We start from the raw sequence: 275,224 nt of genomic DNA, 5'->3' as shown, positions 1-275,224 counted from the left end.
GGAGGCGTCCGTAGTCAGGGAGAGATCTGGCTGAGGGGGTAGAAATGGCATCCCCACACAGACGTTGTCGGATTGGAGCCACCATGGTAGAGACCTCTGTACAGTCCTCGGGATGGTGAGCAACTTGGTAGCCGTGTCTCGGACGGGGTCGAAGACGGAGAGAAACCAAGATTGAATGGGTCTGAGGCGCAGTCTGGCCCACGGTGTGACGAAAGTGGTAGAGGCTAGGTGTCCCATGGCGACTTGTACGGCACGGGCCTGAAGGCGTCTTTGGCGGAGGCAGGGCTGCAGAGATGTACAGAGGGTTTGGAACCTTGTCTCTGGAAGGAATGCCCTCATCTGTACAGAGTCCAGTGTTGTTCCTATAAAGTCTATTCGATTGGAAGGAGTCAAGTTGGACTTGTCGAAGTTGACCTGTAATCCCAGTGCTTGCAGCAGGGATAGGGTGAATTCGAGTTGCCCGAGTAAGATGTCCTTGGAGGGCGCTGTGAAGAGCCAGTCGTCCAAGTATGGGAAGACTGTGATCCCTCTTTGACGCAGGTACGCCACCACGGGTGCCATGCACTTGGTGAAGACCCTGGGAGCTGTGGAAAGGCCGAAGGGAAGGACCCGGTACCGGTAGGCCTTCTGGCCGACGGCGAAGGCGAGGAACCTCCGGTGGTCCTCCAGGATTGCAATGTGGAAATAGGCGTCCCTCAAGTCCAAAGTCACGGACCAGTAGCCTTCCTGCAGGAGTGGTAAAATAGAAGCAAGGGTTACCATCCTGAACCTTTTGTAAATAATAAATTTGTTAAGGGCCCGTAGATCCATTATGGGTCTGAGGCCAGAGTCTCTCTTCGGTACGGTGAAGTATCTAGAGAAAAAACAACGCTTGAAGTCAGAAGGGGAGACGGGTTCAATGGCGCTTTTGTCCAAAAGAATGCGCACTTCGTCAAGAAGGGTGTCCGAGGGGGCAGTGGAAACAAAAGCTCCAGTTGGTGGGAGCTGGGAAAACTCTAGGGCATAGCCCCTACGGACGATGTTAAGTGCCCAAGAGTCACTGGTAATGGCGGCCCAGGTGTCAAAAAAGGGGCTCAGCCTGTTGGAGATGACGAGGTGCGCCGGAACCCATCAGAATCTCTTCTTGCCCCTGCCGTCCTTCTTCCTATAGCCCTGTTGGTATCTGGGCTGGGAAGATGGACGCCTGTCGGTTGGAGGAGCAGGTGACCGGGAGGATTGGCCTTGAGGCTGAGTGTCCTGATGGTAGGGACGGTCCTGTGGTTGGAAGCGGTAGTGGCCGCCTGGATGCCAGGGGTGCTGACTAGTGTACCTCTGTCGGGGGGACTTGGAAGCGGAGGATGACATACCGTGTTTTCTGGCGGCAGTCTTCATCCTATAACGGAAGCTGAGTTTCTCATCCGTGTCCCGGTGAAACAAGCCCAAGTTGTCAAAGGGCATGTCTTCTATGGCTGCCTTCGCTTGTGGAGTGAGGTCTGAAGACCGGAGCCACGCGTATCGCCTGAGGGCTATGGAGCCAGAGAGGACCTTTGATGCACAGTCCGTCGAGTGCCTCGCGGAGATGATCTGCTGTCCGCCTATCAGGTGGATTTCATTCCTGAGTGAAGACATCATCCGCCTCCTGTCATCCGGCAGGTCAGCGATGGTGGGGTCCATCTTCTCTACGAGGTACTGCACGTAGGCCCCCATGCAGGCCGCGTAGTTAGCCACCTTCAAATCCAGGGCCGCTGAAGCATAAAACTTCTTAGCTAGGCCATCCAGTTTCTTACTGTCCTTGTCGACTGGAGAAGACGAGGACTTTGGGGCGAAGGTGGACTGGGCTCCTTCCACGATAGCCGAATTAAGCTTAGGGTGGTTGGAGAGCCAAGAAGGTGCCGAAGGAGTGACCCGATAGAGGTTTTCAATCCTACGGGATGTCGACGGGATGGAGGCCGGTGCGTCCCAGGAGCGTTTGGCAATTTTCTCTAGCGATGGGAGATATGCCAAGGCTGGTGGAGCTGGGGCGGAACCGTGGATCCTTCTCTCCACCGGGTCGAGGGCATCGTCCTCGGGGTGGGCGACTTCTAACTTCAGGGCATCCGCCATCCGGATTACCCTGTCGGCAAAGGACCTGACATCGTCTGTAGGGGACGGAACCGCAGGTCCCTCCGGGACGAATGGAGCCTCGTCATCGTCGGAAGGTGACGCAGAGCGTGGGGATCTCGATCTGGATCTTGATGGAGATCTGCTACGCTTCCTGGGCGACAAGTCGGTGGTGGTCAAGTCATCCAGCCCGTGGGAGGCATCAGTGTGGCGACGGTCCCGTGAGCAGTCCCGGATGTTGCGCCGTAGGCGGGACGGATCTACCGGGATAAGATACTGTCCGGTACGGTGATCGAAGACGAGATCTGGGAAGGCATCAAACAGGTCCTGGTCCCGTTCCATTGAGTCTGGACAGACCGGATCTAAGGCGGCATCCGCCTCAGCCCCTAGTGTGGCCCGATCCTTCCTCCGGGGGGAGCGGGGGCGCTCTGTGTCCCGTCTGGCGGGACGTGGTCTCACCACAGGAGAGGGAGAACGGGGTCTAGCCCTCTGTGGGGATAGGGGAGCATCGGAGTCGTGGAGCTCCCCTTCAGACTCCAAACCCAAGTCCACGATCTGCAGGGCGTCCGCCGGTGCAGAGAGGTGGCTCGCAAGGAGGACCCTGGGTTCCAAGGGTATAATCCGGGAAGACGCCGGTACAGGAGTCGGGGTCTTCGCCGGTTCGGCCACTGGGGATGTAGACGGTGCTGGCCTCGATTCAGGCGGAGGCACTGAGACCGTACTTGGAGGGCCCTTGCGACGGCTCTTGGCTGGCGGAGATGAAGAGCGGGCCCGTTTCTTCTCGTGGTCGGAGCGTTTGTCTCCTCTCTTCTTGGAGGCCCTGGGAGCGTCCGCGTCTCCAGAACCACTGGGCTGGCTCAAAACCTTCTCGTAGAGCGCAGCCTTAAGTGTCCGGTCCCTGTTCTTTAGGGCCTGGGCCGACATAGCTTTACAGTGGGGGCAGTTGCCAGGAATATGGGACTCCCCCAAACAAAGGACACATTTTTCATGGCCATCGGCCTTAGGGATTTTCACCCCGCACTTAGTGCACTGCTTGAAAGAGGCCATGGTAATCAAGTCCGTTAACCAGTCCGAGGTCAAGCCGAAAGATCACGTAGAAGACAAGCCGATAGGGAAAGTCCGAAGAATGGTCAAGTGAAAGCCCGAAGGTCAAATGCCAGAGAATCAATTGTGAAAAGAGCAACAAGATGCAAGCAAAGTTCCTCGAGCTGCTTAGCGCGGCGGAATGAAGGAACTGAAGAGGAGCGGGCCACCAGGGGCCTTATATATGGGTGGGCGGGGCTACCGCCAAAAAGTTGCAGAAAGATACATTGCTTTCTGCCTGGAGATTCTAGAAGTTTCCGAGGATTGCTGCGCAGGCGCAGAATAAACCCATTTGTGTGATTCGCAGAGACCACGAAGAAGAAGTGTACTTTTGTTGGCTTCTAGTTTTTTAATGTTTAAATGCTGCTCCAGAGACTAGGACCTGGAGCAATGGACGCAAGCTACAGGAAAAGATTCCACCTCAACATTCAGAGGAACTTCCTGACAGTAAGGTCTGTTCAATAGTGGAACACACTCCCTCTGAGTGTTGTGGAGTCTTCTTCCTTAGAGGTCTTTAAGCAGAGGCTGGATGGCCATCTGTCGGGGATGCTTTGACTGAAGGTTCCTGCATGGCAGAATGCGGTTGGACTGGGTGGCCCTTGCGGTCTCTTCCATATGATTCTATGATTCTATTTGTATGGTGCAACCATACTGCTCTGTCATGTCTCTTCTTCCTAAATTTGCTTTGTCTCATAGTAAATGATGAGTAGTTATTTGGTAATGATGCCTTCCATTGTAACAATTTCAACCACTGTTGGACATGTTAGCCTTTGCTAATTTGCTACTAGCATGATGTAGTGGCATGATTGGACTAGGACTCTCGATATCAGGGTTTGAATCCTGTTTCAGCCATAGAAACCCACTGTGTGACCTTGGGCAAGTCACACTCTCTTAGCCTCAGGGGATGACAATGGCAATCCCACTCTGAAAAAACTTGTCAAGAAAACCCCTATGATAGGGTTGGCTTAAGCTGGAAATGACTTAAAAGCACATGACAACAACTTTGCAGATTTGTTAGTATTGAAGGAAACAGGGATTTTTGTGGTTTTAGGTACTTCCTTGGTGAGAGAAATGTGGTTGTTCTTTGTCATAAAGCTGTTGTGGTCCAGGTGCTTTGAGTTACACCAGCATTTTAGGAGTTAAAGTCTTTCTTTTGGGATGCTACGAGTTTTGTTTAGAGGAGTAGATTGGATTTTACAGTGGTAAGAACTCTTGGACTGGGGAACTGAACTGAATGAAAGTTGTGTGAATCTGGTTCTATGTTTTGTGTTCCTACACCAGCTGAAGTGTTGTTTTGTTAAAATGGCACATCCAAAACTTTATGTTTCAGTTTGGGGATGTAGGAGTGTAAAACATAACTGAACAAGATTTTTAAAACCTTCCCCATTCCAATAAAAACATTGCTGAATCAGGACATACCACTGATTCTATCCTGCCATCCCCCCAAGGGAAACTAACGCCTCTGATGGGAAATGAGGCCTCTTCACAGAGAAATCGAAAGCATAAGATATCCCTTGCTCCTCCTCCTCCTCTTGCTGCCCTCTTTAACACTTTAGAGCCAGCATGGTGGAGTGGTCTAAGACTCTGGAGACCAGGTGTTGCTTCTCTGCTGGGCCATGGAAACCCACTGGGAGATCTTGGTCAAGTCACACACTCCCATACATTGAAAACAACTTGAAGGCACACAACAACAGGGAAATTGTTAAACCTGAACAATGTTAACTTGTGAATCTGCTGCTATTACTGCCCCCTTGTGGATGGCAGAATATGCTGACTCCTATGTATCTTAACTGCACGGCCACATTTCAGAATTTCTGTATTCAGGTTGGTCAGCTTTTCTATGAGTAGTTGGCTATTCCCACCCCAGTGCTAGCTATAGAAAAAAATGTCAATTGCACAACCGTGTTTTACTTTACTTGCTATGCAGACCAGTGGGATACAGGTTAAAGAGCCTCTTCTCCATCCGCTCTTTGTAAAATCGAGGCACAGAACTAATATCTTTCAACATTTCACAGATGAAAACCAGGCACATATGATCAGGTGTTGTCAGAATACCAAAAATCATTAATAATGGTTTAGATCTTATTTGTCAGGCAGATCTTTTGCAGTGGACACAGGTGGTCAGACTTCATCTCCTGTTCCCTTATCTGTTGGAGTTCCCCAGGGCTCTGTTCTGGGTCCCCTTCAGTTTTCTCTCTACACACTGTCCTTAGGTAAACTCATTAGCTCTTTTGGTTTTTCCTACCATCTGTACGCCGACGACACCCTGTTGTATCTTTCCACCCCTGACCTTTCTCCAAGGCTTGAACAGCAAGTTTCGTCATGTCTCACAGCTATCTCGCAGTGGATGCACCATCAGCGTTTGAAGCTCAACACGTCCAAGACGGAGCTTCTTGTCTTTCCTCCTAAGTCCACCCTTCCACACTCCTTTTCTGTCTCTGTGGACAACATTTCTATTCAACCAGTCCAGCAAGCCTGCAGTCTTGGTTTTATCTTTGATTCTTCTCTATCGTGTATCCCTCAGATCCAGACCACAGCCAAGGCTTGTAGATTCTTTTTGTACAATATTGCCAAAATCTGACCATTTCTCTCCGACTCTACTGCCAAGATCCTGGTTCATGCCTTAGTGATCTCACGACCTGATTACTGTAACATCCTTCTGGCAGGGCTTCCTCTTTCTCACCTCCGTCCTTTAATTTCTGTCCAGCATTCAGCTGCACGCATTATCACATCTGCCCACCGCTCTGACCATATCTCTCCTTTGCTGGCATCCCTTCACTGGCTCCCCCTCCCTTTTCGTATTCAGTATAAGCTCCTGCTGTCCACGTTTAAAGCCCTCCATGGACTGGCCCCTCCTTACTTATCAGACCTTCTTTCTCCTCACCTTCCCACTCAGGCCCTCCGTTCTGGTAGTCAAGGTCTGCTGTCCCAGCCCAGGATTTCCTCTGCCCCATCTCAGATTTGCCCCTTTTCACTCGCTGCCCCTCACTCCTGGAACCTTCTTCCCCCGCGAACAAGAGCCATCTCTTCTTTAACCAGCTTCAAAACGGAGCTGAAGACCATCCTGTTCAGAGAAGCGTTCCCAGACATTGCATAATTGTCACTTGCTTTTTGTTGTTCTTTTGTTGTCTGTTTTATTGAATCATTTCCTGTATTGCTGTATTTTATATGTATTATCCTACTAGAGAGGCCCCTTCCCCACCACCTTTCCCTTCTCCTTTTGTGTCGTGTCTTTTTAGATTGTAAGCCTGACGGCAGGGAACCATCCAATTAAAAAGATTGTATGTATAGCGCTGTGTAAATTTACAGTGCTTTATAAATAAAGGTTAATAATAATAATAATAAAGAAGAACACACAAGCTAAGAGAGGTTGCAGAAGTTTGCTTTTGTCTGAGCCTACTGGGAAGAACAAGATTCCACTCCTCCTCTCTCCCCCCCCCCCCGAGGGGGAGGTAATGGAAGATAGTAGTAGCAGGAGAGAGAAACCAGAGCATTTTAAAAACATCTGAAAAACTGGGATGACAGATGATTAATTGGGATTGTTGCTGCCAAATAAGGACAGTTGGTGAATATGTGAACTGGCTCTGACCTTTGTGATTTCTGCACTTTAATTCTTTATAGGCCATGCAACTATATTACTGCATATATGTTTTTTTTCAGCCTCTAGATTAATTTTTTTTAAAAAAGCAATGAAATCAAAAGACATGTTTATTGTAGATTCTTCTGAATACAGAATGATAGCTATACACACCCAGTTGAAAATGAGCTTCAGGATTTGTTTTCACCTGGTTCCCCCCCCTCCCTTCTCTGTCTTAGAAAGAGCATCCCACAATGTGTGAAAAAACTGCTGTGTCGACCAGAGAACCAACAGACTTCCAAGTTTCCCATCTAGTTTTTGTTTTGCAAACCAGAAGTTTGATGGAGAGCAACAGAGGGACTGGATAATAAGGAAAGAAATTCTCATTCTGGATATACAGTATGGTGGATGTGTAGCAGTGAGTGAATGAGTGGCAGGAGGCTGGTTTTCTTGGGCTGTGAGAAGGGCCATTCCTTCACTTACATGCAGAGGGACCATGCACACTGTTTTAAAAGGAAAAAATACTGCACACTTATTTCAAATGCTATTTTTATTCTTTAGCTGTCTGATGTTCTTATTCTGAAGAAATATAAAAGTCTTGTACAAGAGAGCTATAAAAATAAGAAATATGATTTCAATTAAATTAAGATTAAGACTACTGTAATTTTCAAGCTTTACATCCTGCAGTATCCATATCTGGGTATCTTACCTTGCTTTATAAATCTAGAAAAATCTACTTCCCTGTAAAGTAAGACCCAAATAGAACAAAAGACAAAGCAAAATCATATGCCCACATCAATGCCCAATCATACAATTAACCATTAATAATTTACTCATGTAAAACACATAAGAATACAGCCACACAGATTACAAACATTAAAACATTTTATCCTGATTCAGTGAAAATGCACAAGTTGGTTGAAAAGATGCAGTATACCTTTGCTTTGTCCACTTTTAAAAATTTGTTTACTGCACCAGAGAAGGTTTTGTTTTTATATTTTAAAAGATTTGGCATGCTTTACACTTGTACCATTTAAATGTGGTACCACTCTGTAGTAAAAATTAAATAAATATAAATATGTAAAATAAATATTTTGTAAAAGAATACTACAAATGTGATGGTGGAACTCAGAGCACATTACTGGGGATTCTTAATGGTTTCTGGACAGACAACGCACATCATTTTTAGGGACACCGAAAAGGAAAACTGCATCCTTCACAATGCGAAGCAGATGCCTCTCGCTTTTTCTTCCAGAGAATCTACATAAACAAGAAATAGGATTTCTTCTCCAATTTAAAGGACTGAGATTTTATTGTGACTGTATATATAAAATTTCTATGCAGTTCTGCTAAGTTCCACTACCTCAGAACAAACAACCTGGAGAGCAATCCCACGTAGGTGAAGGGGATGAGTGGAGTTTCTATAAAGGCACCATTTCCTAAGCCTTGCTCAGTTTGTGCTGGGAAAAGGTACAGTATATATGGATAGTTTTCCCCTCACTTCCTTCCTTCTGTCTATCCATCTATCTTTCTTAGCATCCTGCTTTCTTTTTTTAAAGAAAAACTCCCTCCCATTCATCATGGGCAGAAATACAAATAGAGCCAGCCCTCCATATCCATGAACTTTTTATCCCCAGATTCAAGCATCCATGGTTTGAAAGTATTTTTAAAATATTTAAATTTCAAAAAGTAAACACTGATTTTGCCATTTTATATAAGGAATTCCATTTTACTTTCCCACTGTATTTATTGGGACTTGAGGTGGGGGTGGGGGTGTCCTGGAACCAAACTGCAGTGGATACAGAAGACCCACTCCATCCATCCATCCATCCATCCATCCATCCATCCATCCATCCATCCAGAGTTGCTTTGGCCCCAACAGGTCTAAGGGCATTGACAAATGCATCCCTTTTTACTCCTCACAGCTGGTGGAGCCTCTGCAACAGCAAAACTTCCTGCTGCCATCCAGGGAGGGCCCTTTACAGATGGATTTCCCTCTCCTCAGGCCAGGAAGGAAGTCATCTATAATATCTAGCAGCACCTCAAGTTACACTGAAGACAGCAAGGACTGATCCTTTGATGATTGTACAAACAAAATTAAAGAACATTTCTAGATCTGCCAACTGTTGTATTTAAATCACATTACTAACTACTCACATTCTTGTAAAGAAGCCAGAAATGGCATCTGAATAGTTTCCTCCAAAGGTGTAAAGGATTTCTAGTACTGTAACTCAAGTCGTGTCTTGTTCCAGAAACATCTTGAATTGTGTCTCTCTCTCCCCCCCTGCCCCGCTCCCCCATCATGGCATACACTTACTCATGTTTCCAGTTGGTCATTTCAAGGCCACCTTTCTATTTTGAAATATTTGGGGGAGATATATATATATATATATTCATATTCATATTCTATACTTCTCTCCTGGACAGTTACAGGGTCTTGAATGTTTAAATCTTATATTCCCATTAACAATCACTCATTCTTGCATCTGCTTCAAGTGCACAACATGGCAGTGGCCAAAAACAGCATATGCTACAGTTAAAAGGGTCCTTCTTGAACTCCTGAAGGTACTTGGCAAAGTTAATGCTTCTCAATGTTTTTTTTAAAATGATTCTGTGCAGTAACATTTCCTGAATGCCAGTATAAAAAGAGTACACAGTGTACATATTTCCAGGATCATGATGACACATTTGTCAAATTGAGCTACTTTGTATTCCACTTCACTTTTCTTTACAGGAGCTGCCTTTTGTTCACTCCTCACTTCTGTAATATAAAGCTGTGTGCAAGTTACCTAGTCTCCTTCCTTGGATTCCAACCTGGAGTCTATTTCCTGAGTTAGAGCAGGCAGAGCACAAGGCACATTGGGTAATTCTGGATCTCTCAAAGAGGCTTCCCACTCTTTGACAATCCTGCTAGTCACCCTGTTATGGACAGGCCTGTTCCACAGCCCTGCATGTGTAAAGAACAAGGAGCCTCCGTCTTTCAAACAGCATCTGCAGGGAAACTGTGCCAATTGGAGTCCTGCATATAGTAAGGCTGGAATAGTCTTTCCTGGCAGCAGATTTGCATAGCATGGTAGGTGTGTAGAAGAAGGTGAGGGAAACGCAATGTAAAGTAATGAACAAAATCATCAGGGACAGAACCCAGGGTCTCCTGCACCTCTGGGGGCAGTTCTCTATAGTGGTGTTTCTGGAAGAAAAAGAAGGGACAGGAAGGGGAAGGGAGATAATAGAACAACATGTTTGCAACAAGTTCACATTTTTAATGCAGTATTTTACAGAAATCATCCTTAAACTTACTAACCCATGTCCTCTGGAAGGGTCTCTATAAGATACCCCAGATCTTGAAAGAGATGCAATCTCAGATTCCCTTCCTGGCCTTACAGAAATTTCTGCATCATTTACTTCTCTAATATTAGCACTCCAACACTGGGAGACAAAAGCAGTAGGCAGAATACATTCTCTTCCCCCTCCCATGCCATTTTCTCAATCAAAATCCTGAAGTGGCTGTTTATTCTGCTTAAAAAACACAAAGGAAATGCCGCAAATAGTAGGTGGAGGTTGACAGGCCTTGAGACAGTGAAAATAGTTCATGCTAAAAACTTTATCAACTTTTCAGTGCTGCTAGTCCAATGGAGTTCAAGGGGTCTCAATGATGTATTTAATTTAAAAAATCATGAGATCCTATTATTCACCTGATGCACATGTTATCTATTTTGGCTCACCACATCCAAGCTTTAACTGTTTACAATTACACTACATGAATGGACAGATTTATTCTGGTACAGGCAAAAAAAGAGAAAAAAAGAAAAAAGAAAGAAAGAAAGTATAGTTTACATCAGCGGTTCCCAACCTTTGTTGGGCTGCAACCCCCATTGGGGATGAAAGTCCTGCCCACGGCCTCCCTGATCAGTTGGGAGGCCGGGAAGGGGCGGGACTTTCGGCCGCCTACAAGCCCCAGTGGGCTTTGTGGCCGGAAGTCCCGCCCCCTCCCAGCCTCCCAACCAATTAGGGAGGCCGCCGAGGGAAAAGGGGCTGGACTTCCGGCCTCAAAGCCCGCTGGGGCTTGCAGTCCCGTCCCCTTCTCCCCGCGGTTGCCTGGCAGCCCCGGGGAGAAGAGGAGGAGGCGGCCCCCCGTCCCTCCCTCCTCGTGGGTGTCTGCACCTGCGGGAAGGAAGGGAGAGGAGGAGCGACCCCCCCGTCCCTTCCTCCTCACGGGTGGCTGCACCCGCGGGAGGGAAGGGAGAGGAGGAAGCGACCCCCTCGTCCCTTCTTCCTTGCGGGTGCTTTCACCCACGGGAAGGGAGTGGAAGAGGAGGCCCCGCCCCATCCCCTTTTCCTTGCGGGTCCCTGCACCAGCGCTGGCACTCGAAGGGAAAGGAGGGAGCCCCGCCCCCTTCCTTTTTCCCTGTGCTGTGCCTGTTCCAGCGCCGGTACCCGCGGGGAGAAGGGGAGGGGGAGGCAGGGGGGATTCCCAACCTGGCGACCCCCAAGAAGGGGTCACGTGATTGACCCCCAGGTTGGGACCCCTGGTTTACATGAACATGTGGGAGGGAGACAGTTGTTTTTTTGTCCACTCTTAAGAGATGCTTTCAAAAACACATACCTTATTTCTCATTGCCCGCAAGAGATCTCTGACGGATCCTCCTTTATAGGATCGGAATTTTCGAAGATCTGCAAAAAATATATTAGAATAATTGAGTGTACATGCATACAAACTCCAAAGTGACTATAATAATTTATCTAGTTTCTCACAGTTGAGTCTCTCCCCCCCCCCCCACCGCCCACCAGAGATAACTGCCTCTTTACCAAAGGGCAATTTGCACAATCATTACACATGAAGACCCCCATTGAATATCCCAACTAGAGTAGACCTACTGAATCAATTGTTGAGTGCTAAGTCTACACCTATGTCAATCCTACTGACTCAATGGGTCTACTCTACTTTGGATCACCAACAGGATTTAGACTGAAGTATTAGTTATTCCAATTAATTCCCTGTGAAGGTACCATGATGGCACTTTACCTGTCTGTAGAGGAACAGTGATGTGCTCTCTCCAGTCCATATTCACCACCGCTCTTCCTCCTTTCTCTAGCTCCTTGACGATTAGACCATCTAAGGATTCTTTTTCTATTCGATCACTCACATCCTGCAATTGATATTATGCAGTTGCAGATGTCATGTTTGGCAACAGGCATATGTCAGAAAAATAAAGAAATCTCCTTCCTCTGTAGTACCAATGTAAGGAAGGCTGCTGCTTTTTCCCGGGGTCTCCCATGCTATAGCTTCAAATTTGGCATATACAACTCAAGGTAAGAGCTTCCCCAGTAGGAATCAGGGAGGCAGCAACAGGCAAATAGCAAGGTGCACAGACTTCCCGGGAGCCAAAGGGCAGCACTCTAGGTTCCAACCTCCCTTTGGGCTACAGCATGTTGGCTTCAGGGCCACTGTTCCAAAAGAAGGAAGAGAAGGATATGCAGTGATTGCCCTCTTTCTCCATATCTTTCATACTTTCTCCCACAGCTGTGACAGCGGGCCCTGCCTTGCATCAGTCTATTGCTATTATGTGCATTTGAGTTAATGCCAACTTATGATAATTTGGCAAGGTTTATTCAGAGGAGGTTTGCCATTGCCTTCCTCTGAGGCTGTGACTTAGATCATCCAGTGGGTTTTCATGGCTGAGTGAAAATTCAAACCCTGGTCCAACCTGCAACTGCTAACACACACTAGCTCTCTCTCTTGTGGGAGGGCCAAAGCTGTCAAAGCAGAGGGCTATACATTAGGAGGTATGAGCAAATGGTACTCCAGAAGTACCAAGGCCAGCAATACTGTGGTTCACTTGGCATAGGCATCATTACTCCAGAAGTGTTCCCATGATCACCTTCAAATTGGGTTATGGAAAATGATGCTGGTCTGTAGTTGCCCTCCTGTGAGCTTCCTTGATACTTCTTGCTTTAAAAATTCTCAAAAGATTTAAAATGGCATCTGTTTGTACTACTGAAATGTCATGACTGAATGTCAGCAATTCTACTGTTTCAAAAATAAATAAATTGTAAAGGCAAGAAATACACTGAGTCCCATACTGGAGAAGAAAGAACTGCTTGTCTTACCTGTAAGATGGCCACTTCCTGTTGTTTTCACAGAAAAGAAAGAGAGGACATGAGAACAAAGGAAGCAAATGTGGCGACTGGAGCGGTTTCTTGCCTTGTCTCCGTCAGCATACGTTTTTCCTCATTCCTGCTCCAGTCGCCACATTTGTTTCCTTTGTTCTCATGTCCTCTCTTTCTTTTCTGTGAAGAGAGAGAGAAACACCTTCCTGGGTTTTACTGCTTTGTCCCTTCCATCTGTTATTTTCCTTCCTAGCCTACTCATCCCTTCCCTATCTCTTCCTCCCCTGCCCCCCACTTGCTGGAGCAGACATGTATGCAGGGAAAGAACAAACAACCTGGGATGCCGGAGACAGTGCAAACTGGTAGGATCTGCACTGAAGCAGTGGGTCTTGTCAGATCCACCCATCCCATCCTAGTGGAAACATAGGGTCATATGGAGGGCAAAGGAAGTCAGGAGCCTCCTTCCATAGTGTAGCTAAGCATCAGTATGCTGATGACACCTAAATTTATTTCTCTATGTCCCCAACTATTGCAGTGACTAGGGATGGCATCTCTCCTCTGGATGCCTGCCTTGGGTCAGTAATGGGCTGGATGAGGGAAAACAAACTCAGACTGAATCCAGAGAAAACGGAGGTACTCGTGATAGGTACCCCAAGTCCAGGGATGGAGTTTTGTCACCCAGTCCTGGATTGGGTCACACTTTCCCTAAAGGACAAGGTTCGCAGTTTGGGAGTACTCCTGGATCCATCCTTATAATTGACAGTCCAAATAGATGCGACAGCCAAGAGTGCTTGGTATCAGCTTTGGTTGATACGCCAACTGCATCCCTACCTGGACCGAAAGCACCTTGAAGCAGTAGTACTTGCACTGGTAATCTCTCGGTTAGATTTCTGCAATGCGCTCTACTTGGGGCTACCCTTGTACCAAATTCGGAAGCTTCAATTGGTTCAAAATGCAGCAGCCAGATTGCTCACTGGAACATCTAGGTTTGACCATATAACACCAATACTGAAATCTCTTCACTGGCTGCCAATTAGCTTCCAGGTGCAATACAAGGTCTTGGTTGTTACCTTTAAAGCTCTACATGGCTCGGGCCTGAGTTACTTGCGGGGGCACTTCTCCCTACATAATCCACCCCGCACTCTCAGAATATCTGGGAAGTTTTTACTAGAATATTATAATACCAGGTTAATGACAACTTCACATAAGGCCTTCACTGCCGCAGCCCCAAGATTATGGAATGACCCACCGGAAGAGATCCGTTTCATTACTACCTTAGAGGCCTTTAAGAAGGCACTCAAAATGGATCTCTTCCAGTGGGCTTATCCACTGAATTCCATATAAAAAGGTTATGATGACTGCTCTTCCTTGACTTTGATTGTTGGCTAATGGATGAATTGTAATTTTTAGAGAATTAATAGGAATTCTTGGTAAATTCAGTGTTAGTATTTTATTGTTGTATTGATTGTAAATTGTACTAAGTGTCTTTTAAGGTTGTAATCCCACCTCGATTCGTGGGAGAGGCGGGAGGTATAAATAAACTACATTATTATTATTATTATTAAGAAACAAAACTGGGATAGCAAGGAGGGTCATCCCACCTAATGGATACCCTCAAAGGCACTGCATATTTCCTGCCTTTCAGAGATGTGAGTGGAACAACACACATTCCGCATGTTCCACCCCTCTACACAAAGAAAAGGCAAGATATGAATTAAATAAATAAATACTCTACTCATTTATCTTGAAATAAATCTCTGTGTGTACATGCGTTCAATCAGAGGTGGTCTTACTAGTTCCTTCCTTTGAAATATAGCCCACAGCACCTGATAGTCATTTATGGCCTCCCATCCAAATACTAACCAGAGCTAACCCTACTTAGCTTCCAAGATCAGAAAGGATCAGGTGCTTTTAGGGTATTCAGGCCCCTGAAATCTATACAAATGGTTTATTGTCTGGGTTCAACTTGACCCTAAAATAAGAAAATTAAAATTTAGATTCCTCAGCATTCTAAATCTTGTCAAGGAAAAATGGAAAATTCTACCACCTTATAGATCATGCAAAGTAACTGCTACAAGAAATTACCAATTTTGCCTGATTAGCTATGCAGTCTTTACAACTCTTATATTCAGCTACCACTTCTCTGCCTTCCGAGATTGCAGGAGGCATGGTCCATAAATTAACCCAAAGGTTTAGACAGTTACCATTTTTAAAAATGAAAACTGGATTTTTTAAGTAAGCTGAATTCTTTGCCATAGTACTAGTGCCTGCATTTTGTGTTCTTGCAGAATTGCAACCATAGAGTGCTTCCTGTAATATTATGCACTGAGTTGTAATTCAACCATGACATTTTAGAAGTAAAGAAAAACTTCTGACTCTCAGGATGTTTCTGTCTCTGAAGGATATAGGGCTGTAAATTGTCATTATACAGATTTATATTTATAGCATGCAAAATTAAATAGCAAGGGGAAGAGAGAAGGAGATCATGGCTGACCTGAAAAAACTGGAGCTGCTTCTCTAAACTCCAGAAAAATGGATGCTTTAGTACACAGTTAGCGGACGGCCGTTTTTGAGGATCTGTACTTATCATTTGCTCTATTAAGTCACGAGCTACTATGTCCTCTGTGAAGGGAAGAAGAAAAAAAAATGTTTATTTAAAGCATTTTGTATGTTTGTGAATTTGTTAAGATACTTTTGAGTAAACATAACTGCTGACCTTTTGAGACACTCACACACAAAAAAACCACAAACCAAATTCTGTTTCATCTTGAACTCTGCAGGCTAGAGAAAAGCAAGGATATTATTCTGAACTCCCAAATCTGCGAACACTTGAACATCACATTTTGGTTTTTCTCACATTTTTTTCTTTTGGTATAAATGCACAGGACATAGCTTTAAAGACAAAGGACACAAACCCATGGACCTCAAATGCAAGTTGGACAAAAATCGGGGATGTGCAGTCACAGGCTGCATCTGTATTGCAGAATTAATGCAGTTTGACACTGCCTTAATTGCCATGGCCGAATCCTATCAAATCCTGGGATTTGTAGTTTGTTGTGGCACAGAGCTCTCTAACACAGAACAGCAAATCCCAGAATTCCATAGAATTGAGCCATGGCAGTTAAAGCAGTGACAAACTACATTATTTCTGCTGTGCATCTGCAGCCACAGTTACCAACAGTTGAAAATCTCTGTTTGCTTACCATGTTTTTCTGGATTCAGGAAATCCAGGCTGTAGGTACCAAGCAAAATGTTGGCTTGCCGCTGCAGGGATTTGCCAAATGGATGGCTGCCTTCAGATACCATGTAATAGAAGACGCATCCAGCTGAAAAAATATCTACTGTATGTGTCTATGAAGAAAAGCATAAAAAACAGAAAGATCAGCCTTACACAAGAGATAGCAAACTTATGTTCAACACCCAAACACACCTGATTCTCTCCTCTCTCATTTTCATAATATAGTGACCACATAACTCTATTCAATTTTACTTGGCACAAGGTGCATTAATTTTTTCAATGATTTCTTGTGATAAAGTCAATAAACACCCAGGCCAAGTTAAAAGATGGAGTTAAAAAACTGGGTTTACAAAAACTCTGCTCAGCAACAAGCATTGTGCCTTTAGTGTTAAATTGTGGCTGAAATAGAAACATTAAATCAATGTAAGACCTTCAAGGGCATTTGTTAACTTTCTCTCTCTAAAGAAAGAAAGTTGCCTAAACAAAAGTCTTCAGTTTACACTCCAAAAAGAAAAGCAAACCAAACCAAATCACCCCCCCCCAAAAAAAAAAATCCTCTGGAAAATGTATAATGAATAATCAACCTGTAAGATGTACTTACAGGATTCTCTTTGCAGTCTTCACTCAGTATTTCTGGTGCAATCCAGCCTTCAGTGCCTGGTACTCCAGACCGACGACTAAAACTGTGTCTGCCTACTGCGAGCTTCTTACACAGGCCAAAATCTGAAATCATGGCTTTGACTTTGCCATGGGCGTTAGGCATAGAAATAAGGATGTTGTGGGGTTTCAGATCTCTGTGGACTAAATTAAAAAGCTATCTTATTTTTTGAATTTATTTATTTCAGATTGAATAAGGTTGCAATTACAGACAAGTTTTGAATAACATATGTCTTTCCAATTTCTCCTGTAAGAATGTGTATATGCATGTGTGCATGCATGTAAATGCATGCATATAAGAAAAAATAAATACTACCACACTGCAGTGGATGCAGCTTCCAGAAAGATGTATTCAGGCTCCTCATCTTCACTCCATGATGCTGATATTCGGTATTCCCTCAGAGTTAAGGTAAGGTTAATATGATGTTACAATAGCAGAAGGTACAGATTGAGTCTCCTTTATCTGAAATGCTTGGGACCACAAGTGTTTTGGATTTTGGAATATTTGCATATACCTAATGAGAAATCTTGAAGATGAGACCTGAATCTAACCATGACATTCATTTATGTTTTGTATACACTTTATACACATACCCTGAAAGTAATTTTATACATAATATTTTTAACTGTTCATGAAACGTAGGTGCGTTACAGACCGCCAAAAAGCGGTGGCCTGTACCTGCCCCTTTCCCCGGGGTATCGGGGCCTCAGTGGTCAGAACAGCAGCCGCTGAGGCCTCGATCCGCCGCTTTCCAGGCCGCGGGGAAGCGGCAAAAGGTTGCTTCCCCGCAGCCTGGAAAGGGGTGTCCTTGGGGCTTCAAGCCCCAAGGACACCCCGCGGCGGCGGGGAGGAGGAGAAAGGGGCCGCTTGTCCCCTTTCTCCCTTGCGTTGCTGAGCGCAGCCGTCTGAAGGCTGCGCCCAGTGACGCAAAGCAGCGCCGCAAACCAGGAAGGAGCTCCGAAACGGAGCTCCTTCCTGCTCTGCGCAAAGGGCGCACTAAGCGCCCTCGCGCGGAGCGACGACGTCACGTCCACGCTGCCCCGTATAGAGGTGGCACGGTCGTGACGTCGTCATGGCGGCCCCCATGTAGATGGGGCGCCGCCATTTTGTACGGACTCAGTCCATACTAGGGTTAGGGGTGTGTGGAAGCACTGCACCTTCCTAACCCTAATACGGACTGACTATGTACTAAAAGGCCTGTTTGTAACGGGCCTATGTTTGTATACACTGAACCATCAGAAAGCAAAGGTGTCATTACCTCAGCCACCCATGTGGATAAGTTTGGAATATTTTGAATTTTGGAATTCTGGATAAGGAAGTCTCAACCTGTAGTTGCTACCCAATTTGCTTTTAACCCCACTCCCCAAGTTCTCTATACTTCACTAGGGTACACACACTCTCCTTATCTGAGAATATGACCCATAACTAAACCTAAGCATGTGTAACTGAAACAACTATCATTCCTTCCTTATTTAGCTCTGTTTCTACTTTCCTCTCCTATTGTTCTCCTGTGTGAAATTTTCAGTTCAGAACTCTTTGTGGCTTTGTCTTCTTGTATTCTGTGAAGTACTACGGCTACTGATGGCACTAGGTAAGTAACTATGAGACAGAATTTTATAGTTTAAAAAAATACTTCATATTTCACCTGTTCCCATTTCAATATGAGTTTGCTAGATGTACATTAAATAGTAAGCTGTTCCAGAAGCATCCCACACTTGAGACTCTAATTTGCATATATGGAATTTACTGTCCTTTAATTTATGGAAGGATTACAATGAAATACACCAATCTACCATCCCACCAAACAGCACAGAATGATTTACAGATATTCAAGACTTGAGAGGGCCAATGTGGTATAGCAGATAAGAAATCATACCTGGACTAAGCAGATCTGGGTTTAAATCCCAACTTAGTCCTGAATTCCTTGGATAGTCTTGGAAAAGTAATTTTTAAAAATAGCTGGTTTCCCAAGATAAATTATATAAACACAAGAGAACGAAAGATTGCTTCTTCCACACTTGTAAGTATCTAAAAATGTAATACTGTTCTTTAAAAATTCAGCTGTCACAGAAGATGGATACTAAAATAAAATGGTTTCTTACCAATATTGAGAGAATGTAGATAAGCAAGACCAGACATTGTCTGCTGCAAGAGGGTGACTGGTTGCAAATCATGGTGAGTAAAGTCCTTCTGTTCCACATACTAAAATGCACAGAAACAAAATCAACATGAGTTTCCAGCCACAATGTTAGGCACAGCCTCTTGGGAACAAGCCCCACTGAATACAGGAGGATAAGTCCTGCAGAAACAGGCATAGGAGTGGGCTACATAGCTTGTAAGCTAATTCACAGGTACTAGATATATTATCCTGAGGCACAAAATAGCCATTAAATCTTGAGAACAGACCCAATTTAGAACAAAAGCTGTCTATTATGCCCCAGGGTGATTACAGTGCCAGTTCCTGTACTTAATATACAGAGCAGAAAATATTATCCAGATCATGGGGTGAGAAATATACAGCCCGTGGGCCACATTCCCACCTTGTCTTTGTGGGTCAACAAAAGTCCCTAGCATGGGTATTTGTTGCAAATAACCCATTACATTTCCTTTGCAGCTGCACTGGTGGAAGCACAAGCTCCTTTTAAAGAAGCACTTCTGTTTTCCTCATGCTGTGAAGTGGAAGTGCTTGTCCTAGAGAGGGTCTCCAATGTGCTGCTAAATTTCACTAATGAAGCAGCAAGAGGGATGCATCCCCCTGTGGTTGGCAGGAGACAACATGACCCCTGGAATTTGCTGATACCTGATGTGGAGGTACAGATGCTCCTGCCACAGATTTAAGTAAAATTATAAATAAAGTATAAAAAGTATGAAAAATAAATGACACAGGCTGAAATGATCAGGACCTGTCCTTTTGAACAGCTAGACTTTGCATTTTAGAGCTACTGGAGATGTATGTGGAACCCTTAGTTTACCTCTTGTAAAGTGGCAGCACAAAGCTCCAGAGCTATGTATTGGAATTGCCGGTCCTTTTCTGTACAGAAATAGCGGATGACATTGGGATGCTCATCAGATTCTCTCAACAGCTGCACCTCCCGGTCAGCAAAGCTGAAACATTCAGGGAGAATTCTCTTCACAGCAACATCTCGGCTGTCAAATGTCCCCCTATAGTTATTGCAACACACAGAGAGAGATTATTAACACAACTCGGATCCTTCTTGTGGCATTTATCACATGAACCAACTTAAATAAACTTAAACCTGTACTTAAATTGATTCCAATTTGGTTTAGAAGAAAGAAGATCTTGGACTATAGGCCCATGCTAGAAAACATTATTTTTTGGACTACAGCTTCCTAGTAGCCCTGTTCTGGGAACTGCTGTTTAGCCTTTTCAACATCTGTTGTTGCTACAGATAAGCAGTTTCCTCCATGATGCTCATGGTATTAAGTGTTAGAAGGGGCATGCTTTCTCCACCACAGCGGTTGGATTCAGCTTCTTTTCAAAACTTTTCAAGACATGGCGGCCAGACTGGCCACTGGTACATCTAGGAGTGATCTTACATCTAGGAGAGACCATCCTGTTCAGAGAAGCATTCTCAGGCATTGCTTAATTGTCGCTTGCCTCCCTGGATGAAGATTAACCATCCATTATGAAGCCAAGCCCTCCCTCCAGTCCACCTGCCTTGGTCCAGGCCTTGGAGGTAGAGAGGAACTACTGGACCTCATCCCCTTCCCCACCACTACTCCCTTCTCCTTTTGTGTGGTGTCTTTTTAGATTGTAAGCCTGAGGGCAGGGAACCGTCTAACTAAAAAGACTGTATGTACAGCGCTATGTAAATTTACAGTGCTTTATAAATAAAGGTTAATAATAATAATAATAATAATAATAATAATAATAATAATCACACCAGTATTAAAAACACTCCACTGGCTGTCAATTCGGCCCGGCATAGACAGGCAGGAAGGGACGGCGAGACACCACCGCTTTCTGCCCCGATCGGTGCTGCAGCAAATGCACGCAGTGGCACCGATCCGGTCTCCACAGAACACAAAAAGGAGCTGGTTTTTCCGGCTCTTTTTTTGTGCCTCTAAAGAGGCGCCATAGCCACTGCCAGATGGCTTAATCATGCCCCTTTGGCGCTGCCCCATTTGGGCGCTGCATCAAAGGGACATCATCAATGTGCACGCCATCTGAACAGGCACGCACAAGTATGGTGCCCAGGTAGCCCAGGGAAGGGTGTGAGCGTGGGGACACTCAGCCCTCACCTTCAGCACTTTTCACCCATCTGTATCAGGCCTTAGTTTCTAGGAAAGGTACAAAGTGTTGGTTATTACCTTTAAAACCCTAGTTTGTGTCCAGGTTATGTAAAGGATTGCCTCCTCCTGTATAATCTATCCTGTATACTCAGGTCCTCTGGGAAACATTTACTCCCGTCAACCCAGATTAGGTTGGCAGCTGTCACTCAGGAGATTTTTTCTTCAGCTGTCCCTAGACTGTGGAATGGCCTGCCAGAAGAGAGTCAACAGCTGAATATGCTATCCAAATTTAAAATAGCATTAAAGACCATTCTCTTCTGGCAGGCCAATCCAGATTTTGAAATGGTGAATTTTAAACTATGGACTAATTGTTTATGTTCTTTTAGGCTGATGCTATATGTTCAGTTTTAATCTGTTGCTGTTCCCAACCTCAATCCATGGAGAAAGGCAGGTAAAAAAAAATCAATGAATCAACAAATGAATAAAATTAATAATTATTATTTTCCACTGGGAGGTGCTTTCCCTGAGCAAGAGTTCCATTCAGAAGGCTCAGGCTGGTACAAATGGGAGTGTGAATGTCTCTGTGTGATTTTTATTGATGTACCAATTCCCTTGTAACCCCAAGCACCACCTACTCCACTGTTGCAGAGAGCACCCCAATCTTCCATAGTAAATTTGGGGAGGAGTTCAGAAGATGGCATGGGGAGAGCAGATATACAGAGACTGCCACTGTTTCCATTCTGCAGCAGGATTTCTCTGCTGGATCAAATGCCACCTCTGACAGAAGGAATCCTTTGGCACTTTAAAGACTATCAATTTTAATATTTAACTTATAAACATTTTTAAACAAAGGATTTGAGGACTTGGCCAACCAGAAAAAGTGGTCCTTGGCCATGCTGCAGTTCCCAGTTGTAAAGCAAAATTGTTGGCCTTCACTGCAGAGAAAAGAAACACGCTTTCACAACTTTCCCTTTACTGCAAAGTCTCCAAATTCTTCAGTATAAACATGGAAATTTACATGGCTAAAAGGAATGCAAGAAAGGTTGTCTCTGAACACACATGCACAAACAAAGAGATTAAGCACACACAGGTGACTAAAAGAGCTGTATCACACATGCTTAATTTGGTGCAAGTACACCAGAGAAATAAATACTGGTTATTTGACCACATCATTTCTTGTCTGGTGCTTTACCTATAAACAATGGTTCCTTCAGCTCCATGTCCAAGCACATCTTTTGGGTTGAATGAAATCTTTCCAACCACTATGGTGTTTGTATTCCTATCTGCCCAACAAAAGAAGGAGAGGGAACAAGAAAAAAACCAACTATCACACACTATGATTTTGCAGTCATATATTATCAGGTAGGTCCCAGAGCTGCCTATTATCAGGTGGAATTTGACTAACATCCTCCATAATTACACTGCTGTGGCTACACACCATTTCCCAATCTGTCTCCTGAAACCCACTTTAAAATCCAGACAGTCACACCAAAGGATTGAGTTCTGCAGCACTGGCAAGTGGGGACTGTAGGAAGTCACATCCAGCTCCCTCCCACCTGCCTATAAGGTCCTGTCGTGACTTGTTGACACACTGCCACTCACCAGCAGGAAAGGACTGGCTATGTCATCCTTCAGTGCCCCACTCACCAGCATCACAGGACTCCATCTCACAGTGCACCTGGCTGGATTTTAAGGTATTTTGGACCTATGCCAACCAACTGTGCCCCAATCTGGGCACAATGAAGAAAAAGGGAGAGGTTATTTACACTGTCTGTCCCATCGTTCTATAAATTGTTCTTACTGCTGGCTAACTGCCAAAAGTTGTATCAGAAAAGTGCTTGCCTCCTGGTTTTTGTGGACAGGATGCAATAAAATTAGTATCTAAAAAGACATCAACTTTGACAATGTAACAATGCAATTCTATACATAAGCAATCTGCAGAAAGAACCATATACTAATCCCTAGGTTCAATGCGATTTACGTTGGATAAAATATATGTAGGATAGCAATCTAAATTGAATAAATAAAAATGTTTTATACAAGATAAACTGGTTTAGCCTTACTGAAGAAATGAGGAGCTGCCAGAAATTAACCTGGTCTTGAAAAACAGTGGTGGTATGGTGCTGTTCATTCCCCATTCATTTAACTCTGTTTGTTTAGACCTTAAAATAAATGCAATATTTTAGTCTTAATCCCACTAAAAGAAAAAAAATAGATCACTGCTCCCACCTTCTTCTTGTTCAGTGGAAAGGCAGCTTCCCCCATCAGAGGCAGAGACATTGGAATATGCAGAATGGTTTGATACTTTGGGGGACAGGTTTGGGGAGCTGGTGGCTGAGCCCTGTAGCCGGGTGGATGGACTATCAAAAAATTCTCCTTCAGGGTGCAAATCTGTGGAGGGAATGAAGGGCTGCTGCTTCAATGACTGTATCTTCTCTTCCAGCTGTTTCTGGAACTGCTGATGTTGTCGCTGTTGCTGATGACGTACACTCTTAAGAAGGAAGAAATAATATTTAATAAGAATTGTGATTGTTTTATGCTTTCAGGTATCACAAGAAAACATAGTATAAATAAATAAATAAATAAATAAATAAATAATAGTTTACCATAATGGAAAACCTTGGGTTTATACATTTTCTCAACTCTTTCCCTTCCTACTGCATAGTTTTGCCTCATTTTTTTCATTAACTGCTGCTTGTTTTCACCAAACTAGACAAAATAGGGATAATCTTAACTATTGTTTGTTTTAAACAAGTCAGCATCAAATTGCATATTATGAAACTGAGCTGTTTCCAAAACATCCTGAGAATTAACTAAATTTCTTCTGCTGTTAATCTATAACATTAATTGGTGGATAACATAAATATTAATCTGTGGTTAACTGAAACTGGTGGCAAAAACTTCTCATTTTGTGGTCAGTCAGCATCTGAATGCTGACTGAATCTTCAAATGCTGTGCAGGTTATTTTTTGTTTTCTTTTGTGAAAAGAAGTACAGTGGACCCTTGTTATCTGCTGGGGTTTGGTTCCAGGAATCCCTGTGAATAACAAAATCCGTGTATACTCAAATCTCATTAAATACAATGGCAAAGCAAAATGGTGTCCCTTATATAACATGGGAAAAATCAAGGTTTGATACTTTTTTTGAATATTTTCAAGCTATGGTTGCTTGAATCCGTGTATAAAAAATCCGCCGTGTATAAAAAAATCAGTGGATAAGGAGGGCTAACTGTATCAAAATCAATAATGATCCATACATCAATGCAGATAAATGAGAGACACATTCTGAGTGGTATTCAGCCTTTCAGGATTCACATTAAATAATGTAATGAGGAACATTAACAACTTTGCATGGCAAAAAGTAGCAGTAATGAAGATCATGTTGCTCTTCTGTCCATAATTCTAAAGTTTTTATAACCAAGCAGATATTAATCCCTACACAGGGTCACACAGTATACAGTCGTGCCTCCTTTTTCACGGGGGATCCGTTCCTTACCCCTCCGTGAAAATGGAATTTTGCTTATATTGAGCCCCACTGGCTTGAATATAGGCGCGTGGCTGCGGAAGCGTGCAGGCGTGTGCCTCGAGCGCACAACTCATTTTTCCCCTCTGTTCACCCGTCATGCATAAGCGAGGGACGTGAGTTTCAGAACTGCTAAAACAGAGGGAGGACTGTATATATACCCAACTCTCTTCCATGCCAGCATTCTCTGAAGATGCCAGCCACAGATGCAGGTGAAATGTCAGGAAGAAATTCTTCTAGAACATGGCCACATAGCCTGAAAAACCCTAAAAAACCATATCTATTTATTGGTTGTCACTGTGCATATTGTGATTTGTTAGTCTTTAAACTACTCTCCCAAGTTGACTAAATGTTATAATCCTGAGTCAAAGGATCATACATTTATTTACTAATTCATATATGAGTCCAGCACTACGCAAATATACTGCTGAAGAGAACAAGTTATGAAAGAAGTAGCATTAGATTTGGTTCTCTGCAGTTAAGACGCTCACTCTGACGATCGCAAGGTCAGCAGTTTGAGACCCAGGAGCCATGTGACAGAGTGAGTTACTGTCACTAGGCTCAGCTTCTGCCAAACTAGCAGTTTGAAAGCATGTAAAACTACAAGTAGATAAATAGTTGCCACTTTGGTGGGAAGGTAACAGCATTCGGTGTAGTCATGCTGGCCACATGACCATGGAGTTGTCTTTGACAATGTTGGCTCACTTGGCTTAGTAGCGGAGATGAGCACTGGCCCCTACAGTCAGACACAACTAGACAAACATGTCAAAGGGGAAAGCTTTATCTTTTACTTTAAATTATGTCATACTGTTGAGATAACTCTATATTAAAGTTAATTATGGCATCACTATCTGATTGAACTTTCACAGAAAGACCTCCAGATCCACTGAAAGCTGTTCTTTTATACAGATGCTAAAAATGCAACATTCATTGCACAATAAATTGTAATGTCCTTTATATTAAATACTTATCTTCCTCTTCCCTTAAAAAGTTTAAAGTGGTTGACATGAAGCCGAGTAGCTTCCCATGAAGACAATTACACTGTCTACACCTACTTACTTTTGTCATTGTTACAACACTAGGGGCCCCTGCATTATTCACCATTGCTAAAAGACTATAGATATCTCCTTCTTAACTTAGAACCCAGTTCTTTGCGTTCATTTTATTCAAACAGGTTTTGGATCTGTCCTGCAACATTTAAAAAGAAATCCTCCAAAAGCTGAACAGAAAAATGTATAATCTAATATTGTATCTTCTTGATTTAACATTATGACCAGTATTCTATGTTAGCTACTTAGTTAAGTATACTTAACTAACTAACCTCTCCTGGGCCAACCCCACCCGCAAACCAGGCAGAAACATCAGAAATGTCATGCTCCAATTGCCTGCAGAATGGACCTCCTTCTCCCAATGCAACTGCTGCCTAGTACATAAATTGAGTGAGTTATGATCGTGGCAAGTGCTGCAATTGTGACTAAGTAGCAGATGTGAATATGGAACAGCAATCCAGATTTATTCATTTGTAATTGTTCATTATTCACTGTACTGACAGTATTGCCAGAATTGTAACTCCCCCCCCCCCCCCAAACTTACTTTGCTGAGCTTCAGCTGCATAGGGAAAAGGAGATCCATTCTGCTGGTGATTGGAGCATGAGTAAATTATATTTTTGTTAGGTTTTTTTTTTTTTTTTGGGGGGGGGGGGGAGGCCAGGAAAGGTATATACTTAACTAACTAGTCTATTTAACTAAATAACTGATATAGAATATTGGTTTATATTCTTAATTGTCCTGAGGATGAGCTGAAACTGTGCTTGGTAAGATCTAAATCTGGAACAAACACAAATAATAACTTCCCTTTGTTCTGGCGTGGATCTATCTGTGTACATTAACTGACAGAAGAAGCACCATCTGTAGACTGAGGGGTGGTGAAAGTGATTCCCCTCTATGTGCACCCTTTGTAGATTCACAAGATGATGCTTCCATTCCCTCCTTTGCCCACCTGACCCAGACCTGTAAGCTACTCCAAAACAGCTCCAGAGGATCTCCCTGGGTCCACTTGTGGGGTTTCCTTCACTGAATGTAACACAATCAGATGTTGGCCTCTGCAGCGATGACACACACTGTTGTCTGAACACCCAAACTTGTTATAACATAAACCAACCCATTACCATTGGATATGTGATGACAAAGGCCACCCAGCCAATGAGTAAGAAGGTGCTCAGGACGACTGTGGCCATGTCCTTCAGAATAGAGTCAACAGGAGCCTCTGGTCGGAGGCTAGTCTGGCTGGGGGTCTCTCCATTATTCTTTGGCAGAGGAGGAGGAGGTAAATTGTTTGTAGAACTCCCAGTTATATCAATTGCCTGAATGGACAAAGGACTCTATTAGTTCAGAGGCTTTAATGAAAACCACCATTAAACTCATATCCATGGTGGGTGTCCAGTCATTTATATCACACATTAACTAACAAAGATAGTTCTCAAAAAACAACAACATTCAATTACATAACCCAAAACAAATTTACAGGCCTCTAAGGAAAGAGAACAAAAAGTGGCCAAAATAGCAAAATGTTTAGTAAGGAGAACATCATGATATCTAAAATATATTACTGGTTTATTTGGGTACTCTAAAGATATCTGCACAATTGGCAAAAATTAGGGCAGATATCCTGCTAGGAATTTACATAATTAGAAACTGGCTTATGATCATGTAAAGGTGAACTGCAATGCTATGCAATACTCATCTTCTCAGAAGAGGAGCAGATAAGTAGCTAGATCTCAGGGACCATTACACAATTGGAACCAACAGCATGTATGTCGTGGCATGGTCCCCATTGCAATGGCCATCAGAATTCTATCAGACACATTGTGCAATGGACACCAGAATGCTATGGGACTTATTGTACAACAGAACCTCCCAATGTCCAACAAAAGAGCATGCAGGACACCCTGATATGCATCATTGTAATTCACTAGGTTTATGAATCCTGTCAAGGACATAGCTATGGCATTATAAAATTATGGACTGTAGTCTCTGATGCAGGATCTTGGCCTGTATTTGTATTATTATATTGAGTTGGATCCATGTAGACTTAAAACTGATACACTGAAATTAATGGGATTTTTGAAAATCCTATTAATTTTCAAAATGAAATTACACTATGAAAAAGCATCCAAGATCTTACAGTTCATAATCTATTTCAGTGTGCTTCAAGATATATGATGTCATGGACCATGGTTCCATATTTATGCCACACTATTAACATATTTGCATACTTTCCTGGAAAGTTACTACAGCCCTGGTCCACTGACTACCACTTTGAATAGCACTGCTATAGTTCATATGTACTTACTGGAACTTGTGAGCTTTCAAGTAATTTTGTAACATTTCTCAACCGATTCATTATGTCTATATAGCTATATTCACATTCCATTCTTAAGAAGGGCCCCTGGAATCTCCTTCACTCTAAAGGACTGAGCAGGACCACAGCCATTTAGATACAGCAATACTGCTGTATCTAGATGATGCTCTCAGACTTCCCACTGGATCCATAAACAGACTTTTGAGATTACTAAGGAGGATGCCTGTGCACCTTGTGTCTTTCTGTTCCTTTCTAACAGCCACATCTGACAGAATAGCCCTTACATTGCTCCCAGCAGACATATCCTCTGAGGCTCTGATCATAGGCTTACCAGTAGTCCCATATCAAGATATAGGGTGCATGAGATAATGGCTCATATTCTACAACATCTACTTATTTATGTATGCATAGCTGCTTGTGCGTGTGTGCTGTGCCCCAGGACTGTTTGTTTGTTTTTTTCTGCCATCTCTGCACAGCTGTGCAACTCCTGAGGAGCACTCAACAACTACACCACCAAGGAAGCCAGGAACAGCTGTGAGGAAGAGGAGGGGCGTGCTGGTGAGAGCAGCACCTTCAAAAGGCGCCCTCCTCACTCTGACCCCAAAGGACGCTGCTTGTGTGTGTGTGCTGTGCCCCAGGATTGTTTTTTTTTTCTGCCATCCCTGCACAGCTGTGCAACTCCTGAGGAGCACTGACCAACTACACCATAGCTTTCTACTTGCGCAGCTGTGCAGTCGTGCAGTAGTAGTGCCCAACCCCAAGGACAGGCATGTGTGTGTGCTTTGTGCCCCAGGACTTGGTTTGTCTCTCGACCCCTGTGCAACTGGGCAGTGCCTGCGGAGCACCGGACCATCTACACCATCTAGTTGTATTAATTGTGTTGTGTAGCTGTGGGGTGGGATGGTAGTGGGTGAGCACATCGGCCAGAGGAATGTGCCTATTGTGGGCTCTCCTCCAGGTACTGACTGTGTGACTGCTTAGGGGGGGAATGTTGTATGGCAGGGACGACTCTGATGGGGAAATGGACGGTTCTGTTAAGTTAGACCTACATGACGGAGCTCCAATTGAAGTAGTGTGGGGCAAGGGGAGATATAGCCGTAGAAGGGTGGAATTACGACATAAGGGAAGGCAGGATTGATGCTTAATACCTATTCTGCCTTTCATCCACCCTCCTAACCCAAAAGAACCGAGGGTCAATCCAACTGTACCACTGACCCTGTCCCTGCTCCTGTGCAATGTCAGGTCAATTAAGAATAAGACCCACATCATTCACAATCTTTTGGAGGATAAGAACTGTGACCTGGCTTGCATTACAGAGACCTGGCTGGGGGCTGAGAGCAATGCAGTGTGGGCACAAACTCTTCCAGCCGGGTATACTGTTAAGGAGCAGAACAGGATATGTGGGCGGGGGGGGGGGGGGAGGTGTTGCCATAGTCCATAAAAATACTCTTACCTTAACCAGGAACCCCATCCGGAAAACGGACTTCATCGAGTGTATTTACCTGACCTTGAAGGCTAAGGATAGTCTGGGGATCCTGTTGGTCTACCGTCCACCCCGTGGGCTAACAGACTCCCTGGCCGAGCTGACACAGCTGGTCTCGGGACTGGTGCTGGAGTCTCCCAGACTTCTGGTTCTGGGAGACCTCAACATCCCTTTTGAGGCCGGCTCACAAAATCTAACAGGTGCAGCTCGGGAGTTCATGGCTTCCATGATGGCCATGAGCCTATCCCAGTTAGTCTCGGGCCCAACGCACTGCGCAGGTAATACGCTCGATGTTGTCTTTAGTACGGATTCGGACACTCCGTGGGCAGAGGTAGATGGTACCTCTGCTCTGTCATGGACGGATCACTTCCTGGTTGAGGTTTGACTTAAGGCAACTACCCAAATCCCCCCCAGGGGTGGAGGACCGATTAGGATGGTCCACCCTCGAAGGCAGATGGAACCCAAAAGGTTCCAAGAAGCCTTAGAGGGGTTTATGGTTGGATCTGGCGGCGATTCTGTTGATGCCCTGACTAACATCTGGGACCATGACCTCTCCAGGGCTATACACAATATCGCTCCTAAGTGTCCTTTCCGGCCCGCTTCCAATAGGAAATCATGGTATACTGAAGATCTCCGGGAAATAAAGCAGGTCGCGCAACAACTAGAACGCAGCTGGTGGAGACACCAGAACTTATTCGACAAGACACTCCATGAGGCTCTTTTGAAGTCCTATGGAGTGGCATTAAGCGCAGCAAAGAACTCCTATGCTGCGCGTATTGCGTCTGCGGAGTCACGTCCAGCAGAGCTGTTCAGGGTGGTTAGGGAGCTGACTCAGCTTCCTCCCACTCTGAACCCTATTTTAGAACCAACTAGGGCCTGCTGTGACGATTTCAACAACTTCTTTGCAGATAAAATCTCTCAGATAAGAGCTGATCTTGATGCTGGCATTTCAACAGAAACTATAGGAGAGGTATCCAGAGCTTCCGTGGACTTTATTAAACTGGATCACTTTGAGTTTGTTCATACCGATGAAGTGGACAAGCTTCTTGGAAGCGTTAGGAAGACGACATGCTCTCTCGATCCCTGCCCTTCTTGGCTGACCATCCAGGGTGGCGATGCTGTAACACTATTGTTACAACGTATTATCAACGCATCATTCAGGGAGGGAAAATTTCCATCAAGTTTAAAGCTAGCAACAGTCAAACCGTTGCTCAAAAAGCCCTCCTTGGACCCCCTGGTAAGGAACAACTATAGACCGGTCTCATTGTTGCCATTCTTAGGCAAGTTCTGTTTTTGAGTGAGAGGGTGTATGAGATCTGAAATTTACAAATCCTATCCCGACCACTCCCCACTATCCAGTTTTTTAAAACACACACACACACACAAGATAAACTTCTCCATGCTGCTACTTCCCTAATGAATGTGTTAACAAAAAACATTTTATTTACAAACCTCTTCAAAAGCAGCTTTGTCAGATTCTGCTGGGATCACATTTTCATGTCGCTTTGGCAAATTACTTGGAAATTTCTCCAGGATCTTGGTTGGAGCCGATAATGGTGTCTCATGGTGCCCTTGAAACAGAAATATGTTTTCTATTATTCTCATAGAAAAGAAATGGCCAAGTCACATCATTTGATAGTAGGCTGTATTTAACTGGCTTGATAATATGGCGACTCAAGGCATTGCTGGCAACAAACTTCTAGATAAGGCCAAATATTTGTTTTTTATTCAGTATTCTGCCAGCAGTAACGAGTTTATAAGATCTTTGCAAGCAGGACATGAAAGTGACAACAGCCCTTTCTGATGGGTGGGGAAGACCTGTGGCCCTCTAGATGTTATTGGACTACAATTCCCATCATCCCTACTCACCATAGCCCATTAAGGACAGTATGAATTGCATTCCAACAACATCTCAAGCTGTCCACATTACTCATCTACCCTCTATCAGTTTATCCAAATCTGTTCTGAAAGCGAACAGTCGTCACTACATAGCCACTACATGACTACAATGCTACAAGGCCCCTTCCCCTCCACCACTCCCTTCTCCTTTTGTGTTGTGTCTTTTTAGATTGTAAGCCTGAGGGCAGGGAACTGTCCAATTAAAAAGATTGTATGTACAGCGCTGTGTAAATTTACAGCGCTTTATAAATAAAGGTTAATAATAATAATAATAATAATAATAATACATGTTGTGGGAGCAGATTTTGTAAGTTGAATACTTAGATGCTCTGTACTTACAAAATATTTACTATTAAATACTATTAAATATCTTCTAATTTGCAAATGAATGCAAAGGCTATGAACAGAATGTCTACCTATTCAAGTTTTAGTTCACACATTCATTCTTACGATAGCATATAATTTCAGATTCTAAAATCTAAAACTAGAAGTACACTTTTGCTAATAATCCATACAAAAGACAACTATACTGTTTTGTCCTTGAGCTATTTTACATCCCTTATATATTAAAAAGTGACAAAAATATGTAAATATAAATGGTTGTTGAACTCCCATATGAACTTTTATGTTGCATTACTTTATTACTTAGGGCCCATACAGACAGGCCAAAATAAAGCTGCTTTTGGTCACTTTGGAGGTATGCTATTCAAATACGGCATGCGTCCTAAGAGGCCGTAAGCCATACCAAAGCAACACTCCAGTCCTTAGGACTGCAGTGTAGCTTTGGCACAGCTTCTAGCCTCTTAGGATGCATGCATCATTTAAACAGCATACCTCCAAAGTGACCAAAAGCAGCTTTATTTTGGCCTGTCTGTATGGGCCCTTAGTTATGTAGAACAGGCACTTTACCGAAACCACTTTACTGAATTGCAAAGACAAGTAACAGGGCATCAGCAAGAGTGCCTGATGTGCACTGAACCAATGTGATATGCATCACGACCACTGCACATTGGTCCTGTTGTGCATTGGGCTCCAATGTGCATTAGACAATTTGCTGGCTCTGCTACACAGTCATGTAACAGCAGCTTTTTAAAGGACATTAGACAGCTGCCCAATACTAATTCCTGCATATGTAAGTCCACTTATGAAGATCTAAGGCTTGAACAGCAAGTTTCGTCTTGCCTCACAGCTGTCTCGCAGTGGATGTGCCATCGGCGTTTGAAGCTCAACATGTCCAAGACAGAGCTTCTTGTCTTTCCTCCTAAGCTCACCCTTCAACTCTCCTTTTCTGTCTCTGTGGACAACATTTCTATTCAACCAGTCCAGCAAGCCCGCAGTCTTGGTTTTATCTTTGACTCTTCTCTGTCGTGTATCCCTCAGATCCAGATCACAGCCAAGGCTTGTAGATTCTTTTTGTACAATATTGCCAAAATCCGACCATATCTCTCCGCCTCTACTGCCAAGATCCTGGTCCATGCCCTAGTGATCTCACGACTTGATTACTGTAACGTCCTCCTGGCTGGGCTTCCTCTTTCTCACCTCCGTCCTTTAATCTCTGTCCAGCATTCAGCTGCACGCATTATCACTTCCACCCACCGCGCTGACCACATCTCTTCTGTGTTGGCATCCCTTCACTGGCTCCCCCTCCCTTTTCGTATTCAGTATAAGCTCCTGCTGTCAACATTTAAAGCCCTCCATGGACTGGCCCCTCCTTACTTATCAGACCTTCTTTCTCCTCACCTTCCCACTCAGGCCCTCCGTTCTGGTAGTCAAGGTCTGCTGTCCCAGCCCAGGATTTCCTCTGCCCCATCTCGGATTTGCCCCTTTTCACTCGCTGCCCCTCACTCCTGGAACCTTCTTCCCCCGCGAACAAGAGCCATCTCTTCTTTAACCAGCTTCAAAACGGAGCTGAAGACCATCCTGTTCAGAGAAGCCTTCCCAGGCATTGCATAATTGTCGCTTACCATTGCATAATTGTCGGTTACTATTTGATGTTCTTTTGGTGCCTGTTTATCAAACCATTTCCTGTATTGCTATGTACTGTATATGCATTATCCTACTTGAGAGTATGTATTTTCCCTGGAAAATGGTTAACCATCCATTATGAAGCCAAGCCCTCCCTCCAGTCCATCTGCCTTGGTCCAGGCCTTGGAGGTAGAGAGGAACTTCTGGACCTCTTACCCTTTCCCTCCCCACCACTCTCTTCTCCTTCTGTGTCATGTCTTTTTAGATTGTAAGCCCGAGGGCAGGGATCCGTCTAACTAAAAAGATTGCATGTACAGCGCTGTGTAAATTTACAGCGCTTCATAAATAAAGGTTAATAATAATAATAATAATAATAATAATAATAATAATAATATGTCCCCAGCAGAATTCTGTCCATGTTTCACCAATACGCTCCTTATTCCCTATCTTAATTTTACATTTTTCCACCAGAGGGCACTACAATACAGAAGAAGTTGGATGTTTACCTATTAAAAGCCAGTGATTTCTCAAGTAGTGGAGACTGTTCTTTTGTTTAAATCCAGATGAGAACTTCAGATCAGTACTTGGAGTGATAACGCACTCTTCAATGGTGACACCATGTGTTTTCGGACCCTCAATCAGAGGTATGGGACTTCCTCGGGGCTATAGAAAGAGAGAAATGTGTTGATACTGTTCTTTGGACCCAGCAATACAGCATCTACTTTTTACAAAGCAAAACAAGCAATTTTTAAAATTTCACTGGAGTTTAATTTCACATTTTGAATCTCAGATGTCTATATTTATATAGATGAATGAAGGCCTCCATGATATTGCTAGCAAACAGATAAGAAGCTCAAAGATTATGGGCCATAAACTATGTCCATTACTGACATAAGGTGAAGCACCAAGAAGCCCTTCCCATATGCAGGGGATCCATTCCGGACCACCACCCCCAGCATATGGGGAAAGAGCGTATGCTCAAGCCCCATAGAAAATAATGGGGTGCATGCTCACAGTGGTGCGCAATGTAGTTACGTACCCCATTACTTATGCTGGGGCTTGCCTTCCGCATAAGCTCAAAGCCGTGGAAGGCAAGCTCGCCAATGGGGAGGGCCGACTATATTTTATTGGTACTTTGGCTTATTAATTCAAGGTTGGATTTGAATTAGCCCTGCTCACTGAGAGAGAACAAGATGATCTCTGTGCCTTCTATGAGGAGTTTTTCACTTAAGTGATTGGTAAGATACTAAATAATAATAATAATAATAATAATAATAATTTTATTTATATACCGCCTTTCCGAAAGATCAAGGCGGTTTACAAAATTCCAGAAACAAATACATAACACATGCAGACTAAAATTCACTCCCTTATCCCTTAACTAAAATACAATCATTAAATTATAATTTAAATTAACTAAACCTTTAAAATGAGTAAGATTAAAATAAACAAAGTTAAAATAGGCAGGCATGCAGGGGACATTTGGGGCAACCAGAGGATGACCTGCATCAATGAGCAGGAGGATCAATTGGGGAAGACCTGCCGGAAGAGATCCGTCTTGATGGCCTTCTTAAATGAGAAGAGTGGTAATATGATGGATCTCTTCCGGCAGGTCATTCCACAGTTTAGGAGCGGCAGCCGAGAAGGCCCTCTGGGTAACCACAGCCAACCTGGTCTTTCTTGGCTGCAGTAAACTCATCCCAGAGGACCTGAGTGTGCAGGGTGGATTGTGTGGAAGGAGGTACTCCCTAAAGTAAGCTGGACCAAAGCCATGAAGGGCTTTAAAGGTTATCACCAACACCTTGTACTGCACCCAGAAACTAATTGGCAGCCAATGAAGCAATTTTAATATGGGTGTTTTGAACCACTTGAAGTTTCCGAACTAGGTACAAGGGTAGCCCCATGTAGAGTGCATTGCAGAAGTCTAGTCGAGAGGTTACCAGCACATGTACTATCATTTCTAGGTTCCCTGGTTCCAGGAAGGGACACAGCTGGCATATCAGCCAAAGCTGATAAAAGGCATTCCTGGCTGTCACATCTATCTGAGCTGACAACTGAAGGGACAAGTCCAGGAGTACCCCCAAGCTACGCACATAGTCCTTCAGGGGAAGTGTGACCCCATCTAGGACCGGTTGACAGATCTCCATACCTGGATTTGGGGTCCCTATATTAAGTACCTCCATCTTATCTGGATTCGGTTTTAGTCTGTTTTTCCTCATCTAGTCCATTACTGCCCTAAGACATTCATTCAGAGGAGAGATGCCGTCCTTAGTTACTTCAGCAGTTCGGGACATGGAGAGAGATATCTGGGTGTCATCAGCATACTGATAACACCCTGCCCCATGTCTCCGGATGATCTTGCCCAGCAAGAACTGATTATGACTAGTCACAGCTTTGGGAACAATTTTAAAGTAAAATGATGTAAAATAATTTACTCTCCAGCTTTAAAGTGGCAGAATTGAGACAATTCATTTCTCATGGTGGCTAGCATCTTGTTCAGCAGTTTCAAGATTGTAAAATGGATTTACAATCTCCTAATGACTGAGGATTCATGTTTACAGTCATGACTGAATGTGACCCGCAAAAGCTACCTTTGCAGCCTGGCAGTGCCCCAACTGAAACATTTCCGAGGTGCTGCAAATGGGTGTGTGCGTGTGCGCATGCTGCAATGCTCTCCCAGTTGTAAGGCACCTTGAGAAAAGCAATTTTGGGAGGCTGCTATGGGTTCTCTCCAGCTTCCTCTTCTTGATGTGCCACATGACTGGGAGAGAGCTACAGACATCATTTCCCAACACCCCAGTCTCCATTACCTTGGAAACTCTTTGGATGGGTCCCTATCAGCCTGAATGAATACATTTTAAGGGGGCTTCTGTGGCATTGTAACTGTCATGGCCAACCAAGAGCAGGTCTTGGAGGATGAGGAGGAGGATGCGATTACTCCAGTGCAGGAGGAAATGGAGGCTCCACCAGGTCCTAATTCTGCCCTGCCAGATCCCAGCCCTGTCCTCCCAGCCCCAGAGGACGAAGCTCAGCCAGGTCCTAGCACTGGAGAGATTCCTCTTGAGGCTCAGCAGCCTAGTGGTGACTCTGGGGAAGAGCTAAGCCTGGAGGTACCTTCCTTTAAGCAACGCAGGGCTGAGAGTGCTTGCGTGTGTCAGTCCAGGAGAATTGCTGAGAGACAATTGGCAAACAAGCCTCAGCTGGCACTGAGAAGAGAGTCTCCTACTTAACCACCTGGGAGACGCCGACTTGGTGCCAGAGTTTATTGCAGTATCCTTCTGTGCAATTACTGTCAGCACTGGCTCCTTGCTCCCTGGAACCCTTGTTTGCCTTGAACCCTTGACTTCGGAACAGACTGGACTCTTGTTACCTTCTGGCTGCCCTGACCTTGGACCGAACTGACTTCTGTGGACTATGGAATCCTGACCTTGGCTTTGTTACTGTGGACTAACCGAAAGGCCTGTAGCCTGCCTTTTAGCTCCTTTCTTGTTAAACAATCCTTATCAGCATTTGTTTGGACTTGTGCTGGCTGTAGTCCAGGACAGAAACTGTGATGACAGAACTCAATTTTGTAGTTCTGCTCATCTTGGGCATGAGGGAGCGATCAGGCAGACCCAGCAACATCAGGGACTGCCTGAAGGAAGAGGCCCCTCCCTCCTCAACTGTCATCTCAGCCTCAGAGGGAGCCATCAGGCAGACCCAGCAACATCAGGGACTGCCTGAAGGAAGAGGCCCCTCCCTCCTCAACTGTCATCTCGGCCTCAGAAGGAGCCATCAGGCAGACCCAGCAACATCAGGGACTGCCTGAAGGACGAGACTTCTCCCTCCTTTAACTGTATTTTGTATTGTATTACGATTTTACTGTACACCGCTATGATCATCGCGGAATAGCGGTCTATAAATAAAACATATTATTATTATTATTATTATTATTATTATTATTATTATTATTATTATTATTATTATATTGTTCTGTTTAACATGTCGACATTGATTCCTCCCTCATCTCTTCACAGAATGTAACTAACTGAATGATTAGGGGGGAAACCACATGACTTATTTGTGAACAGAGATGCTCACTTAAGCAGTAGTTAAAATTAACAGAAATCCGAACTGTAAAGAAATATGGAAAGTTCAGATTTCCATCTTGCAAAAGGGATGGCACAATAGAAATTCAGTAGAACTTACCATAATAGCTACTCCTTCATGAACCATTGATGGCGATGCATACAAGCCTGTGGAATGTTTGCCGACATAGAGCGTTGGCCTGGAGGCACAGTAATGAGAGGCAGGAAGGTAATTTTACAGGGCTGTTTCTATCTCCCCCAACATCCATCTGTAGACATAGCTGCATACTATATGCTATTGCCAAGCCAACTGGATGACCAGAAATATATGGTATTAATGTAAAAGCACTCTCGTTTTTAGGAAGTGCAATTCCTGCTTTTTATAATCTCTGGTGGCACAGTGGTTAAATGCAGTGGTTAAACTGTAGCCACTCACTCACAAACCACAAGGTTGTGAGTTCAATACCAGCCAGGGGCTCTGGGCCGACTCAGCCTGGCATCCTTCCATAGGTTGCTAAAATGAGTACCCAGCTTGTTGGGAGCAATTAGCTTACACTTTGTAAACCACTTAGTACATCAGTAAGCAGTATAGAAATGTACTTGCTATTACTGTGCAAGATAGCCTGCCTGTTGAAACCACTGGAAATAGTTCCTATTCATTGTGAAGGAAATAAATGTGTGTGTGTGTGTGTGTGTGTGTACCCATTCACCATTTAACCTGCCTACTCTTTCTTATGCCAATGCCTGGTTATATTAGTAAGCCAGTGCATATAAACATGGTTTGGAGCAGATGCCATACCAGACCATGACCTACATGAGGCAGCCATTCTTTATCAAAAGATAAACGAGGTCCAAACCAGAAGACCCAGTGTGTCACAGCAGTTTGAGTATTGGACTATGACTATGGAGACTAAGGTTCAATTCCCTGATTGGCCATGAATCTCTCTTGGTGACCTTGGGCAAGTCACATGCTCTAAGCCTCAGCAATGGCAAACCTCTGAACAAATCTTGCCAAGAAACCCCCATGGTAGGTTAGCGTTAGGATTGCTGTATGTTGGAAATTACTTGAAGGAACACAGCAACAACAATAAACCAGATATTTAAAGGGCTCAGTTAAATGGTGGTGGTGAGAATGTATACCTTTTCTATATATTTTGGATGTCTAGTATTATTTTAACGGTACAGGACTTGCAATCACTGTTTATTAACAGGCTGAAGCCAAATCCTGAATTCCATTATGTTAAGACAATTTGAAGCTTGACTTCATGTTAGTAATTCAAAGGCTGAAATAATGTTGAAAGTTGATTATAAAATGATCTTTCCTGAACTGCATGTGTTTTAATGAGATAATATCAACATCACTTTGGTCCTCTTATTTTCTGTATTTGAATATCCACATATCTTGGTCTCTGGTTGCTCCTATGCATAAGGCCTTTCCAAGTGATACAAAACAATACTAGTGCTAGACCTACTCCAGCATTATCAAGGTAATATTCTTGAAGGGAAACAACAGGTATGCTATCAGTAAGTTTAGTTCATGTACTAGGTTAAAAAAAAACTGGACTGAATGTAGAGAAGTGCAAACAAACACAGTGAGACTGTTTATCTCTTTCTTGTTGCTGCAGCTCCTAGAAGACGCTCTTGAAGATTGGAGCATACTTCAACATTGCATGAGATGTGGCACAAACACTTGCAGCTGGACAGTGATTTGTGGAAATGTGGGGCCCCTTTTGTTCTGGGCAGAAGCACCTTCCACAAACAGAAAGAGGCTGCTGTTTTTAAAAGAGGGAAGAGATACAACTCAATAATGGAGAAAAATAGTCTAAAAGGAGAACAAATACTTACACTGCACAATTCCCACCCCTGATCTAGAGCAACAGTGTAGTAGGTTTTGAGGGGAGAGGTTAAAGCTGACTGGACTTTAAAAACACATCACATGTAACAAGATTTAATAATGATTGTAAAAAAATTATATGGAAAGATCCTACAACCATTTCAGTGCTTTGGCAAAGCAGAATCTCCTTCTACAGCATAAGACTGTACAATTCTTTTAAACCTACACATTGTTTGAAGGCACTGGAAAATCATAGTGAAAACATGTATCTCCTTCCTCACCTAGATAAACAGAGCTGACCTCACATAACAAGTTTTCAAAAAAGGAAAAGAAATCAAAACAGCAGTGGGGGGAGAGAGAGAGAGAGAGAGAGAGGGAGAGAGAGAGACTTACATCAATTTACTTTTGGCCTCTGTTTCTTTTGGGAATGGATACTTCCACTTAGTGATGCGTCCAACTTCACCAGACATGAATGTTAGGTAGCGCAGTGTTTCTACCCCCACATTTGTGTGCATCACTTTCCACAAGCCTTCCCGCTGCCAGATGTAAAAAGCTACAACAGGGGAGCCATAATTCTGGAGCCACAAGATGTCCCCTGACTCACTGTCAACAGTCACCACCAGCCCATCTCCATTAGACGCAAAGTGGGACATCTCTACAACAGATACAGAGGAAAAATATCATATTGAGCTTTTGTTTGTTCAGAGCTATATAAAATGTGCCAAAGTACCATTTCAGCCTGGCATTAAAAATCAACATTCTTACTATATTGGACGTCTTCATCAGGCAAGGTGGCTGCATAATCAAAATAAGTAGCATTCCAGCGGACCTCTTTACTCTTGGTATCATACATGGTGATGGTATATTCTGTTAAAAAGGAATACACCCTGTAAATCTGTATTTCCACTAGACCACTAGACAGAATAGTTCTACATTCTCAGCCACAGCAGAGGCAGTATGACTACCACTGCAGGCAGTAAGGAACATGAAAGTGAGGGCACTGTGACACTCATGTCCTTGTTACACACTTCTCCTTGGTATCTGTTTGGCCGCTGAGGGAGCAGGATGCTGGACAAGCAATGAAGTTGGTCTGAACCAGAAGGGATTTCTTTGCATTCTTATTATATAAACAAAGACCGAACTGTTCCCATATTAGTTAATCTTCAAAACAAAGTATGGTTTCAGATGATATAGGATGGCACTGTGGGAGAACCTCCCTGCCCTAACTAGGGACTTCCTGAGATCAGTTAACTGGCCACAGTTGGAAATGGATGAGAAGATGGATCCATGGTCTGAACCATCATGGCTGCTCCTATGGTTATTTTACCTAGGACAAAGTGTCATAGCCAGGCAGGTATTTCTGAAGAGACAATGTGGCATAATCACTAACATGGGCTGAATAAAATGTAATGGTAAAGAAGTCAACCAAAGATAATGATTTATACAGCCATTGTGCACTTCACTGTGTACCTGCAAAACTGCGCTTTCCATTGTTATGTGAAAGTTAATTATTTTTTAATGCAAACCCTTCATCTTGGGGATTAAACAGACCTCATGACCCAAGGTCCTTTCAGGCCTGCCTGGCTTTACATAGTGACCTTCTTAGTGAAGCAAGTGGGAAAGAAAACATACCTGTTCGGCCAAGATACAGGAGAGATGTAGATGGGCAGAGGCTTTCAGCAAATGAAGAAGTTAAAGTCTGCTGTTTTTCCCCAGTTGCAAGGTCTACCACATACCAGCTATCCTGCTTCTTCCCTAACAGAAAAGACCATCATTGAGTATCATGAAAATTGATTCTCAAAACACCACCTTCCTCAATACCCAGCCAGCAACTTGCTGTTCAAAAAGTTGTTTTACAGTGTGGTGTGTTTTATTATCCCTTTTATTTTCATCCCCCTAACAACACAAGGGAATTGAGGCTGATAAGGAAAAACAGCCCAAGCCCAGCCACTGATTTCAATTCTGAAAAGAAATCTCAACATCAATATCTAAAAAACCTGCATAACTGCAGGATAGAACCTACTTCAATAGATAAAAAGGCCAATAACAAAGCAGTGCCTTGGACAACAGCTTGAGACAGGTAACTTATTTTTATAAGGAATTAAAAACAAATTTAAATATCCAAAAACATCATGAGGAATACAAAATTTACAGCTATTGCTGGGAAAAAATTTCCAAGTGTGATCCTTGTCAGTACAGCATAATTAGAAACTGATATGTGTACTTGTGTGGCAACATCCCATAATAAATACAGTTTACTATTAAGGAAGCAAATCAAGCCATACCCATGTACAGAATTCCATCCGAACTGCGGCAAGGGGATGCTTGGACTAGTTCAGGGATGGTGAATGGCAGTTTCTAGAATACAAATATCAGCCATCTTAATATAACACAGAACATGAATGTTAGCCACCTTAGATTTACATCTAGTACTTGGTGAGTTTTGCAACACAAAACTAAATTAGTAGATTTCATTTCTAAGCATGATGTCTGTGCCGAATGAAAAAGATTGAGGAATTGCCTACTTTAGCAATCCCATATACGTCACTGCCAATTTGAATTATCTGCATGCTGTATCTGCGTCACACGACATGACAGAGATTTCTATCAGGAGAACTGCTGCATTAAGTTATCATCACAGCAAGATAGTGACAAGTATACGGCCGTACATTTCACAAATCAGATACTGCTGCTGTTTCTAATGGAAAAACCTTCTATTCTTCTTACTCCTCTGTTTTGCCTTCTCCCTATTTATACCCCTATAATCTTAGTTGTTAAAAATGTGAAGTTTCTCATCCCCACCACACAGCAATTTTATCATACACCACATTCACATTTGCTCAATAGGATCAATATGATCTAAAGTTCATTTCACACTACCTAATGATAGCGATATGATTCCACTTTAACTGTCCTGTTTCCAGTGGCATCCTGGGTGATTTGCAGTTTAGTCAGAGGCACCAGAGATCTCTTGCTGAGGATTCCAAAGGTCCTGTCCTCAGTTGTGTATCCCAGGATTCCACAGGATGTTGCCAAGACAAAGTGAATCAAACACCTTTGATTTTGTACTATGAAGTTGATTTAGGCTGCTGCAACACTGCATTTTGACAGTTCGAATTTAACTGTCGTAGCTCCATCCTAGTGAATTCTGGCACCAGATCTCTCTGACAGAAAAGGCCAAATACCTCACAAAACTACAAATCCCAGAATTCCACAGTACTGAGCTATGGCAGTTAAAGTATTGTCAAACAGCATTATTTCTGCAGATGCAACCTAGGTCTGTGTTTCAAAGAATAAAACATAGGAGCAAGAAACAGATATTACCACTCTCTAATATTTAAAAATATATTTCTTGTAAATGAGGAAGGGGATGATGACAATTTACGGTGTATGAAGCCAAAACGAAAATGTATCTTCGCACCAAATGGAAACATAGATTTACTTTTTATCTTTATTTCATTAGGCTCTTCCTCAATGGAGACCAGAAGCAGCATATTTTGTCCTCCACATTTATCATCACAATAGTTTTATCCTCACAATAACCCTGTGAGGCACTTTAGTCTAAGAGACAGAGACTGGCTCAAAGTGAATTTCATAGCTAATCAGGGATGTGAATGATGATCTCCCCAGTCAAAGTCTATTGTTCTATCCATCATACACCCTTGGCTCAATCAAGAGGACATCTAATACTGAGCGGCAAAATGCCTTTAATTAGTTAATAAATAAAAAAGTTTGGTGTGTTAGTTTAAATCTCACACATAGAGGGAGATTGGCAGCACTTTGGAACATATATGAAATTCTTCTCCTCCGTCACGGCCACATAGTTATGCACTGGATGTTACATTTACATAAACACAGTATGCACATCTTCATCCTGAATACAACACATGCATGGCACATACATATAATAGAGACAGGAGCAAAATATGTTAGTGCATTTAGCCGCTATTTAAATGATAAGACGAATGCGTGTATGTCAGAGAGAGTGGGGGCACCATGAGGAAAGGCACAAGGTTGGACTGTAATGTCTTTTTCACTAAAGCCTCTTCATAGCAATAACGTTACAAAGTGAAAATAGAGATATTTTTGCAGATTCAACTGCATTCTCAAGTCACTCACCACACCACCACATACCAATACCTGCACTGCTGAAGATGCTGATCCACTTGTTCCCCATCCCACATATAGGGAAAGGAAATACACACTTGCTTTTTACTCTGAAATATCCTGCACTGACTTCTAAAGGATATAGAGGACACTGATGGGCAGCAGAATGAAGATGGCTCCATGCCTCAGAGATTTAACTTTCGGCAACTCATGGAAAGGACCAAGCTTCAAGTATAACAGTTCTGCATACAGTATGTTTAAAAACAAAAATGCAAAAAGGTATCCTCAAAATGTTAAAGTCATCCAATCAGTTCAAGTTTCAAGTCTGTGTGCAGGGCACAAAAATACTTCTTGTGCCTCATAGAAACATCATACACAAGAACAAATTTGTGAATTTCACTAATAAATTGGTGACAGTAAACTGAAATAGTGAAACAAATCTGGTGCATTTTAGAGCTGCATAGAAAGAAGGTGTCATTTTTTCTTTGCTGTGGGAAGAGGAAAAATGGAGCATAACTGCTACCCCCAGGAGCTAAATATACTTCAAAAGTTAGAAGAATGCCTTCCCATGCATAATTTTAAATATTCTAAATTATCCTAGAGGTTAAAAACACACAATGTTCAGAAAAGGCTGCCACCTACACAAACAACAAACAACAAAAGTGACGTTAAGAGGACAGGAAGCTGCCTCACTGACCATCTCTGGCTATGAGTCCAGCTAGCCCACTGCAGGGATGGGGAACATGCCATCCTTGAGAAGCTGTTAGACTGCAACCCCAGTCAGTCTTAGTCAGCATAGCTGATGGTGAGGTTGATGGGAGCTGCAGTCCAACAGCACCCAGAAGGTCACATATCCTCCGGTTTTGGTCTACTATCTGGGAAGATCATATTCCATCTGATTTAATCAGTCACCATCGGATTAAAATAAAAAACAAGATGCAAGATGTGTAAAGCACGTTTACAGACCACAATGTCCTGGGAGGCATTTGAAAGGAAATATATTATTTGACAAAATTATAAGAAGTCAGAACAAATTCAGGGGGAAAAACTTGTAGGAAGTTAATATTTATCTCTGTTTTATCACAAGACTGCACTTCTTAAGAATTACACAATGAACCTCTGTGAGGTGATCTTATCAGTCCTGTTTAACACTTCATGAACTTTGAAAGAAACTATAGAAGCATCATGTACTGAAATTAATACTGGAACTAACACAACCACTCTGTACATACATTTTTCCAGGAATAGGTAGATTTCTTTATAAGGTTGATGAACATCTTGATTATTTCAGGCTGTCATTAACCACTGTTCTAGCCACGTCAAAAGATATTGCAAGTACCAATTACACTCTTTCAAATTCAGCATATATATTATATTTTAGTGTCTATTAGGCTTCCTGTAAAGCCAAAGACATTTTCCTGAAGCTGAATGCAAATTTCCTAAATGCAAATTCAGCCCATCTTGCCCTCAAACCAGGGTTCAGGGAATCCAGATAAACTGGCATCACAGCTTGAGTGCATTTGTTCTTGGAACTGGCATCCTAAACTTGGCTTCAACACATAACAAGCTTATTAGCCAACTGTGTGAGTTGTTCATCATACTGGAAAATATAAGAACTTCACAGGCAGAACCGGACAGGTTTTTTTAAAAAAATAAGGGACACTGATTGACTATAAATGGGCCCCTGTTGAGGGTAAACTGTTGGATTTGGCTTGGGAGATCTGGTCTTAAAATTCCCATTGAGCCACAAAATTCCCTGGGTGACCTCAGGTAGTTACTTTCTTTTTCAGCCTGACCTACTTCAAAGTATTGTTATGATGATCCAGTGGGGTGGGGTGGGAGGCTTTATACCACCCTGAGCTTATTGGAGGAAAATTGGGTATAAATGTGACTAACATAATGAAAATTGCTTTATATTTATTCATGCATTTGCTCCTTTTAGTACAAAAAGTGCCACACTCATGACTTATCATTTACTCCTTGTTCAGACAAAACTGTTGTTACGTATGGATTGACAAACTGTGATCTGCACCTGCCCTCCAAACCAGCACTGGAAAACTTGGGAGTTATTACAAGATATGCTCACACACCTGTGTTACATCCAGCCTAGCCTATTAAGATGCTGTCTACTTTGTACTGCCTTTAAATAAAGTTCAGAAAATCCAGCTGATGCAAAATTTGGCTGCTAGAATACTTGTAGGATCTAGCCTGCTAGACAAAATAGACCAAATTACAGATTTCTTTACATATTAATTTTATATCTGTCAGGCTGATTACCAATTTATTTCTGGGTTCAATTTAAATGGTGGATTTAATATTTAATAGCTTGATCTAAAGGACTGCCAACACCCATATCCATCTGTTTAGGGCTTAAGATCAGTCTCTGAAGTCCAATGTTCTGACTCCCCATGAATGTTTATCAGGTCAGCAAGCACAAGGAACAGGATCCTTTCATCTGTGGAAAATCCTTCATTCCATGAGAATATCCTTCTGTCAGAATTTAACTGGGTTCTCTCTATTATGCCCTTTAAACTGACTCTTTCATCTTTCATTCTACTAAGCTTTTTAATGCTGTCTTCCTATATATAATTTTACACACACTATTTATTTATGTATTCCAATGTTGCATTGCTTTTCTAAGTGTGTGCTCAAAAAGGCAAACTAGAAATTAAACAGCAACACCATAATTCATGAAATTATAACAGATTTAATTTTATGCCTGAAATCTTTGAAAACTTGGAACCTTTCAAACAATTAATTAACAGCACAGAAATTATAATCTTCTCCAGGTATTTCTAGAGAAACATTAAAGGTAAGGTAAAGGTATTCCCCATTGATAAGGTTGTCAAGTCGTGTCCGACCATAGGGGGGCAGTGCTCATCTCTGTTACTAAACCAAAGAGCTAGCGCTGTCAGAGACAAATCTGTGCTCATGGGGCCAGCATGACTGCACAGAACGCTGTTTACCTTCTCACTGAAGTGGTACCTATTTATTTACTTGCATTTGCAGGCTTTTGAACTGCTAGGCTGGCAGAAGCTGGGACTAGTGTTGGGAGCTCACCATATCACACGGCACCTGGGCCTCAAACTACCAACCTGCCGATCTTGCAGTCAACAGAGTCAGTGTCTTAATCACTTGAGCCACTGTATCCCATTGTGCAATAAATGCAGTTTTCCAGGATGGAATTGCAGAAATCCAAGAAACTATTGCAAATTCAGGGGCAATCAAAAATGCCCAGGGATTTACTGTTTATTGTTATACTTGACTGTAAAATTTTTAAATTATTTTTTGAAAAGGCCAATTACAAAATACAGACACGGGACAACTGGCACATCACAGAGATAAAATCACAGTCATAACAGTTTTATCAGGCCTTGAGAATGTCTAATGGAAACAAATCTTTGTCCTTATCTAGGGTTGCCATAACCCCCCTGGGGCCGTGACAAACCCGATTTTTGGCCACTTGGCACGGTCACGGTCCGGTTTGGCTCTTTGCCCCGCGTTGAGCTGGTTGCCGCCGCCGCAACAACTGCGGCTGTTCTGCAGCTGCCACCGCCGCCATTGCTGCTGCGGCTGCTGCTGCAGCCTTTTCGCTGCCTGCCTCGCTTTGCCCTGGCCCTGTGTGCTCTTGCAGGAGCTCCTGCCCTTCAGGGTGGCTGGCCAATGGCTGGACAGCCCTCCCCTGCTGCAGGAGCCTGTGACTGCTAGCAGGAGGCAGGGCTGTTCCAGCTCCACTCTCCCCATTGGCCAGCCAGCCTCAAGAGGAGGAATGTCTCCTCTTTGGTCCCTCGCGCGGGCCGAGGGCAGAAAAGAGCCTTGCCGGCAAGCTATCACTCTTCCTTCCCCTATTTTTTCTTCTCTTCTATTTCTTTTTCCTCCTCCTCCTCCTCCTCTTTGTTTTCTTCCCCTCCTACTCTTCTTTCTCTTCCCCCTCCTCTTCTTCTTTTTCTTCCCCTTTTTTCTGTTCTTCCCCTCTTCCTCCTCTTTTTATATTGTTCCCTATTCTTCTTTCTCCTCCTTTTCTTCTTTCTCCTTCCCTTTCCTTTTTCTCCTCCTCCCCCCTTCCTCCTCGGCTGCTGCTTGGGGGACACTGTCTCCCAGGCCCCAGGGAGGCCTTGGAAGCGGCGTCTTCCAAGCCTTCCCTGGGGCTTGGGGGACGTTGTGTCCCAGGCCCCAGGGAGGCCTTGGACAAGGTTTTAAAATGTAGGACCTGGCAAGGAAATTAAAAAAAAAAAAAAAACCTACATTTTAAAACCATGTCCTACATTTTTCCCGGTTTGGAGGCCCTCAGGGATGGCAACCCTATCCTTATCCCATGTGACAGTAGTATGTTTTCAAACACAGGTCTGCCCTAATCATGTATGAAACAATACTGTTTGTGTATTCAGGAGCAGTGATGGAGGAGTTTAATTTCAAGAACAAAATGGGAGGTGGGAACTGCATTTTCCAGTTACTCATTCCCAGCAGCAACTTCTCAGGCATTTTGCTCACATTTGGGTGGCAAAAATGATGGCAGGTGACAAACTGAAAATTGAGCTGCTGATGGGGAGAGGATTCAACACCTTTACCCATGCTTGTACTCCTTTTGCTCATTAAACTAAACTCCCCAACCGGCCCTGAACAGAGACTGAGGTAGATCTTACAGATAAGGGTCTGTATTTCTGTCTCTCTATTTCTGACCTCAGAATCATCCTCTTTAATGCAATGGATGGAAATTCCATGGCAGATTAATTCATGTGGAAAGGCTTTTGGACAAACAAGGTGACCAAACTCAAAGCTGTTTAGGGAAAGGTTCCCATGGTTTTATTGCAAGATTTTCACTTTAAAACACACACACACACACACACACACACACACACACACTTTAGCCACTAAATAGTCTCTACTGCAGGAGCATCAGGTATTGGGAACAATTAAGGCACGTACTGTAAAAAATACACTGGCAGACAGCCCTCTTCAGTAATGCCTTACCATTTTGTGAATTTTAAAGAAACATATTTTTTCACTTTAATGAAAAGCCCTTTGAAGGCTGTGCATGAATCTTCTCTTGTATTGCCTTGGGCCCATTCTGTAGAAACAAAGCAGCAATTGTCTGATCACATTATACGTACAGTCAAGCCTTCGTTATTCTTGCCACCAAGTGTATACAGGCTTCCATCATTAGGATCGGGAAGAAAGGCTGGTCTAGGACTGAAAAAAATTATTAGAACAGTAATTAATTACTGCATCTGTGAAAAGGGAAGCACAGTAATACATAGAACTTACTTCCTTGTGAAGACAGCTGTTTTTAAAAGCATATCTTATGCTATTTTTAATGGGAAAAGTGAAGTGCAAATACAGCACATTAAGCCACCAGTTTTTACCACAGACCTAGTCCCCAGAGCAGACACTAGATTACAACATCAGACTTTTATGCCAGTACTTTAACTTGCCTTGATGTACTTTTTAAACTCTTATCTTATATTTACTCTTTCCAGAAATCTAAATGCTCTTTATGGCCAAGAATTTATATCCATTTATCTCTTTAATAAATTCAGAATTCTAATGACATATTTAAATAAAAGCCTTTCTTTCCATGTTGCGGTGGTCCTGGTCTGATACCTTCATTTTTAGAGATTGTTTAACCCACAATATCTTGATTCAGATAATTTGAATTAAAGTATGTGGGAGAAGGGAGACATAAGCATATCATCACAAGACTTGTTCTCAGTTTGAATAACCATGGATTATCACACTGAGATCTTTATGTCCAAACCAAGGCACTAATTTCAATTAATGAATCCCCTCCCTCCTTCCAACTGTCATCTTCTGGCCTTAGAGGGAGTGAAAGGACAGGTCCAATGCCATTGGGCCCGGGCTCGATTAAGAAAAATAGCCCTCCTTCCAGTACATCTGCCTTGGTCCAGGCCTCAGAGGGAGAGAAGAACTGTTGGACCTAATCCCCCCCCCCCATTCCCTTCTCCTTTTGTGTCATATCTTTTTAGCTTGTAAGCCTGAGGGCAGGGAACCATCTATTATCCCCTCTGTTGTAAGCAGCCCGGATTCCCAGTGATTGGGAGGCATATAAATAAATCCTATTATTATTATTATTAATATAGGATAAGATGATATCAAAAATTATTAATAGTCACAACACTATATACATTCTTTTTATTTTACAGAGCAAGTTTCCTTTTTAAAAAGAATATTATCTTTGGATCTGGAAACTTGTTTTTGTTGGTACTGCAGAACAAAGCTCTGATTGTAGAACAAAGGACCTGGAAACTTGTTCTCTTACTGTAGAAATTATTTCTTTGAATACCTTTAAATATTCAGTGTAAGCACATTTCCTTTTAATATGAATGGCTAGGGACTGGGAGAACATATAACTATCATTAATTAATATAATTAAAATTAATTAACTAGTTTATAACTAATTTAAATTACTACTAGGATACTACCATGAGAGTGATTAATTTTGGGCAACCTATATGATTTATATTTTTTGGTCAAGGGGGAGCACTAAATTAATATTGCTCCCTGAGCACAAAATAATCTGGATATACTGTAGGCCACCAGTCTTTTTAGTAGCCTTTTCTGATGTGTTTAATAGCAGATTTTAACAGCAGTTTTTTTTTCCTAGCATGGAGGTTAAGCGACTGTAAATGCTGCACCTACATAATTTTGTGTTTTGGCTGCTGCTTAAAAGTGGAGGCAAAGATCCAGAAAAGAGGTGGCAGTATCAGCTAGCTGCAGGGCATTCATTTAAACAGGAGAACATGATGGGAAGCACAATCTTCAGGACTCTTCCCACCACCACTGCAATGCACTGCAAATCAAAATCATTTAGGCTGCATCTGCACTGCAGAAATAATCCTGGTTGACACCACTTTAACTCTCACAGCTCAGTGCTATGGAATTCTGGGACTTAGATTTTTGTGGGATATTTAGCCTTCTCTGTCAAAGAGCTTTGGTACCACAAGAAACTATATTTCCCAAAATGCCACAGCATTGAGCCATGAAAGTTAAAGTAGTATCTACCTAGATTATTTCTGCAGTGTGGATGCAGCCTAAAAGCACAATCCTAACTTTTTCCACCTCTGATTTCCTGCTGCAGTTTTGGGTGACCTCCCAAAAAGTTACCTGTGTCCTGAAAGTGGTAGTTCTGATAGGGTGGAGGGGTTTGCATATTGCAGCTGGAATGGGGAAGCAACAGGTACCTCTCTTGCATAAACAAAAGGCATTTCATACATGAAACTTTTTAATATAACACACAGATCCTATGAGAGGCCTTTTACTTAGAAGTTTCTTTGTAAATTAAATAAGCAGCAAAACGGTGTAAGGATTTTGGTTTCCTTTTCCAAATTACTGAGGCCATAATCACAAAGGATGTGCATGTACTAGGTGCTAGTGACCATGTGCAACCTGAAGGATTTGGGAGTGTCCCCTTTCTTCTACTGTAGTACGCATTATGTCCTCATAAAAATTTTTTACAGCTTGGCATAGAGGGCTGTGCTGGAGATGAAATGGACTGGAACCCCTTTCTGCACATGCATTCATAAGCTATTAGTTGTATACATAAAGTTCACTTCACAGAATTATGGTCTTTATATCTGGGTCAATTCAATGGCTTCCTTTTAATTTTAAGATGCATTGACAAATATCTTCATCTTGTTATGAAAATCAAGCTAGTAACCACAGGAACTGGAGATGGGCTGCGAGGGAAAAGAAAGTAGACTTACTCTTCCACATGTAACGGCACTTGAAGCACAGGATCTGCACAGAAAAAAATATCAGAAAGTCAAGGTCCAAGCAACTAACCTCTCCCAGCATCACACCAGGTTTGTAGTCTATGACGCACCTGGCCCACCTGCTTCATCTACCAGTGATATTAGAGGTTTATAAGAAAAAATACCAAGACTCAGTGAAGGGGCAGGTTGGGTTAGTAAGTGACCAGTATACTGTACATCAGGGACCTTGTCAAAATGAGCATCCTGCTATGTAATACAGTTTACCTGAGTCTTTGACCATGGAAAGTGTTTCTGTCATCCTACTTACTCCATTATCAGATTTCCCTCTGATTCTTATTCTTACCTTAAGCCATCCTCTTGTCCTCTTCCTCAACTGCTCATATTTATGTCTCATCCGCACTTGAGAAATAATGCCATTTGACACCACTTTGACTGCCATGGCTCAATACTATGGAATTCTGGGATTTGTAGTTTTGTAAGATATTTAGCATTCTGTCAGAGAGCTCTACAAATCTCAGAATTTCACAGGATGGAACCATTGCCATTAAAACGGTGCTAATCTGCATTATTTCTGCAGTGCAGATTAGACCTTAGACTGCAAATTATTTGGGTCAGGGACTAATTTGTGCTTTTTACTCCACTAACCTTCCCACAAAATCAGTAGTTCTCACTCTCATCACATGGTGATACCAAATAGTGATTTATAGGGACAACTGATGGTAGTCCAACCAGCATGGGGACGAGACAGTTTGCTGTTTGTGGTTAACTGCCTTCTAGTCTACTTCTACTAATGCAATCATTTTAGAGGCAGAATGAGAGGGACAATTACTATTCCTACATGATTCAGCATGGGGTCTCTCATACAGTCTTGAACAATTCCTCTTTCTGATGTAAGTTAGTTCCACAGAAGCTTGAGTTCCCCCCACTCTCCCATGCCAATGAACATCAGCTTGTGTAGAAGAGAATCCAGGTGATGTCACTGCTAACCAGTTGCATTCAAGTATCCACCAAAAAGGGGGGGAATGTCACTTAAGTGCCAGCAAACAAACCACCAAGAAAAGGGCCACGAGAAAGGAGAAGCATTACCATTCCTCAAACAGCATTTACTCAGTAAACACATGTTTGGATCTTCAGCCTTGCAGAATAAAAACAGGAAATGCTGTGTTCTTATTAAGTGCTACATGGAAGCATCTACAATTCTCCATTCAGTTTCTTAAGAAAGAGCAATGCTGAGGCCCTGCTGAAGGATCTTTTGTAAGGAAGCAACATTGTTCTAGAACTGTGGTGGAGAATGATACGGCTCTCCAGATGCTGGGTAGGGCTGATGGGTGTGGTGATCCAACAAGATCTGGAGAGCCACACACTTCCCAACACTATTCTAGAACCTATGTGATACAGGTTGAGCCTCCCTTATCGGAGATGCTCGAAACCAGAAGAGTTTCAGATTTCAGAAATTTTTTTGGACTTTGGTATATTTGAATATACATAATGAGATATCTTGTAGATGGGGCCCAATTCTAAACATGAAATTCATTTATTTTTCATATATACCTTGTACACAAAGTCCGATGTTAATTTTATAAACTATATTTTTAATAATTTTGAGCATGAAACAACATTTGTGTACACTGAATCATCAGAAAGCAAAGGTGTCACTATCTCAGCTACCAAAGTGGGCTATTTTGGATTTTGTAATATTTCAGATTTTGAAAATCCGGATTAGGGAGACTCAAAGATATTGACAAACAAAGAATATGTCCAGATGAGGATGACCAAGATGATGAAAGCTCTGGAAACCAAGACTTACAAGGGAGGTGGTGATGTTTAGCTTTGAGATGAGAAAAAAGAGAGGATAGCTATCTTTAGGTATATGAAGGACTGTCATATAAAAGATGGAACAAATTTGTTTTCTGCTGCTCCAAAGACTAGAACACAAACCAAGGGTTTCAAATCACAAGAAAAGAGATTTCACCTAAAGATTAAGAAGAACTTCATTACTGTAAGAACTGTTTGACAGTGGAACAGACTACTTTGGGTAGCTGGGCTCTCCTTCTTTAGAGATGTTTAAACAGAGATTGGATGTGCATTTTTCTGGAGTGCTTTAGTCGTGTACATGGCAAGGGTTGGATTAGGCAGCCTTTGCAATCTCTTCCACCTCTATGATTCTATGATCCTCCAGGTATTCTTGAACTGTAATTTCCATTATCCTTCAACAGTGGCTATAGCTATGCTGTTTGGAGCTGATGGAACCTGCAGTCCATAGGTTGCCCACCCATGTGGTAGAAAAAGTTCCTGACAGTTATAAAAATATTTATGAAAGGACGAAGAGAAAAGGCAAGAATTAAAACAATATTTTAAAAAAGAAAAACAAGACCGCAATCCAATAAACACTTATTTTGGAATAATTCCTATACAGTAATATCAGATTGTTCTTACTTCCTAGTAAATGTGCACTGAATCCCATAAGCAGCTGTGCAACCCTGCAACATACACATTTGCCTTCAGTTGCTTACAAGTAGAAAATATCCATAAGGCATGCACACTTGAACTTCATCTACTTAAAATGATCTTAAGAATTTAGATAATTTAGAACCAGAGATTTAAAAGGCCCTGATCTTTACAAATTAAAAGCAGTAAAACAGTTAATAAGAAAACACATCTATATGCCAACAATGTCCAATGCTACAAGCAATTTTAGACTAGCCTCCTCCCTTACACAAATAAAATGATGCAACAGCAAAGAAATAAGAAGACAAGCAATCCACGCTCCAGACTGCTTCACAAAAGGCACTGTTTCTGTATAAACACACTGTCAGGCTTAGTAGCTAAGTTTTCCCCATTACTGAATCTCCACGGTGGAGAAAGCCGCACCTGTTGAATTTCTGACAGTCCAACAACTGTTTAAAGCACAGAGGTCCTGCCAATAAAAATGTGCAAATTCAGATCTTGTTTCTCAGTGGAATACCACATGCACACAATTCAAACAAAATTATTTTGTTGCTATATATGCTATTTTATCCTGTGCCTACATAACAGCAACCTACTGTGCTTTTTCAATACAGGGCAAAATAGGAGCTACGCTTTTGCCACATTTTGTGTGTGTCTGTATTGTGTGCCTTCAATTCGTTTCCAACATATGATGACCCAAGGCAAACTTATCACAGAGGTTTCTTGGGAAGTTTCTTCAGAGGGCCTTTGCCATTGCCATTCTCTGAGGCTGAGAGACTGTGACTTGCCCAAGGACACCCTTGGGTTTTTAAGACAAAGTGGTTTCGAATCCTGCTCTCCAGAATCATAGTCCAATGTTTAAACCATGGTACCACATTGGCTCTCTTGCCACATTTTACAATGCACATATAGTTTTCATGCATGCAAATGAAAACCATGCAGGAAATAGTCCTGTGCATTAATTGTTGCAATTTTCAGAGCCAGGATTTTGATCCCCAATATGAACACACTTAATTTTTAGCCTTGTATCTGCATATCTCCATCAATACACTTATTCCCCCCCCCCTTTCCTCTGCCTTTTAAAAACAAAAAAACTCTCCCCAATGACAGTGCTACAACACAACCCTGATTTCATGCTTTCAGAAGGGCAGCAGTCCTGAAGTAGAAGCTCAGCATTTTGTAGCCATTGCATGCACCCAGTCTTTATTCAGCTGTTTGGAAGTGGAACACCTCCCCCCCCCCATTTCCCCCCCACACCTATACTTCTTTGTACTGTTGCAAACCTTGACATTCACCAAACCTGCTGATACTTTTCCCCTTGTGTCCAGATGGTGTCATTTTGGCTACAGACAGATCAGCAGAGAATCATCATCAGGATAAAGGATTGTGGAGCCCTGGATTCTAAAGAAAGTGTTCTTTAAGTGCTATGTGAAGCTCTCCTGACAAGGCATACACTTAAGATTAAACAGGATGTTCAGAAAAATGCAACTGAGTGGAACAAGAGAGATAAGAACCATGGGCTCAAGTGTTTTACAGTCAATTGGATGGTTAATAAGCAAGGAGAAAAAGAGAAGAACCCAGGGTCACTGGTTATCAAATCTCTCTCTCTCAAAAAAGTAGTGCCTCTGTTAGATGACACTTTAATTAACATGCTAAAGGCACTATTCAAGGCATGTAACCCACTGACTTTGCCAGTTGTCTTGGTGAACTGATTAAGGACAGAAAATTTTCATCTTGGAAAAAAAACAAGCTGTGCTGATTAGAAAGGTCACTCAAAAGCCAACTTGAGCAATACCAATAGTAAGCTTCTGTAGCAAGAAGGTTATTTTAGGAGTTTCTTTTCCTGAATCACAATTCCACTTGCAATGTGCTCTAGCCTGATTATTTTAAATACCCAAAATACATTTTAAATGTGTTAACTAAAGTCTCTTATGATTGTGGCAGGCTTCTAAAGTCATTGTGATTGCAGCATTATAATAATTTTCAAAAGTTCAGAAATGCCATGTTGCATCACATCAAAAAGTTTGCACAAGGCAGTACTGTGATCTCCAACTATGGACAGCCAGCTACCACTGTCCTCTGTGAGAAGTGCACACAAGCAGCACCATGCATATGAAGGATAGATAACCTTTCTCTAGCCCAGGTCCTGACAAATCAGTGATATACTTGCCTGCCTCTTATGCAGCAGGTTCTCTTTCTGAAACTTTATTGAAATTAATTTGACAAAGCCCTTTAAATAAAAGTTATCAGGGCTAAACACCACACTATAGTTTATGGCAATACATTTAATAAATTCATTACATACTGCATGTCAATGCAGAAGTATCACAGATGTATCTAATGGCTATAGAATAATTACTCTTATTCCTTATAATACTTCCTGATATTTAATTTTTCATTTCACTATCACCAAGGCACATTACTGACTCATTAATTCAATTTTGGAATAAGCAGCAGAATATGTAATCATAATCTGCATCCTGGAAAAAATTACTTTTTGGGCTACAACTTCCAGAATGGCTACTGGCCATGCTGGCTGTGGGATTCTGAGAGTTAGCCAGGACCCCTCTTTGCAGTGACAGCAAGCCCCCACACAAAGCTGTTGAGGGAAACATCTAGAGACACAGTGGGGTAAGGAAAGAAGAGGTACCCTGGGGAGAGTTGCAAGAGGGGCCTCAGATCCCAGCAGAACCCAAAGCCAACACTCACAAAAGATGCTGGGCAACTGTACATAAAAGGAAAATTCCTGTCCCTGCTGGTTTACTCAAATGCCAGCACTATCATCCTGCATCGTTATCTGCAAAGGCATCCAGAATGCATACAGCTCTGCCTGATCATGTGAAGAAACACTTGCCTGAGTTATATAACCACAAGGCAATAATTGTATTTTCTGATCAAGCCACAACACCAGGGACTGCTCTCCAACTTTCCTGGAACTGGGGGTATCTTTCAGCTCATAAAACTCTTGGGCATATGCCATCTGTGCCCAGGGACCCATTAATTTTTATTTTTTCAGATAGTCCTAAAACTTCGCCCCTATTTCACATAGTCATTTAGAATTTCACTAGCTAATGGTCATGAATGCAATGGACTTCAAATTTTTCCCCAACTCCACTAACCACATCCTACACACAAGTGTAGACATAGGGCTTATCCTATGCCTTGCACTGAGTGCTATAGTGATAGAGAAGCAATTCTGTCACATGCCCATGGTAAACGCAGCCATTCAACCCTATTTTACTCACATAGCCCCATGCTGGATTCTTGGTCATGATACAGTGAGGGGCAGGATGAGATGCTGACAACTGTCTTTTCTATACAGAAGGAAGGGGTCATGGCTTGATTAATGTAACGTGATTACTGTAACGTCCTCCTGGCTGGGCTTCCTCTTTCTCACCTCTGTCCTTTAATCTCTGTTCAGCGTTCAGCTGCACGCATTATCACTTCCACCCACCGCTCTGACCACATCTCTCCTGTGTTGGCATCCCTTCACTGGCTCCCCCTCCCTTTCCGCATTCAGTATAAGCTCCTGCTGTCGACATTTAAAGCCCTCCATGGACTGGCCCCTCCTTACTTATCAGACCTTCTTTCTCCTCACCTTCCCACCAGGGCCTTCCGTTCTGGTAGTCAAGGTCTACTGTCCCAGCCCAGGATTTCCTCTGCCCCATCCTGGATTCAGCCCTTTTCACTTGCTGCCCCTCACTCCTGGAACCTTCTTCCCCCACAAGCAAGAGCCATCACTTCTTTAACCAGCTTCAAAACGGAGTTGAAAACCATCCTGTTCAGAGAAGCCTTCCCAGGCATTGCATAATTGTCGCTCACTACTTGATGTTCTTTTGGTGTCTGTTTATCAAACCATTTCCTGTATTGCTATGTACTGTATATGCATTATCCTACTCGAGAGTATGTATTTTCCCTGGAAAATGATTAACCACCCATTATGAAGCCAAGCCCTCCCTCCAGTCCATCTGCCTTGGTCCAGGCCTTGGAGGTAGAGAGGAACTGCTGGACCTCTTACCCTTTCCCTCCACCACTCCCTTTTCCTTCTGTGTCATGTCTTTTTAGATTGTAAGCCTGAGGGCAGGGGACCGTCTAACTAAAAAGATTGCATGTACAACGCTGTGTAAATTTACAGCGCTTCATAAATAAAGGTTAATAATAATAATAATAATAATAATAATAATAATAATAATAATGGCAGGCAACACTAAAAAATTTTATTATGCCTCCCTTTGATTTATTATGAGGTACAAGAGGCTCTAAAGATGCCACAGTGCACTTCAGAGTTCTGGATTCCTAGCCTTCCACACAGTGGTCTCATGTGGGCAATGTATGGAATAACTGGCACCCTTGTTACCTGTGTTGCTGGTGCTTCTGTGTTTTATCAGTCAGGGACTCTGAACAGATCAAACACAGTCTCAGGCACGTACACCTGCTAGATGATTTCCTCAAAAAGAGGGAAACAAATCCTTAAGTGATTCTTTCCCCTGTCTCCTTTTTCAGATGGGAAGGCACACCCAGAAAAGATTATTAGACCTTGCCAAAAGTTCCTCCTCTTGTGCAATCCAGCAAGGGCCCTTCCCAATTAAATCCCAACTGCTGGGTCACAGTAACCATTACAGGCACTCCCTAGCCATTCTTCTCTCAAGAGTCTTGGTGCATTTGTAGCATTGTGTTAATGTTGGAACTTCTTTTTCCCTCCAAAATCTGAGCATGGATGCCTTGGCAAGCACCCCCTCCTTCTTAAGAGCTGTACTGTAATTCTTGGACTTCAGTTACTGCTTCTGTTTTCCACTTCTCCTTTTCATCTACAGCTTTCATGTGCTTCTTTGAAAGTCTGCCTTGACCTCCTCCCACCTTTTTTGTTTGCTTATGATGTAAAACTGGCAATACAAAATGGATAGGGTTTGGGAAAACAACATGTTTACATTTTGCAAAGCTGAGAAATATGCATAACTGCACAAGCATCAGTCCAGCTATGAAGGAATTAGACAAGATCCTTAAGCGTAAAGATATATAATTGAATACTAAAGTTAAGATTGTCTATGTCATTATATTTCCGTGTTCTATGTATGGTTGTGAAAGCTGGAGAGTTAAGAAAACTGACCGGAAGAAAATCAACTAATTTGAAATGTGGTGCTGGAGTTCTATGGATACCACGGACTTCTAAAGAGACCAATAAATCGATCCTAGAGAAAATCAAGCCTGAACTCTCCCCAGGAATCAAGATGATTAAACTGTCATACTTTGGACATATCATGAGAAGACATGCCCCACTAGAAAAGAGAATAATGCTTGTAAGGTGGAAGGCAGTTGGAAAGGAGGAAGATGAATAGATCAATCAAGGAAGCCATGGCCGTCAGTCTGCAAGACCTAAACAGGCTGTTGATGGTAGGGTGATTTGGAGGGTTACTATAAGTTCATGGAATCACAGAGTTGGAAGAGATCCCAAGGGCCATCAAATCCAACTCCCTGTCATGCAGGAATACACACTCAAAGCACTCCCAACAAATGGCCATCCAGCCTCTGTTTAAAAGCTGAGGTTGACTTGTCCACAGATAACAACAATATCAGGTTGGGACACCAACTTAGATATGTTATTTATTTATTTGTTCTAACTTATATGTCTTTTACAACATCTCCCTATAAATACTGAAAAGTTTTACATAAAGTTCATGGGTAGCAAAATAATTTAAATCTTGAAAAAAATAATCTTCAGTAGCTGTGCCAATGGTATTTAAGACCATCTAGGATGAAAAATGTTAGCAACTTTTAACCCAAAAGAGGTGTAACATCCTTTGATTAGGCTTAAATAAGACTAGCCACTGTCAAAGATATCTAAAATGTTAGTTCTTCATTTTAAAAGGGGATAGTAGCAAACACAATTCTCATGGTGTCCTGACTCCTATAGACTTCGTAACATTAAGACAGAACACAGAAATGCTTTCAAAAGTGTTCTCTATGTTACTGAGTCGTAATGTTCTTTGTACTATAGAGAAGGACAGGTTGCTTACCTGTAACAGTATTTCTTCGAGTGGTCATCTGCGAATACATACAAATGGGTTTCACTGCGCCTGCGCAGTGCTGTTTGGAACCTTCTGGAATCACTGGGCAAAGTTTACTTTGCAACATATAGAAACTTTTTGGCGGTAACTCTGCCCACCCGTTATAAGGCCCCTGCCTTCCCGCTCTTTTCCCCAGTTCCGCAATTTTTCCGCCAAGCAGGCGATGGAAAGAGCCAATAAGAGCAGGACACTGAGGGGAGGGACGGGTGGGATTTGTATGTATTCGCAGATGACCACTCGAAGAAATACTGTTACAGGTAAGCAACCTGTCCTTCTTCTTCGTGGTCTCTGCGAATCATACAAATGGGTTTAGACTGACAAGCTTAGGTATGCGGCGGAGGGAGTGTCCTGAGACCAAAGCTATGGTAAACCAAAGGTACATTTATTGCAACAATAAACACCTTGAACCATAAAAGGAGTCAGTCTTTTTGTTCATGCACAAACCAAAACATAGCAGCAACATTGCTAAACCTGAGGAGGGGACACAAGGTCGTGCAAGACCCATCCCATTGAAATTGTGTAAACCAACATTAAACAGAATGTAAAAACAGTGGCATTATGTACATAAATGCTGAAACACAACCATCAGTAGTGCAATCAATGCAACCCTGAAACCAACACAGCCCTCCCGAAAGCTGCGTCCCGGATGGCTCTGGTGTCCAACCTATAATGCTTAATAAGTCAGAGGTTGGGACCAGACAGCAGCCTTGCAAACATCCTCTAAGGGGATCCCCGACAGGAATGCAGAGGATGCTGACATTGCCCTTGTGGAGTGGGACCGAACCCTGCCAGGGAGAGGTTTGCCCAACAGTTCATAGCAGAGGTGGATGGTACCGGCCACCCATTTGGAAAACCTCTGCGCAGACACAGGCAACCCCTTTTTCGGTTCCGAGTAGCATTGGAAAAGTCTCTCGGATCGACTGGAGGCAGCAGTTCTGTCCAGGTAAAACGCCAGCGCTCTCCTGACGTCAATAGAGTGCAGGCTCCGCTCCGCATCCGAAGTCGGATTGGAAGCGAGGGTCGGTAACACAATGTCCTGGCACATGTGGAAGGCAGACACAACCTTAGGCAAGAAAGTAATGTCTGTCCGGAGGACCACCTTGTCCTTGTGGAACCTCAGGAAGGGCTGGTCCCTCCGCAAGGCACAGAGTTCGCCCGCACAGCGGGCAGAGGTGATGGCCACCAGAAAAGCGGTTTTCCAAGTCAATAGTCTTAAGTCCGCTGTGGCCATCGGTTCAAAGGGCTTGGATTGGAGGGCAGACAGCACTGCCTCCAGGCTCCAAGCCGGCGCTGGTACCGACACCGGAGGATATGGGTTGGCACATCCCTTAAGGAACCCTTTTACCAAAGGATCCCTGAAAAAGGAAGCCCTCCCCCCGAATTGGTACTTGGCACAAATGGCAGACAAATAGCACTTAATGGATGTGAGGCACAGCCCCTCATCCAAAAGCGCCATCAAAAACTCCAGCACCACTGGAGTGGACACCTGAGCTGGGGACAAGCCCTTTCGATCAAGGAAGAGGCTAAACTTCCTCCATTTTAGGGCGTAGGACCGCTGGGTGGAAGGTTTCCTTGCAGCCAGGATCACCGTCCTCACCGCCTCCGGCAGGGCGGTTAGGGCCATATCCTCCAGGCCACCAGCGGTAGGTTCTCGATGTCCGGGTGGAGAATCCGTCCGTCCTGGATCGACAGCAGGTCCGGGCGAGGATCGAGGCAGAGGAAGCATCTCTTGGAGAGGTGGAGAAGAGAAGCGAACCAGGGTTGTCTCGGCCACCACGGCGTGATCAGGATCACATGCGACCGGTCCATTGTCATCTTGGACACCACCCTGATGATGAGAGGGAACGGAGGGAAGGCGTAGAGGAGCTCCCCCGTCCAGAGGAAAGCGAACGCGTCTCCGAGGGATCCGGCCATTCGCTTCCTGGAGCAGAACTGGGGACAGTGGCTGTTCCACCTGGTCGCGAAGAGGTCGATCCGGGGATTTCCCCACCAGTCGAAGAGGTCGCTGACCGTCTCGGGATGGAGCCTCCACTCGTGGCACACCGAGGGGGATCTGCTGAGGCGATCCGCCAGCTCGTTGTCCTCTCCGGGAAGATGAATCGCCAGGAGAAGGACATGTCTCTGGATGCACCAGTCCCAGATGCGGAGAGTGAGGTCGAGCAGGGTCTTCGACTTGGTGCCTCCTTGTTTGTTGATGTAATACATCACGGTGGTGTTGTCCGTCCTCAGGAGGACCACCTTGTCTGTGACAACGGATTCGAATGCCCTCAGTGCCTTTTCTACCGCCAGCATTTCCAGAGTGTTGATATGGAGAAGCTTGTCTTGGGCAGACCACCTGTCCTTGACGAGCAGGTCGAGCAGGTGGGCGCCCCATCCCTCCAGGGATGCATCTGTTGTCAGAGTCAGTTGGGGCTGAGGCTGATGAAAGGGCATTCCGATGCACACGTTGCGGCAGTCCAACCACCATCTGAGGGAAGCGGCTACAGGTCTCGGTACCGTGAGCCACTTGGACAGAGGGTCTTCCATCGGGGAGAAGGCCGAGAGGAACCAGGACTGTAGAGGTCGAAGGCGGAGTCTTGACCATGGTGTGACGAACGTCGTTGATGCCATGTGGCCCAGGGCGACTTGGACATCCCTGGCCCTCACCCTTCTGTGAGAGATGCAGGGCCCGATCGATGTCGTCAGTGCCTGGAAACGGTCCGGAGGGAGAAAGGCGGAGCATGTTTCGGAGTCGAGGATGGCCCCGATGAACTTGACCTGTCTGGAAGGTGTGAAATGGGACTTTTCTCGGTTGATGACCAGACCGAGGGAGTCTAAAAGGCGTAAGGCGAATGAGAGTGCCTCCTGCAGTTCTCTCTGGGATTCGGCAGCGAACAGCCAGTCGTCTAGGTAAGGGAAGACCATGAACCCTTTTTGGTGAAGGTAAGCCACCACCGGTGCCATGCACTTCGTGAAGACTCTCGGTGCCGTGGCAAGGCTGAAGGGGAGGACGTTGTAGTGGTACGAGGCGGAGCCCACCGCGAAGGCGAGGAATCTTCGGTGAGACTCCCGGATCCCGATGTGGAAGTAGGCATCCTTCAGGTCGACGGTTGCAAACCACAGGCCCTGATGGAGCAGAGGCAGAATGGAGGCCAAGGTTACCATTCGAAAACGACGGTATTCAAGGAACAGGTTCAATTGTCTCAAGTCCAGGATGGGCCTGATGCCACTATCCGCCTTCGGTACTGTGAAGTACCTGGAGAAAAAGGCCCTAGAGCATTGTTCGGGCGGTAAAGGGGAGATTGCCCCTTTTTCCAGCAGAGTCATCGAGAAGGGTGTCCGAGGGTAGAGTGGACATAAAGGCTCCGGTTGGAGGGAGCTCTTGGAACTCGAGGGCATATCGCCTACGGACGATGTTGAGAACCCACGAGTCTGATGTTATTGAGGCCCAGGTGTTAACAAAGGGCCTCAGGATGTCCAAAAAGAATAGGGGCGGAGGGGAAACGAAGTGCGCTGCGTCCCTTCAGGCTCTCTTCTTCCCCTGGTCGGTGTCCTGCCGGCGGGACTTACGGTACCGAGGCGGGAAATTACGATGGCCAGAGGAGGAGGAAGACTGCGAGGGGTAACGGCGCCTCTGTGAGCCCTGCTGCTGAGGCTGTCGGTCCTGAGAAAAGGTACCCTGGGACTGACCTTGCGGTGGCCAAGGACGGTGCCTCCTTCTGAAGGGCAAGATGGGGGTCGACGACATCCCGTGCTTTTTAGCTGCAGCCTTCATTCTGAACTTGCGGTTCAGACGCTCGTCAGTGTCGGCGTGGAAAAGGCCGGTACCATCCAGGGGCATGTCCTCAATTGCCGATTTGACGTTGGCGTTGAGGTCCGACCCCCTCAGCCAGGCATGTCGGCGCAAAGCCAGAGATGCTGCCATGCCTCAACCCGCGCAGTCGGCGACGTTCCTGGAGGCGGTGATGATCCAGCTCCCGATCAAGTGGGCCTCATCGCGGCTCTCCACCAAGCGATGTTGGACCTCGTCTGGGACGTCGGGAATGATGGGCGAAATCCCTTCCATCAAGGCCTGAATGTAGGCCCCCATACAGGCATTGTAATTTATGGCCTTAACGGTGAGGGCGGCCGACGAGTAGGCCTTTTTAGCTAGGCCATCGATCTTCTTGGCTTCTCGGTCCGCCGGGGACGTTGCTTGCTTCGGCACGAAGGTCTGCTGTGCCCCCTCCACAATCGCCGAGTTTTGCTTGGGATGGTCGGCCAACCACGGACAGCCCGGCGGGGAGATTCGGTACAGCATCTCGACCTTCCTGGAGGACGCGGCGAGTGAAGCCGGGGCATCCCATGACCTCTGAACGATGGACTGCAGAGAAGGCAACATCGGGATGCAAGGTGGTGTGGGGACACGACCGAGGACCCGGCGCTCCACAGGATCGCGAGCCTCCTCCTCAGGAGGGGAAAGTTCGATGTCCAGAGTTCGACACATCTTAATGATGTGCTCGCTGAAGGAGCGGACATCATTGGTTGGCAATGAGGAGCCCGGGTGATGCATCCCCTGGGGCGAGGGCGGCTCGGATGGGTCCTCTTCTCCGTCCGAAGGTTCCCGCGATGGAGGCAAGGGATCCTGGTCGGAATCGGAGTCAGACGTCAGGGGAATGTCTGTGACCTTGGCTCGGGATGGAGTGCGAGCTGGGATCCGAGGGATCGGCGGCTCAGAAGGCGGGCGGCGAGGTACCGAAGTCGAAGCCACAGCATGGGAAGATGGTGGTTTATCTCCCTGGGGAACCGCCAGGGAGACGTTAAGCCTGGTGAATTCCCTGAAGGCCGTCTCCTTCGGGACTGACATGTAGTACCTCTGGGTCTCGGTATTGAAGAACATGTCAGTGTCTGGCTCTTGTGGCTCGTCCATGTCAGAACCAGGGTCAGCTTCCTCCGCATCCGAGTGGAAGGAGAGTGGGGATGGCTCCCTCTGAGGGGAGGTTGGCTCACTGACGGTGGCAAGGTCTCGTGCCGGCGGCAGCGGTGTGGTCAGCACAGTGGCCGCATGCGCGGAGGCAGAAGTCTCCGGGCGCGAGGGGACCATTTCCGAGGCCCTTTTGGAAGGGGAACGTTGCTTGTGTGGAGCACGCTCCTTTGACTTGTCCGGGCGCTCTGACCCAGTGTGGTCCTTGGGCTTGGACTTCTTGGGTGGAGCTGCCTCGGTCACCTCCTTATGACGCCTCTTCTTGGAAGATGTCGGAGTTACCGTCTGGTCTTCGGGGGGGAAGAAGGGGTTGTCCGGCAAGTCATGTAGGACAGCGGCTCCCTTGGAGTGGGCCTTGGCTGGCTTAGCCTTATCCGATGGTGCCGCCTTCCCCGAGGAGGCAAAGGTCAGCATGATACTTCCCTATCTACATTCTACCTACATTCTACCAGGATTTTAAGAATGTGTACTGCAAGCCTTTTGAAATTACCGTATAATTATTGACTATGCTATTTAACTTGCAAGTGATGAAGAAGCCTTATCAGGCTGAAATGTGTCTGCAGTTTGAGTTTAATTTTATTTTACCTATGTTGTATATTTGTTATGTTTGTGATCTTTATACTTTAACTGTACCAAGTATGCATTTAGCATTTTTCCAGTGACTGTAAAAAAAGTTATGCTTGGAAAAAAATAACAATGATGCTTCTTTCATTTTGACATTGTGACTGAGAAGATAATGACCTTTCAAATGCCAGGTGTTGAGCTAATCACGGTCAACTCTATTTTACATTGCCTAAAACCCAGAGCATCCTTTCCTGTGAATAAACAGTTGGTATCCTCTGAGGTTTGGTTTCAGAACTCCCCGTGCATACCAAAATCCATGGATGCTCAAGTCTCATTATATACAATGGCGTAATAAAATGTTTTCTTTACATAAAATGGCAAAATAAAGGTTTGTTTTTTGGAAACCCCCCCCCCCCCCACGCACACATATTTTCAAACTGTGGATTACTGAATCTGAGGATGCAGAATCTGTGGAATTAGGAAGGTTGAATGTATTCACTTCCAAAAAAGTATTCACTAATTGTGGTGTTTACTAATTTACTAAGTAACTCCTTCTGTCAACTGAATGGTTCCTGATCTCTTCAGCCATTCAGCTCCTTCTTCCCCCAGCAGAACTTGTGCATTTTCAAAAGCTAATCCTGATGGTTGGAGCCCCACTGGAGTAGATTCTGGAGTTCATGGGTCTGCTGGAGAGTAGGGAGAAAAGTGGGGAAAGTGCCTCTGCACAAGCATAAGTCCACTAGTTTCACACTAAAATTTATCTTTAATTCATGATATAGTGCATCAGCTTCACACAAGTTTTTCATGTGCAATCAGTTCTCAAGAACTGAACTCAAGCCATTTTTGTTTGCATGAAGTACAAAAGGTAAAACTGAGGTTTGCTTTGACATATCCAAAATCAGCTTTAGACTGAAAAAACACAAGTCCATTCAAGTTTGTTGATGGTCTGCAGCAGGGGTACGCAACCGTTTTGAGCCAGGGGCCAGGTTGCTGTCCATCAGACAACTGGGGGGCCGAAGCCAAAAAATAAATAATTAAATATTTTTTAAAAAATTTAAATAAATAAATAAACCGGGACAAATGTAGGACAACATTTTCAAATGGTGGACACTTTTTTAAAAAAAGTGGAGGACACGCAAAAAAAATTGCTGATTTTTAAAAAAATGTTAATATAAATGCATGTTTCTGAGGCGTCTATAGACAATTGCCCCCCTTGCCCCTGTGTGTGAGAGGCCAAAGGCCCCGGCGGCAATCGGCGGCAGGACCGGGCTGGAGCCGGTCCCAAGGCCTCGCCGGGCTGCATCCGGCCCGCGGGCCGCAGGTTGCCTACCCCTGGTCTGCAGCATCTACATAATCATTGACAATCATATTTGTTAATTAAACGAACAATTAATCAAAAATACCAATGAATGCAACATAGTTAAATATAAACTCCCTGTACTGTAGAGCTCACAACTGAGTTATCCTAAAAAGTCCACTTAAATATGTCATTTTAAATTAAAGCCCTCTTTATCTAAAGGAATAGATCTCTTACCCATTGTGGAATATCCAGATGGCAGATTCCCACACTCCTTATTGGGAAAGAATAGCAACCAGGACAGAGTGTCCTTTGCCAAGCAGCACACCAACTGGCAGGTAGAAGCAGAGTCTAAACATGACTCTCTAGCACATAAAGACAGCAGACATACAAAGCCTAGGAACAGATTCACCCAGGCTGAAATAAGAGCCAACTGATTATGTTTTCCTTGTAGGCTTCTGATGACAGTCTTCATAGATCATGATACTGTACCTAAATGGTGGCTGATTTTATACACAACATGATGGCTGTTTATGTTACACTGTAGTGGAATTAAGCTGCAAAATAATTATAATTATCCACAAGGGATAATGGTCTGTTCAACCTTAAATTGGCTAAATGTTCAGATGCATTAGATGTTTATGGTCCAAAATATACTACAGAAATAATCCAGTTTGCGAAAATTTTAACTGCCCTGACTTGTTGCTAGGGAATCCTGGGAACTGATATTTAGTCTGGCACTGGAGCTCTCTCACAGAGAAAGCTAAATGTCTCACAATACTACAGTTCCCAGAATTCTCTAGCACTGAGCCAGAGTAGTTAAAGCCATCTCAAACTGGATTATTAAAAACCAACCAACAGAGATTGCTGTAATTTCTGCAGCTGAGTTGCCCTGAGAAAAGGACCATAGACTCAGCAGGCAATCCTATACACATTTACCTATGAGACTTACTTCTTGACTAGACACGCATATGATCTTGCTATTCAGCTGAACTCATGTGCACATTGCCTTAAAGATACAACCCACTGTAATCAATAGGGCTTATGTCCAAGTAAAATGGGCAAAAGGTCACCCTATTCAGACAGTAGTTATGTTTTCTAATATTTGAAATGTCTCCCAACATTATGTTGACTTTTTAGTTATCAAAGTTAGAGTGAAAAGAAGACAAGATGACATTTACCATACCAACCTTCTTTTAATGTCCACTTAATTGACCCTGTCCTCTTGCTAACTGCATGCAAACTCCCGTCAAGAGTTGAAACAAACAACAACGTCTCTGGCAGAGTCACTGAATTGGCATTTCCAAAGTTCTGAGGGGAAAACATGAAAAAACAACAACATTCATTTACTCTACTGTTAATGAAGCAAATGTTAAGAACTGTAGGAAAAGCAAGAATTATAACTATGCCACATTCCACATAATGACCAGTTTGCCTCCAAGCAAGATAAACACTAACACAAAAGCAGTGCTGAGAGCCAATATGGTGTAGCGGTTTGAGTGTTGAACCAAGACTCTAGGAGACAGGATTGATTATGGAAACTCAATGGGCACCTTTGACAAATCACTTGGCCTGAAAGGAAAGTAACAACAACCCATCCTGGGCAAATCTTGCTAAGAAAACCCATGACAGGTTCGCCTTAAGGGTGCTGTAAATCAGAAATGACAGCACACAGTAACAACACAAAGCCATTTTGACAACTCACCAGCACCTTCATAGATCCTTTGAGAGAACTTTCTCTATGTCCCCAGCCCTGATTTAATTGGCCTTGTATACTGCTGTGACCATATCTTTGGCATGCACAAAAGAAGCCACTGCCTGGCCACTTCAGATGCTCCCTTTTAAGAAGAATAAAGGACACCACCATCCGGTTTCAGAGGGGGAGAGAGGCAGGCCAGATCCATCGGGCCTAGCCCAAGTAAGATGAAGAGCCCTCCCTCCAACCCATCTGCCATGGCACAGCCCCAGAGGGAGAGACGAACCAATGAACCTGATCCCTTCCCCACCACCATTCCCTTATTCTTTTGTGTCATATCTTTTTAGAATGTAAGCCTGAGAGCAGGGAACTGTCTAATTTAAAAAAAGTGTAAGCCACTCTGAGAGTCTTTGTGGCTGAAAAGCGGGATATAAATACTTCAAATAAATAAATAAATAAATAATCCAACTATATTCAATTTCTGGCATATACAGTGGGATTATCAAACAACCAACAAGACCTTCTTTCACTCTTCTCTGAGAGAAATAGAAAAAAGGCTCACCTGGGCACCATGTCTGTTAGGGCACAAAGCAGCACAATGCCCAAGGACCATCAGATTAAACCATGCCTATGCTTCATTTGTGACCCTTGCTGCAGCATAGGCCTTAACCTAGAGGGAGTTGTTACTGACTCTCTGCCACCTGAAGACCACAGAGATTGGAAATAGAGCATGCAAAGTTCTCAGGAAGTTTGTTGATACAATGTGGAATTAATATGATCAAGTATATCCTGTAAAACTAACTGACAGAGTAAAGAACACTGTCTAAAAAGGAAACTGAGGAAGGGTTAATAGTGTTTGTAAAAGACCATCATTTAATCCAGAACAAAAGTTAAAAATCTAGTTTGTATTTCAACCTCATCCCTGAAACTCAAACCTACCAAGTATGTAGTATGAAACCCACCAGCTCCCTACTCTCATGTCACAGTGAATACCAACTACAGAAGCAGTCTAGTCATGAGGCAGGAAGAACAGCTTTTTTGCAGCACTATTAAAGATGATGCAATGCCAGAAACGGACAGCATGGATCCATGCAGCACAATCCAATAGAAAGTTTGCATTCACACACCCTTCTGAAATGAACTAGGGCTGTGAAAGAGCTAGAGTATTCTATTCAATGGGAAGGAATGGCGCAAGGTGCCTAAGAAATCCTGAGGGCTTTACATCAGTTGCTGTATGATGAGACCACAAATTCACCAACAGCAATGAAAAACCTGTTAATTCACATTTTTGGTGGCTCTTGGAACTCTGGAATGCCCCTTTACTAGATATCTATCAAGATCCTTGTCTTCTCCAGTCCATCAAAAAACAAAGAAAAACCCCAAAACAAAATCCTTTATTTTACTCTGAACTTTGGTTATTTCTTAAAATAACTGCTTAGGTACTGTGTTTTTTTTTCTTAACCACCTGTTAAGTCTGAGAAGTTTCAGAAGTATATTTAAAACTTAGTTGGTATAGCAAACAACATGAAACTAGCTCTAAGAATGACTGAAATTCTGACCAGCCTAATCTTCTATGTCACTGCAACAGAATTTGTTCCAACTAGAAAGTCAACACAACAAAGCCATACGCATTGCACTTCTGTAATTTTCTTTGTTGATTGTAGTCTATAAATGTTACAACCCCTCCCCATATGGTGCCATGATGGAAATACAAAGAGCAGAATTTCAAATCTGATTGGTGTGTTACAAGAAGAATACAGACATAATGCAAAATGTTGCACTTATTATCAATGAAAGTAGTTGCAGATGATCAAAACCACACACTGAAGTGAAAAAGTGAACACTTAAGATTGGAAGATTCGCTGTTTTGCAAAGACAATAAATGAAGATGTCCAATTTTGCTCTTTTTGTTATATTTTTTACTTCTAGTGTATTTTGTTATTTCCAGGAACAATAAAGTAATGTCTTTATAATAAAAAATCAAGCATCCATTCTGGTACAATATATTGTTGGACTATCTCAAAATTATGGTGCTGAATACTTGCTGCTAAATACTTTCTTGTTTAAATATAGCCTCACATGTGGAATAAAGCTCTCTGTTCCTGCATCTCCTTTCACATAAAAGAGGTAACATTTTGTCAATATGGTATAGCCTGAATAATATTAGGTGCTACCTAACACTATCTGAAGTGTCATTTTACAAACTAATGCCTATGTAGTTTTGAGGAGCTCTCTTCCAGATCGAATTCCACTGTTTCCAGAATAGTGAAATCCATGTCCAAGACTGTAAGGTATGTTGCCAGAACAAGAGTCATTAAACCATTTTTAGATAGGAGTATCTAATGGGAGACTTCAGATACAGACTGGGAGTAAATCACATTTCATGCTTTCTAATATATAACATATGGTAAAGAGCAGTGCAGGTAAAGTGCCCATGTGCATTTCTCACACACCATAAAATAATCACTCTAAAGAATGAAACAGTGAGATGAAGTTTATGGAAGAGATATAATACTATATGCCTGCAAACACTTGAAAAGAATTATATAAACTTCAAAAGAATGGCCACATTTTTTATTTCTTTTCATACAGCATCATGCCATGCTTGACAGAGTAATAAAAGCAACAACCAGGTCCCTAACCTAAACATCTCTTAGTCTACATTTCAAATGAGACAACCAAAAAGAAGAAACATTGATAAATATATAACTGTTGGAAGAGTTAAGCAATTCTCACACATCCTTTTCTGACAAATGGTTAGGAAATCTTAAATGAACACCAAACGTGTGGGAGGGAGGGATGGTGCAATAAAAACTGAAGCTCATGGTGTTTCTAAAAGATGGCATTGAAATTTTTGGACACTGGTAGACTTTTACTTGGATGGGAAGCTGCCAACGAATAGCAGGTACTGTAGGCTACATTTCAGAGGAAGGAACTGGCAACGCCACCTCTTAAGAGTATTCCTTGCCTTAGAAAACCCGATGAAATTCATGGGGTTGTCATAAGTTGACAGGCAATTTGAGGGCACATACATTCACACAGGCTTGGCTTTTTTTAACTTTAGGATATAATAATTGCATTGATATTTAGGGTGTGTATTTCATTCAATCAGCTTTTACCTGACAGATCGCACTTTCAATATTAATTATTTAGTCTGTCACCCTACACAGTGCAACAGCCATATGGCAAACTTGTAATAAACCACCAGACAGTTCCAAGAAACAAGTGACAAATTACCTTGTTGATCAAACGGTTAGAAAGTAGCAGCCCCTGTAAGTTAAACCAGTTTTAGATCCTTCATCCATTTTTTTCTGTTCCAAATGGATATTTACTAAAATATTTATATCCTATCCTGTCTCACAGGATCTGAGTGTTGTATGGATGAAATAAATTTTAAACAATTTAGAACAATTTAAATGTAAAGCAATGAGAAAATTTTAAACAGTGTAAAAACATATTTTGAAGATGAACAAATAACACAGATGAAAACAAGGAAAAACCTGTAAAGATTTTGGGCCGAAGAGTTAGCCTCCAAAGGTTTCGATAAAAAGCCAATTTTTAAAAGCCAACAGGTGGTGCCAGTCAGTCCTTCACAAGGAGGACACTCCAGAAATGGAGCAATACAGCAGAACAGGCCCTCTCCCATATCCCTATGTCTTACTCCCACTGTTGGGACACAGAGGTGAACCCTTCCAGCAGATCTGTCCTTGGAAGTGTACACAGAAAAACACACTCCTTCAGTTATCAAGGCCCTAAGCCAGTGGTCCCCAACTTTTTGGGGTTACTGCCCCCTGTTCTCTTGGGTGACAACCCTAGTCCCCCCCAACACCTCTTTCTTAATATAGATCTACTATAAGGGTACGGTAAAGGTTTCCCTTAACATGAATGTCTAGTCCTAACTGAGTGTAAGGGGTGAGGCTCATCTCCGTTACTAAGCTGAAGAGCCAGTGATGTCCGAAGACAACTCCATGGTCATGTGGCCAGCATGAGTACATGGAACACTGTTACCTTCCTACCAAAGTGGTATCTATTTATCTACTTGTATTTGAATACTTTCAAACTGCTAGGTTGGCAGAAGCTTGGACTAATGACAGGAGCTCACTCTGTCAGGCAGCACTTGGGTCTCGAACTGCCAACCTTCTGACCTTCCAATCATCAGAATTGGCATCTTAAGCACTAAACCACTGCATGCAAATTCAAAACAATCTTGGTCACTGCTCTCTTTGCAGCCAATAATGTTGGGAGAAGCAACTGAGCAACTGGATGAGCAGCAATCAAAAATCCTCTCACCTGTGCCAGCCTTGCAGAAGCTTGAATTCAGCCAGGAAATGTATTGACAGCCCAAACAATTCCTTTAAAAACCAACATGATACACAGTTTCTATAAGATGCTCTCGTTAACAATCTAGTTACTGTATTCTGCATTACCTGCAGCTTCTGACTTGTCTTCAAGGATGCTTATATAAAAAGAACTACACTTTTTCAGGAAATTTATCTTTTACAATTTTTTGGCAAAACAGAACTATTTTTTTCCAGTTTCACTAACTCTTTCTTGAGAATCTGTCATCATCTCAAAGCATTTGCAAACTGATCCAGTATAATTTACTATAGAAACTCTCTTTCTCTCTCTCTCTTTGCTGCAAGAGTCAGGAACAGGAACTTTGCAAACTAGTAAATTACAGTTCATAAGCAAGCCAAAACACTCATGAATTGAAAAAGTGAAGGAGCCAGAAACAGGATGCAAACATCCTGGCTGTTAACTCTTAAGCTACTAGAATGGTCTAACCAGTTTGTACAGTTGTATCCTGTCTATCCAAGTTCACATCTGAAAGGCATATTAGAAGCCAGTGGGTTACACACTATTTATACTTTCCGTTACAAATATACTTCTAAAAAATTTGACTGAACATTTTTGTGTCTTATAGGATTTTTATATTTATCCCTCTTTAGGCCGTCAAGCATATTTCTACAACATCAAAATGTTAACCAAGTGTCATTCCATTCCATTCTCTTGACATATCATAACTTTGAAACTAATTGGTAAATACAGAATGTCATTAAAAAATCCTTGTTATGTCACATATATGGACTATCAGTGAATAAATATGCAATGAAGCATATGGGTTATTCCCACTCTTATAAAGTAAATTTCACCTCTTCATTTATGAAAATAAAATGTCACTTCACTAGTATTATTTGTTTTGGCTGGGAAACTCTGCTTGAAATCCAACCAATGTTATTTAATGCCAGAAACAGAAGAACAGAAGTGTGTATTTTCCAAGGAACAGCCTTGAAGCTGAGCAAATTTTAACCACTCCAATACCAATCAATAAAATATTAACACAAAACATATCTCGTAAGTGTATGGCATTACTAAGAAAATAGGAGTTTCTTTGACAGGACATTCTGTTTGATAAGAGAAGTGTATTAAAGGAAGTGGTACAACACTTGGAAAATATGAAGCTGATCATATCAGCTTTCCCTCACCTAGGACATTCCTTCGCAAAAAAACCAACAAACCCCAAGACACATTTCCTCAGTGTTCTGATGCAACTTTCCCTCTCTCATTATATGTTCAACAATCCAAATTCCATATCTAAGCATTTGCAATATATAGCAGGGAAATTTTCCTTCCAATGTAATTTAAATGTTTCCAATAAAATACAATTATACATATTAAAATACAATTACATTCATCAGAGTAATTACATTATGATATTAAAATTATAAAGCCAGTGTGGTGAAGAGATCTGAGCACTGAATTACAACTCTAGAGATCATGGTTTGAATCCCTGTTTGGCCACTGAAACCAACTGGGTGACTTTGGGCAAGCCGCCCGCTCTCAGCCTCAGCAGCGGACAAACCCCCTCTGAATAAACCTTGCCATGAAAACAGAATGATAAGCTTGCCTTGGAGTTACCATAAGTCAGAAAGGACTTGAAGGCATACAACAAAAACCCAAACTATTAAAATTATACATTTAAAACACCAATTAAAATAATTTAAGAACAAATGAATCATAAATAAGAAAATTGTTTGCTACATGCTAAATTTATATAGCTACTTTACTATTAATATATTGCATTGCTTCATAATGCCTGAACATTCATTTCATAAAGTCTGGATGCTCTGTGAGATAATAATATGTTTTTAGTGATGTCTTTGTACATTTTAGCAATGTTTTTCTGTATTTGTTTTGTATCTTTTTATAAGTTGCCTTGGAGTCCAAGAAAAAGAGGGATAAAAATACTGTAAATTAAATAATAAATGACAATCATCAGTATTTTCACTGTAATCTACATTGCCTCATAGTGAACAAAGAGAATACTAGATTTCTTGCTATGAGGCTTCATAATCTTTTATATATAACCGAAATCCGTGAGTAAAATTCCATGTGAGCAAAGACTCCTTAAATTTTTAAAAACTGTCACCTAAGAGTTGTAAACTGGATGAAGTTAAAACTGATTGCTCACTCCATAGGTCCAATCTACGTATTTTTGGAAGCGCTATATGCGGCTGAGCTTATGTGCAAAACTGTGTAGAGCTGCATGGGAGCGTAAGGGGCGCAAGGGGCAGAGCGTCCCATTTGCCACATGCACAAGCCCCATTCACTTGAATGGGGCTTGAGCATACATGGTATTTGGCTTACGCGGGGGGTCTGGACTGGAACGGATCCCCCACATAAGCCAAGGGTGCACTGTATGTCGGGGGGCTATACCAAGGAAGAACCTGGAGCTCAGTGAAGTAACTAGAACCCTTGGAAGTTATACGGGTGTACCTTCAGTGACATAACTGAGGCCCATTTGTTCTCCTGATTGAGACTTAAGCTGTTATTTTAGGCTGTTAATTTGAAGTTTGGAGCATTCAACACTGGCTAGTGTGCTTTATTGTAACTGAAACCGAAAGTGGTTGCATGTGTGCTGCAGCCATGTCTCAGGGAGTTAATGCCCCGCCCACACTAGTGGAGAATGCGGGCACTGCCCCAAGGGCAGGGCCTCCTTCTACTCAAGAACAATTGTTTGCTTGGTTCGCGGAGCAACAAAAACAATTAATGCAGCAGGTATCAGCACACCAATTACAGGTATTAGACCAGATATATGTCACCCAGCAAAATGCCCAATCGCGACTAATAATCCAGATGGCTGAAATGTTAAAGGCTCCCAAGAGAGAAGGGTCAGAAGAGGGAACTGCTTTGTGGGCTATGGGTCTAAATCCTTTGAAACTGATGATGTGGAGGCATTTTTAAATACCTTTGAACGGGTTGTGGCAGCGGCCCACTAGCCCAGAGAACAGTGGCCCTAATCTTAGCTCCATGTTGGACAGGTCCTGCCCAAGAGGCGGTTGATACTCTCAGAATAAGCCCGGAGCTACGAAAAGTTGAAAGAAGTGATATTGCATACCCCTGAACATCTTGGAGGAGACTTATAGACGAAGACTCTGAGAATTTAAATGGCAGACCGGGCTACACCTGTGCACTTTAGGGCAAAAGATTAGAGACAATGGGATACGCTGGCTCAAACATGCGGTTAGGATGTCCCTGGAAATGGCAGAGTTAGTTTTAGTGGAGCAGTTTGTTCTAGCCCTGCTGGTCGCTGCACGGAACTGGGTCCGGTGCCATAGACAGATGAAGCCATGGCTTTAATGGAAGCGTTTGTTAATAGAGAAGACCAAGAGTTAGAAGCCCCCCCCCCCCCCCCCCGGCCCATCCTTCAAAAAGAGGCTTCTGCATGCACACAGCAGTGGTGGCAAGCAATATTTTTGTTCTCATGGGGATAATGCTCCAGAAAACTCCTCAATATCCAGGAGCCTCCTGCCCAGAGACCCATGAGGCATGGGCTATGTCCAAAGAAAGAAAGCCAAGAAGCCCCTGCCACACAAATGCTGCATTCACTCTTCAGACTGCACTCAGGATACCACCAACAGCATAATTTTGTATTCCAAAGTGAGGAAAACCTGCTGGGAAAGGAGGATAGCACTGATTCCCACCATCAGCTTCAGTCTTCCTTTCCAGTATCATTTGTATATGTATCTCTCTACCCATTTAATGGGCATCTCACCCACCATAAATAACTTGTGTAGCTCACACACAGTCTCTTTCCTTGGTGAGTTTTCTCTTATACCCTCTGTGATTTGAGGCAGGTGCTGCATTTATGACCTGCCCCCTAGGTCTTTCCTAGCACGGAAAGCTTCAGACTGAATGGAAGATAGAAGGGCACTGCCTAGCAGTCTGTCCAAAATCTCTCTCTCACACACACGCTCACACACATATGCTGCTTTTCTTCTTGAGAGGTAACAACATAAGGTGGAGGTTTAACAATCCCAGTGTGCTCCCACACTCCTCTTCCGAATCCACCCACAGCTGCTCAGAGACTGGAAAAGTTACTTTTGAGGGTCACTCCATCCAGAATCCCCCAACCGCCCTGTCCCCGGCTTGGGGATTCTGGAAGTTGTAGTTGTAGTCCAAAAAGAAATGTTTCCAAGTTCTGTAGCTGCTTCATGTGAGAAAAGAAAAGCCCTTTGGGAAAAGATGTTCAAACAAGTTGCAGCTGCACAGACCACTGAGGTACAACCAGAAGTGCACAAAACCAGAGAGGTCCCCTTTCACTTCCCACTGGGGAATGTTTTGAACAATTCTATTTAACATGAGCATTATTATATATTAAATGCCCTACTATTGTTGCATTTTGAACAATGCTATCCTACACGTGTGCATTCAGAAGAAAGAATATTTGAAATACAAATTCTGAAGTATGCTATGTTTTAAACAGAGCCAGAACAGGTAAACTGAGGAGACTAAAAATATAAATAAAAAAATGATAATCAAAGCTGCCTGCCAAATACTGACATTTAAATAGGGATATAATGGACTAACCTGTACCTAATATGGGTTCATCATGCTTCTTCCCTAAAGCATTATTATACCCTTTAGAAACAAGTGTTCCGTCTCTTTTACAGTGTGGTCGTACCACAGCCATTACTCCACTGGGGATAAACAGTCCCACCTGACATTCAGATGCAGCAGGAGCAAATATTTATAACAGCAAATCAGGGAAGTTATTTATCAAAGTTGCATTCATAACCTTTAAGCGAAACCTGGGGGTAGGTGTTTTTTTTTTTTCCAAAACTTGACCAAGTTTCACGATGTTCCTTGGTACACTATGATCAACTGAAGACTTAAACTTAACATTTCCTTATTCTTTCTCTTTTCAGAGAAAAAGTTATAAATCTGAAAGCAACCACAGCTGCTTCTATATCATTCCATTAACCTTACTCTTCATGAGCAGAATTTTTAGATATGGGCTACTGAGACACTTCAAATCAGAGATGATAATGAATGAAGCATAAACTTCAGATTTTAAAAAGTGATATGCCAGCAGCCAGTAAAATATAATCCTGTCCGAAGTTATTCCAAACATGGTAAAAAATGTTCAGAGTGGGAGGAAGTCTGCATGTGCTATCCACTTCCAGTATTACCCCTGAACTCTAGAGCCCTGACTTTCAGATATTTAATAGTAGACAATACGGCACAAGCCTCAGGCTCACACTCTCCTCTTGGGAGATCAGAAGTATCCACCACAGATCTTAAATGAGCTGTGGATGCCTCAACTCGTGAAATTGTTGTGTGTTTAAACCAGAGATGAGCAAAGTGCAGATTTCCAGGTGTTGTTGGATTGCAGGTCCCATCCATCCTAGACAACACAGCCAATGATGAGGAATGTCAGGAGATTCAATCCAACAATACATGGAGACCCATACTAGGCCCATTTCTGCTTTAAACTATGCTTTAGGAACAAGCCAGGATTTCAACCCAAGTTTTACTATCTACCATGATCTACATGCATCTAACAATGCAAAAGTACCTAAATGACACATGCCAGGGATCTTTGGCCTAAAGCCATGGGGCACAACTGTTCTCTATGGAACAGGAATGTGCCCAAGCAACCTCTCACAGCAGAGAGAACAGTAGACTGCAGAAAGGATGAAGAAAGGAGCTTTTTGCTTTTCAGCGGCAACATATTTCAACCGTGTACTTTTACCAGCAGTGGTAGAAGTGACAACATACTATGATTAGGGTAGTAAATGGAGAAGGTGTGGCTGCAATAAGAACCAGGAGGCCAGATGTTGCCCACACTTTTGATTGCAGAATGGACAGAGAAAGGCATTTGCAACCATACATAGTCCTTCAATCCACTACAGAGTGGCAGAAATCCAACCTCTTGTATTTGCCCAAGACAGGATGATGATGAGTATTTGGTTTGCTAGTCTATGGGCTCATTCACACTGGTGGCATTGCTCTGGAACGAACTGGTCAAATTCGGGGGGCTCCCTCCCGAATCTCTCCGGAAGCAAGTGCTGACTACCAATCAGGGGCATTTTAACACGAATGCCCTCTTGGAGAATTCAGGTTTAAGATGAAGGTGCCTGGCTGTCAATCAAAGTTAGTTCCGTGATGGTCATAGGTGACGTTTCCAGCACTGATAGGGACATCAGAAGTGTGCTTTCCACCCCTCCTTTTTTTTAAAGGACCAGGCACCACTTGTCAAATTTAAAAACCTCTGGAGTGTGTGTGTGTGTTGTGGGCATTTGGGTCAGTGTTGTAGATTATTATCTGCCCCTGGCCCCATTTTCAACCCCAAAATGAAAGCTAGTGCCATCTCTGTAGCCTGTATCCCACTCCCTTGGCACCCCAGAATGCCTCATACACAGGTAATAATAATAACAACAACAACAACAACAACAACAACAACAAAATTAATTCCTCACCTCGGAATGCCAAAAAAGGATGCATTTTTTTTAACTTTCCCTAGGCTACCCCTGAATTCCTTAGAGACAGTACAAAAGCTGTATCAATTTACCAATTTGCCTAATTGGAAAGAGAAGCATTACATTCGCATTCTAACATTCATTCGCTTTGGAGCAGTCATTCCAAAGGAAAAAATAGGCTACCCCTGAAACCAGTAGCAACAGCTGTATCAATTTGCCAAGTTGTAACATTCAGCACTGCAGCACTCATTCCAAAGGAAAAAATAGGCTACCCCTGAAGACAGTAGCAACAGCTGTATCAATTTGCCAAGTTGCAACAGTACATTCGAATTCTAATTCATTCTCATTGCAGCAGTCATTCCAAAGGAAAGAATATGCACATATGCGCGCATATAAAAAAAATAAAATCCAAAGGAAAAAGGTCTCTGCTGGATGGCAGAGGCTTTCCTTGCTGTAGCGCCCTGACTTGCCCTGAATTGACCCTTGCTCCTGCTCACGATCTAGCTATATATCTATGTATATCTATATATCTTTACCTACAAACATGCACATTTTGTGCCAAAATAATTAAAAAAAAATAAAATCCAAAGGAAAAAGGTCTCTGCCAGATAGCAGCGGCATCCCTTGCTGTAGCGCCCTGACTTGCCCTGAACTGACCCTTGCTCCTGCTCGCGATCTATCTATATATCTATGTATCTCTCCTCCTCCTCCTTCCTTCAGACCCTCTCCTTCCTCGGGGATGCCCATTGACTCTTTCTCCCAGCTTCTTCATCCTCCTCCTCCTCCTCCTCCTCCTTCATCACTTTCTCCACCCCCACCTCTGAAGCCAAAAGTCACCCCTTTGCATCCAGATTCAGCTCTTTCCTCCTCCTCCTCCTCCTCCCTCCCTTCTGATGATGGGAGGGAATGCCCTGCCCTTTGCCCACCCTCTGACCTAAATCCCTCCCTCAATTTGCCCCGGTCATGATCGGGTGCAAGTTCATATTCCACAGAACCGGGGTTTCTCAAAAGAAACGCTATTTGCGCCGATTTCTTTTAACCCGCTCTAAGGGGCATTTGCCACGGAACGGGTGTGCAAGCCTCTGATTCGCTTGTGGGGGATTCGGGGTGAATATGAACTTCACGTGCAAGAATCAGTTTGAAAACCGGTGTTTTTCGTAGTCTGAATGGCCCCTTAGTGTTTAAGGTTAGCTTTCACTTCATCTGTTTTACCTAGGGAAAGCAGATTTCTCAAGTATTATAGAGTATTATACTTAAAATGTCAGAAAGAGTGAGGGGGTTACAATGGTTTGATTCTGGACTGATCTTTTGTCCCAGTGTTCTCTGACTCTGAGCATCTTGGGGAACTATGGATAATTTAAACAATATTTCCAATTGCCTTTTGTAGGTTGCAGAAAGGGGGGGGGAGGAGGAAGCAGAGGTTACACCTACAGTTCACTTAACAAAGCAGCAAACTATGATTTCTACAAATACCTGTAATGGGCCTATGTCAGATTTATCATGTCTCTAAAACTTACATTCAGAAAGTTAAAAAGTTTTAACTTCTTCAAATCAAGCATTTCCAAAGTACATTAACCTTTTATAAATACTCCTGCACCTTTTTAGTAAGTGCTAACCATTATGTCAAAATAGGAAACACCATGCTGCCTCCCATACATAATGAGTACCATGAAGACACCAAGAGATACACACAGCCAATTCAATTTCTTGCTTAAAGCATGTTAGGAGTATGATCATTTCAACTTTTTGGATTCTCTCTCTCTCTCTCTTTTACATTTGTATTTCTGACATATTATAAATAGAAAATTCAATCTTAAGTCCCATTTTTTTAAAATAAAAAGTATCCACACAGCAGAAAAATTCCAGTCTGAGACCACTTTAACTGCCATGGAGGGATGCAAAGTAGCTTAAAGGAGAAGGGATGGAAATGCTGCATTGACAAACATTTTCATATGAATGCAGTACCCAGTAAGACTCATTACTTAGCTTTCTTTGAAAGCCCAATAGGGCTTTGCTGTCAGTAAATAATGGTACTTGCAGTCTTTAGACCAGAGACCATACGGCCTTGTCTACACATCCAATAGGCTCCAGAGGTGTCAGAATGAATGCTACAGGCAGCAGGAGGTCATTTTAGGATTTTTTTTTCCTAGTGTGAAAAAATAATTTCTAAGGCAACAGGCAAGGGACACAGTCTGCTTCTTCTAAACTGAAAATTCATGATTTTTCAGCTTGAAGGGAAATTTTAGTGAAAGGATGCAAATATGCACTTCCCTCACCTGCTGTGCACCATAGTCTATTCTGCTAGCTCAGAACTCAACTATTATATCCTACAGCATGTGTAGATATGATGTACCTAAATCTTAATGACTAAAATATTATATTGGGTTCAACAGGTTTGGGTCAGTGAAAAATGTTCTGTGAATGTAAACGAATGCAAAAATGTACAAGTAATTTTAAAGGCTACAGGTTTTTGAGACTGAGGTGGTAATATTTATTTGTGCTAGTTCTATAACCTAGAATAAGACAAAATATACTCAGTGTTATAACAAATTGGTCAACAATGCACCACTTTTCGATTAAAATAGTCTAAAATTACTTATTGTATATATGGTTTCTATTTCTTTTATGATATAGTTGAGAAATTATGACTACACAAAAGGCTTAGAAACCATAAGGCAATGTAATGAAGTAAGCATTCAAGATTTCTAAACTAAAATTGCCAGTTAGTTTGCTTAATGTGACCTCATACCAAGCGAAAAATATTAATAACTATATCCAATCAGAACATACTAGTTAACGTTGGATACTGTATGCAGGAGTTTATAAAACATGGAATTTTTGTTCATCATTAAAACTTAGAAACGATCATGCTGAGTTAGCTACTGTTGTCATGATCACAATACTAGCATCTGGTACTGCAACCGTAGTCTCTGGAAGGTTTAGAGGGCCTTCCCAGATTAATTTGTCTGTTCCATCAACTGCCTACCTGCTTGACCTTGTTTACTGGTATTTGGTCTGGAATGTTATTTTAAATTTGGGGTGGGTGGGTTTTTAGGTTATAGGCTTTTATGAGGTGAATGATTATTTGGTATTTTAATGCATTTTAATGTTGTTTTAATGTTGTAAGCCGCCTCAATCCAATTGGAGAGGTGGGATATAAATACATTTTATTATTGTTATTAACAAAAATGAAAGCTATTCCACTAACAGTAATCATTAGCAGCCTCTCTAGCACAAGAGTCTCTCTGTCAAGCAAGCATCCAGCTACTGCTGTCTTCTGATTTATTTATTTGAATGTAAACTTACTGTTCTAGTCTACTATTTTAAATGAGGAGATAAAGTTACAAACAAAATTCAACAAACAACCAAATGGCTCCTGAAACAAGTAGCTCTTGATTGCCCAGCAAAAGGCAACCAGTAATGAAGCCAGACAGTACATTTGGCACAGAGAAAGTGTTGCAAGGTCTATGCACCAGTACAGAACAGGTAAATAATGTCATTTCCCCATTGGGGAAGATGGAACATGTCACCCCATACTCTGCATTGGAGGAATGGATATTCTGCTGGACATCTGGAGTGATGGCCACCTCCACCTTCTCTCCTGCAAGAGGTATTTGCTGGGCTAGTGCCGGAAGGCAGAGGAGTCATACAGAAGTCAACATTCTGTGATTGTCCTGGACTCTTCTGAGAGCTCCAGAGCTGTGCCACTTGCAAAAGATGTAAGGTTTTGCAAATATTTCTGACATGTGTGCACAATCCTTTAGGGGCTCTAAACGCAGGATTCATGCGAAACCCTGCTTAAGAAAGATCTGAAGCAGAATTCAAGACTCCTCCCTCGCCCTTTTCCCCCCCTCCTGGGAAAGAACCAAGTGACCACAGCCAAAGATCAAGATACAATTTAAACAAAATTTCCCTAACCCTGATATCTGTTTTCTTAAAAGGTTTAATCTAGCAGTGATCAAACAATCTCACATTCAAATCAACCAAGGGCACCCCAACTGAAGAGTCTGGTTCTTTTCTGGGGAGTAAGTGGGGAAAAAGAATGGGAAAGAACTGTTTGAAGCATAAGAGACAAACACGTCACACACCTCCTCTTGTGTGTAGCCCTGAAGGGAAATGTAGCCTGAATCCCTCCCCTAAATACTATAGATGCAATAAGGGGGGGGGGGACGGGGATGCTGCATTAACTTCTTATCTGAAGTTTAATCTCATGTTCTTTGTGCTCCCAAGAATTTTATTAAATTGAACAGAATGTAGGATCAGACTGTGCAGTCACATTTGCAAATATTTTACTGAATTCAGTCTCTGAACCTGCCTCTGCTCACTTTGATGAGAGCACACAATTAGCTTCAACAAACAGCTGAAACATAAACTGCATTACAGAGAGCTAGAATTGGACATATGGGCATAGCAAAACATTTAGGAGCATTTCCGCACAATAACACAAGCAACCAGCATGATGATCATATATACCCTATGATTCACTGCACTTATTTTTGTCAACCAGTTCTCTAATTACATTGCTAGGTTACAGGCAGATAGCATGCATAGTTTTTTTAGAAAAACAAGTCACTATGTTTAATGCAGAAGTTGAACCTGTTATTCCTATGGTATTACTGATGTTTAAAGCAAAATGGAAGGAAGTGTCACACTTTTAAAATATAAGCTGAAGCAAAGCTTAAAAGTCATTTTAAAGCCACAATAATTCCAGCAACTTCTGTACTGCTAATCAAATTTTGCAACACAGTTCTGTTTTTTTTTTTTAATTATTTATTCCATTTTCATTCTACTCTTTCACCTAGTAGCTTTCTCCATTTTATCCTCAGAAGATTAGATCTGATCTAAGTAACACATGCCTTAGGCCGGTTACAAACCGGCACTTGGGACGTCCGCAGGACGTCCCATTTTAAAAAAGGGGCGTCTCTTCTAGACGCCCCTGGGTCTAATACGGACTCTGTCCGTACAATATGGCGCCGGCTGTTCCACACGGCCGGCGCCATCTTTACATATCGGACGCTGTGCGTCCGAATGTGTCGCGGCGCCTGTGACATCGCGAACGCACCCCTGGCGCCTCGTGACGTCACAGAGGCGCCGCAGAAAGAAGCTCCATTTTGGAGCTTCTTTTTTGCTCCGTAAGGGAGCCGCGCGGTGTGGCTGCGACGGCTCCCTTATGGAGCAAACAGCGGCGGCAGCAGACCGCCTCAAAGCGGCGGTCTATAACCCGCCATAGTTACGCTCAGTTTAGATTACTGCGACAAGTTTTACACGGAGCTACCTTTGAAGAAACTTTGAAAAATCCTGTTGGTTCAGATATCAGCAAAGATGATCTTTGGCACTCACCCATGGGATTGCATTATGTCTAGATTAAAACGTCTGCACTACTACCCAGTCCAATTCCCAGATACAAATGAAAGTGTTGGCTTGGATACAGAGTTCCTAAAAGATCACCTCCACTTGTACTAGTCTGCATGCACTGTACGATCTATTGGAAAGTTCCCTCTCTGTATTTTAGTCTTGGATGGCAAACTTCATTAAAAGAAAGTGCCGTGTGTGTGTGTGTGTCCTTCCATCTTGTCTGTCTGTCCTTCCATCTTGTGGGTACTCTGTGAGATTTCTTGCACCCCATGTCTCCCTAGGATTTGCTGACTAGTTAAAATATTCCTGTTCTGGTAAGCCTCCACTTTGCTGGGCAGATCATTTGTATGTGGTGGCTTTTCAGGTTTCTTTTTTTTATCTTGATTTCTTTCTTTCTTGGAATTGTTCAGTGTTTAATTGTTGCAATCTACTGTGACGCAGCAATATAAATGTAATGGAAGGGTGGTTTACACATTTTCCAAGCAAGGTACTGAATTTAATGAATGAATAACTGCTTTCCAAATTAGGTTAGGTTAAGAAAAAGTCCTCATTAAATGAGCTTCCTGGCTGAGCAGACATTTGAACCTAGATCTCCATAGTCCAAACACAATATACCCCATTACATTATACTGGCAGTCAATATTTTAAATGCCTAAGTGGGATAGCTTTCTGCAACATTACGCTCTCCTGAGGTATAGGACTATAACTCCTGCCATCCCTTTCTGTGGATTATGGAAGTTGTAGTCTAATACATCTGGTAGACATCATGTTACCAAAGGTTGATGTGCCATACAAACTTAGCCCTGTTTTTTCAGCCCTTCTTTTCGGATAACAGAACAGGCTTGGACACATACAGTATACAGACTGGGTTTTCCAATTTTGGCCAATATGTGTATGCTATGGGCTACATTCACTTCTTGAACAACATTGTTAAAAATATTAAACACTATTGAATTTCCATTCAAAATTTCATGAGATTGCTTTCAGCATTAACAAGTATATTATCTACAGAAACAACAATAACCAGAATTAGATAAAAACACATACAGTGATCCTTGCACATTCACTGGGGTTAGGGGTGAAGGATCCCCCTGAATGTGGGACAACTGTAAATAAAAAATACTACTTTTTAAACCTCAGAAACACCTCCCTCGAAATCTCCAGGTCCTCCAGTGCAACTCTATGATCAACATCTCCTAAAAGTCGATTATCTTGCTGGAGGACCTACAAATGCCCAGAGAAATGTTTTCTCTAGGAACTTTTAGGTTCTCCAGCAGAACTTTATGGTCAACGTCTGGCAGAGTTGCACTGGATGACCTTGAGATTCCTAGAGAGAACATATTAATCAAAAATATAAATAATCAAATCCGCAAAAGTCAAAGCTGCAAATGTGAAGGGCCAACTGTATAGATTTCTGCAAAGAGGATGGCTATATTATTGGTAGTAATTGTACATAAGGGGAAAGGCATCACATTCTGTCTGACCTTGGAAACAAAGCAGAGTCAGTCCAGGTTGGTCTTTGGATGAGAGACCACCACCAAATATCAGGTGCTGAGCAAGGAACTGAAAAAACCACCTCTGATTATTCTTTGCCTAAGAAAACCCTATGCTATTTCTGGAGTCGCCATAAGTCAACATGCCTCTTGAAGGTACATACACACACAAATGTACATGCCATATAGGCAATTTATCTGAAAACTAACATAACAGTTTTTGTTTTCTCTATTCAATGATTAAGAATTTAATTCATCCATATGCACTGAACCTTCTTGGCTGCAGCCACAAGAGAAAAAGAAAGAAAGAAAGAAAGAAAGAAAGAAAGAAAGAAAGGTTCCAACTTCCTCTGTAGAATGAGAACAGGTAGTTCCAGATGGATGGTCAGAATCCATGCACTTTTTTCTAAGGTTCAGCCTATCTTGGTATTAAGCGTCTCAAATAAATTAAAGACTATGTGGGAGAGTTATAATGAAAATCCCACAGAAAAACACTTCTATATTTAGTTCCAAATCATCATAATCTCCTGCTATCAACAGTGTTCCAAGATCTCAAGGCACGGGTCTTTCCCAGACTAACTGCCTGAGATTCTTTTAGTTGAACGGAGGCCTTCATGTGCTTCATCACTTGGCTGCTACTGCCTTAAGCCATGGGATTTCTAACACATTTCTATCACCTCATGACCATGTATGTAGCATAAAACAAGCAAACAAATGAGATAAACAAATAGACATCAGAAACAGTCACTGCAATTTTTATTAATTTTATTTTCAAGTTCCCCACAGTAAGCACATTTGCTTACTGACACAGAATGCAGCATATCTAACTCTGGATGTAGCTGTAATTATTGCGTTTTTAATAAAAATCCCAACCTTTCCTCTATGAACCACTGGACAAGTGAAGGCCTTTCAATCATGGCATCTGCATTTAGAAAGGAGGTCAACAAGGCAATTGGAAGCTGCACCTCCCAACCCAACACAGGATGGGTGGGATGGAAAAAAGAAAGATGCAGCCAGGGTGGAAGGGGGCTGTAACATCCCTTAACAGTCCTTTGTAAGTATACCAGAAATTTGTATTTTATTTGTGAAGTTATAAATTAAGCAAACAAAAAGCCAATTCGGGTACTGGTAGTTCTACAATTTCATTGTTGTGGTTTTTGCAGTGGGTATGCAGTGCACTTTCTAGCACTAATGCAGAGGAACCGTGCCCCATTGCTGCTGGCACACAAGAGACACTCAGGTTATGCATGTTTCACTTTATACAATGAGTAAGCATACCAAAATAAAAGATTAAGTTGCTTTGTAGAACACAAGCATTTCAGGAAAGCCTGTGTATTTGTGTTCTGCTATTTTTTTTTCCTTCACATCAAGGTTAATGTGATTATTTTTCCCCCAGAGTAGAATTCTAGTCAGACTCTTTAAGGCAAATGTTAAAAAAAAGAAACACGTGTTGGGGCTGCTTTGGTTGTGTATTCCTGAATCACAGAGGTTTGTATTGGATGGCCCTTGTGGAGTTTTATAAAGTTAATAGGAGTTTTAGATCCAGACAATATAATCTTGCTACTTTTTTCTTATTTAAAAAAAGCAGTTGTTGGGAAACAGTCCCTCAAATATTTACTTGATCAGTGTTCAAAATTTATTCAGTAAATGTAATTGTTCACATGATTAATCAAACAGTAAGGAAAGCAGCACAAAGGGCCTGTACAGACAGGCCAAAATAAAGCTGCTTCGGGTCACTTTGGAGGTATGCTGTTTAAATGATGCATATGTCCTAAGAGTCCAGAAGCTGTGCCAAAGCCATGCTCTAGTCCTTAGGACTGGAGAGTGGCTTTGGTGTGGCTTCCAGCCTCTTAGAAAGCATGCAGCATTTAAACAGCATACTGCCAAAGTGACCTGAAGCAGCTTTATTATGGCCTGTCTGTACAGGGCCTAAGGACCCTTTTGGATTGATTATTTCATTCAATACAAGTATTTAGCAAAGAGAAAAGATGACACTAGCATCCCCAAAGCTTCAAAAGTGATTTGTTATATAACTAATTACAAGTCCTCCATCCCTGGTCATTAATTGCCATTAATGTTACAATATTTTTAATTACCTAGTGGGAAAAAATGATACATTACCTTGTTATTTTTCTCTCAATTTTTTAAAAAGAAAATTTTAGAACTGACAGAGGAATAGGATTTTAAAAAATTATCTCAATGTTCCTCTCAAAATTTATCATAACCCCTTTCAAAGATAAATAAATAACTGGAAAATGCTCCTGCCATGGCATTACCTTTCCAAAATGGTGGGATTGGGTGCTCTTGTCAGCGCTGACTGCAATAGTGCTGCTGTTAGGGTCTCGTATGTCAAATAGTTTTTTGCCAAGGAGCCAGATTAAATGTGCCAAATGCCACTGGGTAGCAGCAATAGTGTTTGGGGGGGAGGAGGAGTTGACACTAGAGGATCTCTCCGAAACAACGACAGTAGCACCATAGCTAACATTTGTTAGTACTGTGCAGAAAAAGTTCCGTGCAACCTTCATCCCCACCATGGTCCTAAAGGCTGCAGGTTCTGCTTCTCTTTCTTGTACACCAGTCCTTTGACTGAAGGCTCCTCCTGCTGCCCCCTTTTCTCTCACTGTCCCCCTGGATCTTTCCACTGCCTCCAGGGCACTTTGGGAATCACTAGTGCAGATCATGAAAAACCATGGATCATTCTTAAAGAGACAGGTGTACCCAGTAGTATACCTAGCATATTTTACACCTGGTGGGGATCATTTATTTTTTTTAAAAAAAAACAACAACAAAAGAGGCTGCCTATCTCTTTGGGCATCCAGCAACCCCCAAAGAAAGGGGCCAGTTAGCAGTGGGTAGCGGCAAAGGTGGGGCCAACCCCATATTTCTGCTGCCACCACCACCTGTTGTTACTGCCTGTTTCTCCAGGGCTCCAAAGAATGAGGCTTCCCAAAAGTTCAGGGTTTCTCCTTTGTCCGGCCCAAACTAACTGTGTGTCCGGCAGGCAGTCCTAAACATGAAGGCAGCCTACATTCCCAGAGTTGGCTTCCTAGTTAAGTTGTCATAATGTGCAGGAGACTGAAACAGAGAATTCAGTACAACTAGCTGTTATACTTCATCTGAGATAACAAGAAATACATATCACGTTTCTTCAGCACACTACCTTCTGTATAAACAGGTTTTGACGACATTAATGAGCTATCACTATGTATGTGTAGAATAATAATGGAGCAGGAGTGGGAGGAGGAAACTTGACAACATAGATTTAATTCTACATCACTAGTTAGCAACACTAAATTCAGCTGAAAACTCAGTTGAAAACCAGTTTTCTACGGCACAAGCACAGCAACATACTCTGACTTCATTTTATCAATATCAACACACAAACCAAACAGTGCAAGGAGGAGTTATTGAGCAATAACCCTTTCACCACAATAGACTGCAGTTCCGGTAATGACTGAAACCACACATGTGTGCTGATGGAAGATCCTGTGAAAACAGAGGTACTATGGATTTCCTCTTTTGCAGGAAGAGCAGATTTATAATAATAACTGAAGATAATAAGAGAAAAAGGAAGAAGGGGGATAAAAAAGAATTTAAAGAAGGGAGGGGGAAAATAAGTTTAAAACTAAATTTGTATTTTATCACGAGCTTTCATAGACATAAACTTCTTCAGGTGCAGTACAGACTGATATTAAAGTCACTGTACTGCATCTGAAAAAGTGGGTTTATATCCATGAAAGCTCATGCTAAAATAAACATAAGTTTGTTTTAAAGATACTTTTACATTCCTTTCCCCTCCCCCTCCCTTCCTCCTTTTTATGCTGCAAGAAACTAATACAGCTACTTTTAAACGTATTTACTTTATTTATGCAACCTCTCTTCCCAGGATGTGACCTAAGACAATTTTTTGAAAATTAAGAAGGAACAAATTTTGTTACGGGGTACTTTCCCACCAAATCAGTCATATTTTTCTCACTTATTTTCATGGGCCATCCAAACAAGACTATGATCTAACCACTGTCACATTATGTTTTTGCTATGGTTCTTTGACCTGTTCTCAGAAGATCTGACTTTCTGTAGAAAAATGGAAGAAAAGTGCAGTCATTTACAGACATAGGAGTTTTTATGGCTACTTCCCATCTTCTTTTAAGGAGTGGGCTCTGATGTGTCATTGATAACTCAGAAAAATGGATATATCATAGCTCAGCTGAACTCATCAGAGCTGTACAGTTCACACATTTCTAGAAATGGGGAGGCATTACTAACCGCCGCTTTGCGGCGGTCTGCCAGCGCTGCTCTTTGCTCCGTGAGGGAGTCGCAGCATACAAACCGCGTGACTCCCTCGCAGAGCAAAAAAGAAGCTCCAAAATGGAGCTTCTTCCTGCAGCGCCGTTATGACGTCGCGAGGCACCCATGGCGCACCCGTGACATCATAACAGCTGTGACCCGTCTGGACGCTATGCGTCCAAGACGTAAACATGGTGGCGGCCGTGTGGAACGGCCGCCGCCATTTGTCACGGACTGAATCCGTGATAGGGAAAGGGACGTCTAGAAGAGACGCCCCTTTTTTAAAATGGGACGTCCTGAGGACGTCCGAAATGGCGGTCTATAACCCGCCATACATTGTATTTAAAGACAGAGAGAGAGAGAGAGAGCAGACGTACAGGACACTTACACTTCTTTTTCTAATTTCTGTATTCATGTGAAAAACTGACCCCATGAGTTTCAAAAGCTGATCCATAGAGTTTCAAAAGCATAGTGAGTTCATCTGATGGGATTTTACAATCAGAAACCCAAGCATCTCAATTCACTATGCAGGAGATTTACAAGGAGTTGCAATGATGCAAACTGTCTGCCACCATTTCTAAGGGGACAAACCTTTTCAACTCAGACCCCAAGCCTCAACAGGGACACCTTACAAAAGGTGAGCCAGCTTTAGAAAATATTCTATCGCAAGCCATTCTCCCAAGTCCATTGCTTCCTAAGTCAAGGGACAATGTCCTTTCCTACATCACAGCAAGTGCTACACCTCACACCAGGGGCAACCTGTGGACTGAGGGGCCACACCAAAATGAAGTTCAGGGGTCTCCTTTTGCTCAGTTGACAAGTTTTACTGTGGCACACCACCTGGGAAAATATCAAAATGTAAGGAGTGACTACCTTTTATTACTCAAGACACAAGTCCAAAACATACTACAGAAATAATCCAGTTTGAGACTGATTTAACTGCCCTGGCTCAGTGCTAGGGAATCCTGGGAATTGTACTTTATTGTGGCACCAGAACTCTCTGATAGAGAAGGCTAATGTCTTACAAAACTGCAGTTCCCAGAATTCCCCAGCACTGAGCCAAGGCAGTTACAGCAGTCTCAGACTGGGTTATTTCTGCAGTGTGTTTTGGACCATAGCCGTGTTAGTCTGGAATATCAGCATGCAAAGGGGTTTTGTAGCACCTTTGAGACTAACAGGGCAAAAGAAGTTGTTGCATGTGCTTTCATAGACCTCAGATGCTGCAGCTTCTTTTGAACAGTAGTGCTACAAGATCCCTTTGTGTACAGATATCTTTTATTATGTTTGCATTCAGATTCCCAAGGGAAGGTGAGGATGACATCCAAGAGGCATCTGGCACACACCATACTCCACTTGCATCTGAGGAAGCAGGCTCAAGCCCAGGAAAGCTCAGGCTGCCAACTTCTATCTTTCACTAAGTCTGTTTAAGGTGCTGCAAAAGATCCCTTTGCGCACCATATGTCCACTCAGCCATCCACAGAAAGAGGATGGTGGGATGCTAAAAGGATTCTTCCATACTTCACCACTACCACCACTATTGCACCACACACCTGCTTTATGTAACTGTCTACTCTTACAGATCCTGGTTAAGAAAGAAATAATAATAATAATAATAATAATAATAATTAATAAATATACAATCTCCTGCTTTCACAGGTTAACAAGTACCCCACTCTCAGGATCTTATCAAGGCATGGAGCAATGAAAGCAGGTCATTGTGCTGGACAGAGACAGTGTGGTGTAGTGGTTAAAATGCTGGGCCATGATTCCGAAGCCAACTCGGTCATGGAAACCCACTGGGTGACCCTGGGCAAGTCACACTCTCTCAGCCTCGGAGGATGGCAGCAAGGGCAACCCCCCTCTGAAGAAATCTTGCCAAGGAGACCCAAACACGACAGGTTCCCTTCCTGGTTGCTGTGTGCCTTTAAGGTGGCCAGAAGTCGGAAACGACTCCAACAAGGCACACAGCAGCCACGAAAATATCAGCCACACACCGGCAGGAAAGGCTGGGCAAACGCCGCGCCTATGGTCAGCGACCTCCCAACGCCAGTGGGCACCGCTCTGCTGCGTCCACATTGGAGAAATAATCCGGGTTGGCGCCGCTTGAACTGCCATGGCTCCCTGACTATGGGATTCTGAGAAGGGCAGTTTGTTGCGGCACCAACGCGGATTATTTCTCCAATGTGGACGCACCCCCGTCCCTGCCTTGCCGGGAAGCCCACTCTCTTACCCGGGGCCCCAGGAGCAGGAGGAGCATGGGCAGCCAAGCGCCCGGGCTGAGGAGAAGCAGAAGGCGCCGACCACGAGGACGCTGCCCTGGATGCCTCCGTGGCTCCATGGTTCCCTGGCCGGAGCGCTGCGTCTGGAGCCCTTCCTCCTCCTCCTCCTCCTCCGGAGGCGGCCCTCTCTAGTTTCCCCTTCAGCCGCAGCAGCGTCGAGAGAGAAGAAGCCGGAGCCGGGGGTGGGGTCAGGGAGGAGGCGGCGCGGAGCCTGGTGCCAGGGCAAGGCCTCTGGGCCTCGGGAGCCAGGCCCGCCCCGTCCGAGTCCGTCGGGGCCAAAGAAGGCCTCGCCGCCAGGAAAAGGCCCCAGCGCCTCAGGCCGCCATGTCGCCCTTCCAGGCATGAGGGGGGCCTGAGAGCACTCGCTCTTTACTACCTCTTCTCTCACAAGAATAAAATACACGGCCACTACGTTTTATACCATTTACGTTTAAATAAAGATTATGTGGTGTCTGGTGTTTTGCATCCACAATGGAGAAGTAACCCGGTTTGACACCGCTTTAACTCTGTCTGGCTCCTTGCTATGGAATTCTGGGAGTTGGCGGTTGTTGTGGGCCCACAACAAACTCCAACTCCCAGAATTCCATAGCCTTGAGCCAAGACATTTAAAGCGGTGCCAAACCGGGTTATTTCCCCAGTGTGGATGCAGCCCTCGTTTTTAAAGCGTTTTTAATCTTGGGTCCCTGTGGCATACAAATGAAATAAATAATATAGTAATGATTGTTGTTGTGTTTCATTTCACTTTAATCTCTCTTTAATGCCGAAATCAGCCCCAATGTGATAAACTATGAACGCTAGGGTTCAATTCCCAGCTCAGCCATGAAATTTACTGGGTGACCTTGGGCAAGTCACACTCTCTCAGCCTCAGGAGATGGCAAGGGCAAACCTCTGAACAAATCTTGCCAAGAAAAAGCCCATGATAGGTTTGCCTTAAGTGTTGAAACAACTTGAAGGCACACAGTAACAGCAAGGAAATAACCTGGTCTCTAATTAGAACAGTTTTATTTAAGTAAATTCAATATTTAACTCACCCCATGTGTAAACTTTACAAGTAAAAGAAGTTTGGGAAGAGGAGGAGGAGAAGGGACCAGGCCTCCAAGTCTCATTCCCCTCCTTGATCAGCTCCTTTGGAGTTCCTGCCCCACCATTTGAGAACCACTGGACTAAAATACAATGTACTGTATAACTAAACATATGAAGCCATTTCAACAGATAGGTTAAAACACATACACATAAGATTAAGACAGCCACTGCACATTAAAATCACCCAGATGTGAAAAAGATACCAATGTAGGCTAGATTTCTAAGCCTTGATTGGGTGGTAAATCTATATCACAGCAGGGCCACTTCAGTCTACTTTTTTATCTTTATTTTTATCATAGCAAAATATAAAATAATTTCTTCAGATACATAATAAAAGGATTATTACATAAAATAAGCCTAAACCAAAATATCATATTACTTAACTTCCCTACATCACCTCAATAGCATAATGTCATGACACAGTCTTGTTTTTCGTCAATAAAAGGGGGGGGGGGGGGAAGAAAAGGAAAAATACAGAAATTGAAGATTATACCTTACAAATACAGATCTCAAGGAGCCTATAAGCTCACTTAAATTTCATGTTTATCATGCACCTTATTGCCACCTCAGTCTACAAAATTTTATAATCTTCAATCTACTTTTATTTTAATCTGTACAAAGCACCTTCATACAATCCATCTATAAATCATCAGAGCATTTAGGACTATAATTCCCAGATTTCTGCATTTAGCATGCCAGATAAAAAGTTATTTTTAATTTAGGTTTCCAATCTCAACAACAACAATAAAGAAAAAATAAAAAGTAAATGGGAAACTAGGTACCAAGGAGTAACTAGTGTCAGGTAAAGAGAGAAGAGACTTTCTAGAAAGAGTTCCCCATAGATACACATTTCCAACTAGGCCATAATTTCTCCACTTTGTGGAGGAGGTCAAAATGTCTGCTGCAGAATACAGGGCAGGGAAAGTGTGGCCACTCGGGGGCCACAACAAACTACAGTTCCCAGAATTCCATACCATTGAGCCAGGACAGTTAAAGCAGTGTCAAACTGGATTATTTCTACAGTGTGGATGCAGCCAAAGACTAGCCTCTCCTCAGTTTTTCCATCTCTCTGTGATTATAGCCCAGGTAATGGTAGTTTGGAATTCTGAGGGGGGAGGGGGGTGGGGGTGGAATTCATATGCTGTCTTTGCAAGACATATATTGTGGCCTGTGTTGAACTAGTAGCAATGTTCAATTCCTCGCACATTTTCATAAACAAAACAAAACAAAATCTGTAGAAGGGGGAAAGGTATGCATATCAAAATGTATTAAATTTAATAATAGTCTTCAGACTTCATTGCACATTCACTGAGTTTTGCTTTGTGCACAGTACCTAGTACATATAGACACAGACCCTGTCTCAGAAATTTATACAAATGAGAAGTTAGATATGGCTTTGTAAACCATAATCAGCATTTTTAATTGTGCCTGGAAACAAACTGGCAGGCAGTGAAGCTGTTTCAACAGAGGCATCAAGAGTGGTCTCTGTAACCTACCTCCAACAGTGGCTGTAACTCTTTGGACCAGCTGAAGTTTCCAAACATTTTTCAAAGAAAGCCCCAAGTACAGCAAATTACAGTAACCAAAGCATGTACCACCATGGCCAGATCCGGAGACTGAGTCTCAGGGAATGGGCACAGTTGGTGCACAAGCTTTAGATGTGTAAAAGCACTCCTGGTCACTGCAGAGACCTGGGCCAGGAGTGCCCCCAAACTGAACCTAAGATTTCAGGGGGAGTGCAACCTCATCTAACACAGGCTGGATCCCCATTCCCTGGTCTGCCTTCCAACTGACCAGGAGCACCTCTGTCTTGTCTGGATTGAGTTTCAATTCGTTTGCCCTCATCCAGTCCATTACTGATGACAGACACTGGTTTGGGATCAGGACAGCCTCCTTCAAATGGATCTAGGATCAGGACAGCCTCCTTGGATTCCCACCAGCCTTAGCCAACCGGTGAGGTATGTCGGTGAGGTATACTGGAATTAGTAGTGCAGTATCTGAAGAAACTCCTCTCTGCCATAGCATATTTACATATTTCTGGTTACCCAATAATGGAAAACCCATTTATCATTACCTGTAGAGAAAGAATCTTCGCCACCTTCAAATACAACATACTCAAGTGCTTGGTTGGCCTGTTATGTCCTTGCCCTCAAAGGGAACCATACATAGGTTTTGAGCCTGAAAAAGAAATATATGTACTGCAGCTCCCCATCTGTAAAATGTTTATTATTATAGTGTCTGCCCACATGTAATTATTGTGAAGATACAGATGAAAAAGTGGTATTAGTCTGAGGAATAGAAAAAGCCGTACAGACAAATGGGCACTAACCTAGGTTAGGGCATTTCCATGGGTGGAGAGGAGGCACATATAGAAAACCTCTAGGTATCATTATTGTCCATGGCCTTGGCATTGCGTTCTTTAATTTCTGTGTATGTGTGAATGCTTGCCACGTGTTTTTATTGTTAGAACTGTTATATGCCACTTACCATAAGGGGTCATGCATACCTGTTAAAGTTAGTAGCAGTAGAATCAAAACATGAGTGGTGTTAACGCTTACCAGGAGAGCCAAATGTGAGAGTTGTGAAGGATTTTTCTTGTAGCTGAACAAAATGCTGGAAAAAATGGGAGAGCCTCATGCATACTGCTAAAATACCTGAAAGGTCAGTTTTGCAGAGCATTTGAAAAGCGTGTGGCAAAAGCCTGTCTAACGTCTCTGGCAATTGTAACTTGCAGACCAAGTTCATCCAGTGAGAAGTGTATTTGCTTTGCACATTGGCAGGCATTTCAGGAGAGAAAGTCACCCTGACCCTTCTGTATCTATGTGTATATGGGCTTCAGTAAAAAGAGAAACCATGCCTTTCCATTAACTGTTTGTCAGTTCAAAAAGTCTGTGAACAAACATAATGGTGACATTTGAACCCTGTAACAGAAAAAAAGCTGTTTACCAAATGACTTTCCTGAGTCCCCCAAGGTAGTGTGTACGCCTGTATTGGTGTATAGTTCTGTATACTTTTGACCTTGTTATATATATCATTTGCTGTTGTTATTTTTGATATATTAGAAGGCAAACAGTGTTCTGTTCAAATATAAGGTGCATCTACACTGTAGAAATAATGTTTGACACGACTTTAACTGCCATGGCTCCTTCCTATGCTAGAATATGTAGTTTTGTGAGGTGCTAGCACTCTTTGGGAAAGAAGGCTAAAAACCTTGTAAAACTACAAATACCAGGATTCAATAGGATGGAACTACAGCATCAAAGTGATGTCAAACTGCATTATTTCTACAGTGTAGATCGGTGGTTGCCAAACTGTGCCCTTTAAGAAATTTTGGACTTTAGCTCCCAGAAGTCTCAGCCATGTTAGTCAATAGTATGGGATTTTGGGACCTGAAGTCCAAATCCCTTAAAGAGCACAATTTGGGGACCACTGGTGTAGATACACCTTTAGTTATCTCTAGCTCCAAGTAACTTCAGTTACTCAGAAATAAATTCCATTGAACTAAAGAGGTTTTACTTCTAAATAAGGATGGAGCCTGCACATATTTACCAGGGAGGCTGTCCTACTAAACACAGTAGGACTTGCTTCCAGATAAACCTACATAAGAATCAACTGTAAGGGTTGCCATAAAAAAGGACTACAATCTAACCTATATTTAGGAATAAACTCTAGTGGGATTTACTTTGGATGCATATGGTCTCATAGCAGGCTCAAATGGCACCAATTAGACTTCAATGAACTTCACATGATGCATGTCTGGAGGGCTCTTAAAAAACCATGGAGCACATTTATCCATGGCTCCCCAAACTGTCCACTCCCATGGTAAAGGCAAAAATCACTTGTGTGCAGAAACACCTCTGCTGAGGAAGTTGATGTGTTCCTCAGCAGAAAATTTGGTACTGGAAGCAGAAATAACTGGAGGGAAATAGAGTTATGTTGCTAGATCACAAGAAAGAAGATCTGTTTGACACCTTTCAGGAAACTTTGTCCTCTTCACTGAAAATATGCACATGTGAAATGAAACAATGAAGTGAGCTAAACTCAGAAGTAAGCATTTTTAAGCCTTCTAGAGACCACTTGAAAGCTTCTGCCAAAATGCATCCAGCAGTTCTTTCACCAGCCTCCTTTTTTCTTATGTCAATTTTGGAGCCAAATGTATGCATTTATACATGGTTAACATGCAGGAGGTAGCTGAGGAAAACAGGCTTATTTTGCTTGCTTGTATGTGCTTTCCTGTCAACTTACCCCATTAATTCATAGGGTTTTCTTAGGCAAGATATACTCAGGGTGGTTTTGCCAGCACAACCTATAGCACCTGATGTTAATTGGTGGTCTCCCATTCCAAGTACTAACTAGGGCTGACCTTGCTTAGCTTCCAAGATCTGATGGGATCTGGTGCCTTTAGGGTATTTAGGCCACAGGATTATTTAGTATGCCATTTTCTTTTTGTTTTGTTGCTCATACATGCTCACACATGAACGATTCTGCATGCAGCTTCTGTTTACCTTACCGGTTGTAGGCTACAATAGAATCATATTCTTTCTCAGCTCATTTTATTGCATTGTTTACAGCAGACATACTTCTGCAACCTGACACTGACCATTTGTATTTCCCTAGCCTTCCTTTACCATCTTCCCAATGCTGCTGCTCTAAAAAAAGTCCAGCTGCACAGAGAATGAAGAAGAAAGGGGGTACACACTGGAAAGGGATAAGAAGACTTTGTAAAAAAGGAGCATCTTTGTCAGAGGCTTTGTTAACTGAGGTATGTCTGTCCTGTTGTATTCTTTCAGCCATAGTTATCCTAAGTAAAAAAATTGATGGCTTTTTGTGGGAAGGGAGACACAGTAGAATGCAGTGGTTTGGCAGTGACATTATATTCTCTGTAATAGCTGACTAAACCAATTATGTAATTTCTGCAGAAAACAGGAGGGAGTGAAAGCACTCCAAGTCATTATATTGAAACAAGTATTCTGATTTCTAGAAAAATCATTAATGTGGTCTAATATGTACTTTGCCAGTTGTCTTAATATAAATACATTCATTTCCTGGACTGCAATAACAGTCAGCACAACACACACACACTCTGGCATAAATAGTGGCCTAAAAAGTAAGAAACTGATTATTTCCTTGCCATTGTTTTTCCTTTGTTTAATTTTTCCATTTTTTAAAATATCCACTGGAAACAAGTTCAAAAGTTCATTCTACACCAAGGGGACATTTCTTTGGTACTGTACTACTTGTCCAAAGCATATAATAGATTTAATGTGTTGAAAGCACAGCAATGAACAATTTCATTTTATCTTCCTGTAATGATTTTGTTCTAGCTGATGGGCTCCTGAAATAGCTTACCTTCCCCAGAGGAAACTATATGGATGTCGGAGAGCATGAAAGATACTTGTCTAATTCTACCTTTTAAATATTTTTAAATGAACATTTACTGTCATCTAGTGGATAAAAATATCAAACACATGTTGGTGATTAAAACATCATTTTTTTTTGGGAGCCAAAATAAAATGTAAAAGTAGTCAAGGCACCACCTCCTGTCAGACCAGGTATAAAAACAGATGTATAAAATATAACTATAGTCTGGCATTCTGTTGGTTAGTCTTAGCTAGAGAAGACCAATAGAACTACTACAATGTACAGAGAAAGAACCAGTTTCAGTTCTAACTAAAATCAACAAATAAGGAAAACAAAACAATGGCCCACAGGTTGGAAATGATCGATATACCTTCCCATTCCTAAAAAGGGGGACATAAAAGAGTGCAGTAGCCATAGGACCATTATGCTAAGCTCCCACACAAGAAAAGTCACACCTCAAATTTTGCAGCAGAGACTCCGATCATATAGGGAGCAAGAAATTCCAGAGGTGGAAGCTGGGTTCAGAAAAGGAAGAGGCAGTGAGGATCACATCACAAACATTGATGGATAATGGAGCACACCAAGGAATTCCAGAAGAAAATAAGCATGTGCTTTATAGACTACAGCAAGACCTTTGATTGCATAGATCACAAAAAGCAATGGAACACCCTTAAAAGACACGGGAGTGCCAATACATCTGATAGTCCTGATGAGAAATCTGTATTTAGGACAAGAAGCAACCGTTAGAACAGAATATGGAAAAATAGAATGGTTCCCAATTGGCAAAGGGGTTAGGCAAGGCTGCATTCTATCACTCTATCTGTTCAACTTGTATGCAGAAAATATAATACATAGAGCAGGTTTAGATACAGAGGGAAGAGGAATGAAGTTTGGAAGAAGGAATATCAACAATCTAAATGACACCATAATACGAGCAGAAAGCATCACAGACTTGGAACAATTATTAAAGAAAGTCAAAGCAGGTAGTGCAAAGGTAAGTTTGCTGTTGGACATTAAGAAAATAAAAATAATCACTATGGAGGAGATACAGGAATTCAATACAAAGAGGAAACTGAAATAGTTAAAAGATGTCCCATAGCTTGAATCAATCAATAATTGATCAGAATGGGGATTGAAGTCAAGAAATAAGACTGGGATTGAGAAGGGCAGCTGTGAAAGAACTAAACAAGGTCTTAAAGTCCAAAGATATCAAGCTGAATACCAAAGTTAGGATCGTCCAAGACTTTGCATTTTCCATCACCATGTACAGATGTTCCAGATGTGAATGCTGGATAGGGAAGAAAGCTACTAGAAAGAAAATCAACTTTTTTGTGGTGCTGGAAAAGAGTGTTGATACTATGGATAGCTAAAAAGGCATTCTGCAACACATGAAGGCTGGAAGCCAAGATGACTACATTGAGGTTGTCATACTTCAGCCATATCATGAGAAGAGATAACTTACCAGAAAAGCCAATAATCCTAGGAAATGTGGAGGGCAGTAGAGAAGTGGACCACATACTAGATGGATAGGCCCAATCTAGGAGGTCACAGGCCTGACCCAGTGGAGGATAGGGCGTCTTGGAGAAGTCTCATCCACAGGGTGCCACGAGTCAAGGCCAACCCCAGGATCGCTATTAACAACTGAGTAGACCCCCTAATCCAATTATTGAATAGTGAATCATGACATACATAAATACCATTGAGTTGGTGGGTCTACTCTTAAAGAATTAGCAACAGAATTTGGGCCAAAATTCAGAGACATATAAATAAAACACAGGCTAAAAAGAACAGTCAAATGTAAAATGAGGCAGTCTAAAGAATGAAATACAATGCTTTAAATAAAGTCTATCTCCTAGGCTGCTGCCACACTGTATGTAAAAGTAATGCAGTTTAACACCACTGGCTCCATCCTACAGAATCCTGGGATTTGTAGTTTTGTGAGGCACTAAGCACTCTTTGGCAGAAAAGGATAAAGTCCTTGTAAAACTACAAATACCCCCAAATGCTTATCCACTCAGATTTTGATTTATAGCACAATCCTACTCAATCCTGCTGTAAATCTTAGTAAATTCAATTGTATCCTTCTGAACACATCATAAAGCTGCGGCCTGAGTGTCTGCTTTGTTGTTGTTCACTGCCTTTGAGTTGACCCCAAAACATGGTGACCCTGTGGATGAGACATCTCCAAGACTCCTTAACCTCCACTGCTCTGCTCAGGTCCTGCAAATCCCTGCCTGTGAGAAGTCACCACAGCTATCTGGCCAGAGGCCTTCCTCTCTCTACTTCCCTCCATCTTGCCTAGCATTATTGACTTTTCGAGTGCCATTCTTTCATGATGTGGCCCAAAAGTAGGAGAGCCTCAAACTGATAATCTTGGCCTGTGTCCACGCTGGAGAAATAACCTGGTTTGGCACCGCTTTAACTGCCATGGCTCAAGGCTATGGAATTCTGGGAGTTGTAGTATGTTGTGGGGCCCAGAGCGGAGCTTGGCTTGGGCGATTCTGACTTTCACGCTCAATTGTATATTTTTCCTCTTTAGGATGTTTTGTAGTTCTTTCATAGCTGCCCTCCCCATTCTTGGGTTGCATCTGCACTGCAGAAATAATGTAGTTTGACACCTTTAGTTGCCCTGGTTCAATACCATGGAAGCCTGGGAGCTGTAGTTTCATGCCCTTGATAAACTACAATTCCCAGAATTCCATAGCACTGAGCCATGGCACGTCAAAACGGATTATTTTTGCATCCTTAAATCCAAAACACACTGCAGGAATAATCCAGTGTGAGACTGCTTTAACTGCCCTGGCGCAGTGCTAGGGAATTCTGGGAAGTGTAGTTTTGTGAGACAATGAGCCTTCTCTGTCAGAGAGAGCTCTGGTGTCACAACAAACTATAATTCGCACTGAGCCAGGGCAGTTAAAGCAGTCTCACACTGGATTATTCCTGCAGTGTGTTTTGGGCTTTAGTGGTCGTCGTTTTGCTAAACGCATTAAAGGGCCCAGGCGTTTGAAAGAGAATGAAAACAAACGGCCTCCTCGCGCATGGCCAGTCAACGTCACGACGAGACCGCCACGGCGCGCCTATTGGCTCCTGCCGAAAAGGGGGCGGGGCTTGACGCGTCACGATGGGTATAAATAGACGCGCGGCGGCGGTGGGCGGCCCTTTTCGCAGGAAGTTAGGCGCGAGGGTAGGTGTTTGTCTGCCTTGTTCCGGAAAGCGGCCGCCATTTTGTTTCGTGGGACTGGAATAATAGTGAGGGAGGGAAGGACGGAGGCTTCCTTCCGGATGCAGGGAAGGGACTGGTAGGCCTGGCGTAGGCGGGGAAAGGGCCCCAGGAAGAGTAAGGCCGAGGCGGTGGTTGTGGGTGGAGGGGCTGGGACCCTTCCAGGCGTTGCTTGGTTGCCAGTCCCGCCATTCTTCACCGCCTGAAAGGAGGGCAGAGGCTGGAGAGGGGCTGCGGTCCGTGCCTCTTGGGAGACGTCTCTCAGGCCTTGGAAGTGGGAGCCCCGCATTTGCCTCGGGCTCCCCGCAGGAAGGATGGCTCCTGGGAGTGTCCCGCCTGGCTTCTTGCCAGCCAGCCAGCCCCCGTGGGTTAGCGAGAACCGGGGTACAAAAGTGCAGCTGAACTGAAATGTTGAATGAAGCCATCAGCGCTGCAGAAATGGTGCAGTTTGACACCACTTTAAACTACATCTCCATCCTATGGAACCTTGGGATTTGTAGTTTTACCATGTCTTTAAGCCTCCCCTGAAAAGGATGATGGAGCCTCTCTGCAAACTACAAATCCCAGGATTCTGTAACATGGAGCCATGGCTGTTAAAGCAGTGTCAAACTGCCATCATTTCTATTGTGTAGACACACCCTGCCCCACCAGTGAACTGCTTTTATTTTATGTCCGTTCGAGTTGTTTTTTAAATTATTTATTATTATTTTTAAATTGAATATATACAAACACACACACACACAGTGTGTTACACATGCTCCCTTCCCCTCGTGCTTGTTAAAAGAGTTTAGAATAATTACCCTACTCAGAAACTTTCCTTCCTTCCTTATACTAGCAAGGCTTGTGTTGTTTTTAATACATACTTTGCTGCTTCTTCTTCATTATTATTCATTCCCTTATTCTTCAGACTAATTCTCTTTGCTCAAGTGAGCATCCTTGCCTATAATTTTACTACTTTCTTATCACTTGACCCCAAAATTTCTGTACAAAAGGACAGCCCCGCCACGTATGTGTGTAGAAACCCTTGGACCGTTCAAATTCTTTGTTTAAAGTGGATTCCCTGTGGCCTTCTGTCTACAGATGCCACCCATTGCTAATATATCTGTGGAGCTGGAAGCCTGGGACGAGGCATGGTTGTACCTTGAGATTGTAGCTGTCCTGAAACATTGCTGGCTGCTGTGATGATTTCTCTTAGCGTGTTAGACTGCTGACGCACATGAAGAGATATTGAATCTGAGCCTCCAGCATCAGTTGGCTATGCCAGTACCTCTTTTCTCAGTTGCGCCTGCTTGTTGCCATATCAGTGAAACTTGGTCAGTGTCATCATGTTGTGCCAAAAGTGACTAAAGTGCAAGATGGAGAAGATTGAGGCTCACAGTATGATAAAGTTTTTGCATTTGAAGGGTAATAGTGCCCAGCAAATTCATGAGATGATGGTAGTTTATGGAAATAATTGCCCATCTTATGACGCTATTGTGAGGTGGAAAAGGAATTTCCAAACTGGTCACATGTCCCTCACAAATGAGCCAAGATCTGAAAGACCATCATTGCTACATAGGTGCAAAGCAAGCCCTTTGTACCTTCTCTGAATTTTGCTCTGCTTGTTTATAGGTCCTGCAGGATTCTACCTTGATGTTACGGAATGGAAAACCCTGCAAGCAACTGTTGCTCCTTGATAAAGTATTGTTGAGAGCATGCATTCTTATGTAAATAAAAATTCCAAGAAAACATTGTGTGGACCCTTTCTTAATAGGCTCAAAGCACTGCCTTTAAACTGGTGCATGGCCCCCTCATGGCCTCACTGGCTACGCTGCAGTGCAAAAATAAAGAACTTGCTTATAACTGGTGTTGCTCAGCTGAAAACTGAGTGATATTTTTAAAGGCAAGTTACATTTCATCCCATAGCTATACTTTGCCACATTTAAAAAAATCAGTAGGAAATTGCAGAATGTTTACATTTGGACCACCAGAAAGTTATGATCCAGGACATGCGGGTTTCTGGTTTATAGGAAGAACTGGACAGGTTGTACACTGGCGTGGGGGGTGGGTGATTTACATGAATAAAAAGTTCTCATGTAGTGAGCATGAAAATGATTTGTCTATTTTGGTGGACAAACTATAGTCTTAATGAAGTTGGAATGAAAGGTCCAGCTGCAAGGAAAAAGAATCTAAGCATTTAGAAAGGAATGCCATAATCACAATAAGTCAACATGGGTTTCTCAATCTCCTTTTTTGATAATTACCAGCTTGGTAGATGGAGGGATTTCAATAAGGCTTTTGACAAGGTCTCCCACAATATTCTTGCAAACAAGCCACTAAAATATGGGCTAGAGTAGACAGTACAACTGTTACGTGGATTTGTAAATGGCTGGCTGGCTGAACCCAAGGGATGCTCGGCAATGTCCTCTTCATCCTGGAGAGAAGTGACCAGTGGGGTGCTGCTGGGTTCTGTCCTGGGCCCAGTGCTATTCAACAGAAAAGTGTCGGATGCAGGAATAGAGAGAATGCTTATCAAATTTGCAGATGACACCAAATTAGGAGGAGTGGCTAATACCCCAGAGGACAGGATCAAAATGATCTTGAAATAGAAAGCTGGGCCAAAACTAACAATTTCAACAGAAATGTAAGGGCAAAAAAATGAAGTCAACAGATGAGGCGGGAGGGGGGGGCAATACCTATGAAAGGGATCTAGACGTCCTAGTGGACCACAAACAGTGATACAATAGCTAAAAGGTCCAATGCAATCCTAGGCTGTATCAATAGAAATAGAGTATCTAAATCAAGGGAAGTAATACCACTTTGTTCTGCTTTGGTCAGGCCTCACTTGGAATACTGCATCCAGTTCTGGGCACCACAATTCAAAAAGGATGTTGAGAAGCTGGAGCATGTCCAGAGGAGGGCAACCAAAGTGGTGAAGGGTCTGGAAACCATGCCTAGGGAGTTGGATATGTTTAGCCCAAGGAAGAGAAGGTTAAGAGGGGATATGATGCAGTATTCCTATTTATTTGAAGGCGAGTTGCATTGAAGATGGAGTGACTTGGTTTTTTGCTGCTCCAGAGAATAGGACCTAGAACGATGGATGCAAGCTACAAGGGAAGATTCCACGTCACAGAACTGTTTCAACAGTGGAACGCACTCCCTTGGACTGTGGTGGAGTTTCCTGTAGAGATCTTTAAACAGGCTGAATGGTCATCTGTCAGGGGTGCTTTGATGTGAGTTCCTGCATGGCAGGGAGTTGGACTGGGTGGTTCTTGTGGTCTCTTCCAGCTCAGATTCTATGTTGTAGCCAGTTGTGAGGGATACTGGGTTGACCAGTCTGTTACTGGTTTTCTTAGGCCAGCTATTTGTGTTGGCAAGATCAAAAACCACATTTGTTGTACAGCAAGGGTGAGGAACCTCTTTCAGCTCAGAAAGATAGAAAAGAATTAGGCAAAGTTTGCCTTCAAGTTGTTTCCAAGGTGAAGCTATCATAGTGTTTTTGTGACAAATCTCTAAAGACGATTTCCCATTACCGTTATCTAAGGCTGAGAGATTGACTTACCGAAGGTCACCCAGTGGATTTTCATGGCTGAACAGAGATTCGAGCCCTGTTCCTCAGAGTCTTAGTCCCAGCGCTTGCAGTCTTTTTACCCTTTGAGGATTGGTAAAGTTCTAGGAAGCTACAGAAAGATGGTATCATTAGGAGAGGAAAAGTAATTGTGTAGAGAACCTCAGGGGCAATGCAGCAGCTCCTAAAGGTTTGCCAGTCCAGTTGCATAGGCAATCACTACTACAGTGCTACAACCATGCACTGCCCAAAGCTCTTGGACTAGCACCACCTATGATTCAGAAATAACTTCAACACAAGTTTGACATGGGATAAATTTATTTCAGAAAAAGCAAGCCCACTGTAATAACCCACATAGTCTAATTATGAAGTGCAATGAAGTCACTTGTGTCAAATCTGAAGGACTGTTTATACACATTAGTGCATCTAGTCTTTAGACTTTGATTGTTATTGCACATGGAAAAAGAGCCGTGGACAAGACATGCAGACTAGGAAGAGGCAGATGTTTTCATAGAATAAGAGCTGGGACAGTACACAAAATGGAATGGTCACAGAAGTTGTAGGTAACAAAAATAAGTGTTCAAATAATAGGAACATTTAAATATATTAAATGCTTATTTTCTTTAAAGGTGTTTCAGGCAAGGTGCATTTTTAAAAAAACAAACTTCAATTTGCTTCATTTAGAGATGGCAAATCATGAGAAGTTTTATACACAGTAACTGAACACAATGTACAAAAAAGATTTAAAAACCACTTAAAGCAGTACACTATTAAATGGTGAACTAGCTCACCTACTTGTAAACTAAATTAACATTCTCTCAATATAAGTTGGCAATATTGAGTATTAAGAAAACACTCATTACTGGTGTTGATCATTGTTTATGTAGTGTTCAAAATGGTTACTGATTTAATGAGCATGTTTAACTAAAATGTCCATATAGAAAAGGAACAGCAAGTTCTCTGGAGTGCTGGCCATAACCAGTAGTGCTTTGGAGTCCTGTGGCACTTCCACACTAATACCATCTAATGGGATTTGATTAAAAGATGACAAAAGTAGTTGCAATCAAGCTCAGCGCCTCTTTAGGTGGTGTCAAAAGGTGACAAAAAGAAGTGGCTTTACTCTGCGTTATGCACAAAGTGAATGCAAGAAGCAACAGAAATGCAAGACAATTCAGTCAGGTTGAATGAGTCCATCTATACAAGGTAACTAATCATTCCTAGTGCATAAATATATGCATGCACACACAGAGCACATTAGACATTTCTGTGTGTGTTCATGTCTCCACATTCATTGTTAAATCACAAGCCACCAGTGATTGTACCTCACTAAAGGCTGACTATGGTTTGGTCTAAATGGCTTTGCCTAATTTCTCTCTCAGAGCTTGGAACAGTTAAACGTTTGGGAATTATAACTCCCCAAAATGATTTGCCTCCATGCTCTGCACAATTTCTAGATTCCTCGCCAACCGATTCTGTGTGTTTGCATGTTTTATATGGCTACTTGTTTCCCAAAACATAATTTTGTATGAAAAAATAAGTTATTATGCATAATCCATATGAAGTGATTCACAATATCTCCTATACATCCAATTTACATTCTTAACTCTGGAAAACATTTCAAAATTGCTTGACACAAGCTATCAGACTGCAGAAGTGAAAGAACGTGCAAGTTCATTTTGCACCACCAACTGCCTGAGAGAGAAGGGTTGCGGAAGGTCCTCCAGTTACACAGATTTATTTCTTATAGGGGACAGATTTCAGGTGGCTGTGTGAGACAAGCCTATGTGCATTGCCAATGTTGTATGCCAACAAACAACACCATGGGTGTCAAAGCTGGATCAATTGCAACTGGTGGGAGCTTCCCTAATTATTTACTGCAAAATATTACACATTAACTTCTACGTTGAAAGCCCAACAGCAGCAACTGCAAAGACCACTTTAGAAATCGAATTAGTGCTCAAGTGACTCAAGTACATAGGAGCAATACTTGGATAACTGGAGCAACAACTGGCATAAGCAATCCTCTTCAAAAAGCAAAATAAAACATGGCACAAAGACAAAAAAAATATTGAGACAGGTTCATTTTAAAAACAATAAAAACAATTTGTTAATACTGTAAACTGCAGTCTTCACATTTCATGGCTGATCAGTAGCATCTGTGACAGACTCTTTCAGAGGACACACAGATGAGCGTGGATCCATGGCTGAGTGCATTAGAGGAATATAAACGTCGTCCATGTTTGGCATGACAAAAATTTTCTGCAAGATGTAAAAATGTATTAGAACATTGTTCAAAGAACCATAATCAAGTAAAATGTGTGTTGTTCCTTGAGTTGGAATGACGTTTAAAAACAACTCGGTGAAGAAAATGACAGCACTATTTTGATCTTTGGACAGAATTTTTACAACGTTACTCTAAATGGAATATTTTTGTAAATGTACCTTATTAGGGATAGAACTATTAAAATGGTTAGCAATACAATATGTCCAGCCATATCATTCTGGGCAGAAATAAGCTTTCTGTTTGAAAATGTTACAATAATCTGTACATTCAACATACCTCTGTATTCCTCATTAAACCTTACTGATGAAAAGTGAAATAAAGCAACTCTCCGTCTCCATATCACAACACAAGATACTTAGGTATTCACCAAGGCAGTGTAAATATCTTTCAGAAGCACAGCAAAACAATCTGAGCTGGCATTAAGCCACTGCACAGTCACTGTAATCTGTTCTTACATACAAGCTCACTTCAATTGTTAGTTTCATCTTATTTGTAATATAAAATGTAAATAATATATATTATTTTTATTTAGAGTATTTCTGTATCACCTCCCAGCCCACAAGGGCTCCTGAGGCAATGAACAAATAATAACAAAATGCATACATAAAAATATTTTAAAAATACATTAAAATACTCTCAGTGCCATCTGGAACAGCATTATTTTAGCTGCCCACTGGAAGGTTAAAAGAGATGTGGCCAGCCTCACTTCCTTGGGCAGGAGGTTCCACAGTTGACATACTGCTACAGAGAAAGCCCTGTTACATGCACCCATCAACCTAACTTAAGGAACTACTGAGACATGTAACAGAGCATAAGGATCTAAAATTTCTGGCAGGCTCATGTATGTATGGGAGGTGGTGGTCTTTTAGTTATCTTGGCCCCAGGCCATTTAGGTCTTTGTAGGTCAACACCAGACTTTGAATTTAGCTCAGAAGCCAGTTGGAAGCCAGTGTTATATGGTCTCTAAAATGCAAACTTGACACCAGTCTGGCTGCTGCATTTTGCACCAACAGCAGCTTCCAAACACTTTTCAAGTACAGCCCCACTCAGAGTGCTTTGCAGTAGTCTAATCAAGAGGTAACTAAAGCATGAAACTTTAGCCCAATTTGCCTTCCCCAAGAAACAGCACAGCTGGTACAAGAGCCATAGCTGGCCAAAGGTGTTCCTTGCCACCGCAGCAACCTAGCTTTCCAGGAGCAGCACTTGGATTGCTCCTGGCTTTCCAGGAGCAGTCCAAGAATACCCCCAAGATATGAACCTGGTCTTTCAGAGGGAGAGCAACCCCATCCAGAACAGGCTGTGATCTCAATCCCAGTTTAGTTTTCTTACTGGCCAACAGCACACCCATCCTGTCTAGATTAATTTTCACATCCATTCACCCACATCCAGTCCTTTACTGTATCCAGAGGATTCAGTTCTACCTGAGCCTCTTTGGCATCAGTTGTAAAGGAGAGATACAGCTGAGTAGCATCAGCATACTAACAACATCCGCCAAAGCTCCAGATGACTTCGCTCAATGGCTTCATGTAAATGTTAAAAAACACAGGTGTCAATACTGATGGCCAAATGGCTAATGGTCAAATGGCTGAACATCAGTCCCCTGCACCACCCTCTGGGAACATTCAGCCATGAAAGATTGGAGCCACTGCAAAGCAATGCCTCCAATTCCCATATCACCCAAATGACCCAGGTTACCATAGTCATTGTTACCAAATGCTACTGAAAGATACAGGAGGACCAACAGGGATTCCCTCCCCCGTCCAACTCTCAGTGTAGGTCATCCACCAAGGTGACCAAGGCCTGAAACCAGATATGTATCTAGGGAATACATTTCATCCAAGAAAGCCTGGAGTTACGTTGACAGCATTTGGTCTAGAACATTGCTCAGAAAGGGGAGATTAGAGACTGGCTGCTAGTTACCTAGGGAGATGTGGTCCAATTAAGTTTTTCCCCCTTCAATAAAGGCCTTACAATTGCTTCTTTTAGAGAGGTTGGAACATAACTCTTTTTCAAAGAAGGATTTATAACCTCCCTCGCCCAACTGGCCAGTCCTCTCCTTTGGAAGCTTTAAATTAGCCAGGATGGATATGGGTCTGATAGACAATTGTCTGGCCTCATCCCTCTCACGAACTTGTCCACATCACCATCTTGAAAAACACGAAATGTATCTAATAAAGCCATACAATCCTTCGGCCTATGAGGGAGAGAATAGGCTGGCCCAGCTCCATCAGGGCTAGCCGGAAGATAGAGGCTCCTCCCTCCATAACTGTCATCCTTCAGCCCAGCTCCACCAGGGGCTAGCCTAAAGAAGAAGAGCCCTCCCTCCAGTCCATCTGCCTTGGTCCAGGCATCAGAGGGAGAGAAGAACCACTGGACCTCATCCCCTTCCCCACCACCATCCCCTTCTCCTTTTGTGTCGTGTCATTTAGATTGTAAGCCTGAGGGCAGGGAACCGTCTTATTAAAAATAATACAGTAATTGTAAGCCGCTCTCAGAGCCATTAGGGCTGAAGGGCAGGGTATAAATAACGTAAATAAATAAATAAATACAAGTATGTGCCTAGGGCCCTACCGCCTGATCTGATGTGGAAGACTGGTGACTATTTTTTCCCAATGTCCCTCACTGTGCCTCCTGGGTAGAAAAAATTAACTAATGATACCTATGTATGCTTTGCAGAAATATTCATCCCTCTTGACTTTTCCACATTTTGTTATGTTACTGCTTGGAACAGAAATGGATTTAATTGGCATTGTTACCACTTAATATACATTGAATACTCAGTACTGGGAAGATGTGAAATATCTTTATTTTGGCATAAATGTTAAGTAAACAAAAACAAATGGATTTTATGTTGCATCAGTATTCACTCCCTTTTCTGTAATACTCTAAATAAGCTCTAGTCTAGTGCATTGACTCCAGAATTCACAGAAGTACAGTGAGCCCGTGCCATATATGGGCTTGTTATAGGTGGCTTTCAGCTTACACTAAAGCTGCCCGGGAAATGGGAGAATGGTGTATGCACATGGCTGCGCAGCGAGCACAAGCCCCATTATATCCAATAGGGCTCGAACATACACACTTTTTGCTTTACGTGGGGTGGATGTGTCTGGAACGGATCCCCCACATAAAGCGAGGGCCCACTGTAGTTGAATTCAGTCCACCTGTGTGAAAGTTCAGTGCCAAGTGATCTCAAATTAAATACAACTGTTACTAGAATGGCCCAGAATTTATTGGAGAACATAAAAATACATAATGAAACCCAAGGAGATATTAAAACAAGCCTGGGATAATTTTTGGCAAAGTACCAACCAGGGATGAGTCGTGCAAAATATCCCAAATTATGAATTTTCTCTACTGCACCATTACGTGTTATTACAAAGAGAAACAATATGGCCTAATGGTGACTGTGTCTAAAGAAGGCCGTCCAACAAAACTCAGTAGCAAGGTAAGGGGAGTGTTAATCACAGATGTAATCAAGAGGCCAGTGTAAATGAAGGAGCTGTAGAGATCTGCAAATGAGGCAGGAGTAACCACCCATTGGACAACTATTACCTGCTTATTCCAGAAAGCTCTTGATGAAGCAAACCGATATCAAAGCATGAACAAAGGCATGTGGGAGTATGTAAAAAGACATGTGGGAGACACAACAAATGTGGGAAACATTTTGAGTCTGGGGAACTACTTGGCCTTGCCACAAAAACGCTGTATGAGGCATAAAAACCAATAGTGTTCTTTCCATGAGAACACCATCCCCACAGTGAAGCACAGTGGTAGCAGCATCATGTGGAAATATATTTCCTTGGAATAAACTGAGAAAATGGTCAGGATTGAAGGCAAGATGGAAGGAGCTATCTAGAGGAAAACTATTTCAGCCTGGAAGGGACCTGAGACTAGGTCTGAGGTTCATCTTCTAGCAGGACAATAATCCTAAACACACAGTCAAAGGAACACTGGAGTGGTTTAGAAATAAGAACCAAACATCTCATAATGGCCCAGTCAATGCCTAATTATGAATTTGTGCCAAGACTTGAAATATCAGTTCTAGGTTGTAATATAAGAAAATGTGGAAAAGTCAAAAGAGAAGATTACTACTTCTGCAGGGTAGAATTAAAACAGCTGTCTGAAGAAACATACCTGGAATTCTTGTTCCAATTTTTTTTCTATCCACTCAGTCACATGAACCAAAGTCACTTCTCTTTCACCAAGCTTTGGCCGAGCTTTGAGCTCTAAGTAAGGTGGTTTTCGGAAACCATACCTAAACAGAAGAAATAATAAACTATTACACTGGTCCGTTTATCAGGTCTGTTTCTCAGCTCTTTCTCTAAGCTGCTCAAGGAAATACACATTTTCCTCCAGCCACTGCCTTTTTAGATCAGCAAGGTGGACACACATGGCTACTTCAATAGCTACTTTGTTCCTGATCAGTGATTTCAAAATGTGACAGAGCTGTACAGTCTCTGCAGTATGTGTGTATGGTGGAGGAGGCTGTTTTAAACTATATTAAGATTTTTTTTCCCAGTTCAGAGTATGCAGATATACCTTACCTTTAACTGATCTATTTCAGCAATGTTACGAAATTCTAATACAGAATTAAAACAATTTTGAGGGTAATATATCAAACAGCAGTTAACAAGGCTTCACATATTTTCATCCAGACAGTTTAGTAACACAAATAAATGTGTCTGGCTTCAGACTCATTCTAGATGTATGGTATTTAAAATTAGATCAAATATTCAAAAGAAGTAAGTTCAGTTGTTGCTTGATCTCAAATACATTTCCAGCATATAAATTTGTCATCTTAAATATGCTACTTAACCGGATCACAGGTAACTACTGCTGTTACAGCACTTTATATTATGAAGTATGTGGGCAGGATCTGGCAGCATCTCGGAGACTGAAATATTTTAACATAAGCTTTCTTGGACTCCAGTCCACTTCATCAGATGCAAGCTTATGTTGAAATATTGCTAACTCTTAAAAGTGCTGCTAGATCCTTCATCCAGCAACAAACTAATACAGTTATCTTCATGAAAATAAAACTTCATCATGAGTTTCTCTCCAAGACAATCGGAATGAAAATTATATCTTTACATTCCCCAATCCTGCTAGAAAGGTTAAAATACATGCCAATATTAAATTATAAATTGAAAAGAATAACACTCTATAAGATCTTCTAGGGTATTAGTTTCCTCAAATTTAGTTAAGGCTTTATTTCCCATGACATGAACATTATTACCAGAAGATACTTGGATGATAATGGAATCTGACCTTGCAATCTCTCAAAAATACTGCTTAGAAGTAAGTCCTACTGTGCTGTGGAGCTCATGCCCTAGCAAGTGTGTTTAGACTGCAGCCTTAATTTCCTTTGTATAGTTTCCCCAGACTGTCAATAAACTGCAAAAACATATTTTCTCCCTTGATTTACTTCTAGCACTTAGAACTGTTAAGACCAATACTTATTCTCAGTAATACCCCCCTTAATATTCATCTTTTGTGATCCCTTAAAAAATGAATAAAGTAAAATGCATTTAAAGGAATTTGGAGAAATGTCAGGTTTAGGAGTAAATTGGAATCAATCAGTGTTAATGTTGTTTAATTATACAAAAACAGAAGAATAGGAATTTTTAAAGGATAAAAAGATAGATATAAAATTAAAAGATACAATTAAATATTTAGGTATAAAAATTACAAAAACTACAAGAACAAAATTATAAAAAATTAAGAATAGAAATTAAAAGGAAATTAGAAGAATATACAGCGCACCTATGCCATACGCGGGCGCGCCATACGCAGCTTGAGCATACACGCTCAAGCCGTGGGGCACGCGCGGGACGGCACGTCCCATTCAATTGAATGGGCGCGCGCGCCCGTTGCACCCCTCCCCGCCGCCGTGCACGGCGGAATTTGCCTTACACAGCGGGATCCGGAACGGATCCCCACGTAAGGTGAGGGCCCACTGTAAAAATATTAAATTATCATGGTTTGGTAGAATTGCATTAGTAAAAATAAAAATTCTGCCTAAGATACATTTTTTGTTTAGGATGTTGCCAATACAAATATCAGATGCTGAAATAAAAAACTGGCAAGTATTAGTGAATAATTACTGTAACGGGAATAAAAAAGTAAGGATTAATAAAAGATATTGGTATAAACCTCAAAAGGATGGAGGATTGGGTCTCCCAAATTTAAAACTGTATTATAATGCAAAACAATTAAGATATATTATACATGAAATTATAGAGAAAGGGGAATTAGACTGGTTGGAGATGGAAACAATAGAAATGGAGAAAAAAAATCAAAAATATATTTTCCAAAGATTTTACTATGAAAGAAATAAAAGAAATAGAAAACCCCCTTTTAAAGAATATATTAGAGATTTGGAAAAAACAAGAAAAATTAATGCCTGCTATCTCACCATTAACACCAGTTATAATGTTTAAAAAATTCCCAATAAATTTAAAGGAAGAACTAGGGAAAGAGCTAAGAGATCAAGAAATATCTAGGCTAAAATAATGGATGAAGATAATGAAGGAGAAAGGAAAGATAGAGAAATTGCAAAGATTAAAATTAACCTGGTTTAATTGTATTCAATTGGAACAATGGACAAAAAACTGGGAGAGAAAAATTATAGAGTTTAGAGAATACAGCGCGCCCGCACCATACGCAGGCGCGCCATACGCGGCCTTGAGCATACGCGCTCAAGCCGCGGGGCGCATGCGGGGCGGAAGGGGCGGCGCGCCCCATTCAATTGAATGGGCGCGCGCGGCCGTTGCGCCCCGTGCGCTGCCGCACACGAGCCCCATTGTTTCCAATGGGGCTCAAGCATAGGCAGAATTCGCCTTACGCGGCGGGATCTGCACCGCTTCCTCCTTCACTTCCTCCGCGCGGCCTGGAACGGAGGAGGAGGAGGTGGGTGGCGCGGGGGGGGAAGGTGGGCTGGTGCCGTGCGGGCCCCGAACCGGGGGCTGGGGACCAAACTGGACCGGGACCGGGAGGGGCCCCCCAAAAGCGGATTTGTCCCGGGGGCCGCCGGGATATGGCATCCCTATATGTGGTGGGGTTGTAGAACTGTAAAGAAATTTTGGCAGGTACTATTTAAAGAAATTGATCTAGAATTTAGTCCAAAGACAGCATTATTATCTATATATGATAAGATTAATTGCACCCAGGCTATAAAGGATTTAATTACAAATTTATTAACAGCAGTGAGATTAACGATAGCAAAAAAGTGGAAAGATAAGGGAGATCTACAAATACAAGATTGGTATAAAGAGATATGGCAAATAGCAATTAATGATAAGTTAACTTGTGGAATTGTAAAAAAGGAATAATGAAGAGAAATGATTTTGAAGCGATATGGAAAATATTTGTACAAAAGGCTTTAGTAAAAGAAGGAGGTGTTTTATCCCCACAGGAAGAGTTACAATTTTGGAGGGTAGAGTAATAAGAAGATACTAGGCTCTTGTGATGGGGAGCACTTGGTGAAGGGGGGGGGGGAATAAGAAGAGAGAAAAGAATTATAAAATGAATTAGTGTTATATACCTTAGTGTAATTATGAAAAGTATATGGTGAAAAGAAATATGAATTAGATTTAGACAAAGTACTAAAAAATGGGATATACTGTTATATATCATATATATGTGGAATATTATGTAAAAGTTTTCATATATTATTGTAAGTAGTTATAATACTAATAAAGATATTAGAAAAAATATTTTTTTAAAGATATTCATCTTTTGCAACCCATTGTCCTAAGCAGCATAGCTGCTTCATAATATTTTAAACAGAGAAAAACTAATCCTCTGTTATGAATTGACTTCAGGATTTTAGTAGCTTTATTTATTTCTTTAGCCTAATAAAATAGTTTGTTTTGGCCAGCTTTTTAAAACCTGCAAGTCTACAAAATAAATTTAATAACGATGAACATTTTGGACGTAAGACACCACCACAATAGACAGGGGTCAGTCATGTAAAGCCCAGCTAGAGTCTGAAGTGGTATACCAGACTGCCACCAAATGAATATACGGTTTAAGTAACAACTGTTAATGGGAACTAATAGTGACATCCCAATGTATTATTAAAAACATTTTACGTTAAAATCACTCACAGCATGCACAAAAATAATAAATCAAACTTCTGTTATGACAGTTTCAAAAGAACAAATGACAAATTATACAGCTCTTGAGAGTGACAGTTTTGAAACTTGTGGAGTTATATTTTCTTCACAATACTTACCATATTCTATCAGTAGGTGGTGGAGGAATGTTAACTGCTAATGTTCCTTTACATTCTTGTACCTCAACAGTTAGCAGCAGTGGGGTATTTGAGACCTCTTCAATCTTTTTCTTGATGAATTCGGTCTCAGTTGCTTTCTGGAAATATTTTGACTTGGTAATTTTATCCACAAATCTCATAATTTTACTTGTTCGATGCCCTCCCACATACCTATAAGAAAATAAAGAAGACATCCAAATGAATTTACAGCTGTCCCTGGAAAATAAAGGTTCTTTATGTTTTGTACTATTCTGCAGCCATAAATATAGAAAATGTGAGGTCAAGGGTGGCCACTCTACTGCCTTAAGTCCATTAAGAGGAATGGGGGGAAGGATTCATAGCACTGCTGAACGAGAGTAGAAAGCCCATCAGCCTTGCTATGGCATAGAGCAAGAATGATTTCCAGATATTCTTGGATTACCACTCCAACATGGCTAATGAAGGTAGAAGAGAGAGATGATTCATAACTTTATGTAAGGAACTATGCAAAATAACAGTAGTGCAAAATGTAGCCCTGCAGGCACTACAGCAATACACACTGCCCTTTTTGATATTCCCACCATCAGTTCCAATTTGCTAAATTATTCAGGCTTTTTGGGATATGCTGCACTGATCTACATGTTTGTCAACAACAAAATCTTTGGTATGCACCAGCATTCAGATGGTTAGCATTATCAAAAAGCCAAAAGAAACCCATATATGTTTACAAGCAATTAGCAACTGATTTTTCTTTTGGCCCAAACACTTCCCCTTTCCAGATGGTGCTAGCAGTGTGACAGTTGGCTATTTTTAACCAGCAAATGGGTTTCTTGCAACATGAATTGGCATAATAAATGGCAATTTATTCACCACTTTCTTTGCCTTCTTTCTTTGCCTCCAGGAGACACTAAGAAGCATGGGCTTGAGCATTATTTCTGAAGCAACGTAGATATAATCCTTTCTTTTGCCACTATCATCTTATTCTTTATTTATCTATTTACATGATGCACTACATAGACAATTCATAATGATTAATTTGACAGTTCCCTGCCTTCTGGTTTACAATCTAAGAAGACACTACACAAAAGGAAAAGGAGAGGACAGTGAGGGGAGAAGATTATGTCCAGCAGATGCTTGCTGCTCTTCTCTCCCTCTGAGGCCACAGCAATCCTAAGCAAGAGAGATTAATGGCCTGACTCTCTTCTATATTCATAAGCAGGTGTTCTAAATGTACAACAGTGACAGCAACAGAGAAATAAGATGGATGCCACCAGAGACAATGGGGATCCTACTCCTGTTCAGAACCACTAACAATTCAACTTTGATGTACCAGACAGTTCATGAATATTTTGCAGGATGTGCACAAGTGTGGTTCACTGCAGAGATGGTACTTTAAGTTTGGTAGCAGTGTAATATGCCACTTCATCACTACCCTTTCTGTGGACATACATATGGAGCAAATTATGTGCTGATGTACATAACTTATTCACACCATCTGAAGATCATAATCAATATAAAAAGGAGACCACATTTTGCTGTTTAGGGGTACATTTCAGCTGCCTGCAGGGTTTCTGGGCTCCAAGAAAAAAAGTTCAGACCCAAGCTGGCTAGGTCTGACTGAAGAAAATCTGAGTCATCTGTTTATTCTGATGACATTTTTCCAAAAACCCCAAATCATCTTCAACTTGCTTATAAGCATCTACATTTGAAAACCACCAAGGATTTTACTGCATCCAGTTTTGCTAGTTATCACTTAGACACAGTGGATTCTAAGCAATCTCATGTTAGATTGTAAGCCTGAGGGCAGGGAACCATCTGACTAAAAGATTTTTGTACAGCGCTGTGTAAATTTACAGCGCTTTATAAATAAAGGTTAATAATAATGTATACAGAAACAAACTGATTGGTCTAGGAGATTGGAGAAGAAATACCTGGCGCTTATTGTAAGTACCACGTGTGGTAACGCTATTAAAAAAGAGAGACCCAAATGAAAATAATGTCCAACTTGTGGCAGTAACTCACAAAAAATAAATACTCACCCTTCTGCTCCTGGTACTAAAGGCTTCTCACTTCCTGTTACTTCTGGAGGATCATCTTCTTCAGAGGAACCAGCACTTGAAGATTCCTCATCACTGTCTGCAAGGCAATATGCCCTTGGCCTAAAACTGAGAAGGGTGCAGGGAGGAAGGGGAGAGACTCATTTCAGTGTGGACATAAAACTTCATTAGTGTGGCCCAGGCATTCCTTCTGTCTCTTCAAGATTTTAAACTACTAATTTTTCCTCAAACCATGCACTGAGACTTAGACATAACACTATACATTTGTACTTCTACCATCCTTCAACACAGCCATGTCATACCTTCCTCAAAAACAAAACAATGCAGCCAAACTGAAAGTGAAACATTTACAAGATGTCACAAATTGCATCTCCTTCATAAATAACTTTGTAATACCATTAATTAAGAGTGCAGCAAATTAGATACTATCAAATGTGATGAGAATTTTAACAAGTGATTAAAAAAAAATTGATGGGACATGCTTAGTATGTCCAAATGGATTTCTCTAGATGAAACACATTTGATTTTGCAAGTGCTGTCTGTCACTTCCAGAAGAATTTTCATGCCTCTGAAGTCTATACACAAACACATTTCTTGCTATCCCTTGAGCAAGTGAGCTGAGTCACATCTGCCTGTCACACTGGTTGCTAGCAGGAGCTAAACAAGAAGAGTTTTAAACAAGATAATATGGTCCTGTATTCAAAGTTTTGCTACAAGCTAAAGCTGCTCAAAAGTAAAGAATACAGGTAGCTCACTCATAGGTCTCTTTAGTGTCCACCATCTCTCATCTATAGTAATGCACTAGAAAAATTTATGTGGCATCTCTTCAGAGCGAAGGGCTACAGTGTGTGTGTGTGTTTGTGTAATCACTCAGTCATTAATTTTGCCATAGGATATATTCATAAAAGAGGTGGATAAATATGGTTTGAAGTGTTAACATGGGTACATTTTATTTTTAGCTAAACTGGGCTGAGTGGCAACTGTAGGGTTTTATCCAGATGAGGAATTACACTTGATTTCCCTGAGTCAGAGAGGGGGGGAAATCTTGTACAACATCTTGTTGTTGTTGCGTGCCTTCAAGTAATTTCTGATTTACAGTGACCTTCAAACAAACTTATCATGGGATTTTCTTAGCAAGTTTCTTCAGAGGGGTTTTGCCATTGCCATCCTCTGAGGCTGAGAGAGTGAGACTTGTCTAAAGTCACCCTGTGGCCAAGCTGGGAATCCCTGCTATCCAGAGACATAGTCCAGCAATCAAACCATTACCCCATGCTAATTCTCATAGCTTATACCAATACTTGTTTTTTTTCCCACCTCTTCACCAAAAAGGCTCCCAGAGTGTCTTTTGTGGTTTTTGGGAGCTATGTGGATGTGTTCTAGAAGAGTTTATTCCTGACATTTTGTCAGCATCTTCAGAGAATGCTGGCATGGAAGAGAGTTGGGTGTGTATGTGTGTGTGTATACTGTGTGATTCTAGGTTTGGAAGAGTGATTTACATGTTAATCTGTGTATTCTTCTGTTGTTGAATGGCAAGGCCTCAGGGTGGGAGGATATGCAAGGAGGATTTGTGTCTGCTTAATTAGTGATCCATTGTCTGCTGGGAAAACACTGATCCTGGGTGCTTTTCATTTGCATTTTGCTGGGTCTTCAATACTATTATTCAAAATAATACTCAATATTTTAAAATCACACCCAACATTTTAAAAGCAGCCAATGCTTTTCTTAGCATGGCAGGGTATTTTTTTTTTGGGGGGGGGGGATCCAATTATTAAAACCAACTAGAAAGACTGATTTAATCCATGGGAATGTAATAAAACAAAAATTGAAAATGAACTGTAAATTCCTTTGATGTAATAGATCTGTACTGGTTGGGACCTAGGATTGGTATAGGGCCAGATCTCCTGATACTAGTTTCTTTACAGCAGCTGTGTATGTGTGACTTGACTGGGTCAGAAGTACTCTTGTTTATTTCTCCCACCATATCGTTCCCCATAGTCAATGTATGTTTCTACCCCATCCTCCTTACTGCTATTGAACTGGCAGGGGGGTTACAGGCCAATATCTACTCATTCTATTCAATAATCTCCTCCTTTCTATTGCTACTTCTAGGGTTAAAACTATTGTGAAGTCCAAAAATAATTTCTTGCATCACATGTAGTTTATTCTTTATTCATGTGGCCAGTAAGTATCAAATATCAAAATATCAATAAGGGACATTAGAAATTCATGACATGAAGATTTGATAATCAGGAAGTAGCTACGTATTAACATGTGTTCCATCTAAATACCAAATGAAAGAATTGATTACAGTTAACTTGGCCATGTGTTTCATTGTAAAATGAACACAGTCTATATTGATAAAGTGCATAATGTACACATGTACAGTGTGCATGCATCATATGCAGACGCCTTTTATGTGGCTTTCAGCTTATGCTCAAAGCCATACTGACAGGGTTGCAATGGTGTGTGCACCACCTTGCACGAGCCCCATTATTTTCAATGGGGCTCCAGCATACGTGCTATTTGCCTTATGCGGAGGGGTCCAGAACAGGATTTTTTTTGGCATCTTGTTCCGTCTATATAAAAGAAAAAGCTTTTCAACCCTGAAATAAGAGATTCTCTTGTAATAAGGGACACCTAGCAAACCCTGCCATTAGTGTCATTTGTGAGGTGCAGAGCACCAAAAAGAGGCACCAGGGAGGCACCTCTCCTTGCTCCGCAGCAGCGCTGTAGCAACCAAATTGTGTGGCACTGCTGCACAGCAAGAAAGGAGCGCGTGGAAGTGGCTCCTTTTCTGCGCCGCGCCAAAGTGTCAGCGCAATGACGTGCCAGCAGCGCAGCCCCATTTGGACACTGTGCTGCTGGCACATCATTGTTGTGCGCACCATCTGGAAGGTGCCGCGCAGCTGCAGTGCGCCCATGACGTGCTAGGGTTGCGGGGCATGGACACGCCCAGCCCCCAAGAATCCTAGCATGTCATGGGCGTGCCGCAAAGAGCCCATCTATACCGGGCTATTATAATCACAACAAGCAATGAAGTATCAGCATCTGATATATTCTGTGGAACAGAAGCCCAGACTTGCAAGGACATTATTGTGTATTCACTGCATGGATACAGGTAAGCTTATCACATGGCAAAACTGTTCTGGACCTATCACTTCAAGTTGCATACAAGGAATAAGGTGCTTATCTAGACAGCCTTCCAATTAAATCAGAATACAGTTGCCCCTCCTTTTTCGCAAGGGATCCGTTCTGGATCCCCTCGTGAAAATGGAGTTTCGCATATATTCAAATACCAATGGATAAAGTAAATTTTCCAAGCTCTGATTCCAAAGAATGCAATCTCTACATTTAGGCTCTGAAAAATATTATACTTCAGCAATGAAAGAGCAAATGTGAATTAAAACCATCTCTTATCCCCAATGGCTTGAATATAGGCATGTGGCTGCAGGAGCACGAGCAAGTGCCTTGGGCACGCACCCCATTATTTCCCCCTCCGTTGGTCCCTCGCACATAAGTGAGGGATGCGAGTTCCAAAACTGCAAGAATGGAGGGAGAACTGAACTGGAAGTGCTCCTTTTGACAATATCAGGAATGTACAGACATTAGAGGAAACTGAAATTTCTGAAGGAGAGATACTTGTCTCCAAAGAAGAAAAGGAAAAACATGTGACTCTCTTTGGCCTACAGTTCTCAGTAGCTCTACTGATTGGGGGATTCTGGGAACAACAGCCCCCAAAAGTAAATTTTCCAAGCTCTGGTTCCAAAGAATGCAATCTCCACATCTAGACTCTGTAAAATACTATACTTCAGCAATGAGAGAGCTAATATGAATTAAAACCATCCCTTATTTTCAATAAAGAAAATCCTCTGGATGGGCTCAGCACTAACAAAATCAATACTCCACATGGAATGAGATGATGTGACAAATACCACTCACCAGAAAAAACATCCATAGATTGACGAATCCAAATATTATTAAAAAGGAAAGAAAATGAAGAAGGAAATTTTTTAAAAAGTTAAATTATAGAAGATACAGTATGGTGAAATCTCTAGCTTATTTTGTATAGGTGTGACTTTATTAGGCCAACAAGAAGAAAAATCAACAAGGTAGCTGACATTTAAGCAAAGCTCTTATTTAAATTAAAAATGCATGTTCTTAGGCCATGGCCTCATCCTTTGTAAGCAAGTTATAAGTTGGTACAGTATCAGATGCACTGATGTGACAGTGTGTAAACTAAACATCTAACAGTGAAACCATTCATTCTTAAAAATAAGAGATATAAGCAAGAATATTAGGGAATTTGGGGGGGGGGGGGTTAAGAAAAAAGATCAATATAATCTTTTGTGTGTGACTCAAATACATGCCTACTGTTCACATAGAATGTGAACCCAAGAATGTTGATGCAATGGGAAAAGAATATGGCTGAAGGGAAGGAAAAAACAGGGACTTTACCATAATTATAAACTCTCCTTCTTACACAAGTACAAGAGACATATTCTCAGTGATTTTGCATGCATAATAGATGTGCTGTGTTTCTCAGCCACATTTTGTTCTAACAAAATATTCCCCATGAGCCTTAAGATACCATGCCAAAAGTGCAATATTCTGTGTCTGTGTAATGGATCTAGGGAGGGAGCCTTACTGCCGGCTGCCTATTCTCTGATTATGTGGACAAGTGCAACCTCCAGCATGGGAAGAGGTGGGAGACGGCAAAGCCAAAGAGGAGAGGGGGAAAAAATACACACACCAAAACCTTAAAAAAGCATTAGCTGGAGAGAAAGCGAGAAAAAGGAAGGTTGCTGTCTTGTTGCGTTTTGCTGCCCTTTCATGGTTTAAATAACAATCATATACTGTACTGCTCTGTACAGCCAAAGATACATTTATAAAGGTACATTTACACGTACAAAGATACAGTTCTCTCTCTCTCTGTCTCTCTCTCTCTATCTATCTATATTGGTAATAAAAGTGTTGCATAATTCCCCCCCTCCTTGCCTCCCATATATACTTAGACCAGGGAGTCTAGAAATTAAAGGGAGAAGAGAAAGATTATTAACCTCTGATTCAATGAACTGTTGCTTAAGTGAATCACAATACAGTATACTAATGCTGAATAAGGTATTATGTGAACTGCTTTGAACATTCAACAATGACAGTTAATTGGCCTCACATTTCTGGGAAAATTCGCATCTATTCACCTTCCCTCTACTAAAATTGCATATCCACATGTGCAATAATGCACATTTCTGTGAATTTCCACAGATACTCTGGTAAAACCCACAAAGCTTTTTTCTGTAGAGATTTATGTTTTCAAGAGGGCCTTGTCAAAAGCACAAAATTCTGCAAATCATATGTGGCCACACAGCATTCTATTCAGCTGGAATGAAGAGTACTTTAATCATGCAGACTAACTCTAAGAGGTTGGCATCTAGTAATTCACCTGAACAACAACTTGTAGGTTGTTTGAAGATCACACTATCCTTGCCAGAACATACAAAATGTTAATCAAGCATGCTTTAACGTACTTTTAAATCAGTTTTAACTACATAAAAACAATACCTTCCACATAACTGCAACAGAAATCACTCATTAAAAATAAAGAATTTCTTCATTAGTTCATTCATAGAATGAAGCTGTTAAGTTGCTTGTTTGTGTCAGACTGAGCTGTTCGTATACTAATAAAAAACATAATGGTAGCAGAAGTATTTCTTACCCTTCTTTGCCAATTTCACCAACTTTTAGGGCTTCACTCAAAGGCTCTTTCCCAAGTTTGGTCAAATTCATTTTGGTCTCAAGGGTCATTAGAAAAGACCCATTGTAGGAAATGTCCAAGTCAATCCAAATCCCTAGAATTGTTAAGAAAACATCACTTTTAAGTATTATTGACAACAGGACACACAACCCAGGAAATACTGTTTGCAGACATTTTCTTTTATATAACCAGATTTGATCTCTTCCTCATTTACAACAAATGTCTTGCAATACGGCAAGCAATGACTATCCTTACTAAACAAATGGTTTTTAAATTTACAAACACTAGCATAATGTGCATGCATGCCTAGAAGTGTTGTAACAGTACAGCTGGTGCTTGCCACGCTGGCCTTGGAACAAGACACAATGATATTTTACTTGATTAATTTTGTTTGAAAATTGAGAGTGCCAGCTACACCCCTAAAAAAAGACTGTGATTCAATTAAGAGCAGCCAGCTTTGCTTTTTGTCACTTCAAGGAATTCTGAAGACTCATTTATTTATTTATTTTATGACAGATGCTCCTGCTCAAATTATTAAATCCACAGATGGTTAACTTGCTGCACTGGCAATTCAGGTCAGGTAACAAAGGGGGAATAATGTTATTGCACAATAATTTTATAAACAATAGCAAGAGGCTAACTGAACCTATGTAAGGTATAGATTCAACTTTATGTTGTTGCCAGGTCTTCTCTACCAAGCAAGATATAGGAGGCAAAATGACTAAAATGGTGTAGTGGTGAAGATACATATTGCACTACCTGCTTCAGTGGCACAGTATTTATTGATTAGACTTTACACAGAGATGTTTTGCCAAAAATAATTGGCTATCACTGGTTTAATTACAACTGCCACATTTTTGACACTACTGCCTCTTCACACCCAGGTAGTTCACTAAAATTAGGTCCACCATTATTGGCTAGGACCACATAGAGGCACCCAAACCAGCCACTTTTGTCCCAAACTGCAATTCCCTGTCAGGACCAGCCCACGACATTTTGCTGTCTGAGCTGAAGGACAAGATTTCCCCCTCTTTATGTACAGAGGCTGTCTGGATTAGCAGTTGAAAATTACATTAGTAATGGCAATGGGAGAGTGCCATTCAGTATGCTGGAGGCATCAAGCGAGTTTAGGGGCCCAAGGCAATTTGCATGGCAGAAGGGAGCAGCAGGAAAGATCAAGAATAGCTGGGAGGCTTCCACCACTGGCTCTCAGCATTAGCTGTCTCAGGCAGCTGCCTCACCCAGTTTAATGGGAGGGCTGGCCCTGCTCCTTGTACTCTCATAAAGATTCCCTCTTGCTCCAGTATACAGTATACAGAGAAAGCCAACTGCATCAGCAGAGCTGCCCACACAGACATTTGGATCCAGGTCACAATGCTGAAATATCTGAAATCGCATATCTTCCCCATTCATCTTAGACAGGTACAGAGTTCAAGATACTAGATGTACAGAACTGCCTGCAATTGTACTGTTTCTGATTTCCTTTGTGCAACATTCCACAATTACAAAGGAGGAAGCTTTAGAAAACATCTGTGAGGCAGAGAGATAAACGGCCTCTTAGCAGATTCAAAACACCGTTCCTGTCTCCCTAATGAAAACAGGAAATGAAAAGAAATAGCATCTCAGGGCTTCTGCAGATTCACAATGCAGTTGGAGGAAATATGATGGCAACAGAATGCTTTTTAGAATATGTTCTTGAGATTTACAAGCTACATTTACTGGGTATGTGAAAATACCTTCTTCTTTATTTTTAAAACATTCTGTCTGTCTTTCTATGCCTAACCTGCAGGCTCAACAAAGAAAATAAGTTCTTTAATAAGAAGCAGCAGAAACAGAGGCTTAGACAGATTTTATTTTACCTGGCATCCATTTATTCTGTTTTAAACGAAGGGTCCAACACACTTGAACATTTTTCCGCAAATGCCAAGGTTTTGGAAAGAAAAATTTAATTAAGATTGGCCAAAACAACAGTGATATGTTCTTGTCAGATTAGTTGCTTAGTTGTGGTTATTGTTCTATTTTTTCATTTGTTAATGTTCCAATCTTAGTTAATAAAAGCATTTTTAAAAAATGATCAGCAGCAAGAAACCATCATGCTGCAGCAGTCTTTCTGCTTGTCAGGACCAGCCTCTTTTTGGAAGAGCCAACAGCTTTGAAAACACATTTTAGAAATTAAAGAAAACACCTTTTCGTGTGTTGGAGCAAGCTCACCACCACCAAAGTTCTCAGACATTTAAGAGGGAGCAATAACAAAGTGGTCAAAAGGTTTAACATCCACTCAGGAGTCTTAATAGATAAAAGTAATCTCTTCAGTATGATACACTTGGAACCAGCTTTTAATTTTTTGACGCTATGCTTCTTTGAATGACTTCACATACATTACCAGCAGTGGGTACGTGAACACAGACGACAATTACTGGCACCTGCCAACTCTGCATGGGTCAAAATGCACCACTATAATTTTGTGTGACTGGAAGTAACTCCCTCCATATTCAGGATCATTTTAAGCATATCTAAAGAAATGATTCAGGGATGCCTCTATGGAAACAGAATCAAATATACTTGCTAGCAAAAACTGGTGCAAGAGAGTGAATTATGACTCAAAACATTGTAAGCGTCTGTGGAGTGGAGTGACTAATTTTCTGTGTGGGTGGGTGCCAGGGATTTGCTGGCCTTGGTGGAGGTTTGCACAAAGATAACATACTGCCACTTGCATTACCTCCTGAATAATGTAAGATCTAGGTAAAAATCATCTAACCAATTCAAACTGGAGATTCCTCTGCAAAGTATAGGAGCAGCCCATTTCCACAGGAAAGAATAATTTGAACTTGTAATGGAATACACTTAATCCTAACTACAACAGTATTTTCTCTGAGTGGAAAAACAGAACTTCTTTTTTGAGAAAAGCCCAATTTCCTCAAATAAACCACAGTGAGAAGATTCTACAGAATGGTACGAAACCAGCAAGAGTCTATATAGCATACATGCCATGATTTCATTCACCTGCTTTCAGATATTCTCTGGAAAGGAGGTAGGCTTTTATGAACAACCAGATTGCTAATTACTAATAAAAGGCAGTCATATGTTAATTTAACATTTTAGAATGGGCCCATTTTATATTCTCCAAAGTGGGCAGAGAACTCAGTAGTTCCAAATAGAGAACTTTCCTCTGATTTCAGTGGTGAAGTGAAAGGGAATAAAGAGCAAGTTAGATTTCACATGTAGCCTAAAACTGCCACTTATGTAATCCATGAGTCAGTACACTCTAAATATCAACAATTCTTTTTACAATATAATCAGTGTTAACAAATCAATCAGATTATTATCCGGGGGCGGGGGGGAGAGAACACTTTTGAATCAGAATTTTCCACTGTTGGATAAATGTATCAGCTCAGGGGATCAAAAGTAGGTGTGCAGTACAGTATATCCAAGTATTTTTATGTTCCCTTATAAAAATAGAACAATACAATAACTGGCAAGAGACAGACAGTGGTTTTAAAAGAGCTGAGGTTAGGAAGATAGTGTTTTCCATGCAGTACAGATTAATTTCTTCTATCCCACTTCAACTAGTCAGATTGCTTTCACTGTGTGTTTTTAATGTTTTTGATCCATTTGAAAATAAAATATAAGAGCACACCTAGATAAAATGTCAGCACAACACATGTATTTATTGGATTTATATCCCATTTTTCTTCCAAAATGTGATGCACATAAATTGGTGCACATTTGTGAACAAAGAATACAGCTGATACCATCTTGGAACATGGCTATCTAGCAGTAAAGCGGGGACAGGATGGGTGGGTGGGTTTCTGATGCAGTCCAAAGCTATAGCATTTTTGCATCCCAGGGTCATGATTAAGAAACTGACTTGTTGAAGTCTCAGGCTTTAAAGTGCCACACAAGAGAATGTACACTGTGCCACAGGAGGCAATTTGAGTATGGTTAACTGGAAGCACTGCCTTACCCATCTAATGTCTACATACACATATTTCCGTCTCCTTGTGACATAGAAATGCTGCCCATTTTTAATTTTTGGCTCAGTCAAACCATCTTCTGCTATAGAACCCAATCACACTTAGCACACAGTTTTAGTTAATCACATGATATTGGTGGGAAATTCCTAACTAGAGGAGGAGCCAGAAATGCAGTGTATGTATGACATTCTTTAAAATATCCTCCCTTCAAATGGTGAAAGGTGCTCCCCATTTTTCCCGCCTCACCCCCCCCCCCCCGCGTTCTGGATGTAAAATAGCCTTCTTTCATAAGCCAAGTGCATAAAAGTCTTCAAGTTCAGAAACAGAAATTTTTCTAGAGTGTAAAATTTCAGAAAGGATACAAAACCAATGAAAATGAACCGCCATATAAAGGAAATAAGGAAAATCTAAATCTACCTAGCATTTACATATATAGGTGCCTCTCTGCAATTTACAATACTATATAAATTGGAAATACATTAACATCACATCCATAGCCCAACAACGCCCCCTTTAAATATTAACTAGAAACAACATTATATCATTAGGCAGATGTCAGGTAGTTTCATTATTAAAGCATTCTTCAGCATTAAAAATCTAAGATATTACCTTTATAATCAATGGCAGGTTTGTAGGCTTGAAGGATCTTCGGCACAGCAATTCCCATGTCCAGCTCGGTTAGTGTTAACTCATTCATGAAGTACGGCAACTAGAAAGTAAAAGGAGAAGGGAGAATGGAGCCTTTTTTTAAAACAGGAGTGGTGAACATGATATGCCATACACATATTTCTGACCAACTCTTGCAAAAGTAGCATAAACAACAAGCTTTTAGTGAAACATTGGGGATCAGTGTTCATGGCTGCAATTACCCCCACCACACTGGTTTGTACAATATCCTTAACAATGGGGAGATCAAGTGAATGTCTCCAACATATGTAATGCAACGTGTATTCTAGTAGCTAACAGCCGACTCTCCAATGAGACATGCCTGCAGTAGTATACACAATACGCAATGTAGGAACAGTATAGTAGAAATACAAATCAATAAAAACAGCAACCAAACAACAAGTCAACCTACTTGGCTAAAAAGGCAGTTCAAACCAATTGACAGAAAGCATGCTCTAGGAAGGCTTTTCTATCAGACAGGCATGTCCATGGAGAAATATTCTCTCTAGAACCTAGACCAGAGGCAGGCAAATTACATCCTTGTAGCCACATGAAGGCTCAGTTTTTGCATTCCTCCAGCAACTCCAGATGCCCCAGACTGCCCTTTATCTGGTCAAAGAAAGCATGAACTGCATGCTCCCAGACTGGCAGTTTGCTTTTTACATTGGTTGTAGGTTTCCACTGTACTGTTTAACACTAAAAAACAAAAAACAAAAACTTTTTTTTCGCAAAGTCAGACCATACATGCAGCCACATCCTCTTTACTTTGGGGGCACATTTTTGGCAGTCTGCACACTCTCCTCCCAAAGGTTCCAAAGGCATAAAACTGGATTTCAGACCCATCACAATTCTTACATCTGGCCTAGACTATCTTACTAATGATTGTTTGTATGTCTGTCTGGCAGCCTTTTTCAACTGAAGAGCAATATAAAAATGCTTTCAACAAAGAAGCTGATGAATAAATCACACAAAGTACTCCCAGAAATTTGACAGGAAGACTAAAGCAGAAATATAAGACCTCCTGAAGGCTGTTTTAGACTTCTGAAAGGAACCCATGGCTGGGAAACCTCCCAAGTTCTGTCATGGTTAAGCAAGCTACACAAGCTTCCCTGTAGGTCAAAGCAAAACAGGCAGTTAACCTGGCACAAGGGGGCAAGGTAACATCCTACAGTGCACAAACTATTATTTATTTTTTGGTAGGCCAAACATGTGGGAAAGTGTTCATACCTTTATTTTGCTAAGCTTCATTTGTATCTTCTTGGAGACCATGTCAGACCAGTACTTTTCTCCCAAGAAATCCCAAAAGATTCTTCCTAGCAAAGCATTTACCCATGCTTCCTGCTCCTCTTCTTCACAACATGCATCTGGCAACTGTTCAAAAACAGAAAACAAGGATTTCCCACTTTTAGCAATTTTCACAAATCTACAAAGGAAATTTCAGTCAATTTCATCTTGACTACTGTGTACAAAGGAAACAACACAAGATTTCCCAGACTAGCCAGAATCTATTTATACAAATGATATAGTAAGTTAAAACGTAAGAATTTTGAGTACTTTAAGTAGCACTATTCCCCAATGAAAATCATACATTATTTGAGGACAGGACATTTTAGCAAACTGTGAAATCCTAACAAACAGCAGGAGCTAGCAGAAGAAAGAGATTCTGCAATAACTAAGTTATTTGGAAGCCAGAGGAAATACTGATACATTTACGAAGAACCCTGCTGAACTTGTTAGGGACAACCAACATCCACCTGTACTTTAATAATGAGACTGGAGACTGGAAATCCTTCTGACAACGTACTCTACTGCACCAGTTTCCAGTACCTCCACCTGTGCTGTGCTGGGAAGCTGAGACTGAAATGGGATTGTGTCAATGTACTGTTCAGCCCCAGTGCTGTGTTCTTACTTAAACTGGTAAAGATGGTATTGAAAAAGTTCATTCATGTCACCTTTGGGCTGTGGAAAACACAAATACCTCCTTTACATATGCACCCCCTTTATTTGCTACCCTTAAGTGAAGGAAATGACAAATAATGACCCTGTTCTGCTTATGTCCTTACTATGTGAGAGGAAGGGATGGGTACTAAGGAGAAAATGCCTGAAAATTCTTTGGAACAGCCTTCCTTGTAACTTCACCCCCTTTTCATGTTAGAGTCTGGGAAGATAACTCAGACATGTACATGTCTAGTACTGATGGATAAGTTTCAGGTTTTTCAAGATGATGATGTGGACATGTTCTTGGGACAACAGCATTAGCATTTCTATACCTCTTATCAGTGCGCTTAAACACTCCCTAAGCAGTTTACAATGTGTAAGCTAATTGCCCCCAAAAGTTGGGTACTCATTTAGCGACCTTGGAAGAATGCCAAGGCTGAATCAACCCTGGAGCCCCAGACTGGGACTGAACTCACAACCTTGTGGCTGCAGTACCAGCATTTAACCACTGTACCACCAGGGCTCCTGCCACCAAGACACATGAGGTCACCCACTTGTCTGCTAGACTTATCAAGGCTAATTAGAGCTGCCAGAGAGGACTGGCCAACTAGCTGGTGGAGAATGTAAATCCTTCTTTGTACTCTTTCTTGTGGAAGACTGATCTGGCCAGTGGTTCATGACTTAGACCCGTTACAGATGGGCACCCTAGTATGTTTTCAGCATGTAGTAGGGTTAGAAAGGGGCGTCCTTTCTGGACGCCCCTAACCCTAGTACACGCCGAGCACGTACAAAATGGTGGCGCCCGTTCTACACGGGCACTGCCATTTTGACGTCGTGGACACCTAGCGTCTGCATGTTGCACAGTGGAAATGATGCCGCAAGTGCGCAATTGGTGACTTGTGGCACCATTTTCGCGCCGAAAGAAGAAGCTGCATTTTGCAGTTTCTTTTTTGTTGCATGGAGGAGTCGCATGGTTTGGCCGCTGGGGCTCCTCTGCGCAGCAAATGACGGCGCCGGCAGACCGCCCTTTTTGGGTGGTCTGTAAAGTGCCTTAGTTGCCTCTTGAAAAGTGTTCAGAATCTGAAGCTAGGGCAAAATGCAGTGGCCAGACTGGTATCAGGTGTGCATTTTAGAGACTACATAACACTGGTATAAGTGGCTTCCAATAAGTTTCTGAGCTCAATTCAAGGTGCTGATGTTGATCTATAGAGCCCTAAATGAACTGGGGCCAAGATATCCAAAATATTTCTACCTTCCATATTAGCCTGCCAGAAATTTTAGATCTTCAGAGGAGGCCCCATTGTTAGGTTGGTGGGTACATGTAACAGAGCTTTCTCTGTAGCAGCACCTCAATTGTGGAACTCTCTTTCCAAGGAAGTTGGGCAGGCTACATGTCTTTTAAGCTTCCAGTGGGCAGCCAAAGCAGTGCTGTTCTGCAAGGCATTCCATGTTTGAAATTTTAACAGTTTCAAAACTGGATTCTAAGAGTGTTTTTAGAAGGCTTTTAGGAGTTTTTAAAAAAATACTTTAATGTGTTTTAAAATGTTTTTAATCTTTGTATTGTTTAAACTGGTTTTATTTGTTCATAATCTCAGGAGCCTTGTGGATTGGAAGGCAATACAGAAATACTTAAAATAATCATAATCATTATAAATCCCAGATTCTCATTAATTTACTCTTGTTATATCTTTTTAGATCTGAGCTCCTATTTGTTTCATTCTTTCTTCACTAGAAAGGAAAGTTTTATGATGCATTTCTCACATTCTTTTGTGGTTTTAATTATGGCATTTTTTAATATTGTGTATGAATTGCATTTTACCCTGTAAGGGTAAAATCTGTTAATGGGTGGCAGTATAAATTTAACTATTACATAGAATAAACAGTATAGCTGCTGCTGAGGAGACATATTATGGAAATCAATAAATGGCAGTGTCAGTGTAGACAGAAAACACTGACCATACAGACAGAACTTTGCAAAAGCTTATGGAAAAACACACCATTGTCAACAAGGGTAACCGTAACATTTCAAGGAAGAACACTGTAACTATATACTTCACCTTCTTCACAACTGAAGGGCTGCTCTCGGCACTTTGAACAGGACTAGCTACAGGGCTTGTATGTTCTTGTGGAATACACTTAGCCATATATACATTATAATCCAGCAACATTTTTTGTCTTGTGCTAGCTGCCAGTTCCTTCTGCTTTGGCGGGGAAAGGATTTCTTCTACACTTCCTTTGCTGCTACTACGGCTGTGTGTAAGAACTCCAGACTGGCTATTGGATCTACTGTGTGCTGGCAAGAATCCTAAATACAATGGGGATGGGAAGAGAAAAAAGTCAGCAATTAATAAGTAATTAAATACAAAACTGAATGAACCTGAAAGTCAGAAGTTTAAGATGCTAATACTTCACTGAAATGCAATGACCATAAGGCTTTTTGTACAGCAAGACAATGAGCAAGTATTTGGTTTTATCCACTCACAGTTGAAAGGGACACAACATATTCCAAACTATCTATTCAAGACTACTGTTAATTAGAAGTTGATTTTAAGTCAGCCACATATACCACTGGAGACATCATTTGTACATCTGCTATACATGTACTTTTAATCATTAATTAAACAGATATGAATTTTCACAATACGGTGCCTAAGGCAAATGGTAAATAAACTGGCTCCTAGTATTAAATAAATTAATAAATTAAGAATTAAAAAGCATCTATTTCTTAATTAGAAAAATATATTCTGGCAACTGTAAGAATCAACTATGACTTGGAAAGGAAAGGAACCATAAAGAAGCACAGAGCACACAAAACCCGAGTAAGAAGGCAGCCAAAACTGCAACATGGTTGTCCAAGCCCAATGAATCCAGTATATGAAAGCAAGGAAATCAGAGCTTCTTTGTGATCTAAGCAGCTCCATATGCTCACAAATCGCGGAGAGAAACCTATACACATTCTTCCACAAAGATTCTATGATTTCTGAATCCTTTTACTCAGTTCCAGTACAAGTTCATAACACATCAAGATGAGTTAAGCTATGACCAAAGTGAGTGAGGAGCCAAAGCTACACGCCACTGCATTTAGGGTAAGAAGCAGTGCTTGAAAAAATTATTTTTGGACCACAATTCTCAGAATTCCTGAAGCAGTATGTCTGGAGAAAACTGGGAGCTGCAGTCCAAAATTTAGGTGTTCCAAGCTCTGAGAAGAAAAATCTCAGATCTACATTACAAACAAATTAATAAATTAATTTCAACTTTGCAAAAGAAATTCTGAATGAAATAATTCCTAAATTAGGGGTAAACAGGGTGTGGCCTTCCAGCTGTAACACTATAACTTTCATGATTTTGGCTAAGATGTCAGCAATAATGGCTAGGGCTGATAAGAGTTGCATTCCAACAGCACCTGCAGGGCCACAAGTTGTCCATTTATGAATCATGATGTGAAGGATTACTTCCGTAAGTTATGCAAACATGGGAAAAGTGTAAATGGGAAGCCCCTGCTTATCTGACGGGCTAGGGACTGGAGAACTGTCAAAAAATGTAATTTGTTGAAAAGCAGAACTCAATTCTCTTTTAGCTTGCAAATACAAGACTGAACATTAGATGACACCAAGTTGACTGAGAAGGGGACAAAACAACATGCCAAGTAGTGGTTGAAAGAACAGACCAGAGTTCAAAAGTGCAATACATGGCTATAATTTAGATCTGTCAAAACAGTGGAATTTCCAAAACCAAGCCACTGAAAAAAGGAGGATGCCTGGCCAGTGGGGTCCCACAGGGCGCTGTCCTGGGGCCAGTGTTATTCAACATCTTTATCAATGACTTGGATGACAGAATTGGGAGCATACTTATCAAATTTGCAGATGACACCAAATTAGGAGGAATAGCTAATACTCCAGAGGGAAGGATCAACATTCAAAATGACCTGAATAGACTAGAAAGCTGGACCAAAGCTAACAAAATGAAATTCAACATGGAGAAATGTAAGGTACTGCACTTAGGGAGGAAAAATGAAATGCACAGATATAGGAGGGGGGATACGTGGCTGAGCGAGACTACGTGTGAAAGGGATCCAGGAGTCCAAGTAGACAAGTTGATCATGAGTCAACAGTGTGATGCGGCAGCTAACAAGGCCAATGTGATTCTAGGCTGCATCAAGAGAAGTATAGTGTCTAGATCAAGAGAAGTAATAGTGCCACTGTATTCTGCTTTGATCAGGCTCCATCTGGAATATGTCCAGTTCTGGGCACCACAATTCAAAAAGGACATTGAGAAACTGGAGCGTGTCCAAAGGAGGGCGACTAAAACAGTGAAGCGTCTGGAAACCACGTCCTATGAGGAACGACTCAGGGAGCTGGGGATGTTTAGCCTGGAGAAAGAAGGTTAAGAGGTGATATGATAGCCCTGTTTAAATACTTGAAGGGATGTCATATTGAGGAGGGAGCAAGCTTGTTTTCTGCTGCTCCAGAGACTAGGACCTGGAGCAATGGATGCAAGCTGCAGGAAAAGAGATTCCCCCTCAACATTAGGAAGAACCTCCTGACAGTAAGGGCTGTTCAGCAGTGGAACACACTCCCTCGGAGTGTAGTGGAGTCTCCCTCCTTGGAGGTCTTTAAGCAGAGGCTGGATGTCCATCTGTCGGGGATGCTTTGATTGAGATTTCCTGCATGGCAGGAGGTTGGACCGGATGGCCCTTGTGGTCTCTTCCAACTCTACGATTCCATGGTTCTGTGATTTATATTAATATCAATATTTTACATATCATCTAAGCATTTTGCCCCAGAGGTAATGGGAAAAATATTTTTGAACTATGGCAGGGAATATAGTAAACTATAGGAAAAGACAGGGAACCATCTTTAGTAAAATATACAATTGAAGTATTACTAATATTCTTGTAACTAAATGCTTAACATAAATTGACTCCATATCCATCAAGATAATATTGTATTATTACCATACTTGAAGCTCTGCTGGAAGGTTCATTTATGGCCCACTTTCTAGATTCTACATCTGTCTTATTCTATAGAGCCAGACCTAATCTAAGTACTATGGCAAGCTACAACCTTTCAAAACATTTTGTTCCATAAACCTTTTAAACAGGGAGGAAAGATTTGTAATAGGAGAGGAAGGATGAGATAAAAGGATTTATTAAAAATTAATGGCTGCTTGCTACATGTCAATTTTAAAATCACTAAACACTGGTTGCTAGTCTAATGTAACTTTTAGAACATTGATTCATGTCATATGCATGCATTGGGCTTCTCTGTTTTCTATTTCTCTGAAGGTAGAGGGGCATGTCTCTGATCATCCTGAAACATCAATGCCACATTTCACAAGATCCATAGGACACACACACACACACACCTGAGAAAAGCAAGTATAACTCTTAAAACAGTTCAAAACATTTTCCAAGCCCACTGACAACCCCCCCCCCCTTTTAAAAAATAGAATTTGGGGATGCAGAGAAAAGAATGAATTTTCTGTGCACTACAAACATGTATACATGACTTCATATTTTACCTTCGGGAAATTTGTAAACTCCAATGTGAACTGATACGCTAAGCTCAATTTCTTCTCAATGAAGGAAACCATGTATGACAGATTATAAAAAATGTGTATTCTTAAAAATGGTTATAAAATTCAGAAATACTCCAGGATGAGTTAAATTGCCCTAAGATGTTAGTCCAGACATGTTCTATTTAACACACTGAATATTCAATATTCCTTCTGGAGTATAAAACTCCAATGAATCTTTAATAAGCTGATATTTTGAGTTTGCTGAGGGAAAAAATCCTACCTGGTTTGTTTCCACACACAGATATTGGCTTTTTTCCATAAAATTTCAATTTGGAAGCCAAAAGGAATCTCCTAAACCACTCCTCCTTCTCCCTACCAGTCCTTCCAAAGAGATAAAGAACTTGGTCCTTTTGAGTAATGGACCTTGCCCCATCCTGAGAGAGTTTCTTGGATTCTTCACTGGTTAGCTCCACTTTTTCAACAGGCGGTTTCTCTTCTGAGGTCTCTTTATCAGACTGGGCTTTAGCCATGAAATCATCTTGTCTCGCAAGTTCAAGGCATATAGGATACTTTTTATTCCAAATTCGTTTCCGAGCCAAAGTTTTGGGGACAAGGTAAATCTGGAAGACAAGTTATGAGACAGTTTCAGAATTTATCTCACTAGAAAAGAGTATGCATTGATCAAATATATAATCTATTGCAAACACCGTATAGTGGGCCCTCAGTATCTGCTGAAGTTTGATTCCAGACCACCCTGTGGTTATCAAAATCCATGGATGCTTAAGTCCCATTATATACAACTCCATAGTAATATGGCATCCCTTATATGAAAAGGTTTGCTTTTTGGATCCCCCCCCCGCCCCCCCCGAATATTTTTGAGCTGTGGCTGGTTGAATACATGGCTGCAGAATCACTGAATATGGAGGACTAACTATAATAGGCAAAGCCACTCTCAGCCATAACATTTTGGAAGAGGCATGGCTTTTTCTGAGATCTTTCTTCAGAGAAAGCTCAGCCTTTCCTCCTGAATGTTCTGAAAATTTGGGAAGAACAGGCACAGAAGAGCTAATATGACCCCTCTGCCACCCTCAGATTGAGCGTCCTGCTGCTGTTACTTTCTTTCCCTTGCAATGATGTAAACTGGGAAAGAAGCAGAAAGGAAGGTTGCAAACAGGACATGCTGAAGGTTGTCAGTTTGTCAGTGAAGCTGCACTTCAGGAGACAGGAGCTGGTTTATCTTGCAACAGTGTGAATTCTTCCCTCCCAGGAAACGTAACTCCCTAGTCCCTACTATGTTGGCCAGGGGATTCTGGGAGTTAGTCCAAAAAATTTTTCCAGTTCCATCTGACCCTTAATTTCTGAAATTTGGCACTCTCCCTAATTACAAACAGTGAAAACAAAGTCTCACTGTAATGTTAAGGGTCCTCAGTTCATTTTTAACAACCCACTTCAAACTTTCCAAAATAACTTAAGCATCCATCTCATTGAGCAAGAGCTGGCTAGAACTGGCTCCTGAACCTGAGAAGTCAAACAGACTGAAACCTGTACTGTTTTCTGTTGCTACACAATAAACACAGCAGTCCCTAAAGTTGCATGCTCTCGGAATACTTGAAGCCCAAACCAAGCTACAGAAAACTTAATCATTTTATTTGGACAGTTCTAGTCTTCTTTGATAATGGGTCATGTGGCTCCTTAGAGAACAACACTTTTATCCTGATATAAGCTTTTATCAGAAAGCGCTCTCCATTAGATTCAAAGAGTGATACTTGTATAATTATTTTCAGGAAATCCAAACAACCAAGCATAATTTTTGTCAAATCCAGTTGTTCAAAGAAATAAAACTGTTTGGTTTTATAGTTTTGATGTCCAGTAAGAAAGAAAAGAAAAGAAATAAGATCACTCTATCAGCTGTATAGTAAGAGCAGCAACATTTGGCTCTTTTGTTCATCAAGATCTTCACAAGAATTTTGTAACTAAGGAAATGTGCCTGAATTAGCTTTCCTCCCCTCCCAGTCAATCTCTTTTCCTTTTGTGTCATGTACTGGATTATTAAGGCAAGAGGTAGGGACTATATTATTACTGATCTTTGTAAACCACTCTGGGAACATTCTTTGGCTGAAGAACAGAGCAAAGATCCTCCAGAGGCGCACAGTAACTTCATCCCTAAATGAAATTGTGCTTAGGAAAAGGAGACTAATGTCACATATGAGAACAGTACATGTGGGTAATCTATTCTTGATTAATTATATTCTTTTAATTAACTCAGAACTCATAGTTCAATCACTGAAGCATACCACCCTAATGCTCTGAAGTATTTTTGCTCTTAATTTTTTAAAGCCCATTCCATTTGGGTAAACAAATTGCCAGGGGTGGACACAGTGAGGCTCATGGACTGCATCCATCCCACTTTTGAGGCCCCCAAAGGCCCTTCAGTGGCCTACATTAGAGTTTTTGAAAGTAATTTTACTAAAAACATCCAGTTTACCTCCTGGTCTAATAAAATCTCCCACTGACCTGAAAGAGCTGGAGGGGAAGGGGGATATGATGACTGGCCTCTAAATGCCCCAGAGGAATATGTGCAAGGTGTTTTTAGTTATAAAAAACCCTCCCTAAAATGTTTTTAAAATCTTAAGATGAGAAGGCTGCCCTGAGATGTCACAGGAAGGAAATGTAACCCCACATTTTTGGAAAGCTGTCCCATTCCTGTTCAAAACTTTGAGACCAAAAACTGTTAACAGGACTGATGAGAAATAAATGGCTATGAAAATATAGTGAGAATAGTATACATTTTAGTCCTCTGTACATGTGTGTGATAAGAGGGGAGAGAAAGCAGCATTCTTAAAAAAAAAAAAAGGACAGAAGTAGATATTGTGACAAACACGTAGAATTTTCTACTTGGCCGCAGTCCATGTCATTCAAAATAGCCTGTTCTGCTGTCAGATGAAAAATCTGCAATTGACACACAAAAAAATCCAAACCATATTTAATTGTCAAAGGGAATCAACAATTGAGTATAAATAGAACTCACCTTGCTGTCTGTAAGGTCGTAAATTTTCTGGCTAATGTAGGTGACTTCAGGCTTGGCTTCATTGTAAATAGCCCTTCTAGAAATATTTTTGTTAGGTTTTGAAAGTCTCAGGGTGCTTCCTTCAAGCCTCACAAAGACCGAGTGAGTCAATGTAGCATGGTAGGTTTCTGGGTCATAGTTATGGATCTCATTCATCCAGCCCTAGAAAAAAACACAGGCATTTCATTAAAAGACAATTCTATATTAATAATGATTCCTAAGACAAATTAAAAATAATAGCCACCAAAAGCCTAAATGAAAACAATTACTAAGTATCATCAGCTCCAAGATGTGAAATTGGAAAAGTTTGAAGCAGGGTAAAAGTTAAGTAGGCACTAGTATCCCAAATAATCCCAAAGGAGCTAATTTAGAAGTACACTAATTTAAGACTAATTTAAGTGTGGCCTAGAAGACATATGCAGCCCTGTTCACAAGCCCTTTTTGTGGTCCATACTGTTACCAAGTTTGGTTTTATATAAATTTTGGGTGCCAAGAGATCAAAAATCATGACCCCTGACTGACCCCATCGCAAGCCGCCATTACCCTAAGAGCGAGTCGACCACGTACCCAGCAAGCTTGCTAGGCTTGGTCACAGGAAAAAAGGTACATTTTAAACCTTGAGCAAGCAGTTTTGGGAGTTGCCCTACAAGTTTCGCAGGCTGCCCAAAGAGGAGAGGACAATTGAGGTAGCCTCCTTCTCAATGAGCGAGTGATTGTCTTAACAGCTCTGCCATCTAGATATCTGTCTTCCCCTGAAAGGTGCCAGACCCCTTCTTTGTGTATACATTGTGTAGGTTTCAGCTTAGGAAGGAAGGGAGAGGAAAATAGCGGATGTGAACAACTGGCTTCGCAGATGGTGCCGCCGAGAAGGATTTGGATTCTTGGATCATGGGCTGCGGTTCCATGAGGAGGGACTTCTTGCAACGGACGGGTTGCATCTCATGCCAGTTGGAAGAAATGTTTTTGCCAACAGTCTCAAGAACTTGATCAGGAGGGCTTTAAACTGAGTTCCGAGGGGAAGGGAGACAATATTAAGGAAGGCGAAAGGGCTGGAGAAAATAGTCAAATAGACATAGAGGAAACAAGAAAAAAAAGTGCAAGGACCCAACAGTGGGAGGCAAATAAACTTGCACAAGCAACAAGTAAATGGGACCCGTGGTCTGCGATGCCTCTACACTAATGCACAGAGCATGGGAAATAAGCAAGATGAACTCCTAGTACAGCAAAGCTAATATGATATAATAGTCATCACTGAAACCTGGTGGGATGAGTCTCATGATTGGAATGTGGAAATAGAGGGGTATAACCTTTTTAAGAGAAATAGGCCAAACAGGAAAGGAGGAGGAATAGCACTATATGTCAGGGACATTTACACCAGTGAAGAGATCCAGGATAGCAATCATGGAAGCCAGATGGAGAGCATCTGGATAAAAATTAAAGGGGAGGGAAACAACAAGGATGTTACGGTGGGAGTCTACTACAGACCCCCAAGTCAGACTGAGGAACTGGATGATATCTTTCTAGAACAGATGACCACACAGTCAGAAAAGAGAGATGTAGTAGTGATGGGTGACTTCAACTATCCTGATATTTGCTGGAAGTCAAACTCAGCCAAATCCACAAGGTCTAGCAAATTCCTCACTTGCCTGGAAGACTATTTCATGGTCCAAAAGGTGGAAGAGGCAACAAGGGGGTCAGCTATTTTGGATCTGATCCTAACCAACAAGGATGACTTGGTTAATGGGGTGCAAGTGGTGGGATCATTAGGTGGAAGTGACCATGTTCTCCTGGAGTTTGTTATACAATGGAAAAGAGAAGCCAGGCATAGTCAAACACGCATTCTAGACTTTAGGAGAGCGGATTTCAGTAAACTTAGAGAAGTATTGAGGGTGATCCCATGGTCAGAAATCCTAAAAGGGAAGGGAGTTCAGGACGGATGGGAGTTTCTCAAAAGAGAGATACTGAAGGCACAATTTCAAACAATTCCAGTGAGAAAGAAAAATGGGAGGTGTCTCAAGAAACCAGGATGGATGACTAAGGAACTTTCAACCGAGTTAAGTTTGAAACGGAACATGTATAAGAAATGGAAAAAGGGGGAAATCACAAAAAAGGAATTCAAAGAAATAGCAGGCATGTGCAGGGGTAAAGTCAGAAAAGCTAAACAAGTCATGCCAGACAAATCTGATCTCTTTCTTTGATAAAATTACCAGCTTGGTAGATGAAGGGAATGCTGTGGATATAGTATATCTTGATTTCAGTAAGGCCTTTGACAAGGTTTCCCATGATATTCTTGCAAACAAGCTTGTAAAATGTGGGCTAGACAAAGTAACTGTTAAATGGATCTGTAACTGGTTGACCGGCCGAACCCAATGGGTGCTCTTTTTCAGCCTGGAGAGAAGTGACCAGTGGGGTCCCACAGGGCTCTGTCCTGGGCCCAGTGTTATTCAACATCTTTATCAATGACCTGGATGACAGAATTGGGAGCATACTTATCAAATTTGCAGATGACACCAAATTAGGAGGAATAGCTAATACTCCAGAGGACAGGATCAACATTCAAAATGATCTGAATAGACTAGAGAGCTGGGCTAAAGCTAACAAAATGAAATTCAACACAGAGAAATGTAAGGTACTGCACTTAGGGCAGAAAAATGAAATGCATAGATATAGGATAGGTGACACATTGCTGAATGAAACTACATGTGAAAGGGATCTAGGAGTCCAAGTAGACCATAAGTTGAACATGAGTCAACAGTGCGATGCGGCAGCTAACAAGGCCAATGCGATTTTAGGCTGCATCAATAGAAGTATAGTGTCTAGATCAAGAGAAGTAACAGTGCCACTGTATTCTGCTTTGGTCAGGCCCCACCTGGAATATTGTGTCCAGTTCTGGGCTCCACAATTCAAAAAGGACATTGAGAAACTGGAGCGTGTCCAGAGGTGGGCGACTAAAATGGTGAAAGGTCTGGAAACCTTGCCCTATGAGGAACGACTTAGGGAGCTGGGGATGTTTAGCCTGGAGAAAAGAAGGTTAAGAGGTGATATGATAGCCCTGTTTAAATACTTGAAGGGATGTCATATTGAGGAGGGAGCAAGCTTGTTTTCTGCTGCTCCAGAGACTAGGACCTGGAGCAATGGATGCAAGCTGCAGGAAAAGAGATTCCCCCTCAACATTAGGAGGAACTTCCTGACAGTAAGGGCTGTTCGACAGTGGAACAAACTCCCTCGGAGTGTAGTGGAGTCTCCCTCCTTGGAGGTCTTCAAACGGAGGCTGGATGGCCATCTGTTGGGGATGATTTGATTTAGATTTACTGCATGGCAGGGGGTTGGACTGGATGGTCCATGCGGTCTCTTCCAACTCTATGATTCTATGATTAGACAAAAGATAGCAATCAAGACCTTTGTTCACCAGGTAGCCATAGCCTGAGGATACGTTCAGGGGTATATAAGGACCCCCGATTCCAGCCTTCAGTGGGCTTGTAGATTCAGTTCCGAGCCTGAGTTCCTTGCCTTTAGAGCAGGGGTCGGCAACCTGCAACCCGCGGGCCGGATCCGGCCTGCCAAGGCCTTCCTACCAGCCCCTGCGCAGTCCTGCCGCCGATTGCTGCCGATTTCCCCCGTTTTCGCGCCGCTCCGGCCGCCATTTTGTTTTTCAAAATGGCAGCCGAAGTCTCACGTGACCTCAGGATGGCAAAGGTCATGCGATACTTCGGCCACCATTTTGAAAAACAAAATGGCGGTGCCCATCTAGTAGGTCCGCTGCAGCCCGTGGAGCACTCCAACAGGGCTCCAGGGGCTGCAGTAGGCCTGCAGCAGGCTCCACCTCGCCCTCCGCCCTCCTCCTCCTCCTCCTCCCTAAGAGCAGGGAAAGTAGGAGGAGGCAGAAGGAAGGAGTACAGAGCGAGGGAGAAAGGGAGCCAGAGCAGCAGCTGCAGCAGCCACAGCAAGGCGAGAGGTTGGTTCATTGGGGGAGGGGGTTAGCTGGGTGTTGTTTCTGCAAAATGCTCTCTCGCCAACTTGTGGCTTTTCTGGGTTGAAACTGTGTGCATGCTTGCTTCAGTTTATTTTCAATTGCATTTTAGTAATTTCCTTGCTTGTAACTTTATTAGTATTATTATTATTACTACTTGCCCTGGGTGTTCTTTCTGCAAAATGCCCTCTCAATGAGAAAGAGGAGGAGGATGAGAAAGAGGGGGAGGAGGTGGAAAGGTGAGTCATTTCAGGTCTGCCTTGGGTTTTTCCATTAATTTTTAAAAATATATAACACTTATTTTTGTTTTTTTATTTCATTATTTTTATTATTGCTTTTTATTGTATTTCATTATTTTTATTATTGTTTTTTATTTCATTTCATTATTTTTATTATTTATGAAGGTGAGACAGTGTGACTTTCCAAAGTGCTGTAACAAAGGTCTGCTGTAACAATGATAGTGGTGGTGGTGGTGATGATGATGATGATGATGCTTCGGTGGAAGCTCCACCCCCAGTGTGTGGCTCCGCCCCTGGGGGGTGGAAGCTCCACCCTGGCATGTGGCTCCGCCCCCAGAAGGTGGAAGCTCCACCCCCGGCATGTGGCTCCGCCCCTGGAGGGTGGAAGCTCCACCCCCGGCTTCGGCCCCCCAGTTGTCTGAGGGACAGCAACCTGGCCCCCGACTCAAAAAGGTTGTCTACCCCTGCTTTAGAGCATCCTGCTCCAAGCTTGCATTCCCTGAGCATTTTGCTCTACTGAAATCACTTGAGCGAAGCCAAGCTCACTGTCACCGGGCCTCTTGTTAACTTTGCCCGCCAGAATTCAGCTCTTAAGCCACCGCGGCCACCGCTTACTTTCCCCGTTCCCGCGGCTGTGTCTTACCATTCACCATCCCTCACATCCATCGCTTTGGAGAAGACTCCTAAGGTAATTATCCCAACGGTGCCTCTATTCTTTCTCCTTTACTCCCGAACTCTCCCCTCCCATGCTTTAGCATTGAATGTGTGTGTGTGTGATCCCTTTTGTTGTGTGGCTTTAATAAATGTTTATATTTTAATCGCACCTCCTTTGGCATTTGAGTCTCTGTTTCTTGTGGCTGGACTAGATGACCTCTGGTATACACATAGGGACCCGACCCCTCTGCGTGCGTTGTTAGGGCACGTCTCTTGTAAATTCCCCTAATTTGATCCTTCCTAACAATACCCCCAGAACTTGTGGAAAAGTTCTTCCCCAAGGGGCCTTTGGGAGTAAAATGAATTGGGAGGGGGGGTTCTGATGGCACAGGAGGAGTGGACGTTAGATAGGACAGAAGAGATAGAAGAGAAGAGTAAATTAACAAACTATGCAGTCGAGTTTCCTTCATGAGGAGGAGATAGAAGAATAAATTAACAAATTATGCAGTCTAGCTTCCCGTATGAGCGGGAGATAGAAGAGAAGAGTAAAGAAAGCCTGTGGTGATTAGCCTGCCCCCAAACCGAAAGGATCTTGAGTGTTCAAAAGGCATGTAAATATCATGCTGAGATTCTTGCTTGCTAGCCCTGAAGGTAAGTTAGGGTGTGCCCCAGCAAATACATAGAAGCAACTGGGTGAACTGGACCAGGCAAGAGTTCCACTTCATCTCAGGAATTCACTGACAATCAACAGTGAGGAATACACACCCAGGAGCCTAGCTCCAATTATTTTCTTCCATTCATTTCCTTTTCAGTTGTCACAATCTAGCTGTGAACAACATGCTTTCAGTATACTGGAACCTATAATTCTGACATGTCTATAAGCCAGGGTGGGGAATAAATGGTCCTCCAACATGCCCCAGGACTGTAACTCCTACCTATTTCCCTAGCCAACACAGCTAAAGGAGAGCGGTCATGAGAGTTGCAGACTCAGTGATATCTGGAGGGCCTCATGCCAAAATCTCTTTGCTCCTATAGTACAAAGCATAGCTCAGCAATGCTTTGCTGTACAGATTGAACCATACAAGGATTGTCTCTATGATATTCAAAGAATCAAAGACAGCTGCACAAAAGCATGGGAGGGGGTTGTTCTCTATACAAAAGTTGGCATCTCTGCCTAACTAAAATCAAGGAGCAAGGCAGTCCCTGGACTCATAAAAACATTTCATAAGATGGAGTCCTTGAATTACAAGGTACAAGGGCATCATTTGTCTGTTAAAAGGCTACAACAGGTACAATGCTAAAATCGTCTCTTATTGATAGCAAAAGACTCCTCTTTTGCCACCGGACTCCTGCTGAGAACTGTGTTGCTGCCGGGCAGCTTTCCCCGGGTTGTCGGAGGTGCGCATCTGCGCACCGGCCCGGGGGGCCGCGTCGGGGCAGCGGCACGTACAAAGCAAGCTTGCCTAGTCTCCTCCTCCGTCACGCCTCCCCTTGCCACCGGACTCCTGCTGAGAACTATGTTGCTGCCGGGCGGCTTTCCCCGGGTTGTCGGAGGTGCGCATTTGCGCACCGGCCCGGGGGGCCGCCCACGGACTGAACACCGGACTTTCACACCTCCGCAGCTGCGCAGCTGCGCATCTTTGCAGCGGCGCAAGGGCAAGAGGATCGTGTCCGTGCCAGAGCTTAGACAGAGAATGACTGTAGTGTCATATCTCTGTCTTTACTGCTGTTCGGCAGCGGGGGGAGGATATGGATGTGGGGAATCCTTCGGCTGGGGAGGTAGAGGGTAATTTTTGCATGAGTGGAGCTCTTATTGAGGTAGTGTGGGGCAGGGGGAGGTATGGCGGTAGGAGTGTGGACTTGCGTTACAGAGGAAGGCGAGATCGATGCTTAATATCTCTCTCTCCTTCCTGTCCCCCTCCTAACCAAAAGGACCTGAGGGTCATTCCAACCGTGCCACAAACCCTGTCTCTGCTCCTGTGCAATGCCAGGTCCATTAACAACAAGACCCACATTGTCCATGATCTATTAGTAGATAGTAACTGTGACCTGGCTTGCATTACTGAAACCTGGCTTGGGCCTGAAGGGGAAGCTGTGTGGGCTCAGGCTCTCCCGGTCGGGTTTTCAGTGAAGGACCAGTCCAGGTTAGGTGGGCGGGGGGGGGGGGGTTGCCTTGGTACATAAGAACACCTTGTCTCTTATCAGGAACCATATCCGTCAAACTTCCTTCATTGAGTGTATTTACTTGACCTTGAAGGCCAGGGACAGTCTAGGGATTCTGTTGGTGTATCGGCCACCCCGTGCGCTAACAGACTCCCTTAACGAGCTGATGCTGGAAACACCCAGTTGGTCTCGAAGCTGATGCTGGAAACACCCAGGCTACTTGTCCTGGGTGACTTCAACATCCCCTTCGCGGCCAACTATATTCCACCCGGTGCGGCTCGGGAATTCATGGATACCATGGCGGCCATGGGCCTGTCCCAATTGGTTTCGGGTCCGACGCACTTTGCAGGTAATACACTCGATCTGGTCTTTTGTACGGATACGGAAAATCCATGGGCGGAAATAACTAATATTTCTGCCCTGTCATGGACGGATCACTTCCTGGTGGAGGCGAAAATCAAGGCTTCTACCCAGATCCCCCCCGGGGGTGGTGGACCTATTAGAATGGTCCACCCTCGAAGGCTGATGGAACCCAAAAGGTTCCAGGAAGCCCTAGAGGGGCACATGGTTGGAAATGATGGCAAGTCTGTTGATGCCCTGACTGGTATCTGGGATACCGGTCTCTCCAGGGCTATACACAGTATCGCTCCCTAGCGCCCTCTCAGACCTGCTTCCAAACGGAAGCCCTGGTATACGGAAGACCTCCGGGTGAGGAAGCGGGTGCTGCGACAGCTAGAGCACCGCTGGCGGAAACACCTGCGCTTAGCCGACAAGGCTCTCCTAGACCGCCTTTTGGAGGACTACGGAGAGGCGATACGAGCAGCTAAGAATTCGTTCTATGGTGCCCGTGTTGCGTCCGCGGAGTCGCGTCCAGCAGAGTTGTTCAGGGTGGTCAGGGAGCTAACTCAGCTCCCTCCTGCCCCGAACCAGATCCTTGAACCTTCTAAGGCCTGCTGTGACCAATTTAATAACTTCTTCGCGGATAAAACCTCCCAGATAAGCGAAGGTCTTAATGTCAGCATTAGAGCAGAGCCTAGAGAAGAGGTATCCAGAGCCTCCGTGGACTCTATTAAACTGGATCAGTTTGAGTCTGTTAGTACAGATGATGTGGACAAGATCCTTAGAAGTGTTCGGAAGACAACTTGCTCTCTCGATCCCTGTCCCTCATGGCTAGCGGCTCAGGGGGGACCGGTGGTAACTTCATTGTTGCACCGGATCATTAATACATCTTTGAGGGACGGGCAATTTCCATCAAGCTTAAAATTGGCCATAGTAAAACCTCTGCTTAAAAAGCCCTCCCTCGACCCCCTGATGCATAATAATTATCGGCCAGTTTCGCTATTGCCATTTTTGGGGAAGGTGATCGAGAGGGCGGTTGCAATCCAGCTTCAATCGATCTTGGATGAAACGGATTATCTAGACCCATTTCAAACCGGCTTTCGGGTGGGCTACGGGGTTGAGACTGCCATGGTCACCTTGGTCGATGACCTCCGTCTGGGCATTGACAGGGGTAGCGTGTCCCTGTTGGTGCTCTTAGACATCTCAGCGGCTTTCGATACCATAGACCATGGTATCCTTCTGGAGCACCTGGAAGAGGTGGGAATCGGGGGCACTGCGCTTCAGTGGTTCCGATCCTACCTCTCTGGGAGGTTCCAGATGGTGCAGCTGGGAGACGTGTGCTCCGATAAGAGGGCCCTTACATCTGGGGTCCCTCAAGGAGCCATTCTGTCTCCCATGCTTTTCAACATTTACATGAAACCGCAGGGAGAGATAATCCGGAGTCATGGGCCGCGGGGTTATCAGTACGCTGATGACACCCAAATAGTCTTCTCTATGTCTCCAACTGATGCAGTGACCTGGGATGGCATCTCTCCTCTTGTGGCCTGTCTGGAGTCGGTAATGGGCTGGATGAGGGAAAACAGACTCAGCCTGAATCCAGAGAAAATGGAGGTGCTTGTGATAGGTTCTCCTGGCCCGGGAATGGCGGTGGTTCCACCTGTCCTGAACGGGATCACGCTTCCTGTGAAGGACTCAGTACACAGTCTGGGGGTGCTCCTTGACTCATCCCTCCACCTTACATCTCAGGTGGATGCGACGGTCAGGAGCACCTGTTATCAGCTTCGGCTGATACGCCAGCTGCGTCCCTACCTGGGCCAGAGGGACCTTGAAACTGTAGTACATGCTCTGGTAACCTCTCGCTTGGATTTCTGCAACGCACTCTACATGGGGCAACCCTTGTACCATACCCGGAAGCTACAATTAGTGCAGAATATGGCAGCCCGACTGGTTACTGGCATACCCAGAACCAGTCATATAACACCAGTGCTTAAGGATTTGCACTGGCTGCCTATTCACTTCTGGGCGTAATACAAGGTGTTGGTTATTACCTATAAAGCCCTAAATGGCTTGGGCCCAGGGTACCTTGAGGACCACCTCTCTCCATACAATCCGCCCCGCACACTCACAATATCTGGGCAACAGTTGTTAAGGGTTCCAGGGGCCAGATTAGTTTCTACTTCCAGGAGGGTCTTCACCACCTCGGCCCCCAACCTCTGGAACTCTCTGCCCATTGAGCTCCGCTCAGCCACCTCCCTGGCCCAGTTCAAAAAGGGGCTGAAGACCTTTCTATTCAAACAGGCATACCCTGATGTGAGCCCCGAATAACCTCACCCTCCTCTTTACGTCAGTAGTGGCAAGCTGGCTGGAGTGTTTTATTGGATTTTAATCTGAATGTATAATTTTTATGTATTGTATCTTGTGGATTGTTGTACACTGCCCTGATTTGTAGAAGGGCGGTATATAAATAAATTTTTTATTTATTATTATTATTATTAAAAGATTTTATAAAAGCATACCCAGAGACACTGGACTAAGAATCCAGGAGTTCGTTGTTGTGTGCCTTTAAGTTGTTTCCAATTTATGGTGACTCGTCCTAAGGCAAACCTCTCATGGGGTTTTCTTGGCAAGCTGGCTCTTTGGCTTAATAACAAAGATGAGCACTGCCCCCAATGGCTGGACACAACCTGATAACCTTGTCAACTGGAAATACCTTTACCTTTACCTTTTTTGTTCAGAGGGGGTTTGCCACTGCCATCCTCTCAGGCTGAGAGCATATGACTTGCCCAAGATCATCCAGTGGATTTCCATGGCCAAGCTAGTATTTGAACCGCAGTCTCCAGAGTCATAGCCCAGCACTCAAACCACAACACCACACTGGTTCAAAACTGCTCAGTCATGGAAATCCACTGGGGGACTTTGGGTGAGTCACATTCTTTCAGCCTCAGAGGAACGCAATGGCAAACCCCTCTGAAGAAATCTCGCTAAGAAAAAACTATGATAGGGTCACCATAACTCAAAATCAGTTTGAAGGCACATAACAATAATCACCCAGATACAGCAGGAAATGAAATGTATAGCAGAGTCATGTTTTTCTAAAACATTTCATTTGATACAGCCACATCAAGCATAATTCAGGCCAGATTCCAGCTGCTTTCTTGCTCTTTTTCTTTTCAGTATCTCTACCTTCCTTCCCTTTAACTGGATAATGGAATTAGAAGGACCACATGCTGTTCTACTGATTCATTTCACACCTGATGGCTCAGGTTTCATGGTTAAAGTAACAAGATTAAGCTCCGCCAGTTTGACCACATTAGAATTCCACTCTATTTCTTTGTTTACTTCACAAGCTGGAAAACAGCACATTCATTTCATAGGCACATTTAATACACACATTTTACTTAGTACTAAAAGGTGAGGGGGATGAAGGGGGTGGGGAGGAGACAATCAGACCCTTTCAAGTCTCCTGCATCCATGCCAAGATCTTTTGCTGTCACATAGCAGCCTCTCAGAGAAAAGATGCATATAAGTGGCATTATAGTATTCATGACAGACTTGTCAAGTCTTCTAGTCTGCACCAACGAAGCTCTGTCTGGACTGTTAAGATGAAATTGGTCAATTACTTGACAGCCCACTGCAACCACTTAGATAAATGTGTATTTCTTATCCATACACTCAGATTGCTCAAGAACACTGCAAAAGGCTAAGTATGTTTAGCTTGGTGAAGAAAAGACTAAGGGTATAGACACATGACAGCAGTGTTCATATCCAAAGAGCTATCATGCTAAAATTGAAGCAGACTTGTTCTCTATTTATCCAGTAGTCAAGACTAGAATCAATGAGTGGAAATTGCAGGGCACCAAATTTTGGTTAAATTCTAAGAGAAGTTCCTTTATTTACAGTGGAATACAGTGTGGACTACTCCATGCTGGAGATAACGGTATTTAAACAGAGGCTTTGTGGCTCTCTCTGAATTGCATTCAGCTCGACTGATCCTAAACTGAACAAGAATAAAAAGGAGGAAAGGGATAGGGATAGGAGAGTAGCAGCACCTTTAAGACTACCATAACTAGTTTTTATTTTAATACGAGCTTTCATGGATATAAACCACTTCTTCAGGTGCAGTACAGTGCGTTTATATCCCAAAAGTTCATGCTAAAATAAAAATCAGTTAGTCTTAAAGGTGCAGCTACATTACTTTTCTTCTTCTCTCCCTCCCTTCCTCCTTTTTATGCTGCAAGGCACTTCTCTGAAAACCACTGAGCAAGAGATTAGGCAAGATATCAGCCAATGTACCTTCCAATTCTAAAACTTAAACTCTACCATTTTGATGAAATATATGAATTCAGAATTTGTGGCAAACCCTTCTTGGGTCACATATATCTGAATGCTCCCCCAGTTCTAAATACAGAAACAAGTAGAGACCACCAAGAAGGCTGAGATGAAACAATTTTCTTCAGTATATTTTGATTTGGGAGAGTATTCAAAGCTACAGCCCAGTCCAGAGTCTAATGTAAAACTACACACTCCAAGCAAACAATATCAGGCAGGAGTCTGTAACTTGGGACTGGTTTTGCTGGCCATTCTAAGAGCGGGCCATCCCGACAATCCCAACTCTTGCCTTTCCACTAAGGAAACACCACTCCAACATGACTTAATAGAAAATTGTGTGCTTAACACTGCTGGGTGGAGGCACCTGAGCAACTCCACCCAGCAGCAATCACCACTAACTGTTCCATTCAGGTTTGAGGCTGTGCTTTGGTCAAAGAACACTCTTGTGCACCTGCAATGCATAACTATGGTAAAGGAGGTGCAGATATTGTGCCCCAAAAGCCCAACACATTCAAATCCATATTTACAACAAAAAAGAACAAAAAATTTAAAATTTTTGAAAAAAATGCTAGAGCCCAAATCTGTTACATGTGCATTACATTAATAAGGCACCTGATTAACTTGTCTGTGTAATTTCTGATCATAATTCTTGTGGAAATACATTTTGCCTATGTCATGATATCTGCTGATATAGATTTGGGTAATGACATGAAGGTTGCTTAACAGCATTAAATGAAGAAGTGTGAAGGCCAGGGGCAGGGAACGGAAAATCCAATTTCCCTGTTTTTTGCAAAGACTTTTGCCCACAAAAAATGGATGTTGAAGTATTTTCATTCAGAAAGATGAATAAAATGTTTGAAAACAACAGCTCTTTCTTACTAAATCACAGAGTGGATTCAGCGCCCCACTAACATGGGATATATCAGACATTGTTGGTAACCAGACATTCATCTGTTTGACATGTCACTGAAAGACCCAATGGTAGTCCCCTTTAAAAGTGATGATAAAGATTATTTCAGTGTTCCAAAAGGTGCTTTCCTTTTCTCTCCTACAGAAGAAATATCTGGGAAGACTACCATTTTCAAACTGAGTAGCCACCACACTTTATACATATACACCAACTGGAGCAAATTGGGACTGTTGGGGAACAGTGAAGAACCATATGTGGGGGCACACCAGAAATACTGTATACATCAGGATAAAATAAGGAATTTATATAGCTTATACTTGGTATAAATTCTGTATATAAAAAAGAGACACAGAAATGTTGGACACTAGTCCTGACATCAGGACCAGGTATGGTAGAGAGGGCCCAGCATAGCTACCATTATCCTCTACCTGGTTTCTTAGTTTCACAAGTGTAAACAAAGGGAAAGCAACGGTGGCCCTCCAGCTGGATTTGGCCTACAACTCCCATCACCCCTACCTGGCACAGCCAATGCTGGAAGATTGGAGGGGGAAGTGCTGACTCAAAGCTGTTGGGAGGACCACAGATATCCAGTTGCAACCACCACTGTTTTCCTTCTCTCCAAGGCTTCACATAGAATCATAGAGCTGGAAGAGGTCACCATTTTGGTTGCCCTCTCTACCTTGATGACCCAGAGACACTATAGAGAGAATGAAAGAGGCTAAGCGCCCACTGGCTCAACTGCATCTTTTCAGCATCAGACAGAGAGACATAACTGGAGGAACTCCATGGGTTTCACTACCAACTGTTCATTCACCAATACCCATCCCTATCTACCTTCAGATAAACTGTGGAAGGGCACCAGGGAGGCCCACTAGAGAGCACATTGCCCAGGGCCTTACCAAACCTACAGCTCTGTACCTGTGGGTCAGGTTGCTCAGTTTCAGAGAGCAAGATTCAAGAATAGCAACCAGCTATGCCAATACCTAGAATGGCTGCATTGCTTCCAGAGTTAAGCTTCTTTCTTGGCTACGGGCCACTAAGAGGGCCTTACAGTAAAACAATTAATTGGTTACTTCACAAACTAACATACTTTGTATTTTTAAACTGAAAATTGTCCTAGCCTACTGTTCCACTTATCTGTGTGACTTCCATCTTTAAGGCTAGCTGGTGTTTCTCTATAAATTCAGTGCATGATACATCAAACAAGATTATTTTATCTACTGTATATAAACTGTGTATAAATTGGAGGCAGATTTTGGGGCCAAAATTATGGATTTTTATATAACCTATGGGCAAGACGAGGGTAAAACTTAGGGGCATGTCATAAAGGATGCAAAGGATGAAGCAAAGGAAAATGATATCAAATAATGTGGTTATTTTCCCATCCAGGTATTTAAAAAGGCCAGAAGTGAGACTGCAGTGGAGAGAGTAGAGGGGATTGGTGCTTCTTTTAGGTTGTCCCAGAATGGAATAAGTTCTTGCCTTTTGCCACTCTACCCAGAAAAGGGGATGGTTTCTATTTGATAAGAGTTAATATACAGTACTTACACTCACCCATAGATAAGTCAATCCAGTTTTTCAGGGTCAACTTTTTTACCTAAATACTTGAGTATATACAGTACACAGGGATTGAATATTTGCTCAAGCTAAGAACTGCACTTTCTGAGTATCTATTTGTGATAGAAAAATTGGTTGCTAGCTTCAAGGAGTCCTGGTGGTGCAGTGGTTAAATGCTTGTACTGCAGCTCTCACACACAAATCACAAGGTTGTGAGTTCAATACCAGCCAGGAACTCAGGGTCGACTCAGCCTTGCATCCTTCTGAGGTCACTAAAATGAGTACCCAGCTTGTTGGAGGCAATTAACTTACATATTGTAAACTGCTTAGGGAGTGCTTAAGTGCACTGATAAGCGGTATTTATGGCCTATACCACTAACAAAATGATCTCTCCTCCTTGCACTACTCAGGAATATTTCTGGAAGAATGAAAGGAAAACACTCAAAAGAGGCATTTGGGGAGACTTTTTTCAGCTTCCTTCTGCTAAAAATTCTCCACCCCAAAGCATGAGCAGCACTACAAGTAGGATTGCCATATTTCTCTACTAAAAACTGGGACAAAATGTAAGATAAAATTTAGACCAAAATGTAGGACATTTAAGAAAATGGAGGACCTTAAATGTCCTACATTTTGGGCTAAACTTTATCCTACAATTGTCCTATATTTTGGTCTAAATTTTGTTCTACATTTTGTCCCAGTTTTTAGTAGAGAATTATGGCAACCCTAACTACAAGGCTCTCATTTCAATCCAGCAAATGGTCTGGAACAAGACTATTCCTTTCATTGACAGGGTATACGCTACAACGATGTGTTGCAGGTCCTCCTCATTAACCGTAGCAGCTAAAAGGAAACTCCTGTTCCACAGCCAATATTCCTCTGAGCAGCTCTCACTGGAGGAAAACAACAGGGAAGAGCTGTTGCCAACATGAGTTACTCACTGGCTTCCCAGAAAAAACTGTTTAGCCCATGCCATATAAAAGTTGAACTACAACTCTCCCAACTCCCCAGCCAGCATGATAACTGATTAATGAAGGCTTGAGGATTCTGGGGATTGTGGTTCAAAAGAAGTAACTTTCCCGAACACTGCTACTGAACAAGAGGGATGAACTGGTCTGATCCAGCAGGCAAACCCCTCTGTTCTTATGCAAGTCATGCTATTTGTGTAACACTCAAATATTAAAAGGATTGTTACATAAACATTCTGACATTCCTCAAGTAGCTTTTAAAGTTAAAAGACAGACCACAAACCATCTACTTTCTGATGCATGTTTACCAACCGGCTCGATTTCACACGGTGCTATTTATCCTAACTGACTCACGTCTTATGCAATCCTGGTCCAAAATGCCACTTCAAGCTTAATGTGAAGTTCATGTTCCACAACTCAAGATCTTGGTGCATCCATTGTAACAATTCAAAATTCTTCACTTCACAAGATAAAAACATTTAGGCAGGAACATTGCCTGTTTACAGAGTATGATTTCCTTTGTAGGAATGGAATAAATTGGGCTACTAGGTTCATTGCCTGACTCCCAAAAGCCTCTTTTAACACCCCAGTCTTGAACACAGTCCATAAGTATGCATTAGTAGTTTCTTTTATTTTTATTTACAAATTTTATTTGTAAGGTGAAATGTTTGGAACATAGGAAGTCACCTGCTCTTATAACCAACATCAGAGCCATGCTGTGCTGGCTAAAAATGATGAGAATTGCATTCTAACTATCTCTGGAGTCCAACAATGCAGTCCAACAATATCCGGAGGGTCGCATGAGTCCCATCCCTGACCTGAGGGTGGGCAACTTCCAGATGTCCAGGGGCTGCACCTGAGCTCAATACCTCAGGAGGTAGCAACCACCTGTCCATCCCCCTATATACATCCTGATTGATTATACTTTCTAGGGGTATGATTGGCTATAAAGCCCCATTTTAATCTCACCCAGCCTGTGTTATACCTATGCTAGGTAGAGGGCTTTTTTCAGAACTAGAAAATCTAATGTGGGAAGCTTCCCCTCAGACCTAAAAAAGGCTGTATAAAGGCAAAATGGGCTCTGTGCATATGCACTGAGGGGACTGGGCATCACTGTGGATGTCCTTGGGGAGAAAGCATCCATTAACTGGCTTCAGCTATCTAGGATTTCAAACTGGGGCTTTACTGAAAGCTACCTGCAAACACCAAAGCCTGAACTTGGGCTCTTCAGAATACAAAGCAGATGCTCTTGTTGCTGATCTAGAGTATGCCTCATCTCAACCGTCCGATGTTTAGGCATACAAGTCAGTGAGCTATCAGGGAGAGAAACTGATTTAGTTGGAGTTTACCTACCTTTGCACCCCTTATTTTGTTTTCAATTGTGCTCTTCAAACTTTCCATCTCTGGATAAACATTTTCACACATTTTCACCCTATTTGCGGCGCAAGAAGGAGCTCTGAAACAGAGCTCCTTCTGGGAGGGCGCCTCGTTCCCGCGGCAACTAGATTGCCATGGGAACAAAGCCAGGGAGAAAGGGGCCTCTGGGGCATGAAACCCCATGGACACCCTTTTCCAGGCCATGGGGAAGTGGCGTTTTCCCATTTCCCTGTGGCCTGGAAAAGTGCAGGGTTGGAGCTGCAGGGGCTGCCGGTGAGGCTGCCCTGCCTCCAACCCTGCAAAAAAAGGGGCAGCTGCAGACTGCCCCTTTTCTGCCGTCTGTACCCCACCAACATTATTCTTCTGTAGCAACAAGCATTCAGCAGTTTGTCTGTATTGGTTTTAGATATTTAACATAAATTATACTTCTGTGTTTTAAACTGAAAACATATTGAGAGTATGCACAATGCCAGTATGGCAGCACCTTCAAGAAAGATTTGTAGCATGGTGGTTTCACGGATTAGAGCCCATTTACCATATGCTCTAGTACACAGCTGGATAAAGTTCAGACCTCTAAATGTTGCTGGACTGCAATGCTGATCAGCACAGCAAAATGGTGGGAAATAATGGGAGTTATAGTCTAACAACACCTGGACTAACACACTTCACCTAATCTTGCACTAGTCCATGCCATAATAAATCAGTTTGTCTTCACACCTTCAGATGCCTTTTTGTTATTTATTGTAAGAAATGAACACACACTCTCTGGAATTAAATAGACTAAAGACTATTTTAAAAATTGCTGAATACTCTCTGAATTTGTACACTTTTACCTTGATACACTAACATATTATATATTCTGGACCAGAAAAGCAGAGGTCTGATGTTGTGCTCTAAACTGTTCTGTTAATTTATCACTATTATTGTATCAGTACACTAAGGTTTTAAAACAGCATAAATGGGAAAGTCCCACTGGTAAGTCTTCTGTCCTAGTGTGGCTGGATTGCTCCCCATGGATACTTGAACACATGAATCATAATGAGTGACAGAAACACCCCTGATAAACCTGCTCAAGAAGATGCCAAGCACAAGTCTATTATGCAAATGCAAACAAGATAACAAGTGACACAGATCCTGGAAAGTACATCTAGCATTAAATGCAATTTAAACTCCAACTAAGGGCCAGAGGAAATATGATACAGGAAGCCACATTTATTTTCATACCTGTCCACAGATGGGAAGAAAATCTTAATATACGAAGATGCACATAAAGGAAGTATGCAGTCTAAAACATATGGAATGCCTGAAATTGCCTGCTTCCCCATATTTCTACCCACTGGCTCCTCTTTAACTGTCATCTTTCGGCCTGTGAGGGAGTGAATAGGCTGGCCCAGCTCCATCAGGGCTAGTCTGAAGACAGAGCGCCATCCCTCCATAACTGTCATCCTTCGGCCTGTGAGGGAGTGAATAGGCTGGCCCAGCTCCATCAGGGCTAGCCGGCAGAAAGAGGCTCCTCCCTCCATAACTGTCATCTTTCGGCCTATGAGGGAGAGAATAGGCTGGCCCAGCTCCATCAGGGCTAGCCTGAAGAAAGAGGCTCCTCCCTCCTTAACTGTCATCTTTCGGCCTGTGAGGGAGAGAATAGGCTGGCCCAGCTCCACCAGAGCTAGCCTGAAGAAGAAGAGTCCTCCCTCCGGTCCATCTGCCTTGGTCCAGGCCTCAGAGGGAGAGAAGAATGCTGGACCTAATCCCCTCACCATTCTCTTCTCCTTTTGTGTCGTGTCTTTTTAGACTGTAAGCCTGAAGGCAGGGAACCGTCTATTATCCCCTCTGTTGTAAGCCGCCTGGATTCCCAGTGATTGGGCGGTATATAAATAAATCCTATTATTCTTATTATTCTTATTATTCTTATGTCTAGGGCTGTATTCTTATTATTATTATGTCTAGGACTGTAATTTTAAGTATTTGGTAAGCATGTGGTTAGAAGGTCAGCGTGATGTAGTGCTTTGAGTACTGGACCAAGACCTTGGGAGATCAGTGTTTGAATCCTGGCTTGGCCATGAAAACCCACTGGTTGATCTTGGACAAGTCACACTCTCTCAGCCTCAGAGGATGGCAGTGGCAAACTCCCTCTGAAGACACGTGCCAAGTAACTAGTTGCTTCCAAGCTCTGGCAGAGAAGCAAAGAGACAATAACCCAAACTATGTCCCAAGACTGTTTCTTTCTGAGACTGTTTCCATTCAGATGGTTATAAAGTGGACCTTGCAATATTAAGCTGCAACCTTCAAGTGGATTTTGGCTCAACCTGCCATTCTACTTCTGTTCTAACCTACAGATGAGCAGGAGGACACCAGAAGCAACATCAAGGTGAGAAAGGAATTTAGAACAAACTGGGACTTTTGACTCTGAGTCTTGTCAGAATAGAGACAGGTCAGGAGGCCAGATGTGCATGCCATGCTAAACAAACCATGGGTGGAGGAACCACCAAGGTTAGACTTAGTTGGCCCTTCTTGCAATGGATATGACCATCTGCTTTATCACACTAGGGGGGAAAACGGATTTAAACGAGAGTTAAACAGGAAATGCCATGTGATAAACATCAGACATTTCCTGTTTAACTCTTGTTTAAATCCTGTTTGCCCCCTAGTGTGATAAAGCAGAAGTCTTGCATACCAGCACCTTGCCTATAAGCAATAAACCAGAGTTTCCCTCTGCCTTACTGAGTTGGGTGAATTAGATCAGCAAGTGCATGAAAACCACCAAGGATGGGGTCAGGCAGGGCCATGTTGAGACACAGATGCATTTTAGTGTCTTGCATCAAGAAGAAAGGCAGCTCATGGTAAGCACTCTTCCCTGGAAAGGCACTCAAGGAGAAAAGGTCACACACAGGAAGATGGCTGATAAACAATCAGCAGGAGTACAGCTGATAAGTCTTTACACGGAGAAAGCTACAGGAAGAACTTTAGTATACAGAAACAGCAAGGTCAGGCTGAAAGCAAGTAGGGTGCAAACTTGAAATACAAGATTCCATTTTCTTTTGACTATCTATACAATGCACTTATTCTTATTACATTGTAAGAACTTTCAGTCAGACATTTAAGAGAGACTTTACCAGACTAAATTGAGAGGGTCACTTTAGAAAAGGTCTTTACAATGGAGCAAAGACATTCTAAAAAACAATTCTCTTGGTGATTGGAGAAACTTCTGTTTGACCATGTTATTGGTCTATGACTATTAATATTACAATTTTCACTTATAATGTGCTACAGGTGATATCACCCCCTCCCTTACACACACAAAGTTTAAAATTCTCAGCATGCACTAAACTTCCATTTAACTTATCATCGTCAGTCTTGTGTTTAACCAACACATACACAACCTTTCAGCTTGTTCAGTTCACTGATTTCCAGAAGGAATTGGACACACTCTGTCTTATAAATTTATTCTGGAATTTCAGCTTGCTCTCTTGTTTCACAATGGCAGAACCCCTTAGGCATAATAGAGAAATAGAGAAACAATGTGAGGCACAGAGGAGTACTCTTCCAGAAAAAATATACTGGTAGTAGTGAGAGATTCTGCAAATACTTTTGTTCTAAAACTATCAGATCAACCCTCTGAATACCAGTTACTGGTGAGAACAGTAACTGCCCTCACGTCCTTCTTGTGGTTTCCCATGGGTATCTGGTTGGTGACTCTGTGAACAAGACTTTGGCATACACAGACATTTGGACTGATCCAATATTCTCACATGAACTGATCTTCTTACTTCTCATGTCTTAGACTGGCTAAGACTGAATTATAAACAGTTTAATTACTTCAGTCTGTCACAATTCAACTGAGAGCTGGTTTCACATAGTCTGATCTCTTCAGCATCAGCACAGAGGCAGCCTTCCAGCTATTGCTGGACTGCCACTCCCAGTGGCCTTAGCTAGCATAGGCAAGGGGGTAACAACAGTCCAAATAGGTCTGGAAGGCTGCAGGATTCTCACACCTGAAGTAAATGACTCATCTGCCCACCCCATTCTTCTCTAGATCAATTCACCACCCTTTGATAAAATTACAAAGCCTGCTAGAGAAGAACAATTAACTCAACATACCCTAGCTGATGACCTAAGCAACTAATGAAACCAGTCTAAGTACTGCATTATCGTGGATTCACTGCCATACAAATTCATCCTGTATCTTACTCTGCTGCTGAGTGTTATAGTCCTTGTTTTTGCATACGCACAGATATGAAATCCTATATCCAATCTTTGTTACAGGTGGATTATATTATCTGTGAATGTGTTTTTAAAAGCAATGCAGCTGCTTACCTTCAATATCTCAGGTTCTCTGATGTCCAGAGGTTCTGTATCCAGCTGCTTGTTCCAATGTGCATGTAGCCTGTTATATCTAGCACTTGGTGTAAAAAGCCAAATAACACAGATAGCAATCATAAACCCAATGGCAACCCCCAAGAAGAGTCCACTGAAGTAACTAGGGAGGGGGACTATAAGATAAGCATAGATCAGCATTGTGAGAAAGTACAATGTCTTCATTGGAAGTTTAGGCTGTTGCACATGAAGTTCAATTTCACCTTCACTGCTGAAAGGTGTGGAGCTTTCCTCAGGCATCTCTGTTTTCAATGAACCGTCCCAATGTTTGTCAGCTTTGTCATCCTCTATCAAACAAAATTCCTCGGAATACAGTTCACAGAACTCCTCATCTTCTTTGCTTGCTAAAGCAGACAAAGAACATCTTTCAAGTACCAGTGGCCCCTTTAAATTGGCATCCTTTGTGCTTAATAATGGGGAACCTCTACTTTCATCCTCTTTTGCATGCTCTTCAGCTATCTGAGGTTGTTTAGTACTCTTATTTATATTGGAGTCACTTCCATAGAAGTCCCCCTCAGAATCACATTCTTCTTCCTTAATGCTATAGTTGTTATTGCTTTCCAAATGGCCATTCAAACTGGAAAGATTGGATAGTTCTGAAGCACTTGAAGATAAGGCTTTGGGCCTGTGGCTACCGCTCTCATCCCCCATTATTTTACTGAGGAGCTGAAAAGGCTCATAAATCACTTCTGAAAGGCGTCTTTTTGTGTCTTCAATTTTGGCTTCCATTTCGGGTACTTTAAAAAAGGAACGAGTATCTGAAGGAGACGTTAAAGGGGATGAAGGAGCTGTTTTGGAATCACCACCTGTGCTCCGAGGCTGAGTGAACTGCTTGAACAAGTGCAAGTTCAGTTTAGAGTCAGGTGGTTTGTACGACACCACTTCAGACTCCTGTTTGGAAGTGTCCGTGGACAGAGACTTCACCAGGGATTTCATTAATTGCCTGTGCCTTGTGGGTGGAGTGGGTTCTTTTGGTTCGATGTCTGTTGAAAGGGACTTAACTAAACTCATGAAGGGCTTTGAGCTAGTAACAGTGGATGGTGAGCTAGATGTGACAAGTGACTTGGAAGGGGAAGGCAATGGAGAAGAAGACAGGGTGGTTCTCAGTTCTGAAGGCAAAACCCCACCTGATGAGGGAGGAGCATGACATGAATGTGAGGAGGGTGAGAGAGATAATGGCACCACATCGAATACTTGGGACTCCGACGGCTTTACAATTGGTGTGACTGAGGGAGATGAGGCAAGTGGAGATGCAACCATTTTAAGCGAGGTAGTGGAACCAGAAGAGTCATGGTCACCAAGGTCAAAGCAAAGGTCCTCCTTAGCTTCCAGTGCTGTTACAATGCTTTGGTCATCCGGTGCCTCAGGGAGAGACTCCTTGAACTCTTCCTCCTCCTCCTCTTCCTCCTTCCCAAATGCCGAGAAATGAATGGTGATAGTCTCTCTGGAAACAGATCGTTGAACCTGCACTTTTGGCGTTGGCTGCTTTGAAGACATTTCCCCAGTTTTCTCTGCATGGCTACTGTTCAGACTTGTCATTGCAGGTTCCAGAGATGTGCCAGGGTCTGTAAAGAAGAAGCCAAATAGAGATCAGACTGTGGAAGAAAGAAGTTTAGTTCACCAACATCTGAATTTCATCTAAACATCAGGAAGAATGTCTTTACTGTAACAGCTGTTTGAGAGTGGAATGGGCTGCCTCAGGAGATGGTGAACTCTCTCTCTTTGGAGATCTTTAAACAGATGTTGAATGTAAATCTTTCAGGAGTACTTTTCTTGTGTATTCCCGCATGGCAGGGGAATGGACTACATAGCCCTTGTGGTCCCTTCCACCTCTAGGATTCTATGATTCCATGACTCAATGAATGTCACAAATGAAAATAAGTGTTCAGTTATATATGGGCTAAGCTGTCTGGAAGAGATTACATATATCACTCACACTTCAAGTGATGGGGAAATGGTGCTAGAAAAATCAAGAGAATTGATCAAGAAAAATAGGTAAACCATTTGCTAGCAAAGCTAAGGTCAATTTTTCTAGCTTTATCACTATTACTAAAGTTTAAATCCATAATACCTAATATTGTATTTCTAACATTTAAAAGCTTTGGGGACATAATAGCTTGGAAAGAAGAAATTATTAATGACCACAAGGGAAAGAGGAGTTACTATACATGCGATATGGCACAAAGCCCCATTTTAGCATAGCATTTAGCATTTCTATTTCCATACTGCTTATCAGTGAACTCAGCTCTATGAAGTTTACAATCTGTAAGCCAATTGCCTCCAACAATCTGGGTACTCGTTTCACTGATCCACGAAAGGATGGAAGCTCTGGGGTTGAACTCACAACCTTGTGGCTGCAGTACCAGCATTTAACTACTGTGCCACCAGGGCTCCTTTCTACACAAGTTGAACTGGATCTTTGGATCAATGCCTGTGTCCATAGAGGGCAGTAGATGTGGCTAAGAGAAGAAGAGGCAAAAAAGCAGGCCGAATTTGAAGAACTCCCACTGGGCCCTCAGTATTTGTGGGGGATACCAAAATTTGTGGATGCTCAAGTCCCATAGTACTCAATGGTGGTGCAGCCATGTGGCTGCACCACCATTGGAGATAATAGCACTTTGTCCCCCACCATCCCTGAAGCCAGCCTTGCCATTTCCCCCACGGCTGGTGGCAGGGGGACTACCTTTTCTTCCTCCTCTTCCCTGACTCCTCCTCCTCTTTGCCTTGCTTTGCCATTGTCATAGCTCTTCCTGCTTTTCCTACCCCTTTTCCTCCCTTCTCCTGCCTCCTCCTCCTTTCTCCTCCTCCTCTTACCCCCCTCTGCTGCCACTATTTGCCCTCCTTGTTCTTCCTCCTCTTCCTCCCTCCTCCTCCTTTCCCTTCCTCATCTTACCCCCTTCTGTAGCGGCCACTCGTCCTCCTTTTCCTTCCTCCTCCTCCTCTTCTTCCCTACTCCACCTCCTTTGCCACCCCTCAAATCCACGCAAGGCAAGTCCGCAGATATGGAAGATGGACTGTACTACAGAGATACTAAAGCAACTGTACACAGTCATTTCTACACAACCAACAATACTACCTGGTTAGCCCATTGTGTGAGGTGATGGCTAAAGCATTGTGATTTGCCTCCTGAACTGATTTTTCAAGTCACAGCTATCCATGAAAATTAATGTGATTGTAATATGCACTCCTGCAATTATAACAGCAAACTATTAAGGTTATTAATGGAAAGGATTGAGATTTTATACATCTGAGCTATTCAGTCTCTTCCAAATGTACATTTACCTCTAACAAAAAATGAGAGGTGCTTTATTGTAGTGTTATTGTTGTGTGCCTTTCAAATTATTTCCGACTTATGGGAACTGTAAAATGAAGCTATCACGGGGGGTTTCTTGGCAGGGGGAAGGTTGCCATTGCCATCCTCTGAGGCTGAGAGAGTGTGACTTGTCCAAGGTCACCCAGTGGGTTTACAGGGCTGAGCAGAGATTCGAACCGTGGTCTTCAGAGTGATAGTCCAACATTCAAATCATTACATCACACTGGTTCTCTTACCTATATTTTATGTATATATTCTACACATTAACTATTTCAGCACACTCACACAATTAAGATTGATGATGAGCCCAGCTCATAGCTGGAAAACAGAAGTACAGTCGGCCCTCCACATCCACAAATTATTTATCCACAGATTCAACCATCGAGGCTTGGAAAAAATAAAATAAAATAAATTCTGAAAAGCAAATCTTGATTTTGCCATTTTATATAAGGGACAGCATTTTACTATGTCAGTGCATTTAATGGGACTTAGCACACACAAATTTTAGTATCCATAGGAGGTCCTGGAACCAAGCCTGGTATAACCTTTTAAATTGGACTGTGAGCAATACTTCTCTGTAATTTAAAGGCTACACTGCAAATAACTAAAAGTGATCTTACACTCAGCTTGAACTGAAAGTGAAGATACACTCTTTGCTTATAAGTAGACTCTCCACTTGTTCAGTCTGTTTTGTAGTCCTCACCCATGTACAGCAGCACAGTGAGGACTTTTAAAATCCCCTTTCAAGTTGTGGATTTAGTCACATTTATGCTTCAGTCATTAGAGACTGGATCAGAGTTGCAAGATCTGCAAATTTCTACAAGATTTTCTCTCCTATGATTTAGCTCACACATTGCAAGCTCTTAAAAGGGATTACAGTTGTGAGATTTAGCTGCCTTTACTGTGCCCTTATTTCTACTTCACCTGATGATTGATAAATTAAATTAAATGGTGACTTATGAGTTAGATAAATGCATAGCACAGCATTTGCTCTCTCACTCAGGAGCTTAAGGTAATACCTTGACACTTGGTTACAGGGGCTGAGACACAATTATTTTGAGGACTCCCACTCTTGTAATCCACAGTTGCTTCAGAGGTCAGGAATATCATATATATATATATATATATATCCCCCAGAATTCCTCAGCCAACACTGACAATGCTGGGTAGGGATTCTGGGAAGTCTATCTCTTCCCTAATTCCCTCTCCTTGTTAATGAGCAGCTAAGTCAGGGAGACACATACCAAGATGCAAGTCATATCTAACCATCAATGGAAGCAGGATGGCTAGGGTTGCCATAAGTCAGGACCTCCAAACCGGGACAAAAGTAGGACAAATGTAGGACCACATTTTCAAATGTAGGACACGGTTTTTTTTTTTAAAAAATGGAGGACACGTGAAAAAATTGATAATTTTTTAAAAATGTTAATATAAATGCATGTTTCTTAGGCATGCTCAAAATGGAGGACATTTTGGCATTATTCCTAGACAGAAGGCTGAAATGTACTTCTCTTTCTGGCCAAACACCCCCCCCCCCCCAATTCTACAAGAACATTTCCCACTCCCAAGCAGGCATAGCATTTGCAAGATCACAGGCAGTCCCTTGTGCCACTGCAAACTACATTTCCCACTCCCAAGCAGGCATAGCATTTAAAGACCACAGGCAGTCCCTTCTGCCACTGCAAACTACATTTCCCACTCCCAAGCAGGCATAGCATTTAAAGACCACAGGCAGTCCCTTGTGCCACTGCAAACTACATTTCCCACTCCCAAGCAGGCATAGCATTTAAAGACCACAGGCAGTCCCTTGTGCCACTGCAAACTACATTTCTCACTCCCAAGCCTTCTTAGCAATCCCCCCTTCCTTCTTCTCCTTGCCCCCTCCAACCCCCCCCAAAACCCCTCACCCCCTCTTTTTCCCCAGGTATGTCTCAACTTAGGGGGGATTTATGGGTCGGATCCCTTGCAAAGTCTTTTTTCTTTTCTAATGGGGGCAAAGCCTTGAGAAGCCCTGAACCCCTGAGAAGAAGAGGAGGGGGGCTTAGAGAGAGGGGGCTAGAGGCAGGGTTGCCATAAGTCAGAAAAGAGTTGGGCACACAACAACAACAATGCCAACAACAACAGCAGAGGAGGAAGGGGGAGGAGGAGAAAGAAGAAAAGGAGGAGAAAGAAGAAGAATAGGAACAAAGAGAAAAAGAAGATGAGGAGGGGGAAGAAAGGAAGAAAAAGGAGAGGAGGAAGAGGAGGGGAAGAGGAGGAGAAGAAAAAAAAAACAGAATAACAAGAAGGAGTGGAAAGAGAAAGAGAAAGAGGGGAAGCAGCTTGCCTGAGTGCAAAGCCCTCCCTGCTTGGACGTTGGAGCATGCCAAATAAGGAAGCAGAGGGCTGGCCAATAGGGGCAGGGCAGAGCAGCAGACCCCGCCCCCTGCTAGCTTCAGTCGTGCTGCTGCTCCAGCCCTGCTGCTCAGCACTGTAGCAAAGGGAGGCAGCAACCCTGGGAGCTCAGAGTCAGGCAGCCACCCGGGAATGGGGGGAGGGCAGGGTGGGCCAGGGCACGCCCCCCAGGAGGCGGGAAAGTCCCGTCCACCGCCATGAAATGGCAACCCTAAGGATGGCAAATCCTTGGTCTAATTCTATGGAGCCCCTCACCCAGGAAAGAACTGCACTGGAATATGAGAATACAGTACAGCCTTTCTACAAGACATGTGTGGTGGCAAGAGACATGACAGTTCCACCACACACATCCCCAAGCAAATTCAGCAGCAAGCCTGCTCATACTAACACGTGGTTAGACAGAAAGTATAGAAATGCCAGCTTCCTTGGCTCCTAACCTACAATTAGCCAGGCATGCATTATTTCCTCTGTGCCTAAGTTTTTAGATCTGACAGGCTGCCTGCAAATTCTTCAAAGGCCATGTGCAAACAACCCTCTGTGTGAGAGCAGAAGCATCAAGCAGCCTCACAACAGGCTAAGTCATAAACACAAGGTGATTCTTTCTGCTATTACAAGAGAACCAGCAGAAAACAGGACTTTATTTTCAGCAAATATGTCCAAGAATTTCAATCCTTTTGCAAGAGTTTTCAGAATCTAGGCCATCTTTTAAAGTAGCCAGGAAACATGACAAAGTATTGCCTCAGGGAAAATTGAGGGGAGGGAGCAAACCAGAGATTACTTCAATTGTCAAGACAACAGATTTGTCACCTTAGTAACTAAATTATTTTCAGCAGCTGTGAGAGGTGCTATAATCAAACTGTCAAAAACAGAATTTATAAGAACTCCTTAAGCATACCATTAACCTAAAAACGCTCTTTACCCTCTCCTTTCCCAAGAAATCTAGGCAAAGGTGCTGTGCCTAATAGTATGCCCTGCATGATATGGGGGACCCAGTCTACATTAAATGACAACAAAACACTTGGTCACAGCATTTTAACATTTCTTACTTCTCTCTGCTTAACAATTAAAAAATTAATCAATCTGAACTAATCACCATCTAACCAGATGCCAACTGGCATTGGGAAAATCATTTGTGGGAGTATTCTGGTGGATAACAGACTTAAGGCTATTTTCTTAAATCATTAGCTTATTGTATACTCTTTTTTCTACTGAAGCTTGAGAAATTTTATTATTTGGAATAGAGATTTTTACAGATCTAAATTTAAATGAGACTTTCGGAAACTATGGCAGGAGTACTACATTATTGCCTTCCCATCCAGTAAAACAGAGGATGCAATTAGAGCAAGTTAACATTAACTAAAACAGGAGGATATCCTGGAGCACAGTATGAATACATCCTGGATATTTAACTGAATGCAGAGTATAAACATCCAAGGGCAAGTGCTACTCTGGAAACATGCGCAGGCATTGAAAGTAACTCCATGGACATCAAAAGAGTTCATTCCCCAATCCTTAAAGCTGTTTTTTTTTTTTTTTTACAATGCAACAGAGATATTATTTGCAATGAATAAAAGATGTAAACAGTTTCTATTCAATATGAAGTCGAAGGCTTTAATGGCCAGCATGCATAGTCTTTTGTGGGGTTTTTGGGCTATGTGGCCATGTTCTAGAAGAGTTTATTCCTGACATTTCACCTGCATCTGTGGCTGGCATCTTTGTCAGCAAAACGTCAGGAATAAACTCTTCTAGAACATGGCCACATAGCCCGAAAAACCCACAAACGAGTATCTATTCAGACAGTAACACTTAAGTGCAATGGGTAATTTTTCCAAAGCATATGACAACATATTTTTTTGGATTAGAAGTAGATTCTTGGGGTATTAGTCCTTTTCTGGGAAAGAGGAAGGCTGGCTAGATTAAGACTCAGCCTCTTTTAGTAGAGTTCACAAGTGGAAGCACTGAAATCTCTTGGGGCTCTCTGTTTTAACAAAGTAAGGCAAAGTTGCATAGGTTAAAATGTTACAAATTACATTTAAAGGTACATTAAAATATATTTATATGCAGTATCTAAGACCTGGCTAACTACAAGAAAGTTTCAGGAAGTGAACCTGCACACACCATCTGGAGGAAGAGAGAGAAAGAAATGAAGAGAGGGAGTAGTATTTTATGTGCTTTGAAACACACCTTGAAGGTTTTCTACACATGGTGTGGTTACTTAGATGTATCTCCACCATAGGCGACTGAGTAAATGGGGGAAGTTTTAAAGGCAGCATGTATAGAGTAGAGGCATGGAGGAAACTCTTACTCTCTAAAGACCCATTGCTCTAACAATAAATGGGTGAATGGGGTTAAAGGGAATGTTTGATTAGGAAGCATTTTTTCAACAGCGTTAAAGAAAGCCTACTCTTGGATAACATTCCTTCTTTATTAATGCTACATTCCTATACATACCTGGGAGTAAGTTCCATCACATTAGATTTATTTCAGAGCAGACATGCATAGCGTGATGTAGTGGTTTGAGTTTTAGGGAGCATCTGCACTGTACAAATAATGCAGTTTGACACTACTTTAAGTGCTGTAGTTCCAGCCAGTAGAATCCTGGGATTTGTAGTTTTACAAAGTCTCTAGCCTTCTCTGCCAAGGAGGGCTGGTGACTCACAAAACTACAAATCCCAGTATCCTGTAGGATGGATCCATGGCAATTATAGTGGTGTCAAATTGCATTATTTCTACAGTGGTGTACCTTTGGGCCAGGACTCTGGAGGCCAGGGTTTGAATCTCCACTCACACACAGAAACCCACTGGGTGACCATGGGCAAATCACATTCTCTCAACCTCAGAGGAAGGGAAATGTAAACCCCTTCCGGGCAAATTTTGTCAAGAAAACCTTGTGACAAGTTTGCCATAGGTCATAAATGGCTTTAAGGCACATCACAAGAACAATAACAACAGACATGCATATTATTATGCACTGTTCAAAAGAAAATATTATACATTTCCAATCATCTGGCAACTAGATTCTCCTGTCCTGCCATTACAACAACTTAAGGTAACCAGAACTAATTGTTACCCTAATTATTCATACTCAATTCGTGCTACTGAATAGCTAGAAGGGCCTCATATACAACCACCAAGCGTCTCAAGTCTAGAGCTGTGACTGTGTGCGCCTTTACTCCCTGGTAATATTAAACAACTATGCCACAAATGCTTTGCCATAATAAAGATACAGTAGATCTAATTCACTAATCCACTCACAATTTTTATTCACATCTATATCTATTGATTTCAACCTTAAATTAAGACCTCCTTGTTCACACTGGCTGGCTAAGATGCCACATCAATACAACTCTGTCATCAGCAGCCTTTTTCTCCCACCCACATTCCAGAATAACAGGCAGTGGAAGATTTCATTCCTCCTCCTTTCCCTCTGCTAAATGCATTACTGTACTTCAGCCTATTTTTCAGTATATTGAGAATATACTTAGTAATGTTTATGATGGTCTCAGGGCACTGTCTCAATAGCATATGCTATGCAGTGCAAACAAGAAGCAACAGCAATGCACTTCCCCCTGGAATGTTCATTGGTGAGGTGGGAGAGAGAATGCTGCTGTGACAGCCTTTTCCCTTTGTTCAGTCCACTCCTGAGTTTGAGCAACAACAAAGTACCTTAAATCTGTTATCCAATCATTGGAGCTCAAAACAATTGATGCCTGAGTACATCATGGGCACAGTGCTTGGCTCAGGGGAACACACATTGCCTGCAAAGCAGTTCCACTCAACACAGCATCTGCACAGTGTGGTTTCCACTCCAAGCAGAAAAGTCCAGTATCAAAGTCCACAGCTTTGCATCCTGGGCCAGCCAGATTTAAAAATGAAACTCACAAAAGGAGGGGATAAGAAAGGGAGGTGGTTAAAAGGTTAGTCTGCTACCTTTAAAAAAAGAATGACCAACTGAGGCTGAAAGAACTATGGTCCAAAACACACTGCAGAAATAATCCAGTCTGATACTGATTTAACTGCCCTGGCTCAATGCTAAGGAATCCCGGGAATTGTAGCTTATCATGGCACCAGAGCTCTCTAACAGAGAAGGCTAAATGTCTCACAAGACTAAAGTTCCCAGAATTCCCTAGCACTGAGCCTAGGCAGTCAAACTGAATTATAAGAGACAGAGGCCAGAATTCTATTGCTAGTTCTCAGTAGACCTATTGAATCAATGGGACTTACCAATGTGTTGACTCACCATTCTATGGGTTCACTCTACTTTGGACTAACCAAAGCCTCAAGTGGTAAAGTGGAAGAAGAGAAGAAAACTGTAAGTTTTAAAAAGTGAGTGCTTTGGGGAGGCGAGGTCTGGAGGCTACATGAGCTGTGGACTGCACTCCCTCTGTCTCTACTGCAAGATGTTTGGATTTGCCATTCTTACCTACACACAGCACCTTTGTTTCTTCACTCACTTTTTAAATATTCCAGCCTTTGCCCCAAATGGGACCCAACAAGCTTGGGAAATTTGTGGCCCTGCTGGACTGTAAACTCCATCATTTCTCACAATTGGCTATGTTGGGCAGGGCTGATGGGAGTTGCAGGCCAACAGCATTTGGAAGACCACAGTTTGATCATTTTATTCCACATGAGGTAATAAGTGGCATTTAAATGCGATTGATCTATCAATATTACAATGTGGCAGAATCCTACAGTCAAAAGGAAACCTCTGCCCCAGTTGATTGTAACAAGGGTCTCATACAGACAGGCCAAAATAAAGCTGCTTTGGGTCACTTTGAAGATATGTTGTTTAAATGATGCATGCATCCTAAGAGTCTGAAAGCCACACCAAAGTCACATTCCAGTCCTAAGGACTAGAGCATGGCTTTGGCACAACTTCCGGACTCTTAGGGTGCATGTATCATTTAAACAGCATACCTCCAAAGTGACCTGTAGCAGCTTTATTTTGGCTTGTCTGTATGGGACCAAGGATTAAGGTATTTCCTTTTGAGAGCTCTTACTTAGAAAGCACCTTATGGAAGAACAAGAAACACCAGCAAAACATTGAAATAGAGGGATGGAGAACACTGGGACCTCTAGATGGTGCTGGACATCAACTCCAATAATCCCTTTGTATGGGGTATGCTGGCCAGGGCTGATGGGAGTTATACTCCAACCATCTTTGGTGGACAACATCTTGCCCTCTGATTCAGAGCTACAGGCAGATTCACATATTCTCTGAGCTTTCAGCAACATTTGTGGTCACTGTCCATTGTTATGATTTATGCATAGTGAGTGGATCCCTTTCACCTGATCCTCATAAGCAAGTCAAACTGTTTTGCAAACTGTTACCCAAAACAAGCACCCATAGTGATATGTTGCCTGTTTTATTGAACCATTTCCTGTATTGCTATGTATTTTATATGTATTATCCTATTATTTCTTAGTTTGTACACCATAGGTAGTTTACTCTTATATATTTATTGTTTTTATGTACAGCGCTGTGCAAATCTACAGCGCTAAATAAATAAATAAATAAATAAATAATGTTAAGCCTACTAACATCTGGTTTTGCAGTCAGTTAGAGACAGCCAGGCCATCCCAGGGTGAAGACGATAGTTCTCACATCCAGTCTTACCATGCATTTCAGGGCACCTATCTTACACCAGGGGTAAGAATCAGGGACCCCTGTAGATCTTTCAATGTGTAAGTCCCGCCAGCATCGCTAACAGTGGAGAATTATGGGAGTTGCTATCTAACAATATTTGGAGGGCCATACAATTCTCACCCATGCCTTACAAACTATTTTCCCTGCCCCTCCATTTCAAATTGCAACTGCCTGAAGAAAATAAGAAGCTGCCAACTATAAATTGGTCTTGCAAAACATTCCCAAGAAAATGTACCAGAAGCAAACTATAAAAGCCCTAATATCTGTCTTTGTTATTTATAGTCATCAGAATAATTAGTCATCAGAATAACGAAGAGCTCAAGATTGTTGTTGTATCCCTTGAAGTCATTTCCGAGGTATGGTGAACCTAAGGTGAACATATCACAGGGTTTTCTTGGCAAGATTTTCTCAGAGGGGGTGTGCCTTTGCCTTCTTCTGAGCCTGAGAGTGTGAGACTTGCCCAAGGTATATCACTGTGGGTGCTTGTTTTGGGTAACAGTTTGCAAAACTAGGAACTTCTGCTTATGAGGAGGAAGTCAAAGGAATCCATTCATTATGGATAAATTGTAACAATGGACAGTGACCACCCAGTGGGTTTTCATGGCTGCATGAGGATTCGAACCCTGGTTTCCAGATTCACAGTCCAGCACCCAAGCCACTAAACCACACTGGCTTTGTACAAGCTAAGAAAGTAGAATCAGGACTTTGCAGCATAAGCCCCACTGGCAGAGCCATGACTGTTTTGAAAAGGAAGCTGACATAAAGGATATTTGTAACACACAATGGGCTGTTATAAAAACCGAACTGCCTTTTTCAGACATGACCCCTTTTGATCTACTTCGGGAACTAAAGGGAACACTGCAGCGATAATGCACTTTGTACTATCCTTCAGCATGTTGTTTCTCCAACTTTAGAGCATTTAGATGGTCTTAGACTTATAAAAGCTGACAATTTGAAACAATTTTCCAGCCCTTGGGCATATGTCCAACATTTTTATTTTCCCACAGTGTTCTGACTAGTGTGAAATCTATCCTCAGATATATCCTTTCCACCAGTTTCTTCCAACAGCTACTTGTGAGTCTAATTGTCTAGATTTTAGATCATTCAGTGATTACTTGCTAATATATGTAGTGCTAATTACCTGAAGGACAGATGAGAATGTCTATTAATGGACCAAATGGAAAAATATTGAGGCATACTTAATTAATGTGATCTAAACAGAGAAATGAAATTGCAAGTGTGCATTTACATATCAAAACATTGTATCACTAATACTGTATAAAACATCGTATCACTGTACTGTATAAAATTCTAGTACATTTTCTTGGGAATGTTTTGCAAGACCAGTTTATAAGTGGCAGCTTCTTCTTTTCTTCAGGCAGTTGCAATTTGAAATGAAGGGGCAGGGAAAATATACACTGTACTGTATAAAATTGCCTCAAAATTCTTAGTACTTAATCTTCAAATTTACACAAAATGCTGATGTGTTCCTGATAGAATCACAGAAATGTAGAACTGGAAGGAGATCCGTGGGTCATCTAATCCAATCCCCAGACAACAGGAGAACTCCACAACTAAAGTATCTCCAATGTCTATTTAAAAAACTCAAAGGAGAGTTCAGCATCATCTGTGGCAGTTCCTTCTATTGTCTAACAGCTCTTACCATCAGGAGGGCCTTCCTTAGTTAGCCTAATACATTCGAAAGGATATATCTGCCAGCATCCACTTATATTGAGTCCCTAAATGAAAATGGGTAAAGTGTGAGCCATGGGCTGCACATGGCCCTCAGAGGGACCCTCATTTTTAAATTTCCCTCAAAAATTCCCTTGCTCCTACTAGCCTAGAAGGTATGGAGGGCAATGTTGGCACATATTTGGGGGCCCCTGTGACAACTGTCTGGTCACTACTCCATCTGCACAAGGCTGGGGCTTGTGCTTGCTGCTAAAATGTCGACTGACTGCTGGTTGGGACCAGCTGTTTCCTACCATCCCAGGCCCTTCACTCTGATAAGGTATATGAAGCAGTGCTAGTGACTAGTGGTAGCTTGCCACCAGTGGGTTAACTCCTTTGGATCACCATTTTGTGAAAACACAGAAACAATCCACCACCCCCTTCTCTAGCCAATTGGAAGGGAGCCATGGACATAGGGAGTGGGGTTGATTGTGTTGGAGGTTGGGGTGCCACTGAAGTTACAAACTGCAGCTAGTGTAAAATATAACATCAAGATTGTCGATAAGAACCACATAGAATTGGTTATAACATAGAAATCTTATAACACAAGCTTTTAAATAATTACAAAAGCTGCCCAAACACTTCCAGACTGAAGTCAAGGTGCTTGTGATGACATTTAAATGCTTAAATGACCTGGAACCTAAACACCTGAAGGAGCACCTTTTCCTATTGCACTTGCTCAAGAGGTGGTGGTGGGGATTCCCTTTGTCCCACTACTGCCCACATGTGCAACCTTTCTGTAATACAGATTCAGAAAGGAAAGAGAATCACAAATTCAGAAAGGAAGGAGGTTTCAAAATTTCTACTCAGATGAACTGATGGTCCAACTGTGATTGAATCACTTCCTCAGGGCAAATTATTCTTTTGGAACTGAAACTGTGCACATTATCCATGCCTAATCAGTAGTAAACCCCACAAGATCCAGTGGAAATGACTTCAAGTGCATATTACAGACCCAATCCATCTTCCATAGTGTTTCAAAATAACATGATTTTGAGACTGTACAAGAAACAGCTTTAGTCACTCTTTAATTCACGAGCCCTTTCTGCCATTTCCTCCTATGCAGTCTTTGAGGTCTCCTCCCTCTCTTCCCTCTTTATGCCTGCATTGGATGCTTTTTGGTTCATCATCCCCTGATAAGGGCTTATGAAATCAGACCAGTCTGTGTATCCTGTACATACATTTCACAAAATATTGCACAGGCTTGCCCCTCCATTGGTGACTTGACCATTCTCAATAAGCTCTTTCCTTCTTCCCTCTTTCTCATTTTTAAAGAATTGAAATTGGTTTAAAATGTAGGTTTGTAGCATATATAAATATATATAAACTAGATTTAGAACATAGCAGATTAAGAAAAATATGTGGATATACACAACATTTATAATCTGGTAGCATAATTCACTACAGTACTTTCTCTGTCTGCCAACCACACTGTTTTGTTTAGGGTAAGCTACAAAAGAGGCAATATTAAATTTGCATATGACTTTTACTGCCAACCCATTCCGGTTTCTCTTCTTCCTAATGACCAGTCAGCTGCTAAAATTCATGGCAAATGCCTCAATGCTTCAGGCCACAGACAATGCTGTTTAACCTAAACATAGGATATAGCATGTATTGATCATGTCTCCTCGGATCCGAGAGGTGAGTATAAAACCATATGAAGAGGTATGAGCAGAAGTCTAGCTAGTCCAGCACTCTGTTCATGTTGTGGTCTAAATATGAAGCCTACAAGAAAGACACAAATGCAACGATAATTGTCTTGTTCCTCAAAGGCTATTACAAAGAGGCATACCTGCCTTTAATACTGGAGGTGGTGTACTGTCATCCTGACTAAAAGCCACTCCTGGCCTCAGCTTTCATTAATTTATTTAATACTTTTTTAAAGCTGTCCCAAGTTGGCAACCATCACTACATTTGGTGGAGTAATTTCCACAGTTTTATTATGCCTTATGTGAAGAAGTGCTTCCTTTTATCTGTCTTTAATTTCCCACCATTTAGTTTCAGTAAATGACACTCCTCCTCTCTGCATTAGTACTATGGGAGAAGAATAATAATTTCTCCCTACCCACTTTCTCCACATAATTTTATACATCTCTATCATATTTCCCTTTAATCACATCTACCCCTCAGTTAAACTGCCCCAACTAATTTAACTTTTTCTCATAGATTCAGCCCCATTCTACACCTTTTACAGATCTATATATTGTCTAGTTTGGAGAGATTTTTTGGGGAGCTTTTTGCAATCTATTTTTGTTCTCATCACTTTAAATAATTTTGTGTTGCCAGCAAATTTGGCCACCTTACTATTCTCCCCTAGCTTAAGGTCATTTATGAACAAGTTGAAATGTACCAGTGCTAATTCAGATCTCTGAGAAACACCATTGCTCACTTCCCTTCAGTGTGAAAACTGACCCTTTGTACCAGTGGTCCCCAAACTGTGCCCTTTAAGAGATTTTGGACTTCAGTTCCCAGAAGCCTCAGCCATGTTGGCCAATAGTTTGGGATTTTGGGAGCTGAAGTCCAAAATCTTTTAAAGAGCACTGTTTGGGACCACTCCTTTATAACTATGTGCTGCATCTAGTTCTTTAACCAGTTTTAAATCCATAAGAGGAATTCTCCTCTTATTCAATGACTATCAAGTTAGTTCAAGAGTCCTTAATGAAGGAAATTGTCAGAAGGTTTAAGAATAAACCACCAGCTCACTTATGCCCACCTATTTATTGACACTTTAAAACACTAAAGTATTAGTGGACCTTTCACTGAAACAAAGCTTAGCTATAGCCAGCTACACTCACTTATATTCAACATCAGCTGTGTCTATTACTACTACTTCTACGCCTTCTACTTCCCCTTCGTCTTGGCCTTTCCTCCCAATAATGAGACTTAAAAGTTGCTTCCAAAATATTAAAAACAGTACAGATCAAAAACTATACAAAAACATAAGTAAAAATATAAATATGTAAAGATAAATATTAAAAAATCAATTAAACTACCAATAATAAGATAAGATAAAGAAATGATAAATGTTCTGATGAATGTCTAGTCATAACTGACTGTCGAGGGTGTTAAAATATATTTCTAATTTGTATGGAAAATGTTCAGATGTGTCAATGGTTAACTAAAGTTTAAAATGGTTCCTGTTGAAGGCCAGAAAGGCTAGGCCTGGAAGAACAAGTCTTCAAGGACATGTGCCGAGACATAATATAAACAAATGTATTATTGTTATGCTCTTGTGTAGTATGGTGACTTCATAAAAAAGAGGTGTGTCCACTTGGTGGGAAAGATGATCTTGTGAGAGAACAAAGACTGATGTCACATTCGAGCTTCTAGCATGGACTCTGAAAGAGAATAGATGTATAGTAGCCTGCTGTGAGAGTGTAAATAGCAACAAAGTCAATAAACCCTCATTTGAGTTAAAATCTGTGTTGATGTTACTTTCTTCCTGAGTTCCAGAGAAGACTGCATCTGTTCCAGTTGGTACCAGTTCAAACCACCGGCAGCACGAGACATCGCCCATAAGAAAGAGTTTTCAACTGTTATTAAGATGAAAAGACAATATTGTCTGAAGATGAATCTGGTGGTCATGTGGCCAGCATGACTGCACCAAATGCTGTTACCTTTCCACCGAAGTGGTACCTATTTATCTACTCATATTTGCATGTTTTCAAACTGCTAGGTTGGCAGAAGCCTGGACTAGTGATGGGAGTTCATCCCATCAATGCAGCACTAGGGCCTCAAACTGCCAACCTTCCGATCTTCCAATAATCAGAACTGACATCTTAATCACTAAGCCACCACATCACAAACTGCCAATACCAATACCTCTCCTTTCTTTCCCCTTTGCTATCTTCGCTCACTACTACAGCCCTGAATACAAGATCCAAAAGGTGAGATTTCCACTACTTCCACTACTCTGTAGTGTGATTTATGTTACAGATATAAATCTGCAAGCAACCACCATCATCATACTAACCTATACAAATGTTCTCTGACAGCTTCTTCTCTGGTCTTCATCGGCTTCAGTTGTAAAATTCCTTCAGACACCTTGCAAGCGATATGTATAATGGACACAGTTTTTGGGTTATCCACAATGTATGTCCCTTATTTAATATTTGATCTGTTCTTTGATAATCCTTAAAACAATTATTTAGTGCATGGGCAAGATAGTATTTCACCAGCAAGGCTGTTTATGAAAGCTTCTGTACCCTTTCATTAGCTGTCCTACAAAAATATCCAGCTTGCTCTTTTCCAACTCCTTAGTGAACTTTCTTCTCATTGGATTCCTGCTTCTCCACTCTTTCTGGTGAACCCACCCTCTTTTCTCCACAGCTGCTAAGAACAAAACAAACTGCCATCCACTATCTTGAAGGAATTTTATATTACCAACATTCTTTCCCCTTTCTCTTTTAAAGAAATAGCACACTCAAACCCCACACACATTATACACGGTCAGTCATACTGTGGGCACTAACATATGGGGCCTCCAAGCCCTCTGCAGAGACTTCAAATATCGGGTGTGGGAGAGAACATCATCTACTATAGGGACATTCTATAAGGCCAAAAATAAGCGCAAATTAAAAAAATTAAATACCAGCGAAGAAGTCTGAATAACACCCTTGCTTTTTTGAGTGATCTTGTAGCACCTTTGAGATTAATTGAAAGAAAGAAGCTGTACCATGAGCTTTCGTAAACTTGAGTCTACTTCCTCAGATGCATGGGATGGAAGTAGTCTCAAACCTACAAAAGCTCATACTACTAGCTTTTTCTTTCAGGTAGTCTCAAAGGTGATACAAGATCCCTTTGCATACTGATTTTCCAGACTAACATGCTTATGTCTTTGAATTCTTACATTTTTGAGAAAGAGATGAATGTATAAGCATTGGGACCAGCATGGGCAGGGAGACAGTAAATCAAAAGGAAGAACAACACAGGGCCATCCTCAGGGGCTGGCATTAGGGGGACAGATAACAAAGTCCCTAGTTCTCCAAATATTAGCCCTGATCCCCCTCCTATGACACTATAGTTCTTATCACTTGCCTTTCTTTCCCAGCAGAGCAATGTGATAGAATTCCTTTAGAGAACTGAGGTCTTTACAGACCCTCCACCTTATATAGAGCCTCCTACTGCTGCCCCAAGCAGAAGGTAGGTGGCACCTGTCCATGCAGCAGTTATTCCCTCTACTTACTGGCAATTATTGATCTGTCTGAAGATGAAGCGACTGGTGTGGGATATCTAAAGTGCTCTGGGCCCAAGGATACCACCACCACCAGCAGCACCACCCCAGACCTGGTGCCAGCACTGGGTGGGTACTCTTCCAAATAAAGGACTTCAACTCTTTCCTCCATCTGAAATAGAAGGGTGTGCGCACTCATATGGTGTTCAAGAGTTGGAGACGGGGGATGCCTGGTTTCATGATTCTAAAGCAGAATGATTCAGCAGTCAACTTCTGAAGTATCTGGCACCTCAGCAGGTAGACAGGTCTGTGCTTTTAAACTCTGTTCCTTTGAAAGGCTTAGTACTTAGGCTTTCCTATGATTCATTTGTGCTAAAGCTGTCACAAGTACAGAGAGCATTCTCAGCCCACGTGGTTTCCCAACTCATCTGTTTGCTGTGTTTTAATTGAAGTCAGTAGCTGAAGCTGGCAGGGCTTCACAAGACCTGTTCTAGCCTCAAGCACTGCCATCCCTGCAAACTCCGCAGAGAACAATGTAGGTAAAATTCCTGGAACCCACCTGTACCAGGATCCAACCGCACGTGATCTGGCAAAGCAGGGGACAGGTTGCAAAACATGCCATGGAAGGAGGCAGGCAAAGGTTTACCAGCCAGTAACCATCAGAGACTAAGAACACTCTCATATTTCTATAGTTTTTTGTGGGGTTTTCGGGCTATGTGGCCATGTTCTAGAAGAGTTTCTTCCCTCTCATATTTCGTATTTTAATACTCAGCCATAACATGTATTCAGGCCAAAATATGCATGGAATTCCATCAATAGCAAATGGAGAATATGCAGTTAAAATGGCTAGGTTTCAGTGTAATAAAAAGCCAAGCAACAGACACCCACTTCTACACCCATTTTATTATTCAAATCAGGACAGAGAGCCATGCAGCCTTCCAGATGTTGTTAGACTGCCACTCCCAGAAGCCGTAGCAGCATAACCAATGATGAGGAATGCTGGGTCCAACATGTGATTCTTACCTAATTTTAAATGTTACTGTTGTGTGCCTTCAAGTCATTTCCAACTTAAGGCGAAACTATGAATGAGAGACCTCCAAGTCATCCTGTCCTCATCAGCTTCGCTCAGGTCTTATGGACTCAGGAGTGTGATTTCTTTCAGTCTGTCTATGTAGAATGCAGCCTTCCTCTGTTCCTACTGTCCTACCTTACCAAGCATTATTGTCTTTTCTAGTGAGTCATGTCTCCTCACGATGTAGCCAAAGTATGACAGTTTCAGTTAAGTCATCTTGGCTTCTAGATTGGATTCAGGCTTGACTCGCTCTGGTACCCATTTATTTGCTTTTTAGCAGTGTACAGCTCACATAACCATCCAACCTGCATGGCCAGTGGGCTTGAGTTCCAAATTTGTTGTCTTGTCCCTTCAAGTTGTTTCCAACTTACAGCAACCCTAAAACATACCTATCACAGGGTTTTCTTGGCGAGATTTGTTTGGAAGAGGGTTGCCTTTGCCTTCCTCTGAGGCTGAGAAAGGTCACCCAGTAGCTGCATGCAATAGTCTATGATTTACAAACAATAGTACTACTCCTGTATTGCCCCATTTATGCTAGGTACTTTTTCTATTTTATATGTCAACGGCCTTAAGTCCACATACAGCCAAGGTTGTAAGTTTCCATTATACTAATCTAGGCTTTTAGAGATCAGGGCTCCCTGTTTGTTATCAAGAGCTAACCTAATTCAAAGGGAGGCAATTTAAACTCTTTTGTTCCAAGTACCTAATAAACTGTACTCTCCACAATAATATCTGTTATGATTAATTTCTCTGATTATTCAGCTAGGCTGGAGTCATTTTTGGCATGCAATTGCCAGGTTACTAGAATAGCGTGGGAGCTGTAATGCAAGACAACAGTAGTTGCTGTGCTTTAACTGTAATTAAAAATGCACATTTCTTTCATCTCTAAAGGCAGGGAAGCAGAATCAAGCCTTCAAGACAAAGGTGGCATATGAGGATAAACCAATTTCCCAGATTTCCCTCCCTTGTTAAAAAACCAGTCTGGCATATGAATAAGTTCTGTCTTTCCCCCACTCCCATTCATGCTGGAAATGTGCTCTTTAGATAAATGTGCATGTTTAGTTTAAGTATTTCCTCTTGTTCTTCAGCCACAATGAATGATGCTCTGCAGTAAGACAGCCCTTGCTGTGAGATTTATCATCTAAAAGTTACACCAAATAAAGAGAAGGAGGGAGTTGTGCACTAGGTTCAGTGACAGAGTTCAGCTCAGTAATATCAACAGGTCATGAAACAAAGGAAGGGCTGGCATCAACGCCTCCACTTACAGTCTCAGCAAAAACAATTGTTTTTCAGAAAGTGAGTGTGCCTTCCACTGTGAAGTCATTAGAACGCACAAGGCTCTTTAGGTCTATAACCTGTATAACCTGGTGTATCTTCTAAGACTTTTGAGACTAACTGTGTGAAAGACATTGTAGCACAATACGACTTTCATAGACTCAGTCTATTTTCTCAGAAGCATGGAGTGTTATTTCCGACTAACACGGCTCTGTCTCTGTATAGCCTGAGACACTTGGTTCCTGTCATCTTAGAGCAGCACTGATGTTAGCTAGAAGTTTTCAGTTGGTTGTCCCTGGACTTTTCAACTAGTGATCATCAGCTGGCTTAATAATAAATAAATAAAACTTTTATTTCTACCCCCACTTTTTGTAAAGACAATCAAAGCGGCTTACAATGTTAAAAGAATACACCATATATACAGTACAAAATATCCCCCCTTAAAAAAGAATTAAACAGTTTAAGGTTAAAATTACATGAACAATTAAAACAATAACAGTGGGCAGAGTCATCAGATATATGTGGGAGGTAGCTACATGGCTGAGTAATTTATTCTGGGAAGGCCTGCCTGAAGAGATCCGTCTTAACAACTTTCTTGAAGCTATCTAGATAGGCCCAAGGATCAGGCGATTTTGCTATGTGGCTGATCCTATATCAATCTCCCCCACACACATCCACATTATGACCACCTGAAAAAGGTTTCTGACACTATTCTACTTTTAAATGAAGCATAACTGTTTTATGAAGGACATAAGAAGCGCCCTGAATCAGACCAATCTAGCACAGCATTCTGATCTCTCTCTCTCTCTCTCTCTCTCTCTCTCTCTCTCTCTCTCTCTCTCACACACACACACACACACACACACACACACACACACAAACACACACAGAGGGAGGGAGGGAGGGAGAGGCCAGCCAGCTGACTTGAGGACGCCCAGCAACTGGTTGTAGAGACACAATGCCTCCAATACAGTGTTATCATAACTAGCCATTGCTAGCTTTATCCTCCTTGATAACTCAGTATTAAAGCAAACTATTTCATAACTTTATCAATAGAATATCTTTTTCCTCCATCTTTTAAAAATGATGCTGTCTTTAACAAACACAATCAGCTATTACATTGGAGAGACTGCTCCCTCCCTCTTCCCAGGAAATAAGATGCTGCGTACATTATGCAAAAGAGCTGTTACTCATAGGAATAAGCTACAGCCCATGTTTCTGTATTCAGTAAACCTCTTCTCCAGCTAATTTTTCAGGATTCCAGAAGAGCTGTTGTTAACTGCTCTTGAGTTGGCCATGCCTCAAGGCGACCCTGTGCATGAGACCTCTCCAAGACCCCTTGTCCTCAACCTCTCTGCTCAGGTCCTGTAAATTTAGGCCCATGACCTTCCTGATTGAGTTTTTCCATCTCTCTTTCTACTGCCTTTTTCCCTTCCCTAACATTGGCCTGTTACAGACTGCCAAAATAAAGCTGCTTCGGGTCTCTTTGGAGCTATGCTGTTTAAATGATGCATGCATCCTAAGAATCCGGAAGCTGCACCAAAAGCTGCACTCCAGTGCTTAGGAATAGAATGTGGCTTTGGTGCGACCTCCAGACTCTTAGGACCCATGCATCATTTAAATAGCATACCTCCAAAGAGACCCGAAGCAGCTTTATTTTGGCAGTCTGTAACAGGCCATTGTTGTCTTTTCTGGTGAGGCATGCTTTCTCATGATATGGCCAAATGACAGACTCATTTTCATCATCTTGCTTGATCTGTTCAAGGACCCATTTATTTGTCTTTTTGGCTGTCCACGGTATCCTCAGCACTCTTCTCCATCACCACATCTCAAATGAGTGTATTTTTCCCTATCCATTTCCTTCACTGTCCAGTTCTCACATCTGTACATGTTGATGGGGAATATAATGGCTTGGATGATTCCGACTTTAGTGTTCTGTTGTGTATCTTTACATTTTAGGATCTTGTCTAGTTCTTTCATGGCTGCACTTCCCATTCCTAGTCTTCTTCTAATTTTTTTACTGCAGCCTCTGTTCTCTTCACTGTTTGAACCAAGTTACGGGAAACCTTTCACTATTTCAATTTTCTCATTATCTTGGTTGAATTTATTTAGATCCTCCATGTACAGACTGAGCATTAATACCTAGGAAAAAGTGGAAGATTTCTATGGACAAACAGACACACGCTTGTACTAGCTTGGGCTGTATAAATCTATAACACGAGATCAGCAAGAGATCCATCTATGTTAGAACAATGCTTTATTTTCAGAAACTGCTTTATTACTTGTATAATCAAAATTAAACTACATATAGCCTTATCACATTACAAACAAACCTGGCAGGAAAATGGAGAGAAGCACGTTTTCTCTTTCTGTCCCTGCATTACAAACACTTTCAACTCCGCATATGCTCATGTCCCATTGGAAACAATGGGGTGGATGCACGTGGCGGCAAAAACACCTTAGGCACAAGTGCCACTGCTTTTCTTGCCATGTGGCTTCCGCTTATGCTGGAAGTCGCGTATAGTGCACCGGTGTATGGTGCAGGGGCACTGTACAATTTACCTTATAAACAAACTGTGTTTACAAAATTAAAAAAAAACTTTTAAAAAACCACCAGACAAAACATTCTGCAAAATCAGAAGTGGACTCCCATCCACTTCTTGCTTTTTCAACAATTTTGGCAGTCCTTGAAGGGTCCTACAATGATAACCCCCCAACCCACTGCAGTTGTCCACCCCATCCCAAAGAACCTTGCAAAGTATATTTATCACCTTCTGGGCTCCCTTCAGGTCTGAGCAAACCTCACTGGGTCTACTATTTAAAAAGAAAACCAGAACTCAAGGATCTGCCAACTAGAGTCAGAATCAGAAACAAAATAGCAACTCTTGAGGGGCAGAGCAAGTTTTCTACTGTATCCCATAATGCCTAAATTGAGAAGAGTTGTTCTGTTCTGATTGTTAATATGCTGAAAACTGGACCCAGAATTTAAACACTCTGCTTAAAATGTTGCCTTTTAAATTAATTTGCTTCATGCTCATCCCCACCATCCCCAATACTGAATTAGCCCTAGGTTCATCCCTGTTCTGGGGCAGGAGAGGATCTTAACTACTCATTTTTTTCCTTGCAGCCTATCCTTCCTTCACACTTAAGTCAGGCTAGAATATCCAGCATCAGTCCATTTCAGAGTCAATTCTGAATCTTTTACTTAATGAGGGTCTGCCTGTTGATGACTTGGTTTGAAGCAAACAGGCCATTATTTGATTTAAACCATGACAAAGGACCACACAAACAATGCACTCTTTGCTCATTAACCAAGTCAGCAGCTGCACCAAAGGCCTCCCACAGGCAAGTAAGTGACAGTAGTTGGTTGGCTGATTTTATTATAACATGTTACAGGAAAATTCAGTTTGCGTATCCTTCACACACTGCTGTGGCTGGAAAAGTACACTGAGTTGATGCCTACCACTCTGTCTGCTGCCGTCATCACCATCAATACGCCTACTTTAGGAAGGGAAGAAATATATTCTCAAATACCAAGAGGGGGAGGACAAGGAACTCACATTAAGGCCCTGAAAGGATGATTGGCTACCGTTTTCCTGGGCGATGTGTATGTGTGTGTCCATGTGTGTGTAAAGACTGAGAACAGAAGAAGGCAAAGGAATCTGCACCAAGAAAGTGGGTAATGAGAGAGTTGAGGTTTGCCTCATTTAGCAATATACATAGCAGTCCTTGCTAGGCCTTGTTGTCACGCCTTGCTCTCTTCCTTCTTTCTGTTGTCAATGTCTGCCCAAGAAGACAATTCTATTTCTTTCCCTATACACACTGCCAAGCAGAGAAGCGATTTATAAATTGTAAAAACAGCAACCTTCCAACAAAATAAAAAGGCACACAGAAAAAAAAAAGATTTGGCTGAATTATCTATATTGTGTCAGACACTGAATCGTTCTGAAGAACACAGAACCACTCACACCCAAAGCCAGTAATCACTTTTAAAGACAGTTTACAGCCATAGTGTAAACTTTACATTGCAGGGTTTTCACAACACTGTATTCACCCAAGTGAAGTCAAAGGGCGCTTCTACACTAACACATATTATCCAGATGCAAATCAGATTATTTTGCTACAAAGCTGACCTGGATCCAACTTGTTAGTGCCAGACATAGCACTCAGAAAGTGTTCCTAGTGCTGTCTTCCTGCCCAAGGCCGAAGCCAAATCAGCACCACCGTGCTGTCCCCTTCTCTTCTCTGGATCCCCAATGTCCACACGTCAGATCAATAACTCCCCCTTCATTTCTGATCACATGGCTTGATGCCTTATTCTGAAATCAGGTAAACAATGTGTCAACATTGGGGCTGTGTTGCAAGGGTGCTTGCCTGAGAAGACAATGGCAGAAGCTGAGGACCCAAGTAGAAAGGAATTTTTTTTGCAACAAGTTGCTGCACTCAAAGTGGGTAGCAAGTAGCAGTGGCCCTTTTAAAAAATGGTGACAGTTGCCACCCTCCTGAACACAGCTCAATCCAGGTATCCTCATGTCAGAAACTCCGGGGAAATCTGGAGCAATGTGTAAGTTTACAAAATCTAGTTTAAGCCCCAAAGCAGCAATTTTGCTCCAGAAATGTCCATATATTGTATGACTGGATTGAGGCAGCTACAAGGTCAGTTTGAGATTTTTTTTATCTGTACACATGCACCCAAAGACTCTTTAGCAATATTTTAAGCAGAGTGTCTAAATTCTGGGTCCAGTTTTTAACATATTAACAATCACTGCAAGGCATCAAGGAAAGAAGTTTTCTGTATTTTTTGTATATAAAACAGAATTCACTCAGACACAAGTTTCCAACAGAAATTTTAAGAGACCTTCTACATCTAAGCAAACACACACACAAACACACACACACCTACCTACCTACCTACCACTGCATAAATGCTGACTGTTTGCAAAGGAGGGAAGGGGGAAAGAAAAAGGAAACTGAAAAGGGAAAAATTATCAGGCATGTTTTGGCTTTAGAAGTTATAAAGGGGAAGATGACTTCTGAGAAGCCAATTCAGTGTCAATTTAGATACTATTGTGTTTCTGACTATTTAAGATTCAAGATTATGAGAAACAAAATTCAACCTCTTCAAATAATAGGTTTTAATTGTTTTCAACAGTTTTTATACATCTGCATTGTGCCCACAGATGTTTAACTAAGGTGACTTTTGAACTCTGCCTGGAGGACAACATGACTCCCACTCTTGCAATAAAATCAACTTTACATCATTTATTTCAGTTCAGACAAAAATGAGTAAAGGCCTCACTGAGTGAACATTTCTGATTTCCTCATAGCCAGATGGAAGAGTGCAGGTCTTAGAAAAGTTACTTTTTGGACTATAACTCTCTAAATCTTCCAGGGGCTATGCTAGCTGGGGATTCAGGGAGTTGTAATAAAAAACAAGTTATCCAAGATATGGAAGAATGGCAGTGAGGAGAGAGTAAGGCTTTTTATAGCGACCAAAGATTATCTGGTTCCCAAAATATAATAGAGAATATGCCTAACATGCCTGTCTGAAAAGAGTTTGCTCTTGTTGTGTGCCTTGAAGTTGTTCCCACCTTATGGTGACCCTAAGGCAGACCTATCACAGGATTTTCTTGGTAAGATTTATTCAGTAAATTTTGCCTCTGCCTTTCTCTGAGGCTGTGTGTGACTTGCCCAAAGTCACGCAGTGGGTTCCTGTGCCTGAGAAGCTATTTGAACTCTGTTCTCCAGAGTGATAGCCCAATGCACAAACCACTATTCACTGGTTCCTCATTGAAATGGCCCTTTCTGTTTGCCATCCTTCTGACCTCAGGCAATGGGGGTGCTAGGGTGATTAGCACTGTAGCAGGCACCACAACCCTTTCAGAACATGAATGAAAATATGTAGCCCTCTTAGTGTTGCTGGAATGCAACCCACAGCATTACTCAAACTGGCAGTGATGCTAGGGCTTCTGAGACTTGTAGTCTAATTCCTACCCCTTTTGTGATAGCTGAGACCAAAATCACATAAAAGTGTAAAGGTTAAGACCAACACTTTGAACTCTACATAGAAACATATCTAAATTGTTTAAAAAGTAATGTGCTCCATTTGACTTATCACTGTTGGTTTAGAGCAGTATTCTGAACCAATAGAAGTTTCCAGGTAGTCTTCAAAGCTCCTCCCATGCACAAAAGCATTGCAATAGTTAAGCTGCAGTTACCAAATTACAGAAACAGTGGCAAGTCTCTCTCTGATTGGGAAGGCTCACAGCATCTACCACACAGAAGGCACAGTTGCAAACAGCAGCAATCATAAAGATGAGCTAGGTGTATAAGTAAACCCAGTGGGCTGTGAGTAGGAGTGGGGAGATCTGAGGGACTGCAACAGTCAATGCTTTGTTAGAGACAGTAGTCAAAGGATTTAAATAGGTGGGAGGCAGCCACACTGAATCAATTTGCTGATCAACAGGGGTTTTTAAACTTTCCAAGCAGGAAAGAATTAGAGAGCTCTTGCAGATGGCTGTGAGAAAAGCACAAAGAAAATAAGATTTTGCCTTAATCTCTGCCTCTTTGGGAACAAATCTGTTACCCTGTGCACAATCTTAACTGATTAATGCCACCCTGCAGGAGTCCTACCGTCAAGAAGTAAATCTACTGAATATTCCAACTGCCTTCTGAATAGGCCATGTAAGCCTTGAGAAAAAAAAACCCAGCAGATAAGAACTGAGGGCCTTATACAACTCAGGAAATTGCTCTGAGTTCACCCCGCCAAGCACAATTTAGCGAGTAACAGCAGAACAGCAAGGGATAGAAGAGCTTTATATCCCATCACTTTCACCCAGGAACACAAAGGGAAAGGGAGGCTTGGTGAGTGAGTTTCAATCTGCAGAGCTGTTCAAATAAATAAGCACTCAAGCGGATGTTTGCTTGACACTGTCCAATTCATTTGTTCCACAATTAGAGATGCTATAACACACAGGTGTGTTGTTCAATGGCCTTCATGGGAAAAAAAGCTTCTAACTCATTTTTCAGGCTCTCACCAAAACAAGTGTACAAGACACAGCCAAGGAGATATTTCAGGAACAGAATGTGCAAGCAACATATGTTGCTTCTAAGAGTTAAATGCATTCAAATACTCTTGGAGGATAGATAGACTGTATCACTGATTCAAGTGGCTCACACACATCCTAGAGAAGGGGGGCTTGTCCATAATGGCACTCAGAATTATGCTTCCTGCTGCATGCAGATATATTACTTTCTGGTGAAATGGAGAAATAAGCCATCTCCTTAAATAACCAGGCCAGCCACAGAGCCCATGCGGCAAAGCCACATGGGAGATACAAGTTTTGGGGCTGCTCACTGTGACACAGCTTTCACTGAAAAATTTCATCACTGAAAATGACCAAGCACTGTCTTCCAATAAAAAGCCAGGTTTGCTGAGCATTACACAGCCTTAAGTAGTGTCAAACCTTTTCTGATATGGCATATTAGATACTGAGGTTCTGCTCTGGAAGTCTAAACCTCTTACCTAAACTTTGGTAGGAGTCTATCAGCACTTGGGCCTTTTCAGTGGCAGCACCAAGTCTGCTAAATATCCCCTCAATGGAGGCATATCTATCCCTATAAGAGGCTAGGTGAAAAATTAGCTTTTGCTTAGACTGCCTTGAGACTGACTGAGGAAGATTCTGAATATTAAGGAGTATGACTGGATTTTATTCTTATTTCTGTTGCTGGGTATTTTCTCCTTTCTGCTTCTACACTCTTTTTGACTTTGTATTTCTTTCACTTCTTGTAGCCATCTGTTTGAGGGTTTAACTCACATTTGTTATTGTTATTTGCCATCAAGGTGACTGTGCTTTATATGAATGAGAGACTGCTAAGAGTCACCAACTGCCTTGTTCGGGTCTTGCAAACTCAGGTCCAGGACTTCCTTGACTAAATTGATCTATCTGTAGTGCAGTCTCCCTCTTATACTATGCAAGCCACATCAGATTTATTATAAAGAAAGGTGGCTTGCACATTTTAAAAATAATAAAACAAATGTAACAAATGTGGGGATATATATTATATATATATATATATATATATATATATATTCAAAGCACACTGCAGAAATAATACAGTTTGAGGCTGCTTTAGCTCCCCTGGCTCAGTGCTAGGAAATCCTGGGAATTATAGTGCTAGGGAATCCAGGGCAGTTAAAGTGGTCTCAAACTGGATTATTTCTGCAGTGTGTTTTGGACTGATGTTACAATGACGTATGCAAGATGAATCAGCCAAGCAGTACTAAGAGAGCTGGGTGGTTCCCTGATTAGTTTATAACTCTTTTATTTTGCTCCAGTTTTATGTAAGAGACTATTGTCTGTTACCAGCTCAACAAGCTGCTATAAATACAGATATTGTTCTAATTCTGTAATCTTGAGCAACATACTGGCAATTTGTTCCTGGTGGACAGTGGAAAGGACATATGCCTGAATCCTTCAGGGTACTTTTGGTGCAAAAGAGGCAACTAACAGTGGGAGTGTTGTTGCAGTAGCAAGTCAGTTACATCAGATGTTTTACCAATGCCAACAGAAGAGCAAAAATGGACAGCAGGGCCATGAGAGTCATAAGATTAGAAAAGATCTGTCAGGGAGAAAAAATAAACCATAGAAATCAGTATGTGCTAACCTCCAACCTGACCTCCATCTAAACATGGTATGGGGAAAACATAAAGTGGACAATGAAGACTCTGACTGAAGTAGCCACCACTGAAGTACTGTATATACTCATGTATAAGTTTAGAAATTCAGGTCAAAAAATTGACCCCAAAAAACTGAGTTGACTTATCCACGGGTCAATGTAAGTACAGTATCTTAACTTTTATTTAAAAGAAGGAAACATCCCCTGGTGAAAAGCAAGAGTATAATTCATCCTAGAAGCACTTACCCTCTGTGTTCTCTCATCCATCCAGCCTTAAGACTAAGCACACATACCTGCTGGAATTTTGTAAGTTCTTTGACATTGTTTTACTTTGCTTCATCCTTCAAATCTTTTGCTATATGCCCCTAGGTTTTACCCTCGACTTATTCATGGGTCATAACAAAATCTATAATTTTGGTCCCAAAACATGCCCTCGACTTATACATGAGGTCAACTTATTGTCGTGTATATACGGTAGTTGCTTGGTAAAGTTAAAAAGACTATCTGCCCTCTCAACCCCTGCCCATCCTGGCTGACTATCTAGGGAGGTGAGGCAACTACGAATTTGTTGAGATCTATAATCAACGCCTCCTTCAGGGAAGGCTGTTTCCCAGCCAGCTTAAAATTAGCTGTGGTGAGACCAATACTAAAGAAGCCTTCCCTTGATCCCCTAGAGAAAACTAAGCAGTCTTGGATGAAACCAATTATCTTGATCCATTTCAAACTGACTTCAAGTCAGGATATGGAGTAGAGACTACCATGGTCGCCTTAGTTGATGATCTCCGTCTGGGCATTGACAGGGGAAGTGTGGCCCTGTTGGTGTTCTCTTAGCGGTGAAAATTTTCATACAACGTCGCAAATAAAGGGGACTTATCCTGGGAATAACCAGGGAACAAACCTATGAATGATTTGTTGCTGGTTATTCCCTGGTTATTCCTGGGATAAGTCCCCTTTATTTGCGAGGTCATGTGAAAATCTTCACCGCAATCCCACGATTTCCCCAGGATACTGACTCCCTTAAACCCCGATTTTCTGTGTGATAAAGTCCATAGAGTTTGAAGGGACCACAAGGGCCATCCAGTCAAACCCTCTGATCACAGGGCAACATAATATAATAAATATTGTTTTTAATTAGGGTGTTTTTTTTTAATTTCTAAAAAATGGCATTATCCAAAAGGGGTAATGTTACTTTTTGACTTACCTAAAGACCTAAAAACCCTTTGTAATACAAAATTTGGCTTTTCCTGCAAAATACAAACCACCCAAAAGGCCATGAATGCCCTCCTATAGCAAATTCATAAATTAAATATTTTGTGTGTGTGTGTGTGTGTGTGGGTACACAAACAAACCTTCATGAGAGTGTATGGTGTAATGGTTTCAACATTGGATCATAGTGCTGGAGACCAGGATTCACATCCAAGTTTGAACATGGAAACCTAGGACCTTATCACACAAGGCACTTACCGCTGCCCAAACATTGCTGAAGTGTTGCAGAAGTGCCGGAGTTGTGATCGTCATTCTGTAATACTATGCGGAGTTGTGATCGTCTGTTGTGCTTCTAAAGTGTAATTGAGTCTTCCTGCTTTCCTTCCCTTGTGGAATCATTCACGGAGAAGCCAAGAGAAGCCATTTTGTTAATAGTGGGATATCATGTTATTAACAAAATGGCTTCTCCGCAAAGGATTCCACAATGGAAAGCAGCAAGCCTCAATTACACATTAGAAGTGCAATGGACGATCACAACTCCAGCGCTTCCATAACACTTCAGCAATGTTTGGGCAACATTTGGGCAGCAGTAAGTGCCTCGTTTGATAAGGTCCCTAGTGGGTGACCTTGGGCAAGTCACACTCTTTCAGCCTCAGAGGATGGCAAAGCAAACCTCCTCTGAACAAATCTTGCCAAGCAAACCAAATAATAGGGTCACCGTAACTCAGAAACGGCTTAAAGGAACACAACAACAACAACAACAACAACAACAACAACAACACAGCCTCATGAGGGGATCCACCTCTACCTCATTCATCCTGTTCATTGTCCCCACCTCCTTACTGCTGGACATCACCAGAACTGTTGTGTTGTCTCTTTTGGCAGTGATGCTTCCTTCCAAGCAGGGGCATAGCAAGGCCTCTTGTGTCCCCCCCATGGCTACTGAATCCATACAGTGGCTGGTATCAGGTTAAATGCCAAAATGAGATGGGAGATCTCAGATGCAAACAATACATGGTAAGAACCATTTTATAACCTTATTGCTGTTTAGTAAGACTCATTCAGAAATAAACGCCCCCACTCTAAGAGCAACCTGTACACAGGGCAGCCACGTAACAAAGCATTATTTTCCTTCCAAACAAATTAAAGAGCTAAGACTCCAGCAACATAGTATTACTGAATGCCTGTTCAGCTTAACTGCTTCCATACTATTTGCTGAATGTTTGTCCAAAACCTGTAGATTAACATTAATCTGGGAGATGGAAAACAGCAATCACTGGGCAGCCTCATTCCCACTGCTGCATGACAGCTCAGCAAGCCAGAATTTAAGAGCATGAAATTTGAGAAGCATCCAGTATCAAAGATGTGGAATAAACAGATAAATCTCAACATACTGGTTTAGTAAGAGAAACAACAACAGCACACCTACATTTGTATTAACAGTCCTCCTTTTGCCTCAACAAGAACCACTCTGGATGGATGCACTTAGAATGATTCACATTGATTTGGGAGTCTGCCTTAACCAATTACATTCAATTTTGGACTAGCAGAAAGCAAGTACAAGCTGAGTGCAATTCCAAGTTTCAAGAGTAGTAGGAAAGATCCACAACAATCTATTACTAAATGGGGTAAAAAGAAGTCCAGGATTGAAATCCAGCTGTGTCCCTCTTTTTACTGAATGACATCCACCAGTGCAACAGATTCCCCCTTCACTACGTTCTCTCTCGCACACAGCCTGAGTCCTCCCAGAATGGATTTGGGGTAAATCAGTGGGAAGGAAAATAAAGAACAATCTATTATAGAAGTAAAATTACACTTATGTGATGCTGACTGTAGCTCAAACAATCCCCATATGCATCCCCCATTTGTTATCAATGGGGCTCCAGGTTATCTGAAATTTTTAACAACATTATTTAAGCCAGCTATTGATTTGTTTGTTTTTAACCTCACTGCCTTTCTGAAAGCAACTTCTTGTCCTTCAAGGCATGTTCACACACTGGTAGGCTAAGAAAATCTAACAGGGGACCAACATATTTTTTGATACAAAATTCAGATATGTACACAGTATCCCTTACCACCACTGGGGAAGACATTATAGGAAACCCAAAGACTTTCATTAATCTGATGTAAACCTCCTGCTTTTCCTTTCATTTATACTTCTTCTAATCAAACATTCATTCAAATCAAATGAATGTCTACAGTTAGTTTATTATGGTACACAAGATTAGAACACACAAAAGACTAAGGCAAGCCTTCTGTGCTTGTACTTGTTTTAAATTATAAACTGCCCTGAATCCAAACTTTGGCGGAAATGCAGGGTACAAATACGAGGAGGTTTTAGAGGAGCAAATCTCGGCATAATTACACAACTGAAACTTGGAACCCTTCAACTATCACCTTTAGGAATGCTGTAGTTAACTACTTCTGTAACTCTCACCCTACAGGTAATTACTTTTAAATGAGTTAGGTGTCATGTGTCTAACAGATGCTTACATGGCAGAGATTGTAATCATTGTGTTATCAAGGTGAGTGCCTATTATTTCAAGTTCAGCTTTCCTTGCTATCACCTTGTCTAAAAAAGAAGAAGGGTTTGCTCTCCAGGTGTGTCTTGATGCTAACTGAATATGTGAAGAAAAATGGAACTGAATTTAGTTATTAGAAATTGGATGTGTTCATTTAAATCAGGGGTAGGCAACCTGCGGCCTGCGAGCTGGATGTGGCCTGGCAAGGCCTTGGGGCCGGCCCCAGCCCGGTCCTGCTGCCGATTGCCGCCGGGGCCTTTGGGGGGCGATTGTCTATAGAAGCCTCAGAAACATGCATTTATCTTAACATTTTTTTAAAAATCAGCAAATTTTTTCAAGTGTCCTCCATTTTTTATTTAAAAAGTGCCCTCCATTTGAAAATTTTGTCCTACATTTGTCCTGGTTTATTTATTTATTTAATTTTTTTTTTTTTTTTTTTTTTTTTTTTTTTTTTTTTTTTTTGCTTCGGCCCCCCAGTTGATTGAGGGACAGCTACCCGGCCCCCGGCTCAAAAGGGTTGCCCCTGATTTAAATCATCAATTTCTTTAGTGAGTGAGAAAGAGAAAATAAAAATGCACTGATAAGCTGGCACAATGAGGAGTGCAGCTACTTGCGTTATAAAAACAAATGCCAACCCAGTGTCATTGTTCATTTTACAAGTACAGTAGAGTCTTGTTTATCCGACCTTCGTTCATCCGACGTTCCGGATTATCCGACGTCGGATTGGTCGGTGGGTGTGGCTTGGAGCCCTTGCCACGCCCCCAGCTGGAAAGGGCTCCTAGCGCAGCGGCGAGCAGCAGCAGGCCCCAAGCGCAGCAGGCCCCAAGCGCAGCAAGCGCGGAGGCAGCAGCCATTGAGCGCGGCCCCAAGCGCCACCAGCACCAGGCCGCAAGCGCGGAGGCGCCAGCCCCCGAGCGCGGCCCCGAGAGGCACAGGCACCAGCCCCGAGCGCAGCGGTAAGCGCCACCAGGCCCATAGTGCCACCAGGCCCAGAGCCCATAACGCCACCTGGCCCAGAGCACCACCATTGCTAGGCTTTTCATAGTGGTTGCTAGGCTTTTCCTATGACCCTCCGGATTATCCGACTTTTTCGACTATCCGACCTATGGGACCGCCACATTACGTCGGATAATCGAGACTCTACTGTATACACAGAATTTGATATTTAAAATTACTATAAGCTTATAGTTGTTAATTATAAAAAAAGGCTTTTATATTCCACTTATATGCATATGTTGATTTATTTTGTTCTTCAATTTACATCAAAAAGGCTTTGGCTATATGGTGGTAAAGAAGCCAGCATATAGGTATTTTTATCTTTGAGTTGCTTTGGGTCCCTTCTGGAAAAAAAAGTGGCATACAAAATAAATAAATAAATAAATAAATAAATAAATAAATAAATGGTGTGTACTTCTCTCCCAAACATCTGTTGTATGTAGAGAGGAATATTTGCGTCACACAAATTTTAGCTGGTTTGTAGTGGTCTTTCCACATTTTTAAGTGTGGTGAAAATTCTATTACAAAGAAAACAATTACTACAAGGATATTTTTATGAGAATCTGTGGTAAGTAGATTGTAAGATACCAATCGCTGTGACTTTTAATAATACCCTCTGTACAGCTATGTACTCTCCTGAGAAGGGAAGAGGTAGAAAGTAGTACGAAACACAGCATAGCAATAATATAACATTCTTCTCTCCAGGGTAAAAATTGAAAGAATCACCTCACTTTTAATCTGTTACACAGTATTCCAACACTGATCTAAAGTTGCAATGCTGATGCTTCAATTTCAGTTTATTTGAATGTTTTGTTTCTTATTTTGCTTTGCGAGACACTATTGTTAAGTGACTTGAGGAAAGGAGTCTTAAGAGACTAAAGAGTTTTAAGAGGCCAAAGAAAAAAGAGCCAGAATTTTCTCAACTGTATTCAAAGAGGTCAGTTTTATCCAATTTGTTTTATCTTTGATCAATACAACAAAGTTAGGATGCTGCAGCCTATACTACACAGAATTTCACTTAATATTAAATTATGCTAAAATTTCCCTGACTAGTTCTACCTACTGAACTATGCTACCACATGTACAAGCAAGTCCTGGTTTAGAGCAGCAGTGGACCAAGTGCAATCTTTGGGCTACACGTGCCCCTCCCAGGCTTTTAGCACCTGTCAAACTATCCAGACTCTCCAGAACGCCCTAAGAGAGTGAAATACTTTTCACAGAAGATGACAATTCACCTTTTAAAAAAATTGTGGCCCTCATGGCACTGTAATACCAAAAAAATTAAATAAATAAAACAGGCATTCAGTTTTGAGATAGGATGGCTTTTTTGGTAGTCTGTGTGGCCCTTGGAGAGCCCCAAAAGCAGAAAGTCGGCCCCTGGATCTGCTGCAGTTGTTCGCTTTGGTTCAGAGCTACCCACCTGCTCAGAATTCTGACTTTCTGCTGTGCACCTGCCGCTAACGGTGGATGGAACAATGGCTTTTAAGGTATGATCTATCAAGTTAGATATGCTATGGAATCTGACTTTTTTGTACTTGACAACAAGATGCTTTACAATCACTGTTACTTCAATTCTTAGACATTTCCAGAAAGGCTTTAAGAGGTTTTGTCTGTTTTAATTAAATGAGAGCATAAATAGCCTATTTGTGCTCTCAGTATATCTGGATGTAAAGATATGGCATAGTTTTAGCCATAGTTCCTTACATGAAACAAGGTCATCTGATTCACAGCCACTCAAATAAAGCACAGTTATTTTCACTTCATAGCACCTCTCCTCCTCTGAATACCTGGCTGCTACACAAACACCTTTTGTGGCACCCACAGACTGGCAAGGCGTCACCACGTCACTCATTCTTTTATCAATGGCGAGGTGCAGAAACTGGGCAGAGAACACAAATGCTCTATTTCTACGAGAGTTTCTACCTGTCAATTTTGGAAGATCCTCAACAAAAATAAGAGTTGTAAAGTATCTCATCCCTTCCTCAGTCTCACTCTCACATTTCACATAAAGCTGGCTTGCATTCTCAGTTTCCAACAAAGATGGTTAGGACTCTAACTAAAGTCCTCAATGGCCAGTCCTTTAGGATTTCTCTTTATGCTACTACTGTACAACACTACTGGCAAGCACAGTGTTAGCAATGATAGTCAAAGAGGCAAAAAAGGAGGACTTGGATGGTTCACAGCTTCATCGGGAGTGAATACAGAGCACTGATAGTGAATGGGGAAGCTTTCAGGTCAGACTGGAGTTGCATCTATCAGCAGAGCTTCCCAAGTGCAAAAGCACACTGAGAATCTCCCTTTTTTGAAGCCCCCTTATGAGGTTGCAGCACTAAAGAGCCAGGGTAGAGAGGAAACAGGCAGCAAAGCATAGGAGGAGGGAGGGCCTGTTACAGACTGCCAAAATAAAGCTGCTTCGGGTCTCTTTGGAGGTATGCTATTTAAATGATGCATGCACCCTAAGAATCCGGAAGCTGCACCAAAGCTGCACTCCAGTGCTTAGGAATAGAGTGGGCTTTGGCACGACCTCCAGACTCTTAGGACCCATGCATCATTTAAATAGCATACCTCCAAAGAGACCTGAAGCAGCTTTATTTTGGCAGTCTGTAACAGGCCGAGATGTCTCTGAAGTATCAGTGAAGGTCTCTCAAGCTCATAGGCAGTGCATCTCAAGCCCCTTTTGTATCTCTGTAGCCAGGGACACACTGGAAGTGGAGCAGCTAGGATTATACTAGGACACAGAAGCTGGAATCCTCTTGATGCCCTAGGCTAGTGGTTGTCCTTTACACACAGCCATGGGAAGGGAAGGCAGACAAATTATGACAGCTCTGCACAGCTTCTCTCCCCAGCATCTGACTTTCTTCATGGCCACTATGCCTTTGGCCTTTCCCTCTTTTGCAACTGCCTATGCAGTTGTGTAGTATACTGTGTCAACAGGATTTCAGCCAGAGTTTCAACATAACAAAACTAAAGTTAGCATAAACAGAGATTAAAATGCCAACCATGGGCTCTTCCAGATAGGGCAAATGTGGTAGAAGGATACAGTATTTGTTAATGTCATTCTCAAGCTTAAAATATACAAGCAAGGCATCTGTTGTCCCAGATATTTTCTGGCAATTCCTGGCACCAGTTGCAACATGTTATTCCATCCTCCAATGGGTTTCTTTTTCATTTCAGGGCATATGGAGGGGAATGTCATTCTCTTCACCTCCCTCCTTTTTAAATAGAAAATTCTTGAAGAGTTGTAGTGCTATAGTGCATCAGTGAAAGGATACTTTTCCACATTAAAAATAAATAAATAAAAGCAAGGAGGAGAAAGTTTACCCTTCAATTCATAGGATCACTTCAATGAACCATAACCCCATCTTTTTTTTAAAAAAAGGGTGAAGATCCAAGGAACCGCTACAAACAGTCCCTCAAAAGAACAGAATGAGTTAATGTAGAGACAAAAACTGGCAAAATGAAACATACTGCAAGAGTCCAAGCTTCTTTAGATCATTCCGGGGCAGTCCATTAATTCATGGTTTCATACTGTGGTTTGTTGGCCCCAAGTTGGTTGGCCCCAAGTTGGGTTTTTTTTTTTTTTTAAATTTAGCAAACTTGGAAGGATCTAAACACAGAAAGAAGCCAGAGTTAAGCTAGTGAAACCATGGTTGGCCCTAACATCTGAAACAGTCCGATTAGAAAGAAGCAATTGCATAAAGAATTGTCATAAAGACAGTTCTTGATAATCTAACAGTCTAATGTTCAGCATAAATCTAAAGGCAGCTATTCTACTATACTAAGCACCCACTGGCCTGTCTGAACACAAACACACTGCACCCAGGAGAAAACTCTGAAGCAGCCTGATATGTATCTTTGTCTGTGCAGGATGAAATTTGGTAAATAAATGAAGAAAATGAATTCAGATAAATCAGACAGCTGTTCTCAGTAGATTCATATAGAACAACAACTCATCCTCAGTGGTTTTCCACAACTTTTCAATATCTTTCATGTACTCATTCTGAGAAATTATTTCTAGAAAGGTCTCAGGTATTTCAACCCAAACCACACAGGGGAATTGTAATACTAAGAATAATAAGGCAAAAATAAACTATACTTACAGCTTTATTAAATTTTCTTCCCTATCAATCCTTATTCCCAGCAGCTCTGTAGGGTAACTAAAAGGACAAAGTGTATGTTTAACAAAATTATTGGGGAAATGTTCTGGTTTATCCTTCCCAATTTCATAGAGGTGTTTTGCCAGTGGATAATTTCTTTTTAAAAAATCTATATACAACTGAACGGCTCCAATTTATAATGGTTTGAGCAGGACTGGTAACTCTTTTAAAGATCACAACTATATACAAGTCCCACTACACACACACACACACACACACACAGAGAGAGAGAGAGAGAGAGTCCTATAAGGAGAGCAGCTCTAAAACTCCTTATTTCTACTATGTATTAATCAAGAAACCTGAATGGGACAGCAATAAAAGCATTAAATCTATGAAACCTAATTTGCAATGGCCATAAGTATGAAAAACCAGGAAAAACAGGGTGGAAAATTATGATCTCAATTCATAGGTTGGAATACCAAATTCTGTCATTCTTCACCACTGGCTGTGCAGGCTATCACAAATTAATGTCCCTCATCTTTGGCTATGCTGGCTATGACTGACAGAACTGCAATCCAAAAATATTTTGAGGGCTTCGTGTTCCTTACCCTTACCATGAAGCTTGATTACTAGCCCATGAACCCTTAACACAAAAGTAAAAGGCAACCAGATCTTTCAGCAGGTATAGCCTTACGTTTACTGAGACAGAAACGCAGCCATAGGCAGTGACCACAAAAAGTCTTACAACAGAAATCCAATTAGGATTTATATTTTCCTTCTACTATAAATCTCAGATAATTTAAACATTTTTTTATCCAAAGAGGTAAATCAGTGGCTGAATCAAGTTTAAAATGAGGGAAAATATGGTTATACTTAAGCCAGATTCTTTTATTATTTCTATTATTTTAAGGTAATTTGAAACACAGTCAGCCAGCATGGTGCAGCAGTTTGAACACTGGACTCTGTAAACCAGAGCCACGAAAACTCACTGGGTGACCTTTGGCAAGTGACAGCCTCAGAGGAAGGGAAAGGAAAATCCCCTCTGAACAAATCTTGCCAAGAAAACCCCATGATAAATTTGTCTTAGGGTCACCATAAATTGGAAACAACTTGAAGGCACACAACAACAAATTTTGAACACAGCCCCACTAGCCTTACAAGTTGGATGATTACTTGTAGACTGCTAAAAAGACAAATAAATGGGTCCTAAAAAAAAAGTCAAGCCTGAACTTTCCTGAGAAGCCAGGATGACTAAACTGAGACTGTCGTACTTTGACCATATAATGAGAAGTCATGACTCACTAGAAAAGACAATAATGCCTGGAAAGGTAGAAGTCAGTAGGAAAAGAGGAAGACTGCATTTCAGATGGATAGACTCAGTCAAGGAGGTCACAGTCCTGGGTCAGCAAGACCTGAGCAGGGCTGTTGGTGACAGGGTAACAAGGAAGTGTCTCATTCATAGGGCTCCCATAAGCTAAAGTTAACTTGACCAGAGTTAACAACAACATAATCCCAAAGATAATATTTCAGAGCTCTGGACTAGATTTTGTAGCTCAGGATGTTCTTCCATGGGCAAACACATAAATCCAGACAACAACTGGTGTTGCTTCTTTTCACAACCTAGCAACAAAAATTTGGCTTCACAGGCAACTAGACCTGAAGCCTATTCCAGTCTAACATAAAGAACACTGAAGCCAGAATCTATTATTACAAAAATACTATAGAAAGAAAAGTGAGAGATAACTTCTCCAGCTTACCTGGAAACAACTCCAGGACAGTCTGGAACTTTTAGTTGAAGTTGCTTATGAACTGGGAAGATGCTGGTACGCAATCTGCTTCTTCTGTTGCTGCCACAACCATTAAAAAAACTGCTTCCCAAGATATCTTCAATCTTTTTCCAGCTTCATTTAGAGTGGAGAGAGGATCATGCAGATGTCCAGATCATCCAGATGTTGATGGACTGAAACTCTCATTATCCCTCACCACTGGGTATGCTGGCTTAGGCTAATGGGAGTTACACTACAAAACATCTGGAGAGCTGCCCTATTCCCACCCCTTCATTACAGCAAGATCATATGAGCAGTCATTTTAAGACCTCTACAATCCTAAATGAATTTCACATAGAGTTATTGTGTTCCATGAAGCAAAAATTTCTGAACAGGACCTGTTTCTTAGCCAAGCAAAATTTAACTCCTGATGGGGTTTCTGTCTATAGAAGTAACTTGTCTGCAACAAATGAGACTAGCATACAAAGTACCAGGAGAGCCAACAGTCCCCAACAAAGTATCCAGTATTACTTAATTTATTCTGAAGGACGGTTGACTGGGCACATCACACTCTCTCAGCCTCAGACAAAGGCAAACCCCCTCTGAACAAGTTTTGCCAAGGAAAATCTGTGATAGGTTTGCCTTAAGATTGTTGTAAGTCAGAAATGACTTGAAGGCACACAATAACAAATAGCTGACTGACAACGTGAGCTAAAAAGCCTAAATACATATGATCTTAGAAGCTAAGCAGAGTCACCTTTGCTTTGTACTTGGATGGGAGACTGCCAACAAATACCAAGTCCTGTAAGCTACATTTCAGAGGAAAGAACTTGCAAAGCCACCTCTGAATATCCCTTGCCTAAGAAAACCCTATGAAATTCATGGCATCACCATAAGTCAACAGGCAACTGGAAGTCACACACGTACACACAGCTGACTGTGCTTGGTATTTCTATTGCCAGCCTCCATTTCCTGAAGTTATGAAAGTACTGAACAGTCCTTTAATAATACGCCCCAGGCAGAAAATCATATGATCACAAGGAAACTAGAATGTTTACCGTTAGTACTTAAAAGTTAAGTCAGCAGTGAGTATTTATGGTAGATGCCTGACAAGTTTGATCCTGAAATACTTGAGCTTTAACAACAAACTTTTAAAGTGCACAGTTTACAGAATCAAGCCACAAGAATGTATTTTACAAATTCACACAATGCATGCCACACTGAATGAAGAATAAGTATCAACATTTTCATTATGCTGAAATGGGAAAGGTACGGCATTAGAACAGATCCTATTAGCTTTAGTTGTGCTCCCAACATATCAGGACATGTTAGGATGCACTTCAGAATTCTGTACTATGGCACCTTGAAAATCTTTCTAAACATTCACACAAATAATAATAATAATAATAATAATAATAAATTATTTTTAAAATAAACTTTATTGTGACTTTTATACACATATACAACAAAATTTAGACAGTGAATCAAAACAAAAAAAAAATAAACAGAAAGAAAAAATTAAATAAAATACATCTTACTTCAATACATAAGATACATTTAGCACATTTATCTCACATACTAAAAACAACTAACCAACTAACACTCCTTGTGTTTACCTCAACACAATTTCTCTTTCATACTAGAACTTCCACCGCCCTCTCTTTGTATTCCTAGTACTCTCTTAAATCATACTATTCAGTATATAAAAAATGATCTCCATTCTACTGAGCAGAGCATGAATAGTCTTATAAGTTCCCAAACGTATATTCTTATAACATCCAAACTGAGAAACGATTTATCCTCTTTCTATCTTCATATTCTATATATGGTAGACTATTCCTGAAATGCCAAAATAGCCATAGTTATGGATAGAGATAGACCATCATTATCTCATCATTATCTTACATTTTTAACAAAAGAGCTTAAAAGAAGAGAAAAAAGTACGCAAAAAAGCTACATAAGATCCGCCTACAGATTTATACACTATCTTATCTTATCTTAATATACTATTAAAGTATCTTTCCATTTCATCTTCATATAATCTAATACTTTTGTCCATTCTTCCGATGTTTTTTCATATGGAATATTTCTCATCATACTAGAGAGTCTGTCCATCTGCAGCATATCATATAGGTAACTGACCCATTCTTCTACACTGGGAGTTTCTTTAACTCTCCATCTTTTGGCATATAAGATCCTAGCAACAGAAACCATATATGTGAAGATCTTAGCATATTTTTGACTCACTTTATCTTCGAACATCCCCAGCAGGATACTTTCAGGGTTTCTTTTCAGCTTAATATCTAACATTGTATTTATCTCATCTATTATCCCACACCAAAACTTTTTAGCTTTCTTGCAGGTCCACCAGCAATGAAAGTAGGTGCCTGCCGTAGTGCCACACTTCCAACTGAGGTTATGTGTTTTATTATTTATTTTGGCTAATTTTACCGGTGTCAAATGCCATCTGAAATGCATTTTATACCAGTTTTCTTTTAGGTTTTTTAGCCGCAGTATATCTAATATTATGTTTCCACGCTTTCTCCCATAAATCTAAGTTGATAGGGTGGCCAATGTCTTTTGCCCAACTTAGCATAGATTCTTTAATAACTTCTTGTTCAGTATACCAAGTTAATAATAGATTATATATCTTTCCCATAAGTCCCTTTTTATTCTCCTTCGTACCTAATATATCTCCTAATTCAGAATTTCTCTCCACAGCTTCCCATAGTTTTAAGTCCTCCTTTTAAGGAGGAATAAAAATAATATTTTTTTTTATTTCTATTTCTCACCTCTCGCTGCAAATCGAAGCGGGATCACAGCAGTATCAGCAATACAAATTACAAAGTGCACAGTAGGATAAAAACAACATTATATAACAATACAATACAATACTAATCAACCAGCAGTGATGCTGTAGGAGAATTAAGACATCCAAGTTGTTGTCTGTTTTCCATATTATCAAATCAGAGTGGCAATATTCAACTATAGCAGGTCAGGTGGATATGCCCGCTGGAAGAGATCCGTCTTTAATGCCTTCTTTAAGGCTTCTAGTGTGGTAATAAGACGGATCTCTTCCAGTAAATTATTCCATAATTTTGGGGCTGCGGCTGTAAATGCTTTGTGGGAAGTAGTGACCAGTCTAGTTTTTGTGTATTCCAGCAGTTTCTTCCTTGAGGTTCTAAGAGTGCGGGGCAGATTATGTAGGGAGAGGCGTTCCCTTAAGTAACTCGGGCCCGAGCCATGTAGGGCTTTAAAGGTAACACTTTGTATTGCGCCCGGAAGCTAATCGTCAGCCAGTGTAAACATTTTAATATTGGTGTAATATGATCCGATCTTGATGTTCCTGTGACCAATCTGGCTGCAGCATTTTGGATTAATTGAAGCTTCCAAACTTGGTACAAAGGTAGCCCCATGTAGAGCGCATTGCAGAAGTCTAAGCGAGAGGTTACCAGTGCATGTACCACTGCTTCAAGGTCTCTCTGAGCCAAGTAGGGGCGCAGCTGGTGTATCAGCCAGTCCAGTAGTCGTTACAGCAAGTTACTAGTCCAGATAAACAAAGGCAGCAAGGAGCAAAACAAAGTTGTCAATCACAGTCATTCCACAGGCAAGAAAACACTAAAGTGGAATTGTACTGCCAGTCACCAAGACAAACTGTTGCAAGCAACCAAGACAGTAGGAATTCACAGAGAAATTTATAGGCAGCTGTCTCAAGACACTAGGTGCTTAATGAGTCAGTGTTTCCTCCCCAACTGCATCCTGAAATGACCCAGTTATTCTTGTCACCTCACTCTGCTGTACAGGTAATCTAGAGCTCAGTATCCCTAGCAAAGCTGTGAGATATTGCTTTCTAAATTCACTATTACTTCTGCTGTGGACCTTGCTTTCATTCTACAGCAGGCATTAATAATACTTATTGTTGTTGTGTTCCCCTCAGGAGATTGTACCAGAAACAAACTACAACAGTTCCAATATTTAATGCCTCTCTGCAAGTTTTTGTTATTCATATATTAACCATTGGGGAGCACAGGCTTGTTGTTGTGTGCTTTCAATTGTTTCTGACCTATAGCGACCCTAAGGCAAACCTATCACAGAGGTTTCTTGGCAAGATTTGTTCAGAGGGGGTTTGCCTTTGCCTTCCTCTGAGGCTGAGAAAGTGTGACTTGCCCAAGGTCACTCAGTGGGTTAAGAGATAAAGCAGAGAAAGAAATAAGGAAGCACAACTGAACAGCTCAATACCTTTTAAAAGGAAAACAGCAGGAGAGCATTTATGACTCATAAGAGTCAATTCATTTTAAAGCACAAAGGTCATAAATGCTTGCTTGTTTTAATCTCATATACCCTTTTGTCCACAGTTTATTGAAGAAAAGGCAATTGTGTGAAGTGAAATAGTAGACATTCTAGACTAGCAGTCTGCAGGATTACTTATTAAGCATCATTTTTATTTGTGAGCTTCCTTGGGTCCCTCATAGGAGAAAGGAGGCATACAAATTATAAACAAACAAACAAACAAACTGAACAGGCACTATCCCAAGGAGAGAGAGAGAGAGAGAGAGAGAGAGAGAGAGAACTGCCTTCTGAGAAGTATGCTACTTCTACCTATCATTTTAGGACTTTCCTGGTGCATTTCCAAGTGTTTGCTATTACTTCAGAATTTCTACCAATGGAAGAAATCATTATGACGGCTCTCTGCCTAACTAAACCAAAATGTAAATGTATGAGAAGTAGTTCTAAAAATAGTTCTCTAAGATCCAGCCAAGAAGATCAAAACAAGACCCCTGCACTTTAAAACAGGGACAAGGAGTTGCTTGCTCACCATTTAAAACCATGCCAAGGAGCTCACATGACATTTAGACCTTTGTGCCAGAGTCTCAACATTGACAAGTCACTTTTCAAGAGTAGTGTATGTATTACAAATCAGTATACCATTTTCCATGCCACCATTTTGTGATTGAGCCAGTACTGTTATAGGCTGTAAATTGCAAGTTTCTCAAGCACAACAGTATAACCATCACTCATACTATAACACAAGTGGAAAACCATTAAATTTCACAATCTGGGGCAGGGGAGTGCTACTGTTGGGTTTTGGAGAAGTGCACTCGTATTTTCACAAGTGAAAGTTTTTAAACATGGATTGCTTGAAGTCTGACATTGACCACATTCCATGTCTGGCAGTACTGATAATGACTGACATTAAATTTGACACATGGCCTCCTCTCATTGGTATGCTTAGGAACATGTCTAAAAAGGCCTTCCTACAGAAAGAGGTCGGGTTTATTTGGGGTTAGGCAGTGTCTTAAAACTGCACCATCCTCACCCAGTGACAAATGCAGGTCATGCTCATTTCATTTAAGTGGAGGTTCCAGAGTTGGTGTGGGTCCTTGTCTTTTTAAAAATATATTTCACTACTTTTCAACCCCAAAACCAGGAACATCTATACATCTGATAAGAGTATATTCAGATTCTAGCATCAGTTTTTCAGTTACAGAGTATCTATAACAATGTCCCACTGCTGAGGTAATTAATGAGCGCCAGCTACTACAGGCACAAGTGAGCCATCAGTATGACTTATCAATTAATTTATATTTTAGCAGAGAAGAGTCTGCTCTGCACAGAATTATGTGTAAAAGGAAAATAGAACTAAAACAAATGTAAAGCTCAATAGATTTTGCCATTTCCCCCCCTAAGAGTAAGGCCAGTCTTTTTGTAGCTACAGACAAAAGTGAAATTTATCAATAAATGATGGTCCAAAACACACTGCAGAAATAATCCAGTTTGAGACTGCTTTAACTGCCCTGGCTCAATGCTAGGGAAATCTGGGAACTGTAGTTTCGTGAGATATTTAGCCTTCTCTGTCAGAGAGCTCTGGTGCCACAATAAACTACAATTCCCAAGATTCCCAAGCACTGAGCCAGAGCAGTTAAAACAGTCTCAAATTGGATTACTTCTGCAATGTGTTTTGGACCCATGCCACACGATTATTTGGACATGCGGAAGTGGTCACCTAATAAAGATTGTTCATTTAACTATGCTTACTAGCTATCAAACAAACACCAATGTTTACTGTACTTTATTAATTTACCTTTTAAGAATCTGCTCTTCTAAAATCAACAAAAATAATAAGAACTTCTCCTTCTCAGAATAGGAATGCATAAAGCTTTTTATTTTCACAGCACACACAGAAGCTACTTTGAGCTTCAAACATTTCTTGTAACTATAGCTACAAAAGTTGATCATGCACGTAAGAATAGGAGTGGGCATATTGTTGCTGCCTAAAAGTTACTGGACTGCAATTCCCATTATCCTCCACCACTGGCTATGCCAGAGAGGGGTTGGTATGAGTTGCAGTCCAGCAGCACTTGGAGAGCCACAAGTTGCCTCACCACCACCCACCACAAAGCACCCTACTGGGCCCGTTCACATAATCAGTTCTGCACAACTAGGCAACCCAAAAAGTGTATTTTCCACTGAAAAGGCCCACAGTGAAATAGCTGCAGACATCCAAACACATGTAGAAGCTTGGACCAGGTGACTCCAACATGGTAGGTTCCAGATGTTTGAACTGCAGCTCCCAGTTAGCATGACTAATGGTCAACAGTGATGGTTATTGCAGTCCCTATCACCTAGAATGTAACAAGCTATAAAAGGCTGATTCAAGCACGACACCACCAAATAAAAAAGAGAGGGGTCTATATTCAGAGTGCTTTACAGTAATATGCCAGAACAATATTTCTGGAAGTACATGTAAAAGTACACACCTGTTCTTGTCACAAGGAAGAACAACCTAGAAGTCAACCTAGGCAAGGTCTTTCCTGCAATTGCCACATGCTGAGCAGCCCTAAATAGATAAGAGATGGTCTGAAGCATAAGTTTGCGGACAAAAAGGCTGGCCTCTCTAGAAGCCAGGGAGTCCAATAAATAATACTTCTTCCATGTGATTTCTAAACATTAGCTAATGAGTCTGAATAAAATGGAGAACAAAAAACCAAAAGTAAAATGGAATTCACATTAAAATCAAAATTCAAATATTTCTATATTTCTATATTCATATTACATAATACTTGGCAGAAATTTCCTTTGCAATTTGGTTTCTCAGCCATTCACAATGTGGTATCTAGGTTATATTGTTGGGCTAAGTGAGAGTGACCTAAATACCTTAAAGGCACCAGATCCTGTCTGATTTTAGAAGCTAAGCAGGGTCAGCCCTGATGAGTACTTGTATGGGAGACCGCCAATGAATATTACGTAATGTAGATTATATTTTAGAGGAAGGAACTTGCAGAGCCACTTCTGTGTATTCCTTGCCTAAGAAAATCCTATGAGATTCATGGGGTTACTATAAATCGACAAGCAACTTGAAGACAGACACACGCGCATGCATATGCAGTAAGACTCAAATTAAAATCCTTACAGTCCTTAAATCTCAGGGTGTCACACTGGGTCAACATGTTCCCAATTTAATATGTCTCACATGGTTATTTTGAGAATAAGATTTTGTAGCCAGGAAACTTTGTCTACTACCCCTACCACAGTTCATTGGCGGAAGTGTGAGGTTTTAAAATATATATATAGTAGTAACATAAAGAGCCAGCATGGCGTAGTGGTTTGAATGTAGGACTACAACTCTGGAGACAAGGGTTCAATTCCCAGATCAGGCATAAACTCACTAGGTGACATTGGACAAGTCACATGCTCTCAGCCTCAGGTGAAGGCAATGGCAAATCTCCTCTCAACCAATCTTACCAAGAAAACCCCATATAGATTTGTCTTAGGGTCACTGTAAATTGGAAATGACTCGAAGGCACATAAAAACACCAGTAGTAGTAACACAATTCCAAATGTATACGTCGAACCTCATTTATCACTACCATTTCTTACAACTAGTTGGGATGGGATGAGAGGCTAGCTTACCCACTCCATCTACTGAGGTAGCATCAGAGGGTCAAAGTCCTGCAAAAGCTTTAATCCTTAGCATAAGTAATATTAAACAACAGCTGAAGGGCAATACTGCAAGTTGGGCACCCATTTCCACCAATTCCCACCTGATGCCAGGACTTACTTGGCTCACCCTGAAGTTGTCTGTATGTGTGTTGCACAAAACCATAACCCAAAAAGCCAGGAGGAAGGAATCATAGAAGTATAGAAGGAGATTGAAAAGAAAGACAGTGAGCTCATGCACTTGAGCCCATCAAGCTATTTGAAACAAAGCAGGAAGTGGTGTGTCAGCACTGCAACTCTGGGCTGCTATATTAGCTGTTTAGATGGGTTTTTACCTAGTTTTCTGAAGCCTACCTATTTCCACAATCAACTACTCCAGAACCAGCTCCAAGGCTCCTCCCAAGCCTTGCCTATCTCACCCCTGTAACAACATAAGGATCCCCACCACTCTTATGCTGCCACCCTAGTCAGCAGCATGACCCTGAAATATGAGGTGATGCTGCTGACTAGGAGACTATGTCAGCCCAAACTTTTTAAAGTGTATCATCCCATAATTAATGGAAGAGAAGGACAAATATTCAACAGAACAGCCAGTCCACCACAGTCAGATACTAAACACCAGAGACTTTGATCAATTTAGGCGGGATACAAACTGCCGCTTTGCGGCGCTTCCCCGCCGCCGCCGTTTGCTCCGTGCGGGAGCTGCAGCAGCCAAACCGCGCGGCTCCCGCGCGGAGCAAAAAAGAAGCTCCAAAATGGAGCTTCTTTTGGAGTCGCGTTTGCGACGTAGCGAGGCGCCAGGGGCGCACTCACTACGTCACAAAGGACGCGACATGTCTGGACGCTATGCGTCCAGTACGTAAAGATGGCGGCGCCCATGTGGAAGGGGCGCCGCCATCTTGTACGTATAGGATACGTACTAGGGTTAGGGGGGTGCGGAAGCACCGCCCCTTCCTAACCCTAGTACGTATCCTATACGTACTATATGGCGGTTTGTATCCCGCCTCATTGCCTGAAGACAGAGTGATAGTGCTACAGAATGGTTGGGGAATATTTGGCCTTTCAGATGCTGTTGAACTGAAAGTCACATCATCCCTCTCCACTAGGTATCCTGCTTAGGGCTGGTGTACAATATCTTCAGGAGATCCATATGTTCCCCTACTCTGGGCAATACAGCAGTTCACTTAATGAGATTATCTAGGACAGGGATTGCCAACCTAGAGTACTGATACCTCAATATTCTAAGCAATTGTGCAGTTGAGGGAGTTTCAGAAGATACAACTTTTCAAAAGTCCTAAAACACTATAACAAACCACAGCTTCAGAGGTGTCTTCATCTAGACAATTATTTTAAAAAGTTCTAATGCTGGATACTTTGACCACTGCAGAACTAGTGTGCATTTGCAGTATTTCTTCAGTTCAGGAACAAATAGTTTTATATTAAGAATTGTTATCATGACAAGTTTTCAAGGAACCAAACTACAGTCCTCCCACCAACCAGCCAGTCACAAGCAAACTTTCAGTTATGAAGCTGGTTCTTTGCAAAATCCAAAACACAAGTTTACTCTAGTTATAGCTTCTGGAGACTGTACAAGAACTTTGAACTTTAAACATAATGCTTTCAAAAATTAACTTGGTTAATGTCAACAGAATAAAAGTTGGCATTTCTATTTTTTGTGTTTTTAATACAAAAATTAAATTATGTTTTTTTTCATATGTCTTGAGGGTTTATTATGTTTACCAGTAGTTTCTAGACTAGACATTCTGGGAAAAAGGTGTTAACTTTTCTTCTTCTTTTAAAAAGTCATATACCATTACCTAAGTGTTGTAATTTGACAAGATTTTCTAAATACACCTGTTTTTAGAACTGTTGCACAAATACAATTCAATAAAGAGTAGTAACTAAGAATTGTACACTTTATATTCCAGTATAATAATAATCCTGTTTATAAAAATTAAATTATGTTTTAATAATTTTATGAAATCTCTTTAAAATGTGGATAGAAGATACCAGGAGTTCTACTCTGTTAGATATCACTTAGCTTCAAATGATACATTTTTATAGTAAGACAGCTTCCCATCGATTGAAATTGGACCTTTTATTTAATTGCAAGTGCTACGTTTTGGGGGGGGGGGGAATAGGAGTGAAGATGGAAGAATCCAAGGACCAGAGGTTTCTTAGCTCAGTTGTAGACAGAATAATCATAACCCCCCATGAGACTGTGTTGGTAAGATTAATTTACTTGAAAACAAATCTGTAGTATTTTCTTTCTCCCTTACACAGAAATCATTATATCTCCCCACATCAATTGATCCAGCTGCCAGGAATATAACTATATTTGCAGACACAGGGAAAGCAAAGCTATTGATGAAACCAAGCTAACCAGCACTATAATCAAGTTAAGAGAAATCATCAAGCTTTTCTTTCAGCCACTATTCCACCACCACACATGTCAGCTCAATTCTTGTAAAGCAATCCATGTTTTCCATTTAGCCTAAAAGGGAGAAAGGGGGGGGAAGGGGGGTTAAGGGGGAAAAAAGAACTGTGACAGCACCTTTAAGACAAACTCCTGCCAGTACCAACTGAGTGCATCCTATTTCACAGGGCATAAGGATTCCATGCACACAAGGTACCTAAATCATTATTCTGCTTCGATAAGGCCACACCATAAAAAGGGTTACCTGCCTGCAAGTCAGAAGGCAATATTAAAACAAGCAGATTGAGAGTACATATTTGGAGGTTTCACAAAGTATAGAAATAGTATAACCAGTTTCATTCATAGTGGGGCTTACAGTCTCCATTTCCTGTTTTTCCAGTACAGGATAGAACTGAAAAGGTTTATGGCAAAGAGGACAAATGTTGCCCAGAAGGGGTTACATAGTGCAAATACAGGAGCTGAAGAACCTTTGGCCCTCTATATGGTGTTTAACTGCTAGTCTCACCACTGCCCAGATTATTTGGGACTGATGAGAACTGAAGTCCATCATAATCTGAAAGGCTACTGGTTTCCAGCCCTATACTGACATTTTTATGTTCCTACAAGAAGTACTAGCCCACCTATACCCTGACATATACACTAGTTATTTATGGTACCAAATAAGGGTAGGAATTATGATGCCAACGTTGGACTATGGCTCCTAGAAACTCAAGCCAACCAGTGGTGAGGGTGCTGAAAGTTCAACAACAACTGGAAGGCCTCATGATTCCCACCATGGGTGTCAAAGAAAACAACAACAAAAGGAACAGTTTACAAAAAGGTCATTCATTGCCTGATGCTACTCAGAGACAATTACTCATCATTACTGATCAGGCAAGCAGCTATTTACAGGCTAAACTTTAGACACTTGACCCAAATGCTGCTCAACAAGCTAACACAAGTTCAACGACCTTTGCATGACTTTAAGTTAATCAGTTTTATTTACCTATAGGTTTTGCAGCAGAATGCCTCATTTAAAGAAAGCTTCCCAGTCAACTTCACAAACTTTTTAAAAACAATGAAATCTTGCCTACTGCCATTCCCAGGAAAGGATCAAATATTACCCATGAAAGAAGGTGCTTCAAGTAAAAAACTTCTGAGAAGTGACTGCTCTGAACTCAAAACATGACTCAGCGTACAAACCTGGACACAGTATACACATTTACTTGGGGATTCATATCAGTGAGATATACTTCTGCATAAATAACCAATCATTTCATTAAAAATACATCTTCATTTCAGGGAGGTACAGTATATTGTTTCTTGTGAAGATTTTAAAACTCTCTTAAGTACACAGCAAAATAAGAACAGGTCTATTGAACAGGCAACTTCATAATGTGACTGACATTCACCTTCATTCAGGCAGATAAAAATATGTATATGAAGCAATTTAGACCATTTTCTGACCCCAATTAGAACTCCAGTTTATTGCCAAGTATAAAAAGGCTCTACATCCACAGGTGTGCTTGTAGGTGCATAATCAAAGGTACTGCACAATATTGCAAGACCAAGAGCCTGAGAATCCATTTTCACACGAAGCAGAATATTTTAAACAGCTTTTGGCCCTCTTTTTTGTCAGGAAAAAATAAAGAAAAAAAGTGACCACCATAGCTTGTCTTTAGGTGCTGTTATATTGACTGTTAAACTGTAAGTGGTAGGTGACTGCATTGCAGGAACACTGTTCACATCTCTTTAGGTGACAATGTCATACAATCAGGCCCTTGTGGATTAAGTTTTATGTGAATTCTGCAACAAACTTTAACTGAGGAACTAAACTGTCCCATTTGCCTGAACAAGGGTTACACAATACATTGAAAACTTCACAACCAAGATTAAAAAGTGTATATTTTACATGATAGAGGTAAGGCTCAAAGATACAAGTCATATTAAGTGCCCAGACCTTACTTTGATCATTTTTCAGAAGGAGCTTGATAACTTCATGTATCGTGCACGCAGTGACAGTGTTCTTCAACTACACAAACTGAGATAAACTATGACACCACTGGTATCTTAAATTTTTTTTAAATATTTAATATTAAATTTTGTTTTTTAATATTAAAAATAAGTCAGGAGTTGGTGTTCAGATTTTTTTTTCTCATACTAAATTTCCAGACGTAATTGATTCACAGGTACAAGTAATCTGGGGTCCTTTGGTCTTGCTCTAAGTCTAAAGGAAGGTAGGACAGCAGAAAAGCTTGCCTACCCCAGCCAGTTGCCTGTGGCAATAGATAACTGCTTCCAAAAAAGCAAGCAAATAACTTGTTGGACGTTCCAGGAGTTCACTATTAGTCTGACACTTCTGATGTCACACTCACAAGGGACTTGTGTTCCAACTGTTCTTAAAAAGGAAAAAGTATTCCCCCTTGCTCATCTCTGTTACTAAGCTGAGGAGCTAGCGTTGTCAGAGATTTCTGTGATCATGCGGCCAGCATGATTGCACAGAACGCTGTTTACCTTCTCACCAAAGTGGTACCTATTTATCTCCTTGCATTTGCATGCTTTCGAACTGCTAGGCTGGCAAAAGCTAGGACTAGTGATGGGAGCTTACCCCATCATGTGACACCCGGGCCTTGAACTGCCAACCTGCTGATCTTGCAATCAACGGAGTCAGCGTCTTAACCATGGAAGGTAAATCAGTAAGTACTAATGTGGACAAAGAATTTCTGTGCACTTAGTTGGAATATTTATACTTCATTTAATGAAAACTTCTCAAAGCTTTTTGCAAAGCTGCTTCAGACTGCATCAGAGTAAGATATTTCCTATTCTCTCCATTCTTCATGGCAAAAGCAATAGTCATTTTTATTCATACTGGGTCCCTTTTTACACAAAATATACCTGTTGCCAGATTTGTTTTTTCTGACTAGTTACACTATGTGTGTGAACTTTATTAATAAGCAAGCTTCACTGTCCTAAAGAAGTTGCTCTTCCAAGTAAAACATGCCAGGAAGGACAGCACTGTCTCCTGAATAGAGAACATGCCACACACCCCTTCCAGAACTAACAAATGATGCCCAGTATGTATAACACAATCTAAAGTTGCTGGCTTGTCACCACTGTGTTGCAACAAGGTCTCACTTGTTACTGTTGCTGAAGGAGAAATTAAGATAGTCATAATAAGCAATCTAGATAGATCATCATATCTTAAACCTGAAGAATCTAAGCAAGTTTGAATGTAAGAGAATACAACAAGGGAATACAAAAACGCCATATTTCTCTTCATCATACACACATTTATAATAGGTTAGCAAAGAAAGATCTGTCTTAGTAAGATTTCTAATGAGCCACATGGATCACATGGCACTGCAATCTCTAGTAAGCAACTTCGCCACCCAGTTAGGCTTTGTACTTTCTCACTGCAAGAACATCAGTCCAAGAATAATCAAAACTACACACCCACTGTTCCTTCCTCCTTTTAATTTCTATCAGGAATCTTAACTGATTTTAAAGAGTTTCAGTCTTCATGCATTCTGACTTTTACAATCACATGCTTCACTGAGATGCCTTGTTAGAATTGTGAAAGAGAACACGTCCTCTCAAGCACAAGATAGTCATCTTACAATCAAACAAACCAATAAGTTCATTATAATAAAAGCCATCTTTAATACTTCCTCGGTAACATCACCTAATTTTTTTATTATTACAGCAACACATCAAGGCCAAAATGGTTCAACATCTAACACTGTTTCAGGGCCATCAGTATTGCCAAAAATATCAGTACCTTTAATTGATAACCATGGCGGCAGAAAACCTGGCTTTTTGCAAGCTCAAAAAGGATTGATAGGGGCTGCGGCATGTAGTTGCCGCAGCCCTGATCTGGTGATCAAAGGGGCAGCATCAAGCCGCCCCTTCAGGGCTGTCTGTTTCAGCCCCAAGTAAGGTGGCATGCATGAAAGATGTAGCTACTACATGAAGCTGCTGCAACAAATCTGGAACACATGGGTAGGTACTAAAGCCAGTAGCCCTCCAGGTAAGATTTTGTAGTTCCTACTAGAAAGTCCTATGTGGTGTTTCTTGTGGCACAAGCATGAGCAGAATGCAACATGTTTAAGACCATTAAAATCAGTAGGTTTAAGGATATCCAACATTGCATATAAGCAGGCTATGTGTATATACATGTACTATATGTGTATACAAGTTAACATTTAGTCAAGGTTAGTATTGAAATTTTAAAATTAATCTCCTACAAAAAGTAGGCAGTGAGCTGGAATGTATATGTAATGGCAGAATTTCAGGAAATGTCCAAAAAGAGACACATTATAGTCTTACTGATGTCATGACTGCAGAAAAAATAATGAGAGGGAGCTAGATTCGTTTATTATTAACAAATCTTAGAAAATGTGACAACCAATCAGCAAGATTTATGTAAGAATTTCCACATGGGCCTGGAATAAAATGTCTTTTTTTCTACCTGTGAAATCTGAAGCCTGTAGTTACAAATGGCATATTTTGAGATGTGACAGTCAAAAAACAGTTGTAATGCTTTATCTGGAATTACATTCAAATGACAGCTTGCATTAACAAAGTTGCTTTAACATTATATTTTTCTCACAGAAGTTAAAGCTCTGCCAAAACAAACAAACAAACAAGGGCAACAAAGAAAAATGAACAGAAAACAGATGTGGAAGTTTGATGACAGCAATTGAATTGTCTATTGAATTGTCTTTTCTTTAAAACACAAAATTTACTTGCCTTTTGCTTTTTATCTCTCCTTGTTACCTGCTGGGGTGAGTGGGTGTATCCCTTCCAGATAGCTCCACCAACTACACAATCCTAACACATCAGACTCTGCTAGGAAAACAACACAGAGGCATCCATACTTGTGATGAGCCTAAGGCAGTCCTCCAAATTCCGCCTTCCCATCATGTTGTGGTGTTCACACATTGCTCACTCTCTATGGACTCAGCTATGGTGTGCACAGACAACAAAGCTGCCACTCACTCAATGACAGCACAGACCAAGCCAACAAATAGCAATGACTGAATCCAGCAAACCACAATAGAGAGAAAAATAAAACATATTCCCTTCAGCTCACAGTCCTGCTAGTAAAACAACTTCTCTAGTTTAATACCAAAAGGTAAAGATATAGCAAGGTTACATGTCACATTCCAACAGTTCCCACAAATTGTGACTTTTCTGAATTTATTATCTTATTTATCCCCACAGCCCATCAGAGAAACTCTTCCTTCCCTGTGTAGGTCTGCCTGAAGTTAATCTCAGCTCACACTACCCTTGTTGCTTGAACAAACTACACTTGTCCCTCCATATTCGCCAGGGTTAGGGGCACAAGACCCCCATGAATATGGAAAAACTGCAAGTAACAAAAACACCATGTTTTTACCTGAAGGACACCTCTCTAGGAATCTCTAGGTCCTCCAGTGCAACTCTGTGGTCAACGTCCAACAGACACTAACCATAGAACGCACTGGAGGAGCTGCAAAGGCCTAGCAGGGTATTCTCTCTAGGAATCCCTAGGTCTTTCAGTGCAACTTTTAGTTAAAGTTAACCATAGAATTGCACTGGAGGACCTAGATATTCCTAGAAAGAACATATTAATCAAATCCATGAATAATCAAATCTGCAAATATCAAAGCCGCAAATATGGAGGGATGAGTGTACTTACTAACCTGCTGTAAACATTTTACAACAATGGCTCACAAAAGAAGGATTGGAAGCTGGATGAGTTTCCAGAAGTTACTATACTTAGAAGTCCCAGCCAACATGGCCAAAAGAGCAGGATACAAATAAATATAATAATAATAATAATAATAATAATAATAACAATAATTGTATATACTGAAATAAAAATACACTTGTCCCTCCACATTTGTGGCTTTGACTTTTTTGGATGTGATTATTCACACATTTTATTAATATGTTCTCTCTAGTAAAATCTAGGTCCTCCCACACAAGTCTATGGTCAACTTTAACCAAAAGTTGCACTGATGGAAATTCCCAGAGAACACTCCACTAGGCAGCGCCTCCAGCGCAACTCTATTGTCAATGTCTGGCAGATGTTGACCACAGAGTTGCAGTGGAGGACCCAGAGATTCCTAGAGAGGTGTTCTCATGTTTTTGTTATCTGCATTTTTTCCCCATTCACGGGGGCCGTGTGCCCCTAACCCCAGCAAATGTGGAGGGAGGAGTGTATAATAAAATTGTATATAACAAAAGGAATAATACGAATGATAAATCCATGCTGGGTATTCCGTCAGTGAGCAGTGAGTTGATATGGCCACCCTGCCTGCCCCATGATGCCTCGTTTTAATCATATTTAATTTATTAATTTAACTGTAATTGTAATTATGATTTAAGTTCTTAATAAGTGGGTAAGAGGATGATGTGATTTTTTTTAACTTGTTTTGTTTTATAAATGTTATTGTTTCATTTTATGGTTGTAACCCGCTTATAGCCTGGGAGTGGCAGGATATAAATACATTTATTATTATTATTATTATTATTATTATTATTATTATTATTATTATTATTATTATTATTATTATTCTCAGTCCTGCTCCAAATGGAGGGCATGTCCTGAGAAAGGAAGGCATCTGGTGCCCCTGAAAGGCCCCTCTGGGCTTCCTGAGCCAACTTCACCCAAAAAGGTCCCCTGGTTTGAGGTCTTGAGTTCAAAACCCCTCCCCAAAATGATTTGTCAAGGCAGATCCCACGCCTGAGGCCCCAACCGTGAATAAAAATAACAACAGGCTCCTTCCTCACAGCTTCAAAGAGTCCAACAGTTTGGAGGGGGTCCCAACCCAGTCCCTCAGAAACCCATGGAACCCCCATTTCCCTCTCCCCTGAAGAGGCCACCGAAAGAGGGAAGATGGAGGAGGAGGCCCCAAGGAGGGCAGGGTGCCTCTTGTAGGGCTGCCATAATTGTCCACTTTTACCAGGGACAAAATGTAGGACAAATTCAAGACCAAACTGTAGGGCAACTGCAGGACAAAACTCAGCTCAAAATGTAGGACATTTAAGGTCCACCATTTTTCTTCAATGTCCTACATTTTGGGCTGAGTTTTGTCCTGCAGTTGTCCTACAGTTTGGTCTTGAATTTGTTCCACATTTTGTCCCTGGTAAAAGTGGACAATTATGGCAACCCTACTCTTAGGCCCCTCTTCTCCCAACAGAGACCACTCAAGAATGGCATGGGGGGGGGCAGAGGAGGGCGCTCTTCGTAGGCTCAGAGTCCCCCTCACCCTAGGCCAGCAACGCCTCCATCTGAGTTGGGGGAAACGCCTTCCTTAGGAGTCTTGGGCTCCCCTACACTCAGTCAGCCCCAACACTCCCATCCTTCCTTAGGCTCACCTTCCTACCTATCTCCCTTCCTCCCTTCCTTTGTAACTAGCTACCTATGTACCTACCTACCTTCCTTCCTGCCCACCCACCTAAGCACCTTCCTCCCTTTGTACCTACTCAACCTCCTTCCTTCCCTCCTTCCTGCTTGCCTACCCACCTACCTACCTAAGTACCTTCCTTTCTTCCTTTCTACTCACCTACCTACCATTCTACCTACTTGCCTTTCTACCTACCTAATTACCTACCTTCCTATCTTCCTTCCTTCCTTCCTACCCACCCACCATCCTTTCTATCCATCCACTTTCCTTCTCACCTACTTAACACCTACCCACCTTCTTTCCTTCCTGCTTGCTTGCCTAAGTACCTTCCTTCCTTCCCATCTACCTAACTACCTTTCTTTGTACCTACCTACCCACATTCCTTCCTCCCTTCCCTCCCTCCCTACTTCCTCCCTGCCTACCCATCTACTTACCTAAGAACAGTTCTTCCTACCCACCTACCTAAGTTATCTTCCTTCCTTCATTTGCAACTACCTACTTTCCTCCCTCAGCATCAGGAGGAACTTCCTGACAGTATGGGCTGTTTGACAGTGGAACACACTCCTTCCTCGGAGTGTAGTGGAGTCTCCTTCCTCGGAGGTCTTTAAACAGAGGCTGGATGGCCATCTGTCAGGGATGCTTGGATTAAGAGTTCCTGCATGGCAGAATGGGGTTGGACTGGATGGCCCTTGCCGCTCTTCCAACTCTATGATTCTATGATCTCCTTCCTTTCTACCTTCTATCCTCCTGCCTGCCTACGCATTTATGCTCGGAATGTGGTGGAGTCTCCTTCTTTGGAGGTCTTTAAACAGAGGGTGGAAGGCCATCTGTGTGTGTGTGTTGGGGGGGGGGGGAATGCTTTGATTGAGAGTTCCTGCATGGCAAAATGGGGTTGGACTAGATGGCCCTTGAGGTCTCTTCCAACTCTATTATTCTGCCTAAGTACCTTCCTCCCTTCCCTCCTCCCTTTCTTCCTCCCTTCCTACCCACCCAACATCCTTATTACCTATCCATCTATCTTCCTTCCTTCCCACCTTACTGCAATCCCTCCCTCCCTCCCACCTCCTTCCTTCCTTCCTTCCTTTTTACCACCCACCCACCTACCCTCCTTCCTACCTACCTAGCCATCAACTTTCCTGCCTCCCTCCCTGCCTTCCCACCTTCCTTGGGTGCCTGTCTCTCCCTCCTCCTCCTCCTCCGTCCTGTCTGGCTCCCTCCGCAGCCTTAGGCCGAGGCAGGCAGGCAGGCAGGCAGGCAGGCTCCCTCCCTCCGAGGCCGAAGGTGGTCCTCCTGCTGCTGCTGCTGCTGCTGCTGCTGTCTGCCCATCGGGGGAGGTGCCTTGCTGGCTGTCTCTCCTGCCTCTGCCTCTTGGCCCCTTCCTTACCTTCCTCATCTGCAGGGGCTCATGGCTTGGCGTGGCACAGCGCTGCCCGGCCAGCTGCCTCCGTCCTTCCTGCCTCGCTGCCTGCCTTCCCTCCTTCCTCCGGCCGGCGGGGACTGGCAGGCAGGGGCTGCTGCCCAGACAAGCCCGCCTCTGGGCTGGCTCTGCAAGGGAGGACGGCCTCCTTCCCGGTTAAAGGCACAGAGGCCAGGCAAAAGGGCCAGGAGCAGGCGCAGGCCAAGGGGTCCTGGGGCCCCTCTGCCTGAGAGTAAGAAGCTGGGAAGCATGGGCTTCCTTCAGGCAGGGTGAGCACATGTCCTGCCTGCAAAAGAGGACCAGGCACTGCAACAACAACAACAACAACAACAACAAAGTAGGACATTTTTTCTAGGAAAAATAGATCAGGCACATAAAAAAATTGGAGTAAAATTTGAAATATGTCATAAGACAATTCCTAGAACCATAGAGCTGGAAGAGACCACAAGGGCCATCCAGTCCAACCCCCCCCCCCCACCCCCTGCGCCAACAACAAATTTTACTTCAGTCATGGACCAGTATAAAAATAATATTAATATAATATAAAATACATAAGGAAATAATGTACAATTATGAAAACAAATCAGAAACAGAAACAAGGAAATTAGAAATGGTCTCTGCCAACTAAACCCCCGGCCATGCAGGAACTCTCAATCAAAGCACTCCCTGTGACAGATGCCCCTCCAGCCTCTGTTTAAAGGCCTCCAAAGAAGGAGTCTCCACCGCTCTCCAAGGCAACATATTCCACTAGCAAACAGCTCTTACTGTCAGGAAGTTCCTCCTAATGTTGAGGTGGAATCTCTTCATTCATTCAAATGCATAAAAACGGTAAGCTGTTGTAAGCTGCCTCGATCCTGTGCAAGAGGCGGGCTAAAATAAATTATTATTATTATTATTATTATTATTATTAAAGTTAAAGAAAAAGAAAACAAAACAGAGGACATGGCCAAAACAAGCTGAGAACACTCCTAATAGAAATGTCAATGCACACTTCTTAGCCATGCTCAAAATGGAGGACATTTTGGGATTCCTCCTAGACATAAAGGAACGGAAAGAGACAGACCAGGGGGCAAAAAAGATCAAGGGATCTTGGAGCACCTTTGAGGCAATCTGAAAGGAAAAAGATGGGAGTATGAGCTTCCCTAGGCTGGAGCCTACTTCCACACCCCACACATCATGACCAGGGGCCCTCATCACAAAGGAGGACCAGGCACTGCAAAAAAGGCAGGATATTTTTCAAGGAGGGCATGACCAAATGAAAGTTAAAAGCACTCATAGAAATATAAACTCAAATTTCCTGGACTTTGGTAATCTCCCAGTTGCCACATGGTCAGAAGGAGGAGGTTCCAGCCTGCAAGTAATGCCCCTCCATAATGTTTGAACTGAGAACTAAAACAACAAAATGCAGGCCTATGACTAACATCTTCTATTGTTCTCCTGTATGGTTTTTAACAACTTGCCTGATGAAGAAGCCAGTGGAGCTTCAAAATACATACAACATGTATATTGTGCATTTTGGTATCATGGTGAAGTCAAAGGCTTTCATGGCCGGCATTCATAGTTTATTTGTGGGTTTTTGGGGGCTATGTGGCTGTGTTCTGAAAGAGTTTATTCCTGACATTTTGCTAGCATCTGTGGCTGACATCTTCAGAGAATGCTGGCATGGAAGAGAGTGGAGTATATATGTACCGTGTGAACTTTATCCTTCCAGTGTATGTATATATATAGCCCACTCTCTTCCATGACAGCCTTCTCTGAAGATGCCAGCCTTCTCTGAAGTTGCCAGCCACAGATGCTGGCAAAACGTCAGGAACAAACTCTTTCAGAACATGACCACATAGCCCCCAAAACCCACAAAAAACTAAAGGTATTACTGTTTGTTTGGGTTTGCTTGCTTGTTTGTTTGATGTACCGGTAGTTGGATTTGCTATACAGCCAGCACAGCTTCCATTGGATGTTTTCGTGCATCTTAGTCATGCTCAAAATAGAAGACATTTTGGGATTCCTCCTAGACAGAAGGCAAGGGAAGAGACAGACTAGGGGGGAAGGAGGAGTAGAAGTAGGATGCCAAGGCATCTTGCAGCACCTTTGGGACAGCCTGAGAGAAAGAAGATTTGAGCATGATCTTTCCTAAGCTTGAGTCTACTTCCACCCTATGCAGGATGACTAGATGTCCTCACCTCAAAGGAAGAACAGGCACTGCAAAAATGTAGGATGTTTTTCAAGGAAAATGGAGGACATAACCAAATAAAAGCTAAAATGTCAATGCATGCTTCTTAGTCATGCTCAAAATAGAGGATATTAATTCCACCTGGACAGAAGGTTGAAATTGAGGGTATGTCCTGGAAAAGGAGGACAGCTGGTCACCGTGACCTGTGCATCTGAAGAAGTAGGCTCAAGTTTAGGAAAGCTCATGCAACCAGCTTCTTTCTTTCAGTCAGTCTCAGTGCTCCAAGATCCCTTGGATCTACTGATCTACTGATCTACTGCAAGATCTCTTTGCATACTACTTTTCCAGACCAATACAACAATGTCTTTGAGTAGTAGTAGTAGTAGCAGTAGCAGTTCAGGTTGAGTTTCCCTTATCCGATTTTCCAAAATACTCCAAAATCATCCACATAGGTGGTTGAGATAGTGATACCTTTGTTTTCTGGTGGTTCAGTGGACACAAATGTTGTTTCATACACAACATTATTTAAAAAAAATATTGTGTATAAAATTACCTACAGACTATCTATGAGGTGTATATGGAACAAATTAATTGCATGATTAGACTTGGGTCCCATCTCCAAAGTTATTATGTATATGGAAGTATTCCAGAACCCAAAGAAATTCTGTGGTCCCAACCATTTTGGATAAGGGAGGCTCAGCCTGTAGTAGCTACTGCTGTTTTCTCTCTAACCAGTGGTCCCCTCTCAGCAATGTAGGAGAGACTTTGACCCTACAATTTGTCTGGAAGGCCAGGGGATCCATTTTGGGTAGTGTCACTGTGAGTCAAGATCGACTCGAGGGCAGTTAACAATAAACACATAAACAATAAACACATGCAAAACACTAGTAACCATGTGCAAAGTACATCAAGAAACTCCAGCTATGAAATACATGTTCAATGAGGGGCTGGACAACTACTACCAATCCCCCCCAACCATTTTTGCCCTGTTCCTACCTGGCTGCTAATCCTGTGTATGATAAGGATATGAACTAGCCCACTGTTAAAGATAATTATTATTGCGGATGTAGGAAATGTGCAGAACCATACATGCAGGTGATTCAGGCCATTGCTGCCAAAGAAAATGCAGGCTTTAAATAAAATCAATTTGCATAGTCTATCTCTTTTATTACCAAAAACTGGAATTTGCCTGTCAATATACTATATTATCAATTATATTTGTCCCATTACCTAAACTGGAATTTATTTGTCGATAATCTGGTTGCTGACTTTTTCTAGCACAGAAATAATTGTTGTTAACTGCTGTCAACTCATCTTTGACTTATGGGGACCCTATGACTGAAAGACTTTCAAGTCCCCTATCCTCAGCCATCCTGCTCAAATCTTGCAAACTCAGGACCATGGCTTCCTCAACTTACTCTATCTGGAATGCAGTCTTCATATTTTCCTATTTCCCTCCACTTTAACAAGCATTATTATCTTTTATAGTGAGCAATGTTTTCTCATCATGTGGCCAAAGTATGACAGCCTCAGTTTAGTCATCCTGGCTTCTAGGGAAGGTTCGGGCTTGATTTGCTCTTAAGATCCACTTATTTGTCTTTTTAGTAGTTCACGGTATCTGCAGAACTTCTCCATCACATATCAAATAAGTTGATTTTCACCTTTCTTCACTGTCCAGCTTTCACAAGCATGCATCGTAATGAGAAATACAATTGCACAGACCTTCCTAGCATTAGTATTCAATTATATATCTTTATGGTTCAGGATCTTGTGTAGTTCCTTCATAGCTGCCCTTTCAAGTCCTAGACTACTTCTTGTTTCTTGATTGCAGTCTCCACTCTAAAGATTGAGCCAAGGTATGGAAAATTGTGAACTATTTCGATGTCTTTGCTGTCTGCTTTAAAGTTATGTAATTAATCTCTGGTCACTATATATTGGGTTTTTTTTTTAATATTCAACAGTAAACTTGCCTAGCAGAGTTCCTGTTCCTTTAATATGAAAGTTAAACAGGTGCAGCAGCTTTTTCTGGCACAGATTTGTTGTTTTAAGTTAGTGCTACTGAATTTCTGCATGGCATGAAACTATAAACTCAGGTGGGCAAAATGTCCCTGAGACCCTACAGAGTCCCAGAACCTGTACTACCCCAGACACTGCCAGACTCTGACTCTTCCAGGAACACTAATTCACCTTTGAAGTAGGTTGCTGAGCCCTCCTGCACTGTTTAACATTTAAAATGCATTTTAAAAAGATGAAGCTGGCATCAAGCCATTTCTAGTTTTGCGTTTCATTTGTTTGCAGTCTGTGCAGCTCCCTGTGAGTCCCAAGGACAGAAAACTGGTCCCTGGATCCACTAAGCCTACCTACTTTGTATTAAATGTGCAGATATCCTGCCAAGGGGAAGAAAAGGCAGTAATCCTAGACTGGGTGACTCATTGTTACATGGAAATTGGATTTCACAACCTTTTTAGTATGTTTCACATTCTGGAATTCTGACATTCAGTACTTCGGAAAAGATATGTGCTATGACAATCAAAATGAATAAATATACCCTGAGCAAGTCACGACCTCTCAGCCTCAGAGCAAAACCCCCACAAGAAACTTGCCAAGAAAACCCCTTGATAGGGTCATGTTATGGTCACCATAAATTGGAAACTACTAAAAGGCACACAACAACAACAACAACAACAACAAATTACTGTATACCTCCATTCAAGCATTACATTCTTACTCAGGTAGAAATGTATGCTTTGAATGAACTTACCAATATGTATTGAGGGGATTATACCCTGAGACCTCATGAGGTCCGCCTCTGAATTTCTTGTTCATTTAATGGAAAAAAAGTTTTTTTTCCCTACCTGTTGAGGGATATGTGGGACTCTGAAGTAGCAGCCAACTTGTTTTTTCTTCTTTTGATATTGTGTCTTAACTCTGGATAGAATGTGAGTTTCTATACAACAATCCTATATAGAGAGACAAGTGTGTGTGTTGTGTGCACAGTTGTTTCTGATCTATGGTGACCCTTAGGGAAACCTATAATGGGGTTTTCTTGTCAAGATTTGTTCAGAGGAGGTTTGCCATTGCCTTCCCCCGAAACAGAGGGTGTTTCACGGCTGAGCTAGAAATTGAACCCTGGTCTGGGAATAGGTCTTAGTGTACAGAATGAAACTTACATCTAAACAAGCATGCATAGGATTGGGCTTTCAGCTAAGATAGATTTGGGGAGGAGTTTGTGGCTTGCTTAAAATATTTCTTAACAACCTTCATCAAGAAGATCCAGAAGAATGTGTGCAAAAATATGAACAAACTAGTCCAGTAAAGATAAAAAATCAATATGATAAAAGAGCAAATAGTGCTAACAAAGTAGAGTCGCAGAATCTGCAGTTAGTGAAAGATGACCACCTTTTCTCTGGAGTGGGTCATCATATATATTACTGCACTGCTACGATTCCCCTGAGAGCCAAAGTGGTGTAGTGCATTGGACTATGACTCTAGAGACCAGGGTTCAGATTCCTCACTTGGCCATGGTCACCACCTTGGGCAAGCAACACTCTCTCGCTCTCAGAGGAAGGCAAAGGCAAACTCCCTCTAAACAAATTTTGCCAAGAAAACCCAGTGCAGGTTCACCTTAGGGTCGACATAAGTTGGAAACTACTTGAAGACACAGAACACCTATAATTTCCCTTAGCAAATAAAAGGTAGAGAAAAATTTCCACATTTAGTTTTTTCCCTTTGGAGAAGATAACAAAAGGAAACTTGCAACATTTTTGTAATATTCATTTTGACATTTACAGGAAGGAGTAGAATGTAAGGAGTGGGTAGCATGTACAAATCCACTACGGCTGCATCAGCACTGAAGATAACCCAGTTTGACACTGCTTTAACAGACATGGCTCCATCCTATGGAATTCTGGGATTGGTAGTTTGTTGTGGTGCCAGAGCTCCCAAAATTCCATAGCATGGAGCCATCCCTGTTAAAGCAGTGTCAAACCGGGTTATCTCTGTAGTTCAGATGCAGCCTACCTCATCTCTCATCCCCAGAGAGAGCTACTTTCAGCCCTGCAATGCCTCCAGCCTTTAGCTGCCACTCAGTTCTCTTTTCTCCCCGTTTCTCATCCTGGTCCAACATTGGTTCTTTTGGGATGCTATTTTTACAACCCTTCATTAGCTCTCTTCCTTTATCTGGATGGGGTGGGGTACCAGCCTCCTTCCCTAAACTTCAATGGCTCTCCATTCAAAACACTCAAGGGAGATCTCTGTATGTTCTAAAACAGAGCTCAAATCAAGAGACATCAAACATTATTTTGTCAGATCCCAGACTGAACGGCCATAGCCTGAAGGCAAACCCATAGTGATAGATCTATTCCATAATAATTAGATAGCATGCCTACAACAATGTATCTCCTGTCTTGGCTCCTCAGCGGCCTCATTTGCTTCTCTGCCCTATTCAAAGCAGGGCTTAGAAAGTTATCTTTTAAACATTTCCAGAGTGGTGGCCATGTTATTCTCTTGCAAGAAACAAGAGCTTTGTGGCACTTAAAGACTAACAAGTTTTGTTTGGTATAAATGCTCATGAACTCCAACCCAAGTTGCATCTGATGAACTGGGCAGGAATGCACAAAAGCTTATATCAAATAAAACCTATTAAGTCCTTAAGGTGCCACAAGACTCTCTGTTGCTTTTACTTTTGAACAAATCAATTAGTTACGGTTCCAAAAAGTCCCAGCCTCACTCTTACAAAGTAGTTATCATTATAGCAAAATTAAAAAAACAAACAACTTTCTGTCAAAAGGAAATAAGGGTTGTCTTTCAAGTATTTTTTTAAAAAAAGCATCAAAATGTTACAAGCCATAGGGGTATGGCATACTGGGGTAGCCAGTACTGAGAAATGTTGGTTTTGTGTGTGTTAACTATAAACTCTCATGTGATGGTTCAATCCACACTTTTGTGTCATGACCTCAAATCAGGGGTTTGTGGCTCACAGAACACCATAACTAGTACAGTTGGGCTTCTATATTCATGGCTTCTGTAACCATGGATTCAACCATCCACAGCTTGAAAAGAAAGAAATCTAAAAAGCAAACCTTGATTTTTCCATTTTATATAGGGGACACCATTTTACGACATCACTGTATATAATAGGACTTGAGCATTCACGGATTTTGGTATCCATGATCGTCCCCCCCTCCCCCCAAGAACCAAATCCAGTGGATAGCAAGGTCCCACTTTATAGGGCTTTGGCATATGTTTGAAGGCTATATTAGATGTAAGGGTTCATGGTCAACCCAGGCCGGTTGGCTTATAAACTTTTTAATCCCATATAGGAGAAAAGGTAGAATAGTGCCTGCTGTGAGTCTTGTTTATTTTTTCTGTTGGTCCATCTATACTATCTTTATTTTATTTATATTCCTTTTTTCTCCCAAAACTGGGGCTCAAGACAACTAATGAGAAGTTACAAAAACACAAATGAAATCACAAGAAATTATAATAAGCAATTAAATTATAAAATGCAAACAAATTAAAAGCAATTTTAAAAGTATATCAATAAAGACTGAGGTTTCCATAATTAGTAAATAATAAATTAAATACATAAAATATTATTTTACAGTATATAGTGGTTACTTTTGGAGCCCTTAGTTTAAGACACTTTAATAAAATGTTTGACATATCTTGAAACCATTTAACAGCCTTAAATTGAACTTAGTTAATTAACTGGAAATACTATTTTCTAAAAAGAAAAATGGGTAACATAAATCTTCTTCTTCAGTTCTGTCATATGACTGTACTGAAGGTAATGGATGAGATTGACATTTTTCATAGATGTCATACCCACAAGAACGATGGCTCCCAGGATGATTAATCAGGCTACTCCTAGTATATAAACAGAACTAAAATGATATAGCAAAATCCAGATTATTATTTAAATCCTTTGCCTTTCTCTTTTGGACAATCATGGCAAATGGAAATGGATGTTTGGGGACAGATTTGCATATTTTTACTGCTTTAGCTTTTTGTTTTTTTTAAATACAGTATATGTAATTTTCCTATACTGAGGCATTTGGATATGTAATTTCTGTAGTTTTAAATTGGAGTCACACATCAGTTAGCCAGCATCCTGAAGAACTCTTGAGTTTAATCCGATGGTTGTCCCAATTAAAGTAGATCTATTTAAATGAATGGATTTTGTTATTCACCAGTGTCATAAATTGAACTGATATCAGTGGATCTACTCTAGTTGGGACTAACAATTGGCTTTAGGCCTGTGTGATTTTCAAACATGAAACTCTGAAGATGTTTGCAAATCAGAAGTTTGCAAGACTGAGTCCTTGTATGGTATTGTACTTTAAGAGCATATCAGTAAACCACATCTGAAGCATTAAGCCTGCTTAGACTCACTGAAGACAATGAGCTTAAATATATTTAACTTTCTGTTGGACTGTGTTCTCTTTTGAGCAGAAACATCATTATAACTGCTGGTAGTCCAGATGCACATTGCTAGTTGTTATTGGCCAAGCAGTGATTGCTCTTCATTTGGAGCTAATAGTTGGGTGATTCCTTGGTTAGTGGGGAATTTGTATATTTAAATGGTGCATCCATCAGAGCCTGGAAAAGATGACAGTTCCTTCTGCCTTGCTAAGGGAAGGGTAAAGATGGCAACCCATGGGCTGTACATTGTCCCTGAAGGCCTTCAGCCTGGCCCAAAGTATGGCCAAGTGCACCAACCCGTTCCACCACCTGATGTTGCTTCTTACCTGCCAGTTTTTCTTTTATATTAAATAGTTCTTGTTCAAAGAGGAAGAGACTGCTTCTTTCATATCTAAGATGGTGGCTAAGTACACTGCTGTTGGAGTCCCTCTGTTCCTGCACTAGTAGCTTGGCTTGTGTTTGTATGTGTATGTGTGTGTGTATGTGTGTGAGAGAAAGAAAAAAACACAGCAGTTTGACCATTAGCAATGACAGCAGAAAAGAGGCACAGGGTCCTTCTACACTACACAGTTATAGCACTATGATTCCACTTTAACTGCCATGGAAATATCCTATGAAATCCTGAGACTGACAGTTTAGGGAAGATTATTTAGAGCTCAGCCAGGGAGCTCCTCCGGTACCTTTAACCGAACTACAAGCCCCAGGATTCCACAGGACTCAGCCACGGCAGTTAAGGTGGATTCATAGTGCTATAATTGTGTAGTGTGGAAGGGTTCAGAGAGAAGCAGAAACAAGAAGGCTGGCTAAAATGTCCAGGCACCTTGGAACTGCAGGCTCCTTCTCTTAGGTAATCTGAGGCAAACTAGTAGATCTACTGCCTTGTACATGTGACACTGCTACTTACACTGTACTTACACAGTCAGCCCTCCATGTCCATGGATTCTTTTTCCGTGGATTCAAGCATCTGCAGCTTGGATATATTTTAAGAATACATAAATTCCAAAAAGCAAACCTTGACTTGGTTGTATTATATAAGGATCATCATTTTACTATGCCACTGTATTTAATGGGGCTTGATTATCCAGATTTTGGTATCCACGGGGGATCCTGGATAACCAGTAGATACCAAGAGCCCACTGTACTGTTTATTGTAAAAGAAAGCAATTAGCAATGTTAGCTAGGGGATCCTGGAAGTCCAAAAAGGTAATGTTGCCAGGCTCAGAGTTAATAATACAACATGCCCCTTGCCAAAGACAACTGCTTGAGGAAGTGCAGATCATGCAGTATATTCCACTCACCACTAACTACCTTGAATGTCTTTTTTGTGTAAAGGCAAGATGTAAATAAATAAAAGTACTGTTAACTGCTTTTTTCTCAATGAAATGATAAAATGAAAGGTTACCTGAAGAAGAAAAGAGCTGATGAACAGATGTAAACTTCATCAATTAAGTGTGCTTTTTCTTGGTCAGCATTTGCAGAACAAATCCTCCCCTAAGTACACTATCTATATTATAAAGTGGCAGTGCCAAATGGATTCCAAAGTCTGAAGATAAAGATCTTGTTGTCATAGTTAAGTGTGTGGCACAGATGGAACATATTCTACAACTCAGGACTGAAACAAAAGGGACTGTGTGTGTTTCAGAAACATGCAGTCAGTGCTTTGCCTCCCCACTTAGATCAAAGAAACAGATACAGGTATCCAAAGTATGGGCTACTTTATTAACAATTTGTACAAGATCTGCAGCAGGGCAACAGTTCAGTATGTTGAGGCAGGGCCAGGAAGCACTGCCTCACATAACCAGTCTAGGACTTAGAGTGGGTATAGTAATTAATGGGCCTGTGATGCGTGCTGTACAAACTCTGGCTTAGCTTGGACTGCCCTGATTATTATTATTATTATTAACCTTTATTTATAAAGCGCTGTAAATTTACACAGCGCTGTACATAAATTTTTTAGTCAGATGGTTCCCTGCCCTCAGGCTTACAATCTAAAAAGACATGACACAAAAGGAGAAGGGAGTGGTGGTGGGGAATAGGATCAGGTCCAGCAGATCTTCTCCACCTGCGAGGCCTGGACCAAGGCAGATGGACTGGAGGAAGGGCTTAGCTTCTTGATGGATGGTTAAAAGGAGGCTTCCTAGGTCAGAGAGGGGCTCACCTCTGGGAATGCTTCTCTAAACAGTATAGTCTTTAATTCAGTTTTGAAATCGGGTAGAGAAGTGATGAGATGTGCATGTGGGGAAGAAGGTTCCAGGAGTAAGGGGCAGCAAGCAAGAAGGGACGAATTCGGGAGGGGGCAGTGGTAGCCCTACACTGTGACAGGAGACCTTGACTACAAGAGCGGAGGGTGTGAGTAGGAATGTAAGTAGAAAGAAGGTCAGATAAGTAAGGAGGGGCCAATCCATGGAGGGCTTTGAAAGTCAATAACAAAAGCTTGTACCGGATGCGAAAAGGGAAGGGGAGCCAATGAAGGGAGGAGAAAAGAGGAGAAACATGGTCAAAGCGGCGAGCGGATGTGACAATACGGGCAGCTGAATACTGGACAGAGATTAAAGGATGGAGGTGTGAAAGAGGAAGCCCTGTTAGAAGGAGGTTACGATAATCTAGTCGCGAAACCACTAGGGCATGGACCAGAGTCTTGGCAGTAGAGGCTGAGAGGAATGGACGGATCTTGGCAATGTTGTGGAGAAAGAATCTACAGGCCTTGGCGGTGGCCTGGATCTGGGGAATAAATGACAGAGAAGAGTAAAAAATGAAGCCAAGACTGTGGGCTTGATGAACCGGTTGAATAGAAGTGTCGTCGACAGAAACAGAAAATAGATGATAGTCTTCATCTGCCAGCACTGGGACCCTTTCATACTATGCAGTTACAGCACTATGGACTGTATGTGGAAACCAATATGGTGTAGTGGTTTATACTGGACTATGACTCTGGAGATCAGGGTTGAATTCCCACTGCAGCCATGAAACCCACAGGGTGCCCTTGGGCAACTCAGACTCTCTGAGCTTCAGGGGAAGGCAGTGGCAAATTTCCTCTGAACAAATTTTGTCAAGAACAGGCCTTGCCTGAAAAGAAGAAGAGCCTTCCTTCTATCCATCATCTTGAAGGAGAGAAAGGCAAGCCAGCTCCATCAGGCTTCCAAGGGAGAGCAGATCTGCTGGACTTTTCCCTTCCCTCACTGCCATTCCCTTCTCCTTTTGTGTCTTGTCTTTTTTAGACTGTAAGCCTGAGGGCAGAGAAATGTCTAATTAACAAATTGTAAGCCGCTTTGATAGCCCTGGCTGAAGAGCGGGGTATAAATAAATATTATTATTATTATTATTATTATTATTAAGAAAACCCTATGATAGTTTTGGCCTAGGATCATCATAAGTTGGAAACAATCTCAACAACAACAACAAAGACTGTATATAGGATTTAAACCTTACAGACTATGCATCTCTACATAGAATTAAGCCTTGTGGCATCCCATGGGACTTACTCTCAAGTAAACACCATATCACACTATATTATTATAGTGCTATATATTCCTCTAACTGACATAGCAACATTCTGTGGAATCCTGGGATTTCCAGTTTAGGGAGAGGGTCTTTAGAATTTTCATGCAGAGAGCTCTCAGCCCTCACTAAACTACAAACCCCAGAATGCCACAGGATGTTGTCATGGCAATTAAAGTGGAATATAGCAGTGTAGTGTGATAAGGACCTATGCTGGAGAGTAAACCTGCTATCCAGATATAACACATTTGGAAGATCATTCCAGTATTGGGAACAAATTTAGTATACATATAGTGAAGAGAGGTGGTGTACAAAGGAGGAAGGTAGCATTGGAGACTGTGTTGCAGTGCTTACACAGGAGAGAGAAGTGAAATGCTTTCCTTCTCACTGTTGCCAGTCCCATCATCATTAGTTTTACTCAGTCATATGATTTACTCAAGTGGGGACTTTTTTCGAAACCCCCCCAGGGAGGGAATGTTTGTGTTACCCTGGAAACCACCATATTATTCTTTTTCCTGGAACCACTGAGCTACTTCCATGTCTACTGGATTTGTACACACAGAAGCATTGGGGGTGGGGGGGGGCATACTGGATTTCCACATGCACTCACATGTTTCTTCAGCTGTTGAGATTTTTTTGTTTTCTATTTAATAACAGGCAATGAAGTAACTCCTGTTTGGTTCTTTAGATCACATCCTGGTAATACTGGGGATCTTCTTTATTTCCCATTGAGGAAGCAGATGGTGGTGCAGAGTGCATGTGGGGTTGCTGAATCTGTCTTTCTCAATCACCCTGATGTTTAGCTATCATTCAGATGCTTCCAAGAGACACTAGAGCTTCCTTTGTAAAACACCAATTTAAATGGCATTACGTGTCTTAACACCTTTTCTTAACATTTACCATCAGTTGGATGTTTATGACCCTGTACTTGGACTTCCATCCTCCCACATATTTACCAGGCCACCTGCTGCAGTTTCTATGTTTGCTATGTGTCCTGTTAAGTCCTGTCCTCCGCTTCCTGCCATTCATTCTACTTTTGTCTCTTTTATTTAAGTGAATAACAGCTGTTAGTGTTCGCCCAACCTCTGTAGCCTGACACTGTTTATCCCCATTTGCTCAAACTAAACAGAACTGTTCCAGTTGTACTGGTTTCTTTTCCATCCCTTCTTCTTTCATAATAATACCCAAACTGTCCTCACTATTTTTCAAAGCATTCTGACACCCGAGCGTCATCATGGTGTGCCCCATGTGGATGGGCGCATGCCAACATGGTGCACAGGCAGTGAAAATAGGGCTGGACGCGAGGATGCCCAGCCCTGTCTAGCCCTACATTCGGCCCCAGGTTGGTACAAAATGCTGGTGTGTTTAGGGCCTTAGTTGATCTTTGTGGCGGCAGTAGCTTAAAAGGCCAACATTCTATTCTGCTTTAGTCAGGCCTCACTTGGAAGTTTACTGTATTAAAGTTGGAATGGCCCTTAAGCGTTCTTAAAGGGACCGTTCCTGGAACGGGAGGCATCAGGGAACGCTGTATATCGCACAGCAGGGACGCCGCCACCGCCAAGCGTTCCCATTCCATTCTGGAAGTGTTCCAGAGGGCGATTTTCGAGAACGTTTGAGAAAGCATTCCCGAAAATCGGCCCTGGGGGACGCTCCCAGAACGGAATGGGATCGCTCGGCAGCAGTGGCGGCGTTCCCACTGTGCGATATACAGCATTCCCCACTGCCTCCCATTCCAGGAACAGTCCCTTTAAGAACGCTTAAGGGCTGTTCCAACTTTAATGCGGTAAACTCCTTGGAATACTGCATCCAGTTCTGGGCACCACAATTCAAAAAGGATGTTGACAAATTGGAGCATGTCCAGAGGAGGGCAATCAAGATGGTGAAAGGTCTGGAATCCATGACCTATGAGAACCAACCTAGGGACTTGGGTATGTTTAGCCTGGAAAAAATAAAGGATAAAGGATATGAGATGGTACTGCCCTTTTCCCCAGCAACACCCAGTGCAATAACTCATGGTGTCACTCCTCTTCCATTGACCTCCTCCCATACCAAACCATACAGAATCCATACTAATTTTTTTGTACTAATGTTACTCATAAATCATAATTTCCATATGTCACTGAATGTAATGTGTGATACTTTTGACATAAGCTAGCACAATTAAAATTATACCTTTAAATTACAATATCATACACACAGCCTAAATGTATTTACTTGTACATAGTTTCTTTTGGTTAAAGTGAACATTGGGTAAAATGTAATGTTTTTAAAGAAAAAAATTAAAAGAATATTTTTAATTTTTTTTTTAAAAAAATCTTTTTAAATTTCAATTTTTTTAAAAAAAAAACTGGAGTCTCTCCTTTCTCCTTCCTGAGCATCATCCCCCACACACCATATCTTCAGCATTTTAAAGGGATGCAGGTGAACACCATAGCCATTTCTGCCCAAAGGCAAATGTTTGGGGAGCTGTGGTGGCACCTCTCTTAAGGTGTCACCTGGTGCAGTCTGTACCCCCCCCCCGTGACACCCCTGCTTTCCCCCATTCCACATACAGAAGCTGACTGTACTCTTATTTTAAAGACTGGCAGTGGAATCATCTCCTTCACCACACAGAGGGCAACAAGTCAGTTTAGAGGAATAGGAAAGTTTGTGTGGCATCCAGAATTTCACCCTCCAGCAAAAGGAGATTGTCAGGTTGATCAGGAGGAGATAGAGCCAAAAGACTGCTGTTAACTGTTGCCCACCCCCTCCCCTCCTCTGAATCTGTCACTTGTGATTTTATGCCTGCAATGCCTATGGCTCCTATGAACGTTGTAGCAGTTGAGCCACAACCAGATGTCTATCATATCTATTTTCGCCTCCTTGTTCATTGTTTCCTCTTATTTCTGAATGCCCAGGATAAGCACACAAAGACGATATTGCATTGACTATGTCTTCCCCAAGAGGCATCTGATGCAATGTAAGTCTCTGCAGGGATGCTTTGCTATGACTTTGTGTCACACAAACAGAGCATAATGTAAACTCAAGAGCATTAGCAGCTAATCTCCAAAAAGGGAACAATAATGGATCAAAACAGCATGAAAGTAACTAACAGGTTGTAGCTGTGTATGGGCCAATTGTAAATATTCTGTGCTCAAAATACAGCTCAAGGATCCATTTTTATTACTGTTTGGTTACCAAGACTGAGACATAACACAGGCACACCTCAGTTAGCAAAGCCTCTGACAACAAAGCTCCTTTTTATAAAGTTACAGGAGCCCTTCCCCACCCCCTTTTCGTATCTTCTGTCTAGCCGGAAGATTTTTGCAGCATTGGCACAGGCAGGATGACAAAAGAGGACTGGAGAGAGAGTGACTTTCAGTGTCGGGTTTCAGAAGTGTGTCTGCTGTAAACAATGTAATAAAGCTTGACCTGAGAAAGTATGGGACCCTACTCCAGCAACTATCATATAAGGCTTGAAAAATGGAGTTAGAGTAGGAGAGAACCAGCATGGTGGAGTGGTTTGAATGTTGGATATGATTCTGCAGAACAGGGTTCAAGTCCCCAGGGTTCACTTGGTCATGGAACCCCACTGGGTGCTTTGGACAAGTCACACTCTCTCAGCCTCTGGGGAATGGCAATGCCAACCCCCTTCTGAAAAAACCTGAGAAGAAACCCCCATGATAGGATCACCATAAGTTGGAAACAACGTGAAGACTCACTACAACTAAGTAGTGTCTGTGGACTTTAGTTATCACACAATGCTGTGTCTGTCCAGTAGCTAGTCTAGAATCTATCCATTGCTGGAACTCTCCTTCTCATTGATGGGCTAAACCCATCAATGCCTCCCAATTGTTCTGTTTTTCCACTGTTGATGCATGTGTGATAAGTTCCTCCTGAAGCAGTTCTGATATGTGGGCAGTCACATGGCATGATTCCTTCCTTGCAATTTCCAAGCAGGCTGTTATTTAATTTAATTTAATTTAATTGTTTATTTTACTTAATTGAGATGCTGGGCAAGCCACATACTCTCAGCCACAGAAGAAGGCAATGACAAACTTTCTCTGAACAAATCTTGTCAAGAAAACTTTGTGATAGGGTTGCCCTAAGTCAGAAACTACTTGAAGACACACAACAACAACAGTTCAGCACAATTGGACTCAAAATCGAAATAAATACAGACCAAAAGGCATGCTGGGAAGGGTTTAGGACAGGGCGACAGGGCTATGAAGGTCAGCATGACAAAGGCAGAGGCCGGGACAGAAGAAGCACCATGGCAGTTTCAAAGAGTCGAGTGGTAACAACTGTCCCCAACCCAGTATGTTTGATTTCCTAGACTAACATGACTGTGGTGCCTTACAAGCTTGCTGTAATAAAGTCCTAAGTCTGTGGTACAATTTTTTTTACCACTGGGACATTCCTTTACCTCTACCTGCAGGTGTTGTGCACCTCCCACTCGACGAAGTATATGAATAAAAATATTTTGTTTATTTAGTGTGTATATTTTCATTCTCACATTCATGTATATTCATATTTTAACTTTTTATGAAGACATATTTTTAAAAAAATTAAACAGTTGTATTTAAATAAATTATATGTTTAACTATAATAATAATAATAATAATAATAATAATAATAAAAATAATAATTTTTATTTATATACCGCCCTGTGGCAAACCAATCCGGGCGGTTTACAACATTAAAATAACATACAGCATAAAAACAATATATTTCCCTCCCCCCTTAAAAAGTTATTAAACTACATATCTAATTTAAAACCACAATAACTACTTATAATAACAATAAATTAAACAAAATAATACCAACCAACAAACAGTTCTAAAGAAAAGAAAAGGGGGCTTTGGAGACATTACTGAGGAGGGGGGAGATCCTGAGATCCTGAGATCCTGAGGCCGGGATATTTAAGTCTGGGAAGGCCTGCCTGAAGAGATCCGTCTTGACAGCCTTTTTGAAGCTGTCCAAAGATGTTAAATGACGGATCTCGTCCAGCAGGTCATTCCAGAGCCTGGGGGCGACAGCAGAAAAAGCCCTCCGGGAGGTTGCCACAAGCCTTGATTTTTGAGGCTGCAACAAGTTCCTCCCAGAGGACCGGAGAGCGCGGGGAGGATTATAATAATAAATAAATAAACTTTTTATTTATATGCCGCCCTTCCTTCGATCAGGGCGGCTTACAACATGGTTAAAATCCAACAAATTAAAATACACACTAAAAAATACACATAAACAAACAATAAAAAAGCCCCATAGCCCAACCTCTTGGCCACGAAAGAGGAGGGAGGCCCACAGGATATTTATTTGGGGAATGCCTGTTGGAATAGGAAGGTTTTAAGGTCCTTCCTAAATTGGGCCAGGGTGGTAGACGAGCGGAGCTCTGTGGGCAGCGCATTCCAAAGGGCTGGGGCAGCTATGGAGAACGTCCTCCGAGAAGTGGAGGTTAACCTAGCCCCAGGCACCTTCAGTAGCTGCTGCCCAGTCGTTCTGAGGGTGCGAGGCGGAATGTACGGGGAGAGGCGGTCCTTTAGGTATCCTGGGCCCAAGCCATTTAGGGCTTTATAGGTAATTACCAACACCTTATATTGAGCTCGGAAGCGAATGGGCAGCCAATGGAGATCTTTCAGAACCGGTGTTATATGGCTGGTCCTGGGAGCACCAGTGACCAGCCGGGCTGCCATGTTCTGCACCATTTGCAGCTTCCGAGTTTGGTATAAGGGTTGCCCCATGTAGAGTGCGTTGCAGAAATCCAATCTTGAAGTTACCAGAGCGTGTACAACAGTTTCTAGGTCCCTCTGGGCCAGGTATGGGCGCAGCTGGCGAATCAGCCGAAGCTGATAACAGGTACTCTTGACCATCGCATTCACCTGATTGTACGGGAAGAGGCGGTCTCTGAGATAGCTTGGACCCAAGCCATTTAGGGCTTTAAACTCAATGCATGTGTAAAGTTTATACATAACAAAGTTTGGGAGGAGGTACAGGAGGGAGAGATCAAGGCCTCCAAGTTCTGGGGCAACCCTTGCCCCCTCCTCCTGAGGAGGTGTCCCCTCCACCCTTTGAGAACCACTGTCCTAAGTAATCTTACTGTAGCTGTGTGTGCTTGCCTACACCAGGCCAACTGGTGCCACCAGAATCACTTTTTGAGTATGTGTGAAGAGCAAAACAGAAAGAAAAGGGGATAGCAGATTGGGCTGCTTCACTGATTATCGTGGTATGCTGGGAAAACATAGATTTCACCACCACAATGGAAATCATAAGAAAAGTGGAAGGTGTGGAAGAAAAACAATAATCCCAGGATGCATTTTAAAATAAGGTTTTAAGTGGTCTCTAGAAATTTCAAAATGCTTTTCCTTATGCGGGGCTTACTTGACCTGGTTGCCTCATTTCAGATGTACATACTGCTAGTTTTGAATAAAAATTTTCTGAATTTTTTTTAACTACTCTTCTTTTTTGTGGTGTAAGAACCTATCCCTATTCTTTCCATGTTATTTCTACCTTTTATACCAAAATGTCTGTTAGAGAAGTAAAGCCCAGGATCACACCAGTGAGGTATACCTGCATCTGAGAGACTGGGAATAGTTATGGGATTTGACTCCCAGCTTGATTTAAGCCAGGAGTGAATTGGGTGGCTCTTGAGATATTGTTGGACTGCAACAACATATCAGCATATCCAATTATGAAGGATGCTTGGAAATGTATTTTGATAACATCTGTAATTTGATAACAACCCACCTATAATTCTAACATTTTCCGAAATTTTTAAGTCATGGGGGGGATCCTCTTTAAAAAAAAACAAACCCATGAAACCCAACAACCTGATAAATTTTCAGTTTGCTTGTTTATAGTGATTTGTTTGGTGGGGATGGGGGACAATATTAGGTCTGTTTACAGATTGAAAGTTACTTTGTTATTGTAAGAACATAAAGCATATTATTTATAACTGGGCTTGGCATAAATGTGTCATATTTGATATATTAAAAGTATTTTTTCAGGAAAATTAATTTACTTTTTAAAAGTGTATTGATTCAAATGGAACTACAAGGTCCTGAACTATGGTTGGCCCTCTGTTTTTGTGATGGATCCATTCTGGACCACCACCACCCCAAAATGGAGGCTCACGCATATTCAAGCCCCATAGGCTTGAATGGGATGCACCCTTGTGTGCGCAGCCCAGGCGTGCACCATTGAAAATAGCGGAGCGGATATTCAAAGTCACGGATCTCAGAACCGCAAGTTAGGAGGGGCACCTGTATAAGGAAGATGTGAACTATATGGAACCTCTTTGTGTCAGTTTATGCCTGGCAAAAAAGCAGGAGAAAATGTCAAATTGGTAAAATCAATTAAAGTTACTGCATCTTCTCTAGTCCTCCATATGCCAAGCAGACATAAAATACTCATTCCCGTACAAACAAATGAAAAAAGGAAACTGAGACCAGGAACTGCATTTGTGTGAGATACACTATATAGTCTTACCTGTTGTGTCATGTTTGTAATGTGTTGGAGGGATAAAATGTAAGAACACCATATCTTAAATACAGTGGACCTTTGGTATCCTCTGGGTTTGGTTCCAAATCTGTGGATGTTCAAGTACCATTAAATACAGTGGATATTTATGAATGATAAATGGTGGATGCATGGTGTTCCTTATATAAAATAGAAAATCAAAGGCCCTATACAGACGGGCCTTTTGTGCATTGTGGCAACAATACTAGGGTTAGGGAACACACGGCAACTGCATGGTCCTTAACCTTAGTACGTAGTGGCAGCGTAACAATGACAGCATCCTATGTAAATGGGCGCCACCATTGTGATGTAAGTGCCACACACCGCTTACGTCATGAGTGCACCATTGGCACACTCATGAAGTCTGCCCTGCAGTGCAAAAAGAACCCGGTTTTTCTGGGTTCTTTTTACTCCGGAGGGAAGCCGCGTGGTTTGGCGGCTGCGGTTTCCCTTTGGAGGGAATTAGGCTGCCAACAGGCCACCCCTTTGTGGCGGTTTGTACCACGCCAAAGTTTTCTTTTTGGAATTTATATATATATTGAATTTTTTCAAGTTATGGATCCTTCACTCCGTGGGTAAAGAATCTGTGACTATGGAGGGCTGACTGTATTTTATTCATCATTCTGAAATAAACCCCCTCACCAATTTCTCCCCATTTTCATTAAGGAGAAAAGAAGCTTTGGGAGGAAGGAGGGAAGTTCCTCCCCAAATTTTCCAGATTTTTTCTTCGTCTTTATTCCCACCCCGGGTTTAAACCCTGCAAAACATTCTGCAGTTGGAGGAAGCCACTTGCACAAAGCTGGACTGCTTACTTTACGTATTGTTCCATTTGTCTCAAAGGGGAGCGTGTGAGCCTCTGTCCTCCACAATACAGCCACATGCACACTGCTGGAAATCATTGCTGAAGGTCAGCAGTCCTGATATCATCTGGATCACTAAAGCACCTGTCCATTGCTCAGCATGTTTTGAATGACTGATGTTGGGCTGGAACATGATAAAGAAGTCAATTCTTCTCTCTCTTCTCAAGAGCAAATGGGGACAGCTACACACAGAGAAAGGCCAGCTTTTCAAGGACTCAGTGGTGCAACCTTGAAAAATGACAGTAGCTCTGAAGGCTACAACAATAATTCTTCTCTTGATTCAGCATTTTACCCCCACCAGAAATCCTTGATAATACCATGAGATGTCACAAACAGTTTGCTACTGGAATTTGCTTCTGGTTTTCAATTGATAGAGAAACTAAAGTTGTAACAACAATGTAAAAAATTAATACTGGAAATTTTTTGCAAGCTATTGTTTTTTATTAATGTGTTTTACTTAAAAGAGGTATACTAAATTCCTTGCCTAAATACCCTAAAGGCACCAGATCCCATCTGATCTTGAAAGCTAAGCAGGGCAACCCTTGGTTACTACGTGGATGAGAGACTACCAATGAATACCAGGTGCTACAGATTATATTTCAGAGGAAGGAACTGGCAAAATCACTGAATATTCCTAGGGAATATTCCTGGGAAAGGTACTTTCCCAGACTCTGAAAGAAAGTACAGTGAGAGACATCATAGAAAGGAGAAGTGTTTGTCATCAGGGTAGGGAAGCAGCTCTTTAAGGACTTGGAAACTGTTTTTTTAAGTAAGTACAGTTTGCCCTCTGCATTTGCGGTTTTGACTTTTGTGGATTAATATCTTCTTTTTAGGAATCTCTGGGTCCTCCAGTGTGACTCAATGGTCAATGTCCACCAGAAGTCTTACTGGAGGACCTAGAGATTCCTAGAGAGGTGTTATTTCAAATAAAATAGTTCCCCCCCTAATCTGACATTTTTTCACATTCACGGGGTCCTGTGCCCCTAACCCCACTGAATATGGAGGGCCCAGTGTACTTAACAGTTGCTGCTTCAAATTGTGCAATGGTAAATTTTGTTGCCATTATAGTTTCTGAAACAATTTTTTTTTTTGCATTAAGTAAAAGTAACTAAATTGTTACTTGTAGGAAGATCTTGTAGCACCTTTGAGATTAATTGAAAGAAAGAGGTTGGCAGTATGACCTTTTGTATAGACTTCAGTCTAGCTTCCGAGGAAGTAGACTTTAGTCTGTGAACGCTCATGCTGCCAACTTCTTTCTTTCAGTTAATCTCAAAGGTGCTACAAAATCTCTCTGTATACTGATTCTACAGACTAGCACAGCTGTATCTTCAAATTGTTACTTGTAAAAGTTACTTTAAAACCAGAACAACAGAAAGCAACAAGGTGCTGACCTATGGTACCAAGCACACCCAGTTAGCACCATACATGAGTACAAATAACTTGTTATTTGCAGCTACTAATTCCTTTCTTCCCTCTGGCAAGGTCAGGTTTATTAAAAGGATCAGAATCAATGGAGGGACTCATAAGGCATGAGTCCACTTTTGCCATTTTTTTGGACTAGGTTGTTCATCTGGCTCTTCCAGAGTGCTGCAATCATTGGCCTGTCTACTCACAAATGAATGCAGGCTCATTGTAAAGTTACACAATGTCTCTGGGGTGCTTTCTTCCTTATTGGACAGCACACTGGGAAGCCATTCTTCAGGTATAGACATATTCAAATCTATCTGGATATAGGCCCTATTGAGTTTAATGAAGGGTATATTGGTAAGGCAACAGTTATGCAAATTCCATTGATTAAATTGTTTTACTGTACTTTGGTTAGCTCATTTGGATTTCAGCCTAAAATTTGCAATAATGTGGCAATCTGTGCATTCAATGGGTGGGAATTGTGAAGCCCTCCAGTTGCTGAACTGCAACACTCAGCCTTCTTCAACCACTGGCTATGCTGGCTAGGTCTGACAGAACTGGCTGTTCAGCATCTGGAGGCTGCATGATCCCCATCATGGGGGCTTTCAGAAATGTGCCCCATTCGGTTTGGCAAGGATATTGAGAAATTCTCAGTCTCCAGTTGATCTTGTTGGGGAATTTTTTAAAAAGTGGCTTGAATACATGGAAGGTAGTGAAGGCTAAATTTTATTTAAAAACCCCACTCTGGGTCTCAACGCAAGAAGCTTTTGCTAACAGATGGGATATACAATCTAAGTGGGTAAGGTACAGTGATATCCTTGAGACAAATACCAGCAAGGAGTTAATAATAAAATCTAGGGAGCAACTGGCTGAAGAAGGAAATAGAATCAATTGGTTCACTTATTATCAAATCAAAAATAGATTTCTTCAAGATCTTAAATCTACTGGTATAGAAACTCAATTACTAGGAATTGATAAATTGCTTATGGATAATATGGACAAAAAGATCTCTAAATATTATACTTTATTGCGGGAAAAAGATTTTGAACAGGAGCCAATTAAACAATACATGATAGATTGGGCAAGAGATATTGGTAAAGAAATTCCTTTAGAAGCTTGGGAAAGGGCTTGGAGTCGTACTAATGCCTTCACCCAATGTATGAATTATAAAGAAAATTTTATCAAAGTCAGCAACAGATGGTACTACACTCCTGCGAGATTAAAAAAAATGGGTAAATTAAAATCTGATAAATGTTGGAGGTGCCAGGAAGACAAAGGGACAATGATGCATATGTGGTGGGGCTGTGCAAAGGTGAAACCCTTCTGGGACAAAATCCATAGTGTAATTCAACAAATCTTTAATATTAGTTATAAAAAAAGACCAGAACTATATTTGTTGAACATGACTTATTTTATTAAAAATAATGATGAATGTAAATATTGGAAAACTATACTATATATGATAACAACAGCTAGACTGATTATTGCAAATCACTGGAAAGATACCAATGTAATACAACTAGAAGAATGGCTTATTAAGCTAAATGATATTAGACAACTGGACTTGATTTCCTGTAGCTTAAAGAAGGGAAGTAAAAACGAGAGGACACAGTTGGAATGGGAAAAGGTGGTGTCCTTTTTGAAAAAAAGGTGGAAATTGGAGGATAGTCTGGTCGAAGCTCTCTTATAATGGTTAATCATTAGAAACTCTTCAAAAATAACATTGTTGGGGAAATAAGGTTAATTTTGCTAGGGTTGCAATATTTCGGTACTAGATAATGTTGGAGAAAAACTTATAAATACACCATGGGAAATGTTGATATCAATGGGGAATTTTCAATCAACTGAGTGTATATAAATCTAAGCAAGAATACGCATATAAATTAAGGAAACTTCATAAGAGGGGAATTTAAAGCTAGGAAGTAGAACATTTGTTGGAATTAAAGCTTTGTTATTTTGAAACCTGAATTGTACAGACAATATACGTCACTGTAATTATGTATTCAGGAACAAATTGCCTTTTCTGTATGGAAAATTTAATAAAAATTATAAATTAAAAAAAAAAAAGTGGCTTAGCAAGACAATGCCTTAGCAGACCTTTGGATCAAGCTAAAGAATAAAAAATTGAAAACTACTTTATTTTTAATTCAGGTCATATTAAATGGTTTTAAATGTGGTCTTCCTTTCTCTTCTCCCCTAGCAAATTCAGTAGAAGATCATTTCCCAGCTTTTTTAGGGGGGAAACAATATTATAGTATTGGTATTTAAAAAAAAAAATACAAGCACAGTGCTCATTTTCATGGCATATGAGGTAAGTCACTTTTCTTCTTGTTAAAGGAAAGGGTGATGTTACCTATCTAGGGCCCTCTATTATTTACCCAGTTAATTTTGGGTGTACCAGTGTGTTTGACTCCATGAGGAAAAATTAAATTTATTAGCAGCACATCAAGTGCTCCTGTAAATATTAGAGAGATTTACAACAGAGCAACTGTACTTCCTGGAACTTATGTAAAGGTAATTGGAATAACTTTCCTTTGACATATGTGTTTAAAGTCCTGCTCTGCAGAACTATGTGGCAGAGTTTGTGTGTGAAGGGGGAATTCTATTCATAGCACTTACAATGGTTATTTGCCATATCTATATCCTTCCTTTTAATCTAGTGAGTTCAGAATAGTGTACAAAAGTGCCCTTCCCACTCTCTCTTCACAAACAGCCTATCTGTATTATAAATCAGTCTGAGAGGAAACAACTAAGGGAAAATGACTACCCCAGGGTCCTGAAAAATATGTTGTACAATTTTAAACCATGATTTTATTTATTTATTTTAATCAAAAGCTAGGGGTGACTTAGGCCCATTATAGACGGGCCTAAAAGTGCGTGCTCTGTGCGTGCTAGGGTTAGGAAGCGGCGGCGCTTCCGCACACCCCCAACCCTAGCATGTGCGGAGCGCACACAAAATGGTGGTGGCCATTTCACATGGCCACCGCCATGACTACTTCACGACCGTGCGGCCTCCAAACGAGGCGGCGCGGTTGTGACGTAGTGGGGCCGAGCGAGGGCGCTTAGTGCGCCCTTTCTGCAGCCCCGAAAGGAGCTCTGTTTCGGAGCTCCTTCCAGGTTTGCGTCACTGGGCTCAGCCTTTAGATGGCTGTGCCCAGCGACGCAGAGGAGAAAGGCGCCAAGCGGCCCCTTTCTTCTCCTCCCATTGCCGCCAGGTGTCCTTGAAGCCCCAAGGACACCCCTTTCCAGGCAGCGGGGAAGAGGCCTTTTGCCCCTTCCTCGTGGCCTGGAAAGCAGCGGATTGGGGCCTCGGAGGCTGCTGGTCTGGCAGCTGAGGCCCCGATACACCGGGGAAAGGATCGCCTACAGGCCGCCCCAAAGGGGCGGTCTGTAACGCACCTTAGTTTCAGTCAAAGCAGCAATGCCATCGATATTTCTCATTACCTGATATTTCTCATTACCTGTCATTACAGTCAATACCCATTATTCTTTAATCAGTTTTATAGATATGGTGACATATTAGGGGTGTTAATTGGTAATCCAGTTCTAACTGTGACCATAGTGGGTCCTTGGTATCTGCTGGGGTGTGGAGTATCTGCTCCTCAAGTCCTGTTATATACAAAGAGGTAGTAAAATGGCATGCCATATAAAATGGAAAAATAAAGGTTTGCTTTGGGGAATTTAAAGAAATAGTATTTTCAAGCCATAGATCATTGAATCCATGGATACAGAATCTGTGGATGCGGAGGGCTGACTGTACTTTGAAATAAGCATCCTTGATTGATCTGTAAGCCTTGTAATTGAGCTTTAGAGCAGCTCCCACAATTATAGTCAAGGACATACTTCTCTTCTGAATTTTATCCTCACTATACTTTGAGATAGGAAAAGCTGAGAGTGAATGGCCCAAGGACACCAGTGGACTTCATGATTCTGTAGGAACATGAACCTGGATCTCCCAAATCCCAAGCAATACACCAAACTGTCATAGGTAAGCAGTGTTTACATGCTTGCCATCAACACCTGACATCCTTGGGGCCACTGGCAGGGTATCAGTACCCATCCAGAGCCCTACACATTGTGCCAGTGCACACTGTCCAGGGACCCTGTTAAACTATTTAAATTTGTTGACAGAGCCCTGGCATGCTGGATGCAGCATTGCTCTGGATCATTACTGGAAGATTAAAATTGGATACTGCACAGCCCACCTACCAGATCTTGGAAAGTTACTTTTTGTATCACATCTCCCAGAATACCCAACTTCCTGGAACTGTAGTTTCAATACATAAATTTCCCAACTTCTGCCACCAGCGCAAGAGCATTGGTTGAGGGTCCCACATGAAGCCATGGTCTAGTCCTTATCTTTTAATTGATACACTTCTGCTTGATTTCTTCCATAGAAACTCTATATTAAGAACTTCTTACACAAGCAATTGACTGATTGTTTTACAATAAAGTCATGAATGGTGTGAATGTCCCACAAATGACTCTCCTTCTGCTCTTTGGATACCTTCTGAAAGGATCTGTGGGTTCTATTTTGAGAACCACTGTTGCTTCTATGGCCTGCAACTGTAAGGGAAACACATATAGTTGCCTCACAAAGCATGTAGCCTTATGTGACTTTCTCACACATATTCTGTGTGTGGAATATTTAGACATTGATGCTCTCATGCAAGCAGGAAATGTGGTCAGTGTGTGGAGAGCTACTGGGTTTTCCTTGTAGAACAAGGCCCTCATGTGGAAGATTGTTTCCAATAGAAAGTGTGTAAATGTAGTTATGGCTGACCAAAAGATTAACTAAACTCAATAAGCAAGAGGCTGCTCAGAAGAAGGCAAACTTAAAAAATGCTGTGAGACTTCCTAAGAAGAGAGTAGCAGTCAAAGTTTCAGACAAACATAATACAGTAAGTCCTCTGTATCCACAGATGCTTTATCCATGGATCCAAGCATTCATGGCTTGAAAATATTTTTAAAATATATCCCATATATATTCGTCTATAAGTAAAAAAAAAAAACTTACAAATTTCACCCCCAAAACCCAGATCGACTTATACACACGTCAATATGGTAATAAGTTGGCTGGATGAGAGAGCGTTCACTCCCCAAGCCTCTTCCCAGCCTGGTTGCCTCTGGAGGGGGCAGCTGGGCTGGGAAGATGCAAAGAGAGCAAGCAGGACATCCTTTATATTCTTGGTTACATGCCCTTCAGTTTTACCCTTGACTTATCCACAGGTCATATTAAAATCCAGATTTTTGGCCCCAAAATCTACTCCTGATTTATACATGAGGTCAACCTATAAACAGTAAATTCCAAAAAGCAAACCTTGATTTTGCCATTTTATATAAGGGAAACCATTTTACCATGACATTATATTTAATGGGACTCGAACATCCACAGATTTTGTTACCCATAGAGGGGGCTTGGAACTAAATCACTAGTGGATACCAAGGCCAACTATAGGATTTTCTGCTTTCTATAAAGAATGAGTTATGCTGCTTCTGGTCACACCACTCTTTTCGAAGTTCCAGTGTAAACCAGATTCCAGCCAACCAATCTGTGGCCCGAAACAGATGGGCCGAATAGACTGGTGCAAGTCTGTGCTGGCACTGCTGATGTCAGTAACATGGCAACCACATGCGCCTGGTCCCGATCTGGGCTGCTGCCGTGGTCCTAAACTGGGCTGTCAGAAGGAGGAGATTCTATCTACTCTTTCTTGGCCCAGTTCTTTCCGGATGATGTGGGCTTGGTGTGGCTTCTGGCTGAATTCAGGGCGTGAGTCATCTGAACGTTATGCCCAAAATGCAGCCAGAATCTGCATCATTTTGCTTGTGTGTTTTGGACCAATGTTGTGCAAATCTGACTTGGGACAAGTCTCTTGAGCCAAAACTACAGTACAATATCTTGGAACAGGAACAACAGTGGACTTTGCCCCAAACATACCTTTAAGTCATTTCATGCTATTGGTACATACATGGAAATACGATCCATACAAGACCAAAGCTTGGGAAAGTTATGTTTTTGGACTATAACTTCCAGACTTTTTCTGCCGGCAGGAACACTGGGAAATCTGAGGGCTGTAGTTCGAAAATGTAACCCTTCCAAGCTCTGGATAGGACCTCAAACACCAAACATTTTAGACTACACACACACACACACACACACACACACACACACACACACACACACACACATGTTATTCTGCCGTTCAAGGAAAAGCCTTTGTAAAGGCAGTTTGTCAACTGAAACACAATAAAAAATATAGTTGGCCTTCCTTATCCACAGATTCAAGCATCCATGGCTCGAAAATATTCCAAAAAAGTATAAATTCCAAATAGCAAACCTTGATTTTTCATTTTATATAACGAACACCATTTTACTATGCCACTGTATTTAATGGCGTTTGAGCATCCACAGATTTTGTTATCCATGGAAGGTCCTGGAACCAACCCGCAGTGGATAATGAGGGCCCACTGTACAATAAGACAGCAGCAGAAAACATTCCATTTTAACACATAATTACAATATAGGGAACAATTAGAACTGCAGCCCATAAAGTGTTGACCAGCTGCATTATTCAGCTGAAAGCAGACTGATAAGAGTGCATTTACACTGCATAAATAATGTAGTTTGATACCATTTTAACTGCCATGGCACCATCCTACAGAACCCTGGAAATGGTAGTTTTGCGAGGTACCAGCCCTACTTGACAGAGAAGGCTAAAGACCTTTTAAAACTACAAATCTCAGGATTCCATAGGATGGAGCTATAACACTTGACGTAGTGTCAAACTGCATTATTTCTACAGTGTAGACACACCCTAGGTGTCAAAGGCGTATTTTGAAAAAGGTGTTGGCAGTTCATGGTCAAGAGAGTAGAGTGGAGGCTTCTGTTTCATGATAAAACAACCCTCTCCCCAGACCCAGGGCCATGCACCTGCTGCAGAAGAGCATTTCATAAGGATGGGGCCATCACAGGAGAAGCTTTGTTTCTCATGCCTGGCAACATCATGGAGCTTCACAATGACGCTTGGAGAAGGCCTCTGTTGCTGATCCCTGGTTCCAGCCACAATCGTACCAGGACAAGCAATCTTTCCAGCATGCTGGCTAAAGCTGTTTAGTGCTTTAAAGGTAATCACTACTATCTAAATTGAGCCTAGAAATGCAATGGCATCTAATGCAGCTGGTAGACAACTGGTGTTATATGTTTTAATCACTTAGTCCCTGAATGCTTTCTGTGCTGGCTGAAGCTTACAATTGTTTTTTTTAAAAAATCAGTTCCACACTGATTGTATTGCCATAGCTGGGATATAATTAAGGATGTATCGACAGATGTAATGAAGCCATGAATGACTGTAGCAAGCTCTACTTTCTCTAGATAAAGATGTAGTTACCAAATTAGACACAGCTGATAAAAGACACCTGGGCAACTAGCACCACCAGTCCCTCCAACAATACTAGCAAAAGATCCTCCAACACACACACTACAGTCTTAAAGGAAGCGCAGTCCACTAAATACATCTCATGCTCCTCCATCCATATGCAAAGGATCATGCCCATACTAGCGCTACTGCTCAACCGGTACCTTTACCCTTCTGCACTCTCCCTCAGACAAGCCAGATAAAAGAAGAGGCAAAGCTGTTTATCGACTACTTACTGGTCACACTTTAATCTAAGCCTCTGGATCAGTTCTCCTAAAGCTTTCATCATGTGAATGTTAAAAACCATGGGAAGCAAGAGAAAACCTTGAGATCCCTCGAAACCCAATGGTCACAGGGTAGGAAAGGTGTTTCACAATGCCACTTTCTGGGCTCATCCTTCTGGAAAAGACTGGGCCACTGGGTAACCTAGAACTATCACTTAGAAGACTACCATAGCTGATGGTATAGAAAGAGATCTAGAAAAATAAAGAGGAAAGTGCTCACAAACACACATCACACAGGGGCATCCCCACCCCTGGTGTCACCTGGAGTAGGGGGCTCCCCGAGGGGCAAAGGGGCTGCCTGGGTGCAGCCAAAAGAGTATGCTCATCCCTTTTTATCACTGTGGCAGACCAGGGCTGCTGCAGCAAAGTCAGGAGAGGCATGCTTGGCGAGGCAGCAATGGTCTCCTCATGAGGACACCAGCGCCATTGCAGCACAGATAAGGAGGGGATTGCTCATCCCTCTCCTTTGCTTTGGCAGTGTAAGATTCTTCATGCGGAGACCAGCCCTGCTGCAGTGAGGTCAGGACAGGTGCACTCAGCCCTTTTCACCCCACAATGGGAGGAGGATCTGACTGGGTGTCACGCTTCTATTGGGGTGTCACTCAGTTCAGGCCACATACCTTCCCCTAGTGACGCCACTATACACGCCATCTATAAGAGTGATTATTGTTGTTTCTGTTCCCAAACCAAGGTAGAAAGAAGACTGAAACAGGTTCAAATAATCAGTAACATCCAAGATTACCTTTGTATTTTTGTAATAACATTTTAAATATAGAGGAAGAGGGGGAAACCCTGTGCAATGGAATCCTAAACATTTTTCTCACAAAGGTCAATGGTTCTTATTTGTTAGTAAGTGGCTTTAGACCAGAATCTTACATCTACTTCCCTGGACAAACTTTCTCAGCAAACCTGTTTAGATTATATTGTCATGTTTACCATTTTACTTTGCACATTTATCTGGGAATAAGCCAAACTGAATACAGTGGCACTCACTTCTGACTCTGAGTGAAGACATATAGGATTCTGTTGCATGTGTGTCTTTGCAGAGTGGGACCCTATTTCTGTGTGCCGTTGAAAAACTATGAGCTTTACCCTGTACAATCAGTGTACTGATTATTATGTCATATGTAATATGACACAACATGGTGTAGTGGTTTTGAGCATCGGTCTATGATTCCAGAGACCAGGATTCAGCCTTCTTGGCCATGGAAATTCACTAGATGACTGTGAGCAAATCACACTCTTTCAGCCTCACAGAAAGGCAATAGCAAACTTCCTCTGAACAAATTGTGCCAAAAACAAACAAAAAACCAAACAAACACACAATTACAAGGTTGCCTTAGGTTGGAAAAAACTTGAAGGCACACAACAGCAACAACAATGTAATAAGCATCAGACATGAACATATGGGTTGAATACCATACTGTATGAAAATGCAGCAATATCATAAAGACTGAAATTATGCATTAATGATGCAGAGCTGGAAAAAAAATCCCATAATGCAGGAAACATATAATTAGGAAGGATAAATTATACCCTTCTCTTTGCAAGGGACATTTAATCAAGTCTGCTTTGCTGAACCCAACAGACAGCTGTAAATGATTATATAAATTAGCCTGTAACACAGAAGTTGGAGCAAACATCAACAGGGAATGACAACTTCAACTGAAAAAAATGTCCTTCCTTTAGAAAAGAAACATACAGTTAACAATTCTTGTCATAACTTGTTAATGAGAACTTTCTCATATCAGTATCCCATGCTGTAGATTTATCTGAGCCCTTTATTTGGACCTGAAGATTAAGGCCTGGATACTATTCTCTGGTGCACAGACCAAGGGAAGGAATCTCAGGGCCAAGGTGCAGTCCTGAAAAATGTATTTATGTGTATTCCTCATTTGTTAACTTTGTGGGGTTTTTAAAAAAAAATTGAATAGCATAATCTGTCCAACTGTGATTGATGTTTAATGTGTCATGCTTAATTACATCACAAGGGGGCTGTGCCTTGTAAGATCACCAGGGCCCATCCCCCCTGAAACCTCACACAGGGTCTTCCACAATCTCAGATTTTGGACCTGAAAGTTCATAGAATCATAGAGTCGGATGGGTCCCTATGGGCTATCAAGTCCACCCTTTGCTCAAGGCAGGATCTCCAGCTTCAGCATCCCCAGCAGGTAGCTGTCCAGCCTCTTTTTGAAGATGCCCAGAGACATCTTTGTGGCAGTCCTCCTCTTTGTGGAAGTCCTAGAGGTATTTAAATGAGATACCTCATAATGAGGCCATCAACACTGGACTAATAATTCAGTTTGATATCATTTTGTCACCAGAGATCTCTGTCAGAGAAGGCTAAATGTCTCACAAAACTACAGTTCGCAGAAATCCATAGCATTGAGCCATGGCTGTTCAAGTGGTGTCAAACTGGATTATTTCTGCATTGTAGATGCAGCCAGTCACCCTTCAGTCTTCTCTTAACCAGGCTGAACATGCCCAGCTATTTCAACTTTTCCTCATGTGTTTTATTCTCCAAACTTCTTATCATTCTTGTTGCCATTTTCTGAACCTGATCCTTCTTAAAATGAGGCATTCAGATCTGAATGTGGTACTCCAGATGAAACCTGACTGCCGTAGAATATAGTGGGACGATTACTTCCCTTAACTTGGAAACAGTGCTTCTATTAATGCAGGCTAAAATAGCACATTTACCTTCTTTGTTGCAGCATCACACTTCTGGCTCATGTTTAATTTATGATAAAGAGTAATCCCAAAATCCTTTTCATATATAGTACTGCTGAGACATACATTCCCCATTCTATACCTGTGCATTTGTTGTTTGTGGCCTAAATGAATAATTTTTCATTTGTCTTTATCAAATTTCATTAATTTCTGCCCAATTTTCTAGGTCGTTCTGAGTTCTGTTTTTATCTTCCAATGTGTTACCCACCTCTCCCACTTTTGTGTCATTTGAAAACCTAATAAAGATTCTCTCCATCTCATCATCTAGGGCTGAAACAGACAGCTGTACAGGGGTGGTTTGATGCTGCCCCTCTGAGCGCCACATTGGGGCTGCGGTAACTGCACATCGCTGCTGGATGGCAAAATGCTGCTCCTTTTTGTGCTGGAAATAGGGGAGTTTTTCTGCCATGGTGTCGGCTTTTCGGCGTTCCTGTAGTGTGCAGCGTATAAATGCCATGCTGCCGGAGCTGCCTGCCATCTGGGCATGCATCATCTAAATGCCACGCCCCCATGCCTCTCCCAGCTCAGCATATTTTGCCAGTCTGCTTCGTCCCTTAGTTATTGATAAAGGTATTGAAGAACAATGACCCTAGAGTAGAACCCTGAGGCACTCCACTCAAGTTCCAGTTTTGAAGTGCAGCCATTGATGGTGATTCTTTGAGCACAATTTTTCAACCAGTTATGGATCCCTTTGAAAGTATTTCCATCTATTCCACACTTAATTTGCTACTCAAAATATTATGGCAGATCTTATGAAGTGCTTTGTTGTAATCCATCAAAAATACAATAAAAATAAAATCAGAGACTTCAATAGTCCTCACCTGTCAACCTTATTCCCAGTAGCCTAGGCAGCTAGACTGCAGGCCAGCCTCTGGTGATGAGGTTCCTAGTAAGTCCCAGAAATCCTGCCAATTACAAGCTAAATGTTTACAAGCTCAAAAAATGTTGTACTTTTTCATTCTTTGAAAACAAGTTAGTAATGGTGTAGGTATTAACATTATGCCTTCATCTCTAGCCGAATTGCCCTCCCTTTTCATCACTTCATTGATTTTCATTATGAAGGTGGAACTGTGGATCTTTATGTTAGAATGAGTTAGTAGACAAGGCAGCAAATTGAAAAGGCAATCACTTGGTATGGAATGTTGCCAAGGAATATTTTGTGCGTGGAAGAATAAATTTTTTATTCTTGCTTACTGTGCAACCATTGTATGATATTTGGGTTATATAGACTAATTAACAGATAAGAGAATGTCACTTTTTACACAGATAGCAAATCCCAATGGAAAAAAATATTTAGTTAATTTATTGGAATACCATCTTTGACAGCTCTTTAAACAGAGGACTCTCCTCCATATGGTAAGGCACATATGTACTCTTTGTGTCACCATATGCTTAGTGTACTGTATGGGATATCACAGTCAGCTGAGATCCTCCTTGAACCCTGGTTTACTGAAGATGAGCAAGCCTCCAGTCACCACAACTTGGAGTAGGAACTGCTAAACAAACCATGGATTTTGGCGTGTGGAATATTTAGTGTGATGTGTAATCCCCTTGTAACATTTCACATATAAGCATGATGTGTACGCCCATTGAACATTTCACAGATGAAAATAGGGAAACATGTGGCTGAGTAATATCCAAGTGTGGTCAAAAGAGTGTGATCAAGCAAAAAGAGGTGAAGATAAAAAAAATGTGGTCAAGTGCAAAAGTTATTAATGAGGAAGAATTCACACAACCACTATTTCAAATAAAGAAATATTGTAATTTATGTACTGAGTTAAGGAGTGTGAAAAATTAAAAACAACCAATATACAAACTCAGCCAAATCAGTAAATACAATATATTGTATGTGTGAATGTGCACCCTGACAGGGATGTAGCCAAGGGGGGGGGGGGGTTCTTGGGGTCCGGACCCCCCCTTCCATTAGAAAAATGAATGGTGTGTGCTGCTGTTTCGCCGCACCCAAGCCCCATTATAATGGTGGCACTTAGTCTGGACCCCCCCTTCCTAAAATCTTAGCTACATCTCTGACCCTGAGCAACAATAAATATAATATTCTATCTTCTTCTAAAATCAAAATGCCTTTATTAGACTCTGCTCAAAATTACAGAGCTTTCTCAGAGCGTCTGCATTGATAGAAAAACCTTGCTTACCATTGGAGCTTCCAGATTCACGGGGAGAACAATCTGCTCACACAACTGGTACCCACAACAGGCTGATACTGGCAACATAGTTGTCACACTCCCTTCTCCTCTCTTGACCTTGATCCTGTTCCAACACAGTATGTACTGGAGGAACTAGTGAACTAGTGACAGTGCTGTTTCAGGAATTGGAATTTCTGGGCTGGAAGTGGTCAGTGGCTCATCCAGCCTAAGGGAACTCCTTATGACCTCTTTTGCTCACCAGCTGACATTCTTCTCCTATCCCTGCACTTGCGTACAATCCACATGCTCAGAGAATTCTCTGGATTTTCAGGTCTTATTTGGAGCAAACAGGGATTCTTTTTACTCTGGAAAATTGCCCTGGAGTGTGGTTTGGACCCATGTTTTGGTCCTGTGCATCATCCAAACAGGGTCAGTGTGGGAATGGGGTGGGGATATTTATTTTCCACTATACGTACATGGCCTCAGATTTATGGTCAAACCATGAGCTCTATGTTGAGCCATTGTATGTTTGCAGTGTGGTCCTTGATCCCTCTTCCTTTCCTGAACCCTACTTGGATCTCTGGAATTTTTCTCTCCATGTATGGTTGGAGTCTATGGTATTAAGTAAACAGCCAATAAAGAGCAGCCTCTGGCCACTCTGATTGTAATTGATGCAGTCCCAAGGCAGCTGCCACTAGGAACCTTTTTGCTCTGGCTTTTAGACCCATACTGTGGCCTTAGTGTAACTTCTCGCTGCTTTGGGGGGCATTTGTCAGGTAAATGCTGTATTATTTATTTATATTATTATATTTTATTTTTATTTCATTTTTAATTTAATTTAATTTTTAAATATATAATTTTTAATTTCCATTTTAATTTTTAATTTTATTTATATATTCATTTATTGTTGGGGGCAATTGGCTTACAGATTGTAAACTGCTTAGGGAGTGCTAGTTCACTGATAAGTGGTATAGAAATGTGCTTGCTATTGCTTGCTATAAGTCTGCTGATGCCTCTTTTTTTTGTGTGGCTAGCAGAGAGCTCAAAAGGATTACCATTTCCAACTATAGCTCCCAGAATACCCTCAGCTAGTACAACCACTGAAGACGCATAATTATATTGATGATAGTAGCTATCCTCTTTAAACCCAAAATTAGACAAATCTCCACTACATGGCATGTTGGGGATTATGAAGTCTGGCAAACAGAGTCAAATCCTGTAATCCAACCATGCAGAGGAGCGGGATGATTTTAAATGAATCAAAATTAAAGAGTGCTCAGTTCTGTAGTCTCCCTCTCTGGAGGCAAAGAGGTTTTATGGGCCGTTTGGGTAGCGTTGGTTAATCAAAATTAAAAAGTGCTCAGTTCTGTACTCAAAACGCCCAGCAAATGGTCTATAAGCCTCTTTGCCACCAGGGGGCAGAAGTGACTTAGCACTCATCTTGTTATGGCACTCCAGTGCAACCCAGTAATGAAGACTCCTGGATCATAACAAAAGAGCCAGGGCAGTTAAAGCGGTCTAAAACTGAATTATTTCTGCAGTGTGTTTTGGACCACTGTTAGCTAGTATCTTTTCTACTTTGTATATCAGTTTCCTCCCCAGCACAAATTAACCTTAATACAACTGTCTTTGCTAGAAACTTTCCCCTTTCATATTGTTAAGTACAGAAGAGCTATTCTGTCTCGAGACCAGTTCTCATTACACACTCTAAGCTAATATGATTTGCCATTGTATTTAGGGTTGCCATAAGTCAGGACGTCCAAACCGGGACAAATGTAGGACAAAATTTTAAAATGTAGGACACATTTAACAGGCAGGGCAAAGGAGCCTCGCTGAAGCGAGGCTCCTTGGCCCTGCCTGTCAGGAGGGGAGGGAGCCAGGTGGGGAAGGAATCCTCCCCTCAGGGAGGCTTTCTTTCCCCACCTGGGCTCCATCCCTGCTGGCGGAGCCAAGGCAGAGAAAGAATCCTCGCTGAGGGGAGGATTCCTTCCCCGCCTGGGCTCCGTTCTCAGCGGCAGAGCCCAGGCGGGGAAAGAAGTCTGGCCTCGGCGAGGCTTCTTTCCCTCCCTCGGCTCCAGCAGAGCCAATGAGGGGAGGGAAGCCCCCCCCCCCCCGATAGCAGAGAGGCCTACACAGGCCTCTCTCTTTCCCCCGCCCCCACTGATGCAGACTTTGCAACAAAGCCCGGGGGCGGGGAAAATCCCGGGGGCGGAGTCAACCTGGGGCAGGACCGTGCAGACCCGCCCAAAACAGGGAAAGTCCCGCCCACAGGCGGTATATGGCAACCCTAATTGTATTCCTTAATTTAATCCTCCTGAAAAGCATAGAAGGAGTTGGAGAGAGAAATGTCAAATGGAGCTGTAATTTGCAGGTCATTTGCCTGCACATGTTCCTGCACATTTGTAAAACAAACAAACAAAAATTTCAAAAGCAGATTCTTTCATATATTTATTTGTTTTTATTTAAATTATCCTGCCTGACTCTCAGTACAGGATTCAAGGTGATGTACAACCTTTTAAAAACACATTGCAGATTGAAAACATTATCATCGTAACAAACAAATTTAACTTAAATGAGCTTGAATGTATTTCTTTCTCTGGTTGCATCCTATATGTTTGATTGTTTGTACTATGTATTGTTAATGAACTTGGAATTTTCTAATGAAAACAGTTGAAAACCTGTTAAAAAGTAGGTCCTTGCCAAGACTATTTATCAATTTCCTTTTTTCACATGGTTGTCTTTATTCTTTCCTCCTCCTCCTCCAAATCTTTGTTAGTCTAGTACCAAACATTTCAATCATAGAGTTGGAAGAGACCACAAGGGCCATGCAGTCCAACCCCCTGCCATGCAGGAAATCTCAATCAAAGCATCCCCGACAGATGGACATCCAGCCTCTGCTTAAAGACCTCCGAGGAAGGAGACTCCATCACTCTCCATTGAAGGAGTGAGTTCCACTGTCAAACAGCCCTTACTGTCAAGAGGTTCTTCCTAATGTTGAGGTGGAATCTCTTTTCCTGGAGCTTGCACCCATTGTTCTGGGCCCTGTTCTATGGAGCAGCAGAAAACAAGCTTTCTCCTTCCTCAATATGGCATCCCTTCAAGTATTTAAACAGGGCAATCATATCACCTCTTAACCTTCTCTTCTCCAGGCTAAACATCCCCAACCCCCTGAGTCTTTTATCATAGGGCATGGTTTCCAGGCTTTTCACCATTTTGGTCACCCTCCTTTGGACATGCACCAGTTTCTCCACATCCTTTTAAAATTGTGGTGCCCAGAACTGGACACAATATTCCAGGTAGGGCCTGATCACAGCAGAATAGAGTGGCACTATTACTTCCCTTGAGCTAGACACTACACTTCTATTGATGCAGACTAAAATCACATTGGCCTTGTTAACTGCCGCATTGCACTGTTGACTCATGTTCAACTTGTGGCCTACTTGGACTCCTAGATCTCTTTCACACGTAGTCTCATTCAGCCAGGTGTCACCCATCCTATATCTGTGCATTTTATTTTTCTGCCCTAAGTGCAGTACCTTACAATTTCTCCATGTTGGATTTCATTTTGTTAGCTTTGGCCCAGCTTTCTAGTCTATACAGGTCATTTTGAATTTTGATCCTGATCTCTGGGGTATTAGCTATTCCTCCTAATTTGGTGTCATCTGCAAATTTGATAAGTATGCTCCCAATTCTGTCATCCAGGTCATTGATAAAGATGTTGAACAGCACTGGCCCCAGTACAGAGCTCTGCGGGACCCCACTGGTTACTTCTCTCCAGGCTGAAAAAGAGCCATTGTTGAGCACCCTTTGGGTTCGGCCAGTCAGCCAATTACAAATCCATGTAACAGTTACATTGTTTAGCCCACATTTTACAAGCTTGTTTTCAAGAATGTCATGGGAAACCTTGTCAAAGGCCTTACTGAAATCAAGATACACTATATCCACAGCATTCCCTTTATCTACCAAGCTGGTAATTTTATCAAAGAAAGAGATTAGATTTGTCTGGCATGACTTCTTTCTCTGAAACCCGTGTTGACTTTTTGTGATTATGGCATTGCTTTCTAGATGTTCACAGACTCGCTTTTTAATGATCTGCTCTAGAATCTTTCCTGGTATTGATGTCAGACTAACTAGACGATAATTGCTGGGATCCTCTTTTTTCCCCTTTTTGAAGATGGGGACAATGTTTGTATTTTGCTTTCTGTAAATTTAGATGTTCACTGTAAGATATTTAGTGAAGAAATACTATATTACGACAGTAACCAGCTTTTTCCTCCATGGAGTTTAGAGTTGCATTGGAGTCTTGCGGCTGGGGAAGGATTATCTAAAACCAAATTAGATAATGAAGTGTTTAATTTGTCAAATAAAATTTCTTACTTCAAAATAAACTGTTTTGTTTTAGTCTAAGGCTTTCATGGCTGGCATCCATAGTTTTTTGTGGGTTTTTCGGGCTATGCGGCCATGTTCTAGCAGAGTTTCTTTCTGACGTTTCGCCAGCATCTGTGGCTGGCATCTTCAGAGAATGTTTTGTTTTAACCCTATTTTGTGGGCAAAACTAAAATAGTACCATGCACATCCATTTTCTTCCGTGAGGGAGCCAACATAGTGGTGAGTAATGCCTCTGCCTCTAACTTATACATAATTTACAGACTGCAGTTATGAATGGTGTGTCCCTCTAGATTTTGTTGAATTGCAGCTCCCAGCATTCTTTACCATTGGCTATGCTGGCTAAGGCTCCTGGTACTTGCAGTCGAATCAACAACATCTGGAGGGGGGGTCACATAATTCCCACCCTGTTGTAAACTGTCATTAAATGGTTCCCAGCATTTAATAAAATGTTAGATGTGTCTTTTGGAACATCTCATCATAAATGCTTACATTTTAAAAAGAGATATTTAATTGAGATTGACCAAAACAACACTATGTCCTTGTCAGATCAGCTGTTCTGTTGTGGTTATTATTCTGGTTTGTTTTTTTAATTGTTTGTTGGTATCTCAACATTAACTAGTCAAACATTTTAAAAAATACAAGTGTGTTTTATAGTAGAGTATCTCAGAAATATAGCCATCTGACTCTTGCATGGGACCTTCTGCAGGAAGGCTGAAGGAAAGAACGAGGGAAGCCATTTAGTATGTTGCTAGATAACTTACCTGTCTTTTCTTATTTCAGGACATTGTATGTCAAGGAGCTGCCTGCAATAATGGATGCTTAATAATGACAGATCTTGGCTCAACGTCTGTGCCAAGAAATTTTGTGTTAAATGAAGCAGCATACGAGAAGCACAACAAGATAATTCATGAGCCCCCCAACTCAAGATTATAACAAATGTGCATCTTTTCACCTGAGAGCATCAAAATAAGCAGCAGACTGGTCACTGGCTTTGGAACAGATTGTTCCAGAAAAGAATGAAAATTGGTGAACAAAGATGAATTTGCCAAGTGCTGCAGTGTTGATTTTGTTACAAAAGGAAAAAAGAATTTGATCACATGGTTGCTCTTTCCTCAAGCGTCTGTAGCATTTTGAAAAATGGCACACCAAGCTGGCATTGTAATGTTTCCCATTTCTCAGATGGTGTTAACATGCTGCTACGTACAAATGTTTTGCCTTTGGCAACTGGAAACCAGATGCTGGTAAATTAAGGCTTACAATCTAAAAGACACGACGCAAAAGGAGAAGGGAATGGTGAGGGGGGGAGGGGATCAAGTCCAGCATTCTTCTCTCCCTCTGAGGCCTGGACCAAGGCAGATGGACTGGAGGGAGGGCTTGTCTTCTTCCAGGCAAGCCTGGTGGAGCTAGCCTGCCTTTCTCTCCCTCCAGATGGAGGATGAAGGGAAGGCTTGACTTCTTCTAGGCAGGCCTGTTGGAGCTAGCCTGCCTTTCTCTCCCTTGTGTGCCTTTAAGTTGTCCCTGACTTATGTCGACTCTAAGGTGGTGACACTATCATGGGTTTCTTCAGAGAGCGGTTGCCATCTCTGAGGCTGAGAGTGTGTGGCTTGCCCAAGATCACCCAATGGGCTTCCATGGCTGAGCTGAGATTCAAACCCTGTTCTCCAGAGTCAAAGTCCAATGCTCAAACCACTACACCATACTGGCTCTCTGCATGAGGGGTGTGTATATATGTAAATGTGTGTACATGAGAGCCAGTGTGGTTTAGTGAGTTGAATGTTGGACTATGACTCTGGAAACCAGGGTTCAATTCCCGCTTGGTGATGAAATCTACTGGATGGCCTTGAGTAAGTCACACTCTCTCAGCGTCAGGCGAAGGTCATGACAAATCTCCTCTGAACAAATCTTGCCAAGAAAACCCCATGATGGGTTTGCCTTAGGGTCACCATAAGTCGGGAAAGTCTTGAAGGCACACAGCTACAACAACAAGGTGTGTATGTGTGTGTATAATATGTGCATGTGCACACATGTGTGCATGTTCTTCATTGGTATTCATAGTCTAACAATATGTCCAGATGAAATGTACAAATTAATAGCATTGGCTGATGACTCACTTTCTGAAATAAGTTCAGCGATGCCTTAAAAAGGGGGAAATTACCTGCCTTTCCTCAGAACATGTCTGCTTCTTGGTGAGAATTATAAAGCCATATTGCCTTTTTATATACAGCTTCCAGAATCTGCACCCAGCATGTTGTACTACCTTTGCTCTCTCTCAGTATGGAATTGCTATGTGACATCATATTGCTCCATTGATTTGCCATAATGTCACATTGCTACATCAACTGAAATGTTTTCTTTTGCACAATTACTAATAATACAAAGCCCCTCTCCTTGTTAGCATCTGATCAACATATGGTCATTTTAGGCATTTATATCTCTTAAAGCAGTGTGTGTTTATACCATATAATATCTATGGTTTGGGTATTGGAAAATGTATGCCTACATGAGATGAGAAATTGAAATACTATGAGAAAGTTTCCACACAGCTATAATCAGGGGAAACTATGGTGACTATTTAGGAAAGAGAAAAGTAAACTTTTTTTGTGATACGCTTATCATTTGATTCTTTTTTCAAATGGAAAGACTGAAGTAAGCCAGCTGTATTGCTATGCCAAGATATATTCCAGGAAAACTGAACATAGTCCTGAAGAGCTCAACAAGGTCCTGACCTTCATTTCAGTGAAGCCGACTGAGTTATTTTAACTAACTTTGGAAAAGGTTTTAACAGTACAATTCTAAGATTTTTATGAGAAGTAAGCCCTACTAAATTCAATGAGTCTTTGTTGTTGTTATATGTGTTCAAGTTAACTCCAATTTATGGCAGCTATGTCACAGGATTTTCTCAACCAGATTTCTCAACCAGAGAGTGTGACTTGCCCTAGGTCAACTTGTGGGTTTCCATGGCTGAGTGGGAACTGGAACCTTGAAATCCTACTCCAACATATAAATCACAAGACCATGAATATTGGATTGCAGCCTTAATTTCCATTCTTTATCCCTCCTCGAGGGCTGAGGAAAAGAGGATAATTGTGTCTTCTTCCATTTCATGTACAAAAGCCAACTGAACAGGTATGTGACTCTTCAATTCTGGTAATGTGAGAGCATCTTCCATTCCACTTGAAGAGAACAGAATAGATTTGGTAATGCAAGCCAGGCTGTTTATCACACAGCTCTCCCCACCTATAACTTACTAACATCTCCTAGCATCTCTTGTCTGAGGTGGCAAAAAATAGTATGTCCAGCCCTGTGGCTTAACTTTATATAGACTAGAGCAGACCTGCACAACTTGGCAATAGATAAGGGCCAAAATTAAAATAAGCTAAACTTCTTCAGGCAGCAGATAGGTTTTAATTAATTATTAATAATTAATATAATTAATATTAATTATGTCCTCTGCCACCGCTGCCACCCAACAGACAAAGCCAAGCATCGGAGGAGCTTTGCAGGGTAAGCTTCTACCCATCCTCCTCTTCTGCTGCCTGGCCCTCTCCTCCAGAGAAGACCTAGTGGCAGAGAAGCCTTGAAGTCATTCCCCATTCTTGCCCAAAATCCTTTGGCAGGAATATTTCTGAGTCTCTCATGTTCAGTTGTCATGCACCATCAAGTGGCAAGTCTATTTAAGGACTGGGAGAAAAAAGAGAGTGCTCCTTATTTGGGGGTTTCAGACACTCAAAAGGTCCTTTTCTAATGTTCACCCTTCAAATATTCTGTGTGTCCCCAGTGTATGTTTATTTGCATGTATAATTTAAACAATTAAAATCTTGTACATGTACAAACTGGGTAAAATTTGCAGGATGTGGGCTGGGGGGGTCTTCCCTGCTACTGCAGACTTTCTCCCCATGCAAAACCTTTTTGAAAAATGCATCGTTTTCAAAGATGTCTGACAACAGAGTGAAAATGAATTAAAATATTGCTTGTCCCTTGAAAAAATGAATCATTTAACACAGCACATCCCAAACACACACACATTACTTTTTACATTTTAAATTTTAAAATTTAAATTGATTTTATTGTATAGCACCTTGAGACCTTTGGATCCGAGAAAAGATATAAATATTTTAATAAATATATAATCTAAGAGGAAATGGTCCCACTATCAGATGATAGCAACTGTTTCCATGCAGAGACCAAGTAAGTGCAGGGGATTTCTACTTGTTCCCATTACTTTTCTTAAGAACTATGGCCTCTTCTCCCACAGAGTCTTTCAAATGAATTTGAACAATAGTTTTCAGTAGCAGACCTTGTTATTCTTGTCAAAGGTCATCCAGATTTTGTTTTACAGCTGTTGATGCAGCCTTGGCTAGAGCAGGGAAACATGAAGAACCTAAACATTCAGTGCTTTAATAGCCCATTGTTTGAAACTTGTTGAACCAAGGCCCACACTCAATTAAGATCACAGACAGATCTTTCCAAATTTTGGTACTTAGATGTCCAATGGGCATAGCTGGAAGGACATTGACCCCAATGTGATTAAAGATTTCCTCCCTTAAGACCGGGCTCCATGAACAACTTTGGTTCAAGTACTCTGTGTACTTCTGGATATATTTGGGTGAAAATTTGGGTATATGTGCCACTTTGGGTGAATAAACATGTGGGTATATGTGCCACTTTGCTTGAGCAAAGATGTCAAACAGGAATAACACTCTTTTCAATAACTACAAAGGAAGTGGGAGGCATATTCTAACTTAAGAGTAATTCAACACCTTACTTGTAACATGAAATAGCCTAAATTCTATTTCTTCTTGACAAGAGTAGATCCATTGAATCCACTGGATTTACTTAACCAGTCAACAGCTGATTCAGTGAGTCTACTCTAATTTGGACTAACTAACAGGCTTCAGACCAACATGTAAAATATATTTTCTTTCGCAGCTGCAGATAGCAGGGTGAACAGCTTATAGCCCTATAGAGGTCTATAACTCCCAGTCAGCCCTGGCGAGGATAGCCATTGGCCATGGGTAATTAATATGCTGCTCTTCAACAAGAACTGGAGAGTCACAAATTATCTACTATTTCCTTATGATATTTCCCAGAATCCCATGAATTCTTTCGTAACTTTAATTTGAAACTATACCTGAACTTGCTAGTGAGTAACCCTCACTTAATTCAGTGGGAATCACTTTCAAGTCAACATGCACAGGCCTGCACTAAACCAGCAGGCAGAGATTCAGGAGTAGTCCAAAAGAGATGAGGTAAAATACATAGAATGATTGTCTCTCCAGCTACCATCTTACTGGGTTCAGAGGAACTGATATATTAGGACAGAAATATTTTTTGAAAATATTTAGTTTAGCATAAATACACCCTTTTCTACACAGTGCAGGCTCCAAGTTTCAAGAGACTCGTAGCAAGTCAAAAGACTCAGGTTGTCTATCTTCTTGCTGTGCCCAACAAAGTGTGGAGAGATTCTGAAGAGTAAGGACTTCATCACACCTGCCTCCTGTCCTGCCACAATCACACTAGCTTAAGAATGGAAGCATAAGTGAGTGTGAATGCACCCACTGAGTTGCGTGATTGTGGCAAGAACAGGGCTCATGTGATAAAGTCTAAGAAGGGGGAGTCTCTATGTGATCAGCATTCGAAAAAAAAGCCCTTGGTCAAATGGTCTTTGCTTGGTTACAAAAGGTGTTTGAGACTATGCACTTCAAAGAGCAAATGGTAAGGGTTAAATGAAGGGAAACAGAAGGATTTCACATGAAGGAAATGCTATCCTATCTAAACCTCAATTGCTCTAAACATCAAGGTGGGGGGAAGGTGGAGAGAGAATGTTGGAATTTTTTCAAACAAATGCTATGTGTTGCTGTGTGTACCACTGCATCTTGGGCTGGCGTTATAGCATAACATTAGTACAAATTTATTTCACAAAGAAAAGCCTTAGGTCATATAGAACACAAGCATGTCACATGGGGGTTGTTCCCACTTAAGATTTGAAACGATTTAAAATACAACGTTTTTAATAAAATCGATTCAAAATAACACTGTTCTTATCCCGCTATCCGAATCGCTTTGTTCATCGTTCCCATCTGGTTATTTAAATCGAAGTTTTTACCTGCAAGCGTTCCTACTTGGCATGAAATCGGTGTTTAAATAAAGCGATTCTTCTCCTCCATACCTTATTTGGAGCTGTCAATCAATAGTACGTCAGAATGATGTAACGTTAATCCGGAATATTTGGAAGCGATTTATCTTTTGGCATCGTTTCCATTTCATTGACTGTTTGTGAATTTAGCGAATTTAGGAAAGCGAATTTAGGAAACCCAAGCTCTTTCCAGAGGAACTATGGGATAGGTTTTGCATGACAGCATCCCCTCTTCATGTCTCCCAAAAGACAGCCAAGGAGAATCCCTTCAGAGAGCCCAGAGATCAATGAAGGAGGCTGCTGGAAAAGCAGGGAGGGAGCACTCTTCCCAAAGATTCTCTTTCCAGGGTTGGAGGAGAATGCAGATTCCATTTGAGAAATGGAGGGAGAAAGGCTCTACCCCCCCCCCCCATTGATCAGAGCCCTTCCTTGCCTGGGCGAGATCAGATGCCTCCTCGCGAGGAGCCTTCCCTTCCCTGTCTGGGCGAGATCAGATGCCTCCTCGCGAGGAGCCTTCCCTTCCCTGCCTGGGTGAGATCAGATGCCTCCTCGCGAGGAGCCTTCCCTTCCCTGCCTGGGTGAGATCAGATGCATCCTCGCGAGGAGCCTTCCCTTCCCTGCCTGGGTGAGATCAGATGCCTCCTCGCGAGGAGCCTTCCCTTCCCTGCCTGGGTGAGATCAGATGCCTCCTCGCGAGGAGCCTTCCCTTCCCTGCCTGGGTGAGATCAGATGCCTCCTCGCGAGGAGCCTTCCCTTCCCTGCCTGGGCGAGATCAGATGCCTCCTCGCGAGGAGCCTTCCCTTCCCTGCCTGGGTGAGATCAGATGCCTCCTCGCGAGGAGCCTTCCCTTCCCTGCCTGGGCGAGATCAGATGCCTCCTCGCAAGGAGCCTTCCCTTCCCTGCCTGGGCGAGATCAGTGCCCAAGCGGGCAGGGAATGCCTCTTTGAGAGGAGCCTTCCCTTCCTGCCTCTCCTCCGTTAGAAATGGGCTCTCCCCACACAGAGGGGAGGTTGCAATCCACCGGGGGAAGCCTTGTACTCCTTTGGCAGATGCAGGCGCTTGAGCAGCCGGGACTTCAGGTGCTTAAAGCGCTGAAGAGATTAAGCGCCTGTAAACCATTAAAATAAAAAATAAAAATAATCCTTATCTCTTATTGAAAGACCACAGCGGACAAAGGGGTGAGGGAAGCAAAAATGGCGACAGCCAGACGGATGGGGACAGAAAGGGCAACTCCCCCAAGGACAGCCCCATCGCACTCCGCTCCTCCCATTCATCTAACGCAATTTCAAAGGCTGTCGTTCCTATTTAAATGCTCCAGTTCCTAAATCGAATCAATGGAAAAACATAGGTCGGACCCTAGTGTTTTTTTAACACGTGTTAAATGAGGAAAACTCGAATCAAAATTTTATTCCGCTCTACAATTCGATTTGTAGTGGGGACGATTGCGGGTTGCTCTAGAACCGTTCTAGGTTTAAATCGGATCCTAATAGGAACGCCACTCCTTGGATTCGATTCAGAACGCGGGGTTTCACCTAGTGAGAACAACCCCATGGTAACACATTTCATTTACAGTTAAAGTTGCTAATTGGAATGTATTACTTTAAAAATCTTCAGATAATAAGCAATGTTGATCTGTTGCTTTAAGAACAGCAAGAAGTAATGAATTACTTAAAAAAAAATTATTCCTAGTTTGCATTGAACTACAATCTCCTGCATTTTTGATGTGTCTATCAAACTAGTATTAATGGATATGCCGTTAGATTAGGACCACAGGGAGACACAATGATATCACACAATGGGTTTTGCAGTTCCTATCCAAAGTCACTCCTGGTTCAACCATGCGAATTCACATTAAAACATGATAGATTATCACACATGATTGCTTTCTATGGGGAGTACTTCCGAGCCAGATCTAACACCAATCCAGAGTGACTCCCAATTTTTATTAATTCGGTAACAAGCGAGTTCACAAAAATTGTTTCCAAGCCCACTTCAATTTCGATCTGAATTGGTCTGGTGTGGAATGCAACTTTGCTTCTGTCCTGGTACACCCCCGCAAACCTCCAAGGTGGCAAATTTCCCATGAATTTCCCAATTTTGCTCCATTTGCTTCTGGTGCTCCTTCAAGAACAGAGGCTGCATAATATTTCTTTAATAATAGTAATGTCTTTCCTGCCTCTCAAGGCTCAAGGAAAACAAGGCACCCTGCCTCCAGCCTTGAGGAGAGGCAGGAATAATAATAATAATAATAATAATAATAATAATAATAATAATTCTTTAATAATAATTAAATAATATTTCTATTATTATTATTATTATTATTATTATTATTATTATTATTTCTTTCCTGCCTCTCCTCAAGGCTCGAGGCAGGGTACCCAAAGGAGAACAAGGCACCCTGCCTCAAGCCTTGAAGAGAGGCAGGAAAGAATTTATTATTATTATTATTATTATTATTATTATTATTTAATAATAAAAACAATTTATTTCTTGCCTCTCCTCAAGGCTGGAGGCAGGGTACCCAAAGGAGAACAAGGCACTGCAAAATAATAATAATAATAATAATAATAATAATACACTGGTACCCCGGGTTACGAAATTAATTCGTTCCGCTATTCCTTTCGTAAGCCGAAAATTTCGTAACCCGAAGCGCTTTTCCCATTGAAAATAACTAATGCGTTCCATGACCTCAGACTGAACCTGCAAGTCAAAACAAAGTCACAATAGAGGCCTATTAAGCTAAGTACCCTACAATACAATGTAATACAAAGTTGCCTGAGGCACTAAAGAGCTTAACAATGACTGGCAGGTCCATTCTAAACTTTCTAAGGATCTTAACAATGACTGACAGGTCCATTCTAAACTTTCTAATGATCTTAACAATGACTGACAGGTCCATTCTAAACTTTCTAAAGGATAAAGAAAAAAAGTTTTTTTCTCTCTTTGATGGTTCTGGCATCTCAGAGTCAGGCAGGAGGAGGAGGATGAGCTCTCAAATCATCACACCCATGACCAAAGCACCCCAAATCTAAAAAAGCAACCCCATGGTCACACTCTCTGGCCCAAACTTGCAAAAGTCCCACCCCACACTTTGAAAACATCACAGCCATGACCAAACCACCCCAGAACCCAAACTCAAAGGCCAGAACCCCCAAATCTGAAAATGCCACCCCAAAGTCACACTCTCTGGCCCACATCAAATCAAGGCCAAACTTGCAAAAATCGATGCCCACACTTTGAAAACATCACAGCCATGACCAAACCACCCCAGAACCCAAACTCAAAGGCCAGAAACCCCAAATCTGAACATGCCACCCCAAAGTCACACTCTCTGGCCCACATCAAATCAAGGCCAAACTTGCAAAAATCGATGCCCACACTTTGAAAACATCACAGCCATGACCAAACCACCCCAGAACCCAAACTCAAAGGCCAGAAACCCCAAATCTGAACATGCCACCCCAAGGTCACACTCTCTGGCCCACATCAAATCAAGGCCAAACACATCTCACACTTTGAAAACATCACACCCATGACCATGCCACCCCAGAACCCAAACTCAAAGGCCAGAAACCCCAAATCTGAACATGCCACCCCAAGGTCACACTCTCTGGCCCACATCAAATCAGGGCCAAACATGCAAACCTCACATCTCACACTTTGAAATCATCACACCCATGACCATGCCACCCCAGAACCCAAACTCAAAGGCCAGAAACCCCAAATCTGAACATGCCACCCCAAGGTCACACTCTCTGGCCCACATCAAATCAGGGCCAAACATGCAAACCTCACATCTCACACTCTCAAATCATCACACCCATGACCATGCCACCCCAGAACCCAAACTCAAAGGCCAGAAACCCCAAATCTGAACATGCCACCCCAAGGTCACACTCTCTGGCCCACATCAAATCAAGGCCAAACACATCTCACACTTTGAAATCATCACACCCATGACCATGCCACCCCAGAACCCAAACTCAAAGGCCAGAAACCCCAAATCTGAACATGCCACCCCATGGTCACACTCTCTGGCCCACATCAAATCAAGGCCAAACTTGCAAAAATCGATGCCCACACTTTGAAAACATCACAGCCATGACCAAACCACCCCAGAACTCAAACCCAAAGGCCAGAAAACCCAAATCTGAACATGCATCCCCATGGTAAGGCCCATTCTAAAGGATAAAGAAAAAAAGTGTTGCTGGTCTTGGCATCTCAGAGTGAGGCAGGGGAAGGAGGAGGAGGAGCTGCTCTCAAATCATCACAGCCATGACCAAAGCAACCACAAATCTAAAAAAGGAACCCCATGGTCACACTCTCTGGCCCACATCAAATCAAGGCCAAACACATCTCACACTTTGAAAACATCACAGCCATGACCAAACCACCCCAGAACCCAAACTCAAAGGCCAGAAACCCCAAATCTGAACATGCCACCCCAAGGTCACACTCTCTGGCCCACATCAAATCAAGGCCAAACATGCAAACCTCACATCCCACACTCTCAAATCATCACACCCATGACCATGCCACCCCAGAACCCAAACCCAAAGGCCAGAAACCCCAAATCTGAACATGCCACCCCAAGGTCACACTCTCTGGCCCACATCAAATCAAGGCCAAACATGCAAACCTCACATCCCACACTCTCAAATCATCACACCCATGACCATACCACCCCAGAACCCAAACCCAAAGGCCAGAAACCCCAAATCTGAACATGCCACCCCAAGGTCACACTCTCTGGCCCACATCAAATCAAGGCCAAACACATCTCACACTTTGAAAACATCACACCCATGACCATGCCACCCCAGAACCCAAACTCAAAGGCCAGAAACCCCAAATCTGAACATGCCACCCCAAGGTCACACTCTCTGGCCCACATCAAATCAGGGCCAAACACATCTCACACTTTGAAAACATCACACCCATGACCATGCCACCCCAGAACCCAAACTCAAAGGCCAGAAACCCCAAATCTGAACATGCCACCCCAAGGTCACACTCTCTGGCCCACATCAAATCAGGGCCAAACATGCAAACCTCACATCTCACACTTTGAAATCATCACACCCATGACCATGCCACCCCAGAACCCAAACTCAAAGGCCAGAAACCCCAAATCTGAACATGCCACCCCAAGGTCACACTCTCTGGCCCACATCAAATCAGGGCCAAACACATCTCACACTTTGAAAACATCACACCCATGACCATGCCACCCCAGAACCCAAACTCAAAGGCCAGAAACCCCAAATCTGAACATGCCACCCCAAGGTCACACTCTCTGGCCCACATCAAATCAGGGCCAAACATGCAAACCTCACATCTCACACTTTGAAATCATCACACCCATGACCATGCCACCCCAGAACCCAAACCCAAAGGCCAGAAACCCCAAATCTGAACATGCCACCCCATGGTCACACTCTCTGGCCCACATCAAATCAAGGCCAAACATGCAAACCTCACATCCCACACTCTCAAATCATCACACCCATGACCATGCCACCCCAGAACCCAAACTCAAAGGCCAGAAACCCCAAATCTGAACATGCATCCCCATGGTAAGGCCCATTCTAAAGGATAAAGAAAAAAAGTGTTGCTGGTCTTGGCATCTCAGAGTGAGGCAGGGGAAGGAGGAGGAGGAGCTGCTCTCAAATCATCACAGCCATGACCAAAGCAACCACAAATCTAAAAAAGGAACCCCATGGTCACACTCTCTGGCCCACATCAAATCAAGGCCAAACACATCTCACACTTTGAAATCATCACACCCATGACCATGCCACCCCAGAACCCAAACCCAAAGGCCAGAAACCCCAAATCTGAACATGCCACCCCATGGTCACACTCTCTGGCCCACATCAAATCAAGGCCAAACACATCTCACACTTTGAAAACATCACACCCATGACCATGCCACCCCAGAACCCAAACTCAAAGGCCAGAAACCCCAAATCTGAACATGCCACCCCAAGGTCACACTCTCTGGCCCACATCAAATCAGGGCCAAACATGCAAACCTCACATCTCACACTTTGAAATCATCACACCCATGACCATGCCACCCCAGAACCCAAACTCAAAGGCCAGAAACCCCAAATCTGAACATGCCACCCCAAGGTCACACTCTCTGGCCCACATCAAATCAGGGCCAAACATGCAAACCTCACATCTCACACTCTCAAATCATCACACCCATGACCATGCCACCCCAGAACCCAAACTCAAAGGCCAGAAACCCCAAATCTGAACATGCCACCCCAAGGTCACACTCTCTGGCCCACATCAAATCAAGGCCAAACACATCTCACACTTTGAAATCATCACACCCATGACCATGCCACCCCAGAACCCAAACTCAAAGGCCAGAAACCCCAAATCTGAACATGCCACCCCATGGTCACACTCTCTGGCCCACATCAAATCAAGGCCAAACTTGCAAAAATCGATGCCCACACTTTGAAAACATCACAGCCATGACCAAACCACCCCAGAACTCAAACCCAAAGGCCAGAAAACCCAAATCTGAACATGCATCCCCATGGTAAGGCCCATTCTAAAGGATAAAGAAAAAAAGTGTTGCTGGTCTTGGCATCTCAGAGTGAGGCAGGGGAAGGAGGAGGAGGAGCTGCTCTCAAATCATCACAGCCATGACCAAAGCAACCACAAATCTAAAAAAGGAACCCCATGGTCACACTCTCTGGCCCACATCAAATCAAGGCCAAACACATCTCACACTTTGAAAACATCACAGCCATGACCAAACCACCCCAGAACCCAAACTCAAAGGCCAGAAACCCCAAATCTGAACATGCCACCCCAAGGTCACACTCTCTGGCCCACATCAAATCAAGGCCAAACATGCAAACCTCACATCCCACACTCTCAAATCATCACACCCATGACCATGCCACCCCAGAACCCAAACCCAAAGGCCAGAAACCCCAAATCTGAACATGCCACCCCAAGGTCACACTCTCTGGCCCACATCAAATCAAGGCCAAACATGCAAACCTCACATCCCACACTCTCAAATCATCACACCCATGACCATACCACCCCAGAACCCAAACCCAAAGGCCAGAAACCCCAAATCTGAACATGCCACCCCATGGTCACACTCTCTGGCCCACATCAAATCAAGGCCAAACACATCTCACACTTTGAAATCATCACACCCATGACCATGCCACCCCAGAACCCAAACCCAAAGGCCAGAAACCCCAAATCTGAACATGCCACCCCATGGTCACACTCTCTGGCCCACATCAAATCAAGGCCAAACATGCAAACCTCACATCCCACACTCTCAAATCATCACACCCATGACCATACAGTACAAAAGTGTTTTTCTTATCTTTGCTGGTCTTGGCATCTGGTCCTGGCATCTCGGAGTGAGGCAGGAGGAGGAGGAGGAGGAGAGGGGCAGCCCAAAAAGCCAAATTTAAACCAATTCAAGCAATTTAACCACTTCAGCCAATTCAAGCAATTTCACCACTTCAGCCAATTTAGCCAATTCAAGCAATTTAACCAATTCAGCCAATTTAGCCAATTCAAGCAATTTAACCAATTCAGCCAATTTAGCCAATGCCACCAATTTAACAAAGTTAACCATTTTTTTAAAAAGAATTTGGTGTTTTTTTTAAGGGTCACCTTTTTTTTAAGGGTCACCTTTTGCCTTCTTGGAAGACGGTTCTCCCGCTCTAGGGAAGAACTGGTCCAAGGATGTCTGCTTTTGCCGGCCCTTAAGCAGGTTCTTAAAATGGCTAAGGCAGACATTATCAAAATGGGCAATGGCATGGCTGGTGAGCACCTGCTCAGGGTGGTGCTTCTCCACAAAGGAAGCCACATTGTGGAATTGCCGCAAAATGTCTTTAATTTCTGCCGTTGGCAGAGATGCCCCCGCAGCCTCCTCCTCCTGGCCCCTGTCGAAATGGAGCACGTCTTCATCCACGGCCGAGTGTTGCATCGCCGCCAAGGCCTTCAGGTCCTCTGTTGTCAGGTCCTCGTTGTGCTCCTCGATGAGTTCCTCCACGTCCTCGTTGTCCACGTCGAGTCCCAGGGACCTCGCGATGGAGACGATCTCGTGCACCTCTTCCTCTTCACCTGGCTCAGCACCCTCGGACTGTGACCCTTCCAAGGAAGAAGCATCAGGCCACAGCTTCCTCCACGCAGCAATCAGGTTGCGCCTGGTGATCGCCTGCCAGGCCAAGTCCACCATCTTTAAGCACACCACGATGTCAAAATGCTGCTTCCAGAACTCACGAAGGGTCAGCTGTGTGCTCTCGGTCACATCGAAGCAACGCTTGAAGAGGTGCTTGGTGTACAGCTTCTTGAAGTTGGCGATCACCTGCTGGTCCATGGGTTGCAAGAGGGAGGTCGTGTTGGGTGGCAGAAACTGGACCTTGATGAAGGAGAACTCCGCGAGGATGTCCTTCTCCAGGCCATGCGGGTGCGCAGGAGCATTGTCCAAGAGGAGGAGGCACTTCAGGGGCAAATCTTCTTCCTCCAGGTACCGCTTCACTGTCGGGGCGAAGACACTGTTGATCCACTCGACGAAAAGGAGGCGTGTCACCCATGCGCGGCCATTGGAGCGCCACATCACTGGCAACCTGTCCTTCTGGATGTTGTGTGCCTTGAACGCCCTGGGATTCTCGGAGTGGTACACCAACAGGGGCTTGACCTTACAGTCCCCGCTGGCATTGGCACACAACGCAAGTGTGAAGCGGTCCTTCATTGGCTTGTGGCCTGGCTGTCTCCTCTCCTCCTGGGTGATGTAGGTGCGGCGAGGCATCTTCTTCCAGAAGAGGCCCGTCTCGTCGCAGTTGAAGACTTGCTGCGGGACGTAGCCTTCCTCCTCCACCATGGCCTTGAACGCGACGACGAATGCTTCAGCGGCCTGGTGGTCTGCGCTGGACGCCTCGCCGTGACGGACGACAGAGTGGATCCCGGTCCTCCTCTTGAACCTGTCGAACCAGCCACGTGATGCTTTGAAGTCCGGGGTGGCTGGCTCCTCCTGCGAAGAAGTTCCTTCGCCTGCCTCCTTGCTGGCCAGGTCTTCGTAGATGGCGGTGGCCTTCTCGCAGATGACCGAGGTGGTCACAGTGTCCCCGACTCGCTCCTTTTCCTTGATCCAGAGGAGAAGCAGGCGCTCCATCTCCTCATGCTTCGGTGTCCTCTGCTTGGCGATGGTCGTCACGCCTTTCGCTGGAGCCACAACAGCTCTGATGGCCTCCTTCTGCTTGAGGACAGTGCCAATCGTCGATGGGTTGCGTCCATACTCCTTGGCAATGTCCACCAAGCGCACGCCCCTCTCGTGCTTGGCAATGATGTCCTTCTTGTCCTCCAAGGACAAGGGAGCCCTCTTCTTCTTCTCACCGCTTGGCTTGGGAGCCATAGCTCAAGCCTAAAAAGGACAAAAGGCACAGGCAATGAGCAAAAGCCACAATTGGAAACCACCCCCACCCCCATGGTCACACTCTCTGGCCCAAACTTGCAAAAGTCCCACCCCACACTCTCAAATCATCACAGGCATGGCCAAAGCACACAAGAACACAAGCCCATAAGGCCAAAACCCCCAAATCAGAAAATGCCACCCTATGGTGAGAGTCTCTGGCCACATGTGACCATAGCCAAAGTGTTAAAAGTCTCACACCACACTTTGAAAACAGCACAGCCATGAAGAAATCAAAGCAGCAAATGAAGCCCATCATCCACACATCAGAGCATGCCACACTAACAGCAAGAAACCCCAAAAAAAGCAACCCAGCAGCTCTAACCCATCATCCACACATCAGAGCATGCCACCCAAACAGCAAAAAACCCCAAAAAAAGCAACCCAGCAGCTCTAACCCATCATCCACACATCAGAGCATGCCACCCAAACAGCAAGAAACCCCAAAAAAAGCAACCCAGCAGCTCTAACCCATCATCCACACATCAGAGCATGTTACCCAAACAGCAAGAAACCCCAAAAAAAGCAACCCAGCAGCTCTAACCCATCATCCACACATCAGAGCATGCCACCCAAACAGCAAAAAACCCCAAAAAAAGCAACCCAGCAGCTCTAACCCATCATCCACACATCAGAGCATGTTACCCAAACAGCAAGAAACCCCAAAAAAAGCAACCCAGCAGCTCTAACCCATCATCCACACATCAGAGCATGCCACACTAACAGCAAAAAACCCCAAAAAAAGCAACCCAGCAGCTCTAACCCATCATCCACACATCAGAGCATGCCACCCAAACAGCAAGAAACCCCAAAAAAAGCAACCCAGCAGCTCTAACCCATCATCCACACATCAGAGCATGCCACCCAAACAGCAAGAAACCCCCAAAAAAGCAACCCAGCAGCTCTAACCCATCATCCACACATCAGAGCATGTTACCCAAACAGCAAGAAACCCCAAAAAAAGCAACCCAGCAGCTCTAACCCATCATCCACACATCAGAGCATGCCACCCAAACAGCAAGAAACCCCAAAAAAAGCAACCCAGCAGCTCTAACCCATCATCCACACATCAGAGCATGCCACCCAAACAGCAAGAAACCCCAAAAAAAGCAACCCAGCAGCTCTAACCCATCATCCACACATCAGAGCATGCCACCCAAACAGCAAGAAACCCCCAAAAAAGCAACCCAGCAGCTCTAACCCATCATCCACACATCAGAGCATGTTACCCAAACAGCAAGAAACCCCAAAAAAAGCAACCCAGCAGCTCTAACCCATCATCCACACATCAGAGCATGTTACCCAAACAGCAAGAAACCCCAAAAAAAGCAACCCAGCAGCTCTAACCCATCATCCACACATCAGAGCATGCCACACTAACAGCAAGAAACCCCAAAAAAAGCAACCCAGCAGCTCTAACCCATCATCCACACATCAGAGCATGCCACACTAACAGCAAAAAACCCCAAAAAAAGCAACCCAGCAGCTCTAACCCATCATCCACACATCAGAGCATGTTACCCAAACAGCAAGAAACCCCAAAAAAAGCAACCCAGCAGCTCTAACCCATCATCCACACATCAGAGCATGTTACCCAAACAGCAAGAAACCCCAAAAAAAGCAACCCAGCAGCTCTAACCCATCATCCACACATCAGAGCATGTTACCCAAACAGCAAAAAACCCCCAAAAATGCAACCCAGCAGCTCTAGCCCATCATCCACACATCAGAGCATGTTACCCAAACAGCAAGAAACCCCAAAAAAAGCAACCCAGCAGCTCTAACCCATCATCCACACATCAGAGCATGTTACCCAAACAGCAAGAAACCCCAAAAAAAGCAACCCAGCAGCTCTAACCCATCATCCACACATCAGAGCATGTTACCCAAACAGCAAGAAACCCCAAAAAAAGCAACCCAGCAGCTCTAACCCATCATCCACACATCAGAGCATGTTACCCAAACAGCAAGAAACCCCAAAAAAAGCAACCCAGCAGCTCTAACCCATCATCCACACAT

At 42.2% G+C, this 275,224-nt stretch overlaps 2 protein-coding genes, 1 long non-coding RNA gene and 2 other non-coding genes across 9 annotated transcripts; 3 read left to right on the top strand and 2 right to left on the bottom strand.

Annotated features, from left to right (window-relative positions):
* Nucleotides 1-7,271: 7,271 nt before the first annotated feature.
* Nucleotides 7,272-95,736, bottom strand: LOC149322406 (serine/threonine-protein kinase/endoribonuclease IRE1-like). The gene is made up of 22 exons (XM_089527040.1): nucleotides 95,724-95,736; nucleotides 92,105-92,485; nucleotides 50,956-50,989; nucleotides 48,346-48,424; nucleotides 41,413-41,485; nucleotides 40,760-40,882; nucleotides 39,893-39,994; nucleotides 39,521-39,782; nucleotides 37,415-37,493; nucleotides 33,733-33,889; nucleotides 30,815-30,933; nucleotides 26,687-26,881; nucleotides 23,227-23,488; nucleotides 22,190-22,280; nucleotides 19,716-19,905; nucleotides 18,846-18,945; nucleotides 16,687-16,886; nucleotides 16,051-16,198; nucleotides 15,342-15,469; nucleotides 11,763-11,886; nucleotides 11,343-11,410; nucleotides 7,272-9,926 (listed from the first exon to the last, which is right to left on the bottom strand). The coding sequence occupies exons 1-22, from the start codon at nucleotides 95,734-95,736 to the stop codon at nucleotides 9,720-9,722; spliced, it is 3,135 nt and encodes a 1,044-aa protein (XP_089383166.1). The 3' UTR covers nucleotides 7,272-9,719.
* Nucleotides 95,737-101,743: 6,007 nt separating this feature from the next.
* On the top strand, nucleotides 101,744-103,545 carry LOC149322404 (uncharacterized). The gene is made up of 2 exons (XR_016279898.1): nucleotides 101,744-101,781; nucleotides 103,429-103,545. It is a non-coding gene; the product is annotated as an uncharacterized LOC149322404 (long non-coding RNA).
* Nucleotides 102,993-103,056, top strand: LOC149322405 (small nucleolar RNA SNORD104). The gene has a single exon (XR_016279587.1). It is a non-coding gene; the product is annotated as a small nucleolar RNA SNORD104 (small nucleolar RNA).
* Nucleotides 103,546-103,575: 30 nt separating the features above from the next.
* LOC149322403 (small nucleolar RNA SNORA50) lies at nucleotides 103,576-103,712 on the top strand. The gene has a single exon (XR_016279592.1). It is a non-coding gene; the product is annotated as a small nucleolar RNA SNORA50 (small nucleolar RNA).
* Nucleotides 103,713-105,670: 1,958 nt separating this feature from the next.
* Nucleotides 105,671-218,904, bottom strand: TEX2 (testis expressed 2). Of its 5 annotated transcripts, none has more exons than XM_089477001.1 (12): nucleotides 218,754-218,904; nucleotides 159,691-161,315; nucleotides 138,835-139,035; nucleotides 136,087-136,426; nucleotides 132,347-132,594; nucleotides 129,579-129,722; nucleotides 128,295-128,394; nucleotides 123,673-123,805; nucleotides 117,942-118,061; nucleotides 115,885-116,094; nucleotides 111,783-111,903; nucleotides 105,671-107,623 (listed from the first exon to the last, which is right to left on the bottom strand). In XM_089477001.1, exons 2-12 carry the CDS (start codon nucleotides 161,287-161,289, stop codon nucleotides 107,501-107,503), a joined length of 3,339 nt encoding a protein of 1,112 aa, XP_089333127.1. In that variant the 5' UTR covers nucleotides 161,290-161,315; nucleotides 218,754-218,904; the 3' UTR covers nucleotides 105,671-107,500. The 5 variants fall into 5 exon arrangements, with proteins under 5 accessions (XP_089333127.1, XP_089333090.1, XP_089333098.1 ...); XM_089476964.1 differs by having other exon boundaries at nucleotides 117,942-118,067; nucleotides 218,754-218,903; XM_089476972.1 differs by lacking the exon at nucleotides 218,754-218,904 and adding an exon at nucleotides 217,232-217,755 and having other exon boundaries at nucleotides 117,942-118,067.
* Between the last annotated feature and the right edge of the window lie 56,320 nt (nucleotides 218,905-275,224).

This window comes from Sceloporus occidentalis, unplaced genomic scaffold (genome assembly GCF_023333645.1).
Source record: "Sceloporus occidentalis isolate IW3139 unplaced genomic scaffold, rSceOcc1.0.p SCAF_1, whole genome shotgun sequence".
NCBI classification, from domain to species: Eukaryota; Metazoa; Chordata; class Lepidosauria; order Squamata; family Phrynosomatidae; genus Sceloporus; species Sceloporus occidentalis.
Note: the sequence above shows the minus strand (reverse complement) of the source record. Positions and strands in the feature narration are given on the sequence as shown.

Excerpts from the sequence above, each read along its gene's own strand:
- TEX2 (XM_089476964.1), bottom strand. The coding sequence starts at position 161,289 with ATGACAAGTCTGAACAGTAGCCATGCAGAGAAAACTGGGGAAATGTCT. Across the intron at positions 132,595-136,086 it reads TGTGTGTGGAAACAAACCAG|GATTCTTGCCAGCACACAGT; the intron begins GTAGGATTTTTT and ends CATTGTATTTAG. Across the intron at positions 129,723-132,346 it reads GCCCTTCAGTTGTGAAGAAG|TTGCCAGATGCATGTTGTGA; the intron begins GTGAAGTATATA and ends GTTTTTGAACAG.
- LOC149322406 (XM_089527040.1), bottom strand. Across the intron at positions 40,883-41,412 it reads GGATGGAATTCTGTACATGG|GGAAGAAGCAGGATAGCTGG; the intron begins GTATGGCTTGAT and ends CTTTTCTGTTAG. Across the intron at positions 30,934-33,732 it reads AAATCACTGGCTTTTAATAG|GGCACCATGAGACACCATTA; the intron begins GTAAACATCCAA and ends TTCTGTTTCAAG.